The following is a 229534-nucleotide window of genomic DNA, read 5'->3' as shown; positions in this document are numbered from 1 at the left end:
AACTTCATCATCTGTTCAGAGGGGATAATAAGCCTTCCATTGTTCTGAGGCTTCAATAACACACAGAATAGATAATAGCAAGATCTTGGCACACACTAACATCTCAATAAAAATTTGCTAATATCCTCATTAGCTCCTAATTAAAGACAACATCATTTAGCAAACTCAGAAGTTCAGGTATGTGGTGAACTAGAGTTGGATCCTGAAAGACTGAATTTCTGAGAAGGAGATTTCCCCCACAGGCAGGAGCAGAAAAGTGTTATGCGCGAGGACGTTCAAAGCATGCAAGCAACTACATGTTGGCCTCGATATCAGAGTGGACAGGGATTTAAACTCCCTTCCCAGCCACAAGCCAGAATCTGCAGTGGGCAGCACCCCACCTTTCTAGGGGTCGGTACCCTTCCACAATGCTTTCTTAGGGTGCACTTTTTTTTTAAAGATTTTATTTATTTATTCATGAGAGACACACACAGAGAGAGAGGCAGAGACACAGGTAGAGGGAGAAGCAGGCTCCATGCAGGGACTCGATCCCAGGTTTCCAGGATCACGCCCTGGGCTGAAGACGGTGCTAAAACACTGAGCCACCCGGGCTGCCCTGCACTTAATTTAATTAGAAGTCTAGACTTTCAAACTCCTACATTACTGTTGCCAGTTACCATTGGCCTCACGGAGCTGTGCACCAAAGGGAGTAATTGCCATTAATTGAATGATTCTTACTTTTAAAGATTTTACGTTATACTCATTTTAGAGGTGGAGAGCTTGAGGCTCAGAGAGGTTAAGTAGGCCTAAAGCCACACAGCAACCAAAAGGTACTGGCGGGATTTGAACTTGAGTCCTTTTGACTCCCAAACCCATGTGGCCCAGCTGCAACATTCTTTCCCTGGGACTCAATGGCTATTGGAAAAGGAAAGCCGGCATTCTTTCAAACTATTCCTATTTCACCCTCAGATTTAAGACAAAATTTGAGGAAACAGTGTCTCTCTCAAGCAGCATATGCTGGGAGCCATATATTTGCCAAAATTATGAACACAGTAAGAGAATAAAAGAAGAATTTGAGAGGCAAAAAAAGTCCTCAGGGTCAAGTCTATGGCATCACACCCTGAGAAATTCTTGCCTGTGTGGGCTCCTCACTCGAGTGTGTGTGGAGGGGGAGCAGCCAGTGCAGCTGGGCCTGGGCCAGGTGCCTCAGGGATGCTCAGCGTCCTACAGCCACAGGTACCTTGGAAGTACTGCTTGTGTGCAGAGCATTGTGCTGGGCTCCAGAGTGAAACACGGAGGGACTAGGAAGCCATCTACTCCCCTAAGTGTTTAGAATCTAGTGGAGCCTCTGTGGCCTAGTCATCCAGACCAAGACTGAGGGGGTCTGGAAAGCTGGGACCATCACAGAGACATTTAGAGAGGCGTCTTCACAGAAAGAACCCCATCCTCCACCTCTTCTCTGTCCCTCCTGTCCAGCAGGGTCGCTTTTAACCAGCCAGGTGTCTGTGGGAGACCTTTCCCGAGGCACAGTCACGGAGGCTCCTCAGATTAAGGCATCAGGGACAAGGCCTCCAGGCCCTACTGTTGCTGGGGCAACGGTGAGTCAGGCCAAGGCCTCTCCAGCTTTGGGAAGCCATTTGGCTACTGAAGCCTCTCACTGCTTCCCAGGCATAGTGGGAACTTGTAGATTTAAATTTTTAATAAATCAGTTCTGCACTCCCCATTTCTAGTCGAGTTCCTTGACATGAGTATTGTTGGTTAAAATACAATAGAATCTAACGCTTTTATTTCTATTTCTACAAGATAACTCCAGGCTAAAAGAATTAAAAAAAAAAAAAAAAACACACACACACACACAGAGAGAGAAGAAAGGAAAAGAAAATAAAGAGAAAAGGAAAAGTTAAGTCTCGCACTACTGGCAGTGGCCTTACCTGAGAACTTCCCGTCAGTGATGAGCCCCAGCCTCGAGCTTATTAGGGACAATACAGGCAACACCACGATTCATTGGGTCTTACCATGTTCCAGGCACTGTAAATGCTTCCATTTCATTCTATCCTGTGACCACCTGTGAAATCGGGATTCATCCCGCCCTTTCCACATGCAGTTCAGAGAGCTTAAGCAGTTAGCCCCAGGTCACCGTGGCCAGAATTGGAACCTTAGTGCGTGGGACCCAAAGTGTGTGCTGTTAACTGCTCTTACATTCTGCCTCCCCATTTCTTCAACGTGGATCCTTAATAAAAAAAGGAAAAAAAAGAAAACAAAAAGGCAAAGAACACTGTTTCTCTCTGATTTGCAGCTCTGACTGACCCATGGACACTGCGCGGAAATTCTGCAAGTGGCTGAAACCCAGGCCCGGCCTCAAGCCCAGGCCCAGCCGGGCAGGCCACCTGGGGAGGCCCAGTTCACCTGCGGGTGGGGAGGGGCCGCATGTAAAAGTTGCTGGGTGCCTCCGTGGCTGGGCCGCCCAGCTAGTCCCTGTTTTTTATTTTTTAAAGATTTATTTATTGGGGGGGAAAAAGATTTATTTGTTGGGGCACCTGGGTGGCTCAGTGGTTGAGCATCTGTCTTTGGCTCAGGCTGTGATCCCAGGGTCCTAGAATCGAGTTCCACATCAGGCTCTCCGCTGGGAGCCTGCTTCTCCCTCTGCCTGTGTCTCTGTCTCTCTCTGTGTGCCTCTCATGAATAAATAAAAATTTAAAACTTAAAAATTAAAGATTTATTAATTTGAGAGGGGGGAGGGGCTGAGGGAAAGGGAGAGAGGGAGAAAGAACCTCAAGCACACTCCCCACTAAGCACAGAGCCCAACCCCAGGGGCTCAATCTGAGGACCCTGAGATCACGACCTGAACCAAAATCAAGTGTCCCCTAACCGACTGAGTTACACAGGCGCCCCAACCCTTATATTAAAATGAGCTGCTCTCCTGCTTCAGACATGTGGGCACAGAGCTGTATGTTAAGGCCAGGGGCTCCCCTTCTGTTAGTTTCTGAAGTTGGGAAGTAACAAGCCATTTGCTTAACAAAGAAAGAGCTGGGTGAGGGGAATTATTACAGAGAAAATGCACCTGCTCCCTAATAAAATAATACTCTCATCCTGCAGGTCCACACCACCTTTTGGTTCTCACTGCTCCTCACCATCCCTCCCACCACAACCACATGAATGAAACTCCCTGCTTCAAGTTGTAAATGAATATCCAGATTCTCAAAATAACTCGAGTACAGAATAGGAGCACCATGACTGTCTACCAACCAGGGTAATGGAAGCTGAGTCTTAATGACAACCTATAGCAATGAAATGGAATTCTATCCTTGTTAGTAATTTTTATTTAATATCAGGATAACTGTTTCCTTTTAGAATCAGCATAGTCTACGTATACAACCTTTTTTTTTAATTTAAAGATTCTATTTATGTATTCATGAGAGACACACAGAGAGAGAAGCAGGTTCCCTGTGGGGGCCTGATATGGGACTTAATCCTAGGAGTCCCAGGAGTCCAGGATCATGACCTGAGCCGAAGGCTGATGCTCAGCCACTGGGGCACCCAGATGCCCTGTATACAACCTTTTTAAAGAACTATATTCGATCAGTTCTTTATTTACAGGATACACAAATACTAAGGTTTTGTCTCCAAAGGATTGAAATTGATGAGATTTGAGCTAAATTCAGCAGAAAATTAAACAGGTTATAAAACATGGCTTTTGTCATTCTCCCACAGAAGATGTGATCCAAGAGCCACGAGGTTCCATGATCAAATTTTCTGTGGGCAAATTATTTAGAAAAATTCTAAAATCTAAGATGAGGGATCCCTGGGTGGCGCAGCGGTTTGGCGCCTGCCTTTGGCCCAGGGCGTGATCCTGGAGACCCGGGATCGAATCCCACATCGGGCTCCCGGTGCATGGAGCCTGCTTCTCCCTCTGCCTGCGTCTCTGCCTCTCTCTCTCTCTCCTCTCTGTGCATTCTCATAAATAAATAAAAAATCTTTAAAAATAAATAAATAAATAAAATCTAAGATGAGATGTTTATGTGTGTATTGTCCTACTCGGATTAATTGTCATCCCTGAAAGTCACATTAATTTTGTCCAAAAGTTAAAAAAAAAAAAAAAATTTTGTCCAAAAGTAAAAGCAGTAAATTGGTTTGCATAGTTACCCCTTGAACAATTTAATAATAAATATCCAACTAAAATTATTATTATTATTCCCTTCCCACTTTAATGCAGTGGTTTCCTTAGCTTATCTCAAGTTAATTGATGATTCACCAAGCCAAAGGTTTGTAATACATTTTCAAATAGGTTTGGAGGAAAAAAAAAAGAGAAACCTCAAACATTTCAGAGCACTGCTAAAAAAAGCAAGTCAATATCCAGACCAAATTACACCAGTCTCCAGTATATTTAATTCAAACAGTAGACATATTGAAAAGAAATAGACACATTTTTCTTGCCCGAATCTGTGCCAGCTCCTTGGAGTCTTGGAAGGAGCATAAACTGCATACAAACATGCTTGGGTGTTCATTTTACCAAAAAGATGAATTCACATTAGTATGTAATAATCACATAATAGAATTTCAGAATTTAATTCAAAACCCTTTTCTCCCAAAAGAAAATAGCATTGTTATTTTTATCTGTGAAAGGAATTTCTGAGTCCCAAACAATAGAAAAAGTGTGTCTTAAAATTGAATGAGCCCTTTATTTCTTCAAGAGAAGGTATCAAGTCTCCTCCATAAATGTAATAGAAGAAACCATTTTATTTACCACCTGGTATGAGGACGTGTAACCATCTCCACACCTGCGAAATTAAGCAGATTAAGCGAAAATTAAGTGAAATTAAGCAGATTACTTGGAAGAAACCAAATCGGTAGAAACTAAATCTATAATATTTTAGGATCAAGGACACAAAATCTTCATAAAATTTACAATGATTGGCCAAATGTTCTGTCAGTGTTTTTGAGCTTTTGTTTTTAGCCCCAGAATCCTATTTAAATAATAACTTTTTTTGGAAGGTAAACAAGTGAAAGAAGGGATACTGACCCCACCTGCTCAGCCCTCCTCTAGCCCTGGGGCTGCAGGGTGTGTGTGTGTGTGTGTGTGTGTGTGTGTGTGTGTGGTAATCTCTGGTCACCCCTCTCCCTCACTGCAATCTCCAATTCAATCCAAACTCTGTGTTTATTTTTTTTTTTAATTTTTATTTATTTATGATAGTCACACACAGAGAGAGAGAGAGAGGCAGAGACACAGGCAGAGGGAGAAGCAGGCTCCATGCACCGGGAACCCGACGTGGGATTCGATCCCAGGTCTCCAGGATCGCGCCCTGGGCCAAAGGCAGGCGCCAAACCGCTGCGCCACCCAGGGATCCCCAAACTCTGTGTTTAATTGATCCAATGACACACCGCATGCTTGTTTAGTTCTCTGATGGGACACTGGGTTCCTTAAGCTTATTTCTTCCTTTTAGGTTATACACCTGTCTATCCTCTATAACCTCCACATTACCGGGCAGATGTTCTCATCAGGCAGTGGCAAGTCCCTGCAAAATCTAGCAAAGTGACACTCTCCAAGAATCCCTGGAAGGCGAGGGGGAAATAGCACAGATGTCCAGAAAAGCCCTGTCAAAAGCTACAAGGATCCCCAAAGTTATTTTTAGAGCACCCGCCTGCACTGTGAAGGCAAGAGGAGATCCAGGTGCACCGTGCACCTGCAGGCTCCTGGGCCACACAAGGTGGCAGTGGGCAGCTTTGAGGGTCACCCGGCTCCTCGGGGCTCCCCCCGGGGCCCTGTGCAGGCCTGCAGCTGGCGCTCGACGCACATGTACCCCATGTTCCCAGGGGTGAGCTGTTCTTCCCCAAACCAAGGCTGGCCCACGCGGGATACTCAATAAATGTAGTGATAGGGTGAAGGCGGCACAGGTGACTGCGGGCAGGCAGGAAACCCAGGTAAAGCCCGCAGTCTCCGCTCGATCGGGATGCGGACCATTTTTGTTCATTAAAGCTAACCCAAACCCTTTCAAAGATATCGGTTAAAAATGTATTTTATCATTCCCTCCGATATTTCAGCCCCAGTGTTAGGTAGGGCCCCCGGGTCACTGCCGCAGTCCCGGGGTGCCCAGGGCGACGACAGAAGTCCTCTGGGCCGCCCTGCCTTGGAAAGCCGGTCACCCCGCTCCCTCCCCAGCCCAAGGGCCCGCGGGCAGCCGAGCCGGACTAGCGGGGAGAGGGGGCCGTCCGCGCCTCCCCGGCAGCCGGCAGCCCCCCAGCGTCCCGCGGCCGGCTGCGAGCCGACCCGGTCGTCCGTCCGTCTGCAGCGGCCCGCGGCGCCCCCGAGGCGCCCCGGCTTGGACCCGGCGGGCTCTGCGATGCCGGCCTGTTGTCCGCGGCCGCAGGCTCGGCCACCGCGCGGCCCGGCCCCGGGCCCCGCCGCCCGCCCAGCCCCCGCGCCGGCCTCGGCTCCCGCCCTTCCCGCCCGAGCCCTCCCGGACCCCAGCAGGCCGGGCCCCGAGCGCGCGCCTGGGAAACCGGGCCCGGCGCTGCCAGCCGCGCGGCGAGCTGATGGAGCAGCCGGGAAGCCTACACTTTTTGACCTCACAACGTTATGTCTACGGGTTTCCTTTAAATCAATGTATGTGCGTTTTGTACCCTTAATCTTTAATGACTTGAATTTTTAAAATTGCTCGGCCGGAGCGGCCGCCCGCCCAGCGTCCCCCGAGGCCGGCCCGGGCCCTCGGCCTCGCCGCCCGCGCCCCCGCCACGTGGGGCGGCCGCGGCCGTGCTGCCCCCTGCCGGCTGGAGCCTGGGGCCTGGAGGCCGCCGCGCGCACCTGGCCGCCCGCGGCCGCTCTAGGAAGGCGGGCCTCTCGGTGGTGGCGCGGGCGGCCCGCCCCAGAAGCGCGGGGACCCTGCCTGCCGGGCGCCCCTGCCGCGGCCCGTGCCCCCGGGGCCCAGCCCTGGCTCGCGCGCTCGTCTCCCCGCCCGCCCGGCCCCGAGCCCCGAGCTTCGTGGGGCCCTTTCTTTGTGCAGATCCGGGCGGGCGCGAACACAAAGGGGCGGCCTCGGGGTTCGGCGCGCGGCGGCGGCGCAAACACGGGCCCAGCTCCCCCGAGGCCTGCAGCTGCTGCGGGGAGAGCGGGAAGCGAGGCGCGGGGGGCCGCGGGGGAGGGCCGGGGCCGAGCCGCAGGCCCCCGAGCCGCAGGCCGCAGCGACCCTGCCGCGGGCCGCATCCCCTTGGCCGCTATCCGCGAGCTCCAGTCGCTGCTGCAGCGTGTGTGCACCGCGCCGCGGTGGACCTGGAGAAGCGCCCTGACCGTGGGCTGGACTTTTTGTTTGTCCTTTCATACGTTTTCAAGTATTTGTCTAGTTATTTCCAAGAGGTGGAATTGCCCTATCGAAGGCGAGGGACTTTTTTTTTTTTTTTTTTTAAGACTTTCGATGCATATTGCCAAACCTTTTTTCCAGAATGCCCACCAGTTTCTGCTCTTATCTGCGGGAAGTAGATCGGGCACCTGCAGGCGGGCACCTGCAGGCGGGGCTGGGCAGGGCGAGGCCGGCTCCTGCGGGGAGGGGAGGGAGGTTCACAACCGCCTGGCGTCGGAGGAACAGCCTGTGTGGTTCCGCGTAACCAGGCAAGGCTCTGGAGCCGTGACTGAGTCCTTGGGGGGCCCGACTCCCAATGCTTTGAGCAGCTGGAGGGAATCTCTGAAAATGCAGATTTGCCCATGGCCTGCCTTTGCACCCTAAGAGCAGTGGTTCCCCATTGCTCTTGGGGTAAAATCCAGAATTCTGACAGGGCCCACGAGGCCCTGCCTACTCTGCCGCCCTATCTGGGGCTGCGTATCAGCTTCCTAGAACTGCCATAACAAAGTACCACAAACTGGGTGGCTTTACACAACAGAAGTTGAAGGGGAATCTGTTCCTCACTTCTAGCTTCTGGGGGTTGCCAGCGTTCCTTGGCATCCCCTGGCTTATAGACGCTTTGCTCCAATGCCTGCCTCTGGGATCACGTGGCATCCTGCATGGTTGTGTGTGTGTGTGTGTCTTCGTGTTCTCTCCGTGTCACTCTTTTTTATAGTCGGATTAGATTAAGGACCCACCCTAATCCGGTATGATCGCCTCTCAATTTAACTAATTATATATGCAGTGACTGTATTTCTTTTTTTTTAAGATTTTATTTATTTTATGTTTAAAGAGTTTTATTTATCCATGAGAGACAGAGAGAGGCAGTCACAGGCAGAGGGAGAAGCAGGCTCCACGCAGGGAGCCCGATGTGGGACTCCATCCCGGTCTCCAGGATCACATCCTGGGCTGAAGGTGGAGTTAAACTGCTTAGCCACTCCGGCTGCCCAATGACCGTATTTCTAAATAATGCAACATCCGGAGGTCCCTGGAAGGACATGACTTTGCGGGGACGCTACTCACCCCACAGGAGGTGGTCTCCCCTGACTCAGGCAGGCATCCTGGCCTTCTCTCCACTCTTTGGCTCAGACCTCCACCTGAGCCAGGCTCCTCCTGGATCACCCATTCCGCCTAACTTCCCTTTCTCCCACACAGTGTTATGGGGGTATCACTGCCTCAGAGAAGCCCTTCGGAGCCCCTCCACAAACTAGGGTCACCCTGACCCATTTATGGGCTCATGGCAATCCTCATGGTCACCTGGGTGACAGTGTGTCTCCTGGGGACGTCTGTGGCTCCTCCACTGGAAAATCACCTCCGAGAGAACAGGACCCAGGTGGACAGAACAATAACAAACTGAAATTCATGGATTGACCCAGGGAAGCCTATTCCAACAGCAGGCCAGAGGCGGCAGGCCCTGTGTTGAGTCACTGCAGAGAGCCGGTGAGGGGCACAGTGGCTCCTGTGCACCGAGACAAACCGCATTCAGTGCAGGCCCACCTTGCCCCAGGTGGCCCAGGGAAACAAACCCACCATCTGACCTGCCCCACCTCGCTGACCTCTCCTTGGACCCCTGTCTGTGTTCCCCGTCCCTGAGCTGCAGCCACACTGGCACTGTTCACACCGCTGCCTGCTGCCCAGCTAGTCCCTGTGGGTGGGTGTTGTACCCGCAGCCCCGAGTGCTCAGCATCCACCGTTTACCCTCTGGCTTATTCGCACCTTGGCTCAAATTGTCACCTGACAACCTTTTGTCTCCCATCATCTTCTATCACATCACCCCGCTTCGTGTTCCTGTGGTGTCTTCCATATCTGCCACGATCCGTTCCTTTGTCTGTGTTCTTGTCTGTCACCCCACACCTCTCAGGACCCATGTTCCTCCAGGGCAGGGACCATATTTGCCTTGTTCACTGTTGAGCCCCGGTGCTAGCCTGGAACCTGGAACAGAGTGGGCGCTTACTAAGTATTCATTAAAGGATTGAAAGTTCCTTAAACCCCCCTAGTTTCTGCTTTTTCATCTCCAGAACGGGGGTAATCTTGGCTACTCACAGGAGATAATAACTGTACCCACCCTGAAGGGTCCTTGGAAGAATTAAATGGGAAAAGAGAGGTATGAGCAGTGCCTCTGACGCAGCAAACACTCCACATACACATATCTTAGATGGACACACAGCCTAACCACGGAGGAGGGCGAGATGGAGGATGAGGTGGTAAGTCTCCCAGACCCCCAGTGAGTCCACCCTCATGTTCTTCCAGTTGCCCAACCTTTACCACAAATAGATGGAAGCAGTGTGGTACTGTGGAACTAGCCATGGACTTGGACAGGGAGGCCTTGAAATTGAGTCTCTTGGAAACTTTCTGAAGCTGTGTCCTCCTCTTTAAAATGGAAGAACCTATTCCTAAAAAAGCTTAAATGAATTATATGTAAATTTATAATGCAAATTTCCCAAATGAGTATTCCATTGATTCTTTTGATCTTAAAGCAATTACTTATTAGTTATGTCAATAAGAAATGGTCTTGTAATTACTAGAAGGAAATAATTTTTTTTTTGAGAGAGAGAGAGAGATCATGCAGAAGCGGGGATGGGGGGCAGGGGTAAGGAGCAAGAGGGAGAGAGTCCTAAGCAGGCTCCTACCCAAGCACAGAGCCCGACCCAGGGCTCGACCCCAGCACCCTGAGATCATGACCTCAGCTGAAATCAGGAGTTGGACATTTAACCAGCTGAGCAACCAAGTGCCCCTAGAAGGGAATATTCTTTTTTTAAAAAAAGATTTTGGGGATCCCTGGGTGGCTCAACGGCTTAGCGCCTGCCTTTGGCCCAGGGCGCGATCCTGGAGTCCCAGGATCGAGTCCCGTGTCAGGCTCCCGGCATGGAGTCTGCTTCTCCCTCCTCCTGTGTCTCTGCCTCTCTCTCTCTTTCTCTCTCTCTCTCTCATAAATAAATAAATCTTTAAAATAAAATAAGATTTTATTTATGTACTTATTTGGGGGGCGGTTGGGGGAGCAGCAGAGGGAAGGGGACAAGCAGACTCCATGCTAAGCACAGAGCCCAACGCGGGGCTCAATTCCACAACCCTGAGATTATGACCTCAGCTAAAATCAAGAGTCGGAGGCCAATCGAGCCACCCAGGTCCCTCTAGAAAGGAATATTCTTAAAATTTATATTATTTATTGGTTTGGGGGTGCCTGGATGGCTCAGTCAGTTAAGTGTCTTGGGCTCAGGTGGTGATCTCCAGGTGGGATCCAACCCCACATTGGGCTTCTTGCTCAGTGAGGAGTCTGCTTCTCTCTCTCTCTCTGCCCCTCCCCACTGCTCATTCTGTCTCTCAAATAAATAAAATCTTTTTTAAAATATTGGTTTTTCTGATTTTGAAAGTAATACATTTTATTGCAGAAAATTTTTTCTAATTTGATAGCTGAAAAATATTATAATGTTTCAATTTGTATTTCTTTGGTTTAACCAAGATTTATTCTGATTTACTGAGATTGAACACATCCTTGATGGCCTTTGTCATAATCTGTGGGCTCTTTACATGTAGAGGATATTAATTTGTAATATGGTGTCTATCATAAATTATGAGAATATTTTCCCAAGTTGCTGTTAACCTTTTTATTTTGTTCACATTTCTAACTTTTAATGCTTTTCTAGCCAAATCTATTGCTATATTCTATTGCGATTTCTTTCACTGGAATGCTTTCCTTGCTGTTCCAAAATCAGTTAGATATTCATTTATATTCTTTTACTTTTATTTATTTAAGATCGAATGATTGATTTGAAAGAGAAAGAGAGAACAAGCACACCACAGTGAACGCGGTTGAGGAGGTTAGGGGAGTAGAGGGAGAGGGGAAGCAGATGCTGAGTCCCATGTGAGGCTCTATCCCAAGACTCCCCCCCCGCCCCCAGTCATGACCTGAGCCACCCAGGCACCCACTTACTTTTATTTATTTATACACAATGCTTTAATCCACTTGGACTTTGTTTTGATGCACAAGGAGAAGTTCAGGGGCACCTGGGTTGTTCAGCGGTTTGAGTGCCTGCCTTTGGCTCAGGTCCTGATCCTGGGGTCTCAGGATTGAGTCCCACATCGGGCTCCCCACAGGGAGCCTGCTTCTCCCTCTGCCTGTGTCTCTGCCTTTCTTTCTATCTCATGAATAAATAAATAAAATCTTAAAAAATAAAAATAAAAAAAATTTGAAGAAGTTTAGTTGCTACTTGAATACTTTTTCAGAAACAGCCAACTGAATTGTCCCAGTTTATAATTTACATAAACAGCTTTTTCTTTCTGAGCATCTATGACCCCTGTACTATCAGGCAGTAAAACCCAGTGGTTTGTTGTGTGGGCAAGCCAGACTGCGTGGGTTTGTGACCCCACTTTCTAATCATTGCAGGTTAGACTACTTATGTAAGATCTGGGTACCTCAGTTTCCTCATCTGTAAAATGGGCTTAACGATCGATCATAGCCCCATGGTTTGGGGTTGTCACCAGTGGAATGACTGCTGATAAACCCTTGTGATTATTCTCCTACACTGGTCGATCTCCCCTGGCGGTTCCCCATGTCTGGCATTCGGGTGTTCTGTCTTTAGGCTGTTTACAGCTGTGTGTTTGAGTAAACGTCCTCAGATCTCCCAGGACAAGCCCTGCAACATAGCTCCTGTCGTCACAATTCTCATGGCTTAGGGCACCTACTGTTTCATTCCCTGGGCCTGGTCTCGCAGGTACAGCGCAGGCCAGGAGAGGAGAGTGGAGCGAGGGCCCTGGGTGAGGAACAGGGGGAAGAGGAGGAGGAGGAAGGTGGAGGGGAAAATGGGCCCCAGGGGGCAGATGAGAGCAGCTGCTGGACGGAAAACCAGGTGGCGCGTGCTCCAGAGCCAGTGTGCTGAGCGAGGCAAGGGGCTCCGGGGGGCTGGGTCTCCACGTCTAGGCAAGGAGAGGGTCCCCGCACCTCTGCTGCCTCTGCCTGTGGGCGCCAGACCCAGCGATCCACCCAGCTCAGGTAAGGGAGCCAGCTGGCGTTCAGAGCAGAAAGGCCAGTTCAGAAGGAAGCTGGAGGCACGGAGGCCACAGAGGCTGGCAGGCCCGGGTTGGTTGTGTGGGAAGAAGACTGTGTGAGAGACACAAAACAAGTGTACCTGGGACATAGCTCAGGGTCAGAGCACTTGACTGCAGATCTAGAGGTCCCTGGTTCAAGTCCAGATGTTCCCTATAAGGGCTGCATGTTTTAGCCCACATTCTGGCTGCAAAGCAGGTCAGAAAGCACCACCCTGGTCCATTCTGCCCTGTCCTGCCCCCACCCATGAGGTCCAGCCCAGAAGTAGACTATGAGCTATATACCTAAGTTTATATTTGCCAGTAGCCACGTGAAATAAAACAGAGCTCGAATGGCTGAAGAGAGTCAACAGGTACACACTTCAGCTATAAGTCGGTCCTGGGGTGTAAGGTAGAGCGTGGTGGCTGTAGAGAGTAGACTTTCTTTTCCTCAAAGATTCTATTTATTTATTTATTTATTTATTTATTTATTTATTTATTTACTTATTCATTCATTCATTCATTTACAGAAAGCCTACAAGGGGGGGAGGGGCAGAGGAAGAGAGAGAGAGAATCCCAAGCCGACTCTGCACTCCAGGGGCTGGAGGAGGGTCTCCAGCCACCACCCCAGATCATGACCTGAGATGAAATCTAGAGTTGGGAGCCCAACCAACTGAGCCATCCAGGCATCCCTAAGAGAATAGATCTTAAAAGTTCTCATCACAAGGAAAAAGTGTATATAACTATATAGCTATATATTTTTATGGGTGATGGATGTTATAGTTGATGGATGGATAGTTACAGGAGCTGGATGTTAACTAGACTTATTGTGGTGCTCATTTCACAGTATAGACAAATATTTAATTATTATATCATACACCCTAAACTAACACAGTGTTATATCGATTATATTTCAACAAAAGTTGGAAAACTTTTAATTTTCAAATTTTAAAAATATAAATAAAACATACATTTTAAAAATATAATAAATAAAAATATATAATTTTAAAAATATAAATAAAATATATAAGTAAAATAAAATCTTTACAAATAAAATAAATTTAAGATAAAAATAATTTTTAAATGAAAATAAATTTAAAAGCAAATAAAAATTTATAAATAAAGTAAAAAGAAATTAGTGAAACTGATTTCCATATTTTATTTTATTTTTAAAAATTTTTATTTATGATAGTCACAGAGAGAGAGAGAGAGAGAGGCAGAGACACAGGCAGAAGGAGAAGCAGGCTCCATGCACCGGGAGCCCGATGTGGGATTCGATCCCAGGTCTCCAGGATCACGCCCTGGGCCAAAGGCAGGTGCCAAACCGCTGCGCCACCCAGGGATCCCTGATTTCCGTATTTTAATGCAAGATATCAAAAACGCTATAATTTCAACATGTAATCAGTATTAACATTTATAAACATGTAATCAATATAAACATTTATAAACATTATAAATTTGATACTATATGTTTTGTGGAACTTTTGGACTCTTTGAAATCTGGTATTCAGTTTCCTCCTAAAGCACCTGTCAATCCAGACCAGCCACCTGTAGATGATAGGCAGCCTCCTGAGCGTGGGAGGCTTCCTTGTCTTCTTGCAGTTTCTAGGGGACAGGTGGCTGTGGGTATGGGTGTGCTGGTCAGGGTACAAAGAGGCTCCTCTTGCTCCCCAGAGTGTGGTGGGCTGCTCCACCAATTACAGAAAAGAGATTGCAGTAGGCAGGTGGCTCTGGGAGAGGGTAGGAAAACCCAATGAAAATGGCTCTGGGAGGGGGTAGGAAAACCCAATGAAAATGCTTTGATACAACTGCTGAGGTCACTGGTAAGCTTGAAGCAAACTATGCTAATTAAAGAGTATTCTTTGTGCTAATCTTTTTGTATTGCAATATGTAAGTATTTTAGTCACAAGATTTTCATAGGTATTGACTCTTTGCTTCCATTCAAAGTACATTTCTTCCACACGATATTCATAAGACAAATATTTTCACAAAAATATTTATAATACAAAGCTCTTCAAATGAGTATGATGTAGGAGCATGAGTACAGTGGTGGCTAACTCTTATTCTATCACTTACTCTGGAATTTGGGACAAGTTGCTTAATCCCCTGTGTCACTGTCATTCTCCATGAGGATGGTGATACTGGTGGTGAGGATAGTACTGCCACAAATGGTTTTTAAATTACATATATAGGGATGCCTGGGTGGCTCAGCAGTTTAGTGCCTGCCTTTGGCCCAGGGCGTGATCCTGGAGTCCCATGTCAGGCTCCTGGCATGGAGCCTGCTTCTCCCTCCTCCTGTGTCTCTGCCTCTCTCTCTCTCTATGTCTATCATAAATAAATGAATCTTTAAAAAATAAATAAATAACATATATATGTGTGTATGTTACACACACACACATATATATATATAGAGAGAGAGAGCTCTTAGAATAGTTTAGTACATTAGAAGTGTTCAATGAACATTAAGTCTAGTTCTCCCAGGCGGCTTGGGTATAGCTACCAAAGTGAGAAGTCCTGAGCAGGTCTGTTAGCCCAGGCAGGGAGCATAGCCCAGGGGTAGAGCACTTGCCTCTGGATTGCAAGGTCCCTGGTTCAAGTCCAGAAGCTCTCTATGATTATCCCAAAATTCCTTCTAGCCTGATGTTGTCTAGCTCACAGCCTGACATGTGTGCAGAGACTTTGGGTCTTGGGCTCCAGGATTGCCTTTCTCCAAGGACTGGGGGTGGAGAGTTCTCTTCTTATAGAGAGAAATGGTTGCGGGCAAGTAAATGCCATTATTTATATTAAATTACCTGAAAAAGCAAGTGTGTGTAGGTTATGCTACCATTTGTGTTAATAAAGTCTGAGAGAGCCTATGTGCTAATTACTCACGGGTACAGACTATGGAAGATCGTGAAAGAAACTGTTAGTCTGGCTTTCCTCCAAGCACCAGAAGAGGGAGGTTGTCAGATGAGTAAGCAGGAGAATCTTGACTGCCTACATTTTTCACATTTTATTCTTTCAATCTATTTATTTATCCTTTTGTATTTCTGGAGGGGGCTCCTGGGGGGCTCAGTTGGTTAAGCCACTGCCTTCAGCTCGGGTCATGACCTCAGGGTCCTAGGATGGAGCCCTCCACGGTGGGGCTCTCTGCTCCTTGGATGTCTGCTTCTCCCCCTCCCTCTGTCCCTCTACCTGGCTCATTCTCTGTCTCTGTCTCTCTCAAATAAATAAATAAAATCTTTAAATTATAAAATATATCTATTTTTTAATATATCTATTTCTAGTTTTAGGTTCATAGCAAAATTGAGAAGAAGGTACAGGAATTTCCCACATACCCCTGCATTCTGCTCCTCCCCCAGAAACCCCCACCATCCACATCCCCCACCAGCACCCCGTGTCTGTGACAGTGATGCCCATATGGTGACACGTCATAATCACCCATGGGTTTGGACAAACATACGATGACACACATCCATGGTTACAGTACCATGCAGTGTACTTTCACCCCCTAAAAGTCCCCTCTCCCTGCTGATCTCTCCTCACCCCCAGATCCTCTGGGACCACTGAACTTTTTACCCACTCCATAGTTTTGCTTTTTTTGGGAAGCCATTCAGTTTGCAGCTTTTTCAGACTGGCATCTTCACTTAGTAACAGGCATGTAAGCTTTCTCCACATCTTTTCCTGGCCTGTGAGCTCATTTCTTTTTGGGACTGAGTAATAATCCCATTGTGTGGATGTACCACAGTTTATTTATCCACTCGCTTCCTGGGGGACAATTGCTTCCAACTGCATACTTTTTTTTTTTTTAAGACTTTATTTATTTATCCATGAGAGACACAGAGAGAGAGGCAGAGACACAAACAGAGGGAGAAGCAGGCTCCATGCAGGGAGCCCAACGTGGGACCCAATCCCGGGTCTGAATCCCGCCCTGGACTGAAGGCGGCCCTAAACCGCCGAGCCACCCAGGCTGTCCCCAGCTGCATACTTTTTGAACATTGAATCAAGTGAATTCTGCGAGTTCAGTATTTATCTTTTTAAAATAAAATTTACAACTTAAAAATAAATTATATGAGGTCTCACCCACCAACATCGGCGGTGAATCCAGCAGGGGTCTCTTGGAATGTCCTCCCTGTTTCTGCTGTGTTTTGCCAGGATCCCCAGTGTGGACAATCTGCACCAAGGTCCACTCCTCAGCCAGGTCTGCTCCGGCCTCTTCCAGGCAAGCAGCTCCTGTGGGGCTTCCTTCCCTAAGGCCTGAGCCCTGGCGCTGCCCAGCTCTCACTGGTCAAATCTGGAGGTTGCTAAGGCATGGATTCGTTATTCTGAAAATTCATAAGGAAAAGGAAATAATCAAGCATTTGTTCTATACCTTTGTATTAAATATGTTCCAACAGAACCAAATAGCTGATAAAAGATACCTTTCCTTACAGAAGAATTTGAGCTAAGAGGTAGAGAATTGGAATAAAATCACTCGCAGCTCCTAATGATATAGATGCTAAAACCATGAGATAGGGGTACCTGGGTGGCTCAGCGTTGAGCATCTGCCTTCCTCTCAGGGCATGATCCTGGGTCTTAGGATCGAGTCCTGTAGGGCTCCCCACAGGGAGCCTGCTTCTCCCTCTGCCTGTGTCTCTGCTTCTCTCTGTGTGTCTCTCATGAATAAATAAATAAAAACTTTAAAAAATAAAATAAAACCATGAGATAAATGTTTGCTGGGGAAATTGACAAAGTTAACAACACCTCAACACACCAGTTAATCCTGACTTCACAAATAGAGAAACAAGCAGACACAAGAGCATCCCTATACAAAGGAAGAATACAGTTCTTCCAGTGACATCTTCTTAGACTCCTATCAAGCCTCCATCTCTAAAGAGCTTGGCCATGTTGAAAATTGTTAAAGCTGAATACGATGGCCAGTTTTATGTCAACTGACTGGGTCACAAGGGACATAGATATTTAGATAAGCATTATTTTGGGGTGTGCTTGTGATGTATTTCCAGATGACATTAGCATTTGGATCAGTCAAACCCAAGTGAAGCCAACCCCCCCACCCCCACCCCAGGGCCCATGAGCATCATGCGATCCATTGGGGGCCTGAATAGAACAAAGAGGCAGAGGCAGGGCAAGTCATCCTCTCCCTATTTAAGCTGGAACACTGACTTCTCCTGCCCCAAACTAGAACTTACATCAGCAGCTCTCTAGTTCTACAAAGGCCTCACTTCCTTGCCTGTGGGCTTGGACTAGAACCCCATCACCAGCCTTCCTGTGTCTGTAGTTTGCAGATGGGCAATCACGGTTATCTCAGCCTCCCACATCACGTGAACCAATTCCTGATAATAAACCTCTCTCTCTCTCTACCTCCACACCCCCCACCCCATTGCTTCTGTTTCTCTGTCTCTGTGGAGACCCCTGACCACTACATGGAATGATGGGTGTCCCTGCTTTTGTATATATTTGAGGTTTTCCATAATAAAAAATTAAAAATCCCTCTCCATAGGAACCATAGGAAGATAAGTATTTTTAAATGACACAGAGGGAAATGAATTATGCTCCCCAATTTTAAAAAAATACTCTTTTCATCTTCTGGTTCTGGTTAGGTTTCGTATCTTCCATTAATAAACGGTGAACTGGCGTGTGAGGAGGGAGGACAACTGACTATATTCCTCTTGGCACCATGGAGATAGGCTGACTTCTCAAAAGGAGCTTTGCTGAAAAGCAAGGGGAAGCGCGGAAGCATGTTTCTAGAACCAGTCACTATGGTTTCAGACTCATTAGCAGTGCCAGGAGCATCACTAGCAACGCAGGACGAGGTAACAAGTGGATGGACAGGTCGATGAGTGTGTCCCCGCAGCCAGCTGGGCTCCTGCCTCAGGGGTGATGAAGTGACTCATCTTGCCCACAGATTAGGGGGGAAAGAATTTCCCTACTGCTCCCAGGACCCATCCCACTTTGGTTTATACTTAGGATGGTGATACCCCTAAAACTTGAAGAGAGTATCGCCCCAGGAAAGTGAAATTAGAATCAGTGCACAATGGATGGGACTGGCCATGGGTAGAAGTGACCCCAAGAGACATGTTTTTGAGAAGGAGCACTCGATATGACGACTTTTTTTTTTAATTTTTATTTATTTATGATAATCACACAGGGAGAGAGAGGCAGAGACACAGGCAGAGGGAGAAGCAGGCTCCATGCACCGGGAGCCGGACGTGGGATTCAATCCCAGGTCTCCAGGATCGCGCCCTGGGCCAAAGGCAGGAGCTAAACCGCTGCGCCTCCCTCGATGTGACTTCTTGAGACGGGAGGGAGTATCAGTAAAAGGGAGCTACGATCTCAGTAAGTGCATCAGAGCCTAGCAGCCTGCAGTAGCAGGTGATGAGCTGGTATCTCCCAAATATTTCAGGAGAGAAATCACACAGGAAGGAATGGCTGATGTTTTATCTAGCCCTGCCATGCAGAGACACGATTCACTCTGTGCTTTAAAAAAAAAAAGAAAAAATCTTGGGACACATGGGTGGCTCATTGGTTGAGTATCTATCTGTCTTTGGCCCAGGGAGTAATCCCAGGTCCTGGGATTGAGTCCCCGCATTGGGGTCCCTGCAGGGAGCCTGCCTCTCCCTCTGCCTGTGTCTCTGCCTCTCACTCTGTGTCTCTCATGAATAAGTAAATAAATAATCTTAAAAAAATAAAAATTAAATTTAAAAACCTTGCAATGTGGTTAGAAGCTTTAGTCTCAGAGTTAGAGTGGCTGGACCCCTGAATTTCTCTAAGCTTTAGTTTCTTCATCTGCAGAATGGGGGTAATAATTGTACCCAGCTCAGGGTTGACATGAAGCCAAAAGACGACAATTCACAGAATCTATTCCCCGCTGAGTCACAGGAGGACCCCTGCCAGAGCTGTCTTGTCAGGATGAGGAGTCATGGGGTCAGTGGAGGGGAGACAGACAGCCAAGTCTTCCTATGGTTCAGGTGTGGCTGGTCATAATGGGGATGGTAACCAGGACTTCCTGCCCCTCTGGCCCCTATCCCCCTGCTACCGCCCCCCTGCCCCAGGCAGCCAGGGAGAACTTGTGTCCTTCGTACCAGAGGGAAGGGATGAGCCCTACCTTTCTAATTCCAGCAGTCTGGGCACTGGGGGATCCAGAGAAGAAAGATCAGCACTAGAGCAGCTGACTGTGTCCCAGCATGGGAGACCCACATGGCCATGGTGGCCAGGACCAGGGAACCAAGGAGAAGATGCAGAGGGGACCAGCATGGGATCAGAAGGTTCCTGAGCTCACCATACAGCCAAGACCATGGGGCAGACCAGATGGCCCCCCGCCCCTGCCCCAAAGGCCGAAGTACTCTAAAAGTCCCTTCAGAAGGTAGGTTCAGCACAGGGGAAGTGGTCGGGGACCTCAGAGTCGAGGGGTTAAATTTCTGTCATTCAGCAGGATGGGACACAAAAGAGAGATCAAATTGTTTTGTAGAAAAATGCAGTTACGTATCCTGGAGCCCTCAGTGTGGACCAAGATGCGCACACCCTTAGCAGGTCACAGGGTTGAGGCGCAAGATGGAGAAGGAGTGCATGTGTTCAGGGGATGGGGTGACAAGGACTCAGCCACCCAGTGAGGGTGACCAAGGACACCGAGATGCCCACTGCAATGGATGTGAGTATTCTGACCTCTGGAGAAGGGACAGTACTCTGGACTCGGAATAGAACACGAAAATGTTCTGTGGCCTGCGCAAAAACCCTCCAGAGCATCCAATTCCATTTGCTTTGATTGCAGCCTCACTCAGCAACCTTCTGACAGTTCACTTGGTTTCTGGGGGAACCTGGGGGGCATTCTGGCTTACGGAGGGAATACCCTCCTTTGAGAGTCTGATTCCGGAGGTCTCGGGAGCAGGTTAAATCAGGTTGCGTGTACAAGTTCAGGTCTCTGCTGTGCGCGTCTGGGAGCCAAGCTGCGTACCTTGATGGCCTCACTGAGGCCCACCGGTTGTCAGCGCTCAGGTGAGAGGCAGAGTCCCTGTCATGACCTGGCAGGACCACGGGGATGGAAGCGAAGGGGGAACACATGACAGCTGCCTGCCCGGAGTGCTCCCGGGAAGGGCTGCCTGGGCTGCTTCACCAAGCCACGTCCTTGAAGCCTGACATTTCACTTTTAGGAATCGTGAGAAGTGGGCAAATGTGTGCTTATGTGCATCAGAGCCTTGTTTATAATCCTGGGGGGGAAGATCATCCACTTAACAACACTCTTGACTCTTATTTCTTTTTAAAAAAGGCAGACTGCCGCAGATAGCAGCTCATTTGTATGTGTCTGGAGTCCTGGGAGCTTGACTAGCCTACATCCTCCTACAGACGGAGCCGAGCCCTGGTTTGGGGGTTCTAGCACAGGGAGCTCGGATGCCCTCGAGCAAGGAGCCATCCTCCTCTATGGCAAAGGCCAGTCTCACTCCAGAATCATCTCAGTACAAGTGTAGAAAACCCCATCCAGTCGTACAGGACAATGTAACTGAGAAAGACTCAAACAGAAATGCAACGGTGGCTCAATATTCGAAATGCATCAGCCATGGAGCAGGGGCTCTTTTTTTTTTTCAAGATTGTATTTATTTATTCATGAGAGACAGAGAGACAGAGAGAGAGAGAGAAAGAGGCAGAGACACAGGCAGAGGGAGAAGCAGGCTCCACGCAGGGAGCCCGATGCGGGACTCGATCCCAGGACCCTGGGATCACGCCCTGGGCCGAAGGCAGATGCTCAACTGCCGAGCCACCCAGGCACCCCTGGACAGCAGCCCCTGACAAGTGTGGAGGTGGGTGCCCAGAGAAGGTGCTCGGGCAGCTTCCCAGGAGACATGACAACGTGGGAGCACAGCTCAGGGTGGGAGTAGAGCTCAGGGGTGGAGCATTTGAGTGCAAACCAACAGGTGCTCGGTCCAGATCCCGGTGTCTCTACGCAGTGGACCGACCGCTCCGGTGGAAGGACAGCCTTGAGACCCGCCAGGCCCAGCCTCCTGGAGTCTACATTCCCAACAAGTAGTAGAGACTCCAGTGTGTTCTGTTTACCTCCTCAGCCACACTCATTTCCTGAAGGGAGAGAGGAAATCTGCCCTAGGCTTTTTCGGTGCTTCCCTCGTGCCTAATTATTACCATCCTGGTTTTATTTGTTTACACCAAGCTAGCTTCAAAAAAATTGAATCGGAGGCAGCTTGCAATAAAAGGTACCATAAAAGTCCAACCGGTCAAACAAGGATAAACAGGACTGGTTTCCATGAAGTAGCCAAAATCATGGTGACAAAGAAGCGTAAGGATGGGTGTCAGGGGGCAGGGGGTAAGGAGTCATTGATTAATGGGGTTTCAGCTTGGAAAGACGAAGGAGATCAGGAGACGGGTGGTGTTGCACAACCGTGTGAAGGTACTTGAGGCCCCTGAACTGTACACTTCAACATGGATAAGGCAATACATATTATGTTATGTATCTTTTACCATGGATTTTTCAAATCGAAGGGGAGAAAAAGGCAAGGGCTGAACATTTAGGAGAGGAAGTAAGTGATTATTCCTGAGAGCCCAGGTTCGGAGAAGTGACTCTAGCTGAATATAAAACTCATCTCTAAGCTTCCTCTAATCAAACAGGAGTGGAAACAGACCAACTTACCAACAGGGTGAAATATTTCATTAGCTCTGAAAAAACAGCAGGTATTCATAGGAGAGGTCTTGATAGATGGAATGCTGGAGAGATGGTTATTGACAGGGCAGCCACGTACGGATGCACAGGTTGTGTACTATACAACTCCACCAATTACATAGGACCCTGCAGATATGCAGTATAGTGACCTAGATATTGGCCACATTTTATCCCCTTTACAAAAAAAAAAAAAGTAGAAACACACACATATGTATAAATGTGCAAGTGTGTATGTATGCGTGTAAGTTTGCATGTGTGTGCGGAAGGGGGCAGAGCTCGCCAGTTAACTAGCCGATATACATCCTTCCCTCTTTTATACCTGGTTTTATACCAAGCAGTATGTCCCACCCAAAAGACCACATTTCATGGCCTCTCTTTGGCTAAGGGAGGCAAAGAGGGATAAAATGCAGTCATTGGACAAGACTTCTGAGAAAATTTTAGAAAAGGTTATGTCCCTTTTTTGACCTTTATTCCTGCTTCCTACTTGGAGCATAGATGTGATGACTGGAGCACCAGCTGCCAACATGTACCATGGATCAACCTTGAGGATGGGATCCACATTTCAAGAAAGGCTGACCAGAGAGAGCTAAAAGGAGCCTGTGTCCCTAAAGACACCCTGGAGTGGCCATGCCAGTCCTGGTCTGCTCACCTCCACACCCCCTTTACAAAAGAAAAGTGTGTGTGCCTAGCTTGTTTACACCACAAAGGAGATGTGTTTATACCACAAATCAAGATGAGTCAGAAGGCTCAAGCCCTTTCCCTATCAATGACCAACAAGACCAATGAGTACTAGCTCAGTGTAGGTCTGAGTTACTCATTAGAAGGAGGCTCTTCTAACGAGGCCATGTCCTTGACCAGGAACTACCCCTGGTGCAGTCACTCGGGTGCTCCCAAGGCCTTCCCAGTGCTCCCATGACAATGTATGGCAGCACAAGGAAAGATCCCTCCAAGGGCGCACTTTCTGTGGTGCACCCGGCTCTGCCTGGTCCAAGCCCACCTCTCTATGGAATAGAGAGAGCTCAGGGGCACTGTGCATCGGGCTGCTTCCTTGCCTGTGAACTCTCCCAGGAACTCCCTGTCTTTCCCACTAGAAATGCATGGTACTGTAGTGAGTCTATACCATCCGGCACAATGACACTCTTGTTTCTGGCCCGTTGCTAAGCCACTGAACGCAGCTGCTAACTGGTGGGGTAGGATTCTCCTGCCGGCTGGAAAAGGCAGCTGTACAGTGGGGCTCACATAACTATCATCACAGAGTCAGAAAGTCATCTCTGTATTCTGGAGGAGTTCATGGTCAGCACATCCTTGAGGCTAGTGCCCATCAGTATAAGAGCTGCCAAAGTGAGCAAGAGCCTGGTGCCCTTCAAAGTGTTGTCCAGGGCCTCTCCCTCTCCCTCTGCCTGTGTCTCTGACTCCCTCATGTGTCTCTCATGAATAAATAAATAAAATCTTAAAAAAAAGTCGGGCATGCCTGGGTGGCTCAGTGGTTGAGCGTCTGCCTTGGGCTCAGGGAGTGATCCCGGGATCCTGAGATCAAGTCCTGCATTGGGCTCCCCACAGGGAACCTACTTCTCCCTCTGCCTGTGTCTCCGCCTCTCTCTCTCTGTCTCTCGTGAATAAATAAAATCTTAAAAAAAAAAAAAAAAGTGTCCATAAGCTCTCTGTTGCTGCTTGGAGATTCTGCAACAATCAAGTGTTCACCAGCTCTGGCGCTGTGGGTCTCAATGTCCACAAGCCCAATGCACGGGTATTGAGCCACGATAGATCTTAAGAAAAATACAACTGATCCCTCACTGCAGAGAGTAGGAAAAGCTTCACTCAGAGATGCATTTGTCAGCAGGGTGGGACAGAAGGCACTTCAGGATTTAGCTCCCTGTGTCAGTCAGAGCCCTCAGGTCCAGCCCGCAGAAGCCAGATGGAGTCTCAGATGTACGTTACAAATATATATGTCACCGAGGAAGAGGCATGGAAAAGGAGTCTCCAAGCTCACCTTCTAGGAACGATGCCCCAAAGCAAGCTGCGCCCTCAGCAGACTGAGGAAACCACCATGACCCCTGGCACTGCCCAGCACTAGGCGCCAATCTGTTTCCGCCACAAACCAGCACATGCACCAACATCTGTTCCAAATGCTCAAGGCCCGAAAGGCAGACACTGGCACATCCTGACACCATCCTGACACAGCCCCCAAATCGCACACTATAAAGGATCAATCTGATTATATAAAAATGTAAACTAATATGACAAATTGAAAGGCTGGTGATGAACATTCTAGTCATTGCTCAGCGAGCACCGACTTACCCCTGAGCTTCATGTTCAGCCTGAAAACTAAGCCAGGTACAGATGTCATGGTCTCAGATGAAAACTTCACTGATCTTCCGAGCTGATGCCAAGAAGTGATGGTGCCTTTCTGGGAAAGGAGGATAGTTATGGCATGAGAGGGTGCATTTATAGTTGCACAGAACCAGCAGTCCTGTGGAAGTGTAAGGAGTTTATTAATTACACACCCTTTTTAGCATGAGGGGGTATAGCTCAGTGGTAGAGCATCTGACTGTAGGTCAAGAGGTCCCTGGTTCAAGTCCAGGTGCCCCCTTTGAAAACCCTACTTTTTCCTCCTTTATCCGAAATGACAAAATCGAGTTGTATAGACACCACCCTCTCGATCCCCAAACAGGTCGAGGCTGGCTTGGCCTATGAACCTGTACACACTTTCAGCCATTCTGTAGATCCAAGTTCCAATCGGGCCCTCAGCACCGCCTTGAAGATCAAGGACAAGACCAAATCCATCCCAAATGTCCTCTTTGAGGGTCTGTTTCCCCAGAGCCACAATGGTACCAATTCAGTATCATCCAGGGTCCAGTCCAGGGACAAAAGCTGCCTCTGTTATTTTAATAGAGAATTAATATAAATAATCATCAATGAGTGTATCAGTTTCTTAAAGCTGCTGTAACAAAGCACCACAAGCTGAGTGTGTAAAACAACAGAACTTTATTGTCGCAGAGCTCTGGGGAGTCTGAAATCAAGATATGCACAGGGCAGTGCTCTCTCAGAAGAGGAGGGTCCTCCCTGTGCCTCTAGCTTCTGGTGTCCGGTGACAACCCTTGACATCCCTTGTAGATGAGGCACCCATGCAGCCTCTGCCTCTGTCTTCACAAGGCTGTCTCTCCCCGAGTATGTCTCTCCTCCTCCTACCAGGACCCCATCACACTGTGTCCTGCCCAACGCCGCTGTGACCTCATCCCACCTCGCTGTCTCTCCAGTGACCCGATCCAAGTGGTACTGAGGGAGATTTCAGCAGATCTTTTTGGCGATTCAACCCTTCATAAAGACAAAAAGGAGGGACCAAGTCTCACGGGGGTAGTACCTGTGAGAAGTCGGGAGAACACAGGAGGAGGATGAACTTTGGAACTCTTGCAGGTTTGGGGAGTTCCTCTGTGGATCCCAGCCTCAGATCTCTAGGGAGGCATTGGTGTCCCCAAAGAGTTGTGACAAGGCTGGTCCTGTGAGCACCAAACCACAGGCAGCAATCGCTATTGCTCCTGGGACGAGCTGTCGCTGCTAGGTGACAGTGGCAGGAACCAGAGCAGGCAGAGCAGGTGCTTTGTCCCGCTCCGACCTTCCAGTCTCCTTCTGAGAGCCCTACTGGGGACCAACTAGGAAGCCACTTGGCAAAGGACAAACATGGGGTACAGAGTCCCAGAGCCAGCATCGCAGAGCGGAGCACAGAAAGGGGGACTTGGAGCCTAAGGACAATCATTTCTTCAGGTGGCTCATCTCACCCAGTGGGCTAAGGGTTGAAGTCATGGAGATCTGAGGCAATGAGAGCGGGCTCTGCTTGCATCCGAGGGTGCAGCAATGCGTACAGAGCTCTGACCCATCCCCAGTCTGTGCATCTTCTGCCTTTTAAGGGGTGCATCCTGGGCCAGCCACTGGGCCTTGTGAGTCTGTGTTTTCAGGTGCTGAGCACAAAAACCACAATACAGATGTTACAATGGAGCCTTCCAGCCTTCAGGGAATGCATCCCAAGCGCTGCCCTCACCTGGGAACTGAAGATGGAGACCTTGCAGAGCAGTGGTGAGAAAGCAACATGTTGCTGCTTCTTCTGAGGCAGGCAGATGAGGTAGCTGTAAAGCAGGTCTGGCGACTCAGCCAACCGTGCTGAAGGGGCATCTAGGGTAGAAGCTCTGGGTGTGGCTGCTCAGGGAAAGGGTACCAATTGGATTTCACTGGTGTAGCAAGGGTTATAGCTCAGGGGTAGAGTATTTGACTGCAGCTCAAGAGGTCCTTAGTTCAAATCTGGATGCCCCCTAGCATTTTAGCCACTAGAGGTGATAAGGAAGTTCCAATGTCCTCTCCTCTTTGCTGAATCTGGTTTCTGAGTTTTCTTGCAAACCGCAGCAGGTAGCTCTGCTCAGGTGTTGTGTTTTTCCCCTCCTCTGATCTCCCCACACTCCCTTCACCTGGTCCCTGCACTCACCAGTGTGTACTTAGTCTCCAGGTTGAGGGTGAGGACTCTGTCCCTTGAAGGTAGCCAGAAGGAAATCTGAGATCATCTATAAAAGGATGATATTTCAGCTGCCATATGACTTATCAACAGTTGCAAAGGAAGCCAGAAAGCAGTACAATATCATATTCCGTATGTTGAGAGGAAATCACAGACAGCTTTGAATTCTATTCCCAGCCAAACTATTCTTCAAGAACAGACAAAAGTTGAGTTTGCTGCTAACAGACACTCATTAAAGCAATTTTTAAAAATATACTTTATTTTTTTTAAGATTTTATTTATTTATTCATGAGAGACAGAGAGAGAGAGAGAGAGGCAGAGACACAGGCAGAGGGAGAAGCAAGCTCCATGCAGGGAGCCCGATGTGGGACTCGATCCCGGGTCTCCAGGATCACACCCTGGGCTGAAGGCCGTGCTCAACCGCTGAGCTACCCGGGGCTACCCTAAAAATATACTTTAGAGGAAATAAAAATGATCCCAGAATGGGAGGTCTGAGACACAAAAAGGAACATTGAACAAAGAAAATATAGGATATGTAAATAAATCTAAAAATCATTGACAATATTCGTATCTAATTTACAAAGTTTTTTTAAAGATAAAACTAAAATACTAACAACAACATATAAGGAACAGAATGGTAAGAGTTGAGGTGTCTTTATGTAATTTGTGAGGAGGATAAAAATATCGATTAACATTAGAATTTTAAGATTTGAAAGTAGAAATTTCTACTGTATCACTTCAAAAGTTATAATTTTGTCATGCAAAAGGGGATAAGAGAATGGAGGGTATATGCTTGCCATCTCGCTAAACACCCATTAATTCTAATAATTTCTTTGTTGATTCTTTGGATTTCCTATGTGTATGCTCACACTAAGTAGTCAGCAAGTTTTATTTCCCTTGTTCCAAACCATATAGATTTTATCTTTTTCTTACCTTACTGTGCTTACTAGACCTCCATCGTAATGTTGAATAAGGGTGTTGATAGTAGATACCTTGACTCATTCTGATTTCTTTTTTTTTTTAATTTTTTTTAATTTTTATTTATTTATGGTAGTCACACACACAGAGTGAGAGAGAGAGAGAGGCAGAGACACAGGCAGAGGGAGAAGCAGGCTCCATGCACCGGGAGCCCGACGTGGGATTCGATCCCGAGTCTCCAGGATCATGCCCTGGGCCAAAGGCAGGCGCTAAACTGCTGCGCCACCCAGGGATCCCTCATTCTGATTTCAAATAAAAAGCTCTCAGCATTTCATCAGTAAGTACATATCATGAACTATGCTTTTTGTAAGTGGTTTTTATTAAATTAAGGAAATTTTCTTCAATTTCTAGTTTGCAAAAATATTTTTTATCATGGATGGATGTGAAATTTTATCAAACCCCCTTTTTGCTTCTATTGAGAATCATATGGTTTTCCTCTTTTAGTCTAGTTACATGGTAAATTACACTCATTGCTTTTTATAAAATTAAACATACTTTGCATTCCATTTACAAATCCAACTTGGTGATGTCCTATCCTTTATATATATTAGTGAATTAGGTTAGATAATAATTTATTTAATTTTTTCTACCTATGGGGACCCCTAGGTGGCTCAGTGGTTAAACATCTGCCTTTGGCTCAGGGCATGATCCTTGGGTCCCAGGATTGAGTCCCGCATCAGACTCCCCACAGGGAGCCTGCTTCTCCCTCTGCCTATCTCTCTGCCTCTCTCACTGTGTCTCTCATGAATAAATAAACAAAATCTTCAAAAAAATTTTTTCTACCTATGTTTATGAGTGAAATTAGCCTTTGCATTCTTTATACTGTCTTTGTTGGGTTTTGGTATCAAGATTGTGCTAGTCTCACAAAAGGAGTTGTAGAAGATATATATCTTTTCTATTAGATTTTTATGTAAAAATACCTATTGCTTATTTAAAGTATGAGACAAAACTCACCAGTAAAACCATCCTGTCTCAATTTTTTGTGAAAATTTTCAAATAACAGTTTAAATAAAATAACTATTTACTCATTCATTTGGGGAATATAAATAATAGTGAAAGGGAATATAAGGGAAGGGAGAAGAAATGTGTGGGAAATATCAGAAAGGGAGACAGAACATAAAGACTCCTAACTCTGGGAAAAGAACTAGGGGTGGGAGGGGAGGAGGGCGGGGGGTGGGGGTGAATGGGTGACGGGCACTGAGGGGGACACTTGATGGGATGAGCACTGGGTGTTATTCTGTATGTTGGTAAATTGAACACCAATAAAAAATTAATTTATTTAAATAAATAAATAAATGAATAAATAAATAAAATAACTATTTAAAACTTAGAGGACTATTCAGCTTTTCTATTTTTCTTTTGTCAGTTTTGTTAAGTTGTAGTATTTTTAAGTTCTTGCTCAATTTCAGGATAGCATGGTGGCAAAGTCCTTGAACTCTTAAGACATAATGCAGGAGTTCAAATTATGGGTTCTAATTGAGTGGCCTCAGCGAAATTGATTAACTCCCTCAGCCTCAGTTTTGCCATATATAAAATGGGCATGATGATAGAAATGAGAACAAGAATAGTGCCTAGTTTGTAAAGACGCTACACAAATTAAATACATTAATATTTTTAAAGTATGTAAAATCATGCCTGCCACACAGTTAGTTCTTTGTTTGATTTTAAATTTTTTGTATATTATTTTTCATAATGTTAAATAATCGTTATTTTAAAGTCTAAAGAATCTATAGTTTTTCTTTTTGATTTCTGATATAGGTTTATTTGTTTCTCCTTTCTTATTTTTCTTATCAGTTTCACCAGATAATGTCAATAATGTCAATAATTTCTCTTCAAAAACCAACTTTTGGCTTTGTTAATCCTCTCTATAGCATTTGTTTTCTATTTCATTAATTTCTGCTCTTTATTTCGTCTCTCATAGTATTCTTTTATCCAGTTTTTCTAACTTCTTGAGGTGGATTCTTAGTTTATTTCTATTCTTCTTTTTCAGTATATTGCTCAAAGCTCTAAGTATTTCTCTAAATGCTGATTTACACATAGATCAATGGAACAGAATAGAGAATCCAGAAATGGGCCCTCAACTCTATGGTCAACTAATATTCAACAAAGCAGGAAAGACTATCCACTGGAAAAAGGACAGTCTCTTGAATAAATGGTGTTGAGAAGGGATCCCTGGGTGGCTCAGTGGTTTAGTGCCTGCCTTTGGCCCAGGGTGTGATCCTGGAGTCCTGGGATTAAGTCCCACATCAGGCTCCCAGCATGGAGCCTGCTTCTCCCTCTGCTTGTCTCTCTCTCTCTCTCTCTCTGTCTATCATAAATAAATAAATCTTTTTAAAAAATGGTGTTGTGAAAATTGGACAGCCACATGCAAAAGAATGAAACTGGACCATTCTCTTACACCACACAGAAGGATAAACTCAAAATGGTTGAAATATCTTAATGTGAGATAGGAATCCATCAAAATCCTATAGGAGGACACAGGCAACAACCCTTTTTGAACTTGGCCACAGCAACTTCTTGCAAGATACGTCTATGAAGGCAAGAGAAACAAAAGCAAAAATGAACTATTGGGACTTAATCAAGATAAAAAGCTTCTGCACAGCAAAAGAAACCATCAACATAACTAAAGGACAGCCTAGAGATTGGGAGAAGATATTTGCAAATGACGTATCAGATAAAGGGCTAGTATCCAAGATCTATAAACAACTTATTCAACTCAACAGCAAAGAAACCAACAATCCAATCCTGAAATGGGCAAAAGACATGAACAGAAATGTCACAGAGGAAGACATAGACGTGGCCAACAAGCACATGAGAAAATGCTCTGCATCCCTTACCATCAGGGAAATACAGATCAAAACCACAATGAGATACCACCTCACACCACTGAGAATGGGGAACATTAACAAGACAGGAAACAACAAATGTTGGAGAGGATGTGGAGAAAGGGGAACCCTCTTGCACTGTTGGTGGGAATGTGAACTGGTGCAGCCACTCTGGAAAACTGTGTGGAGGTTCCTCAAAGAGTTAAAAATAGAACTTCCCTATGACCCAGCAATTGCACTGCTGGGGATTTACCCCAAAGATACAGATACAGTGAAACACTGGGACACCTGCACCCCGATGTTTATAGCAGCAATGTCCACAATAGCCAAACTGTGGAAGGAGCCTCGGTGTCCATCAAAAGATGATGGATAAAGAAGATGTGGTCTCTGTATACAATGGAATATTACTCAGCCATTAGAAATGACAAATACCCACCATTTGCTTCGACGTGGATGGAACTGGAGGGTATTATGCGGAGTGAAATAAGTCAGTTGGAGGACAAATATTACATGGTCTCATTCATTTGGGGAATATAAAAAATAGTGAAAGGGAATAAAGGGGAAAGGAGAGAAAATGAGTGGGAAATACCAGAGATGGTGACAGCACATGAGACTCCTAACTCTGTAAGGGGAGGTGGGTGGGGGATGGGGTGACTGAGTGATGGGCACTGAGTGGGGCACTTGGCTGGATGAGCACTGGGTGTTATACTATGTGTTGGCAAATCGACTCTACTAAAAAAATACAAAATATACTAAAAAATGCTGATTTAGTGTCCATCAATGGATGAATAAAGAAAGTGGCACACACACACACACACAGTGGAATATTATTCAGCCATTAGAAAGAAGGAAATTCTGCCATTGGTAACAACATGGGTAAAACTGGAGGGTATTATTAAATACCCAGGCACCCCTCATCCCAACGTTCTAATTCACCTATTTTCTCTTTGGCTGAAACCATTCACTGACTGTAACATGGAAATACTCTCTGAGTTTTAAATTTTAGCTATCAATTTTTAGATAACATAGATTCCTATGTTCTCTTTTCACATCTTCTTAGTTACTACTTATGCTTTCCAGCTTCCTATTGAAATTTTCAAGTTTTTCTCTTATCTTCTTGAAAATAGCAAGCACTGTTTTCTTACAGTGTGTTTCTGGCAGTTCTAGTACAAAAGGTCCCTGTGTTTAGTTCTATAGTCTGTTGTTTCTATTGATTTTCATTGATGGTTTTTGCCTCATTGGGTGCATAGTTATTTTGACTACATACTGAACATTGTATTTAAAAATGTATTTTTTAGAAGTAATTTGAAGGCCAGTCGAGATAATAATATCCTTTATTGCTTTTTCCAATATCTGAGGGATTCTAGCAGTCAGGACACCTTGATATAATATAAAGGCTTGAGTTTTCTGGGCCATCCAAATATCACAGAGACCAACCACAAATTCTTGCAGAGACTGTTTTCATTCTCTTTCTTTCTCCTCAGGGTCCTAGCCAAAAGCCAAAGATGGTTTTACCCATGTCCCTACTCTAGGTGAGCCCAGAATTCTGATTTCTATCCGCCTGGTCCTGAGAGACTTCCAGAAAGTCACTTAGCCTCTCCACTGCCTCTTCTGGACTGAATATCATGGTCAGGGCCACAGCAGCCTCTCATGGGAGCTTTTATCTTTCTGTTTCCCATGTGTTTTAAATTTCCACCTTATTTCCTATCTAACTAGTTTGTTTTTTGAGAGCTATCTATCATCTATCTATCTATCTATCTATCTATCTATCTATCTATCATCTATCTATTTATTTATTTATGAGAGACACAGAGGGAGAGAGGCAGAGACACAGTCAGAGGGAGAAGCAGACTCCCTGTGGGGAACCCCATGCAGAACTCGATCCCAGGACCCCGGGACCACACCACAAGACAAAGGCAAATGCTCAACCAGTGAGCCACTCACATGTCCCTCTTTTAGGTTTTCAATGATATGTTGTAATATTTTCCCAGCTTTTTTATTTGTCCTCCTAGGAAAGATTAGTTCAAATTATCTTCTTCGTTAAGGAACATGGAGATTCCTCTGCAGGATTCTCTATACCAATTTTATGTTTTAAATATTTTGACTAAATTTTTTAAAAATTATTATATAAATTAGGGTCTACTTCTAGGCTTTCTCACCAAGGAGATACTGATGCAGGTTAAAAAACAAAGAGCAGTAGGAGAGAAAAGGGAGAATCAAGTGGTCTAAGCCTGTGGTGGAGGCAGCCCCTCTGAGAGATTCCCAGGGAGAGGACAGAGGCTCTGCTTTTGATATGCATTCTGACTCCGATGGCCACTTCTGGGAACTAGGAAGATGCATATCCATACCTCACAAGTGGTAGCAGTAGGAACAAAGCAATAGCCTTCTCTCTGGAGATTATGAGAAGGTTGAGAAAATGAGACATTAAGAGAAAGGAAGTGGGGGATCCCTGGGTGGCACAGCGGTTTGGCGCCTGCCTTTGGCCCAGGGCGCGATCCTGGAGACCTGGGATCGAATCCCACATCGGGCTCCCATCGGGCTCCCGGTGCATGGAGCCTGCTTCTCCCTCTGCCTGTGTCTCTGCCTCTCTCTCTCTCACTGTGTGCCTATCATAAATAAATAAATAAAAAATTAAAAAAAAAAAAAAAGAGAAAGGAAGTGAAGGCTCCCTGCAGGCCAAGGAAGGCAAGAGTCTTTCCACGGAAGGTAGGAGTGGACTGAGCCAACCTCTTCAGTGAAATGTGATCCCTCTAGCTATTGTCTAGATGATACTCAGGGAAAGATTCTTGGAACTGGTCCTGGTGCAGAGCCTAAATTTGTATCCCAAGGCAAAGAACATTAATTTTAGTGATTATATGTGGGGAGAAGAGGCAGGATGCCAGGACCTGCTTCAGTAATTTAAAACATAAGGAAGGGGGCACCTGGATTTGAACCAGGGACCTCTTGATCTGCAGTCAAATGCTCTACCCCTGAGCTATACCCCCACCTGCCTATAGCTTTGCATTATTACCTTTTACCCATGCATTGCACTCAGGATCTCTCTGTCCATATTTTGCTGGGGTTTTTCTGCATGTCCAGGAGGTGGCAAATCTCCTCCACTATACTCCACTTTTCCATCTTTCCCCTTTCAACCTTAAGGGGTCCTCTTCTCTCCTGATCTCTGCCTCAGGCTGTAGCAACGGCATCAACCTTTACACCTGGAAAGATCATTGAAGTCTGTACTAGTCTTTCTCCCTAGGCTGGCACATAGTCATCAGAACAGGAGTGGTCGTTTCTGGGTCTTAAGTGAACCTAACACTCAGCCCAAGGAGAGCCTCTTCCATACTCGAAGCCTCAGGAGCGTGCTCATCGTTTCGCTCATTCATTCATTCATTAATTCAACAAACACTCTTGGAGCATGATAGGTGCTAGGCTCTGTCATTCATGTTGAGGACACAGACTAACAAAACATTATCCCTGTTCCTCAAAGAGTCCAAGTAGGAGACAAACCCACGAACCAAAGTATTTCCACAGAGTGGCAGTGGAAGTCCACTCGGAGAGCTGTGGGAGCGGGGAGTAGGAAGCTCTGCTGCTAGGAAGTCAGGAGGGGCTTTCTGGAGGAGATGGACAAGGAGGAGCCTGCTAAAACGAAGAAGCTGGGGAGGCCAAGGAGGGATAAGGCCAGGGAAGGAGTAAGAAGAAAAATGTTCTTAAAAAGTGGATCAGGGGGCAGTGGGTGGCTCAGTGGTTGAACATCTGCTTTTGGCTCAGGTCATGATCCTGAAGTCCCGGGATCAAGTCCCCCATCAGGCTCCCTGCGGGGAGCTTGCTTCTCCCTCTGCTTGTGTCTCTTCCTCTCTCTGTGTCTCTCATGAATAAATAATTAAAATCTATTTTTTAAAAAAGTGGGTCAGGTGTGTCTGGAGATTGGTGAGGCTTAAGACTGAGGAAGGTGTGCTCAGCCGGCCAGGAAGCATCTTGGAAGTCTGGATTCCTGCTAATGTGGTTGGGGAAAGCTGTGACACAACACAGCATGACTAGCTGTGGCCTCAAGGAATCCTCACAACCACCCTCCCTGGTGTCCAAGTCCTAGAGAGGAGTGAGGACAGAACAGAACCCAGGCTTTACTACTTCCTCGCCAAAAGTGACATCAGCCAGCCAGGGGGCACCCGGATTTGAACCGGGGACCTCTTGATCTGCAGTCAAATGCTCTACCCCTGAGCTATACCCCCACACCTGCCTTTAAGCCTTAATTGCACCTCTTGAACCATGTCATTGGCTTGTCGCCTGGACTTCCAAGGCCATGTTCCTGGAAGCAGGCAGGCTGGTCCATGACAGCCCAGCCCTCCCTATCACCCTGCGCTCACTCGTCCCTGTCCCCGTATCAACACCTACTGAGCAGCTTCTCCATGCCAGGCTCAGCCTTCCTTCTCCTTCCACTTCTTCGTCCCTCTGGCTCCTGACCTCTGCCACCCTCGATCCGTCTTGGCTGCGATGGCCCGTCATCGGCTGGCCCATCTGAGCGGAACATGGGTCCTCTCCTCCCTCCCTGCACTGCGGCGCTGAGCAGAGAGGTCCCTGCGCAGATCGAGGAGCAGGTCTGGGCCAAGAACCTGGTCCTGACACCACACCCTGAGACCCAGAGGACCCCCCTTCTCCCTTTCCACCAGAGGCTCATCCACTCCACCTACTGAACACTGCAGAGAAACCCGGTGAACCAGTTCCAGATTCCTGCTCCAGGAGGAAAGGGCTCTGGGGAGGTTGGGGAGCTTGCTCCTGAGCCCCCAGGGCATGGCAAGGCGGGGGGGGGGGGGGGGGGGGGCGGGGGGGGGGGAGTTGGGGGCGTGAGTCCCAAGGCCGCAGAACAGATGCAGGAAGCAGGAAGGAGGAGGCGGCCGGGATGGGCTGCCCTCTCATCTGAAGTCTGGGCGCTGGTGGAGGCCATGGCCAAAGAAGGTGCCTCCCACCCCACCCCCACCCATTGATGGAGAAGCTAAAGGAGGGTCTGAGGCCCTGTCAACCCTCCCGGGTGCGCCCCCTCCCACACCGCCCCGTCCCATAGAAGCACTCTTCCATACCGTCTACGCTGCTCACAGGGCTTTGGGGAAGCAGCTCTCCTGTCCAGAAATACTGACAAAGGCCCTGGAGCCTGGGGTGCTGGGCCAAAGTACCTAGCACCTGAAGTGATTTCACACTTGCTGGGCTCTCCTCTTTGCTCCAGGCCTCCAGGACACACCAAAATTGACCACAACCCCTTCCATTGGGCCCACTGGTCCACTGGCCTGAGCGGGTGATATTTTTAGTTCTGATGGTAGTGGACAGAGGTGGAGAGCAGTGAGCAGGGGCAGCTGATGGAGTGGGAACTGGTCCCTGACTGGGGGTCCTGGGGCCCAGCCTCCTGCCTCTAGGGAATGTCCATGAACTCAGGTGAGCCCAGCCTGTGTGCACCCTCCCCCCACCCCGAAGAAACCTGGCAGTGAGGGTGCTGGCTGGGCCCTGCTCCGCATCCGACTCCCACCCTTCGGACCCCCTCCCACACCCGCGAAGCTGAGGGCCACTCCTGTCCCCTCTGTGAGGAGGCTTGTTTGAGCAGCTGTGCCTGGAACCGGGCCTGAGGGGCTGAAGCAGCCAAGGGTGTGTGTCCTGGGGTCGGCAGGACAGAGACGCATAAGGAGCTAGTACCCATCCAGGGCAGAGAAGCTTCTTGTGGGGCTTGGCCCCTCGGGAGGTGGCCAGAAAGGGAGACAATCTGGGAGAGGCCGAGCTGCTGAGGCCCCGGGGCTGGGAAGGGACGGTTCTCTGACACTGTTTTCATGAACTGAGGTCACTTAGAAAGAAACTGTAAGTGGGGCGCCTGGGGGCCTCAGCAGTTGAGCATATGTCTTCGGCCCAGGGCGTGATCCTGGAGTCCCGGGATCGAGTTCTGCCTCGGGCTCCCTGCATGGAGCCTGCTTCTCCCTCTGCCTGTGTCTCTGCCTCTCTCTCTGTGTCTCATGAATAAATAAATAAAATCTTGAAAGAAAGAAACCATAAGTAAAAATAGCCAAAATGTTAAATTTATCAGGAAAGCAAAAAATGTAGGTTCTAAGCGGTGCAGGGCTGTGCAGTTTTCAACGTGATGAAGTGAATTCTGGCAGAACGGGGTCACAGCAGCAGCAGGGACAGAGGACAGGATGAGAGGCTCCCTGACCTGTTTGTTACACACAATGTTCAAATCTTGCTGCATCATGTTGAGAAGGAACTGGCAACTTTTACACTGCCAGACCCAAAACTAAAAATATTTGGCCTTTCACGTAGAAAATTTCATAACATTTTTACTGATATGTCATATTGCCAATCATTAAAGGAAACTGGTTTCTTTCTGAGATTGAGGGGTGGTAGCGTGACTTCAAGGTAGGCAAAAATTTCTTAAATACGACACCAAAAGTTCACTTGATAAACTGGACTTCATCAAAATTAAGAACTTGTGCTCTTTGAAAGACATTGTTAAGACAATGAAAAAGCAAGTCACAGACAGAAAGGAAGGATTTGCAAGCCGCATATCTGGTACAGGACTTGCACCCGTGCACAGAAAGAACTTTCAAAAGTCAATCATAAGAAAACGAACAAGCCAAATGAAAAAAATAGACAAAGGATCCGAATAGATACTTCACCAAAGAAAACATCTGATGGCAGTAAGCACATACAAAGTATCCTGGACATCATTAGTAATGAGAGAAATAAAAATTAAAACCACGATGAGATTCTACATGATGTTAGAATTCAAATCAGAAAGACTGACTGTGGGACCCCTGGATGGCTCATTGGTTGAGCATTTGCCTTTGGCTCACGTCGTGATCCCAGGGTTCTGGGATCGAGTCCCGCGACCGGCTCCCTGCATGGAGCCTGCTTCTCCCTCTGCCTGTGTCTCTGCCTCTCTGTGTATCTCTCGTGAATAAATAAATAAAATCTTAAAAAAGAAGAAGCCGCCAGACCAAAAACAAACAAAAAGAGGTGGGGAGTGGGGGAGAGGACATATGCTATGATTCCATTTATATAAAATTCTGGAAAATGAAACCTAGTCTGTGAACACAGAAAGCTGATCAGAGGTTGCCTGGGGTGGTAGCGATATTTTAAAGGCCTAGTGGCAGAGGGGTGTGGGTTCTGGGCTCTGGTCCTGTCCTGCCTTCCCCGCCTTCCCAGGGCTCTGCACCCTCTCAGCCCTCTGTGGGCCGCAGCCCCTTGCTCTCTCTCCATCAGGGGCACTAGCAGCAGAGCATTTACTTTCACACCTGGAAGGGGTGTTTGCTGCTCCTAGACCCCTCATCTTGTCTGGGGAAACAACTGATTCACTCGCACCCCAGGAGTCCATGGTGGTTGTGTGATGCGTGGCCCCATCTCCTTGGGCCTCTCAGAAGTGCCCTGAGCAGTTGACATCCACAGCCCTCTGGTCTGACTGCTTGTTAAGTTTACGTGACAGTCTGTAGGCAGGTCCTTCTCACTCCCAGGACGTGACCCCACCCGTCATGCTCCCTCTGGCTGTGTTCCTCCTCCTTAAATCCTGGCGCTCCCTCTTGCAAAACCTGCCTCCTAGCCTTGTGGCCCAGCCACCTGCAGGATGCTTCCCCGATGATGGCTTAGGCCTCAGCTCCACTCTCTGCTTGTGCCCAGGGACCTGTGCCTCCACGTTGATGAGCATCCCCCTCCCTGGTCCTCCGGCGCCTTGACCTCGGCTCCTCTTTGACCAGAGGATACAGCTGGGACCTGGCTGGTACTACAAAGCGCCCACCTCCAGAAGTCTGAACTCTGGAGTTCCTCATCCTCAGAGTAACGTCTAACCCCCCCCTTCGCCACATCAACTCTCCCCTCTGTCCTCTCCTCCCCTCCCCCCCAACAGTTCAGCTCTTCCCCACCACCCTTCACCCTCCTCCCCAGTACTGATGCCACCGTGTGCAGCTTCCTTGGCTGTTCTCATGGGGTCCCGCAGGGCTAGGGCAATGGGGACCAAGGCTGCTAAAAGTTCCAGACTCTGGGAGAGCCTGGGTTAAACATATTTAAAAAAATTTTCTGGACAGGGATGCCTAGGTGGTTCAGTGGTTGAGCCTTCTGCCCAGGGCGTGATCCTGGAGACCCAGGATTGAGTCCCATGTCAGGTTCCCCGCATGGAGCCTGCTTCTCCCTCTGCCTGTGTCTCTGCCTCTCTCTCTGTGTCTCTCATGGGTAAATAAATAAAATCTTTGATTAATTAATTAATTTTCTGTACAAGTCTGTCTCAGTTTATCGCACTTTGCTTTATAGTGCTTCACAGATACTCTTTTTTACAAATTGATGATTCAGGACATCAGTGGAGGAAGTCACTGCACGTGTGGTGGAAACAGCGAGAGAACCGGACGAGGAGTGGAGCCGAGGGACTGAACGGCCGCGAGCTCAGCACCAAACGTGAACGGACGAGCAGGTGCTTCTCAGGGACGAGCCAAGAAAGTGGTTTCCCGAGTTGGCCTCTTCCTGGTGGACACACCGTGAAGACGGTTGAAACGACAACCAAGGATTGGGAGCAGGACAGCAGCTTAGCTGGTGCAGCCCCCGGGCCCGAGGACGGACTGTTCTGAAGGCGGCTCTCCGGGGGGTGCAGTGCCACCGAGCAGCACCGCCGGCTGCAGGGAAACCGTCCGTGCCGGGAGAGCCATCGATGCGGCAAACTGCACGGTTGGCTTGTTTTAAGGAATAAAACGAGACACAGCCGCCCGGCCTCCAGCGCCCACCACCCTGATGGGTCAGCCCCCGGCGGCGCCAAGACCCTCCACCAGCAGAAAGATCAGGACTCGCTGAAAGCTCAGATGGCGGTCAGCGGGTTTCAGCAATAAAGTGTCTTTCGATGAAGGCGTGTAGGTTGTTGTTTCAGACACAATGCTGTCGCACACCGCACAGACTGCGGCATCGTGTGCACGTGACCTACATGCACTGGGAAACCACAGCTTTCCTTTGACCCCCTTTATTGCAACATTAGCTCTACTGCAGTGGTCTGGACCCGAACCCACAGTATCTCCCAGGTGGGCCTGTCCTGGGGATTTCTGAGGACAGACACTGGTGTCGTGGTGGAAAGAGGCCTGAGCAAGTTGTCAGGAGAGCCAGGAGGGATCGGCCTGCAGGTGACAGGCCATGAACTAGGACAGAGGCTGTCAGACTGTCTTCCAACACCGCGGCTCACCTTCAAGTCACACAACATTTGGGGTTTTTTTGGCCAAGCACGTGGCCACCTAAATAGGACCATGTTTCCAGGCCTCCCTGCTGCAAGGAGATGTGCTTGTGTGCCTGGTTCTCATCAACGGGATGTGAGAGGCTCTGTGTCCTACAGCTACATGAAATGGGACAATTTATTCAGCCGCTCTGCACCTTGGTCTCTCGATCTGTAATATGAGTAAACAAAAGGTTGTAATGAGGCTTCAGTGAGTCAATACTGATGAGGTAGGGCAGCCCGAGTGGCTCAGCGGTTTAGTGCCGCATTCGGCCCAGGGCCTGATCCTGGAGACCCGGGATCGAGTCCCATGTTGGGCTCCCTGCAGGGAGCCTGCTTCTCCCTCTGCCTCTCTCTCTCTCTCTGTCTCTCTCATGAATAAATAAATAAAACCTTTAAAAAAAATACTGATGAGGTACATGATGAGCACCAAGTATGCATTCGTTAAAGAAGTAAATAAAGAAAGTAAATCTGTCCTTAAAGGGAAAGGACGCTGCGCCCCTTCTGGCCTCCCTCTGACAGGCTACGGACAAGGTAGCGAGCCGTCTTGAACCTCGGCGACAAGGCCCCATCCTGGGAAGGGTAGAGCAGCAAGCTGGAATGAGCCTGGGTCTGTGACACCGAGAGCCTGTCAGGGGAGAGCGAGCAATCAGCACCACCTTGTCGAAGCTACTGTTTCATTACTTTGTTTCGGTCACCTATCCTGCACAACATGGGAGCGTGACGGACTGTCCTTCAAGGACTCAGCGACCCCACTGATGGCACCAGTCTCTAAGAGCTGTCTTAAGAACAGGGAATAATGGGCACCTGGGTGGCTCAGCAGTTGAGCATCTGCCTTTGGCTCAGGGTGTGATCCCTGGGTCCTGGGATGAAGTCCCGCATCGGGCTCCCTGCGTGGAGCCTGCTTCTCCCTCTACCTGTGTCTCTGCCTCTCTCTCTCTGTCTCTCATGAATAAATAAATAAATAAATAAATAAATAAATAAATAAATAAAATCTTTAAAAAAAAAAAAAAAGAACAGGAAATAATCACCCCATGTCTCCTTCCTGCCTCAGGCATCAGGGTATGCACAATTTTTGTTAAATCAATGAAAGAACAGAGAACATTCCAGGCCACCAACATCTAACGGCCATCCACATCATGCAACGCTGAGCCAGGTTCTGCCCCGAGGACGATGAGGGCTCAGTGTGTCCCTTTCCCGCAGTACCTGGAGGCACCTGTAGCATAGTCCCGCTGGGGAGATGGTCAGCCCAGCCCCGGTGCCCGCTGTGACACACCAGGCTTGGTCCATGATAAATCCAGGTTCTGTGTACCAAGTTCCTGTCATGCATCCAGCCCAGGCTCCCAGAGGGTAAAGTAGGTCAAAATGTGCCGAACCTTTCCCTAAAGGTTCTTAAGACACATTGTGAAGTGAAAACAAGAAGCTACAGGATGACACACGTACTATGGCCTTTGGGTCTTTGCAACCCTGTATTTTTCCACTTCCCATGTGTATGGAAATGCTTAAGAAAGGAGCTTAAAATGTCACACACATGCCACAGTGACAATGTGGCCCCCGGGAGGGGCCAGGGTTGGGAGGTGGCCAAGAGGGAGCACCCTCAGCTTCATCTACACTTTTTATATTTCATGATCGTCAACTTTGGTTGTCACACATGGACCTGCCCAGGGTCCCCTGAGGAACACATTGAAACCCAGACCCCACCAGGCCTCCTGAAGGAGAACCCACGTCCATACATTCCTAGGACTCCAGGAGGAGGAGCCTGCCTGTGGAAGCATCCAGTAAATGAAGCTGTCTCTGGGACCTCCGTGTTGGCAGCAGAGAGCGCAGAAAAGGCTCCTGGAGCAAAGCCTGCCCTGGGGGTGAGGGAGGAAGCAGAGCTCTCTCCTGCCAGGTCTGGAAGAGCTTACAGAGAGGGTGGGAGGCAAGAAAGTACCATTAAAACAGCAGGGACATCAGGCCACAGGACAGACCCCAAGTACCCTGAGGACCTCACTCCCCCCACCTCCCAGTGCTCACTTGAGCCCTACTGAGGAGTAAACCCCAGCTCCACAGCAGACAGAGCTGAGCTGGGGTTGGGGAGCCTCTGGCCTGGGGGCATGTTGGCCAGGCCCTGCTGGCTATGCACTTCTTTGGAGCTGTGGTGCCTGCCCTGGCCTCCAAATAGCCCAGGCCTGCTGCACAGGCCACAGGGGCCCAGCCTGGTGGCCACAGGTGCCCTGCAACACCTATCCAGGCTCCTGCGGTTAGAGCTCTCACGGAGACAGAGGGAAAGCACGAGAGCCAGACAGCCACTGGGCCTCCCGCTCCTTGCTTCATCCCTGCTGCATGGCGGCCCCTTTACTAGGGCCTGTGCTTAGCTGGCTGACATGCGTCACTCAGCACCCTGGTCAAAACCCACCTTCTTTACACTCTGAGGTCAATGTGACTTCATTCACATACTCAAAGAACTTGCTTCAAAGGTAAGCCTTTCTCCCCTAAATAAAGTGTCTGAGCCTAGAAAGCAAGGAACAGGTGTCTTGGCATGACCCTGTGTTCTGAGAGAACGGGCTCCAGGGTACCTGTCCCCTGCTTCAACCAGACTCGTCCTGCTTTGCCCTGTGCTTGCTATATGTTTCCAGCTGTCATTCAAATAAAGGGTTCCTCGCCAAAAAAATAAAAGGCTTTGAAAACTGCATATTGAAGACACTGCTATCATCTAAGAGAGAAAACTGAGCAACCACTGTTCATCATTCATCTAATTTTCCAAAGGGCCATGGAGTGCAGGGGGTCACACAGGCATTCCCTGAGCACCGGGACACTGGGTCGGGCCCTAACAGCTTTGGGACAGCAGGCGGCTCACTGTACCCTCCTCTTTCTCTGTTTCTCCAAATGGGGGGACTCCCGACACCAGAATGCCCTTACCAGGGGAAGGTGGAATGTTGTGCCTACACTCCTTTTGAGGGGACAGACTCTGGGAGACTCTGTCTCCACTGGGGTCTGAGGTCCGGCTTGGTGGTGGAAAAGTCTATGAGGGCTTGGCTCTGCAAGCCTTGAAGGGAAAGGGTGCCTCCCAGGGGTTAGGAGTAGGATCTGCCCCCCTTCAAGATGTGGGAGGACAGCACCGAGTTTGGGGTGAGTAGAGCCCCCCCATCACCTCCCTGCCGCAGGTGGTGTGGATGACCCAGCCAGGAGGAAGGCTCCTGCCCTGCTGCCATCACAGGGGACAAAGTAGAATCCAAGAAAGGCAGGGAGAACGCAAAGTCATCTAGTCCAATCACCTAATTTGACAGATGGGGAACCTGTGGTCCGGGACAGGGAGTGAGGCACGCGTGGGGTCAACTCTGCTTGCACACCCCATAGGGCAGACCTGCCACAGCTCTCCCTCCCACAGGCACCACTGCAACCCCAGAGCTTGGCATCCTCCCCCAGCCTGCGGCCTTGCAGCACACGGGGACCATCTTCTGGGAGAGGATAATCTGTGGCCAGGCAAAGGAAAGGAAGGTGCCCTGCTCTGGGCTTCAGCCTCCCAACTGGGGCGAGTGGACCAAAAAAATGAACTGCTTAGTGGGAGAACTCAGATATGCAAGCGGAGGCAGGATGGGAGTGTGGCGGCTACAAAATCTGTTAATCGTTCTCACACAAACACGCAAGCACACACACACCCTGGCTCTTTATCTGCAGCCTGAAGAACTTCATGGTCCGGGCCTCAACCTCGTTTTCTGGGCCTGGGGTATCCCTGAAAAGATGCTCACAATATAGCCTTCATCCGGCAGTTTCTGGAGAACTCACAGTGTGCGGAGTACAGCTCAGTGAGTCCTAGAAGTGCAAATACAAATTAGGGGAGGCCTCAGCTCACCAGAAATAAACAGGCTGGCATGTGAGAGAAGATGTGGGGGTAAGAGCTGCCCCTGGTGCCACAGGAAGGGCAGTACAGTGAGGAGCAGGTGCCAATTCACATTCAGTCTCCATGAGACCGTGGGCAAGTCATTTACCCCCTGCATTTCATTTCATTTCAGTAAATCTAACATGGCATTAAGTATATCTTCTTCCTGCTTGAAGACAGCTGATCAAATAATCTCAAAGCGCTTTCTGTTCTCAAATCCGAGAGGCTCATTTGATTCAATAGGAATAAATCCTGAGGAATAAATAGGAATAAAGCTGAGGACTTTGAGCCTGGAAGCCCCGAGGAGCCAGCCTCTTACCCAGGAGACCAGAGTCCCATGATTTCCCTTCATGTGCTTGCCAAGCCCCTTGTGCCAGTCCTCCAGGCTGCCCCACCCACCCACCCAAGCAGAGAGCCACGCAGCCACACCTTCTGTCTTCACGGACACCTGGAAGTACAGGTCCCCCACGCCAATGTGAGTCAGAGCCATTTCAGAGAACAGTTAGGACCAGCTCCAGCCTCCTCTCCCCACCCCGAAACTTCCGGGAAAATGCAACCTCCATCACATCTGCTTCAGATCAGAGCAGGGACCAGTGGCCAGAAGGATTCAGGGTCAACGCTCCTGGGTTCTCGTCCCCTCTCCCAGGTTCACACGTACCTTCTGTGATTTCCCGGCCTCTTGCTCAGAGCTCATTCTGGAGTAGCGAGCACAACCACAGCCCTCCCAGCCAGCCCATGCCATCTGCCACGCAGCCATCTCTGCTGGGTCACACTTTTCTTCTGAGTTTTTTTTTTCTTTTTCTCTTTTTTTTTTTTTTTTTTTTTGAAAGATTTTATTTATTCATGAGAGACACAGAGAGAGGCAGAGACACAGGCAGAGGGAGAAGTAGGCTCCAGTGCGGAACTGGATCCTGGGACTCCAGGATCACACTCTGGCCCTAAGGCAGGCACTAAACCGCTGAGCCACCTAGGCTTCCCTCTTCTGAGATTTTTCAAGCCCTTTAAAGTCAACTGGCGACTGGTATTAAGAGCCAAGAGGTCCAGGGGCACCTGGGTGGTATGGTCAGTTAGGCATCTGACTATGGGTTTCAGCTCAGGTCACGTTCTCAGGGTCATGAGATGGAGCCCCACGTGGGGCTCCACATTCGACATGGAATCTCTCTCTCTCTCTCCCTCTCCCTCTGCTCCACCACCCCCATGTTCTTTCTCTAAAATAAATAAATCTTAAAAAAAAAAAAAAAAGTGCCAAGAGGTCAAGTTTTGGCAGACATGGCGCTCCCTCCACTTTGGGTCTGAGGACCCTGCTGAAGCCACGCAAGCCCTCTCCACCTGCACCAAGTTCCTGTATCTTGGGGACCTCCCCCTTGCTGCCCGGTGGCAATCACAGCACCCAAAAGTTGCTGTTCCTCAGCAAGTTCTGCATGTTCTCCAGCCACCTCTGCAGCAACCTGTACTCCTGCAGCAGGGTCCCCAGCATGGCCCACTTGCCCTCCAGTTGGTTCCCGAACTCCACAGCCATCTTCTCACAGTTGTTTAACTTCTTTTCAGCTGTCTCTGCCTTTCCTAGCTCTGAGGTTGGCAGCCCTGGGACTCCATCATCTCCACAATCCAAATGGTAACCAAGATGGCTAGAAAAGAGATCTCTGCAGACTGAATTGGGGGCCTCTCATGGGAGGCCAGTCCCCATGTGCCATTCCTGCAACCAGACACAAGGAGATGAATCAGCCTCCATAAGAGAGGGTACCAGAGTCATTCCCAGCTACAGGGTCCCTTGGAGTGGGGGAAACTTGTTCTGGGTACCAGAAAACCTCATTGGTCAGACCCCCAAACAGACCCTAGCTGGCAGACTTTCAAAGACAGCAGACACTGGACACCACAGAGCCCCCAAGGGAAAAATCTTGAACCAAGACCCAGGGGCAATGGAAAATGAATAACAAAGCTTTACCATCATGAATGGACAGAGTGCAATGGATTTGAATCATAGCACTACCACATAATAGTGATATGAGCTTAGCCAATTACTTAACTTTTTTCCTCAAGCTGGGAACATGGCCCGGCAGAAGTTAGGAAGTGAGTGGTCCGGAAAACTTCCCAGGGGACCAATGCACACTCAGAATGGTATTTCAGGCAAGTGTTGTAGAGCAAACCCACTCCCATTACTCTGGTCTCAGAGGTAAGGTTCTGTCGTTCTGGCTTTGGCATCTCTAATGCCCTCCCACCCTGACATTCACTGGCACGTGACTTCCTGACCTGTTAGGGCCCTGTGACCCAGGTGCCTTGTTCACCAGCCCCAGAGAGGCCTCCACACTAGGACGCCAGGTCCTAGCTGCCAGGAAGTGGAGCCAAAGAAAGTTGAAAGCCAGCACTTAAGAGTAGTAAGTGCAAGGAAATGTTTCAAAAAATATCTTGCCCCAGGACATGGAAAATTGATCGTTTATTACTAGAAGTAATAAAACAAGAAATTCAGGAATGGCTCGCTGGAGACAGCCAAGGTATAGTGGAAACATTCCTGGAAATGGAACTTTACTAGAACTTGACTCAATACCTCTCCTGCCATTTGAATCCTGCATGTTTTGGGGGTAGTTGTGAGGACGAAGTGAACTAAAGGTGTGGAAATGCACTTAGCATCTATTACTGGCCTTGGCACATGTTATTATTAAAACAAACATAAAAAAAACAAATATAGTCTGGGCTGCCAATCAGAATGTGTTATGAACCAAAACCCGATTATCCCAATCTTGTGCAACTGAGGTTCCTCGAATACCTCCTCCAAAGCACTTCACAAAATGTCCAACACATACTGGGTATTGGTCTTCAGATACCTGTCCCTTCCCTCCTACTCTCAAGGGACAACTGTTCCATCTCTGAGTCTGGCCCCTGATCAGTACAAGGTAAGCCTGGAGGAGGAAGATCCCATCTCTTCAGATTAAGGATGAACTGAACATCTTCTCTTCCTGTAAGGCCCTGTTGCAAATCTGGTGCTCAGGAATGTATCTAAAACCATTTCAGGGGATCCCTGGGTGGCGCAGCGGTTTGGCGCCTGCCTTTGGCCCAGGGCGCGATCCAGGAGACCCGGGATCGAATCCCACATCGGGCTCCCGGTGCATGGAGCCTGCTTCTCCCTCTGCCTGTGTCTCTGCCTCTCTCTCTCTCTCTGTGACTATCATGAATAAATAAATAAATAATTAAAATAAATAAATAAATAAATAAATAAATAAATAAAACCATTTCAAAACTATTTCTACCAGGAGATGATACCTCTACCTTCAGAGACATGGAAAAGTCTGGTGTTGATAGTTCTTGTCACACAGGCCAGGGACAGACTAAGTCAAATCTGAGCCTGAAACACATAATCAAAAGTCCTCTATAATGCAGACCCCTCCCAACAGCAATAGGAAGGACTTCTTGGAGACTTTTGGAAGAGCAAGCAGGCACTCAAATGCATCCTGACAGAAATCAGAGTCCAGGCCCAGAAGAGTTTCAGGGGATCCTCACAGTCAGGTGCAAGACCACTGCACAGGAGAAAGTAGTAACCTCTCAGCATGGAAAGGGGGTGACAGTGGGGTGATGGTCTCCCTAAGGTGTCAGTTTTGGGGGTGGGGTGGGTGGGCTGAAGGACAGGTACAAAAAGGAAAGCCCCGAGGGTCTCTAGAGTGAGGGCGCTTAGGGTCCATCCTCCTCTCCCACCCCCAGGACCCACAGGGCTGGCTCCAATAAAGGTCAGGGATGCCTGGAACCTGGGAAATCTTGTGGCTAAGTCTGCACACTGGCAAGGTGCGGCCAAGAAAGGAGAAGGGACTTTATCGTTGACCTCAGACAGCACCCCTTGGCCACTGTGCCCTGGTGGACGTCATTGCTCCACTCAGGCTGCGCCTCCCCAATTCCTAGGCACCCTCCCAGAGGGCTGCCCTTACAGGCCCAGGCCCTGCGAGGCTTCTTCCCGACTCTCCAGTGCCCGTCAATCCCGACCTGCAAGAGGCACATGAGGCTGTGGGACACACGGGGCTGGGGACACGCAGAGCTGCGGGACACAAGGGCTGGGGGGACACACAGGACTGGGAGGACACGCGGGACTAGGGGGACACGCGAGGCTGAGGGATTTGCAGGGCTGCCGGGACACGCGAGGCTGGGGGGACACGAAGGGCTGGAGAGACACAAGTAGATGCAGGGACATGCAGCGGCCGCGCAGGGTTGCGGCGTCGTGGTAGGCTCGGCAGGCGGCAGCCGTGCAGGGAGTGGACCCGCCCCGCAAACAGGAGCCCGTCCCCCATTGGTCAGCCCGGGAAAGCTCCGCCCCCAACTCGCGCACCGCACCCGCATCCCTCCTCGCCCTCGCCCATTGGCCGGCCCGAGGCCCCGCCCCGCAGCGGACGCGTAGGTGGGCGTGGCCGGCGGTCGAGAGCCCCTGATGACGACGCGGCCCAGGACCCCGGACTGTGCGGGGCCGACAGCTCTGTGGGACCGCCTCCCGGAGGGCAGGAAGCAGGTCGCGCGCATACTCGTTCAGTCCAACATATTTATTGAGCACCGACGAAGGCTAAGGGCCGCCCCCGTCACAGTTCTTCCGAGCCTCTAGCACCAGGACCCCACCCTTTCTTGTTTACAAATGAGGAAGCCAAGACCCGGAGCTAGGAGCGAGTCAAGGCCAAACCAGGTTCTAGCCTCCAGGGTGCCGGAGCACAGCTCTGCTCCTGCACCACGCTGCATCCGTCGAGTCATTTCAGTGTCAAGAATGTTCTTTTCCCACTTCACCCTCTGCCTGTGTCTCTGCCTTTCTCTGTGTCGCTCATGAATAAATAAATTAAAAAAAAATGTTCTTTGACCACTTACTTGAGTGCCAAGCAAACTCACAAGCCCTAACTGGACCTGGCGCTTTGCCATAAAGCGGAGGGAGGGCCTGTGCCGCCCTGCAATCACTCCTGGTTTGTGCTGTAGTACCTGTATTTACACAGGGCATTTAGCATTAGAAAGGTCTACGAACTTTGAGCCTTGAGGCCCCCCCACCCCCACCCCAGGAAACACCTGAAACTAGCTCTTGCAGCAAAGGGATAAGCACAGAGCAGCTACATTTGCACCACATCCTGTCTGAACACTTGCTGACAGCAGGGCCCTGCTTGTGGGGCCCCTGGTGAGGGCTGGGGATGCCAGAGCAGACAAGCAGAATGCACAGCTGGGGAGGGTGGCACCTCTTCTCCCCAAGCCCAGGAGAGCTTGGCTGGGCTCTCACCAACGTGGATACTTAACTTTTGCCCCAGAGATAAGGGCCCATTTGCCCCCAACTCTGCCCCTGACTTTGGGAGAGGTGTGAGGGTCAGAGGGGGCAACAGGAAGTGGCACAGCCAGGCACCCAGCACCTGGAAGCAGGTCTGAACGCTGGCCACTTCACACAGTACCAAGGCAAGTAAGACAACAATCAAAACAGCTGAGGATCCAGTCCTCCAGTTTAAAATCACCCAAACCAAGGGTTGGTCTGCAGGCAGCACCCTAAGTGGTGTGACTAAGAGGCACAAGACGCTAACTGCCAAAAAGGCTTCTCTAGGAGGCCTGATGCTACTGCCCGAATTTCCACGGTTTGAACCTCATCGCTTTGGTAAGAATTTGTTCCACTGAAGTACAAAGGGCTCCTTGGGGATGTGGCCCAATGGGAAAGTCTCACCTGGCTCTGCACCCAAGGGGTCTTCCATGTGCTCCAGAAAATAAAGGTCCTTCCTGAAGGATTGATGGGTGCGAAGGGCTGGAGATCAATGTGGAATAAAAAAGGAGGCCCTGAACTGGAAAAGGAGGACAAAACCTGGCTGTTTGTCCCACTGCCTCTGAATCATTTATGACCCTGAAAACCCTAAAGTGAGGTAGGATGCACTGGGGTCACTACCCCCTTTGACAGGTGAGGAACATGAGGCCAGAGGAAGTTAAAAAACTTCATTCACATCTCCTGGCCTATCTCTGCTACCAGCCCCGAGTTCTTGGACACAGACCTCTCCTTTAACGTGAAACCTGAGGCCTGGGAGCCCAGGAGTCCTGGTTGGCTGGCCAGCCTCACTCACATCAGGATCTTCCTCTCCGGCAGGGGCTTCCTGGGCTGGGTCTGCATCTCCCTCACCCCCCAAGGTGTTCTATGGGGTCCAGTCCAGGAAGTGTGCATACCCATAATACTGAGACCCTGCGGAAAGGGTCATCCACCCCGGGCCTATTTCCCCCTCTCAACTAATAACCAAAATCAACCACGGATGTTGGGATATTGGGAATCACTCCAGGCCAAAGAAAGCATAACTGAGAAGAACCTGGTGTCCAGGGCAGCAGCCAAGTACCTCCACTAACTCCTAGGCTGTACTGGACAGCCCCTCTACCATCCCCACACACAAAGAGGTTAGCAGAGTACTTCCTGCCTCTCAGAGCTCCTGGTCCCCTTTGCAACCACATATAACACAAAAGCACTAGAAAAGCTCCAAAAAGAGAAAAAAATTTCAGAATAACACAGTAGGAAACTCGAATTTCCAGTGCCTACTCTCCAAACTGTCCATTCTGCTGTGACCTGTGTACAATGTCCAAATTGCGGGCCCTCAATGTCTCTATTGCCCCCTCCTGGAAGGGCCACTAACTCCAGGCCTCTTGCTTATCTCAGATACCTGCCAAAGACTCTCACCAAAATTTGGCATCCTCTAAGCCTTAAGGGATCCTTTATAAGTCAGGAATGTAGAAAAGGCAGCAAAGAGTGACAAACTTAGGAAACAGGAAATTGAGGCATCTGGTCACACACATACTGTCACCAAAAAGGCCACTGCTTCCCATCTGAATGAAAAAAAAGATCTCTCCAAAGCTATTCCAGAACGAAGAACCAGCATCAGGCACAAGTGGAAAGGCCTGAAAGTGGACAGAGGTCCTGCCGGGGTGCCCCAGGAGAGCTGGAGGGTACCCGTGCAGGTTCTTGCCCAGTCAGCCCTCCTCGGTGTGGCTGGGCCGTGGCAGGGGTGGACTCCCAGGGAGGGCAGAGGGAGCTGGGAAGTGTGGGCCCGCCTGGCCACGGGTGTGAGTCTGCATGTGGACAGCCAGGTGGTGGTTCCGGTTGAAGGCCCGGCCACACTGGGGGCACTGGTAGGGCCGCTCGCCAGTGTGGATGCGCTGGTGACGGAAGAGGTCAGAGGGCCGGCGGAAGGCCTTGCCGCAGTAGGGACAAGCTGGCCAGCCCTGGCTGTTGCCTGTGTGCAGGCGCTGGTGCAGCAGCAGGCTCTTCCGCTGCTGGAAGAAGCGCAGGCACTCACTGCAGTGGTACACCTTGGTGGCCGCTGGCCTCCGCCCCATGAAGGAGCGGCCTGCCAGGGAGCGGTGGCCTCCAGGCTCCTCAGGGAGCCAGCGGATGACAGGGCCAGGCACCACCACCTCCCCGGGCTCCAGGGTGGAGTGGGCCTCCCCCCAGCCAGGTGGGCTCCCCGAAGTCTCCCTGTGCTCCTCCTCCACATGGGTCCGCTGGTGAATGGTCAGGTTAATCTTCAAGCGGAAACTCTGCCCGCAGTCGGGGCAGGGGAAGGTCCGCTCTCGCCGTCGAGGGAGAACACGGGGTGGCTCTCCAACGGAACCTGGTGGCCGTGGGTCCCCTGCCCGCACGCATGGCATTCCTGCAGCATGAAGCTGGCTGGGGCCCCCAGTCCCACTCCTCGGCCCCTTGGACATTCTGCACATGGTCTGGTTCCGGGACTCCTCCAGGAAGAGCTGCTCAGACATCATCTGGTCCTCAGATTGTGCTTCTGTCTTGATGACCACACCACCACCACCTGGAGAAAGGAATCTCCATTGATTTCAAGTGGGCCACATTAGCCCCCACCCAGGCCACTGCACCCAGTCCTGGCCTCCAGCACATCTCTAGTCGCATCTGTACCCACCCTCCGCTCCTGCCTTCCCAGAGTCCTTTCTCTTCTGAGCGCTCACAGCACAGATCAGGGACCCAATTCACTTGGCCCTACCAAGCAGACACTGCCTCCTAACATCATCCAGTCTGTTAATTGTCATGTGGCCCAGATGCTCCAATGGCCCATTCCTGGAGGTCAAGCTATGGACATCAGGATAGAGGAGACAAAGCTTCAAAAATAGAAGCCAAGGAGCCAGCGGGGTCAGAGGTCAGATGGAGTGAAAGACAACAGGTGGGAGGGTGCAGGGGAGACCCTGGACCCTGAGATACTCTGGCTGCACAGGATCCCCGAGAGTTCTGACAACGTTAGTCCCTAATGAGCCCTGGAGCCATCAGACTAGGTAAGAAACCTCAGGCCTGGAGGCGGTAGCAGTCTTAGCCATACTCTGAGCTGCTCATCCACATAACAAATCTACACTGAGCACCCCCATTATTGGCTTCTCTGACCTCCCCCGGTGTCCAGCAGCTCCACTGTTGCAGCAGAAGGTTTGTTCAAAGACTGACCGTGGACCTTACCCTCTGCCTATTAAAACAGAACCTGTAGCCCTTTACAAGCAATTTCCAAGGTCTAGGGCAGAACGATTTCTATCTATTCTTGCTGAAGCATGAACTTAAATGCCCAGGAGACTGCTGCCGAGGAGTGAACCCCTACCTGCTGAACCTTCTGGGCCAGCACCTGATGTCAGGACCCCAGGGGTCTTTGCTCAGCGCAGCTGCCCGGCAACCCTCACAAATAACTCCTGACAGAACTTTATTTCTATGTTAGAAATGACCCAGCTGTTTGTATTTGGTCCTAGAGTTACAGCATCAGTTAAGAGTCTATAAGAATTATCTAAACTTTCCATCTAAATTGTTGCACTTAATGGGCTCCCGTACTATTCCTAAACTTAGGGAGGAGTGTGGGTCCTGGGCCGCACTCCATGGAAGACCAAGGTTCCCAGACCTCTCCGTGGGAGGCCCATCTCCAGCTTGGGACTCCCACCACACCACAACCCCACGGTGGGCCCACCCCTCACCTCTGCCTACCCTCAGAGCTGGTACCAGGATGGAACCAGGAGAGAACAGGATTCCTTTCTATGAGGACAGAAAAATACCCCAAAGCCAGAATGAGCAATAACTACTTTCTTTTTTCCTGCTCATCAGAGTGTGAGTCTCGTTTTATGAACTCCAGGCGGGGAAACTAAATTTAAATCACAGGCCACCACATACAAACTGCAAGACATTGGAGGTGTGCACCTGGACCACTCCACAGGGTTGCTGTGAGGCCTGTCACCAGACCACAAACCTGGTGCATGCAGCTTGTTTTCAAGCAGCACCTTGCCACCAAGCCAGACATGACAGAGGAGGACCAGGACCTAGATGGTCTGGGCCTCCAAGAGCCCCAGGGAACAGTATCTGGGAATGAGGAGGGGATCCTCAGGAGGAAGCCCCTCCTCAGGGCCCCCTGAGCCACCTCCCAACCTGCTCCCAAGGGCCCCTGGGCTCCTTTGAAGTGCTGCTGTGGCCACAGGGCCTCCTCCCATTACTCACCTGGCCCCAAGCTGGGCAGGTTGTTCCTGAGAGAGGAGGTTGGAGACTCCTCACCTGAAGATTCTTCCTCCTGTTTAACTGAGGCTGGAGGCCCTGTGAGAGAGACTCTGTGAGGGCCTTTCCTGACACCAGGCTCTTGCAGGATGCCACCGGCATCTCTAAGCAGAGCCCAGGCATGCTCAAATGCCCACCAGGAAGAGGGGGCCCAGGGCTCTGCCCAGAGGACTGCCCACTCCCTGGCCTCTGCTTCGGAGGTGAGAGGAGAGCTGCGAAGGCCAAGCCCCCAGGTCCCATCTGGGCCAGTGCTGACCACTCCCATCACCCTGATGGATCTCAAAAGGACAGAGGGTTTGGGGAGGCCCCTGAGGAACAGCGCCAGGTCTGCAATGGAGCAGAGACAGTGAGAAGAAGGTCCTCTCTCCTTACAGACTGGGAAGGAGGGACAGGGGTGGGGACCAGGAGGATTATCCTCACCCTCAGAGAGCTCACGTTCACTGGGGGAGATTCACAGAAATAGCTGGAGAGAAAGACTGCAAAGTCAAGCCTCTAGGAAGGAGGAGAACAGGGGGCAGGAGAAGCCAAGCTAGCAGAGTGCAGACAAGGCTCTGTACCACGTGATGGGCTAAATGCTCTCGGAGTTATACTCTATTTTCATGACAGGATAGACAGGAACTTCCTTTCCACACAAGCAGACAGAGCTCACTGGAAGGGGGGACTGAAGCCACAGAGCCCCTCACAGGCCTCCAGAAAGAGGACATTTACTGAGGAATGTACACACCAGCACTGTTCGAGGCAAACAATACAGACTGTCCAGTTAACAGAACCATCGTAGGAAACCTGAGGAGGCCCAGTGCCTGGCCCTGTGTGCCTGGCCCCTCACTCCAGCCAGGCCAGAGTGCCTGGTTCCCAGCATGCCTCAGGGACCCACACTTTTGCTCAGACCATTTTCTCCTGCTGAAAATGCCTTGTTCCCATGCAGCATCTACCATTCCTCTAAGGCCCGTCTCAGGGGTCCCCTTCCCAGGAAGCCTGTCCAGCTCAGCCAAGCCTTGTCCCCAACTATCCCTTCCACCTTCAAGCTTTAGCACTTGCTCCAGTGGCACCTGCCTGCCACTGTTGTTGATGCTATTCACACTGCCGCCTGGCAGCTCTCACTTACCAGTGCTCGCTCCAGGTAGGGTTACCCTTGTTTCTGAATCTTGCTGATGCTTGGAGGCCTGCCCTTCTTTTGGCTCCTCCTGGGTAGGGATGATGGGGCTGAGGATGTGCTCTGGGTGTGGAGGGAGGCCTGGAAAATGCACATCAGTGACACTAAGGACAACACAGAGATACCCCCTGAGGCAGGAGCCAGTGAGGAATGGCCAACTGTAATCAATGGGACTGAGGTGGAGGCATCGGGTCAAAGACAAATTTTGATACTTAAGTGAACTTCACTGATCCTTAGTGGATAAAAGAGAAGGAAAAGGTACAGCACAGAAACATCTGATCATACAGACAAGTCATGACATGGCAGGGCCAAGGATGTGGCTTTTTAGGGCTTCCCGACTCAGAACAACACAACAGTAGCTTCCAGTCCAAAGTCCTATACCAGGCTGATATATATAGATCCCCTTGGAAGCACCCCAAGATTCTCATTGTAGTTCTGGGTAGGCCTAGGAAGTATGCATTTTTTCATAGATTTTAATTTTGGGTGGTTCAGCAGTTGAATGTGTCTTCGGTTCAGGTCATGATCCTGGGGTCCTGGGATCAAGTCCCACATCAGGCTCCCCACAGGGAGCCTGCTTCTCTCTCTGCCTATGTCTCTGCCTCTCTGTGCATCTCTCATGAATAAATAAAATCTTAAAACAAATTTTTTTTTTTATTTATTTGAGAGAGAGAGGAAGATAGAGGTGGGGGGTGCAGAAATGGAGAAGCAAACACTCTGCTGAGCAAGTTGTTCAATCCCAGGACCCCAGGATCACGACCTAAGCTGCAGGCAGCCGCCTAACCAACTGAGCCACCCAGGCACCCATTAGTATACATTTCAAAAAAGCTTCCTAGGTCAAAGAGATGAACAAAGAATTCACAGAATAAGAAATTTAAATGACCCATAAACAGAAAGATACTCAACCACACACATATAAGAGAGGTAACGTTAAAAAAAACACTGTTGCCAAGGTGCCTGGGTGGCTCAGTTGGTTAAGCAGCTGCCTTTGGTTCAGGTCCTGGGATCAAGCCCCACCTCCAGGCTTCCTGCTTAGTGGCGAATTTGCCTCTCACACTCCCTCTGCCAGCAGGCCCCCTCATGCTCTCTCTCTAATAAACAAATGAAATCTTAAAAAAAAAAAAAAAAGCAAGGGAGGATTAAACACCATAACCAAGTGGAGTGTATTCTTGGAATGCAAGGCTGGTTCAACATATAAACTAGATCAATGGAATATACCACATTAACAGGATGAAGGAAAACACCCCCTGATCATCTCAATTGATACAGAAAAAGCATCTGACAAAATTTAACACCCTTTCATGATAAAACCACTCAATAGACTAGACACAGAAAGAAACTATCTCAACATAATAAAAGGCATATTTGAAAAACCAACAGTGAACATTACATTCAATGGTCAAAGAATGAAAGCTTTTCCTCTAAGATTAGGAACAGGCAAAGATATCCACTTTTAAAACTACCTATTCAACAAAGGACTCAAAGTCCTGGCCAGAGCAAGCAAGCAAGAAACAGAAATAAAAAACATCCAAATTGGAAAGGAAGTAAAATTATCTCTTCAAAGATGATATATGCAGAAAACCCTAGAAATTCCACAATGAACTGTAAGAACTAGCAAATGAGTTAAGCAAATAAGCAGGATAAACATCAACATACAAAAATCAGTTGTATACACTAATAATAAGCAATCTGAAAAGGAAATTACAAAAACAATTCCGCTTATAATAGTATCATAAAAAATGAAATACTCAGGAATTTAACCATGGAGGTAAAAGACTTTTTTTTTAATTTTTTATTTATTTATTTATTTTTTATTTTATGATAGTCACAGAGAGAGAGAGAGAGAGGCAGAGACATAGGCAGAGGGAGAAGCAGGCTCCATGCACCGGGAGCCCGTTGTGGGATTCGATCCTGGGTCTTCAGGATCGCACCCTAGGCCAAAGGCAGGCGCCAAACCGCTGCACCACCCAGGGATCCCGGTAAAAGACTTTTATAATGAAAACTACAAAACACTGGGATGCCTGGGGGCTCAGCAGCTGGACATCTGCCTTTGGCTCAGGGAGTGATCCTGGGTCTGGAAATCTAGTCCCATATCAGGTTCCCTGAGAGGAGCCTGCTTCTCTCTGCCTGTGTCTCTGCCTCTCTCTCATGAATGATAAATAAGTCTTAAAAAAAAAAAACTACAGGGGTAGCCCCGGTGGCGCAGGGCATGATCCTAGAGACCCTGGATGAGTCCCATGTCAGGCTCTCTGCATGGAGCCTGCTTCTCCCTCTGCCTGTGTCTCTGCCTCTCTCTCTCTGTCTCTATGAGTAAATAAATAAAATCTTAAAAAAATAAATAAATAAATAAAATAAAAATAAAATAAAAAAACTACAAAAAAATAAATAAAAAATAAAAATAAAATAAAAATAAACTACAAAACACTACAGAAAGAAATTAAAGTAATAAATAAATGGAAATATAGCATGTTCATGAATTGGAAGGCTTAATATTGTTACGGTGTTGATACTACCAAACTGACCTACAGATTCAATGTAATTTCTATCAAACTCTAAATGACATTTTATTAGAGAAATAGAAAAACCCATCTTAAAATTCATATGGAATCTCAAGGAACCCCAAAGAGCAAAAATAGTATTGAGAAGGAAGAACAAAGTTGAAGGACTTCCTGATTTCAAAACTTACTATTAAAGGTCACCATAATCATAACAGTGTGGTAGTGCTGGCATAGATAGAATTAATAAATAGAACCAAGACATAAACTTTCACAAAACTGGTCAAATGATATTTGAGAAGGGTCCCAAGACCACTCAATGAGGAAAGGACTGTCTTTTCTACAAATGGTGGTAGGAAAACTGCATATCCACATACAAAAGAATAAAGTTGGATCCTTATCTAACTCCATATACAAAAACGAACTCAAGGGGTGCCTGGATGGCTCAGCAGTTGAGCATCTGCCTCGGCTCAGGCTGTGATCCTGGGGTCCTGGGATGGAGTCCCATATTGAGCTCCCCATAGGGAGCCTGCTACTCCCTCTGCTTATGTCTCTGCCTCTGTGTGTGTGTCTCTCATGAATGAATGAATAAATCTTTAAAAAAAAAAAAAAGCCCAACTAACTCAAAATGAATCAAAGACCTAGGCGTAAAACATAAAACTCTTAGACTAGATTTGACACGGATTTCTTGGATAGGACACCAAAGACACAGGTAACAGAAGAAAAAAATAGACAAACGGACTCCATGAAAACTTTAAATTTGTGCATCAAAACACACTATCATCAGTACAGAGGCAATCCACAGAATGGGAGAGATATTTGTGAGTCACATATCTGATAAGGGATTAATACCCAGGATATGCAGAGAGCTACTAAAACTCAGTAACAGGAAAACGAACAACTCTACTCAAAAATGGGCAAAGGACTTGAATAGATGTTTCTCCAAACAAGATGTACACATGTGCCAAAAAGCACAGGTAAAGATGCTCAACGTCACTCATCATTAGGGAAATGCAACTCAAAACTACAATGAGATACCACTTCACACTCATTATGATGGTTACCATTAAAAAGAAACAACAGTGCTCGCTTCAGCAACACATATACTAAAATTGGAACGATACAGAGAAGATTAGCATGGCCCCTGCGCAAGGATGACACGCAAATTCGTGAAGCGTTCCATATTTAAAAAAAAAAAAAAAAAAAGAAACAACAGGAAAAAAAAGAAAAAAGAAACAACAGAAAATAGTAAGTGTTGGCAAAAATGTAGAGAAACTGGAACCCTTGTACACTGTTGGTGAGATTATAAAATGGTACAGTCACTGTGGAAAACAGCATAATGGTCCTCAAAAAATTAAAAATAGAATTACCATGATCCAGCAATTCCACTTATTTTTATTGTTTTTTCCCCCACTTCTAAGCCAAAAAGAAATGAAAGCAGTGTCTCTTAAGAGGTATTTATGTGTCCATGATCATAAGCAGCATTATTCACAATAGCTAAAACACAGAAACAACCCATGCATCCATTGACAAATGAATGGATAAGCAAAATGTGGTATCCACATACAGTAGAGTATTTAGACTAAAAAAGGAAAGAAGTTTTGACACCTGCTACAATACGGATGAAACTTCATATGCTGAATGAAAGAAGCCAGTCATGAAAAGACAAATGCTGTGCGATTCCACTTCTATGAGGTATTTGGAGTAGGCAAAATCAGAGACAGAAAGAACTGTGGTTGTCAGGGGCTTCGGAATGGGGCAGATGAGGATTACCATTTAATGAGTATAGAGTTTCAGTTTTATAAGATGAAAAGAATTCTGGAGATGGATGGTGGTGATGGGGGCGGGGGTGACTGCAGGACATTATGATGTATCTAATACCACCAAACAGTACACCTAAAAATGGCTAAGATGGCAAATTTTATGTTATGTGTATTTGACCACGATAAGGAAAAGAGAAAACAAAACAGAAATGAAATATGGATACACATGGATGAACCCTGAAAACATTACGCTAAGGGAAAGAAGCCAGAGTCAAAAGACCATGTATTGTAAATTCCATTTCTATGAAGCATCCAGGCTCGGCAATTATATAGCCAGGAAGACTCGTCATCGCTTACGGCTGGAGAGTTGGGAAGGGGCTGGTGGTGACAGCCAGACGGTACAGGGTTTGTTTTGGAGGTGATGAAAGTGTTATAAAATTGACTGTGGGGTTTACTGGTTGCACATATCGATGAATAAGCTAGAAACCACTCGACCACTCAGGTTAAATAGGAGAGTTGTACAGTGACTTAATTATAGCTAATAAAGCTGTTACTTAAAGCTACACAGAAATATTAAGCAGACATATTCTTACATATTAGGCAGACAAAAATTCCACAAGTTTGACCACATTCTCTTTGGCAAGGCCAGGCCTTCTTTCAGAACACTGAAGGAGATGCAAATGATATAACCTTCATGGAGGTGTATTTGGTGATAAATTCTCAAATATTTACATATTCATTTATCTCTGAACCGTAACTGTAGCTTCTAGAAATCTATCCCAAAGATACATAGGCAAAAATATGAACTGCCTTATGCACAAAGTAGTCACTACAACATTATTTATATCACCAAAATATTAGAAGTATGCCAAGTGTCCACCAGTAGGGACTGGTTAAACAAACTATGGTATACGACACCATGGAACATTCTGCATCCACAAAAAAAGGGAGGAAGATCTCTACATACACGTATGAAGTGATCTCCAGGAGAAACTGTGTGAGACAGGGATGGTAATAAGAATGGTATCCATAGGTACAAGAAGGGGATGAGAATGGAAATAAGACTTCCCTGAATGTATTCTGTTAAACCATTTGGACTTTGCAAACACAACATGGCTTATATATTCAAAACGTTAAATGAAAAGGTAAAAAGAGCCACTTCTAAGAATCTAAAAATAGAGGCACCTGAGTGGCTCAGTTGGTTAAGTGTCTGCCTTCACAGGATCCCTGGGTGGCGCAACGGTTTGGCGCCTGCCTTTGGCCCAGGGCGCGATCCTGGAGACCCGGGATCGAATCCCACATCGGGCTCCCGGTGCATGGAGCCTGCTTCTCCCTCTGCCTGTGTCTCTGCCTCTCTCTCTCTCTCTCTCTGTGACTATCATAAATAAATAAAAATTAAAAAAAAAAAAAAAAAAAAAAGTGTCTGCCTTCAGCTTAGGTCATGCTCCCAGGGCCCCACGTGGGGCTCCCTGCTCAGGGGGGAGTCTGCTTCTCCCTCTCCCTCTGCCCCTCCCCCATCATGCAGGCTAAATAAATAAAATCTTTTAAAAACAGATTTTTTAAAAAAACTGAAAAATCGGGGATCCCTGGGTGGCGCAGCGGTTTGGCGCCTGCCTTTGGCCCAGGGCGCGATCCTGGAGACCCGGGATCAAATCCCACATCGGGCTCCCGGTGCATGGAGCCTGCTTCTCCCTCTGCTTGTGTCTCTGCCTCTCTCTCTCTGTGACTATCATAAATAAATAAAAAAAGAATTTAAAAAAAAAAAAAACTGAAAAAAAAAAAACTGAAAAATACATAGAAACAAATAAACTTAACTGTATATTGGGTTGGTGACATAACCACATAGAGATAATAATTATTTCAAGTGACTTTAAGTGGTAGAATTTCATCTGTAAGTCCTGAATGGAATGCATTCAGAGGACAAAAAGAGGTTGCAAAGAAACTCAGCCTTCAGTCAGAAGTCTAATTGTTTAAGATTTCCATGTAAAAGAAAAGAGATTGGGGGGTAGGGGTGACTGGGTGGCGGGCACTGAGGTGGGCACTTGACAGGATGAGCACTGGGTGTTATTCTGTATGTTGACAAATTGAACACCAATAAAAAATAAATCTATTTAAAAAATAAATAAATAAAATAAAAGAGATATACAAGTATAAGATCAAAGAACAATGGGACACCTGGGTGGCTCAGCATTGAGCATCTGCCTTCCACTCAGGGCGTGATCCTAGGGTCCTGGGATTGAGTCCCACATTGGGCTCCCTGCGTGGAACCTGCTTCTCCTTCTTGCCTGTGTCTCTGCCTCTCTCTCGCTCTCTGTGTCTCTCATGAATAAATAAATAAAATCGTTAAAAAAATTAAATTTGAATGAGAAATAGCACTATGGACTCAATTTTTTCCTTTTCAAAAATACATATTTTCTAAAAAAATTTTTTTAAATTCTGAAAAAGCCCTAGAAGTAATGGCAAAAATGAGCAACTACCAGCACTCATATTGTGGTCTCCAAATAGCATTCGTTGCTGAAAGGAATCAAAACTCCTTGGAGAAATCTGTATTCCGGGTCTGGGGCAAGAACTATGCTAGATGATTCCAGAACATCTTATGGTATCTGAAAGCCACAGAAGTCACATCAAAATGGCCTACGGGCCAACTTGAAGGCGTTCCCATGAGCTAAAGATGGGACAAGTTAAGCACAAAAAATAATGGCTGTGAAAGACTGGCATATATAAAATATTCAACAGTCTATGAAGTCATTAAAAGAAAAAAAAAAGCCCAAGTATCGGTCACCTTTGAAGGCTTCTAAGGTAGTAACTCTTCATTCTGAAAACTGATGAAGGCAAAGAATTAAGCTTTTATCCTGCCTTTTCTGTACAGACTGTATTTCAGGGTAACTAAGAGTTGATCAGGGAAATTCTTCTTTATAAAAGAATTTCAGCTATTCTGTGCGTAAGTAGGACAGACTCTTAACATTCTGCAACCCCTAATAGAGTAGCAAATCTGGGCAACAATGTTCAATGACTATTACAATCATTAGGTGAGAAGGTGACAGGGAGGTTTGTAAGGACAGGGCTCAGGATCCAGAAAAGGCAGGCAGGCAGGGGCTAACAGGGAGTACACAGCCTCTGAAGTCATCCTGCCCATAAAGTTCAGCCGAAATCTAAAGAAGCCTCTTGATCTACCAGTTTATAGGAAATGCAAGAAACAGAAGAATAAATGACATCACATCCAAAATATGGGAAGTAACGGCATTTAAAAAGATAAATGGTGTAAGAATGTCAACAAATAAAGGACATGGAAGAAGGAGATCTGAGGATGGTCAATCACCTGAGGAGCAGAGCAACAAAATGTGGTGAATGCGGTGTACCCACACAGATACGGACGCAGGCACAATGTGCATAAACCTAAACACACATTCAGTGAGAGGAGGCTGACACAAAAGGTCACACACAGTATGACTCCATTTAAGTGAAATGTCTAGGGACACCCAGGTAGCTCAGTGGTTGAGCATCTGCCTTCAGCTCAGGTCATGATTCTGGAGACCTGGGATCAAGTCCTATGTCAGGCTCCCTGGAGGAAGCCTGTTTCTCCTTCTGCTTGTGTCTCTGCCTCTCTCTGTGTGTCTCTCATGAATAAATAAACAAAATCTTAAAAAAAAAAAATTAAGTGAAATGTCTAGAACAGGCAAACCTAAGACACATGGAATAGATCAGTAGCTGCCTAAGGCTACGGAGCAGGGGGAGGGAAAAGGGAAGTTAACTCCCGTGACTACAGGTTTCTCTCTGGTGGGCAAGAGAGGTTCTAAGAACAGCTTATGGTGATGGTCAAAAAACTGTGAATACAGTAAAACACCGAGCAGTATACTTTAATTATTGAATTGGATGGTCTGTTAACTAAATCTCAATAAAGCTGTTAAACGTGGCATTGGGGGAGGTTTTCACAGGCTTCATAACAGACTTTTTATAAACTGAATACAACAGGTGGACTCTGGTATACTAGAATTAGGACCCAGCACCTGCAGAAAACAGTTTTGAGACAACTGGGGAAAAGAGAATGTGAGCTAGGGATCCCTGGGTGGCGCAGCGGTTTGGCGCCTGCCTTTGGCCCAGGGCGCGATCCTGGAGACCCGGGATCGAATCCCACGTCGGGCTCCCGGTGCATGGAGCCTGCTTCTCCCTCTGCCTGTGTCTCTGCCTCTCTCTCTCTCTCTCTGTGTGTGTGACTATCATAAATAAATAAAAAATTTAAAAAAAAAAGTTAAAAAAAAAAAAAAAAAAAAAAGAGAATGTGAGCTAGGGATTAGATGTTAATCTGCTGGGTAGAACAGTGGTATCTGGGCTGTTTAGAGAAAGGGAAGAGACAGTGAAGCCAGTGTGGCCAACCCCTGGTCACTGCTGAATGTGTGTGACGATCACTTGGAGGCTCACTGTACTCTTCTCTCTACTTCCATTTATTTTTTAAAACTTAAAAAAAAAAAAAAAAAAAAAAAAAAACCCAGCCCAGAAGACTCTGATGGGCTGCCAACTTTGGAACCACTGTCCCATACCTTACTAGCTCTCAGGATGAAGTTGGCTTGGCCGCTCCCCTGAGAGGGCCATTTCCACAAAGGGAAGCCAGTACGCAACGGGCCTTAGAGCTCCAGGTTCAAGTTGGGGAGCTGAGGTGGAAGGGGCAGGCAAGAGGGGCAGCAATAATGCTGCTGCTAGCAGTATCACTGTCAGTAATAAGCCCCCACTTATACAATGCTCAATAAGTATGAGCTTTACGTCTGCCGTGTCATGCAGTCCTCACAACAACCAACCACACGACACCGGGACTGCTGGCCACTCACTCAGAAGCAGAAACAGTACAGCTCAAAGACAAAAGCTCTGCACCCGCCCCGACCAGGCTGGCCTAAGACAGAGTGGGCCCCACTTTGGGTTAAGGGCTTGTGATCCCTTCCTGGCCTCGCAGCACATCTGGAAAGCCCAGGAGAGCAGGACTACGATTCAGTGTGCCCTGCTCACTCCCCCACCTCACCCCCACTCACCAAGGCTTGGCCTCCTTGGGCATGCTGCCTCCCTCTTATTGCCCTCCTCCTGGCCCCATGGGCCTTCAGGGCAAGGCTCCTCTCCCCTCTCCATCTGGGTCAGGATGTCTGGTTTGGAGATGGCATAATCTGCACACAGAATGGAAAGAGAGCTGGGTCAAGACTGGACACCTGCCACCCGGCTACCCAGAGAGATGGAGAGACACCGAGAAAAACAGCACTGAAAGCAAAGACACAGACTTCTGGAGGCCAATCTGTGGACGCAGACCCAGATCCCCACCTATGCAGCCTTACCCAGGGACACCAGCATCTCATAGTTGCCCCGCATCACGTGCTTGTAGAGCTCCTTCTGCCAGTTATCCAGCTTGCCCCACTCCGGCTCAGAGAAATACACGGCCACATCATCAAAGGTCACGGGCACCTGGAACAGTGTCACGCACGCTCACCCACACACTTACAGGCACCACCCCTCAGGCCATCCCACCCCAGGTGCCCAAAAGATACCTTAGGGACCTCCCCTTTGCTGCCTGGCGGAAGCCGCAGGATCCAGAAATTTCGATTTTTCAGCAGGTTCTCCATGTTCTCCAGCCGCCTCTGCAGCAGCCCGTACTCCTGCAGCAGGGTCCCCAGCACGACCCACTTGCCCTCCAGCTGGTTCCCAAACTCCATGGCCGTCTTCTCACAGTCCGCCAGTTTCTTCTCGGCCGTCCCCGTCCGCCCCTCCAGGGTCAGCAAGCGGGCCAGGCAGGAGTCCACCTTCTTCTCCAAGGCCTGGATGGCGGCCACCACGGTCCACAGTGTGATCTCCGTGGAGTATAGGTATGAGTTCTTCTCAGCTGCTGGCTGGGGTGACAAAGAAGGCGTCGAAGGGCTTTCGTCCTCTGTTTGCTTGTCCCTCTCTGGAGCCTGTCCACAAGAAGAGAAAGGGGAGATATTATCAGAATGATATAATCAAAACACATACTTCAGAAAGAAGCTTCAACTGTTCCTGCAAAGCCCCACGTGGGATCCTAAGGGCCAGTCAGGCAGCAGTGTGGGACGGGAGGCAGGGACATCAGTTAGGAGTGCAGCCTCAGGACCGGAAACACTGGCGGGACCATGGTGTTAGCAAGTGGAAAGCGGGAGAAAATATCTGCAGTTCTCAGGTGGGCTTCCATGTTGGGTCCGTCTTCTGTCTCACACCCAGAGGCCGAGTCCAACCAGCAACTCTGCTGCTCCCAAGCTGGCTGGATCGGGCAAGATTTTTCACACAGCCTTCAATTTCACTTCCACATCTAGAAAATGGTACTTACATGGGAGGATTGTGAGAATTTCTTTTTTTAAGATTTTATTTATTCATGAGAGACACAGGCAGAGGGAGAAGCAGGCTCCATGCAGGGAGCCAATGTGGGACTTGATCCTGGGACTCTAGGATCATGCCCTGGGCGGAAGGCAGGCGCTAAACCACTGAGCCACCCAGGGATCCCCAGGATTGTGAGAATTAATGACACAATCCTCACCAATGTCTAGCATGTCGGAAATACTCAATGCACACAAAGCCCCACGTTGATTTGATTAAGATGATAATGATGTTGACAATGCTGATGATGATGGTTCTGGCTCAGGGACTCAGCAAGAAAGAGTTTACATGGGCTTTTCTCCTCCACCTCTTTCATTCCCTCACCTTTGGGCACCTTGGAAAGAGCTTCTAAAGTGCCTCAGCTCACACCAGTGCCTGGTGCATGAGCCAGAGTGTGTGCAATGGCCTGGTCCCAAGTACCTCGTACTAAAAGCCTTTTTGGAAGAATGAAGTGACCTCTCACCTCTCCCCTTCACTCACTCTTCATGGTCAGACCACCTCAAGTCCTCTCTGACTTCCAAAATTATCTCAAATCCATCCTCTTCTCCACTGTCATCACTTGGTCCCAGCCGCAGCAATGCCCCCTAACTCCCCCACTTCACCTCCTCCTCCTCAGTACACTTTCCCAGAGCAGTCAGGAAGTGTTTAAAAATACAGGCTAGGGATCCCTGGGTGGCGCAGCGGTTTGGCGCCTGCCTTTGGCCCAGGGCGCGATCCTGGAGACCCGGGATCGAATCCCACATCAGGCTCCCGGTGCATGGAGCCTGCTTCTCCCTCTGCCTATGTCTCTGCCTCTCTCTCTCTCTCTCTCTCTGTATGACTATCATAAATAAATAAAAATAAATAAAATAAAAATACAGGCTAGATCATTTTAGGCCCCTGCTTAAAACTCTTCAGTAGCTTGCCAGCATACTTCGAGCAGAATCCACACCACTTCTTGTACCTCTGCCTGCCTCTCTAACCTTATATATACTACACTCCAGCCACCTCGGCCTCCCTGGATTCCTAACACACACCTCACTCTCCTCCATGCATGTGTTAGTTCCACCCCACCCCACCTAGCTACCTACCTACCTACCTCTCTGTGCATCTGGCTTCCTCTTATTTTTAAGGCTCCGGCAACTCAAAGCCTTCTAGAAACCTTCACTGACTGGCAAAGCTGAAAGAGGACCTTGTGAGTCCCTTCTTTGACAGCACTAAGGACTCAAGACAAGTCCATGTGTGGTTTGTTTCCTGCAAAACCCAAGTTCTCCAAGGGTCACTGTTGTATTCTCAGCTTCTAAAAGAGTGCCTCAATCACTGCAGATGCTCAATGAATACCTACTGAATGAATGAATAACCTCACAACATTCATTCAGTACCAACTACTGAACACCTGCCTTGTAAAGGCGCAATAGGGGAATGCAGAAAAAATTATGTGGTTCTTCCTTTTCCAGGAGAAAAATTCTGTATAGAAACAGTCATGATAAACCACAGTATGATATGACGGGCTGACAAGAGTTGGGGGCACATCTGTTCTGTTTGGGGAGTTTCTCGGGAATCTCAGGTACTCTAATTAAAGATGGCAGAGGGGAAGGAGTGTATGGATAGGAATAGCCAGAGAAAGTTCTGGGGAGTGGTCCTGGGCTAGGTGGAAGCTGGTGATGTCACCAGTGCAGTTACAGAAATGGCTTGGGGGGTATTTCCCAGGGGACAGGGCCACAAACTGCAGTACTCCCCACCCCCCTTCTCTCCCTTGCACTCGGGGAATCCTAAGGGAAGGACACACCAAACTCATTAAAGGAAAGGGAGGGGAAGTTCCTCCTTCAAAAGGATCCCCCAAGATCAAGGTTTCAGAAACTTCACTAAGATGTATTAATAATAACAGAAGGCACCTATTGAGCGTTGTATGCAAGTGATTTTCTGGTGTGTCAAAAATAGCCAAAGGATTCTTTTCTCCAAATTGGGCATACTGCCCATTACCGGCCAACATTATAAAGTCATCAAAATAATTCAATCCAACACACTAATCTTAAAAAAGAAAAAAAAAAAAATAGGGACACCTGGGTGGCTTGGCGGTTGAGTGTCTGCCTTCGGCTCAGGGCGTGATCCCAGGATCCAGGATGGAGTCCCACATCGGGCTCCCTGCATGGAGCCTGCTCCTCCCTCTGCCTGTCTCTCTGCCTCTCTCTCTCTCTCTCTCTGTGTGACTATCATAAATTAAAAAAAAAAAAAAATGTACCTACACTCCCTCTCATAAGCAGCATTCAGCACCTTTCTCTTAGGTAAAAGTACAACACTGGGTACCTTCACCGGGATGCAATCCCGAAGGTCTGGCCTAGACGTCGGGCTGTTGGGCCGTGGCCCCGACCAGGTGAGCGACCTTGGGCCGGTCCCTTCCAAGAGCCCGACCGGCTGTCAGAACCGCACGGGGCCTGGCGACCGGTCCGCCCTGCGTGCCTCCAACGAGACAATGGACGGGGGCACGGCCGCTCCGCTCCAGCCACGGCCTGTCATCGGAAGCGCCGCGGAGAAGCCGGGCCTGTCCCCCGCCGTCGGGGCCGCCTCCCCCGCCGTTTGGGCCGCCCGGTCGGTCGGTCGTCCCGAAAGCCGGGCCCGGACGCAAACCGGGGCGGCGGGGCGGACAGGGCTGGCGCGGCGGGGCGGGCGGCGGCCTGGGCGGAGGCGGCGGGCGGGGAGGCCGCGCGGCGGGGCCGCTCCACGCCGGCCGGGCGGAGACCCTCACGGGCCCTCGCGGCGGCTGAGGCGGCGGCCCTGGCCCGTCTAGGCGTCCGCGCGCCGGGACGCTTACCCGCGCGGGCGCCGCGTCGGCCATGGCTGCTCGCGTCCCTCTGTCGGCGGCTCTCCTCGGCCGGGCCCGGCGGGCCTGGCGCAGCGCGCAGGCGGAGGCGGAGCGGAGCCGCCCAGCTTCGGAGCTCCTGCCGGGAGGCCGCGAGCTGCGTCCGAGCCACGTGCCCCGTCGGCCCTTTAAACAAGAGCTGCGCTCGCGGCCGGGCCCGAGGGTGCGCACAGCGCCCCCTGCAGCCCGAAGGACCGCACGCCCGCGGCCCGCGGCCCTCCGCGCGCCCCCGCGGGTCCTCGCGGCCTCGGGGGTCAGCCCGGGGGAGGCCGGCCGCCCACCCCGGCCTAGGCCGCGGGAGTGGACGCCGGTGGCGGACTCCCCGCGGGCCCCTCCGGCTGGGCCCCCGCCGGGAGGGGAGCAGGGGCAGCGTGGTAGGCTCACGGGGCGGGGGGCAACGGCCCACTGGGGGGAACTCGGTCAGGGAGCTCATGAAGCAGGGGTGCGGTTTCCCCGTGTAGGGGAGGAGGGGCAGTCCTTGCCCGGGAATCGGAAGTTTACGTCGATTGACCGTTTTAACGCCTGCAATGGACCCAAAGTGACTTGGTTTGGTTATACACGTTATTCCCGGCAGTGGGGTAGGGCGGGACAGATAAAGGTCTTAAAGCTACTTGTTTAACTTTACAGAACACACAGACATCAGGAAAAATTTATTTCATTAAAAAATAATAATAAAGCTCTCTCTCCCTTCCCCAAATCCCCGTTGGGACTCCTGGGTCTCCTCTACCTTCCCTGGGGCCTACTACCCCAGCAGACACTCCCCTCAAGCATGCTTTTGCAGAGCCCTCTGGAGCCTTCTATGCCACACCCAGTCTTCACTTGTCCATCAGCCACCAGGCAGGGATCTTCTGTGGCTTGGGCTCCAGGCTGGGCGAGCAGCAACACAATTCAGATCCTACACATTTGAATAAACCACTCATGCTCATACCCATCTTCCTCGACTGTAACCCAAGAACCTTACTTTGGAAAAATCAGAGTTATCCTCTGAATATAAAGTAAAATGTGCTATATGCAGGTTTTACCTTCTATCTTTTCTGCATTTCCCATTCATCCTAGTCTTTGTCCAACAAGCCTACAAACTCTTCCCAGTAGAAATTATTCTGCAGGGGTTTTTATTTTTAGTATTTTCTCCTTTTGGAGGGAGGGGAGATTATTTGCCCATATATTTGATCTAAGTGAAAGTGTGGTCAACTGACATATAATAAACAGATACCTTCTCCAAGTAAGGTGCACCCCTAGACTTTGGGGCAAGCTGAGGAAGTTCAGTAAGAAAATCAACATCTCACATCATTCATTGTGGAGATCTTTGTTGAAATAACCCAATAACTTGCAAATGTGTGATGAAACCTTTAACAGCATCCTTAGGATCTCATCAGGGGTTGATCAGACCCATATATTAAGGATTATAAAATACTGGTAAATTGTGAGCTAAGATTTAATAATGCCCAGTGCAAACACAAAGAGCCTGAGAAATGGATTGCAGAGGAAGAAAACATTACTATTTAACAAACTCTGTTCAAGGGCAGCCCAGGGGACTCAGCGGTTTAGCCCCGCCTTCAGCCCAGGGCCTGATATTGGAGACCCTGGATTGAGTCAAATCGGGCTCCCTGCATGGAGCCTACTTCTCCCTCTGCCTGTGTCTCTGTCTCTCTCTCTCTCATGAATAAATAAATAAAATCTTTAAAAAAAAAAACTGTTCAGGGAAGAGTGCTCTAATTTTTGACAGCTGTCTTAGATTTTTATAGAAACTTTTGGGATCCCTGGGTGGCGCAGCAGTTTGGCACCTGCCTTTGGCCCAGGGTGCGATCCTGGAGACCGCGGATCGAGTCCCACGTCGGGCTCCCAGTGCATGGAGCCTGCTTCTCCCTCTGCCTGTCTCTCTGCCTCTCTCTCTCTCTCTCTGTGACTATCATAAATAAATAAAATTAAAAAAAATAATAATTCTGTGATTTAAAAAAAAAAAACTTTTGTAAATCGGTGGTACTCAGACTTTAGCATGCATCATAGTCCCGTGTTGTGCTTGTTAACAGACTGCTGGGCACCATTATCAGTGTCCAGGTCTGAGGCTGGATGGAGTGGCAGTGGCCAGGATTTGCATTTCTAACTAGTTCCCAGGTGATGCAGATTCTACCACATGGTGATCACAGTGAGAAACACTGCATGTTTATCAGGTTCCTACAGCTGCCTCCCATTCCCCTGCTCTGATTTTACAAATATATTAAACAAAAAGCACAAAACCTTTACACCACGATTTGGTTTGCTGAGCAGACCAGCCTGGTATAGCTTGAATATTAACTACAATTACCCACATCCTTAATTATTGTTTCCTGTGTTTGCTTTTTTGGGGATCAGACCTCCTGGACCTGAATCCCTCTTGGTGAGCTGGCACTGGATTTCCAAAATAGAGGGGCAGCCCCTGGAGGAACGGGGGGGGGGGGGGGGGGGGAACTCTGCCAAGGTGCAGGTCACTGAAACAGCCCATCAAGACTCTCCTGCAGGTAGTATCATCTTAAGTTGAGGGCCAAGAAAATACCACCTAGGGTCACTCAAGTGGGGTCAAGATATTCAAGGGTTAGTGTCCCCACCAGCACATTCTCAAGAGATAGGCACCTCAGAGAAAGAATCCCTATGACAAACACATCCCCAGTTTCCAGGCATGTAATTTAGATTAGAAAGTAGACCCAACCAGAATTATACAGCATTATGAAGAGAAGTATTGGCAGAGGGAGACCAGAAGTATAACCAAGTCCCCCTTCCTCCACAGAGCTTCCCCTAGTTCAGGCAATACTGAGCCACCTATTCTGTGAATACCCATTATACATGTTCATCCAACAAATGTGGTGAGCACCTATGGTGCTCAGAGCTGTGGAGTCTGGTCCCTGTCTTCAAAAAGCATCACATCCTGTTGATTTCTGCCTTGGCGGTATCGTCCATCCATCCTTGTCCATGGCTCTCTTCCTACTGCAGCTGCACCCAATCAGGTCCTCATTGGCTCTTGTTCGTCTCACCGGAATCCTCCTAACATCCCCCATCCCAACCAAAAACAAAACCAAAAAACCCACATAACTCTCAGTAGTTTAATATTCCCAAATCCCAGCTAGAATCAGGTCACCCTTTTGCTCAAACTCTCAGCTCCCCATTACTAACTCAATAAAATCCAAAATCCTTAGTCTGAACCCAACCTACCTTTCCAAACACATCCTCCACTACTCCCCTTCTCACATCCTATCCTCCAGCCAAATTAAATGAATGATTTGTATATGCCCCATAACATCTCCCCTTTTGCTCTTGTTGCTCCAACTACAATGTCCTTCTCATCTTTACAGGTCCAGTTCAGAAATCACCTCTCATGAAGTCTTCCCCAATGCCTCACAACGAAATGTAAATTGTTCTCTTGAATTTTTAGACCTTCAACATCACTTGGGACATAGAATTCTCTAATTATAGTAGATTCCCTTAGCCTGTAAACCGAAGAGCAAGATCTCTGATTTAACCAAGTAGCCTCTGCAAATCTTGCACATGGAGGGTACTTAGATACTTGTAAGTGAACACTCAGGGCAGCCCCGGTGGTGCAGTGATTTAGGGCCGCCTGCAGCCCAGGGTGTGATCCTGGAGACCCGGGATCGAGTCCCACGTTGGGCTCCCTGCATGGAGCCTGCTTCTCCCTCTGCCTGTGTCTCTGCCTCTCTATGAATAAATAAATAAAATCTTAAAAAAAAAAACAAAAAACTATTGAGGCTTTTAATAATAATAATAATAATAATAAAAAATAAGAGACTCAACCAGAATGGAATCTTGCACTAGTCTGAGGAAAGGTTATGCAAACATGCAGCACAGGCAGGAGACAAGATTTTTATAGTGTGTAAATTCAACTAGAGCAAAGATGTTTTGTACACTTATGTATCCCAAGTATTTAAAACAGAGCCTAAGCACCTGTGGGGCTCAGTCAGTTAAGGGCCTGCCTTCAGCTCAGGTCATGATCCCAGGAGGATCCCAGGATTGAGCCCTGTAGAGGGAGGAAGGTCCCTGTTCAGCAAGGAGCCTGCTTCTCCCACTCCCCTGCTTGTGGTTTTCTCTAGGTGCTTAGGTACTATGTGTTTGATATATATATATATCTGTTAAAATAAAAATAAGGGAAGCGTGCATAGAAAGGGGCTTATAAACTGAGCAGTGAGAAGTAAATTTGGTTCAGAGAAGGGAATTCCTGGAAAACAGAAGACATGGCTTATTCACTAAATGGCAGGACGCCCAACGCGGTAGCAGCAGATAATTTAAAGTGAAAGGTGAAGAAACTCGGAGCAGGGATGCCTGGATGGCTCAGGGGTTGAGTGTTTGCCTTTGGCTTAGGGTGTGATCCCAGAGTCCTGGGATTGAGTCCCACATTGGGCTTCCTGCATGGAGCCTGCTTCTCCCTCTGCCTGTGTCTCTGCCTGTCTCTCTCTGTGTGTCTCTCATGAATAAATAAAATCTTTAAAAAAAAGTAAGAAAAAAACTCGGAGCAGGTTTGTCAAAGCGTTACGTTCTATACTAAAAAGCTTGCTCTTTACCAGTAGCCAGTCACATCCTTACGAGTCTTAGAGGAAGGCCCATGACCAATTCACGTGCCAGGACAGTAACTCTGGTAGTAAAAAGGATATGGTTAAAGGACAGAACAGTTAGGTTATTGGAAAGTTTAAGTGGGCAATGATCAGGACCCCCCTACCTGCAGGAACAGGAAGGAAAGATGGACAGATTAGTCACTAATGTTTGGCATTTAATTCTTATGTGTTGATTTAATCTAATTTCATCAACCCTTCAGAGAGCTCTGTTTCTTATCTCCTTCTCAGCACTTAGCAGAGCAAGCTTTTGATGGACAGTTGAAGCAGGTACAAGGTTGATACTCTATCACTCAAGAAGGTATTTCTGTGTACAGAGACTGACCTGAAGATCTTGTTAAAATCTCCAGATTCTGATTCAGTGGGTCTGAGTCTGCATTTCCACCAAGTTCCCAAGAGATACCGATACTGCTGGTTACGGGTCCATACCTTCCATAACAAGGACTCAGAAACCAGCCTGGACCCAAAGTGCTTGATTGTGGTCAACCAGGAGAAAAAGCATCCATGGTCAAGTGTGTGGGATCTGAAGCAAGATGGCCTGGGTTCCTAGCTGCTTTCACCTCTCAGAAGGTTTCCCACATCTCCTGTGTAAAATGGAGTATAATCATACCCACCACAGAGGATTAAGTTCATTTATGAGTGCTTCACACATTAAGTGCTCAGGAATATTAATAATATTAGCCATTATTACTATAGTCCAACTGCCTCATACAATTATCCTCCTGTCTCAAGGAAAATTTAACATTACCAGAGAACCAGACTCCTATGCGGTACTTTTTTTACCCCACAATGCAAAGCAAAGACTGGTCACACATTAAAACATTCAATTGAAGGGCACCATGGTAGCTCAATCAGCAGGGAAGTCTGCTTCTCCCTCTGCCCCTCTTCCACTGCTCTTACTCATTCACTCTCTCTCAAATAAATAAATCTGGGCAGCCCAGGTGGCTCAGCGGTTTAGTGCCACCAGGAGCCCAGGGTGTGATCCTGGAGACTCGGGATCGAGTCCCACGTCAGGGTCCCTGCATGGAGCCTGCTTCTCCCTCTGCCAGAGTCTCTGCCTCTCTCTCTCTCCTTGTGTCTCCTTGTGTCTCTCATAAATAAACAAATAGGGCAGCCCCAGTGCACAGCGGTTTGGTGCCGTCTGCAGCCTGGGGTGTGATCCTGGAGACCTGGGATCGAGTCCCACATCAGGCTCCCTGCATGGAGCCTGCTTCTCCCTCTGTGTCTCTGCCCCTCTCTCTCTGTGTCTATGAATAAATAAATAAAATCTTAAATAAATAAAATCTTTTAAATATATATATAAATAAATCTTTAAAAATAAATAAATAAAAACCTCGACTGGGGGATGCCTGGTGGCTCAGTTGGTTGGGCATCTGGCTCTTTGGTTTTGGTTCAGGTAGTGAGATTGAGCCCCATGGCAGGCTCCACACTCAGCATGTAGTCTGCTTGAGATTCTTTCTCCCTCTTCCTCACCCTCTTTTCCCACTCATGATCTCTACATACATACATACATACATTCATACATATACACATACACACCACTCAATCTGGAGGTAAAAATAATCAAGGACGGAGTATAAGGAAATCTATGATGCAAAAGCTTAAGGGCAAGGGAGACTAGAAAGAATTTAAGAGAGCAGCAGTTCCTGAGGTTTTCCTACATATAACGAAGCTGAGCACCTCAGTTGAGCATGGCGCCTGCTCTAGGTCAACTTCCACATTGTTTCTACACCAAGACAATCCAAGACAATCCTATACTTTATAGTGAGCCAAGTTTATTTTTATCTATTTCTTTCTTTTTATCCCCATATCCCACTCATTGCTCCCACAAGCAGCTGTAATGCCTTTAAGGTATAAGTCTGCATTTCCAAGTGTTCTTGTCAAATGTTTTGTGTACATGCATTTTTAATGTACATAAACTGTACTGTCATAAACCTCATTCAATCTCTAACATTTTCCCACTCAGCATTATACGCTGCTCTAAGCCAATGTCCCTAAGTGCTACCCAGTAGAGGTTGGCACACCTATTTTACCTGCCCTGTCTTTCTGCCATCTCCAAAAATCAATATGCAGGTTGTCTCCAGCCCTCAACCACCACACAGGGTCCCATGGATATTCTCATACATGCCCTCTGCTTGTCTGTCCTAGGTTTAAGTAAAAATGCAGGCCAGGTTGTGACTTCAGGCCTCTGTCACTGCTCCAGGTCAGCCACCTCCTACCTTGATGTTCTTGACAAAGGGAGAAAAATATCCAACATGAGGGTTGTTTTTGTTTTTGTTTTTTTGCTAGTAGCAAGTTTTATTCTAGGCAACTGCAAATCATCAAAGGAGACATTCACATATAGGACCCAGGAGCCCAGTCCCATCTCCCCAAACAACAGTGGGGCAGGCATTCAACACTCCTAAGAAGCATTTTTGTGCTTTTTCTCCATCATCTCTGAACAGTCAATCTCAGAACTAATTTGAAAAATGTGTAATCTACACAATCTCAAGAAACAACTGGTGTAATAAGAACAAACTCCAATTCCCACTGGAACAAGTTAGACAACCGTAAGTAACAAAATAGTCTTCTACCTTGGGTGGCTGCAGAAACCAGCAAGGACCATGTTGGAAGAGGATTATGGTGAAAAACCTTGATTCCCAAGCAGCAGCATGCTCTGGGCTCCGTCACAAGACTCTTCATTCCCAGCAGGGATTCTGAGGTCTACCTCTACCACTCTCCTCCTCTTGCTCCTCTAGATTCAGTTAGCCCCTTGTGAGCAAAGACCCCCCCAAAAAGAGGGAGCTCAGCACTCTGCCACCTGATCTCTGACCTTACTAAGTGTGGGTGGGCTAAAAGACCCCCATAAACAAATCCCTCCTAGAGGGTAGGCCCAGTCCCCATGTTAGGAACAACTTCTACAACACTGGAAATTTTTAAAAAACAAGGATCAAGACTTTTTTTTTTTTTAAATCAACTAAACTCTAATTCCAAAAAAGTTTCCTCAGAACAGGGTAAGCAGTCATTTAAATTATTTCTTCTACTTGTTTTTAACAAAGAGACTACAAAAGAAGAGGAAAGAGAAGGTTAGGTCCCAGAACTCTCCCACACACCACAAACCAGGAGAAACCAGAACTCTCCTGGTTTCTCCACTGGCCCAACCCAACCTCACAGGAAAACCTAAAATGCTGGGACAGGACCTGGAACCAGCCACCAGTCCCTGGAGGGTCAGAGCCCACTGCAGCCCGCCACAAGAATCAGCCACGATGGGAAAACCAGAGCTTTGAAGGTGCCAGAGACGACAAGCTCCACAGCAGGGAGAGATGGCAGGGAGAGGAGTGGCCCTGGACTCCTCCTCTTCCACAGTTTTCAGGAGAGCCTCTGGGCTTGGCCTGGTGCTTGGCCAAGGGAAGGCAATCAAAGCGACTCTTCTCAGGAAAAAGTCCCTGACTCTGCATAGTGTCTCTTTGGGGGGACCAATGCCAGCCCCTTCTGCACCCCCCAGGACCGACGAGGGGCTGGCACCCTTAAAGCAGGCCATTGGGTCTCCCAGGCTCCAGAGCCAGCCCTCCCCGCTCCCGCTGGTGGATCTTCTGGTGCTGCAGAAGGTGCTGCTTCTGGACAAAGCTCTTCTCACACTCTGAGCAGCTGTAGGGCCGTTCTCCCGTGTGGATACGCTGGTGCCGCACTAGATCAGATGGGTGGCTGAAGCTCTTGCCACAGTAACCGCAGATGAGGGAACTCCGGCTTTTCCTCCAAGGGATGTGGCCGGGCAGGGCAACCAGGCTGTTAGGTGAGAACCTCTCCTGGACATAGTGGCCAGCACTAGGCCCCTCCTGCAGGTGGCAGCGCTGGTGGGTTACCAGGCTCACCCTGCAGCTGAAGCTCCTCATGCACACATCACACTGATGAAGCTTTGTCCTCTTGGACTGGGGCTTCAGTTGTGGCCTGGGTCTAAGGCTCTCCTCTGGCTCCGAGGCTGTGTAAGTCCCCCACCCTGAGTGGGTCTGCAGATGCGTAGCTAGCTGCTGCTTATAATGGAAGCTGATCTCGCACTCGGAACATTCATAGGGACCAGAGGTGTCCCTCTTCAGCTTTAGGCCCTGCCCACATTCCTGACCCAGCTGCACCTGCCTACTAGATTTCTGCTTCGGGGGACAGCTCAGAGTTCTGCCACTGCTAGAATCTCTACTGCCCTCAGTGGGATCCTCCAGATTAGTGTCCCCGGAGCTCGAATCCAAGAGGATAGAACCACCCTGACCATCCCAGAGTTCAGCATGCTCTGGGCTCAGGAAAGCCTGCTCTTCAGCAATGCCTGAGAACTCTCCAGGAAGATCCGCAGAGCCTTCCTGAGTGTACTGTATCTCCTGCTTGATCAGAACCCCTTCTGCTGCCGAGAGAAAGACCAACAAAAAAGATCACATTCTAGCACCTTCGGTTTCTTCAGAGCTAAACAAACATCTGTGAATTTCAGAAGGGCTCAAATCAAAGTACCCCAGGATTAAGGGGATCAGGACAATTTGGAGAAGACTGGGTTCTAAGACTTGAAAAACTAAACCTATATTCAGGTAGAGAAATCTGAATAGATTACTTTTCTAGAACAATGTTATAAATGGTAATTCTCTAAGCTTGTTCATAAATTTATACTCCATTCCTGTGAAAAATGACAAAATATACTATAACTAATTTAAGAGTGTTAAAGTAATAAATATGAATTATTAAAAAAAATCAACCACTCTTAAACCTAATATTCATTCATGTACCCAGCCCATTTTCCTGCACATTCCCCTCAAAATAGCTGACTTATAAATGCTCTGCATGCCTCTCACCCAGACAGCTCCACTCCTAATATCTGACCAATCCTATCCTCAACCTCGAGGGTTTTCACTAGAGCTATTATGTGTTCTACTCCGTATAGTAGAGAGGCATGAGGTAGAATATAGTCACAACACTTAACACTTAAGGATTCTCCACAGCAGTAATAACTGAAGACGCACATCTAATTAGATGAACTAACGAAAATTATAAAGAAATCTAAAATAATATCAGATGAGGTTGCTGATAATCAGCATTTGGCAGTTTAGCAGTTGGAAAACTTGTTATATTCAATAAAAAGTATATATATATATTAAAAAAAAAAAAAAAAAGAAAGCTCGTTATAGGCTGTAGGGAGAGGGATGGAATATTCTGGATCCACTTACCTGGGTTGACATCACCAGGGCCTTCCTCCTCCAAGTCACCCAGCATCCCTGCACCCAATTCTGCTTCTCCTTCTGGCTGGCCAAGGACCTCTGGGTTGTAATAAGCACAGTGTGAGCCCAGGAGAGAGTAAAAGCTCACTGCACACTGGTCAACTGCCAATGAACACGGTAATCAATGTCAGGGCTGATATTATAAGTTCAAAAGATTAGGGATCCCTGGGTGGCGCAGCGGTTTGGCGCCTGCCTTTGGCCCAGGGCACGATCCTGGAGACCCAGGATCAAATCCCACGTCGGGCTCCCGGTGCATGGAGCCTGCTTCTCCCTCTGCCTGTGTCTCTGCCTCTCTCTCTCTCTGTGTGACTATCATAAATAAATAAAAATTTAAAAAAAAAAAAAAGTTCAAAAGATTAAAAGGCCACTGTTCTTCCCACTTTCCCACCAGTGGCAGCTTGGGACAACTGGAAAATTATAGCCAGTTCAAAAAACCTATTCAGTCAGCTGCCTTCAGTGCTCCTTCATTAGTCACTGTGGCTCAGGCAGTCAGGCTCCAGAAATCCACTCCCCTTCTCCCCCACCCTGCCCTCACTTGTACACAGTCTCAAGTGCTGCCTCCTTTCAGCATATCAAACTTCATTTAGGCTGACACACTGCAAGGCAAAGCGGGCACCATTATCCCCAGCTGGGACAGACAAGCAAGCAGCCACTAGCAGAGCACAGAACTCAGCCCAGGTCATGCAGTCCCCTCTGACCCATTTGCTCCACACTCTGCTCCAGTTACACTGGCCTTTTTGACACAACTCTATGGACTTCAGTTTGAAAATATTTTGTCAGGGGCGCCTAGGTGGCTCAGTAGGTTGAGCGTCTGACTCTTGGTTTTGGTTCAGGTCATGATCTCAGGGTCATGAGATCAAGCCCCGAGTCAGGCTCTGCACTCAGCTAGGAGTCTGCTTGTCCCTCTCCCTTTGCTCCTCTTTCTGCTCTCTCTCTCTCTCAAATAAATGAATAAAATCTTAAAAAAAAAAAAAAAAAGGGCAGCCCCGGTGGTGCAGTGGTTTAACACCGCCTGCAACCTGGGGTTTGATCCTGGGGACCCTGGATTGAGTCCCACATCAGGCTCCCTGCATGGAGCCTGCTTCTCCCTCTGCCTGTGCCTCTGCCTCTCTCTCTCTCTCTCTCTCTGTTTCTATGAATAAATAAATAAAATCTGTAAAAACAAATTTTTTTTTGTCTACCAAAACCTACTTAATAATAGCTAATATTTTATATATAAGAATGTGTTATCTATTAAGCAGCACTTCTAATTAACACAAAATAGACACTGAGCTCACAGGGACTAAATAGAATTCCAGCCAAATGCCAAGAAAAAATTTTGGTTAGCCTATGCTGCCTGGCTCATCTCAGATAACAAAGGATTTCTTTGTCACACAGTTTTAGGTATGAAAAACAGCATGAGGAACCCTGGCCACATTATACCATAATGATGACATCTTCTCTATTAGTAAATAATATCAAGAACTATGTGACCATAGATAAGAAATATAAAATACTCAACACCAAGACCTTTCCAAAAATCTTTATGGACTCCCATTTCTTTTCTTTTTCCTTTTTCAAATTTTTTATTTAAATTCGAGTTAGTAACATATAGCATAATACTGCTGTTTTTTTTTAGATTTATTTGTTTATTTATTAAGATTTTATTTATTTATTCATGGAAGACAGAGAGAGAGAGAGGGAGAGAGGGAGAGAGGCAGAGACACAGGCAGAGGGAGAAGCAGGCTCCATGCAGGGAGCCCAACATGGGTGGTACTAAACCACTCAACCACCCGGGCTGCCCATAATATTGTTTTCAGGAGTAGGATTTAGTGATTCATCACTTACATTTAACACTCAGTATTCAACACAACAAGTGCCCTCCTGGGCAGCCCCAGTGGTTCAGCAGTTTAGCACCCCCTTCAGCCCTGGGATCAAGTCCCACGTCAGGCTCCCTGCGTGGAGCCTGCTTCTCCCTCTACCTGTGTCTCTGCCCCTCTCTCTCTATCTCTCATGAATAAATAAATAATTTTTTTTAAAAAGTGTCCTCCTTAATGCCTGTCATACATCTAGCCTAACACCTAACCTATCTCCCTCCATCAACTCTATTTGTTCTCTACTGTTAAGTGTCTCTTATGTTCTCTCTCTCTTTTTTGGAGACTCCCATTTCTCAACCCAGCGCGGACCAACAGATGAGCCAAAGCCACCTAGAATTATAGGTGTAGTCCGAGTCACTAGCTACTTGGCCAGGGATGTAAAGATACCTGAAAGAGAATTCCCAGGAGAAAAGTGCTACTTACTCAGAGAGACCAGAGTCTCATAGTTGCTCTTCATCACATTTCTGTAGAGCTCTTTCTGCCAGTCATCCAGATTCTCCCACTCCTGCTCTGAGAAACAGACTCCATCATTTTCAAGTGACCTGGACACCTGAAATCACAAATAGTACACAATGAATGCCTCCAGTCGTAGCCACAAGGGAAAAGCCAGCAATTCAGAATCTTAAATAATAAAGGGCTTGGATCCCCATCTAGTCTGACTCTTAACCCCCAAGGGGACTGACTACCTTTGGAACTTCTCCATTGCTGCCCGGCGGCAGCCGCAACACCCAAAAGTTGCTATTCCTCAGCAGGTTCTCCATGTTCTCCAGCCGCCTCTGCAGCAGCCCGTACTCCTGCAGCAGGGTTCCCAGCACGGCCCACTTGCCCTCCAGCTGGTTCCCAAACTCCATGGCGGTCTTCTCACAGTTTGCCAGCTTCTTCTCGGCCGTCCCCGTCCGCCCCTCCAGGCTCTGTAGCCTGGCAGACTGGGCCTCCATCTTCTTCTCCACAGCTTGGATGGCAGCCACCACAGTCCAGAGAGAGAGCTCTGTAGTCTGCAGGTAAGAGCTTTTCTCTGTCACTTGTGGGGGTGGCGTGGAAGAAGTCAAAGGTGTGGAACGGCGTTTCCTCCTGTGCTGAATGAAGAATCAGACCCAGGGTCAGTCAGTGTCAGTTCCAAATGTAAGGAAAGAAAACAATGGGTCCAAGAGTCATTAGAGCTACCTAGTTTCTACCTTAAAAAAAAAAAAAGGTTTGTCCCACAAAGGTGAAATCATATTACACATAACACCTTATTATCTGCGCTTCACACTTGACATTATTCTATAGTCTCTAAAACCAACAAAGACAATTCCTCAGCAAGACCTACTACAGGGCTCAACTCATTTACCTTTGCACCTGAGCAGCTAGTACAATGGATGACACTGACTAAATCCTTCATAAATGTTTATGTACGTGATTTGATGAAGCCTACTGACATTTTCCTTACATGGTTCATTTTCATGATCTGTCCCTAACCAGGAAAACCACTACAGCTGAAGTTCAACATTACTAAAGTCAACATATGGGAAGTCTCCCCACAGCCCCTGCTGACCCCATTTATATGCCATACACTTTTTTCAAGGCAGCTGCTCTATCCACAAGGACGGCACTGAGAGGAAATAGCTTTGAAAGAATTGCAGTGGCAAGGACTTAGGGTCTGGAAAAAGAAGGGACAAAACGAACATAAGTAGCACAGAAATGAACATGTAAGCTTGGCCATGACCAACTCTAGTTACTCAACTCAGTTCTTATTGAATATGTGGGTTTAAAGCCTAACTGTGCCCCCTAAAAAAAGACTTAAAAGCTTAATGTAAAAAATAAATATAAATGAAACAAACAGGACATGCGACCTTTGGAGAGGCTCATTTTGTCCCATACTCTGCTTTTCACTTTCAGTGGCTCATCTAGCTTTCTGGAGCCTCCCCCTGCCTTTCTGAGGTCTGGCATTTTCTTGCTTGCTTAGCACTCTGTGCAAACAGGAAGGTGAGTCAAGATCTGAGCACTGAATAATTCCTCTCCTCTTCCACATAGCAAAAGGCTGAAAAGAGGTGCTTTTTGTTTTGAACTACCTATCGAGATGGAAACAATTCAAATGTCCATCGACTGGTGAATCGATAAACTATGTTCCATCCATATGCTTTGTGATGAATTTTGTTGCGCCCCCCCCAAAAAAAGTTGAAGTCTCCACCCCCACTATTTCAGAATGTGATCTGATCTGGAGAGAAGAATCTTTACAGAGGCAATCAAATTAAATTAGGTCATCAGATGGGCTATAATCAAATATGATGTGGTATCCTTATAAAATACGGGAGATCTGGACACAGATGTACACTTAGGGAAAATGATGTAGACACACATAGGAAGAACCATCCCATGACAATGGAGGTAGAGGTCGGAGTTCTGTTGCCACAAGCCAATAAAATGCATGAGGGGCCACCAGAAGCTAAGAGAAAAGCCTGGAACAGATTATCTGTCATGGTAGTCCTCAGAAGGCACCAAGTCTGTGGACACCTTGATTTCAGACTTCCAGACTCCAGAACTGTAAGACAATACACCTCTGTTGTGTAAGTCCCAATTTGCAATACTTTGATAGAGAAGCCTTAGAGTACTAATACACCATATAATAAAATACCATTATATTATTAACACATTAAAAAAATATATATATTAACACATTAAAGCTAATCCTACGTTAGTGATAAAAAGGGAACAAACTACTGACAGACCTAACAACATGGATCTCAAAATCATGCTACATCAAAGAAGACACAAAATGCCACTTGACATGACATTCAGGAAAGGCAAGATTCGGATGCCTGGGTGGCTCAGTGGTTGAGCAGCTGCCTTCAGCTCAACCACTGAGTCCCGGGATCAAGTCCCAAATCCTGCTCCCCATGGGGAGCCTGCTTCTCCCTCTGCCTATGTCTCTACCTAGGTCTCTGCCTCTGTGTGTCTGTCATGAATAAATAAAATCTTAAAAAAAAAAAAAAAACTTAAAAAAAGGGGGAGGGGGACACACCTGGGTGGCTCAGTGGTTGAGCATCTGCCTTTGACTCAGGGCGTGATCCCAGAGTTCCGGGATCAAGTCCTACATTGGGCTTCCAGCATGAAGCCTGCTTATCCCTCTGCCTATATCTCTGCCTCTCTCTCTCTCTCATGAATAAATAAAATCTTAAAAAAAAAAAAAAAAAAAGGAAAGGCAAAACTATAAGGACAGAAATCAGATCAGAGGTTGCTAAGGGCTGGGGATGGAGCAAGGAGAGTGAATGCAAAGAACACTTTCTGGGATGATGGAAATATTCTCTAATCTGGTAACATGATGATGGCTGCACATTTTTCAAAACTCAATTATATGCCTGAAGACTGAATTTTACTCTATGTACAAAAATTATCTCAATAAGCACAACTTATAAATATAGATACAGAGTATAGATCGAAGAAAATGTTAGCTGCAATGAACGATGCCATAAGCATAACTACAAAAAAAACATGAGAATAGAAATAGAGGGGATCCCTGGGTGGTGCAGTAGTTTAGCGCCTGCCTTTGGCCCAGGGTGCAATCCTGGAGACCTGGGATCGAATCCTACGTCGGGCTCCCGGTACGTGGGGCCTGCTTCTCCCTCTGCCTATGTCTCTGCCTCTCTCTCTCTCTCTGTGACTATCAAAAATAAATTTAAAAAATTTTTAAAAATTAAAAAAAAAATAGAAATAGAGTATGAAGGGGAAAGAAAAATAATAACCCCAAACAAAACTGCAAACTAAGTAATTATGAGAGCAGAAATGCAGGTGGTTGGGGTACCAGGGTGGCTCAGTTGGTTAAGCATCTGCCTTAGCTCAGATCAAGATCCCAGGGTCCTGCAATTGAGCTTCTTGATGACTGGGGAGACTGCTTCTCTCTCCTCCCTACTCAAACTCTCTCTTGCTATCTCTCTCAAATAGAAGAAATTCAGGTGGTCAAAAAGCAGTCAGGAGTACAAATACAACCAAGGGAAACCACCTTTTACCCACCAGGTTAACACACTTGAAAAAGAGGGTTAAGGAACTACATTTGGAGCTGTCTAGAATATAAAACTGGGTACTTTTTTTTTTAACTGGGCAGTTTTATAACACTCCTAGAAGGAATGAAAAATACTACAAATTTTATGGAAGAAAACCTCAGGGACGCCCAGGTGGCTCAGCAGTTTAGTGTCTACCTTCGGCCCAGGGCATGATCCTGGAGTCCTGAAACGAGTCTCACATCAGGCTCCCTGAGTGGAGTCTGCTTCTCCCTCTGCCTGTGTCTCTGCCTGTCTCTCTCTCTGTGTCACTCATGAATAAGTAAAATCTTAAAAACAAAACAAAACAAAAACTAGCAATCCCACTCATGGTATTCTCTTATAAAAGCAAGTGGTATTATTTACTGACATCCATACAAAGATGATTACTGGTAATAGTCTTTGGAATAGTTAAAGCCTGGAAATAATCTAAAGGACTATTCATAAAGGAATGGTTAAATAAACTATGGCACAATCAAAAATGACACTATACTACCTTTAAAAATGAGTTAGGCCTATACATATGGTTTGGAAGAGTTTTTAATCATACCCTACTAGCTAAAAATCCAACTTTTAGGGAAATATATTTATTATGATCCCACTTTCCTAAACAGAAAATTTATGAGTATATGTTTGTTTCAGCCCACTGAAAGGTCTAGAAAGATATTCACCAAACTAAATTGTTAATATGACATCCTCAGGGAGAGGAGAGGAATAGATTTTAATCTTTCCTTGTAAACTATTGCTTGACTTCTTCAATAAACATGTATTTTTTCATAATTTATTTTTTACATAAATTCCATTATTTAAGAATATTCCTGATCGCAGTGAAAAATACAAAAAGTGCCTACACTGCCCATGCTTCTGGATTTTCTGGGGCATTTCTGTTTGGGTATTCTATCATACTGTCAGATGAAGTATACAATGGGCCTGCGTCTGAAACCTGTTGCCATTAAGTGTAAGACCGGTCCCTGTACCTAAGGAAACTTCAATCTGCTTGAGTGAAACACAAAACAAATAACATTGTTTTTAAAGATTTTATTTATTTATTCATGAGTAACAGAGAGAAAAGCAAAGACAAAGGCAGAGGGAGAAGCAGGGTCCCTACGGAGCACCTGATGTGGGAATCAATCCCGGGACCCAGGGATCACAACCCAAGCCGAAGACCCATGTCAAATACAGAAGCTCAACCACTGAGCCACCCAGGAGCCCCAGAACAAGTAACATTCTAAAGTGGCATCTATCTAAGGTTGACTAGATAATATTTAAGAGGTCACCTCCAACTGAGATACCATGACTTTTTTTTTTTAGATTTTATTTATTTATTCATGAGAATACACAGAGAGGAGAGAGAGAGAGATAGAGACACAGGCAAAGGGAGAGAAGCAGGCTCCATGCAGGGAGCCTAATGTGGGACTGGATCCCGGGTCTCAAGATCACGCTCTGGACTGAAGGTGGCACTAAACCGCTGATCCACAGGGGCTGCCCAATACCATGACTTTTTAATACTGAATAGTTTAAAAAGAAAAACTTAATACATAAGATGTATAAGGTACTGGCAACAAATCTCCAGTAACTACCACTCAGTTATATAAATATTGCTTCTGAGGTCCTTTGTACGACACCTAAAGTAACTACTATTCTGAATTTAAATTTTCACTAGTAATGGTTTTTTACATTATCACCAATTTTTTCCCCAAAACAATACATGTTCTTTAGCTTTGCCTATCTTAGGACTTTATATAAATGGAATCCAGGGACGCCTGGGTGGCTCAACGGTTTAGCACCTGCCTTTGGCCCAGGGCATGATCCTGGAGTCCCAGGATCGAGTCCCACATCTCTTCCTATGTCTCTGCCTCTCTGTTGTCTCTCATGAATAAATAAAAAATATCTTTAAAAAAAAAAGGAGGGATCCCTGGGTAGCTCAGCGGTTTAGCACCGCCTTCAGCCAAGGACATGATCCTGAAGACCCGGGATCAAATCCCTCTTCGGGCTCCCTGCATGGAGCCTGCTTCTCCCTCTGCCTCTCTCTCTCTACCCATGTCTGTCATGAATAAATAAATAAAATCTTAAAAAAAAAAAAAAAAAAAAGGGAATCCTTATTCCACAACTCCTCGAAATATCCTATTGTAGCAGATGGCTGTAATTTTCACTTCATAATATTCCAGTGTGACCATACCATTTACTTTTCCATTCCATTAATGATGTGTCTCCATCTTTGTCTTCACAAACAGAGCCACAGTGAACAAGACTGTACGTGGCTCCTAGTAGCATGGGTAAGTTTCCTGAGGATATAGTCCCAGGAAGGAATTGTTGGCTAATAGGGTATGTACACATCTTGGACTTCAGTAAATAATACCAAATGTTTTCTAAAGTAGCTGTATCAATTTCCTCCTGTCAGAAGTATGTTAAGTATTCTGCATGTTCCCCAACTATATCAACACTTGGTACTGTCAGACTAAAATCGTTCCTCCAGTAGGTCTGAAATATGTCATCATGGTTTCCAGCTACACTTTCCTTGATTACAATGACAAAGGTAAGCATCTTTTCAATGTTTATTGTCCATTCAAATTCCTTCAGTGAATTACCTGCTCAAGTCTTCTAACCATTTATCTTTTGGATTATCTGACTTCCTCACTATCTCAGAATTTCTCTGAAAATTCTAGGTACGAATCTTTATCCACTCTATACACACTGTAAACATTTTCTCCTTACTTGTGCATTTTAAAAATTCACCTTATTGGGCAGCCCGGTGGCTCAGTGGTAGACACTCAGCTCAGAGAGAACGAGAGGCAGAGACACAGGCAGAGGGAGAAGCAGGGTCCATGCAGGGAGCCCGATGTGGGACTCAATCCCGGGACTCCAGGATCACACCCTGGGCCGAAGATGGCGCTAAACTGCCGAGCCACCCGGGCTACCCAAGAATCTGCAATTGAAGAAGGGTTTGTCAAGGACAGTGTTTTTTTTTTTTTTTTTTTTTTTTTTTTTAACTCCACTCCATGTCAAATGGAGCAAATAACTGGCAGGGGGCTCTGGAAAACACATGAGGGATCCCAAGCCCTATGGAGATATTCTGTTCAAGAGCCCTACCTAAGGTCCCAGTCAACAGTCAGCATCAACTGCCAGAACACATTCTCATTTCTAACGAGACTCTTACTCTCTTCATTTGGTCTTCATTAATCTTTCTATAATGGCGTACCTTAGAAACATTGCAAATTTAGGGCAGCCAGGTGGCTCAGCGGTTTAGCGCTGCCTTTAGCCCAGGGTGTGATCCTTGAGACCTGGGATCGAGTCCCACATCGAGTTCCCTGCATGGAGCCTGCTTCTCCCTCTCCCTGTGTCTCTGCCTCTCTTTCTGTGTCTCTCATGAATAAATAAATAAAATCTTAAAAAAAAAAAAAAAAAAAACATTGCAAATTTAGTTCCAGAATACCACAATAAAGCAAATATTGTAATGAAGTAAAATTTTGGTTTCCCAGTGCATATAAATCTACACCATACTGTAGTTTAAGTAAACAATAGCATTATTTCTAGTAGAACCATGAGAGACTCCTAACTCTGGGAAACAAAAGGTTGCAGAAGGGGAGGAGGGATGGGGGATGGGATAACTGAGTGATGGGCACTAAGGAGGGCACTTGATGGATGAGCACTGGGTGTTAGACTATATGTTGGCAAACTGAATTTAAATAAAATATTTTTGGGAATGCCTGGGTGGCTTAGCGATTGAGCATCTGCTTTTGGCTCAGGGCATGATCCTGGAGTCCCAGGATCAAGTCCCACATCAGGCACCCTGCATGGAGCCTGCTTCTCCCTCTGCCTGTATCTCTGCCTCTGTGTGTGTGTGTGTGTGTGTGTGTGTGTGTGTGTGTGTGTGTGTCATGAATAAATAAAGAAAATCTTAAAAAAAAATACTGTATTGCAAAAAAAAAAAAAAAAAGGCTAACCGTCACCTGAGTTTTTAGCAAATCATAATTACTGGTCACAGAACAATGTAACAAATACAACAATAATGAAAAACTTTAAAATACTGTAAGAATTACCATTGTGTGACACAAAGTGGGCAAATGCTGTTGGAAAAATGGAAGCTGAGGGATCCCTGAGTGGCTCAGTGGTTTAGTGCCTACCTTTAGCCCAGGGCGTGATCCTGGAGTCCCTAGATCAAGTCCCATGTCGGGCTCCCTGCATGGAGCCTGCTTCTCCCTCTGCCTGTGTCTTTGCCTCTCTCTGTGTGTCTCTCATGAATAAATAAATAAAATCTTAAAAAAAAAAAAAAAGGAAGCTGAGACGTGACACGGTTGCCACAAACCTTCAATTTGTAAGAAAATACAGTATTCTGCATTCAGTATTGAGCACAGCTCAATTGAGGTATGCTATACACTGGTATTATATGTTGACAGATATATGGATAAAAAAATCTGTATCTGTGCTGTCCAACAGCCACTAGAAACATATGGTTACTTAAATCTATATTAATTATAATTGAATTAAATTCAGTTCCTCAGCCACACTACCTACATTTCAAGTGCTTAATAGCCATAATAGCCATGTAGTTCTAGTGACTATTTGAACAGTGCAAAGCAGAATATTTCCATAACCTCAGAAAGTTCTATGGGATGCATTACAGCCTAATTACTTTTTGGCTTGATAAAAACTAAGGTTTTGTTACAGTCTTCTACTATGAGAGTTTTCCTTATAGTTCTTTCAGTTTCGTTTTACATATTTTTAAGCCATGTAATTAGTTGCAAAATATTAAAAATGTCGTATCAAGGTGGTTAACTGAGTCTCACCACTATTAAAAATAGTAGCCCTCAGCGGTTTGGCCCCTGCCTTCGGCCCAGGGCATGGTCCTGGAGTCCTGGGATCGAGTCCCATGTCAGGCTCCCATCATGGAGCCTGCTTCTCCCTCTGCCTGTGTCTCAGCCTCTCTCTCTCTCTCTCTCTGTGTCTCTCATGAATAAATAAATAAAATCTTTAAAAAAAAAAATAGTAGCCCTCCAACTCCAGCAATATTTTTTTTAATTTTTTTTTTTAATTTATCTACGATAGTCATACAGAGAGAGAGAGAGACAGAGACACAGGCAGAGGGAGAAGCAGGCTCCATGCACCGGGAGCCCGACGTGGGATTCGATCCCGGATCTCCAGGATCGCGCCCCGGGCCAAAGGCAGGCGCCAAACCGCTGCGCCACCCAGGGATCCCTCCCCTTCTAACTTGTAAGCTTTCTAGCCAAGACTAGAAAGTCTTTTAGCAAGTATCCCAGTATTACGGGAAGCATACTTATAAAGACCTTCAAACAACTGAATTCTGATCTCCTCTTTTTACATCAACGCTGCGTGTATTTTAATTTGCTTTTGTTTTTAACCTCACGAAAGATTATTAGTTTCCCTCAATGTTCAGATTTACCCATTTCCACAGATCGCCATACGTGCTTGCATTTTCAGACTTTCCATCGGGAATAGTTTCCGTTTACCCGAAGTATATCCCTTACATTTTCCAGCTCCTAGGTGGACCAGTCAGTTAAACCAGTAACCCTTGATTTAGGCTCAGGTCACGATCTCAGGGTCAGGAGCTGGAGCCCCGCTTCCGGCTCCATGGGGGGCGTGGAGCCTACTTAACGTTTTCTCTCTCCCTCTGCCCCTCCCCCTACCCCACCGCTCGCTCTCTCAAAAGACTTTCTGCCCCTCCCCCTCTCGGGCTCTTAAAAAAAAATCTCTCTCCCTCTCCCTCAACGCTCGCGCTCTCTCACTTAAAAAAAAAAAAGTCTCTCCCTCTCCTCCTGCCCCTCCTCCCGCCCTCTCTCACCTCTTTTTTTTCTCTCACCTCTTAAAAAAAAAAAACCCACAACTCTCCCTCTTCCTCTGCCCCTCCCCCAGCTCGTGCGCGCGCGCTCTCTCAAAAAAACAAACAACAACCCCCACCACACACACACACACACACACACACACACACACACAAACAAAACACGAAACAAGCCTCGGAGAAGTTTCTCGGCGACGGTGTGTGGCGCCGGCGCTCCGGCCCGAAGGGGAAGGAGCCCGAGAGGGGGAAGACAGAGCTTTGGGGGCGTGAGAGGGGGGCGGCGTTCGTCAGGAGCAGCCGGGGGAGTCCCGAGACCCCCAGCACCACGGGAGTCCGGACCTCGAAGCCCCGCCCTGGCCAGGAGCTCCGCCATCCCGAACGCGGCCGCGACCCGTGCCGGGAGGACCCTTACCCGAGCAGGCGCCGACTCCGCCATGGCTGCCAGTCGCCCCTCAACACCCGAGCCCCGCCTGATACCCCTCTCGCTGCGCGCCGGTCCGCCGGGCACCCCCTACCCCACCTCCAAGCCGCCACCAGTGCCGTGTTGATACAAGGTGCATTGTGGGAGTTCGGCCCTCCCGCGCCAGGAGCGGCTCCAGCGGCTCGTCCTAACCCCGCGGGATTTCGAGACCGCCTCCACGCGGCAGGAGGATGAACAGCAGCTCGGCGCTCGGGCCAGAGGGCTTGGTTCCTCCAAGTCAAGGGCAGATTCAGACTCCAAGGCAAACGCTGGACTTTGTGTGTCTTCTAGGTGCGCAGCGCTCCGCGAGGTGCTCTAAAAGAATAAAAAATGTATAAAAATCAGAGATTGCTCTGAGGGAAGAATAAATTTAGTTGGGGAAAGGAGATGTGGCCCCAAATGGCATGTCGTTTTATTCCACTAGGTCAGCTGTTACTTGGCTTTCTAGAAACTAGAAAGCCACATCAACTTTCCACATCAATAGCGGTGGTCAAGGTTCCCAGACCAACTCACGGTCCTTTGAATTATGGTAATCAGGGCAGCCCGAGTGGCTCAGCGGTTTAATGCTGCCTTCAGCCCGGGGTGTGATCCTGGAGACCTGGGATCCAGTCCCACATCCAGCTCCCTGCATGGAGCCTGCTTCTCCCTCTGCCTGTGTCTCTGCCTCTGTGTGTGTGTGTTTCTCATGAATAAATAAGTAAAAAGAAAAAAAAAAAAAAAAAGTAAAAAGTCTTTAAAAAAAAATCCAAGATAGCCCTGATTTCAAATGTTTAATACAGCCCACATGTTACTGTTGGATGATGAGTTTGGAATTTTGATTTAGAAAGCATGGTTGCATTTCCATTTGATCACCCGATACAAAACACTACTGCAACCATACTTGCCTAATTTGTACCACATGGTCTCTATAGAGATAGGCAATGAACTTCCACTTTGAATTACAGTTTCAAAGCGCTTCCTCAGAGAACTAAACCCAAGATCAACAGACTGGCTCCTTCTTAGCATGAAGGGCTCAGTTCAGACTTTTCCTCCTCAGAGAGACATTCCCTGTCCATCCCAGCTACCGCCCAACACCCTTCTCCATCCCAACACTCCATTTTGACACCCTGATAGACATTTTCACAGCATTATCACTAAGCAAAATGACTTCATTTTTTTATTCGTTTATATGGTAATTATGTGTCTTCTTTTTAAAAGGTTTTTTTTTTGTTGTTTTGTTTTTTTTTTATTCATAGAGACACAGCTAGAGAGAGAGGCAGAGACACAGGCAGAGGGAGAAGCAGGCTCCATGCAGGGAGCCTGATGTGGGACTCGATTCCGGGGCCTCGGGATCACATCCTGGGCCAAAGGCAGGCACCAAACCACTGGGCCACTGGGGCTGCCCAATTATGTGTCTTTTTTACTAAAAATGTCCTTCCATGGTATACACCATTTCTTGCACACAGAGGTGCCTATAAATATGTCTGAATGATTGAATGGCAAATCAGAGAATAAGGATAGGTAAAGTCACCTCCAAGAGAAGGCATGATGTCCACGGCAATCAGATCAGCAGGAGACTGACTGAATCATGAACACATCTAAAGAAAGGGTGGGTCAAGCTGAGGAAACCAATCAGCCATTGAGATATGTCTAGGGTCTGATTGACTTTCTCAGACCAATAAAAACTTACTGTCAGACACAGAAAAAAATGTATCATGACTGTGGAGACAGACATGTCGGGACATAGGATACTGGGCACAGATGTTACCAAGTGGTTCAGTTCTAGAATCCTCTGTTCTGTTTCTGTGTTCATCAGGTAGTCTGATTATGCAGGTTCCCATATAGCTACTGGGAGGCAACATGCAGGTGAGGCTGATACAAATGTCCAGTCCACCTCTGGCAATTATTAAACTGATGCTCTAGTGGGAATCCCTGGGTGGCTCACCGCCTTCAGCCCAGGGCGTGATCCTGGAGACCTGGGATCGAGTCCACGCATGGAGCCTGCTTCTCCCTCTGCCGGTATCTCTGCCTCTCTCTCTGTGTCTCTCATGAATAAATAAAATCTTTTAAAAATAATAAAAAATAAATAAAATAAACTGATGCTCTGGCTTATCCACCCGTCTCTTTTTTTTTTTAATTTTTATTTATTTATGATAGTCACAGAGAGAGAAAGAGAGAGAGGCAGAGACATAGGCAGAGGGAGAAGCAGGCTCCATGCACCGGGAGCCCAATGTGGGATTCAATCCCGGGTCTCCAGGACCGCGCCCTGGGCCAAAGGCAGGCGCCAAACCGCTGGGCCACCCAGGACTCCCTATCCACCAGTCTCTTGAGAGTCACTATGGTTTGTTCAACATCCCTGACTCTGAGCCTGGAACAGTGGGAAAATATTTAGATCAAATTTCCAGAGTGCGGGGATCCCTGGGTGGCGCAGCGGTTTGGCGCCTGCCTTTGGCCCAGGGCGCGATCCTGGAGACCCGGGATCAAATCCCACGTCGGGCTCCCGGTGCATGGAGCCTGCTTCTCCCTCTGCCTATGTCTCTGCCTCTCTCTCTCTCTGAGTGACTATCATAAATAAATAAAAATTAAAAAAAAAAAAAAATTTCCAGAGTGCTGGGGTACCTAGGTGGCTAAGTCAGTTAAGTGTCTGCCATTAGCTCAGGTCATGATCTCCAAGTCCTGGGATCGAGTCCCATGTCGGGCTCCCTGCTTAGAGGGGAGTCTGCTTCTCCCTCTACCTGTCACCTGCCCACCCCCATGTGTGCCTGCTCTCTCTCTCAAATAAATAAATAACATTTTAGAAAAAAAGCACCCTGATCACTATTATCCTTTGAATCCTGACTCCTTCACTGGTGACATTTTATCACTATGCTTCAGTGTCTTCCCACTGAGAATATATCACATTCTAGCAGTGTTGATGGGATTAAAAGAAATAATATGTCTAAGTAAAGTGCTTGTGTACCCGAATGCTTGGCATATAACAAGCACTCAATGACAGGCAATTTCTCATTTTTGTGTTTTTGCTGTGGCAACGTCCAAGCTTGTGCTGTGATGAATCCACCAACATAAATGTCACTTTGTTATGTTCCTTAGAAGCTGCTCATTTGTCCTTTCCCAATGACACTCAGATCTTGATGCAGGCTTTTTTTTTTTTTTTTTTTTTTTTTAATGATAGTCACACACACACAGAGAGAGAGGCAGAGACACAGGCAGAGGGAGAAGCAGGCTCCATGCACCGGGAGCCCGATGAGAGATTCGATCCCGGGTCTCCAGGATCGCGCCCTGGGCCAAAGGCAGGTGCCAAACCGCTGCGCCACCCAGGGATCCCTTGATGCAGGCCTTTAAATAAACTTTCCAATAAGGCTCATGATTATTCCAATTGGTGGCAGTGGTATTACAGGAATCAAGAAAATAGACTTAGTACCTTTAATCTGTCATCTGTGTCTGTAAAATATTAACGTAACATGCAGAGCTGAAAGTGACCTTAGACATTATCTCACCCACATCCTCATTTCTAGTGACAAAGAAGTATCCTTTGAACCACATATATTACAAGTTTAAAATAATGCTTTAAAACTATCTTGTCCTTTAAATTTTCTATTGTGCATGATTTATAGCATACATATTAACATGTGTATATACATATATGTATGCCCAAACATATTTTTACTTGAAAAAGTTTATAGATCATGGCTTTATTCCACTTAGTTGAGACCCTTTCTATTCTGTTCCCCTTACTATCCCGAAATCTTTAGATGACAGAGACCAGGTCTTTTGTGCTCCTTTTCTCAAATAATCTTCTGGGGAATGCCTGGGTGGCTCAGTGGTTGAGCATCTGCCTTTGGCTCAGGTCATGATCATGGGGTCCTGGGATCAAGTCCCACATCGGGCTCCCTGCATGTAACCTGCTTCTCCCTCTGCCTCTCTCTCTTTGCCTCTCATGAATAAATAAAATCCTCAGGGGCGTCTGGGTGGCTCAGTGGTTGAGCATCTGCCTTCAGCTCAGGGCATGATCCCAGAGTTCCAGGATAGAGCTCCGTACTGGGCACTGGGTAGGGGTCCCTGTGGGGAGCCTGCTTCAGTTTTGTTCATCCCCCCATTTTTTGGAGTAAGTTGGTTTGAAAGAATGATCCCAACATACAGAAAGGAGCAGAAATGAGAGACACAGTTTTGCCCCTGTCCAGGATTGACTGTTCAACTGTTCCTTTGACTCTGTGAATGATTCCAGCTTCCTTCCAGAATCTTCTCCGTTCTCCAGAGTTGACTAGTCAGCTTCAGGTAGAGGAACCGGGTGACTGGGTGACCAGTTGTTTTCTGCACATCCTTTTATCCATTTTGAATTTTGCATGTATTAAGGTAAGATCTATTTGAAACTCCATAAATGGATTAAAACATAATGCAGAATTTCTTAGAGTTCAGTGTTTTGTTTCACAAATTTTGCCATTTTAATCGGGGAAAAATAGGCCCAGGAATGGCTTGGAAGGGAGAAGGTGAGGAACAACAAAATTCAATTGGTCCCCTAATAAATGAGGATTTATTTCCTTGGATACTCTGGGAGGGGGGAATGAGAGATCTCAGAAAGGGGGAGAAGAGCTAGTCTTTAGAGGGGCAGGTAAGATACCAGATCAAGAATGGAAAATGGTGAATTCTGAGAAATTCTTGGCAAAAGCTCTCCAACATCTTAAAAACAGAGATAGTGGGGCACTTGGGTGGCTCAGTGGCTGAATATCTGCCTTTGGTTCAGGTCGTAATCCGGGGGCCCTGGGATTGAGTACTGCATTAAGCTCCCCGCAGGGAGATTGCCTCTCTCTGTGGGTTTCTCAAGAGTAAATAAGTAAAACCTTAAAAAAGAGAAGAGACAGTAAATACTTTAGGCCTAATTTTGGGTCGTTAGCTGTGCTGAGACCCTCTAAAATCTCCAAAGGATAAAAATCTACTACTGCACATAAAATCTGATCTGTGGGGCAGCCCCGGTGGCTCAGCGGTTTAAGCGCCACCTTCAGTCCAGGGCAGGATCCTGGAGACCCGGGATCAAGTCCCACATCAGGTTCCCTGTATGGAGCCTGCTTCTCCCCTGCCAGTGTCTCTGCCTCTCTCTCTCTCTGTGTCTCTCAGGAATAAATAAAATCTTTAAAAAAAAAAAAAAAATCTGATCTGGGGAAAACTAAGAAAAGGCAAAAGACCTGTCTGGGTTAATGCAGAGCTGAGAGCAGACACATGCGAATTTGCAAATTCAGGAAGCAGGAGCTAACAAAGGACAAGGAACCAGTCCTCCTCTCCACAGGGGAGATGTGGGGTGGGGGCTACTGCTTTTGACACTATTTGTAGGATGGGGACTCAAGTCCTTTTATGGTTAAAGGATATTGGTCCCATAGGGATGGAAGTTGTGGGGACACCCAGGTAACCAACACACGTTTTCAGTTCTGACTGGGTAGGGATCTCCCTTGAATCTTGAATGGGATACAAACCAAGGGCAGTTTTCTCTTATAACAGGACAGTAAATCTATAGAAATTCCAATGCTGGAGGATGATGTTGATTTAAAATACATCTCAAGAGATTTGACTAGAGGTTCTTAACCTTAGCGACACAGTGCCAGCATCATACTAGAAGATTCTTGTGGAAGGGGACCTAGGGGTACCTCATGGGGTGGTGTGGGTAGGGAGAGGGGAGTGAGATTCTCACACCTAAGAATCCTCTTCTCAAGAATTACTTTTAGAATTATCTCTGCACAATGGCTCCCTGAATCAATGGCAGATGGAATGGCAGCCATGGCCTCCCCCAAATGGTCCTACTCTCAGGGCCTGAGGCTGATAGGATGCCCTGTTGCACGTTTTTCTAACAATCCAATAAACCAATACTGTTAAATAGTCATAGGCTGATTCATCTGGAGCCCAGTATGAGGTTTCCTCCTTCCCCGTACTCACCAACATCCAATATCCTTGGACCAGATCTCAGAGGGTCAATTATGGTGCCCAAAAGCTTGAATAGGATTATTGTTCACTTGTCATTGTTTCCAGTGGTGTCTTATTTAAATTTGCTGTCTCAAGACTTCCATTTCCACTGTGTCTGACCTCTCAGAGCAATACACTCTCGGCTTCTAAAGATTTTTAAAGTAACCCAACATGGGGCTTGACTCCGAAATCAAGTCACATGCTCTATGGACTGACCCAGCAAGGTACCTCTGGGCTTCTAAAGGTTCTAATGGCACAGCAGATCCCAGGCTATGAAATAGTCTTGGCATACAAGGCCCTTCATGGTCTGGCCTTTTTACCTTGAAACTACATCACCTACAACTTCTTCACAACCTATGAACAGGCCAGTCTCCCCCCTTAGAATCCCAATTCCTGCCTCCCTGCCGAGTTTCATCCCCCATTGCCTCCCACATCCTCTCCCCCAGCTCCATCCATCTCATCCTCCAAGCCTTGACTTCTTAGGCTCTGGAAGGACATAAAAGCTCTTCTTGGCAGTGGTATCTCTCACCAGGGAGTCTGGTAGGAAAGAGCTTTACTCTTTTTGTTGTTGTTGCTTTTTACCATTTAAATTTTTACTGCATGCATTTTTAAATTAAAATAGTTAATTTTAATTAACACATTTTCAGAAGGAAAATAAAAATCCACCTTAAAAGCAAGACCTTTATCCTGCTTCAGTAAGTGGACTCCAAGAGTCCACAGTGAGGACCCCTGCTGCTTGGTAGAGGTCCACACTGAGCGTCACCTTTGATCAATCAGCTCCAATGAGTTCATTCTAGGACATGCCTGAGGCCAGTGCTAGGAGACTGTGGTGTCACGGAGGGGGACGTGGTGCAGTAGCTTCCATCAGACCAGGATGCGGGAACCAGACAGCCCCTCTCACTGGCGTAGTCAGTAACCCTCTTTGGGAATCAGCTCCTTGAGTTTAAAATAGAGGGACTCCAGCTGTATATTCAGGTGTCCCAAACCCATGTCTCAAAAGTGATTTCTTCCCCTTCTTCACACTCTCAACAGCCAAAAAAAAAAAAAAAAAAAAAAAAAGAGAGAGGAAAAAAGTTGGTCTTATTCTCCATGATTTAGATTATGAAAATATTGATTTTCTGCATGTACTTTTTAAAGCAGAACATTGCCTCCTCCCAACCAAAACACTGGACTAGAGTGTTCCCTTCTGTTCTAAAACAAACTCCTTTGAACTTGTCTGTTTAACTTCTCATCTCTTCTTAGAAAGCAGAAGTAGGAAAAAAAAAAAATACCAGTTAGTTGGACTCCAGTTCAAGGCTTTACTGTATTAAGCCATGCTGCAGAATCCCCTGGCCTTGTGAAAATGCAGTCTGCAATCTGGACACCTTTTATTTAATTTTGAGAATTCCCTTTGCATGGCAAAAAGGGGTCTGAGGAAAGCAGAGTGGCACAGATGAAGGGAAGGGCGGAAGCAGAATGCTCACAAAAGTGGTGCCGGCTGTGGGCTGCCCACTGTGCTCCCCACTGGGAGAGAAGCAGGGTCGATGGGGGGAGCAGGAAAAGTCATTCTTGACACAAACAAGGGTTTTCCGGGGGAACCACCCCATCCCAGTGCCTGGTCATGCAAAATGCAGAAATGGAGACTATGGCCCCTCAGGACCACGGAGCAGATGCACCAACTCAAGGGAGTCCTTTGGGTGCCTCCCGAGGCGCCTGCAGGGTCTGGGGCAGAGTAGGGTCTGTGTCCATGAGCATGGTCAATTAACAGATAGCACCAGTTGGGAGGCTCAGGGCAGGAGACTGAGACTCTCAGACTCTAGCACCCACTTGCCCGGCCCTCCTGGGAAGAGACTCATTTTCTTGATGGCTGCTCCAGCAGCAGGAGCCTCTCCCTCACCCCTTTGCCCTGGGGAAACTGGAATAAATCAACAAAGTGAGGTCTGACTCAGGGCACCAGCTGCCTCTGGAGGGCCGGGTCACTACTGGGCAGTGAAAAGATGCTGCACCAGATTGAAGGACTCAGGTGGGAAGGACAGGCTGGGGGAGGGGACCTGCGGCCCAGAAGAGCTAACACAGGAAGAGCCTTTCAGATGCACAACCCAGGGCATTGTGTAGCTGATGGGTTCCCCACCCCAGTAACCCTCCTTGCTTCTGAGTTTTGGTGGCTCGGGAAGGAGGCAGGAGAGAGACCAAGAGAGGCCAGGACGGAGAAGTCTCTGGGACATGGGAGGTAGGCAGTGTGTGTGGTGGGGGACACTGCACTGGGGTCAGGAGAGCCCTGGTCCCAGCCCTGCTGCTCTCTTCTTGTGTGATCCTGGTAAAGTAACCGCCTGGGGCTCTTTTCTCAGTGATCAAGTAGGAACAATCCTACCCCACGTACCTTCGAGGGACAGGCTAAGGGTGAAAACGGATAACGGACAGAAAACACGTTTAAAAAAGTATAAAGCGCTATTTAAACGCAAGGCAGTGCTGTCATCAGAGATGTTACCCCTTAGCTCATCCCTCATTTCCCGTCACACTTCCATTTCCTTACTCATTATCTCTTAACCATAGGACCTTATTTATCTCAGAAGGCTTCTGAGACTCCCTAGTTGCTTCCCCTGATCACAAACTGTGTGACCTCAGTGGCCAAACGGGCATGCTAGGTGTCTGAGGGAGATGCCCAAAGCCTCTTGCCTCCTCACTACGTTCTAGCACTTTCCCTGGGGGAAGACGCTCAGCCCGCCCCCTGGTCCACCCTATGAGATGAACTGGCCCAGTCCATTCAGGCAGGACAGATCTAGGGGCCCCCTGCCCAGCCCTTGGGGGACCGTGTGTGGAGTGCAATTCCTCTTCCCAATTTCCAACAAGAGGCAGGTCGAGGGAGGGAAGGCGCCCTGAGAACCCCGGGCAGGGGCAGGATCAGGGGCGCTCTGGCCAACCCCCACCCCCGGCTCCTGCCGCCGGGCCCTCCCCTCCCCCAGCCCAGCCCTAGTCCTGCTCGGGCGGCGCCTGGAGCGGCCGAGGGGCGCCGAGCCCCGGGCCGCCGCTGTGCACGCGCAGGTGGTCCTTGAGCGACTCCTTGTAGCGGAAGCTCTTGCCGCACTCGCCGCACGTGTAGGGCCGCTCGCCCGTGTGGATGCGCTGGTGCTTGAGCAGGTTCTGCTTGCGGATGAAGCTCTTGCCGCAGAGCGCGCACTGGAAGGGCCGCTCGCCCGTGTGCAGCCGCTGGTGGTTCTGCAGGTGCTCCTTGCGGCTGTAGGTCTTCTCGCACTCGGAGCACTTGTAGGGCCGCTCGCCGCGGTGCGTCATCTGGTGGCGGATGAGGCCCGAGTGGCAGTTGAAGCTCTTCTCGCACTCGGCGCACTCATAGGGCCGCTCCTTGGTGTGGCTGCGGTGGTGGATGATGAGGCTCTTGCGCACGCCAAAGCTCTTGCCGCACTCGGGGCACGAGTAGGGCTTGCTGCGCGTGCCGTGCAGGAGCAAGCTCCGCCGCAGGCCGCCAGGGCAGCAGCTGCCGCAGCCTCCCCCGCCCCCTCCGGGCCCCCCCGCGCCGCCCCCGGCCCCTCCCCCGCCGCTGCACGCGCCTCCTGCCTGCGACCCGCCCGCCCCTCGCTCCCCGGCCAGCGCGGGGAAACCCTCTTCCGGGGGCCCGCCGCCCGGGTTCTCAGCGCCCGGGAGCACCGGCAGGCTCTGCGGAGGCGGCTGCGGCTGCGGCTGCGGCTGCGGCTGCGGCTGCGGCTGCGGCTGCGGCTGCTGCGGGGCAGGGGGCGGGTTCTTCACTAGCAGCAGGCTGTCGCCTGGGGAGGAGAAGACACGGAGAAGTGACATGCTGACAGCGCTATGGTCGCTGCCCACCCCACCCCCCGCCCCACCCTGTCCCCACAGGGATTTGCTGGGCGGCAACGTGCGAGTTGCGGGCTATCTGGGCCTCAGTTTCTCTGAAAAAATGAGGGGATTGAGCAAGGCCAGAGGTCATGTTCCCTATGGCTCTGGGGCTCCTTGACCCTCTGACCTGCCCAAAGCCCCTGAATCGGGTTGAGCGGGTATAGCACGCAGTGAGGAGAGAAAATACCTCCGGAAAGCAGAAGCGGGTTTGGGGGGTGGGGGTGGGGTATGCAGAAACCGCGATGGAAGGCAGAACTGGCAGGAAATAATAAGAGTTAATTGCATTCTGATGTTCAATGCTGATTTATCTAAGGAGAGTCTCTCTCTCTCTCTCTCTCTCTCTCTCTCTCTCTCTCTCTCTCGACTGGGGGGGAAGAATTTACCAGAACTTCTCCAAGGTGAAAGCCTATCTGGAGGCCTAGAGAAATGAAATGCAGGGAGTGGGGACCAGCACCATGCTATGATCTTCAGTTGTGTCTCCTATAAGTGGAGGGCCTTCAGACATAAACAGCAGCATGGTCCCTGGCACACTCTGGCATCAGACCCCACCTGGGCCCTGACCCCACGGCCGGGGCTGTGTCCTGTGTGGAAGCAGCTGCCCTGCCAGCCTCCCCAGAAAGTGCTGAGGCCTTCTCCTTGTACCCTTGGGTGCTCTGCCACCTTGGCAGTCAGTGAATCCTCAGGTCCAAGGTCTGAGCAGCACAGCAGCACACCCAGGCCCAGGTCTCTAGACTTCTGCTTGAAGAACTAGTTTGTATGCCCACAGGATTCAGGGCTCTTCTTGTTGGGTCACTTCCTCCCCACCCCCACCTCAGAGGCCCACTCAGTCCTCTCTCCCGTGAGAGCACCCCCTCCCCTGCAGGGCAGGTAGCTAGTGGAAGAACAGTACAGAATCCCTGTCCCCACCTCTTGCTGGCATCCTCTGGGCAGGTCCCATCTGCTCCCTGGTGGCCATTTCTCACATCTGCCACCCTTCTACCTGACCCATGCTCATCAATGTCTGACTGAAGCCGGTCTTCCTTACATGACACCCCAAAGCACCCCAGGCTGCCCTCTCCCTCCCCATGAACACTGAGCAGGCTGAGAGCCATCTCCACAGGACACTGGCCAGCAGCCCAGTATAAAGTGGTTCTCACGCCTCAACCCAGGGTGCCAGGCCTTCAATCCTGGGGGACTGCTGGTGGGCCCTGTTGCTCCCTCTACCCAATCTGCTGCTCTCATCCCTTCATAGCTGTTATTCTCAGGAGAACCCCAAGGAAACATCACATGCACAGGAGCCTCTATCCCAGGGGCTGTTTCCCAGGAAACCTGGCCTGAAACTGTCCCAATTCTTTTTTTTTTATTTTTTTATTTTTTTTTTATTTTATTTTTTTAATTTTTTTTAACTTTTATTTATTTATGATAGTCACAGAGAGAGAGAGAGAGAGAGAGGCAGAGACACAGGCAGAGGGAGAAGCAGGCTCCATGCACCGGGAACCCGATGTGGGATTCGATCCCGGGTCTCTGGGATCGCGCCCTGGGCCAAAGGCAGGTGCCAAACCCCTGCGCCACCCAGGGATCCCCTTTTTCTTTTAAAAGATGATATTTAGGGATGCCTGGGTGGCTCAGTGGTTGAGCTTCTGCCTTTGGCTCAAGACATGATTCTGGAATCCGGTATCGAGTCCCACATCAGGCTCCCTGCAAGGAGCCTAGCCTGCTTCTCCCTCTGTCTGTGCCTCTGCCTCTCTCTGTGTGTCTCTCATGAATAAATAAATAAAATCTTAAAAAAATAAATAAAGATGTTATTTATTCATGAGAGACACAGAGAGAGGCAGACATAGGCAGAGGGAGAAGCAGGCTCCCTGTGGGGAGCCTGATGTGGGGACTCCATCCCAGGATCACGACCTGAGCCAAAGGCAAATGCTCAATTACTGAGCCACCCAGGTGCCCCAAAACTGTCCTAATCCTACTGATAACTCTGCAAACTCAGTGTGCACATCGATCTGCTTTCCTTACCCTTTGTTTGTTCTCCCTTCCTGACCCAGCCTGGCTCCTGTGGTCAGCCCTGGGGTCATCAGCCATGAAACACCCTTTATGCCTCTGCTCCTGTCTCTGCCCTGCTTGCCCAACTGTACTCAAGTAGCTGAGGACAGCTGAAGAAAACTGCGTGTATCTCAACCCCCCGCCCCCACAGCCTGGCACCCCTACCACACTCCTCAACGTCCCTACTTTTCCATCATCTGCGAGAATGTCATCATTCTCCTCCAGCCTCCGACATGAGGACTTCTACTACAGACCTCACAGATTCAGACATAAGCATATGACCTCAGTCTGGCTGATGACACGGGAGGCTTCTGGGAGTTTCCAGCAGGGAAGAGGATGGTCTTTCCCTTCCCGCTAGTCTGGATGTGACTGCTTAGATCAGCCACAGCAAAGCTGAGCTGAGAGCTGCAAAGAACCTGGGGCCTGGATAATGTAGCCTCCTCCTGCAATCTACTGAGGGTGAATCAACTGCCTCTGTTACGTAAATGAATGTCTTTGTTCCTCAAGGCAGTCTGAATCAGGGTTGTTTTGTTTTTTTTTTTTTTTACAGATTTTATTAATTTGACAGGGAGAGAAGTGAGCTTGTGAGGGAGCCCAAGCAGGGGGAGGGGCAAAGGGAGAGGGAGAAGCAGACTCCCCGCTGAGCAAGGAGCTGGACAGGGGTCTGGATCCCAGGACCCCAGGATCATGACTTGAGCCAAAGGCAGACACGTAAACAACCGAACCACCCAGGGGGCCCGGAATCAGGGTTCTAAAGCAGTGGAGAGGAGCCTACCAGAGACAGTGGTCTACTTACCCCCCAACTTAAAAGAACACTCTTTTCGGCCCCAAGTGCTCCCAGGCTCCAGGTACCCCAACACTCCTCTCTTTTCCTTTCATACCAATATTCTGGAGGAGTTCTCTATCCTGGCTTTTCCCGTTCGCTTTCAAACCCTGACATCAGACAGGAGTCCCAGCACACCACCGAAACAACTTTTGTCAAGGTCATCAACAAGCCTCTGCCTTGTCCTGCACATCCAACCCCTCATTGTCTTTGATATAGCTGACCCCTCCTCTCTTGAGAGTCTCTTCTCTTTGCCTCAGTGAAGCTGTGCTCCTCTGGATTTCCTCCAGGCTCACACCCAGGCCTCTTTCATTTTTTTTTTTTAAGATTTTATTTATGCATGAGAGAGAGAGAGAGAGAGAGACAGAGACAGAGACAGAGACACAGGCAGAGGGAGAAGCAGGCTCCACGCAGGGAGCCTGACGTGAGACTTGATCATGGGTCTCCAGGATCAGGCACTGGGCTGAAGGCGGTGCTAAACCGCTGAGCCACTGGGGCTGCCCTCTTTCATTCTTTAGACAAAGATCTTGCCCCTAGATCTCAGAGTGAGATCTGTGTAATAACAGACCAGCCTTAAAACAGCCTATGTGTAATAAGGGAGCGGGTGGTTGTCCTTGGTTCCTAGGCTGTAGCCTCTACATCCTGGGGGAATTTCCAGGGCGATAGGAGTGTCTTTGTTATTCATGGTAGGCTCTGAGGTTTTATGCTGATGAGGTAATTCATGGTCCTTGCTTCAACAGTTTAAGCTAACAGGAGGACTCCGGAAGGGAGCTGAGTGTGCCAGAAACACCATCCACATGATTAGAGGGTTGGGGCTTTGGGCCCAAACTCTGGAGAAGGGACAGGCTAAGAGGGTGAGTTCCACCTCATGGTCAGTAGGTTCAAGCAATCATAAGTATGTAAAGAAACTCCAGTAAAAGCTCTGGACACAGACAGAAGCTTGGCTGAGCTTCCCTTGGTGGGCAACACTCTGCGAATTGTCACACATCACTGTCCTGGCACAGTTTGACACTTCTGATCCCACAGGGAGCAGACAACCGAAGTTTCATGGTTAGGACTCTTCCAGAATTGGTCCCATGGAACTCTCCTTTTGGCTATTTCTGATTTGAATCCTTTTGCTCTGATAAAACTAATTATAAGTATAGATGCTTTCCTGAGCCCCGTGAGCTCTTCTAGTGGACAGCTGAACCCCAGGGATTAGTGGAAACCCCTGGATTTGTAACCAGCTGGTTACAAATGAGTGGGCAGGAGACCTGCGAACTTGCAGCTGGTGTCTGAAGTGAGGGCAGTCTGGTGGAGGAGGGCCCTTCACCTGTGAAGTTCGGTCTAATTCCAGGTAGTTGCTGTTAGGAGTCGTCATAAATTAAGCTCCCACATTAACCCAGCCCCGAGCTCTCTCTTGAACCCCAGGCTCTTTGTTCATCTGCCTACTTGGATGCCATCTCAGATCTAACAGGACCAAAGGAGAGCACTTGGTTTACACAGTAAACTGGTTTTTTCCCAGGACTCAGCATTTCCAGTAAAGGGCACCATGGCTCTTCTGGTTCTTCAGGAGAGCCTAGGTGTCACTCTTGACCACTCGCCCATCACACTATCCCTCAGCTACATGTCCAGAGTCTGTCCTGAATCTGTCCCCTTCTCTCCCCGGGCACTGCGACCATCCCAACTCTGCCTGACTGTAGTCCTTTCACCTGGTCTGTACCAACTATGGTAGCTTACTAAATGGCTTCCCTGTTTCCGGCTCATGGTCCCCACCCCACTCCATTCCATTCCTGAACTTATCTTTTCAAAATGTAAACTAGGGGGCACCTGGATGGCTCAGTTGGTTAAGCGTCTAAGTCTTAATTTTGGATCAGGTCATGATTTCAGGGTTGTGAGCCCTGCTTTGGGCTCCATGATGGGCGGGGAGCCTGCTTAAAATTCTTTCTCTCCCTCTCCCTCTACTCCCCCCCCACCCTCAGCAGCAAGTACAAGTGCTCTTGCTCTCTCTCTCAAAAAAAAAAAAAAGAAAAGAAAAAAGTAACCAGATCATGTCAGTAACCTGCTTTAAATCCTTTGTTGGTCAGCTTTCCTAGAATGAAATCCAAACTCTACCTTGTCCCATAGGTCATGTGGGCTGAGGATCCTCCACCCTCATCCCCCAAAGCCTCAAGGCCTCTGCCCCTACTCCTCCCTTCCCTGACATCTCCAAAATCAGCTTCTTCTCACTGTCTAGGACACACTCAAGTGTTTTCCTCCCCAGGGAGGCCTTTCCTACCTTAGCCCTCCTGTGGCCACTTCTACCCTCCTCCTTTCCCCAAGTCAGGGCATGGACTGTCCCTGACTTTATCTTGTTTGCTTGTTGACTTGTTTACGCTCCATCACATTTCCACATAAGGAAAGGTCCCTGGTTCTTCTTTGCTGCTTTTCCCAAGTTCTTGTAATGCTGCATAGCTCACAGTAGGCACTAAGTAAATATTTATTAAATGACAGAAACAAGTGGCGCCTGGGTGGCTCAAGAGCCTTTGGCTCAGGCCATGATCTCGGGGTCCTGGGATGGAGCCCTGCATCAGGCTCCCTGCTCAGCGGGGAGTCTGTTTCTCCCTCTCCCTCTGCCCCTCCCCCTGCTCATGCTCTCTCGCTCTCTCAAATAAATAAAATCTTAAAAAAAAAAAAAAAAAAACAAACAACCCAAAAACCCAGAGTCTTTAATATCTGACTGAGGAATCCCTTTGACTAAAATGTAATATCCAGTTGGGCTGATGTCAAACAGGACATCAGGTCTTTCATGCCTACCCCCAGGGCTGGGGGAGGACTATGGCACAGACAGATACCCTATAGTTCTGTTTTATGCTCTACTCCCACTACCCTCTCCCCTTCCAAATGCTCTCCAGAGACATGAGAATCATGTCTTTAAACCTCAACGAAATCACAGGTGAGATACGAATTTCAACACTAACAAGCAGAAGGCAGGCCCACTTTGGGAGAAAGACAAGGGGCTCTGGTGACTGGGCCAGTAGGAGCATTTCCAGATGCTCCTATCTCCCCAGACTCTGGACACAGCTTCCCAAATGCTAAGGTTGAAGGCCTCCCAGAAAAAAAACAACATGAAGCAAATCGTTCTATGACTCAGCATAACCCAACTGAGGAGGTAAGATGGTATGGTCATTCACAAAACCTTGCAACCTTCGTACAGACTTCACTAGACCCGTTCCCACAACCACACAGGCCTCCAGGGAAAGGCTCAGCCCTGCCCAAGTACTCCTAGCCAACATGGAAAATCACACAGTAGCACCGAGGGACAAAGGTCTGGGAAGAATTCCTGGCACAAGAGTTGATGAACTAGTACCTATCAAGGTCAGAAATAGTGGCCTGAGTGCCATCAAGAATGAAGTGGAAATGGCTGTCACTTTTTCCTGTCCTCACGGATGGTGCCCTGGCTCGCCCTGTCCTATCCCACCCCAGCAGCAGGTAAGAAGAGGACCACTTTAAGTTCTATTTGAAACAAAGGGCATACACTGGTCCTCTCCTACTCTCTCCCCATTCCTCCAGCCCCAGGCGGTCCTTCTAGATTGGACGAAATCTGTCTCAGACAGTGGGATCCACTTACCTGACTTTTATTTCTATTTTTTTTTTAAAGATTTTATTTATTTATTCATGAGAGACACAGACAGAGGCAAAGACACAGGCAGAGGGAGACGTAGGCTCCATGCAGGGAGCCTGATGCAGGACTCGATCCCGGGATCGCGGGATCACGACCTGAGCCAAAGACAGATGCTCAACTACTGAGCCATCCAGGCTTCCCCTTACTTGAGTATTTAATGGCCTTCCAGATTAGAAATAATCTATGTCCTCAGCTGTCACCTGGATTTTAAGCTCCTGGAGGGTCCCAGGAGTGTGGACAAGGAACGTACTGTCTAGGTGCTCCTCAAAACTCATCAGCAGACACTAAGTCAGCTGTCTTGAGAGCAAGGAGATGGTACTGGGTCTGGCAAGGAATGCCAGCCAGATGCTGAGTGTTTAATAACCTAAGAACATGTGTCTAAGGTCACTGGCCAATAAGTGGAACTTCAAAAAAGACTCAGGAGACCCAAGTCAGGTCAGACGTTCTGTCCCATACCTGTAGTGGAGGGAAAAAAAAATCCCTTCTCCCTATTGGAGCATCAGTATCTTCACCAATTACTGTGTCAGCTCAGGGCTGGCTTGGGACTCTGGCCAGTGTTTTCTGGTATGTGAGCCACCTGCTGCCATTGATTCCTGCTCAGGCACCTGTGTTTCAGCCCTCTCCCAGCTGAACTACACTCCCCCTGAAAGATATTGAAATCCAGACCCCCCAGTACTGCAGAAAGTGACCTTATTTGAAAATAGGCTCTTCCCAGATCTAAGTTCAGATGAGGTCATATTGGATGAGGGTGGGCCCTGATTTTGACTTACGTCTCTAAAGGAACACACACACACACAAGGAAGACACAGGTGAAGCCAGGTGAAGCTAGAGATATGCAGGCAGAAGGCCATGGGAGACAAAAGCAGAGATGGAGCAATGCACCTACAAGCCAAGGAACACTAACCATTGCCACAAATCCTAGAAGCTAGGAGTAGGCAAGAAAGGGTTCCCCTACAGCTTGCAGAGAGGGCACACCCCTGCCAACCCCTTATTTTTTGTACTATGGGCCTCCAGAACCAAGAGACAATTCATTTCTGTTGTTTTAAGCCACCCACTGTGGGCTACTCTTAAGACAGCACAAGGAAACAAACACCTGCCACCCCCCTCAAAAGGGAAGGAGATAGTGCTTTGATACAGACGGGTGAAGGCTGCCACAACAGAACATCACCCTACGGGGGTGGGGGGTGGGAAGGGTGGCTGAGGCAAGCAATCATCACCATGGACGAAATACCCAGGGGCCCCAAAGGGTGCATTACTCACTGGGGCCAGAATCTAATCCGAGCTCTCCTTCCATTGAGTCTCGTGGACCCCATGGGTATGGCTGCTCCTCCTGCTTGATCCATGACAAAATGTCATGTGCTGAGATCAGAGACTCTGTTCACAGAAAGAAGGCAGTCTTAGATGCTGTTCATTTCCACCAAGCCTGCCATCAAAGGTTAGAAAACCATCACATGCAAAGGCCATGGCTCGTGCTCATACAGCACACGGCAGCTGTGGTCTCTTTGTTTCATTACTGGCCATCCTCACCAACCCAAGTCTCCTCAGGCTCACTTGTGTTCGCTTCATCTGGAGTTGGCCAGGGAGGAGGAGGCTCGACCCAAAGTTTGTGCAGACACAGAACCAAGATCAGATCCTGCGTCTTCCAGCTCTGTCCACTGAGCCCCAGACCCCAGAGGGAAGCCTGGTGTCTGACAGCCCAAGGGACCAAGGGATGAGTAGTAGGACTTAAGAACCAGCAGTGGCAGAAGCGGTAAACAAAGGTCTCGCAAGAACCGTAGTACAGACTTCTGACTCTTATCCGAAGGGTTGGCCTTCCTCTCTGGCCTGGATCATTTCAATTTCTCCAGGGTTGAAACAAGAAGGAATGTTAGATTTTTATGTCTGCTCTTCTCTTTCTGGTATGCAGGGTAGGATGAGACTCTGGGGTCATAACCAAATGGGAGGACGCTGGACTTTGCCAGCATTGCAAGCACATGTGAACACACACACACAAACACACACACACACACACACACGTGCGCTTTGCACATGCGTGCACACACACCCACACCCAGGCACACACATGTGTGCAGGCCCCAGACGGATGGAGCTTCTTCATTGTTTCATACGCCTGGACCCTACCCAGAAGTTTCTTGGAAGATATTTAACTAGTCTTCACTCACGAAAAATTGCAGAAAATGTAAATTCCTTTCTTTCTGTCACAGAAATATACAGAACTTTTAAAAGCCTTTCTCGTTATAGTTCTTGTTCAAAAACTGCCATTGTTCAAATAATTTTAGTATCAGTTACATTGACACGATAAATTATCAATTTAATGATTCTCTTAGAAAAGTCCTCTGTACTTTACAAATGGTTAGACTGCAAATCTGTATGATGTTGCTGAGGAACACACTAGTTTATTCTCTGAGCCTTTCATTAGCCTTTAACCAAAAGTGACCAGATTGATTTCCCAGCAATTATACAACCCAATAAGGGTCCTTGTCCTTGACATTCATCCTGGTAACTTGCTCACCTGAATTGGGGTCCGTTGGAATATCTCTCTCTGCCAGATCCTGCTGATCCCATACACATGGGTGCTCCTCCTGTTTAATTCGGGACAAGAGGTCCTGGGCAGAGGCCGGTGAGTCTGCTTGTGGGAACAGAGCAATGACAGTGTCAGGGGACACAAAATGCCTGCAAGTTTGTGCTCTGAGTAAATCTCTCATTTCCTACTATTCTTTCTTTTCCCTAAAATTCAGGAATAATTAAATTATGCTAATTAATTAAAGGTTTAAGTTGGCTGGGCCCCAACTAATGGAGTTTTTGCTGTAAATAAGTGTGTACTTTGGGGAGTGTCACTCATGGTGACACTTCAAGAGAGTCTTTCTTTTCCTTTCTATTTTTTTTTTAAGATTTTATTTATTTATTTGAGAGAGAGCATGAGAGAGAGAACACGAGCTAGTGGGGAGGAATAGTGGGAGAAGCTGACTCCCCTCTGAGCAAAGAGCCCGATGCAGAGATATGGCCCTTCAGGGGCCTGAAAGGCCTCAGGACCCTGAGCTGACAAACCAAGTTGAAGGCAGATGCTTAGCTGACAGGCACTTCAGTCGTTAGAGTGAAACTCAGCTTGAGCATAGAGCACCACTACTGACAGAGATAGTCCTTCTGCGGGGATTTTCCAGGACACAATGCCTTCCATGAAGCCACTGAAATCCACCATTTTATTGGGATTTTTAGGTTTTTTTTTTTTTTAGATTTATTTATTTTAGAGAGAGAGACCAAGTGAGCATGTGAGCAAAGGGAGGGTGGAGAGGGAGAGAGACTCTTAAGCAGATTTCCTGTTGAGCACGGGAACCCCACACAGGGCTCGATCTCACAACCCTGAGATCGTGACCTGGGCCAAAACCAAGAGTCAGTCACTTCACTGACAGTGCCTCCCAGGAACCTCTTACTGGGATTTTTCTAAGATGTGTGTTACATCTTCTTTCTTCTGTGGTCTATTAAACCTCATTTAACTTTATTGCCTTCTTATCTCTTACAGATTTCTTTGAAGACAGTAATATTGTGCTGCTGTCCAGAGCACACCTGATGGACAGGGAGTGGCCTTTCCCCGGTCAGATGCTACTATCACTTACCTGAGGGTGGTGAGGCTCTGACTAAGGAGGGCTAAGATTTGGGGAGCTCTAAGCTGTAGATAAGTATGTTACTAGATCTGGTGAGGGGTAATTTTGTGACAGCCAGGCCACAGTACCTACATATTTGCCCAAACATTATTCTAGATGTTTCTGTAAAAGGATTTTTTCTTAAAAGATTTATGTATGTATGTATGTATGTATGTATGTATGTATTTATTTATGATAGACACAGAGAGAGGGGCGGAGACACAGGCAGAGGGAGAAGCAGGCTCCATGCTGGGAGCCTGATGTGGGACTCGATCCTGAGACTCCAGGACTGTGCCCTGGGCCAAAGGCAGGCGTCAAACCGCTGAGCCACCCAGGGATCCCCCAGGATTTTTTTTTTTTTTCAAGAGAAGATTAATATTTTTTATTTATTTATTTTAAAAGATTTTATTTATTTATTCACAATAGATATATATATAGAGAGAGAGAGGGGCAGAGATACAGGCAGAGGAAGAAGCAGGCTCCATGCAGGGAGCTCAACTGCTGAGCCACCCAGGGATCCCTGTATGTGTGTATTTCTTTCTGACTGGGGTGAAAAATGAAAATGAACGTTTTTTTTTTTTTAAGATTTTATTTATTTATTCATGAGAGACACAGAGACAGAGGCAGAGACACAGGCAGAGGGAGAAGCAGGCTCCATGCAGGGAGCTCAACATGGGACTCGATCCCGGGTCTCTAGTATCACACCCTGGGCTGAAGGCAGGTTCCAAACTGCTGTGCCACCTTGGCTGCCTGAGAAGATTAATATTTAAATCGGTAGCCCTGGGACACCTGGGTGGCTTAGTAGTTGAGCATCAGCCTTTGGCTCAGGTCATGATCCCGGGGTCCTGGGATCAAGTTCTGCACTGAGCTCCCTGCAGGGATCTTGCTTCTCCCTCTGCCTATGTCTCTGCCTCTCTGTGTGTCTCTCATGAATAAATAAAATTTTATAAAATATATATATATAAAAAATTAATTGGTAGCTCTTGCCTTCCATAATGCAGGTGGGCCTCAGCCCAACAGGTGAAGGCTTCCATAGAAAAAGACAGACCACCCCCAAGGCAGAGGAAAACCAGCCAGAAGATTCTTGGGTCTCCAGCCTGCTGGCCTACCCTGCAGATCCTGGACACACCAGCCTCTACAACCACTGAAGCCAGTTCCTTAAAACCAGTCTGTCTGTGTCTCTCCACATGTGGGCACATACACACACCCTATGGGTTCTCTGGAGAACCCTAATGCTCTAAGAGGGTTCTCACACACAGAGTCCAGTGACAGGGCCTTCAAGGAGGAGCCCCCCGGACCCTCCCCTCCCCAGCACAGAGGCAACAGCCTGTGAATACTTGTTGAGAACAATGAAACCTCTTCCTGCTCAGGAGCAGGTCCTGTGGACTGATATATTTATTCCCTGACCATAGCCCCTCATCATGAGGTTTCTTTACACTTAGTACCTCTGCCCTGATGCTCCTTTTCAAGGTAAAGAAGGAATAGTTAAGAAAGGATTTAAAAAAAGAGAGGAAACAAGACAAGCTACACCCAGATGTGTGGCAAATCATTAATGCCATTTTCAGCGCTGGTCCGTGGATATCAGCACGGGCCTGTAGGCCATGCTGGACCTTTCCTCTCCATCCCTGGCTGGGGCAGCTCTGGGGCTCACTCACCAGTAATGGACTCCGTGGGGATGGCTCTTTCCTCCAAGCTCCGCTGATTCCGGACACACAGGGCTTCCTCTCGCTTCACCTGAGAGGATGAATCCTGTGCAGGCACCAGGGGCTCTGCTTCTGGGGAGAGAGAAGTATGGCCATTTGGTGTTTTTTTCTGAACAATCAATCATCACCCAGATGTTCTTTGGGTGATGAATGCAGCTGACAGCACCTGTTAGCACAGGGGCCTCGGGTTCTTGGCAGGGGGTCACCCCTAAGAGGCAGAAGGTCCTGGGAGCAGAGATATAATCAGAATTCAGGACAAAGGGGTAACTCAAGCTGCAGGATGAAGTGTAATAAGGCTGGGAGAGAGCTCCAGAAACTGCCCCACCTGGGTTTGGGGCTAATCAGGACTATGCCAGAAGTTTGATCTCTGTGTACAAAACGTTCATTTTCATTTTTCACCCCAGTCAGAAAGAAATACACACATACAGGGATCCCTGGGTGGCGCAGTGGTTTGGCGCCTGCCTTTGGCCCAGGGCGCGATCCTGGAGACCCGGGATCGAATCCCACATCGGGCTCCCGGTGCATGGAGCCTGCTTCTCCCTCTGCCTATGTCTCTGCCTCTCTCTCTGTGACTATCATAAATAAATAAAAAATAAATAAATTAAAAAAAAAAAAACACACATACAGACAGACACAGCAGACACACACGCGAACACACACACACACACACCAATTATGAACAAGCTTTCCGACTGGCCCATTCTGGGTGGATAACGCACAGCATCCTTATGCACACGAGACAGTGACATATCCTCTCTGGGATCCCAAGCTGTGACAAATTGGTGTACCCTTCTGAGGTTCCATGGTGCGATGCACTAGCCCTGGCAGTGGGAAGCTCAGGTGGCAGGGGGATGATTAGAGAAGGAACCAAAGGACTTGGATCCTGCTTTCAACTCTGTTCTCAGCCCAGCAGGTGAGTCATCCAGCCTCTCTGGCTCTCAGCCTGCTCATTCCTCCCATAGCACGGACACAGCGGTCACTGTCCCAGCTCATGCATGGGGATGAATGACAACAAGGTGAAACTGCTGAGGGCTTCACACGTGAAAGGCCGCCACAGCACTGACCTCAGCACCTGTGGTGCTTGAAGACCAGGAAGGGGTCGTTCAGATGAATCGTCCACAACAGGCAAATACACAGTAGAGAGAGTCCATCAATGGGGACCAGGGGGTGGGGCGTGGGAGTGCCTGCTCATGGGCCCAGGGTTTCCTGTGATGAAGATGTTCTGGAACTAGATTATAGGGGTGGTTGCACACCTTTGTGAACCACTGAATTATACACTTTAAAAGGGTGACTTTATTTATGGCACATGAATTACATCCCAATGAAGAGAAAACACTGGAAAGGAGGGGGCCGCCTCTGGACAACCTTCTAAGGAAGAGCAGAGTTTGTACAGTATGGCAGAGAACATGGCTCAGGCTCAGCTGTTCACAGGGCAGCATGACTCAGGAGAGCTGAGGCCCTGGGGAAAGGTGTCCAGGGCCCTGCCGGGACTAGAGCCTGGCACTTTCCATCCCAACGAGAGCTGACCAGGTGCAGTGCTGTCAGGAACTAGGTCTCCTCGGGAACTGAATGTCCCCTTCTTGAGAAAGGCCAGAGGGTGAGTCTGTCTGTGACGTGGCCCCAGCAGAACCAAGTATCCAGGCAGGCCCCACTGCCCATCCACCCTCCTGGGGCCGGGCCCAGGCCATTCCCAGGTCTTCAGCCCCCACTGCAGGCTGAGCTCAGGCCCGAGAGGCTACAAGCCTGCTCCTCCCCTCCTCTGTCCAGCTCACCTGGGCCTCCAGAGCTGTTGCCGGGTTCTGACCCAATAGATACACAAGCCCAGGGCGCTCCTGGGCAGAACCAGCCTCACAAACAACCCGACAGACCCCTCTCGAGCTCATGCAGGGATGGCAAGGCTCCTCTCCTGCCCTGCCCCCAGCCCCGGGGCTCTTTTCAACTGCCATCACCTGTGTCTGGGTCCATTAGGATTTCTCTCTCTTCTGGGTCACGCTGCTCCCACACGCAAGGCTCTTCCCTGGGCTCAACCTGGGAAGGAGCATCTGGCTTGGGCCCTGCACCCTCAGGGTCTGCAACAAGTTGGAAGGGAAGGAAGGACACAGTGAGGTTGAGCAATGGATCCCGATCAAGGGCAGCGGCAGAAGTCTCCCCCACCCCACCGGCCTTCCCCAGCAGAGCCCCTCTAGTTGTGAACCATGATATATGTCAGCTGATCTCTTCGGAGGAACCCTAAAAACAACAGATACCCAACTTCTGGTGTGGAAACAGCTGGACCCTGAAAGCCAACGACAGACTGTGGCTCATTCAAGGCTAGCGGGATGTCGCACATAGTCCCGTGCCAATGACGCAGAGTGGCCGTGCTCCAGAACATAAGCAGCACAGCCCTCAGTGCTATAATGACAGGCCCGTTACTGGGTTTTTATCTATCACCTTGTTAGAATCATTCTATCTTTAGAGCATTGGAAGCAGACAGTTTCTTGTGTTTCCATTAGGGATAAATATGACACTCTGCCCGGGTGGTGGGCACGCGGGTTGATAAGCATTTCACTGCCCTCTGCAAAAACTGCCCATCCCAGAGGAGGAAAGGCACTCTTACCCAGGGACATCAGGGTTTTATAGTTCTCCTTCACAAGGTTGTTGTAAAGCTCCTTCTGCCATTCATCCAAGTTCTTCCACTCATCCTCAGAGAAGTAAACGGCAATGTCGACAAACGTCACGGGAACCTGGACCAACAGAAGTCATTGTCAGGCACCTGCTTGCTTCTCCCCACAGCCTCCCCTCCACAGGCCTCGGGCCCTTCCTGCCCCAGAGCTTGGCTTTGGCTCCCAGGGCTCCTCATCCCCCCCAGTCCCAGCCCAGTGTATTGTAGTGCAGTCAGCCCACTCTATTCTTATCTTTTCGTGCTTCCAAAACGAGGATAGTCGAGACTGCTTTCTTTTCCTTCCTTCCTTCCTTTTCTTTCTTTCTCTCTCTCCCTCCCTCCCTTCCTTCCTCTTTCTTTTTCCTTTCCTCTCCTCTCCTCTCCTTTCCCTCCCTCCCTCCCTCCCTTCCTTCCTTCCTTCCTCTCTCTTTCTTTCTCTTTATTTCTAGCATTTAACCATATCCTCTGTATTGTTACTTTTAGGGAAACCAGGTACCTGAAGGTAAAGCCCAAGTCAATGTGCTGCTTTTGGCACTCGGGGTAACAGAGGTGTGGAAGGTTCTCTCAGCATGGGTATCAGTGAGCCAAGTACAGTAAAACCCGGTTATAAAACCTGTATTTGGGCAGCCTGGGTGGCTCAGCGGTTTAGCACCGCCTTCAGCCCAGGGCGTGATCCTGGAGACCCGGGATCGAGTCCCACGTTGGGCTACCAGCACAGAGCCTGCTTCTCCCTCTGCCTGCCTCTCTCTCTCTCTGTCTCAAGAATAAATAAATAAAATCTTTAAAAAATATATTAAAAAAAAAAACCCTGTATTTCCAGTCAGGTTACCCCAGTAAGGCATACAGTTACATCTTTATCATTAGAACATGTAAATCTAAGGGCATGTGCTAACGCTCCAGGATAGCAATCTGTGTGGTTCCCCGCTATATCCAAGCATCTAGAGGCACAGAGCTTGGAGCCAGTAAATATTTGTTGATTGTACGGAATGGCTGTTGCCAATACTAGGAAGTTTCACCGCAGCCTGAGTCATCCGTCGCCAGATGCCAGTCCCTTATTATTCTAGGCAGTCTCGTCTGTCCTATGAAATTGTTGCTTCGGTTTGACAAGGGTCCTTGCCTGTACTCATCTCAGATGCTCACCAGCATGGCCTCGCCTTGGATCGAATCGTTCAAACTGGTTTCCCTTCATGGCTTTAATACCTGAACTACCCTTCTCAGACATACAGCGCCCCCACCCCATCCCCCACTCTCGCACCCTTGGGACCAGCCCTCTGCTCGCATTCTCAAATCCAACCCCTCTATTCTCCTCGGCCCTAATTCCAGTCTTTGAACCTGTACACTAGGCCAAAGCTGGCCTATGTGGCCCCTTTGCACATGTTCCTTCGGGCACTGGGCCCATTGGTGCAGAGCTTGGTGAGTGGGCAGCGCCTTTGCATAAATTAGAAATGTCTGTTCTCACATCAGGTGCTCATATCCCCGAGGGCATCCTGTGCAGGTGTGCTGTGCACACCTGTCTGCCACCCACTGACAGCTTACCTACCACCATTTTTTTTTTTTTTTTTTCCTACCACCCACTATTAAAGACAGAACTGAACTTTCAATTTCCTGGGCCTTACAAGAGCCTTGGGCAAACCCCCAACCTGCGAAAACTGATACAGACCACTTTCTTCTTTTCACGTCCTGCCCCTAGACAAAAGTACAAGATTCTACAGGTGATATCCACCATACATTCCCACTGCTAGTCCCAAGGCTGGGACTAGTCTCAAGGCTGCTTTGGAAGCCTCTGGTGGATCTTGTTGAGCTTTCCTGTGCTCCCTGGGGGCTTCTTTCAAACTCTTCTCTCTCCCCAGCCCTCCCCGTCCTCTCCATCTGGCCTGGATCCTGATCACAGGTAGAGTTGGCAAGCTCCCTTGCCCTTCTCACCAAGCCAACCCCCTGCTAATGTGCCCTTCATTTCTCCTCCATCTCCTGTCCATGAAACTCAACCCGAACAAACTTTTCTCTCTGGCATCTCAGGCTCTCCCTCTCCAATGGCTTTCCCCTGAGGGTCATCCGACCTAAGATGAACTGCCACTCAACTCTGCTGTATCAAGTGACTCTACTCTCCCTCTTCACTTGAAACACCCCAAGAGACATGATTTATGTTTTCTTCTTCACAATCCATGCATCCCTCAACCTCTTAAAATCTGTCTATGACCCCCAGCTGCCTCTCCCTCTCAAACCACATCCTGGAAGGCCGTCAGTGGCCTCTTGTTAACCCTTACTCTTTCATTCCTCTTTGCAAAGTCAGATCACCTTTCTGGAATCATCTTCTGCTTGGTTTCCACGACTCTGCTTCCTCCTGTCACCCAGCTCACTGCTTTCTCTTCTTCCCCCAATCCCAAGGCTCTGCTCTTCCCCTTCTCTGTTCCTTCATTTTTTCCTTGGCAAGTTCATTCTTTGTACCACTTCAGTGGTTACCTCTTTGTAGACGATACTCTTCAGTTTTCCTTGCTTCCTTCAGAGTTCAGATTTCAACAGCCCTTTGAGTGGCTCCATTTAATCACCTTTTAAGTACCTCAAACTAGATAAAATCAAAACCAAGTTCATCGCCTTTTCCAACATGCCAACTCCTCTGCATCACCCTACCACTTCTACGCACAATTCTGGAATCATACTCTCACAGTTGGAAATAGACATCACTACATAAAAACTTCCCTGTGCCAGGATACAGCAGAAGTCTGAGACAGGCCAGAGACCGCAGGGAGCCTACAGCCTAGCTGGACAGAAAAGACTGCCTGTGAATTATCTGTCAGCCAATTAACAGACACAATGGAATCCAAGAGGCACGAAGGATCTGAGAGACAACAGCCTTCCTTGATTGCGACAAAGAGGATGCATTTAGAATGGCCAATAGTACACAAGGAGTTATAACTATCACAAGCAACGTTTATTAACTTTTTCATGGTGCTTCATGGCTTGGTTTTAAAATATGTCCACAGGAAAAAAAAAATGTCCACAGGGCACCTCAGTGGCTCAGTCATTTGGGTGTCTGCCTTCAGCTCAGGTCATGATCAAGCCCTGCATAGGGATCCCTACTCAGTGGAGATTCTGCTTCTGCTCCTCCCCACTGCTTGTGCTCTCTCTCTCTCTCTTTCTCTTTTGCTCTCTCTCAAAGAAATAAAATCTTTTTATTTTTTAATTTAAAAAAAATATTTTTTAAAGATTTTTTAAAAAATTTATTTATTCATGAGTGAATAAAGAGAGAGTCAGGTAGGCTCCATGCAGGGAGCCCAATGTGGGACTCGATCCCAGGACTCCAGGATCACGCCCCAGGCGAAGGCAGGAGCTAAACTGCTGAGCCACCCAGGCTGCGCCCTAAAAATCTTTTTAAAAATAAAATAAAATAAAATATGTCCACAAATTCTCTGACAACCCCTTCAAAACGTAGATCCTAATTCTTCTCCCCTTGAGTGTGGGCAGGATTTAGTGACTGGCTTCTTCTTCTTCTTCTTCTTCTTCTTCTTCTTCTTCTTCTTTTTTTTTTTTTTAAAGATTTTATTTATTCATGAGAAACACAGAGAAAGAGAGAGGCAGAGACACAGGCAGAGGGAGCAGGCTCCATGCAGGGAGCCCGATGTGGGACTGGATCCCAGGTCTCCAGGATCATGCCCTGGGCTGAAGGTGGCGCTAAACCGCTGAGCCCAGGCTGCCCTAGTGACTGGCTTCTAACAAATAAATTACAGCTCCAACCTGATCTCTCTTGCATCACGCATTCCGCAAGATGGCCAGCCACCATTTTGTGAGGACACTCAAGCGGCCATGCTGGGAGGTGGGGACTTGAGGCTTTGCCAACAGCCAACTTGAGGCTTTGCCAACAGCTGAGTGAGTGGGCCATCCTGGAGGCCAATCTTCAAGCCTCAGCCAAGCCTTCAGATGGCCATAAACTCAGCCAGTAGCTTGCTTATAACTTCGTAAGACTGAGCCAGAACCACTCAGCCAAGCTGCTCCTGAATTCCTAACTCACAGAAACTGGAAGGTGGTAAATAATAACTTTTTTTAGGCTGCTAAGTTTGGGGTAATTTGTTATACAGCAATAGATAACTAAAACAACGGGCTAAAAATAAATAAATAAAACAACGGGCTACTTAGTGCTGTTCATCAACAAAATCAGTGAATCCTCACAACCCATGTCCTAAATGTGTTACCATCTTCATCTTACAGAGGAGAACACAGAAACACAGAAGGGCCAGCTGGGTACTTACTCACGAAATTACTTACTTATACTTCACTTCTTTCAAGAGGGACTAAGGAGGTTCAGAGACGACCAAAAACATACTTGACCAGTTGTGGGAAGACAGTTCATGGCAAAGCCAAGATTCAAACCCTAGTCCTCGGGGCACCTGGGAGGCTCAGCAGTTGAGCATCTGCCTTTGGCTCAGGTTGTGATCTCGGGATCCTGAGATCAAGTATCACACTGGGCTCCCTGTAGGGAGCCTGCTTCTCTCTCTGCCTATGTCTCTGCCTCTCTCTGTCTCTCATGAATAAATAAAGTCTTTATTTATTTATTTATTTATTTAAAAGATTTTATTTATTTATTCATGAGAGACACATACACAGAGAGAGGCAGAGACACAGGCAGAGGGAGAAGCAGGCTCCATGCAGGGAGCCCGACGTGGGACTCGATCCCGGGTCTCCAGGATCACACCCTGGGCTGTAGGCGGCACTAAACCGCTGCACCACCAGGGCTGCCCCAAATAAAGTCTGTAAAACAAGCCAACCAACCCTAGTCCCCTGATTCCAGGTCCATAACTATTCTATCATTCCGTGAGGACTCATGTCAACTCAGAATTCCTAATGCCTGATCCTGTGCAGGGGACACAAAGAAGTGCCATGTGAGGACACAACACTGAATTAAAACATGCAGTATAGGGATCCCTGGGTGGCGCAGCGGTTTGGCGCCTGCCTTTGGCCCAGGGCGTGATCCTGGAGACCCGGGATCGAATCCCACGTCAGGCTCCCGGTGCATGGAGCCTGCTTCTCCCTCTGCCTATGTCTCTGCCTCTCTCTCTGTCTCTCTGTGACTATCATAAATAAATAAAAATTAAAAAATATAATAATAAAAAATAAAACATGCAGCACAGATAGGAGGAGAGGGCAGCGTGTAAGGAGATGCTGATTGGGCCAGAGAACCAATATGCCAAACCATACCAAACAGGAATCTCTGTGGCTGCAGTGGGAGGGGAGGTTCTAGGGAGGAACCAGACCGCTATTACAAGTCAATTCTATGAGGCCTCAATAAATCACCACTAAACAACTCTGCTGGCCAAGTCACTGGCAGATAAAGAGACCTAGAAGATCTGGTCCCTCATGTGGAAGCGTGAGCTCTCCAGCTGGACAGTCACTCGGCAAATACTTTTTGGATACTAGCTAAAAGTCAGTATTGAGGGACACCTGGGTGGCTCAGCGGTTGGGCGTCTGCCTTCGGCTCAGGTTGTGATCCCAGGTCCCAGGATTGAGTCCCCCCACATCAGGCTCTCTACAGGGAGCCTGTGTCTCTGCCTCTGTCTCTCATGAATAATAAATAATAAAATCTAAAAAAAAAAAAAAAAGTCAGTATTGACTAATCAAGTCAAGTATTTCTGCTTGGCTCACCAATGAGCCAAGCAGAAATTACCTTCTGGTCAGGGAAAACCAACCAAGAAGACAAAACAAGAAGCAAATATTTAAGGTGCCCGATGGCACAGTGCCTTAGAGAAAATGAGAGCAGGGACGGGAAAAGAGTGTGCTGGGATTGGGGGATGTGGTTCTTTTGTGGTGAGAGGCCATGGAAGGGCAGACCCCTGATGGAAGCAATGGGGAGGGAGCCGGGCAGGTACCCAGGGAGAGAGCTTAACAGTGAAGGGAAGTCCCTGAGGTGAGACTGTAGCTGCAAAGGAGTGCATGAAAGGGGCAGAGGGGAGATGAGGTTAGAAAGAGTGGGCTGCAGATGAGGTCCCTGACGGAATAGGGGCATTTATGCTGCATGGGGTGGGAAGCCCTTTGGGGATTTTAAGCAGAGGTTAACTGATTTATATTTTTAAAAGATTGCTCTGGCTGCTCTGTTGAGAATACACTGTATAGGGTGAGGGACAAGGACAGAAACAAGGAGACCAGGTGAGAGGCCACGGCAATAGAGGTGAGGTGATGGTGGCTCTCATCAGATGATGGTGGGAGCGGTAGAGGTGGAACGGAGTGGTCAGACTATGGACAGGATCTTGAAGAAAACTCGGTGTTTCCTAATATATTGGAAGGAGGGTTGAGAAAGAGAAGAAGCAAACATGACCCCAAAAGTTTCAGCTGGAGCAACTGGAAGGGTAGAGCTGTCTTCACAGAGACGAGGATGGAGAAGAACAGGTTTCAGGCAGAAGATGGGACAATTTGGTAGTGTTAAACCTAAGATATTTACTGAATCCTGCTGCAGTAGCAGGTGAGCATGTGAATCTGGCATTCAAGAAGGGAATCTGGGCAAGAGAGAGAGAGTGGGCGGGGGATACTGCTTTGGGAGCTGACAGCACATGGGCTGCATTTAAACTTGGTGCCTGAATGAAATCAGGAAGGAGCAAGTGTAGAGGATGGACCGAAGGTCAACACCCAGCGCTGGACCACTCCAAACCTAAGAGGTGAAACCAGTGAAGAAGATGGAGATGGAGCTACTCTCAGAGAGGTAACCTGGATCACACAGAAAGGTATTTCAAAGAGGGCGTGGCCACCTGCCTACAATGCCACCTGCAGGGCAGAGAGGATGAAGGCAGAACTAGGTGTGGACACCACGAGGACTTTGGTGAGACTGAAAGGATGGAAAGGTGGGAACAAAAGCTTGATTGGCAGAAGTATCCAGGACAATGATCCAATCACCAATTTACTGAAATACTGAGAATAGGGGCACAAGTTCAATGAGACGATGGACACAGGGGCAGAATCCCGACAGCCAGAACGCCACGAGGACGTATGGCCTAGCTTCTTCTATAGACAGATTTCAAGGGATCCCTGGGTGGCGCAGCGATTTGGCGCCTGCCTTTGGCCCAGGGCGCGATCCTGGAGACCCGGGATTGAATCCCACGTCGGGCTCCCGGTGCATGGAGCCTGCTTCTCCCTCTGCCTGTGTCTCTGCCTCTCTCTCTCTCTCTGTGTGTGACTATCATAAATAAATAAAGTTAAAAAAAAAAAAAAAAAAAGACAGATTTCAAGGAGAAAGTGAAAGAAATGGAGGAGGAAACCAAGAAATTCCACAAGACCTAAAACATATATCACCTTCTTAAAGTTCTGATTCAAACAAACTAACAGAAAACAAACTAAAACGTGTTTGGAAGAAAAGAACATTTGAACACTGACTGGCTACTTGAGTAGGCTACGGCTTTTTTGTGGTGATAGTGACACCAAAGTTTCACTTCAGAAAAAGGGTCTTTACCTTTTAGATCTATGTGCTGAAATATTACCAAAAAGAAATAAAGAAAAAAAGACTGATGTCTGAGGTTGACTTCAAAATAAAATGGGAGAGGGATGCCTGAGTGGCTCAGTGGCTGAGCGTCTGCCTTCGGCTCAGGGTGTGATCCCAGGGTACTGGGATCAAGTCCCGCATCGGGCTCCCTGCATGGAGCCTGCTTCTTTTCCCTCTGCCTATGTCTCTGCCCCTCTCTCTGTGAATAAATAATTAAAATCTTTAAAATAAAATAAGTAAGTAAGTAAAATGGGATGTGGGTGGGGCCTTAGGGGAAACAAGACTAGTCGAGAGCCGACAGCTGTTGCAGCTAGATGATGGGCACATGATGGTCCATCACACTGTTCTACCTACTTGTGTGTTTGGGTTTTCTACAATAAAAAGGTTAAAAAGGAGAGGGAGGGAAGGAACTGGAGACAGCAACTATGATGTGTTTAAGGAAATCTGCTCTAAAAAGGAGCAGAGAGATGAGGCACTTGCTGGAAGAGGCAGAGCCTAGGGAGGTTTTCATCACAGAGATGGGTGATGTTCTAGAACACCTAGACCGATCGGTAGGGGGAAGAGTTGATGACATAGAGGAGAAAGAGAAGGCCAGGGTGAGCTGGGGGGTCAGTGAAGGGTGAACTGGCTAGGGCGCAGGAATCAGGAAGGCAGTGTTGGGTGGATGTAGCAGCTGCACGTGTGCTTCTCACAGTGATGTCCATGTTCTCAGTGGATCACAAGGTTGTGTCATCAATGGACACTGTAGTGTTGATGATCTGGGGCTGGGGACTGGGGACTGGGGGCAGGTGCAGTAGAGGGAATGGAAGGGTGAAATGGAGCATGAATTCTGAGGTACAAGAAAGGCCTGCAGAGGCAATGGTCACAAATTTCTAGCAATTCCAGTTAGCATGGTTTGCCTCGACTGCATTCAGATGAGAGAGAGAAAGAGACGCTGAAATCCTGCAAGATGGAGAGAGAGTTTTCTGGCCAAATGAAATCAAGAGTTTTGTTCACATGTGCTGGTCCTCAATTCTACCCCTGCCCCTTGGGACCACCACGTACCTTGGGGACTTCTCCTTTGCTGCCCGGTGGCAGCCGCAGCACCCAGAAGTTCCTATTCCTCAGCAGGTTCTCCATGTTCTCCAGCCGCCTCTGCAGCAGCCCGTATTCCTGCAGCAGGGTCCCCAGCACAGCCCACTTGCTCTCCATGTGGTTCCCGAATTCCACGGCAGTCTTCTCGCAGTCCGCCAGCTTCTTCTCGGCTGTCCCCGTCCGCCCCTCCAGATTTAGCAGCTGGCTGGCCTGGGCATCCACCTTCCTCTCCACGGCCTGAATGGCAGCCACCACGGTCCAGAGTGAGATCTCTGCCGTAGGCAGCTGGGGCTCTCTCATCATGCGGTCAGGGAAGACAGGTGCCCTATCCGGAAAGGGCGGGAACTGAAAAGGCATCGGTCGCCGGGCATCCATGTCCCACTCTTGAGCCTGTGTGCAGAGGGAGAAAGTGACAGCCTGGGATGAGACCCTGTGTGAGAGGGGAGGGGGTTCTGAGGTCAAGGAACAACTAATGGGATGCCACAGATTCTTGCTCTCCTGCCATGCTACCACGGCACCGGGCTCTGGCGTTCATTTCTGTTCCCAATAAGAGCCTAAGGAGCCACTGGCCAACCTTCCCATTTCCTGCCTGCAGGCGTCAAAATGGTCACTCATTTGCCCACCTGACCTTTCGCAGGTCTACAATGTCACATACCACTTTCACAGAACAGCCACTTTCTTCAGGGGCTAGACTCGATGATCAAGTATCTCTAGAGTTGCCTAGTGCCTTCTGTTCCAACGTAAGAATTCTCTTGTAAGTCATCTGACCCTAATCTTCCCTGCAATCTCTAAGCAGGTTAGGGCAAGAATGATTATCTCTGCTTTAAAGATGATGGAATTGAGGCACAGAGACGTGGCTAGTCATTCTACAGCTCCTGGTTTCACTGGCAACTGGAGCAGCCCTAAGTGCTGCCAGTAACAAAAACACAGTGCAGGTAAATGCTGCTGCCACCATACCTGGCAGAGCCGTGACCAAGGGAGACCCCAGAGAGCCCGAGTGAGCAGATGAGCAGCCTTTCTTCCATATACAAGTCCTTATTCCTATGTTCTAAAATGAAAACAGGTTGGCAGGGACAGGCCTGCCAACTGCCCTCTCTAACTCAGGGCAGCTGTGACAGCCACAGAGAAACACCCCACAGCTCCCAGGAAATCACTCTGCTCCACAACATGGGGGTCAAAGGAAGCAGGGCCCTGGGTGCCAGACCTGTTAAGTGAAGAGGTGATGTTTCTTCCATCGAAGCCATCCATCTGAGCTCATAGAGGCTTCACTCCTCCCCACCCACAGAAGTTTACAGAGCTGACACTGGAAGTTAAGAGCACCACTGGGCCCAATAGACTTTTGTAAGGTTTGGAGATGTAAGGCTGAAAAATGATCTCACACAACATAGCACAGCAACTCCTGGCTAACTTCTCAGAGCCAGGGTGAGCAGCAGCCGAGAGCAGGGTGGGGGCGCGGGGGGTGGGCTGCTTCTGCGGGGTCAGCCTCCGGCCTCACTCTCCCGGGAGCGCTACTCAGGTCTTATCCGCACAACCTCGGCCCGCTTCACAGTACACAACCCCAAAGCACCGGCTCTCAAACTCGTGCACACTGGGATTCTCAGGGAGCTTCAAGAACTGACTGGGGTCTACTCTCGACCCAGAGACGGGATTGCACGGGTTGGGGACGAAGTGGAGCATCAGGAGTCTTAAACGCTGCTCGGGTGACTCCAAAGTGCAGCCAAGTTTGCCACCGGCTGAAAAGAAGGCAAAGTCACCTCTCAATGGCCCTTTCCTCCGTCACAGCCGGTGCACGGGAAAAGTGAATTACTCCTTATACTCCGCGAGAGACGGCAACACGACACTGAAAAAAATCTTTTTGTCAAAGTGGCTACGGCGTCAAGCTGACGGGGTGCCCCGCTGCGTCCCCGGGGCGCGCACACCGCGGGCCGGGGCACGAGTGCCGCGGACGGGAGCCCGGGCCGGGGTAGGCGCGGCGGTCGCCGCCCCGCTGGGTCCCTGCCCCCTTCCCGCGGGGCCTGCTCTGGGCGCCCGCACCGGGCCCGGCCCGCACGCGGCCTCGGGGCCTGCTGCTCGGCGGCGCGCGCGGGCCGGGCCTGCTCGGAGGACGCCGGGGGGCGCGGGACTCGCGGCCGGGCCTGCTCGGGGCCGCTGCGCCCCGCCGGCCGCGCGAGTCCGTCCGCGCCCCGGCCCACCCGCCCCCCGGGCCTGAGCTCTTGCGCCCGCACGCCGAGGGCCCTCCGGCGGCGAGGGCGCCCCCGCCCCGCTCCCCTCGGCGCCCAGCGCCCGGCGCCCGCGCCCGCACCCCGGGTCCCGCAGCCCCGCGCCCCGCCCCCACGGCCAGGCGGCGCGGCCATGGCGCTGGGCGGGGGCTGCACCCACCTGCATGGGCGGCATTCCCTCGGCCATTTCCCCGCGCAGCGCCGGCTCCTGGTGGCAGACCTCCTCCGGGGGCAGAGCCTGGGCCCAGCTCCAGCTCCCGCTGTCCAGCCCCAGGCCCTGGATGCCCAGCTGCTGAGGCTGCGGCCGTGTTGACACAAACTGCATCCTGGGAGTCCTGTTCCCCGCTCGGGCCGGCCAGGGAGAAGAAGAACGTTTTCCAGGCGCCTTCCCCCTCGCCGGGGCCGGACAGCTCCATCTACAGCCCGTAGGAGCAAACAGTCCCCTTCGGCGGCGCCCCCGCCCCTGCGCAGCCAGCTCGCCAGCCAATGGCCTCCGAGCTCCTGCCCGCCCGCCGGGACCGGCGGGGGCCACTTCGGGGCCCGGGCCACGCCCCCCCCCACCCCCCCAAGTGTTCCTGGGAGGAGACGCTCGGCGGACCCTCGGTGTGGGATGGCCTGCCCTGAAGTCCCGAACAAAGCCAGCTTCTGGTTTCTGTTAATCCTGCAAATATGTATTGGGCATCCCAAGGGAAAATGGGGCCTGACCTTTTTGGAAATTTTGCGAGATTAATAATTGTGTCCGCAGACTCTATCTTCTGGCCTTTGCCCTTCCCTCATGGAAGGCTTTACCTCCCACTCTCCCTCCCCAGTCCAAATTTACCAGGACCAATTCCAGGCCTTTGCGTTGGTCTGGATGATGCAGAAGTGATCTGGGCTAATGTGTCAGAAGAGGGCCAAGCTCTTCCTCCCAGGTCAGGAGCACCGCACTTTAACAACAGCCTCTTCCAAAACCTTTAAACATAATGTCAACATTACTTTGAAACATCAAGCCAGGTCAGAGGAGGAATCAAGGGAAGGCCCAGGTAGGCAGATAGAGAAGACAGGATGAGGATGGGAAATTTCCTTATTCCACAGATATTTACTGAGCAGCTACCATGTGCCAGGTACTGCTTAGGCGGAGGGTGGGCTTTGCAGCTGGATATACCTGCGTTTAAGTTCCAAAAATCACAGCTCTCTAGCTATGAGCAATTTAACTTCTCTGAGCTTCCCTCAGTCTCTTATAGAGATGAAGCAAATAATGTGTGCTCCACAGTTGTAAAGTCAAATGAGATCAGTACTTAGCACATAGTAGGCACCCAACAAAAATGAGTCTTATAATTATCCTTAAATTATCCTATAATTATCCTTTTGTCTTCCTAAATAACTAGTTCCTATCTTCTTCTTCTTTTTTTTTTTTTTTTAGTTCCTATCTTCTTAAGACAGGGATCTCCAGAACTACTTACTCTCCTGTGTAGAGGCAGACTTGCCACAGAATTATCCCAGACTGGGTACCCTTTTGTCCCACTGCACTTAGTAAAATAAAGGGCATTATCGGCCCAAGTGACACATGTGCTTAGAGCATCATATTCAGAACAATTACCAAGTGCTCTCTCTGTTAGCTAGCTACCCTTTTCAGGTACAGAGTGAGTATCTGTGGACCAGCCTATCCTCCAGGAGCTTACAGGCTAGTGAAGATAATGTTCCTGGAAGTCTGTGATCTCTTTCCCTCCATTCCCTGGCTGCAAGCTGCCTCTTGATTGTAAATATGTCCACTGTTGTTAGGGGAACCAGACAAGCAGAGTCTGGAAAGCCACAGGTAAACACATTTCCACTAGTGAGACATATTTCAGAGCACATATTCTGACCCACCAATCATTGATCATCAGGCCTCCTGGGTGGCTCAGTGGTTGAGCATCTGCCTTGGGCTCAGGGCATGATCCTGGGGTCCCAGGATGGAATCCCGTTGGGCTCCCTGTGGGGAGCCTGCTTTTTCCTCTGCCTATGTCTCTGCCTCTCTTTCTGTGTCTCTCAAGAGAAAATAAAATCTAAAAAAAAAAAAAAAGAAAGAAAGAAAGAAAGAAAGAAGAAAGAAAGAAAGAAAGAAAGAAAGAAAGAAAGAAAGAAAGAAAGAGGTTATCTTCCTGTCTTCCTAAAGGTGGGAAAGCGAGGCTGGGTTAGTCCCAAAGGTTTAAGCCATCTTTTCAGTAAAAACAGTTAAAACTACTTCCCTTAAGCATTAAACTAGTTACAATAACTGGCTTACACAATAAGTGACCATCATAGTACATCCACATCATGTTTCTCCTTCACAGAGGGTAGATTTTCACAAAGCCAGCCACACTTTAGACCCTTGCAGCTGGGGTGGCTGCCCAGGGCCAAAAGTACAGTTCACTGCCCACTGCCATGATATGCGCAAAGCGACTCCATTCAAACAGAATTTAAACGCACAGGTTTCATTGTACTAGTGTTGTTTCCTAATGGCCACGCTTAGCCACCATAGGCCACAAAAACCTGGTAGTGGCTACAGCAGGGGGGAAGTGAAGGAGGGGCTCAGGGAGGGAATCCTCCCAGAAGACAAACAATAAGGGTGTGAGGAGGCGGCTGCTGTAGCAGCACTGGCCATGGACCCTCTGATGGGTACTCTAGGGACCGATGGGCCGACAGGGCTGGGAGCTCTACTGGGGAGGGAGAGATCCTGTATTGGGAGAGCTGTTTGGTCACTAGGCTCGCATCTCTGAATAACTGGGTAACTGTGAGGCAGTTATCTAAGTTACTGAGGAGCAGAGTGAGCAGCTGGGTAATGTGGATTCTAAAATGTCAAGTATGGGGCAGCCCCGGTGGCGCAGCGGTTTAGCGCCGTCTGCAGCCCAGGGCGTGATCCTGGAGACCTGGGACCAAGTCCCATGTCAGGCTCCCTGCGTGGAGCCTGCTTCTCCCTCTGCCTGTGTCTCTGCCTCTCTCTTCTCTCTCTGTGTATCTCATGAATAAATAAATAAAATATTAAAAAAATAAAATGTCAAGTATCATTATTAATAAGCATCTCTTGAAAGAGAAGGACCCAGGACTGGCCCCACTGTCCCTTGGGTGGGAACTGTTTTCATCTCCTCTCTAGGAATTCTATAGCTACTGCTCTGGACAGGGTATGATAGATGCCCAACCGGAAGATGTGGGAGAGGCCAAAGGAGAGGAGATGCATGTGTCGTGATGGTTAATTTTAAGCCCCACCTGAATGGGGCCAAGGAAAGACCAGATAGCTGGTAAAAAACCTTTCTGGGTGTGCCTGTGAGGGTGTTTCCTGAAGAAATTAGCATTTGAATCAGTAGGCTGATTTGAGAGGATGCCCTTACAAATGTGCGTGAGCACCATCCAATCCCTTGAGGGTCTGAAGAGAAAAGTGGAGGAGGGGCAGATTAGCTCTTTCTTTGGGCTGGGACATATATCTTCTCCTATCCTCATATGTTGACTGTCCTGGTTCTTGGGCGTTTGGACTGAGAATGAATTCCACCACTGGGCTTTCCTGGTTTTCCAGCTTGCAGATGGCAGATCATGGAACTTCTTCTTCTTCTTCTTTTTTTTTTTTAAGATTTTATTATTTATTCATGAGAGATACAGGCAGAGGGAGAAGCAGGTCTCATGTAGAGAGCCTGATGTGGGACTCGATACCTGGACTCCAGGATCATGCCCTAGGCCAAAGGCAGGTGCTAAACCGCTGAGCCATCCAGGGATCCCAGATCACAGAACTTCTTGACCTCCACAATTAGAGAAGCTGATTCCTAGAATAAGCCTCTTTTCACATATCTCTCTATATCCTTTCAGATCTGTTTCTCTGGAGAATCCCAATACATGTTTCCACCATTTTCAAGACATTGGTGGTTCTCCTGTGTGCTCCATGCCCCTTCAACAACTACCAGCTTTTTTTTTTTTTTTTTTTTTTTTTTTACGATAGTCACACAGGGAGAGAGAGAGAGGCAGAGACACAGGCAGAGGGAGGAGCAGGCTCCATGCACCGGGAGCCCGATGTGGGATTTGATCCCGGGTCTCCAGGATCGCGCCCTGGGCCAAAGGCAGGCGCTAAACCGCTGCGCCACCCAGGGATCCCAACAACTACCAGCTTTATTTGAGGAAGGAAACCTCCAGATTCCCTCAGCTAAGGTAACAGGGTAATCAGATTTGCACTTTTATCTTGGGGTCTCCCCACGCCCAATTCAACAAGCAGGCTTAAGGACGACAAAATAATCCATGGGAAGGAGAAAGGTGAGCACCCGCAGCTGCCCTCACCCACAGACAGGTCAGTGGTTACAACTTCCTGTCTTCACTTGAGGATCTAGCTATGCCAGCCTCCAAAGGAAGGGGAACCTGTAGGTGTCCAAATCACTGGTCACCTAAGTGTGACAAATCAGAGGTGGAGCTCATGGAGGAGAGAGCACACCATGTGAAAGAGGCAGAAAGTGGGATGCTTGAGTGGCTAAGTGGTTAAGTGCCTGCCTTTCAGCCCAGGGCCTGATCCTGGAGTCCTTGGATCAGTTCCCACATCAGGCTTCCTGCATGGAGCCTGCTTCTCCCTCTGCCTCTCTCTCTCCGTCTCATGAATGAAATAAATAAAAAATCTTAAAAAAAAAAAAAAAAAGGCAGAAAGTGTTGCTGTGGGGATCACAGAAAAATATTTTCTAGCACCCAGTTTTAAGGTCGGCTGCCTCTTGTTTTCAGCATGTTTGCCTTTTCCAATCTACCTTTTGCCATTTTCATTCAAGCTTAAGCATGCACACACACACTTTCCCTCTTTTTCACTTACTTCTGAAAGATTCCTGCTTTTCAGAAAGTTTAGAGAAAATGCTTTTTCCCCTCCTTTCTCAGCCTACTTCAAATAGGCATTTCATCACCTTCTTTACAAGTCTTGACACAGTAGACAGTGAAGTTGGTTGGCTTTTCTTCAGTTCTTAATGACTGTGTGCTACTTTGCTCAGTCTTAATAAACATGTAATTGCTTGGGTGACTAAGTGAGTTAGCTACTCAACAGTTCAACCGCAACAGGTACCTATCTGGGGCTTAGAAAACCTGTAGATGCAGAAGACAGGTTTTGTGTCAGGAATTAACAATTGCAGTATGTTTTCTTGAATCTTCTCAGTGGGGTGTCCCTTTCATTTTTAAATGTGGATTTGATTACTAAAAATGGTCAAAATTCATTCCAAACGAAGTCCAGAGTGAATACAGAATAATATTGGTTTTTCTAAATGCAACAAATAGGGTGTGAAACCACCTGTTATGTTAAATCCGAGCTGGTAATGACATCACCATGGTCCCTTTTCATTCTTCAGCAAATGCTAGCGTCATAGCAGAAGTCTGGGTACAAGACAGGCACCCATCAGGTTCCCATCTGCGCTCATCCAGGATCCTGCCCGTGTTTCATATACCAGGTCTCTGGACGGAGACTGCAGTGGGCACAGCTGAAGTGAATGCTGCTTTTCCCACAGCCTCTAGAGGGCCTAACCTACAGGGATCAGTCAATTTTTCCAACAATTCTCATAGCCTTATTTCCTACTAAATTATGATGTCCCCCATTATGGATTCATCTGCACTTTATTAATCTGCAGTCCACAGTACCTAGCTCCACTAAAGCAGGCTCACTGGTCATTTCCAGTCCAATAATTCACTTTCTCATTCTATGATCTTCTATTTTTTTTTTTATAAAGATTTATTTATGAGAGACAGAGAGAGAGAAGCAGAGACAGAAGCAGGCTCCATGCAAGGAGCCCCATGTGGGACTCGATCCTGGGACTCTGGGATCACTCCCTGGGCCAAAGGCTGACGCTAAACCACTGAGCCACCCAGGGATCCCTCATTCTCTGATCTTCTAAACTTGCAGGTACATGGGGAAACTTTAAAAAACAAAGCAAAACAAACAAACAAACAAACAAAGCACCCAGGCTCCACCCCGCAAATTAGATCATGCCATTTATGCCTGGCATAAATATTTCTTTCAAGTACCCGAAGTTATTCTAATGTCCAGCCAAGAAGAAACCAGTGTAATAGTCTCCTTCTACATGTGCTTGTCTCAGCTCACAGAATCACCACGTGGAAATGAATGTCCTGAATTATTATTTAGTGGCTAATAAATACAGGATTGATTTAATTATTGTTCCCTGGTGTTTACTCAGTGAGGTTGGCTTGCAGATTCTGTTTTTCCTACACAATTTTTTAAAACTTTAATTCAAAGCCAAGAACTGACATATATTTTTTCTTTCCTATTTTCTGGTTGCTGAACCCAATATCTCCAGTAATGTACTTGCCTTCCTGTTATAATTCCTCATGTACATAAAACTGGTTATCCTGTATAAATTGCTGGTAGAAGTCAACGCATTAAATAGGTCGACCCAACACTTTCTGCAGCAAACTTTGTCTTCTACCTATGCTCACACATACTGTTGTCCCACTGCTCCCCAAATGCAATCTCAGGCTAGCTTCTCCCCAGCACAGGCAAGCCGACCGCAAGCGAAGAAATGACTACCGCCCAGTCTTGAATGAAGAGAAGCACCAACAACATCCAGGAAATTGTTTAACTAGTCAACAAGTAATTCTGCATCTACTATGTCAACACTTTCTTAGGCCTGAAATGTTTCAAAGCACTTCTAAAGACCTTCCCTTGTCTGAGTATCCAACATCTATGTAAAGTTGGTAAAGTGGGTATTAGCCTCATACTAGGAATGAGAAAACCAGGGCAAGATTAAAACTCTGGCCTCCTGACTTCCTTTCCAAGAACTTTTCCATTCCAATAATTCTTATTCTTATAAAAGCATTATAAATGCTATATAAAAATATTTTACATTATAAACACTTGGAGGGAAAAATAACCACACTGAATGACCTGAGTACCCTAAAACCATCATTACTGTTTTGGTATGTCTTTTTATTTTCCTAGGTTTAAAAAAAATGCAATCAAATGCATACTGCATATTTAAAATTTTATAGTTTTGCTAGAACTTTGTCAGTTTGTATGGCTTTGGAGTAATTATATGGTTAGAATGAGATTCTAAGAACGCATACCTCTCGGAGGTGTTTGTTCTGCTGTGTCAAAGCAATCTCTCAATAGGGCAGAATGCAAGGAGAAACCAGACAAGGAAAACAGGACCCATGTGAAAAATTCTGTGGTCTTGGACTTGGAAGGGAGTTTATATTACCATTGTGTTCTGACTGAATTAGGAAAGTGAGATCTGCACAAATTAAGGGCTTGCTCTTTATCAAGTAGGTAGACAGTGTTTAGCTAGGACCAGACTCCAGTTTCTCACCCCTACCCAGGTGGTCTTACCCCTAGTAACTTCCCTATCCTAGTAGTACTAGGAGTGCAGGACTGTGCCACCATTTGCCATTCCCAAGTAAATCTACCAGGCCCACAGACTCTGGTGTTGGGAACACAGGACCTTTCCTCTTGAGTACAGCTGACAGAATCTAGATGAGCATGTAATCAAGGGCAGCCAATCCAAGGGTTGGCTGGAAACTTGCATGGCCTGGTATGGGAAGAGGAGCGGAGTCAGATCCCACACTTCAGAATCTGAAGGGAAAAAAGAATCAGAGTCACATGGTGTCACGGTACACAGAAACTTATGGGAGCCAAAAGGTACAGAAAAGATAGAATATGCGAACAGGTTAAATGGAAGCAAAAGATGGCAGGCAAAAAGCTGAGACATCAATCATGTGCTTCCATAGAACAGCACAGGTTTAACCCTCCATTTCTGGTTGGTCCTGTACACCTTTCTTGGTAGTTGCTGTACTGACGCCTTTGGTGTGTCAGGCTCTGTGCTAAGATTCTCACATTGGCTTCCTTTCCCTCTGAGCCTTAACACCTCTGAGACACAGATATCATTCTATTTTACAGATAAGGAAACTAGGCTCATGATGGTTAAGTAACATATGTTCTGATGATGCCAGGACCCGAATACAGGTCTGACTCACAGTCTATGCCCATTAAGCTATACTCACCCACGTGTGTCCTTAAGTTAACGTTCTGTGCACTCCCCCATCCTCCTCCCTCCTCCACTCCCTGCCAGTTTGACCTAACTTGAGGTCCTTTCACTTGTAAGAGCCTGACGCTTCCCTCTTCTAAGAATGTCTTGTATGTAGACTCTGTGAGAAGTGAGTGCTTCCGTTGTAGAGTGAACAGTATAGGGTCGAGGTATCCACCAAACATCTGATGATAAGGGTTCCTCATCTGTAAGCCATTATGGGAAAGACTGGCTTTTACTTATTGCTACTGATCAACCCTCAGACAGCTTTTTGTTGTCTAACAACAAAAAGGGAGGGGGAGGAGGGTGGCGGGATATGGGGAGGAGGGTGGCAGAGGACAGGGGTGTTTTGACTCTCCTCAGAGAAAATATGAGCACAAACTGGGTTCTCCATCCCATTTGGAGTGAATAAAGGAACTGAAACAATGAACATCTGTTATTCCCCAGTAAGCCAGAGGGTCTGGTTGAGATAGGCATGGTCACCTGGCTTTCTCCAAAATGCTCCAAAAAGAAGCCCAGTAGCCTCCAAGGAACTCTGCAATCCTTATTACTAATGATGAGAAAGTTATGTAAAGACTGCTCTAGCCAGAGCCTAGCTTTGGTGTTTCCAATATCAAATATCCAGCAAAAAGGATCAGAGACTTTTCTCACTTTCTAGACAAGCAATCAACTTCCATTTATTTTCACATCTGTGGCTGAAACAGAGGCTCATCTAATGGTGACAATGAAATACTTAGTAAGCAAAGAGTGAATCTGGTTATAGTCCATATCTCAATCTACTCCGAGGAGATATGCTTATTTGTGTTGTGTGACAGATGTCTTAGCCCAGGGGGCAGACTGATGAAGAGCACATTTCTGGGTTCTCCTGTCTTGTCTGGTCATGACAACGAATCCTCAGGTACTTCAACTGCAGTTAAATGGACAGTTTCTCTCAGGAACCCTCGATGGACAAAGTTTCTCCACACATTCAAACCTTCCCATTGGACTTAACTTTTCCACTGAGGGCATTTTATGGATCCACTCTTGAATCTTAAGCAAACAAAATCTAGAGCTGGCCTGGAGTTCTACCTTGTAGAGGATAGGTGGAGGGAAAGGAGACCAGAATGCACACTTGAAAACTCCTGGTGTGTTCTCCTGAGGATTAGGAGAACACCTACTTCCATCTCTCTGGCATGGCCCTGCCTGTTACCTTTCACTCAGATTCATGGCTCTTGCCTCATTGGTATTTGAACCGTGTTCACTTCTTGCTGAAGTTTGGGCTCCTGCTGGCTACAGTTCCTTGCGGAGAGGACCATGGGATCTATCTGCAGCATTTTAACACACAGGTCTCCTTCGTTAACAAGCTCTGTGTTCCCATTAAATCTTTGAGTAAAAAAAAGAATTTCTGATGTTATCTAGACCAACATCACACTTAATGTAGGAATCCCTTTCAAGCACACCCTGGCAAATGTTTAAATGCTACCAGAAAAGGGAGCTCATCACCTAAAGACAGTATTTTGATTCTTCTCCTTTTTAATTAGGAGACCAAGGTGTAAACCAGGTCTCACACTAAGTTTCAACCAAGTCAGCGGTGAAGCTGGAACCTTGACTTTGGGAGTCCCAGAACCCCCACATTTACCCATAGCATGGGTTTAGATTCTAGCTAGAAGGCTCTTAATCCCAATATGCCAGGGCTCTGTTCATCTGTTGTCTTGGTTTGTTCTGTACTGGGTTTTTTCATCACCTTCAGACTACAAATTACGGCAGCAGACTAGGTCTTACATACATTTCTGAGGTCTCCCGTGACCCCTGATATTGTGAATGTCACAGAGCAGATGTTCCATAAATGCAATCATCCTAAAGAGCAGCATGTTCAAACAGAGCTTTCCCAGGAGCAAAGCTAGCTAGGGTAACACATTTTCCTAGTGTGCTTAGGTAAAGCTAGGCTGGGTTAAGTGATAAGGAAAAAATGGGTCTCTCCTTTATCATTTCATCAAGAAAGTGTTCTAAGTACTTGCAGACCTTGTTTCCAGGCATCTTGGAATGATTCAGGGGGAAGAGAGTGTAGGAATAAACAGCCCTACTGCCCAAGACTTAGGGCAATCTCTATCTCCCACTACAGTCACCCAGCAAGAGTAAAACAGATTGAGCTCAGTCAAGTTTCAACAAGAATGTCTCTGCTTTGATTTGGGGGATCTTATTTGGCTTTGCTTGGATAGAAGCCAGAGATATGACAAAAGAAATGTATCACAAGTTTTATGATTTTGTTTTGTTTTGAATTTCTAGAGGCTCACTTTTTTCCTTTCACTAGCCTCATCTTGCAGATGAAAATCTGCAATCTGTAAAGGTCAAGGGTCTTATGTCCAACTGCAAAGCCACTGAGGAGTAGGACCATGCTCAGATGCTCTCCCCTGACTGAATATCCTCAATGAAAAGGACACATGGTAGCCAAGGTTCCTAAAAGCAGAACAAGCAGCAGGAGGCTGACCTTGTCTGTATGCTCAGGGATCTACAAAGTTCCTCAACCTGCCCCTTGCCAATTGGACAGTCAGAGGGGTGAACATACACGCTGATGGCTCAAGAAGGCTGCATTAGAGCACCATTGTCTCACTACTGAAGAAACGAAAGCTGAGATCCACTGGCAATTTCTGAAGCTCCATAACGCTTCTGGAAAGTGGTATGGTCTTTTCTGCTGAGGACTGTCAAGAATATGACACTAGGAATGGGAAAATCAGCCTATTGGCTTGAATGAAAATAAGCAAAAATTTGACGTGAATGACTCCTTGTTGAGAAACATAGTTCAGGCACAAATTTTAGGCTGTTCTGTCATTTCTCTGGGTTCTCTAGATTTTAAAGCTAGGGCTGAGAACACTGCTCCCACTTTTTTTAGCCAGGACCTCGGCAAATGTTCCTAGTGGTTTAAATGCCATTAAGAGCTTGAATTCTTCAAATCAAACTATTCTCCTTAAGAAGCTTTTAAAGTCAGACTTCTTGCTCCCCTAATATTAAACAAAATGTATTAGAATTAATCTAGGAAACCTAGGAAGGCAGTCTTGAGTTATCATTTTGGGAGAGGCAGAACATGAACACATGAGCAGACTTTAGCTCTTATCAGGGAGAAGCAGTACCACGGCCTGAGGCTCCAGCACTTTCTTCTAACAACCATCTTACCATCAAGGAATGAATGAGGTTCAATTAAACATCCCCAGGCCCCATGATGGGGTTCAAACTCTGGAGGCTCTTCCCATGCACCTGTCTCTACTTAGAGCATCAATCATTAACAACTTATCACCCTGTGATGGATTGACGGAGGCCAAATCTTGCTTTGCAACCTCTCTCTCTGCAACATTCTTATATAACTTCTGCTTAGGTAATACTTTTGTAAAGATTGGGATGCTGGGCTCCTTTCCAGGTCTCTCTGGGTTTCAAAATGTGGTGTTCTTGTGATGTTGCCAAGGTCCCAAATTCCAGCATGTCTCTAGTCAAGGGTATAAGTTCCCAAACTCATCGACGTGCCACACGGCGACTGCTGCAGGGGGTTGAGGGGCTCGTGGTCATAGATAACCGGAGAGCACAGATAACCATGAAACGAGCGAGGTTTACAAAACTCCTCCTCCGCTCCCTTCCCCATACCACTGATTGGCCTCTAGACCTTCGGTGTTAACAGGTAGGCCAGAGGTTTCGAGCCCCGTTAGAAGGGGCCCCGGGGGGTCAGGTGGCTGTCCGGAGTGGTTGCTGTCACCCCCGCAGCCTCCACTGTGGCCGGAGCGTAGGTGGTCCTTGAGTGTCTGTTTGTAGCGGAAGCTTCTGCCACAGTAGGCGCAGGGGTAGGGCCGCTCCCCCGTGTGGATGCGCTGGTGCTTCATGAGGTGGTGCTTGCGGATGAAGCTCTTGCCGCAGTGCGCACAGCTGAAGGGCCGCTCGCCCGTGTGCAGCCGCCGGTGGTTCAGCAGGTGCTCCTTGCGCATGAAGCTCTTGCTGCAGTCAGTGCACGGGTATGGCCGCTCGCCCGTGTGGATCATCTGGTGGCGGATCAGAGCTGAGTGGCCATTGAAGTCAATGCCGCACTGCGGGCAGGAGAAGGGCCGCTCCTGTGCATGCCCCCGCTGGTGGAGCAGGAGGCTGATTTTCAGGCTGAAGCTCCGGCCGCACTGGGCGCAGCGGAAGGGCCGCTCGCTGGCGTGAGCTCGCCGGTGGCTGCTGAGCCGGGCCTGGTCGGCGAAGCGCTTGGGGCAGTCAGGGCAGGGGAAAGGGCGCTCGGTGCTGTTATGCACCCGAAGGTGGTAGGTGAGTCTGGACGGGTGAGTGAAAGTTCTGGCGCAGTGTGGACAGGTGGGGGGCGTCTCGCTAGCATGGGGCTGGGAGCTGCTGCCCAGGTCGGCCTGCTGGGGGAAGTGTTTCGGGCACTGGGCACAGGGTAACGGGTTCTCACCCGTGTGGCTACACTGGTGGGTCAGCAGCATGTCTTGGCTGAGGCTCTTGCCACAGTGGTGGCATGAGAAGACCTGCTCCCCAGCTGGAGGTGGCAGGGGGTAGCTACCCAACTGAGTAAAAGTCACTTGTCCTTCAGAGGCTTCAGCCAGGTCGGCAGCCGGACGCCCGAAAGGTGCCATGGATGCAGAGGGCTGACCTTTGAAAGTCACATCTGAAAAAGTATCCTTTGCTGCTGGTGGTGGAGAAGAGAAGGTGACCGGAACCTCTGGGCACAAGGAGGCTCTGGCAAGGCTTTCAGCTTTGATGACAAGTTCTTCATCTGAAAGAAAGGACTCAGAGTCACACCTGTCAACAGCTGTCTCAGGGCAACTCCTAGTAATCCTACCCACGAGCTCTAGCAGACTGCTCTGAGCTCTTAATTGGCTCAGATAGGAAGCTCAGTGGAGGTCTGAGATAATCATCAAAGCATATACAGTCCCCGCGGCACATCATCAGAGAGCTCACTGCTGTGCCTCTTCAATGTTCCCTGTTCGGGAAAGGAGAAACCCTGCCATCAACCTTGCCAGCGCTACTTCCATTAGGTCTCTCCTCTGCTCCCGGACTTTGATTCTGTGGCCTTTTGTGACAGGGCCTAAAATTACACATTCATGTACTCCTATTCCTCTTCAGTCTGCTAGATGAATCCTTTCTGATAGCTCTCTTCACTTTCCCTGAAAATCAAGTCTGTGTTTCTGCCTCTGTGTCTCTGCTCATTCTGCACCTCCCTCTTTGCAGCCTGAACCCCTCTCTTGCCATCTTCCCAAATTATGCCCAACCTTATCACACGAGTCTTGTCAGGCTCAATTCTGGCTCCACAGTCTGCTGTGGGCCTTATCTAGACACCTAAGCTAAAACTGACATATGTATGTTCTCTAAACCCCTCATTTCCTTTATAGAAGTTGCCCATCCCACTCACCCTGGAGAGTTAACAGTAGGCATGCCCAGTACTGATGCATGTGTGCCCGATATAAATATCCCGAGGAGCAGAAATGGTTATTTTTTATTTCTGTTTCCTAGAGTCTAAAAGAACACAGGGAATAGAAGATGTTTAAAAACAGGTTGCATTGGGCAGCCCCGGTGGTGCAGCGGTTTAGCACCGCCTGCAGCCCAGGGCGTGATCCTGGAGACCCTGGATCGAGTCCCACGTCAGGCTCTCTGCGTGGAGCCTGCTTCTCCCTCTGCCTGTGTCTCTGCTACTCTCTCTCTTTCTGCATCTCTATGAATGAATAAATAAATAAAATCTTTAAAAAAAAATAGGTTGCATTAAGTCATATAAATGACTGGGTTCCTTCAGGCCTTAAGCGTCTCTTCTACAATTCAGATGGCAAAATATAGAAGGTGCTAAGGATTTTGGAAGGAAGCTCTTTGCTTCTTCTGCCACCACTGTTTGTCCTGAGGGAGAGCTCTTGTCAACATTCTCGCCTCTCCAAGGACACTCCTGTCACTACGGCTTGTCTCCTCCTATTTCTGTTCTGTCCTTTCTACATGATCCTCAAATGCTTCTGTCTGTCTCCATTCTTATGCTTTGAGCACCCTGTGCGCACTTATTTTTCCTCCTCTAACAAATCTACTTTGTCTTTACACGTAAAAAGAATGTGTTTTCTCACTTAAAAATTCATCCTTAGTTTGATTTCATTTTCTTTTTTTTTTTATTTCATTTTCATCTCTAACTTACTTGAGCATGTCTTTTCTCCCCTTTCCCCATTCTTCTTCCACTTCTTGCCTCTACATCCCCTCTCATCTGTCGCGTCCTCTGTGAGTCATGGCTTAAATGTGTGCTGGGTGTGAGCATCTCCCATTCCTCACTCACCAGCATAGGTGCCCTTGTGCATGTCACTGTCCTTGGTCTCCTGTGGGGCCCCAACCTGGGGCTCTTCCTCTTGTTTGATCCAAGACAGAATATCTGATGTTGAAATGCCAGGCTCTATTTGGGGGAAAAAAGAGAATGACCTTAAGGGCTTGACTCAGAAAGTGAAAATGATTGTGTTAGCTTGTTGAATAGTCTTGCCCAAATATTTCTAACTACAAAACCAAAACTGAACCAGTCTTAAAAAAAAAAAAAAAAAAAAGAAAAAGCATACCACATCTAGAGAACCAGTTCAAAATGAAGCCTAATTTATGTATTTTTATATGATATATTCTACTTGATTCACTGTTTACATTTTATTTAAATTTTTTCTTATTTTTAAAGATTTTATTTATTCATGAGACATAGAGAGAGAGGCAGAGACATAGGCAGAGGGAGAAGCAGACTCCTCACAGGGAGCCCGATTCGGGACTCAATCCCCAGACTGGGATCACACCCTGAGCCAAAGGCAGACGCTCAACTGCTGAGGCATCCCTCACTGTTTTCATTTTATTTTATTTTTATTTCATTTTTATTTTTTTAAGATTTATTTATTTATTTATGATAAACAGAGAGAGAGAGAGGCAGAGACACAGGCAGAGGGAGAAGCAGGCTCCATGCCGGGAGCCCGACGCGGGACTCGATCCCGGGACTCCAGGATCGTGCCCTGGGCCAAAGGCAGGCACCAAACTGCTGAACCTTCGTCCAGGGCATGATCCTGGAGTCCCGGGATGGAGTCCTGCGTCGGGCTCCTGGCATGGAGCCTGCTTCTCCCTCTGCCTGTGTCTCTGCCTCTCTCTCTCTGTCTCTCTCTCTCTCTCTATGTCTATCATGAATAAATAAATAAAATCTTTTTTTTTAATTTTTTATTTATGATAGTCACAGAGAGAGAGAGAGAGAGAGAGAGAGGCAGAGACACAGGCAGAGAGAGAAGCAGGCTCCATGCACCTGGAGCCCGATGTGGGATTCGATCCCGGGTCTCCAGGATCACGCCCTGGGCCAAAGGCAGGCGCCAAATCGCTGCACCACCCAGGGATCCCAATAAATAAAATCTTAAAAAAAAAATAAAACAGCTCATAGGTTTTATTTTGGAGAGGACAATGCCCTGACATAAATCTAGAATCAGCAGTGCCTTCCATTTTGTTAGCACTCTTACTTCCGAAATGTTTTTTTTTTTTTTTTTTTTTTTAAAGATTTTATTTATTTATTCATGATAGTCACAGAGAGAGAGAGGCAGAGACACAGGCAGAGGGAGAAGCAGGCTCCATGCACCGGGAGCCCGATGTGGGATTCGATCCCGGGTCTCCAGGATCGCGCCCCGGGCCAAAGGCAGGCACCAAACCGCTGCGCCACCCAGGGATCCCCCGAAATGTTTTTACTTTCACAGCTTTTTAAATTTTTATTTTATTAATTTTTTTCATAGCTTTTTTTTAAATGAAATAATGAAGCAGGGAATATTTTCTCCATTTAGGTAGAGAGGGCCCTCAGAGGGTTAAATACATTGTCAGTAAGGAAATATTTATGGTAAAATGCCATATTATCAAATGTTTGCTTTAAAACATAGCAGGAGGGATCCCTGGGTGGCGCAGCGGTTTGGCGCCTGCCTTTGGCCCGGGGCACGATCCTGGAGACCCGGAATCGAATCCCACGTCAGGCTCCCGGTGCATGGAGCCTGCTTTTCCCTCTGTCTGTGTCTCTGCCTCTCTCTCTCACTATGTGCCTATCATAAATAAATAATTTAAATAAATAAATAAATAAATAAATAAATAAATAAATAAATAAATAAATAAATAAAATAAAATAAAATAAAATAAAATAAAATAAAACAAAACATAGCAGGAAAAAAGCAGAAGAAACCAAGATTGACCAAAAAAGTTTTTCTTAGAGGTTAATTAAAAAACATAATCCCAGAAGTACAAAGTCAGGTCCATTTAAACACAGGTCGGACTCCTCAGAAATATACTTTTCAGGTTTCCGGGCTCTAAAAGATCATACTACTTCTGCCTATTAAAGGATACAGCTCATTGTTTCCTGAACCCCCAGGAGTGGGGAGAATAGTCTTTGTGAGTCCCTTAGGCCTGGAAGGGGGGGGGGTATTGTTCTAGAAAGAAAAAAGAACAGCCTCTAAAGGCTGTGCACATAACATGGCTCATTTGGTCAGCACAGAAACAGCTGTGTGTGCTAGCCCAGCCAAGGCTTAGATGGCCTTTTTTTTGTGGCCTAAAGGGACAAGCTGACAAGCTGACAAGGTGCAGACAGTAAATTCTAACTATATTATTTCTCAAAAAAGCCTTGTAGGTAGGCTCTGGGTTTATGTGTAGCAAATAAGCAGAACTCACTGTTAGAGACCCCTGAAATCTGAAGGTGTGCCAGCAGAAATATGAGGTTGGAGAAGACTGAAGCCCAGAAGGTGGTCAGGTTATGCAGTGAGACTGGGAAGACACAGGCTTTAGCCTGTGGGGCAGGTTGCCTTTCCAACTCCCTAAACTACAGGATGAAATGTATTAAACATAGTCCTACTGTATCTTTCTTTTCCCTCATATTTTATACCCACACACATATATAAAGAGAAAAGCAGGGGGATCCCTGGGTGGCTCAGCAGTTCAGCACCTGCTTTTGGCCCAGGGCATGATCCTGGAAGATCCGGGATCGAGTCCCGCGTTGGGCTCTGGGCATGGAGCCTGCTTCTCCCACTGCCTGTGTCTCTGCCTCTCTCTCTCTTTCTCTCTCTATGCCTATCATGAATGAATAAAAAAAATCTTAAAAAAAAATAAATAAAGAGAAAAGCAGGTGGAGACAGACTGGGTTTAAGGAGATATCCAGAGGATGAACTTTCTATTCATCAAAACTATAAGACTTTTATTTATTTATTTTTTAAAGATTTTATTTATTTATTCATGAGAGACACAGGCAGAGGGAGAAGCAAGCTCCATGCAGGGGAGCCCAATGCGGGACCGATCCCAGGACCCCAGGATCACACCCCGGGCTCAAGGCAGGTGCTAAACCGCTAAGCCACCCAGGAATCCTCACTATAAGACTTAAAATACTTAATTGCCCCTCTTCATCAATTTCCTGAAGGAGTTAGTGCTCTAGAAACCTCCAAGTGTCATTCAAGTGATTTTGACTTTTTTTTTTTTTTGGTTTATCATTAAGAAGCCAAAGCATGTTTCAGTCCATTGCTCAAATTGTCCCTTCTTTGGCCAGCAGGAGCTTCTTCAGAGAAGTTCTATGTCTTTTCACATCATCAAAATCTAGTTTCCTTTATTTCTGGTGTGACTGACTATCCCAGGTTCATCTTGTACATTTTTTTTTTTTAAGATTTTATTCATTCATTCATGAAAGACAGAGAGAGGCAGAGACACAGCCAGAGGGAGAAGCAGGCTCCATGCAAGGAGCCTGACACGAGACTTGATCCTGGGACTCCAGGATCATGCCCTGGGCCGAAGGCAGGCGCCAAACTGCTGAGCCACCCAGGGATCCCCATCTTGTACATTTCCTGTTCCATGCATACAATCACTGATCTGAGAAATGGAATTTAGAGACTGCAATCTGGATGATAAGGATGCCAACTGCTCATAGGTTGTTGTTGCTTCTACCTCTTTTCCATGGACAGGGCTATTAAAATACATACCTTTTAGAAAAAGTATCATGACTTTATACTAATATTTACGATTCATATTTAAGATTACAGGGTTTTAATTAAATCCTTTGATGTTATAGTTGTATCTTTTCTTCCTTACCGTAACAAGTTTGGTTCCTGATGACATTAATATAATTTTTTTTAAAGGATTTTATTTATTTATTCACGAGAGACCAAGAAAGAGAGAGGCAGAGACACAGGCAGAGGGAGAAGCAGGCTCCATGCAGGGAACCCGATGTGGGACTCAATCCCTGGACTCCAGGATCACACCCTGGGCCAAAGGCGACGCTAATCCACTGAGCCACCCAGGCTGCCCGACATTAATATAGCTTTATTTGAATACTTGTGTCAAAATAATACCAATATTATAAACAAAAATATGAACTCAATCTAAGATTATTTTGTGCTTCTTTTAGGCTTAAGGATATATCCTCTCTAGGGATATATAGTTAAAATACTTCCTCTAGGAAAAAAAAAAAAAAAACTTCCTCTAGGGATATATACTTAAAATATTATGTTTTAGTCACTTGGAAGAAATCTATGTATTTATGTTACACACATATATACAGTTTAATTATTTCAGCCTGATATTTTTTTATTTATTAAAGATTTATTTATTTATTCATGAGAGACACAGAGAGAGACAGAGGCAGAAACACAGGCAGAGGGAGAAGCAGGCTCCATGAAGGGAGCCTGACATGGGACTCGATCCCTGATCCCAGGATTATGCCCTGAGCCTAAGGCAGACACTCAACCATTGAGCCGCCCAGACATCACTGATTTTTTTTTTTTTTAAGATTTTATTTATTCATGAGAGACACACAGAGAGAGGCAGAGACATAGGTAGAGGTAGAAGCAGGCTCCACGCAGGAGGCCCAATGTGGGACTTGATCCCGGGACTTTAGGATCACGCCCTAAGCCAAAGGCAGACACCCAACTGCTGAGCCACCCAGGCATCCCGGTTTTTGTGTTAATCTTTCATTGTTTCTTTGTGAAAATACAAGCGAATATATATACATCTTCACTTTTATCCCTCTTTATATGGCATACTACTCAAACTGTTCTGGACTCCAATTTTTTACTTGACAATATATTCTGGGCATCTGCATATAACAGTATACAGAGATCTTTCTTTCTTTTTTTTTTTTACAGAGATCTTTCTCATTCCTTTTTATAGCTGTACTATGTAGCGGTACCATTGTTTATTCAAGAGTGCCCTATTGATGGGAATTTGGATTCTTTCCAATCTTTTGTTACATTAATCAGCAGCCAATCATAAAAGCTATGGAAGGGTAAAAAAAAAAAAAACCCAGTTCTCCAGAAATGTAAGCGGCTGTTGGTATTAGAACCCACTGGCTAAGTATATCTTCACTGAACTTGGGAAATCCCAGGAAGCTAACCCCATCATTAATAATGATGCTGCTAAAAAAAAAAAAAAAAGTTCCTAAAAGTGCTAAAAGTTCCTATGGTCATTTAACTAGATTAGTGTAACTAAGGAAATTTTGATTTTATTAAGTAACTGGGTGTTGGCACTGTCATAGAACACACAGAATATTGTAGTGTCTACTATAATTTGGTGGGAGTGGTGGCAGTACAGCCTGAGGACCTTTTGGATGTGAAATGAAAGGAGCAGGAGAACTTGAATACTGTGATGGCCTGATAGAGATACCTGCATGGTGACTATATGGCAACTGCTGGCCAGGCCACCACAACAGCTCCAAAAGCACATTCTTCACAGGCCTAAGAAATCCCAACAGTGGATACTTAAACATAGAATAAAAGTAAAATTATGGGTTCATGCCGGCAGCAGGCTTTGGAAAATGCCAGAGGACAGGGAAAAACTGAATACTAGTCAAGTAGGAGGAAATGGAAAAATGCTGAGGTTCTAAGTTTGAGAGGAAGTTAAAAATAGAAAAGCTGAGGGGCGCCTGGGTGGCTCAGTGGGTTTCGACTCTTGGTTTTGGCTCAGGTCATGACCTCAGGGTCATGAGATAAAGCCTCCTGTAGGAGGGTCTATGCTCAGTGGGGAGTCTGCTTGAGATTCTCTCCCTCTCCCTCTGCCCCTACCCCTGCTCTAGCTCTCTCTCTAAAATAAGTAAAAATCTTAAAAAAAAAAAAAAAAAAAAAAAAGAGGGCAGCCCTAGTGGTGCAGCAGTTTAGTGCCGCCTGCAGAACTAGGGCGTGATCCTGGAGACCTTGGATCGAGTCCCACGTCAGGCTCTCTGTATGATACCTGCTTCTCCCTCTGCCTGTGTCTCTGCCTCTCTCTCCCTCTCTATGAATAAATAAATAAAATCTTAAAAAAAAAATAGAAAAACTGATCACAATATAAAAATTTAATGTCTACACTGGTTGAATGTTAGTTTAACCATGAGGAAATCTGATTTTTGTGTTTATTTTTTAAAATTTTTTTAAAGATTTTATTTATTTATTTATTCATGAGAGACCCAGAAAGAGAGGCAGAGATACAGACAGAGGGAGAAGCAGGCTCCATGCAGGGAGCCTGACATGGGACTCGATCCTGGAACTCCAGGATCATGCCCTGGGCCGAAGGCAGACACTCAACCGCTGAGCCACCCGGGCGTCCCTATGTGTGTGTTTTAAACAGGGTAAGGACTCATGCTGTCTGAAAAGAAGCTGGAACCTTGAGGTTCTGAGATATGTATAAAGGTATTATAAACGAAGTTAAAATGGTCCTGAGATTGGACTTTTTTTTTTTTTTTAATTTATGATAGAGAGAGAGAGAGAGAGAGAGAGAGAGAGAGAGAGGCAGAGACACAGGCAGAAGGAGAAGCAGGCTCCATGCACCGGGAGAGCCCGACGTGGGATTTGATCCCAGGTCTCCAGGATCGTGCCCTGGGCCAAAGGCAGGCGCCAAACCGCTGCGCCACCCAGGGATCCCTGAGATTGGACTTTTTAAGCAGACAACAAACAATACCTGAGAAATGAAACAATCATTGGTAAAAATATAAAAATTTTTTTTGAAATTTTCTTTAAACCAAGTTAAAATGGTCCTGAGATTGGACTTTTTGAGCAGACAACAAACAATACCTAAGACATGAAACAACCATTGGTAAAAATATAAAAACTTTTTTTGAAATTTTCTGTGAAATAGGTGTGGGATCGAAAGGTTGCCAGGTGACTGACTGTGTTAAGTACTTGTGTAGTAAGTTAAAACCTTAAAGTTTGGGCAGCCCCGGTGGCGCAGCGGTTTAGCACCGTCTGCAGCCCAGGGCGTGAACCTGGAGACCGGGAATCAAGTCCCACGTCAGGCTCCCTGCATGAGGCCTGCTTCTCCCTCTGCCTGTGTCTCTGCCTCTCTCTCTCTCTGTGTCTCTCATGAATAAATAAAAAATAAAATCTTAAAAAAAAAAAAAACCTTAAAGTTTTATCATTCCCAGGATGATTCTTGTTCTCACATAGGATAAACTAAAATAAAAGGGTTATCGCATTGCCTTAATCACATGTTTGTTTGTTTTTTTTGTTTGTTTGTTTTTTTAAATCACATGCTCTTAATCACTGATTTAGTTTAGGAAAAGATGGCTTTGCTGGACTAGAGAAAACAGGTGCAGACAGGGCATCATGGAAATGCACCTTAAACAATGACCATGAAGTCTCCCTGGGACTGCAAGATTTAGAAATGAATCTGCTTTGTTTTGGAGTCTTCTACAATCTTGGTTTGAATTCATGGCTTCTGAACCAGAAGAAGGGCAAAGATAATGGACTTTCAGTAATTATTCCATTTGAACTTCCTGGGTCTAATTTTTCTCCAAAGAATTCTAAAAACTTGGGAGATCAATATTCAAACCATTAGTGACCAAATAGTGGCTGCACACACATAGCTGGTCTGTACTTGGCCCTAGTGATACAATTAAAGAAGAACTACAGAAAATCTCAAGATTATATTTTTGTCTTCTCTCATTCACTGCTATTCTCCACTAATTTTTTTTTATTCTCCACTAATTGTATGCAATTTTACCCAAGACAGTGGGCATCAATGACTATTCCCTCAAGAGATATGATAATTTCTCTTTTCCTTCATCGGATTCAGATGATGGTGATAAAGACAGAATGTAAAATTAATTCCCAGATATCTGGACATAAAAAGGAAGGGGTGTCCCATGGTACAGTTACCATCCTCAAATCCACTCTACCCATTCAAACTATGTATTTAATTAAAATGCACAGCTCTTCTAAAGCTCTAAAATGAAATACAATAATAAATTACCGGCTTTATAAGAAATATGGATAAAATCCAATGGTACTTTAGAAAATTAAGGTTTCTAAAAGTACATCAATATTCCAATATAAACACACAGGGGCCTAAGAACAAATTACATGGTATACGAAAATTGACTTTTGAAAATATGATGTTGTTTTAGAGAAGTGAAGCTGCTTGCTGAAAAGTGAAGAAAATAAAAAGAGAGAGAGATTCTTTGGGGTAAAGCTAAAAAAAAGAACCCTAAATGGAGAATAATCTATCGAAAAGATATATTTTATTATATAGATCAGTAAAGTGGCCTAAAATGAGTACCTCTGCCTAATATTTGTGTGGAACAATCTGTTTTGGCCTCTAATAACCAGACAGTTTATTATTCTCCATTGAAAGGAATAAGGATTTTTTCATGTGTCTGAGGGTAAAGAAAATCTAAGATAGGTAGTCTGAGACCACCTATTCCCAGAAGGACTGCCTGTGAGCTTTCTCTCTCTCTCTCTTTTTTTTTTTAGGTTTTATTTATTTATTTATTCTGAGAGACACAGGGAGAGAGAGGCAGAGACACAAGCAGAGGGAGAAGCAAGCTCCATGCAGGGAGCCCAACGCGGGACTCGATCCCGGGTCTCCAGGATCAGACCCTGGACTGAAGGCGGTGCTAAACCGCTGAGCCACCCAGGCTGCCTGCCTGTAAGCTTTCTATCCCTCTGTTGATAGAAAAATTCCCCTAAATGTCAGGACTGCTTCACCAGACCTAAACTGTGCAGTGCAGTTTATGCTGAACATCTGTCTTCCTTCCGGGAGTCCAGAATTTCGGTATTTGTGAGGCAAAGGATGGCTATGTGACCAGCTCACAGTGAAACCCCTGGATGCTAAGTCTTTCATGAGCTTCCCTGGGAGACAACACTCTGCACATATCACAACTCACTGCTGGAGGAACGGCATGTGTCTTGCGAGACTGTACTGTAAAAGGATTAGGGAAGGTTATCCAGACTTTGCCTGTGCGACTTTTATCTTTGCTAGTTTGGCTCTGTGTCCTTTTGCTGTAATAAACCTTAACCCTAAGCATAACTTTATCTTGAATGTTGTGTGTCCTTCTAGTGAAGGACCACATGTGGAGGTGGCCTTTGGGACCCCCAGCACAGCCTAGAGCGCGCACACGCGTACACACATACACACACACACACACACACACTCACTTTTAAGATTTTATTTATTTGAGAGACAGAAAGCAAGAGACAGAACAGGAAGGGAGGGAGAGGAGACACAGGCTCCCTGTTGAGCCAGAGCTCAACTTGGGCTTGATCCCAGGATCCTGAGATCATGACCTAATAAGCCAAAGTCAGACACTTAACCAACTGAGCCACCCAGGTGCCCGTGGAGCATATTTTAAAAGAAAATAAGTACTGAGGGACTCCTGTATGGCACAGTCCATTTAGTGTCCAATTCTTGATTTTGGCTCAGGTGGTGATCTCAGGGAGGTGAGACTGCACCTTGTGTTGGGCTCTGTGCTCAGTGGGGAATCTGCCTGAGATTCTCTCTTTCCTTCTCCTACCCCTGCCCCCACCTCCTATCCTCGCACACTGTCTCTCAAATAAATAAATCTTTTAAAAAAAGAAATAAAATAGGAGTCCCTAGGTGGCTCAGTTGGTTAACTGTCTGACTCTTGATTTTGGCTCAGGTCATAATCTTGGAGTTGTGGGATCAAGTCCCACATCAGGCTCCTTCCTCAGCGCAAGGTCTGCTGTCCCTCTCCCTCTGTTCCTCCTCCTGCTGTCTCCCTCTCTCTCAAATAAGTATATAAAATCTTTTTAAAAATGCTATATATTGATTAGTCCAAATCATTTGAATCCTATCCTCAAGTTCTAGTAAATATCTAGGCTGATAATGAGCCATGTAAACTAAAACTACACAGAATCAACCCAGAGCATTAAAGAAATTCAGTGCTTACACTGCTTGTTTTAATTTTATATTATATTATATTATATTATATTATATTATATTATATTAACATATATTAACATATTTGGGAGCAGCCCCAGTGGCTTAGCGTTTTAGTGCCGCCTTCAGCCCAGGGTGTCTCTGCCTCTCTCTCTCATGAATAAATAAATAAATAAAATCTTAAAAACAAACAAACAAACAAACAAAAAAAGCCATATGTGGTTGACCAACCACAAAGGGAGTCTTAAAAGCCACAGTAAAAAAAATAAATAAATAAAAAATAAAAAATAAAAAAATAAAAAAATAAAAAAAAGTAAAAGAAAAAAGCCACAGTAAAACTGAACTGTCAAGATGGCAGCTAAATGAAACTTTCATATGTCAAACAAAAACAAGTTACATCTCTGCCATTTGTCCCCCCAAATAAAATGACACACTGATTTATATTAGCTGAAAACTATGTCAGATAACTAATTGTTTTTTTTTTCAGATAACTAATTGTAAACCAAGGAGTAATTTCTAATAATTACTATAATCAAGTCACCTATCTTTGTGATATGATTTTAGATTATTTATATCTATGATATAAAAGTTAATCAAATTATTATTATTATTTTTAAAAGATTTTATTTAGTCATGAGAGTCACAGAGAGAGAGGCCGAGACATCGACAGAAGGAGAAGCAGGTCCCATGCAGGGGCCTGATGTGGGACTCGATCCCGGGACTCTAGGATCATGCCCTGAGCCAAAGGCAGATACTCAACTGCTGAGCCACCCAGGCGTCCCAAAGTTAATCAAATTAAACCTGTTATACTGCTTCATACAATCACCCACATTCTTTTTTTTTTTTTTTTTTAAGATTTGTTTATTTATTCATGAGAGACACAGGGAGAGAGAGAGGCACAGACACAGGCAGAGAAGCAGGCTCCATGCAGGGAGCCTGATGTGGGACTTTATCCCAGGTCTCCAGGATCACACCCTGGGTTGAAGGTGGCGCTAAACCACTGAGCCACCTGGACTGCCCTCACCCACACATTCTTAAAATATGTTTAGGGGTGCCTGGGTCGCTCAGTCAGTTAAGTGCTTGCCTTCAGCTCAGGTCATAAAGTTTTGAGCTAGAGCCCCACGTTGGGCTCCCTAGTCAGAAGGGAGTCTGCTTGTCCTCTCTCTCCCTCTGTCTGCCCCTGCCCCTCCCCCTCTGCTTATGCTCTGTCTCTTGCTTTCTTTCTCTCAAATAAATAAAACTTTTAAAAAATTATCTTTTTAAAAAATATATTTTATTTATTTATTCATGAGAGCCATAGAGAGAAAGGCAGAGACACAAGCAGAGGGAGAAGCAGGCTCCATGCAGAGAGCCCGATGTGGGACTTGATCCTGGGTCTCCAGGATCATGCCATGGGCTGAAGGTGGCACTAAACCGCTGAGCCACCCGGGCTGCCCTAAAAAATTATCTTTAAAAAATAATATGTTTGGCAGACACATGCATTCTTTGTAAGTCAGGGAATGTTAAGATCTGAGCAGTTCATTGTATGTTCAATTGACCTAAAAAGAAAAAATATTAAACTCTAGGTTAACGATATTCATATGGAACTATTTATAGGGAAGTATATTAATGTCTTGATTTGGAAATGAACTGAAAATAGGATGGATTCACAGGGATTCAGAGATGGATAAATACATGATAACGAAGTAGAGTAAAATATTAGTGGTAGAATTTAGGTGGTTAGGTATCTAGGTGTTCATTGCAAAATTATTCCAACTTTTCTGTTTGGAAATTTTCATAATACATGTTAGAAGAAAAACGACAGTGTTTGGGAGAGGGGATGGGTTGTAAGAAAAGTTTATCTAATAGAGCTGTCTGAAGGATGAACTTTCTGTGAGCTTTCTATCCAGCAAAGAACAAAATGATGAGCTTTTTCTGATAGCAGAAGGAAGACTTGAGAGAAACAGTACAACGAGACTTGGGTGAGCAGTGTTTCCCACACAATATCAAGTAGCTACCAACCAAATAAACTAAAGAGAGGTCATTAATGATAGTTGGCTCCCAAACCAGGCAAAGTCCACTTTGCCCAGGTAGGCATCACTGGGCTCTGCTTGGTTAAGTGTGTCTCTGAGGAACCAATGCCCCCAGCATTTCTTTTTTAAGATTTTATTTATTTATTCATGAGAGAGAGAGAGAGAGACAGAGACAAAGACAGAGACACAGGCAGAGGGAGAAGCAGGCTCCATGCAGGGAGCCTGACATGGGACTTGACCCCGGGTCTCCAGGATCACGCCCTGGGGTGAAGGTGGCCCTAAACCACTGAGCCACTCAGGCTGCCCTACCCCCAGCATTTCTGAACAGCAGTGTGTGTATTCACTGAAGCCACTTCCCCCCATATGAGCATAACTGCTTTCCCTGCCATCTAAGGACATGTTTATCTTACTAAATAATTAAATCTCAAAACTTTTGTCATGGAATATCATTAATAGCCCTCAGATGCATGGTACTGATGGAAGAAGGTAAAGGACCAGCAATCTCTAAGTACTCTCTCCTATTTAAATGTTTGAGGATCCATTCAGTCTAGCTGCTTTAGCATGGAGAAGCTCTAGGAGTCTCAAGCCCTGCTTACTCAGTTCTGAGCCACTGTCTCTGACCAGGAAAGGGAGATAGCCAGTGGATAATTTCTTCTGCTACTTACCTTCACTGGGGTCTGTGGGAATCTCACTTTCCTCTGGTCCTGCCTGGTCCTCTGTAGTATGTTCTCTTTCTGGCTGAATCTGAGATAAGACATCAGGTTGATTCATGGCATAATCTAGGAGAGGAAGAAAGCGAAGAGGGTATGACAAAGAGATCAATGAAGATGACAACTAATTAACTGCCATTAAGGCTGAACTGTAGGTTTTAAGGTTCATGGTCCCAGAGGATTTCTATCAGCATCTTTATCACTTTGCCCCAACCATTCACTTCCTGTGTGGATAATATCTATCTGGAAAGCATGTAAGAGGAGAGGTAATGTGTGGGAATGGCATGTGTGCTACTGTAGCACTGCCCGCCTGCTACTTTCACTGAGTAACAGTAACAGTGTGCTTCAAGGGCGAGAGCAAGACCCTTTCAAAGTGAAGGATACCCACAGAAACCATCCCGCTGGCACACCCAGAACCCTGAGCTGTGTTCTCTGTCCTGCAAATTGGCAGAAGGAGAGATGATGATTTCCCATTTAGCAAGAGTGAACTGGAAATCTTTGCTCGTGACCAGAATGTGAAGTGATGATAGAGTAAAAATGAGGACTTCTGGTGGACAGGGGACTGTTCAAAGCCCCCTTGGAGCTGCGGTCACCCCTTGGAGCAATCAAAGAAAGGTGACAGCTTAGCCTCACCCATGGAGATGAGAGACTCGTAGTTGCCCTTCATGATATTCTTGTAAAGTTCTTTTTGCCATTCTTCCAATTTTTCCCACTCCGGAGTGGAAAAGTAGATGGAGATATCATCAAATGTCACAGGCACCTGAAATTATAATCACACTGGGGTTAGTCCCTCCTGCTACAACTCAGGCATTCAGTAAATCTTACTGAGAGCCTACTTGTCATAAAAAAAAAAAACTGTGTAAGTTGCTGGGAGGATACAGAAAAAACTTAAGGCACAGATCCAACCTCCAGGAGTTGAAGATGTTTTCAAAGAGAAAGGCAATCAACTTTAGGGCTACGAGTTTTGGGAGGTTAGAGAATATTACTTATAAACAAACAGTCCCGCATAGAGACAGGCACAAATGCAAAGCAGTACTTAATTCATGTAATACAAATATTCCGAATATCCATTCAGTACAAGGCTTATCCTAATTGCCAAGATTATTTTTAAAAATGGTTTCTGCCCAGAATAAGCATATGATTATATTCAAAATGAGACATGGACAACAAATTTTGGATATTGAGTTGTAATGGGGCTAGGATGAAATCTAGAAGAGGTAGGGCTCTGGATAGTCCTAAAAGACAGGCAGGTTATAAACAGGCCTGATGGGAATGGGAAAATACGTGGAAGGCATGGAAGACTGGACAGTACTTTCAGAGGACAATTATGAAGCCTGCCTAATTGGAGTTTAGGCTTCATATAGGGAACAGTCATATGCAGAACAGAATCCCCTTGCTCTCTGGCATTATTCTGTCTAAAGCTCAGTACTTTTCCCAGGGCAAAAACTGGAAGGTTCTTCTGTAAAGAAATACAAGAATTGCCTCCCCAGGAACCTAGCATAAAGCTCTCCTCATCCTGGTGTTTAGCTGTTCATCACCATAAGGCTAGTTCACCCTCCTATCACTGGTCAGTTTTCTACAGTTCAACTTTTTTTTTTTTTTTTTTTAAGATTTATTTGTTCATGAGAAACACAGAGAGAGAGAGAGCAAGAGAAGCAGAGGGAGAAGCAGGCTTCATGCATGGAGCCTGACGCGGGACTCAATCCTGGGTCTCCAGGATCAGGCCCTGGACTGAAGGCGGCGCTAAACCGCTGAGCCACCTGGGCTGCCCTACAGTTCAACTCTTAAACACGAGCTAAGCACTATCAAGGACCAGTTAGAAAAGCCTGCCGCATGAATAAGAAAGACTAAAATAAGGGAAGAAACTGTGGAAAAAACAGAAATACCTTGGATTTTGAAAAACAAAACATACCATCATCACTTCCTAATTAGTACCCCCACAAAAATTTGAGAGATATTACACCATCCATAAAATAAAACAAGATTCTATGAAGAAAAGAAAATCAGAGAACAAGAAAGACTCTTGGAAACTACTATACAAGAAAGACTCTTGAGTATACTACTATACTCACACTTCTTCCCAAAAATTAAAAAATTCAATAAGAAGAATACCCACTTGTTTTCATAAACTTAACATACCATTAAGAATCAAAGGTCTATACGATACTATGAGGCAACTGGCTTTATTTTCCAATTGCTTCATTTGTGGAATTTCTTTTTCCCTCCAACTAGGAACTTTGTTTGTTCTTAGGGGCCAGAGCTATAAATTACTCATTTTACATTTTGCTCAGCATCTAAAGTCATGGTGGGGGCAAGTGTAGGCTCTCAACAGCATATTTTCATCTAATGTCACTACACAAGAGATTTGTGATATGTTACAACAGAAACACATATGATACAATAATGACAAAAATAAAGGATCAGGATGGGTTTCTGGTTCAAGAATAGGAACTAAAGCACATATATATTTCTCTTTCCTCCCAGAGCTCTACTGAAATGACTATAAATAAGATCAGCAAGGACTAGAGAGGAGGGGCAAGATGGCGGAAAAGTAGGGTCCCCAAATCACCTGTCCCCACCAAATAACCTAGATAACCTTCAAATCATCCTGAAAATCTACGAATTCAGCCTGAGATTTAAAGAGAGAACAGCTGGAATGCTACAGTGAGAAGAGTTTGCGCTTCTATCAAGGTAGGAAGACGGGGAAAAAGAAATAAAGGAACAAAAAGCATCCAAGGGGGAGGGGCCCCGCGAGGAGCCGGGCTAAGGCCAGGGGAGAGTCCCCAGGACAGGAGAGCCCCGGCCCAGAGAAGCAGGAGCTGCACCAATCTCCCCGAGTGGAAAGGCGCCCGCAGGGAGTTAGAGCAGGACCCCAGGAGGGCGGGGATGCCCTCAGGCTCCCTGGGACACTAACAGACACCTGCGCCCCAGGAGAGTGCGCCGAGCTCCCTAAGGGCTGCAGCGCGCACACGGCGGGGACCGGAGCAGCTGGGGAGGCTCGGGCGGCGGCTCCGCGGAGGGGGCTGCGCGGCGGGAGCGGGAATCCAACAGCGCTGGCCCCGGAGCACAGGGCGCCGGGACACAGCCCAGGATCCGGCCTCCCCCCGGGACAGGCAGAGGCCAGGAGGGCCCAGGACAGCAAGGACGCTCCTGCCCCAGCTGAGCAGATCATTGGCCCCGCCCTGGAGCCTCCAGGCCCTGCAGACGGAGAGCTCTGGAGTTACTGTGGGAGCTGAATCCAGGTTTCCAGAGCTGGCCCCGCCACTGGGGTTGTTCCTCCAGGGGCCTCACGGGGTAAACAACCCCCACTGAGCCCTGCACCAGGCAGGGGCAGAGCAGCTCCCCCAAGTGCTAACACCTGAAAATCAGCACAACAGGCCCCACCCCCAGAAGACCAGCTAGAAGGACAAATTCCAGGGGAAGTCAAGGGACTTAAAGTATACAGAAACAGAAGATACTCCCCTGTGTTTTATTTTATTTTTTCTTTTTGATTTCTGATTGCTTCCCCTATCCTTTTTTTCCCTTTCTTTTTCTTTCTCTTTTTTCCTTTTTTTCTTCCTTTTTTCTTTTTTCTTTCCTTCTTTCTCTCCTCTTTCTCCTTTTCCCAATACAACTTGTTTTTGGCTACTCTGCACTGAGCAAAATGACTAGAAGAAAAACCTTACCTCAAAAGAAAGAATCAGAAACAGTCCTCTCTCCCACAGAGTTACAAAATCTGGATTACAATTCAATGTCAGAAAGCCAATTCAGAAGCACTATTATACAGCTACTGGTGGCTCTAGAAAAAAGCATAAAGGACTCAAGAGACTTCATGACTGCAGAATTTAGATCCAATCAGACAGAAATTAAAAATCAATTGAATGAGATGCAATCCAAACTAGAAGTCCTAACGACGAGGGTTAACGAGGTAGAAGAACGAGTGAGTGACATAGAAGACAAGTTGATGGCAAAGAGGGAAACTGAGGAAAAAAGAGACAATTAAAAGACCATGAAGACAGATTAAGGGAAATAAACGACAGCCTGAGGAAGAAAAACCTACGTTTAATTGGGGTTCCCGAGGGCGCCGAAAGGGACAGAGGGCCAGAATATGTATTTGAACAAATCATAGCTGAAAACTTTCCTAATCTGGGAAGGGAAACAGGCATTTAGATCCAGGAAATAGAGAGATCCCCCCCAAAATCAATAAAAACCATTCAACACCTCGACATTTAATAGTGAAGCTTGCAATTTCCAAAGATAAAGAGAAGATCCTTAAAGCAGCAAGAGACAAGAAATCCCTGACTTTTATGGGGAGTATTAGGGTAACAGCAGACCTCTCCACAGAGAACTGGCAGGCCAGAAAGGGCTGGCAGGATATATTCAGGGTCCTAAATGAGAAGAACATGCAACCAAGAATACTTTATCCAGCAAGGCTCTCATTCAAAATGGAAGGAGAGATAAAGAGCTTCAAAGACAGGCAGGAACTGAAAGAATATGTGACCTCCAAACCAGCTCTGCAAGAAATGTTAAGGGGGACTCTTAAAATTCCCCTTTAAGAAAGTTCAGTGGAACAATCCACAAAAACAAGGACTGAATAGATATCATGATGACACTAAACTCATATCTTTCAATAGTAACTTTGAACGTGAACAGGCTTAATGACCCCATCAAAAGGTGCAGGGTTTCAGACTGGATAAAAAAGCAGGACCCATCTATTTGCTGTCTACAAGAGATTCATTTTAGACAGAAGGACACCTACAGCCTGAAAATAAAAGGTTGGAGAACCATTTACCATTCAAATGGTCCTCAAAAGAAAGCAGGGGTAGCCATCCTTATATCAGATAAACTAAAATTTACCCCGAAGACTGTAGTGAGGGATGAAGAGGGACACTATATCATATTTAAAGGATCTATCCAACAAGAGGACTTAACAATCCTCAATATATATGCCCCAAATGTGGGAGCTGCCAAATATATAAATCAATTAATAACCAAAGTGAATTAATACTTAGATAATAATACACTTATACTTGGTGACTTCAATCTAGCTCTTTCTACCCTCGATAGGTCTTCTAAGCACAGCATCTCCAAAGAAACGAGAGCTTTAAATGATAAACTGGACCAGATGGATTTCACAGATATCTACAGAACTTTACATCCAAACTCAACTGAATACACATTCTTCTCAAGTGCACATGGAACTTTCTCCAGAATAGACCACATACTGGGTCACAAATCGGGTCTGAACCGATACCAAAAGATTGGGATCGTCCCCTGCATATTCTCAGACCAAAATGCCCTGAAATTAGAACTAAATCACAACAAGAAGTTTGGAAGGACCTCAAACACGTGGAGGTTAAGGACCATCCTGCTAAAAGATGAAAGGGTCAACCAGGAAATTAAGGAAGAATTAAAAAGATTCATGGAAACAAATGAGAATGAAGATACAACCGTTCAAAATCTTTGGGATGCAGCAAAAGCAGTCTTAAGGGGGAAATACATCGCAATACAAGCATCCATTCAAAAACTGGAAAGAACTAAAATACAAAAGCTAACCTTACACATAAAGGAGCTAGAGAAAAAACAGCAGATGGACCCTACACCCAGCAGAAGAGAGTTAATTAAGATTCGAGCAGAACTCAACGAAATCGAGACCAGAAGAACTGTGGAACAGATCAACAAAACCAGGAGTTGGTTCTTTGAAAGAATTAATAAGATAGATAAACCATTAGCCAGCCTTATTGAAAAGAAGAAAGAGAAGACTCAAATTAATAAAATCATGAATGAAAAAAAAAAATAAAATAAAATAAAATAAAATCATGAATGAGAAATGAGAGATCACTACCAACACCAAGGAAATACAAACGATTTTAAAAACATATTATGAAAAAAATAAATAAATAAAATAAATAAATAAAAAAAATAAAAACATATTATGAACAGCTATACGCCAATAAATTAGACAATCTAGAAGAAATGGACGCATTCCTGGAAAGCCACAAACTACCAAAACTGAACAGGAAGAAATAGAAAACATTAACAGGCCAATAACCAGGGAGGAAATTGAAGCAGTCATCAAAAACCTCCCAAGACACAAGAGTCCAGGGCCAGATGGCTTCCCAGGGGAATTCTATCAAATGTTTAAAGAAGAAATCATACCTATTCTACTAAAGCTGTTTGGAAGGATAGAAAGAGATGGAGTACTTCCAAATTCGTTCTATGAGTCCAGCATCACCTTAATTCCATAACCAGACAAAGACCCCACCAAAAAGGAGAATTACAGACCAATATCCCTGATGAACATGGATGCAAAAATTCTCAACAAGATACTAGCCAATAGGATCCAACAGTACATTAAGAAAATTATTCACCATGACCAAGTAGGATTTATCCCCGGGACATAAGGCTGGTTCAACACTCGTAAAACAATCAATGTGATTCATCATAGCAGCAAGAGAAAAACCAAGAACCAGATGATCCTCTCATTAGATGCAGAGAAAGCATTTGATAAAATACAGCATCCATTCCTGATCAAAACTCTTCAGAGTGTAGGGATAGAGGGAACATTCCTCAACATCTTAAAAGCCATCTACGAAAATCCCACAGCAAATATCATTCTCAATGGGGAAGCACTGGGAGCCTTTCCCCTAAGATCAGGAACAAGACAGGGATGTCCACTCTCACCACTTCTATTCAACATAGTACTGGAAGTCCTAGCCTCAGCAATCAGACAACAAAAAGACATTAAAGGCATTCAAATCGGCAAAGAAGAAGTCAGACTCTCCCTCTTCGCCGATGACATGATACTCTACATAGAAAACCCAAAAGCCTCCACCCCAAAACTGCTAGAACTCATACAGCAATTTGGCACTGTGGCAGGATACAAAATCAATGCCCAGAAATGAATGGCATTTCTATACACTAACAATGAGACTCAAGAAAGAGAAATTAAGGAGTCAATCCCATTTACAATTGCACCCAAAAGCATAAGATACCTAGGAATAAATCTAACCAAAGAGGTAAAGGATCTATACCCTAAAAACTATAGAATACTTCTGAAAGAAATTGAGGAAGACACAAAGAGATGGAAAAATATTCCATGCTCATGGATTGGAAGAATTAATATTGTGAAAATGTCAATGTTACCCAGGGCAATTTACACGTTTAATGCAATCCCTATCAAAATACCATGGACTTTCTTCAGAGAGTTAGAACAAATTATTTTAAGATTTGTGTGGAATCAGAAAAGACCCCGAATAGCCAGGGGAATTTTAAAAAAGAAAACCATAGCTGGGGGCATCACAATGCCAGATTTCAGGTTGTACTATAAAGCTGTGGTCATCAAGACAGTGTGGTACTGGCACAAAAACAGACACATAGATCAATGGAACAGAATAAAGAACCCAGAAGTGGACCCTGAACTTTATGGTCAACTAATATTTGTTAAAGGAGGAAAGACTATCCATTGGAAGAAAGACAGTCTCTTCAATAAATGGTGCTGGGAAAATTGGACATCCACATGCAGAAGAATGAAACTAGACCACTCTCTTTCACCATACACAAAGATAAACTCAAAATGGATGAAAGATCTAAATGTGAGACAAGATTCCATCAAAATCCTAGAGGAGAACAAAGGCAACACCCTTTTTGAACTCGGCCACAGTAACTTCTTGCAAGATACATCCACGAAGGCAAAAGAAACAAAAGCAAAAATGTACTATTGGGACTTCATCAAGATAAGAAGCTTTTGCACAGCAAAGGATACAGTCAACAAAACTCAAAGACAACCTACAGAATGGGAGAAGATATTTGCAAATGACGTATCAGATAAAGGGCTAGTTTCCAAGATCTATAAAGAACTTATGAAACTCAACACCAAAGAAACAAACAATCCAATCATGAAATGGGCAAAAGACAGGAAGAGAAATCTCACAGAGGAAGACATAGACATGGCCAATATGCACATGAGAAAATGCTCTGCATCACTTGCCATCAGGGAAATACAAATCAAAACCACAATGAAATACCACCTCACACCAGTGAGAACAGGGAACATTAACAAGGCAGGAAACCACAAATGTTGGAGAGGATGCGGAGAAAAGGGAACCCTCTTACACTGTTGGTGGGAATGTGAACTGGTGCAGCCACTCTGGAAAACTGTGTGGAGGTTCCTCAAGGAGTTAAAAATAGATCTGCCCGGGGATCCCTGGGTGGCGCAGCGGTTTGGCGCCTGCCTTTGGCTCAGGGCGCGATCCTGGAGACCGGGGATCGAATCCCACGTCGGGCTCCCAGTGCATGGAGCCTGCTTCTCTCTCTGCCTGTGTCTCTGCCTCTCTCTCTCTCTCTCTGTGACTATCGTAAATAAATAAATAAATAAAAATAAAAATAAAAAATAAAATAAATAAAATAAAATAAATAAAATAAAATAAAATAAAAATAGATCTGCCCTACGACCCAGCAATTGCACTGTTGGGGATTTACCCCAAAGATGCAGTGATGCATCTTTGCAGTGATGCAGTGAAACTCCGGGACACCTGCACCCCGATGTTTCTAGAAGCAATGTCCACAATAGCCACACTGTGGAAGGAGCCTCGGTGTCCACTGAAAGATGAATGGATAAAGAAGATGTGGTTTTTGTATACAATGGAATATTACTCAGCCATTAGAAACGACAAATACCCACCATTTGCTTCGACGTGGATGGAACTGGAGGGTATGATGCTGAGTGAAGTAAGTCAATCAGAAAAGGACAAACATTATATGTTCTCATTCATTTGGGGAATATAAATAATAGTGAAAGGGAATATAAGGGAAGGGAGAAGAAATGTGTGGGAAATATCAGAAAGGGAGACAGAACATAAAGACTCCTAACTCTGGGAAACGAACTAGGGGTGGTGGAAGGGGAGGAGGGCGGGGGGGTGGGGGTGAATGGGTGATGGGCACTGAGGGGGGCACTTGACGGGATGAGAACTGGGTGTTATTCTGTATGTTAGTAAATTGAACACCAATAAAAAATAAATTTATTTAAAAAAAAAAAAGAAGAGAAAAGATCAGCAAGGACTAAATCTAAAGTGGTGGCAAGAATGAGGAGAAGCCATCACTGGACCAGAATTTTTGAAAAGTTTCTCAGTGAGACACAGAGGACAGGCATGTGCTAGGGCCCAAGGCGTGTAAGGAAGCTGCAGCTCTGTGATACGCACAGGAGGGACTACAGTTGAGGAATCCAGAGAATTCCAAGCTCAAAGCTGGCAGACACATGGAGCAGGAATCAAAGTGATGACAGCTGCAGTTTGAAGGTCTGTCTTTGGAAGAGCAGGGATTCCTCTGCTGTCATCCCAGAAGCAGAGTGACGATTTACCCAAAAGCTAACACCATACATATCACCTCTAAGGAAATGGAATAGCTTCCTGGAGACGGCCTGTGAAGCCAGGGTGGGTGTTGACAACACAGAACTGCCTTACTCTGGCATCTTGGTGGTCCTTGCGCTCCCTACTAGCTCGTTGCCACGGTAACTCAAAGGAAAGCCCACCTACATCTAGCATCAGTAGAGACAGCTCTCTCTTATTAAGAAAAGGTCTTTTGATTAAACAGACTCACATGGTGGCAGAGAAAACAGGCCTCCTATAATTGACCTATTAATAAGTTGAATCCTTCACTTATCAATATACAACCTAACAATACTCAGTGTTTAAAAAAAAATTACAGCACCAAGATGAACAAACACTACAAACTACCCTAGAAGGAAAAAACCACAATGAACTAACAAATCAAAGAGACCTCTAATATGTATTTCCAGAGAAATTCAAATATTGCATCCATTAAAAAAAACTCAGGCTGCTCCAAAAAAAAAGGAGCTAGAAATATTCTTGAAAATTAAATATGTAAAAAAAAAAGAAAGAAAATAAAAGAATATTAAATATGTATTAAAATGATTAGAAAGACTGGAAAGAAAGATTAGGGAACTCTAAAAAGGTGAATAACAAGAAGAGAAAGTTAGAGACAAAGATGATGATCCATCTTTCCAGAAAGGGGAAATGAGGATGAAATACTATAAAAATGGAATTATGTAAGAAAAGTTCCCAGAGCTGGAAAGACCCATTTTCTGACTGAAAGATCATACCAAGCACCTGACACAAATATTAAAAGACCTACCTCCAGACACACCCTCAACACATTTTAGAAAAACAAGTACAAATGGAAGATGAAAACTTCTAGATCCCTGGGCGGCTCAGCAGTTTAGCGCCTACCTTTGGCCCAGGGCGTGATCCTGGAGTCCCGGGATCGAGTCCTACATCAGGCTCCCTGCATGGAGCCTGTTCTCCCTCTGCGTATGTCTCTGCCTCTCTCTCTGTGTCTTTCATGAATGGAAAAAGAAGAAGGAAAGGGAAAGGGAAAGGGAAAGGGAAAGGGAAAGGGAAAGGGAAAGGGAAGGAAACTTCTAGAGAGAAGAAAATTGATTTCTTACAAATGGGTTTGATATTCATTTGGAATACAAAAATATTAATTTGGAATTGATTTGGCATAAAGGTTTTTATCAATGGTATTTCATGTTACGAGACAAAGGATCAATGCCTTTAAAATTCTGCAAGAGGGATGCCTGGGTGGCTCAGGGCTTGATCCCACAATCCTGGGATCGAGTTCCACATCGGCTTTCCTGCATGGAGCCTGCTTCTCCCTCTTCCTGCCTGTATCTCTGACTCTCCGTGTCTCTCATGAATAAATAAATAAAATCTTAAAAAAAAAAAAAATTCTTAGAGGGCAGCCCCAGTGGCGCAGCAGTTTAGTGCCACCTGCAGCCCAGATGTGATCCTGGAGACCCGGGATCAAGTCCCATGTCGGGCTCCCTGCATGGAGCCTGCTTCTCCCTCTGCCTTTGTCTCTGCCTCTCTCTCTCTTTCTGAATGAATAAGTTAAAAAGAAAAAAAAAATTAAAAAAAAAAGTCCATAGGTCCTAAAATTTCTAAAACAAACAAACAAAAAAATCTTAGAGAAATGGAATATCATTCAGCCTTATAATGGAAATGCTGACACACTGTAACACAGGTGAACCTGAAGGGTGTTATGCTGAGTGGAATAAGCCAGTCACAAAGGGACAAATAGTGTAGAATTTCACTCATATGAGGTCCCAAGAATAGTCAAATTCACAGAGATAGAAAGCAGAAGGTTGGCCCCAGAGGCTGGGGCAGGAGGCTTAGGGCTCCTTAGGGCTGTGGCTTAGTGTTTGATGGGGACAGAGTTTCAGTTTGGGAAGTTCTGAAGATGGACAGTGGGGATGGTGGTCACACTTTACAAGAATGTACTTAATGCCACTAAACTGTACATTAAATATCGCAAAAATGGTAACTTTTATGTTGTATTTATTTTACCACAATTTTTTTTTTAAAGATTTTGTTTGGGGGGGGGGGGAGAGAGAGCACGAGCAGCAGGGAGGGGCAGATGGAGAGGGAGAGGAAAGGCAGGCTCCCCACCAAACAGGGAGCCAGATTCTCGGGCATGGGACGCAATCCCAGGATCCTGAGATCATGACCTGAGCCTTGGGCAGGCCTTTAACCAACTGAGCCACCCAATTTTTTTTACCACAATTTAAAAAATTGAAACTGGGACGTCTGGTTGGCTCAGCAGTCAAGCATCTGCCTTCGGCTCAGGGCCTGATCCCGGGGTACTAGGATGGAGTTCCACATCGGGCTCCCAGCAGAGAGCCTGCTTCTCTCTCTGTCTGTGTCGCTGCCTTTTTCTGTGTCTCTCATGAACACATAAATAAAATCTTTGAAAAAATTAAATTAAAAATTAAAAAATTGGGATCCCTGGGTGGCGCAGCGGTTTGGCGCCTGCCTTTGGCCCAGGGCGCGATCTGGAGACCCGGGATCGAATCCCACGTCAGGCTCCCGGTGCATGGAGCCTGCTTCTCCCTCTGCCTGTGTCTCTGCCTCTCTCTCTCTCTCTCTCTCTGTGACTATCATAAAAAAAAATTAAAAGAAAATAAAAAAAATATTAAAAATTGAAACTAAGAAGAAAGCTGTGGAAAAATTATTCTGATCTTGGCCCTCAAAAGGACAGAATAAGAACATTTTCAACAAAGCAAAGACACAAACTTTACTTCCCACATTTAAAGCCAGTTAATCGGGATCCCTGGGTGGCGCAGCGGTTTAGCGCCTGCCTTTGGCCCAGGGCGTGATCCTGGAGACCCAGGATCGAATCCCACATCGGGCTCCCGGTGCATGGAGCCTGCTTCTCCCTCTGCCTATGTCTCTGCCTCTCTCTCTCTCTCTCTCTCTCTGTGACTATCATAAATAAATAAAAATTAAAAAAAAATAAAGCCAGTTAATCTTCAGTATATTCTAATTTCATGAAGAAATCTTTAAGAGGGACACTGGGTGGCCCAGTGTTGAGTGTCTGCCTTCAGCTCAGGGTGTGATCCTGGGGTCCTTGGATCCAATCTCTGCAGGGAACCTACTTCTCCTTCTGCCTATGTCTCTCTCTCTCCCTGTATCTCTCATGAATAAATAAATAAAATCTTTAAAAAACACCTTTAAGAAACATCACTTTGGGCAGCCCTGGTGGCGCAGCGGTTTAGCGCCGCCTGCAGCCCAGGGCGTGATCCTGGAGACCCTGGATCGAGTCCCACGTCAGGTTCTCTGCATGGAGCCTGCTTCTCCCTCTGCCTGTGTCTCTGCCTCTCTCTCTCTCTCTGTGTCTCTATGAATAAATAAATAAAATCTTAAAAAAAAAAAAAAAGAAACATCACATTATTTTATATATGATTTCGGAGTTTAAAATGGAGAGTTTACATTTTTTTTTGTTTTTTAAGATTTTATTTATTTGGGATGCCTGGGTGGCTCGGTGGTTGAAAGTCTGCCTTTGGCTCAGGTTATGATTCTGGAGTCCCGGGATCAAGTCCCACATTGGGCTTCCTGCATGAAGTGTTTATCCCTCTGTCTATTTCTCTGCCCACCCTCCCCCGTGTGTGTGTCTCTCATGAATAAATAAATAAAATCTTAAAAAGCAAAAAAAATATCTTATTTTGGGGGGGGAGGGGCAGAAGGGGAGGGAGAGAGGCAGACAGAGATGGGGAAGGAGACTTTCAAGCAGACTCCCCACCAAGCACAAAGCCCGACACGGGGCTCCATCTCATGACCTGAGCCAAAACCCAAGAATCTAAATGTTATCCATTTATCTAGGTAAGACAATGGATACACACTTTAACTTACCTTCTCTGCTAATCTTGTGGCAAGTACTAGTCTAAATTGTCCCACAGAAGTCTCAGAGAGGCTGCAGACACACAAGTGAAACACACTGGGGAAGGTTCTCTGTCGGATGTGAGCTGATGTCCCTCCCTGCATGCCTGGACAGAGGCATCGGTCATCCTTCTCTCTTCCCACTCACTCTTCAATTTGCCCCCTTTCAGATTTCTATACCCCCCCTCCCCGCCATCCCCACCCTCCTCACAGGGCAAGAGAACTCTTGGCAAGGTCACCAGCTAGGTCTCTGTTGCCAAATCATACTCTGTCCTCATCTTTCTAGACCTCTTAGTAACATGCAACAAAACGACAACTCTCTCCTCAAATGCTTTTCCTTGTTCTGTGACCCCACATACTTTCCCGTCTTGTTCCCACCTCACTGACCACTCCTTTTCAGCCTTCTTTGCTGGCTCTTCCTGCTCCTGGGCATGGTCCTTGGACTCTTTCTCCTGCTTCTCCACTTTCTCGCCCGAGGCAATCACTTCCAGCCTCATGACTTACAACATGATATGTGCACCAATGACTGCCAAATATTTCTCATCTTTGAGCGGCAGAGACCACTTACCATCATATGTCACGGTCATCTCAAACCTACTGCTGCCAAAAGAGAAGTCCTCATTCCCTCCCACTCCTCAAGACATTTCCCATCTCAGTAAATGCCACCACATTCCAGCCGGTTCTTCAAGCCAAAAGCCTGAGTCAGTAAACTTGAGGTAGGAAAAGCATATGCTCTGGAGCCAAATGGGTAACGATATCACTCTATTATTTGTATTTCTGAACTATATGATCTTGGGCAAGTTAGGTTTCTTATGAAAATAACTAAAGCAGTGAGAACATTAAGTTCTAGGTGCATAATCATAGAGTAAATTTACAAAGATCATTGTCCTTCGTTCCCCATTCGCTAATTCCCATCAGTAACTCCAAACCCATCAATTCCACCAAAGGTCCTGAACCTGTCCACTGCTCGTCTCTACCACTGCTACCCTCACCCAACCTACTCTCATCCCTCCCACTATTACAGCTGCCTACTGCTTCTGTTCTTACCACCTTGACCCTCTCTCCACAGAGCAGCCAACGTGATTTGTTCAAAATATAAACCAGATAGAGCTCCTCTGCTTAAAACCTTCAATTTCTTTTTTTTTAAGATTTTATTTATTTATTCATGAGAGACACAGAGAGAGAGAGAGAGAGAGAGAGAGACAGGCAGACCCTCTGTCTCTCATGAATAAATAAATAAAATCTTAAAAAAAAACAAACAACACTTCACTTTCTTTCCATTACACCTACGATAAAACCAATTCTTCTCCTTGGCCTCCAGATCCTCTACACATCAGTGACTCACATCCCCAATCGCATATTAGACTCCACTATGGAGCTGTAAATACTATTAATGTTTAGGCCCCATCTGGGACCCACTAAATTGGAATCTCTAGTTGTGATACCCACCAAAATGTAAAGTCAGGGCTGAAAAACACTGCCCTGAATGACCTGACCCCTACCCACTTAAATAGGCATATGCCTATCTGTTCACTACATACCAGTTAATGGGCCTTTCCCCATGCCCTTCAGGACTTTGCACTGGGCGTTTGTTCTGCCTAGAAAGCTTTTCCTAGATCTTCTCATAGCTGGGTCCTTCCTATCATTCTGTCTCAGCCTAAATATTAGCATCTTTATGATAGGTTCTCTGAAATCCCACATAAAATATATCACCAAATAGCACTTTTATTTTTTATCTACACACTTAAATGTATTTATTTTGTTTATCTTTCTTTCTCCACTAAAATATAAGCTCCAGGGACTCTTAAATGAATTGTTCAATGCTGTGTCTTTAGGATACAGATATGGAGCAAACATATGTGCTTATATGTGTATGTGCTTAAGGAAACTAGCTGCCACAAAGCTGTACTCCATGGCTTAAGAATACATGGCTTAAGAATTCCATGGCTTTTGGTTTGTGGGCTACTCCCTCCAGCAGGGCCAGGCCCTAGTACCACAGCAAACTTCTGTAAAAGATGCTAAAGGACAGATCACATTAATCCTAGATCTACAGAGAGCCCCAAACCCTTATATTTACTCTACAGCTCTTCCCTCTTCCTCCTTTTTTTCACCAGAACTACCAACAGATTCAGACAAGCTGATTTAAATGATACTTAGTTTCCACATCAAGGTTGTGGCAAGCAGGTTAACAAAGAAAAAAGTGACTCCGCAGTAAAGGGTAGAAAAAAACGTAAGAGGAAAAAGTCTATCTGCCAGGTAGTCAACTTTGAGTTGGAAAGAGTTTTCCACTGGCGCCTGGGTGGCTCAGCCAGTTAAGCAATTGCCTTCAGCTCAGGTCATGATCTCAGGGTCCTGGATCGAGCCCCACGTCAGCAGGGAACTTGCTTCTCCCTCCTCCTCTCCTCACCCCCACTCTCATGATCATATTTGTTCTCATTCTCTCTCTCAAATAAGTACATTTTTTTTTAAAGGAAAGAATTTGACACTTCAAATTATCACTACACTGAACACAAAATGCTTCCCAAATAGGTAAACAAAAGCCACCTTCACCTTTCCTTTAGCCAGATTGGCCAACACCGTCCCTTCCTCCCAGTCTAAGGACTAGGGGCACCACTTTCCATCAACAAGTGAGAGAATTACCTTCGGGATATCTCCTTTAATGCCGGGTGGCAGCCGCAGAATCCAGAAGTTCCTGTTCCTCAGTAGGTTCTCCAAGTTCTCCAGCCGTCTCTGCAGCAGCCCATACTCCTGCAGCAGGGTCCCCAGCACAGCCCACTTGCCCTCCAGTTGGTTCCCAAGGTCAGCCACCGTCTTTTCACAGCTGGCTAGCTTCTTCTCTGCTGTCCCCGTCCGTCCTTCTAGGTGCAAGAGTCGCCGGCTGTGGACCTCCACCTTTCTCTCGATAGCCTGCACAGCTGCCACCACTGTCCACAGGGAGATGGCCGCAGTCTGCAGGTGTGCCTCATTTGCTGCTGGGGGTGTGGGAAGAGGAAGGGGCTGCAGCGACGTAAGGCATTCGGAGTCCCATTCAGAAGTCTACATGCAGTGGAGAGATGAGACAAGGCATTGAGTGTCGGAAGGAGCCCTAATGCAAACTGAAATCAAAGGAGGACTGGTTAACGAGTTAACCAACTAAGATTACTCTAAATATCGTTTTCGCACTGCCTCCATAAGCTTCATCTTAATGGGACTCATCAGCATCGAAAGCCAAGAGAACTGCTTTGGTGGTTCAGCGATGAATTAAGTAAGTAAATGAATGAAACTGGATCAAGAACCAGCCTGGCATATTCCCTGGGATGCCAGGTCCTAGAGCCAACTGTCTGGAGGCTCAGGTTGCTGCTGTACCCTCTATTTCTGGAAAAGGCCTAAGGGCACCAGATCTTTCCAGGTTTCACTGAACTCACTGCCCTCTGATAAGCCCTTTATTGATTTATGCTCTGGCCCTGTCCACCACCCTGCTTACAAACCACAATCATACCACTCAGTAATAGTTAATTAAGTTGCGAATGTTGGGTATGAAGAAAACATGATGGCTATTGTCAAATAGTTGATGGCTATAAAACAGAAGGCAGAACAGACTTGTTTAATATTATACTGCGTTTACTCCAGAGGGCAGAACTAGAAACAACATGGAATTTTCAGGCAGGCAAACTCTGGCCTATATAAATAATTTTTGAAACTAGATCTCTCCAAGAACATAACAGGCTGTCCTGTCACTGAAAATGCTACTAAACAAAAAGTGTATTAAAAATAAATTCCAACAACAAATAGGAGGTTGGACCAGAATGACCTCTACAGAGCCTTCCAACTCCATGCATCTGAGAACACCCTCCTGACCACAACCTCCCATCTCTCCAGCCCACCAGCTACTTGCTCTGATCATGTCTTTTGCTCCAGGCTGGCGAGCCTGTTCCAGGCTTTGTTTTTTTCCTCAGCTGATCATTTCAACCACCTTCAACCCCTTCTGCCTCACAGACTCCAGCTCTGAAACCATCTAACTGTTCTTTCTTTCTCTCTTCCTGTAAGCAGGCTGCTAAACCGTACTAAAGAAAGTCCCACAGCAGAGAGAACCAGTGTCACCACACACCACTGGTTTCTGGGCTCAGCAGGAACTCAGTGCTGCCTGGTACCCCCAAGCTTCTCTTCCCATTCCATAACGTGGCCACTACAAACCCCCAGCACACTCCTTAAACTTCTAGTACAGTGCTTCTCAAACTAATGTGCAATAAAAATCATCTGGAGATTCTGCTAAAAGGCAGACTTTGATCCAGGAGGTCTGGGAGGAGAATTGAGATTCTGTGTTTGATACTGCTGGTGTGGGGAGCATACATGAACACTCAGGCTCTGGTCCACTGCAGAATCCCTCAATTCCGGGGGGACAACACGGCCTCCTCCTTTGAGAAGAAAACTGGAGTAATGAGACTGAAACTCTTTTAATTTCTCCATTTTCCCCCACAGCCCTTCCCACTTCAAACTTGTCACTAACTTAATCCATGCTTTCTCCCTTCCCACAGGAAAGTTTCACCCTGTTTGTTTGTTTATTTATTTATTTTATGATAGTCACAGAGAGAGAGAGAGAGAGAGGCAGAGACACAGGCAGAGGGAGAAGCAGGCTCCATGCACCGGGAGCCCAACGTGGGATTCCATCCCGGGTCTCCAGATCGCGCCCTGGGCCAAAGGCAGGCGCTAAACCACTGCGCCACCCAGGGATCCCGTTTCACCCTGTTTAAAACGAATCTCTCCACTTATGCTCTGAATGCCAACTCCTTCCACGTTTTTAGGGACATTGTTCTTTTCTTTTTTTTATGGTATTTCAATCTTTCCTGCTTCTTGTAAGACAGACCAGCACTATTCATTAGGGTGGCCACACGTGGCTACTGAGCACTTGAAATGTGGTTATTTTGATTGGGATGTGCAGTTAGAATAAAGTACACACCAGATTTTGCACACTTAGTATGGGGGAAAATGTAAAATTTATTAAGTTCTTCATATTGGTTACCCACTGAAATATTTTGTAACCATTGGGTTAAATAAAATTCATTAAGACTAATTCCAACAATTCCTTTTCGAATGTGACTACTAGAAAATTTAAAGTTCTATTTGTAGTTTCCATCATATTTCTTAGATAAGGTTGGCATAGAGACGTGATCATCTCTACCATATTAAAATCGGAAAAAAAGGAAAATAGGTCCCAGGGCAGAGGCGGTGTTCCCCTCTGCTCTACTCACCGCACTGCTACTGTTCCCTCTTTTCCCTTCCTTCTCATTCCAGGCACTCCTCAACTGCCCATTCGGGCCCCTGACCCCCTGAAGCGGCTCTCCTTGGGGTGACCAAAGGCTTCCTTCCTAGCTGACAATCCCACGGCATGCTCCGTGGCTCCCGTGCGCAGGGCCTCTCTCGGGCGTCTGTGCGGCCCCAGCAGCTGGGAGACCGCCTGGCAGGCTGCGGGCCTGCGGGAAACAGCCGCGGCATGAATAAACACTCGGAAGCTGCTCCCACCCTCGGAACCCGCGCCGCTCGGTCACAGCGGCCTCCGGCCTGGCGGGCACCGTCAGACCCCGGGCGCCGGCGGTGCCTGCGCTCCCGCAGGCCCTCCTCCCGCCGGCGGCATCTGCGGCTGCGCGAGGCTCAGGTGCAGCGCACCCACCGGGACGTTCCGCCGGGACTCCGCGCCGAGTCTGGCCGAGGCAAGCACCAGACCGAGCGTCTGGCCCGGGCCGCGGCCGTAGGGGGGCCGACCCCCGGCGCCAGGAGCCCCTCTGCACTCACTCCTCTTTGATGAGCGGAACACGCGCTCTCCGCCCCACACGTCCAAACGGGGAGCGGGCGCCCTGGGCCTCGCACCCGCGGCGCGGGGACTTGGCGATGGGGGAGGGGGCGCGCCCTCCCAGCCGCGAGCTCGGCGTCCGCGTCCCCCCCGGAGCCTCGCGCTCCTCCCGGTCGGCGGGACCCCGGCAGCGCCGGTGCTCCGGGGCCCTGCGGGTCCGCGGCGCAGCGCCCTAGGCGCCCCGCCGGTCCCGGGCTCGCAGCGCTCGGCACCAGGGCCGCCCTTACCGGAGCCGGGGCCGCCTCGGCCATGGCCCCGCGCGGTCCCGCCCGGAGTCTCCGGAGTCGCTGGAGTCGTCGCCGCTGCCGCCGCGCGGCCCCACGCAGGCCGACCCCCGCCTCTCGGCCCTGCCTTCCCCGCCCGGGCTCGCGCGGCTGCTCGGGGCGCGGGGACGCAGCGGAGGCACGGCGGCGGCCGGTGGAACCCGGGGGCGGGCAGGCTTAGCGGCGCGCGGCCCGCAGCGGCCCCTCAGCTGGCGCTGTATGGGCACCGAGCGCGCCCTGGGAACGGCTCCGGCCTAGACGCCCCGCAGGCCCGCCCGCCGCCGCCGCCGCCGCAGCGCGCCCCCTGCCGGCCCGGCGGCCGCTTCCGCCCCGGCGGTGGTTGCGCAGCGCCCGAGGGCTGTTCGGTCACCTACCCGCCCCCGCCCCCGCCCTCCGCCTGGAGCGGAAAAGGGCTTGGGGCCCAGCCCCCAACCCGGGCTCTTTCTGGGGGAGCGCGTTTCTTCCTGAAGGCCCGGTGAGCGGCCACCGCCCGAAGGGAGGCGCTCCGGCGGGAGGGCGCCCGGCTTGGAAAGGGGGCAATGGGCGGAGTGCGAGTGCTCAAGCGGCGGGGGAGGGCTGGCGCGTGGTGCCGAAGGGCCCAGTCTGTGATGGAGAGACGTTCGTCTTTTGCAGAAGTAGCAAATGTGGCTAGCGAGGTGAAGACCCCGCCTGGCCCGGTTGGGACCAAAACTTAAATCGACAGTCGTCTTCACCCCTCGGATTATTGCGGTTGTGGCTTGCTGGGTCTGTGCTAGTGCGCAGGAGAGAGCGAGCCGGGCGAGCGTTAAGTTACCTCTGGAGGTTGCGTGTTTCGGGTTGACAACACCAGTGTGTCCTTGCAGCTACGATAACCACATAACCCTGAGTTTCTAGCACAGTCCTCCTTTCAGACGTGCTCAGCAGGAGTGGAAATCCTCCCAAGCCTGTACTTCAACGAGTGAATCAAGTCCACGTCCATCACAGCCAAAGTAACAAATCACAAAAGTATGAGAACCATCCTGGAGGGGCACCTGCTCTGAGCACGCAAGCTGTTTCTTATTTTAGACTGCCAGCTATACCTGTAGTTTGAAGTCAGCCTGAAAATATATTTTGGCCAAATGATGAAAGTGTGCTAGTTAAAAATTGCTATTTTCTAAATGCGAATGTTACCATAACATAATGAACTTGTAGAAAGAAAAGAAAAAAACAAACCCACAAACCTTCTTAGAAAGCAAATTCATTTCTATGATTTTATTATTAAAAACGCGGTAGTTAAAATATTAAAGTTTGACCTTCTAAGACAGGAACAGTGATGTCTCAACTCTGGCGACTGCTGGAGGCTTTTAAGGCCATTAAACCGGCTCATTTGCATTACGAAATAAAATATTTTCAAAAAAATAAAATAAATAAAATATTTTCAACTGAGCTTCATGGTATTAAGGCTACTTCTGCTGGCATGATATGGTAGTGCTGCCACCAATTTATTGTGTTTCTTCCTCTAATAGGAAATTATTATGATACTTTGTTCCTTTTTAATTCTTTTTTTTTTTTAAGATTTTATTTATTTATAGACACAGAGAGAGAGAGGCAGAGACACAGGGAGAGGGAGAAGCAGGCTCCATGCAGGAGCCTGATGTGGGACTTGATCCCGGGTCTCCAGGATCACACCCCAGGCTGCAGGCGGCACCAAACCACTGGGCCACCAGGGCTGCCCCCCTTTTTAATTCTTGACCTTGATAACTTCTTAGGCCATGACAAGATTCCATTGAAACAATTTCATCCACTGAAGTTTTGTGTACTTTCGAGAAGATACATGATATTTTCAGAAGCAGATTTAAGATGGTTGTATTTGTATTTTTAAATTCTAATATTCTGTTCTTGATACACAATCACTAGAGAAAAATTTGTCCTTAAAGTTTGGATCTAGAAATACAACACTGAAGCAATTTAAATTTACTTTTCAAGTTAAGAAAGTAACCAAAGTTTCCATCTGTATCTTAGCTTTCCTTGTATGCACACCAATTTCAGCTCTTCCCTGGAGTAGAATGAAGGAAGATGTTTTCAGCAGGAATAGTCTTGCAGGAAACACACTCTTTTTTTAAAAAAATATTTTATTGGACAGCCCCCTGGCTCAGCAGTTTAGCGCCATCTTCAGTCCAGGGCCTGATCCTGGAGACCCGGGATCCAGTCCCACGTTGGGCTCCCCGCATGGAGCCTGCATTTTTTTTTTAAAGCAAATTCTTAGCTTTATTATTATTTTTTATTTTTAATAATAAATTTATTTTTTATTGGTGTTCAATTTGCCAACATATAGAATAACACCCAGTGGAGCCTGCATTTTTTAAAGACTTTATTTATTTATTCATGAGAGACACACACAGAGAGAGAGAGAGAGAGGCCGAGACACAGGCAGAGGGAGAAGCAGGCTCCATGCGGGGAGCCGGATGTGGGACTCCGGGATCTTGCCCTGAGCCAAACGCAGACGCTCAACCACTGAGCCACCCAGGCGTCCCAATACTTACACTCTTAAGGCACATCAATTTATTCAGCAAGTTCCAATAAACAAACCGCTTTCTATGTAACCAGCTATTGGTTATTAACAGGTCTTGTTATGTTGGTAACGTTCTCTGAGAAATACAAAATTAAGGCCTTATCGATCAACCTTTGAGAGATATAATAGCTACTTTCCACCTTGTTTAAATATCTTGTATATATATATATGCATGTGGCAATTTCACAATCTCTTGTGTATTGTATAATTTGACATTGGCTGTAGAAAAATTATGGAAGTAGTCTACAACCTTTCTGCTTGCAGCCCGTCATTTTTTATTACAACTTTTTAAAAAAGGTTTTACTTATTTGACAGAGAGAGTGAGAGAGAGCACAAGCAGGGGGAGCAGGAGAGGGAGAAGCAGGCTTCCTGCTCGGTGCAGAGCTCCATCCCAGAATCTTGAGATCAGGACTTGAGTGGAAGGTAGATGCTTAACTGACTGACCCACCTAGGAGCCCCATTATTACAACTTTTAAATCTATAGCCATTTTCCAAATATAAAACTGAAGGATGTAAACAAACTACAATATGTTTGTGCTCATAGCCTTTACCATATTTGTTGTATAGTCAATGATAATTTTGTGCCTTTGTCTACTGATTTTATATTCCATAAATATTTCTCATGGTCAGATTCACTGTGTGAGACACAAGAATCTTTCATCAAGTAAGGAAGGTTATCTTCTGTATTGTTACACCTAAAAAATCAAGGTTAATTGTTCCAATCTTGTGTCCAAATGTCACACCGTATACTTCGGGAATACATTTAACATTTTCATAAACCTTTTTGTGCATAACAAAATATAAACCAGGAAAAAGATTTTGGGAATGTTTTCTTAAATAAATCAATATTTAGAATCCATAGCTTAGGGCAACCCTGTCGGCTTTCCTCCCTCTTTGGGAACTTTGTACTATCACTCAATAAACTTTGCTTCACTATCATTCAATAATCCTTGCTTTGCTACCATCAGCAACAAAAAAATAGAATCCATAGCTTTGGCAAATTTCAAAAATCCTTTCTCTTCCACTACTGAAATGGTGGAAGATAATCTATTGCAATTATTTCTAAAAGCTTTAAAAAGCATTAGCTTTCATAGATACCAAACCATGAGGTAGTTTTGTAAAAAGAATTCTTGAAAAGCTCATTGTTTTTTTTTTTTAATAATACCTTTTTAAAAAGGATTTTATTTATTTATTCATGAAAGAGAGAGAGAGAGAGAGAGAGGCAGAAACACAGGCAGAGGGAGAAGCAGGCTCCATGTAGGAAGCCTGATGTGGGACTCGATTCCGGGACTTGATGCCGGGACTCCAGGATTATATCCCGGGCCGAAGGCAGGTGCCAAACCACTGAGCCACCCAGGAATCCCGGAAAAGTTCATTGTTTAGAGAGAAAAAAAATGTATTTTGGATGTCTCATGTTATCTAAATGTTCTTTTTTTTTATGCTGTCTCTATATTTTGAGTCATGATTCAAAGATGATTTATCATATATGTGTTGTACATGAGTTTTTTAAATTTATTTTAAAAATAAATTTATTTTTTATTGGTGTTCAATTTACCAACATACAGAATAACACCCAGTGCTCATCCCGTCAAGTGCCCCCCTCAGTGCCCATCACCCACCCATTCACCCCCACCCCCGCCCTCCTCCCCTTCCACCACCCCTAGTTCGTTTCCCAGAGTTAGGAGTCTTTATGTTCTATCTCCCTTTCTGATATTTCCCACACATTTCTTCTCCCTTCCCTTATATTCCCTTTCACTATTATTTATATTCCCCAAATGAATGAGAACACATAATGTTTGTCCTTCTCCGATTGACTTACTTCACTCAGCATAATACCCTCCAGGTCCATCCACGTTGAAGCAAATGGTGGGTATTTGTCGTTTCTAATGGCTGAGGAATATTCCATTGTATACAGAGACCACATCTTCTTTATCCATTCATCTTTCTTTCTTTTTTTTTTTTTTTTTTAAGATTTATTTATTCATGATAGTCACAGAGAGAGAGAGAGGCAGAGACACAGGCAGAGGGAGAAGCAGGCTCCATGCACCGGGAGCCCGATGTGGGATTCGATCCCGGGTCTCCAGGATCGCGCCCTGGGCCAAAGGCAGGCGCCAAACCGCTGCGCCACCCAGGGATCCCCATTCATCTTTCGATGGACACCGAGGCTCCTTCCACAGTGTGGCTATTGTGGACATTGCTGCTAGAAACATCGGGGTGCAGGTGTCCTGGCGTTTCATGGCATCTGAATCTTTGGGGTAAATCCCCGAATTTTTAAAATATTTTTTTATTGAAGTTCAATTTGCCAACATATAGTATAACATCCAGTGCTCATCCCATCAAGTGCCCACCTCAGTGCCCATCACCCAGTCACCCCATCCCCCTGCCTGCCTCCCCTTCCACTGCCCCTTGTTCGTTTCCCAGAGTCAGGTGTCTCATGTCTTGTCACCCTCTCTAATTTTTCCTGCTCATTTTCCCTCCTTTCCCTTATAACCCCTTCCCTATTTATTATAATGTACATGAGTTTGTCTTTGTGGAATTTTGAGGTAGTTATATTAACATCTGCTTTTTTTTCTTTTTAATATTTATTTATTTGACAGAGACAGTACAAGCAGGGAAGCTGCAGGCAGAGGGCAGAGGGAGAAGCAGACTTCCCACTGAGCAGGGAGCCTGATGTGTGCTTGATCCCACAATGTCAGGATCATGATCTGAGCCGAAGGCAGATACTTAATGGACTAAGCCACCCTGGTGACCATCTTGTGTTTTTTATTTTAGCCATTCTTACTGGTGTGAAGCGATATCTTATTGTGGTTTTGATTTGCATTTCCCTGATGATGAGTGATGATGAGCATCTTTTCATTTGTCTGTTGGCCTGTGTGTCTTTTTTGGAGAGATGTCTGTGCATGTCTTCTGAGCATTTTTAATTGAATTATTTGCTTTGTGTTTTTGGGTGTTGAGTTTTATAGGTTCTTTATATATTTTGGATACTAACCATTTATTTGAAATATCATTTGCAAATCTCTTCTCCCATTCAGTAGGCTGCCTTTTGGTTTTGTTGATTGCTTTCCTTCTGTGTGGAATCTTTTTATTTTGATATAGTCCTAATATTTTTTCCCAATATCTATTTTTGAATGGGTGATATCAGAAAATTACTGCTTGTGCTCTTTTCCAGGATTTTTGTGGCTTCAGGTATAACATGTAGGTCTTTAATCCATTTTTTTTTCTTTAATCCATTTTGAATTTATTTTTGTGTATGGTGTAAGAAAATGGCCCAGTTATATTCTTTCGCATGTTGCTGTCTAGTTTTCCCAACATCATTTTTGAAGAGACTGTCTTTTTCCTGTGGGATATTTATTCCTGCTTTGTCAAAGATTAATTGGCCATATAATTGTGGGTTTATTTCTGGGTTTTCTATTCTGTTCTATTGATCTATGTGTCTATTTTTGTGCCAATGCCATACTGTTTTGATTACTCCAGTTTTGTAATATAATTTGAAGTATGGAATTGTGATGCCTCTAGCTTTTCTTTCTTTCTTTTTTTTTTTTTTTTAGGTCTTATTTATTTATTCATGAGACACACATAGAGAGAGAGGGGCAGAGACACAGGCAGAGGGAGAAGCAGGCTCCATGCAGGGAGCCCAACTTCGGACTTGATCCTGGGTCTCCAGGATCACGCCCTGGGCTGAAGGTGGCACTAAACCACTAAGCCACCGGGGCTGCCTGGCATATAGTTTTTCATACTATTCTTGTAATGATTGTTTGCATTTCTCTGGTATTGGTCATTATTTCTCTTCTTATTTGTGATTTTATTTAACTCTTTTTTCTTTTTTTCTTGATAAGTCTGACTAGAGGTTTATCAATTTTTTTGACTTTTTCAAAGAACCAGCTCCTGATTTCATTGATCTGCTCTATTGTTTTTGTTGTTGTTTTTATACCATTTATTTGTGCTCTAATCTTTATTATTTCCTTACTTCTGTTAGTTTTAGGTTTTAGTGTTCTTTTTCTAGCTCCTTTAGGTTAGTTTATTTGAAATTTTTCCTCTCTTTTTTTAAATTTTTATTTATTTATGATAGTCACACATAGAGAGAGAGAGAGAAAGAGAGGCAGAGACATAGGCAGAGGGAGAAGCAGGCTCCATGCACCGGGAGCCCGACGTGGGATTCGATCCCATGTCTCCAGGATCGCGCCCTGGGCCAAAGGCAGGCGCTAAACCACTGTGCCACCCAGGGATCCCGAGATTTTTCTTCTTGAGGGAGGCCTGTATTGCTATAAATTTCCTTCTTAGCACTGCTTTTGGTGCATCCCAGAGGTTTTTGAACCATTCTGTTTTCATTTTCATTTGTTTCCATGTACTTTAAAAAAATTTCTTCTTTTATTACCTGCTTGACTCATTTATTATTTAATAGCATATTATTTATTTATTTATTTATAAAATATTTTATTTATTTATTCATGAGAGACACTGATAGAGAGGCAGAGACACAGGCAGCGTGAGAAGCAGGCTCTATGCAGGGAGCCCGACGTGGGACTCGATCCCGAGACTCCAGGATCATGCCTTGGGCTGAAGGCGGCACTAACTCACAAGCCACCCAGGCTGCCCCTAGCATATTATTTAACCACCATCTATTGGTCTTTCCCAATTTTTTCTTATAGTTGACTTCTAGTTTCATAGCATTGTGGTCAGAAAAGATGCATGGTATGACTTTGATCTTTCTTTAATTTATTGGGGCATGATTGATAGCCTAATATATGATCTATTTGGAGAATGTTCCATTTGCACCTGAAAAGAATGTGTATTCTTTTTTTGGATGGAATATTCTGAATACATCTGTTTTTTTTTTTAATTAATTATTTATTTATTTATTTATTTATGATAGTCACAGAGAGAGAAAGAGAGAGAGGCAGAGACACAGGCAGAGGGAGAAGCAGGCTCCATGCACCGGGAGCCCGATGTGGGATTCGATCCTGGGTCTCCAGGATCCTGCCCTGGGCCAAAGGCAGGCACCAAACCGCTGCGCCACCCAGGGATCCCTGAATACATCTGTTTTAAACATCTGGTCCATTGTGTCATTCAAAGCCATTGTTTCCTTGTTGATTTTCTGTTTAGATGATCTGTCCATTGATATAAATGGGGTATAAAGTCCCCTACTATTACTATATTATTTTCGATCAGTTCCTTTATGTTTACTAACTTTTATTTTATTTATTTATTTATTTATTTATTTTTGTTTACTAACTTTTATGTATTTCAGTGCTCCCAAGTTGGTGCATAAATATTTACAATTGTTATATCTTCTTATTGGATTGTCCCCTTCATTATTGTATAGTGTCCTTTGTCTCTTGTTGTAGTTTTTGTTTTGTTGTTTACTTATTTATTTATTTACTTTTATATTTAAAATAGGTTCCATGCACAGTGTGGAGCTCAACACAAGGCCTGAACTTAGAACTGTGAGATCAAGACCTGAGCTAGGGATCCCTGGGTGGTGCAGCGGTTTGGTGCCTGCCTTTGGCCCAGGGCGCAATCCTGGAGACCCAGGATCGAATCCCACGTCGGGCTCCCAGTGCATGGAGCCTGCTTCTCCCTCTGCCTGTGTCTCTGCCTCTCTCTCTCTCTCTCTGTTACTATCATAAATAAGTAAAAATTAAAAAAAAAAAAAGACCTGAGCTAATATCCAGAGTTGGATGCTTAACTAACTGAGCTGCACAGGCACCCCTATAGTCTTTGTTTTATTTTTTTATTTTTTATTTTTATTTATTTTTTTTAAAGATTTTATTTATTTATTAATAGAGACACAGAGAGAGAAGCAGAGACACAGGCAGAGGGAGAAGCAGGCTCCATGCAGGGAGCCTGAGGCGGGACTCGTGGCTTGGGTCTCCAGGATCACACCCTGGACTGAAGTTGGCACTAAACCCCTGAGCCACTGGGGCTGCCCATGTCTCCTATTCTTAAGGGTAATTTCTTATGAAGAAAAGGTCCTGGAGTGCCCTACTTTGTAGTGTTGTCTGTTCTCTGGGGCCTGGCACTTCTGGGAGCACCTCCAAAGGGTTCTGTGTACTCTCTCCTGTTGTGTCCTAGCCACTCTATCCTTCAGGACAGTCATCTGTAGAGGTTCTTTCTGCCTGTCATAAGCAAGATTTGGTCCTTGGCCTGAATGTGGCATGTTTTGCACTAGATGTGCTTGTGAATTGAGACTCGTTGTACCACCACCAGAACTAAGGCCTTGTAAAACTCCTGGTTGTGAGACTCGGTGTTGGCAGAGGTTTGGGCTGCCTCAGCGGGCCCACAGCACTGGAACTGGGAGGAGTGGTTCCACCAGAGTTTGGAGGGTCAGGGTTTGGTATAAGCAAGTTAAGTAGTGAGTGTTGGCCCTATGTTTATATGTAATGACGGCCAGTGGAGGGAAATGGCTCCTGACAGTTTCTTTGTTCCTGGAGGGGTCTCTTGAGAATGCTGCCTCTTTGGGGCATGCTCTGAGATGAGTAACTAACATCCCCACTGTGTGCCCCATCCACTCTTCATATTGCTGTTTCCATTCTGTATGTCTGTGGGCTGTTTACCCCGACTTCTCTCCAAAAGCAGCCCTAATGTCCTCCAAGCTCTCCCACAGCCAAGCATGCTGATCTTTAAAACTTCAGGCTTTTTTTTTTTTTTTAATTATTTTATTTGAGAGAGAAGGAGAATACAACCAGGGGGAGGAGCAGAGGGAGAAGAACAGATTCCCCACTGGGCAGGGAGCCCAATGCAGGGCTTGATCCCAGAACTCTGGGATCATGACCTGAGCTGAATATACTTAACCAACTGAGCCACTTAGGCACCCCAAAATCCCAGGCTTTAATCCCCTCTCACTTTCCAAGCCAATTGCTATGTGGATTCATTTTCTCTATATACTTCCCTGTGTGCTAGTTTGTCTCTTGTGCTTCTCCAAGTGTGCAGCTGTCTCCTAATTGCAGCACCCAGGATCCATTTCTTTTTTTTTTTCTTTTTAGATTTTATTTATTTATTCATGAGAGATAGAGAGCGAGAGAGAGAGGGAGAGACACAGGCAGAGGGAGAAGCTAGCTCCATGCAGGGAGCCCGATGTGGGACTCAATCCTTGGACTCCAGGATCACGCCCCCAGCCAAAGGCAGGGGCCAAAACCCTGAGCCACCCAGGCATCCCCCAGGATCCGTTTCTTATCCCAAGTTACAACTCTTTTCCTATCTTCTATTTGGTCTCTTCTCTACTTTCAGTTGTGGAATTTGTTCTGTCTTCAGATCAATTCCTGGTGTATTTGGGATGATTTGATAGTTATCTAGTTGTATTGGTGTTATGAGAAGAGCCTAGAGTCCTCCTACTCCACCACCATTTTCCCTTCCACTGAGTTGTTGATATTTTTAAGTTGCATGAGCTCTTTATATAGTATATAAATTAAACACTTGTTTTTCACATAATATATACTTTACCTAGAAAGAATATCTGCCATTTAGCATCTTGCCAAATAGAAATTTAAAATTTTTATGTGAACATGTTCAGTGTTTTATGACTTTTGGTTTTGGCATCTTGCTTAGAAAGGCTCTCCTCTCTCTGTTTTTTTTTTTTTTTTTTTTTTTTTTTTTTAAATCCTTCACATTTTTTGAAGAAATCTTCATGAAGGAAACAATAATGCCTCAAAACTTCAGCCTGGCTTTGGAAGCATTTTGTATCATTTTTAAGATACTTTTGGTTCACTGGCATTTTCTTTTTTCTTTCTTTTTTATTTTTTTAAAGATTTTATTTATTTATTCATAGAGACAGAGACAGAGAGAGAGAGAGCAAGAGAGAGAGAGAGGCAGAGGCACAGGCAGAGGGAGAAGCAGGATCCATGCAGGGAGCCTGACATGGAACTCGATCCAGGGTCCCCAGGATCAAACCCCGGGCTACAGGCAGCGCTAAACTGCTGCGCCACCAGGCCTGCCCGGTTCACTGGCATTTTCACAGCACAAAGTACTTACTAAATTGGCACACTTGTGGAATTTCTCAGCATTGGCACAGTAGAGCCTGTTTTGAGATTTATCAGAGGAAACTTTTGACCATGTCTGGGTGGTTGCAAATCCCAAAGGAACACTCTCTATTACTTCCAAAATGAGACTTTCACACTGGATTTCTCCAAGTTTCACTGTCCAAGAAATAGAAATTTTCACACCACAAAAGCAAAAAATATAGCCAGGACAACAAAGGTCATTTAATTCGATAAGATGATGAGCAACAACAAGTTCCCAAGGCTTGCAATGACCACTTTTTTCAAATCCACATTTTACAAATTCATATATGCCTCTAAGGGAGTTTTTTCAGGAACTCTCTATCTGGATTATTATTACATTTTCTCCAACAGTCACAGGCAGAGAGCTTTGAATTAACTTATTTTTTCTTATGTTCACTGTAACTGGAAAAGCTTCCTTGATGTAAGATTAGGAGGGCCAGATCTTTAGAAAGGAAAAGGTAATCTGACTACCAAGTGATGCATTTTTGCCCATTACAGCTGGTAGGCCTAACTAATATGGTTTCCAAACAAAACACTATGACAGAGATCTGTTAATGTGCAACCAGGGACCAAACTGCCACATTCTCCCCAAATTCCTGCATTCAATATAGACTCCCCCATTCATTCCTGTTTGGAAAACAAGATTTTGTCTCCTGCTTATTAAGGAGAAAACAGCAATATTTGCCTCTATTTAGTGATGCAAATCAGACTTCAAACTTGATAAGTGTAACCATTACAGTCTTAACTGCAGCTTAGAGTGTTTTCTCTTTGGGAATTAATGTACACCTATCTCCTTATTTCTAGCACCTACTGGACCTAAGAACAGTGAACAATGAATCCCAGTAACTTGAACAGATCCTGGCTTAGTAACCCCTGGAGAAAAAAAGTAGAAATGAAACATTAGCGTAGCATAGGTAAGTGTAGGTAAGATTCTCCCTCCTTATATGAGAGTATGTGTGATTTTTCAGAATCTTGGTTTCTCTTTTTTATTTTTTTTAAGATTTATTTATTTATTCATTCAGAGAGAGAGAGAGAGAGAGAGAGGCAGAGACACAGGCAGAGGGAGAAGCAGGCCCCATGCAGGAAGCCCTATGCGGACTTGATCCTGGGTTTCCAGGATCACACCCCAGGCTGCAGGCGGCACTAAACCTCTGCGCCACCAGGGCTGCCCAGAATCTTGGTTTCTCTTAACCACATATTTTTTTTTTTTTTTATTTATGATAGTCACACAGAGAGAGAGAGGGAGGCAGAGACACAGGCAGAGGGAGAAGCAGGCTCCATGCACCGGGAGCCTGATGTGGGATTCGATCCCGGGTCTCCAGGATCGCGCCCTGGGCCAAAGGCAGGCGCCAAACCGCTGCGCCACCCAGGGATCCCTTAACCACATATTTAAAAAGGACTGGTCATATATATTTTCGTTTAAGTGTATACAGTGCTTTCTCTCTCTCTCTCTCTCTCTCTCTCTCTCTCTCTTTATGGTGCTTCTCAGTGAAATGAGAAAGGCAGTTTTCCACCTGGTTCTGGGATTTGACATCCTTTATTTGCTTCTTTTCAAGAAGGTAATAAAAACAATTGCTAACTTATGTTAAATGCTTACTGCATGCCAAGCACTGTGTGAATAAGCACAAACACAATAGCTTTTAGTTCTCATAGTGTTCCCTTGTGATAGATACTTCTTAAGTTACATCCTGTGTCAGTGGAGTAATCGTCTCACTGAAGAGGTCTACTGACTATGTTAAGGTGATAGAGATTTAACATTAATATGGAATGGAGTAAGCACAATAGGCAAGCAGCAACACTTTCTTCTACGTTTGTTGATTCACTCACTACCTCCAGAGATTTGATGAATATTTTAGAGACAGAATGGTTTGAATGTATAGATATCTACTAATGGAATTTCATTTTCTTCCTTCCTTTGATCTAAGCTAGTGGTTCTGAAACATTAGCATGTGTAAGAATTGCTGTACAGAGTTGCATAAAACCATTTTACTGTACTTTTTATACTTGAGGAGCAACTTAAGAGATGTTCAAGGTGATTTTGACTATATGTGATTTTTGCCTAATATGTTGGCTTTATGCTGAATCATTTGCAGGGAAATAACATAGGACTAAGAGATTCAGGCTAGGAGAGAAAAGAAGACTCTGAGAGAAGAGAACCAAGGAGACTTCCAGGTAGGATGAAAGAATACCTATCAGTATACTGGACAATCAAAGATTGAGGGAGGTGGGAAGGAAGCAAGGCCAGGAGGAATGAATGCCTGATACTGTGGTAAAAGTATTTATCTGTGTTATCTCAATTATTATAGCAACCCTTCAGATATGGAAACTTAAGTTATGGGTGCTCAAATGACTTGCCTGGTGTCACAAAGATGGCAGATGGTTGAGTCAACATCCAAACCTGGGTCCTCTTACCATATTTGGCTTCCTTATGGGTTAGGATTTCCTGAAGTCAGCCAGAAAGAACTCTGGGGAATGGAGATATGTTGTCCTAAAGCTTGGGGCAAGATTCTTATAAGGCCATGTAGGGAAATATCTTCATTCCTCATGTAGAACAAAGAGGCTGACTTGGCATGGATAGTTAAGGAAACTAAGCAGAATTTTATGAAAATACCTGCATCCTTGCCTATTCATAATTTCTTTCCTTCTGAAAATACGGAAGTGACATCAAGACACTGGGCTTTCATGTACACAGCAAGTGTGTAACATGTAATGGTGTTCTTAAAATGCTTACTTCTCTGGTCCCCTCAGAATATAATTTGAGTATCCCAGTAAAAGAAATTGTAAACCCAGAAGCCAGCTTAGGCTGAAAACTGTAATCACTCTAGAAAAAAAACATGCCACCAACTTTGAGGATCACTAGGAGCTTTAGAAGAAATAGTCACTGGCTCTCTTTCTCTCTGTGTGTGTCAAATAAATCAGTAAAATCTTTTTAAAATTTAAGAAAATTTAATCTTTTTAAAAAATTTAAAAATCCAGTGAGTCATGTTACTAAGTCAAGAAAATATGAGAAAAATCACTAGATTTTTGTGAGGTGACTGTGACATAATGTGATAGGAAGTTTGTATAAATATGTAAGATCTTTTTCTAGGATCCACCAGTGATTTATCAAATAAGAAATTAAAAAAGAGTTTACAGAGAAGAAAAAAGGAATTAATGCATAGAAAAGACTATAGCCTCATAAAACTAAATACACACACATAAACACACACACACGAGTACCAGTAAACATGGCTCTCTGTATTATTTCTTATAACTCCATGAGGATCTATACTTATATGACTACATTTTTCTATTTAGAAAAGTCTACAGCCTCAATAATGATTGAATAAATACAAATCAAAACAAAATTAGGTTCTAGCTGCATAACATGGATTTCAGAGGAAATGAAAAATGTTGGCAGGGGTGCCTGGCTGGCTCAGTCAGTGAAGCATGCAACTCTTGATCTCAGGGTTGTGAGTTCAAGCCCCATGTTGGGTGTAGAGATTATTTAAAAATAAAATCTTTTTTTTTTTAAATGTTGCAAAAAGTTGGGAGACATGTTACGCTCTTACATTGTTAATAACAGTACAAGTCAGTTCAAGTAGTTCTGAAACAATCAGAGTTTTGAGTTTTCTACAGTTTTATATAGGTCATTGTGCAATTCTTTTTCCTTGGATTTTTGTATTTTGAAAGTCCTGCATGCTTCTTTTAATATGGGGAAGTGAGGGAAGGTAAGGGAGTAATGAGAACTCTCTGTACTTAATATTCATTTCTCTGTACATTTAAAACTGATTTTAAAAAGTCTATTAATTAAAAAAGAAGGCTCAGTAGTTGAGTGTCTGCCTTTGTCTCAGGGCGTGACCCTGGAGTCCCAGGATCAAGTCCCACATTGGGCTTCCTGCATGGAGCCTGCTTCTCCCTCTGCATGTCTCTGCTGCTCTCTCTTTGTGTCTCTCATGAATAAATAAATAAAATCTAAAAAATAAATTAAAAAAGAAAAAAAAGCTGTGAATATACTAAAGTCACTCAACTGTATGCTTTAAATTGGGGAACTGTATGGTATATTCATTATATCCCCATAAAGGTGCTTTCTTAAAAAAATAAAAGAAAATGAAATGTGTATTTTGTAATTCCTAAAGCAACCAGAAAATAAAACATAAAAAGATACAGTGAGAATTACAATAAGTAAATTAAAGTGCAATACTAAAACAGGTTCAACTAACTCAGAAGAGGGAACAGAAATGAAAAACAGAGATAAGCAGAGGACTAATAATACAATGACTGATGTAAATCCAAATATATCAACAACTACATTTATTTTTTTTTTTTAATTTATTTTTTTATTGGTGTTCAATTTACTAACATACAGAATAACACCCAGTGCCCGTCACCCATTCACTCCCACCCCCCGCCCTCCTCCCCTTCTACCACCCCTAGTTCGTTTCCCAGAGTTAGCAGTCTTTATGTTCTGTCTCCCTTTCTGATATTTCCCACACATTTCTTCTCCCTTCCCTTATTTTCCCTTTCACTATTATTTATATTCCCCAAATGAATGAGAACATATAATGTTTGTCCTTCTCTGACTGACTTACTTCACTCAGCTCAACAACTACATTTAGTGTAAATGACCTAAATACAAAATAAAAGATTATCAAAGTAATTGAGCAAATTGCTAGCAGCTCTACTGTAGGAATGGGAATTCTGAGGTTTGGGTTCCTCACCTGTGACACAAACACATCATATGTGCACCATTCTCCTGGGTCACCCCATATCGTTCTCATGGGACTTGGGGGCAAGTGAATGATGTGAACATATAGCTCATGCTGCCTGTGACCCATGAGTCACATCTATGAAACTATGGCAGGGTGATTTTTAGCCTGTTAGAGGGTCGGCATTTCAGACCCTCCATAGTTTCTGCTGTGAGGTTTATGGCAGGAATGCAAGGTTGGTTCAATGTTCAGAAATCAATCCCACCTAATCAGTCTGTTAATTGCTTAAGGGAAAAAACTATACCATAATAGAAATCTATGCAGAAAAGGCATTGGAAAAAACAAAACACTCACTCATAGTATAAATTCTCAGCAAACTAGTAATAGAATAGACCATCCTCAACCTGAGAAGATGTATCTACAAAAACCTGCAGTTAAATATCAACTCTGCCTGCATCCAAGGTAGACCAGAAGTGACCTCAGTGTAGAAGGGCAGGATTTGGTGGATGAATCCCGGCCCCTGGCGGGAGGATTCTTTTTTTTTTTTTAAATGATAGTCACAGAGAGAGAGAGAGAGGCAGAGACATAGGCAGAGGGAGAAGCAGGCTCCATGCACCGGGAGCCCAACGTGGGATTCGATCCTCGGTCTCCAGGATCGCGCCCTGGGCCAAAGGCAGGCGCCGAACCGCTGCGCCACCCAGGGATCCCTGGCGGGAGGATTCTGAGCCGGGTTCTGCAGACTCTGAGTGCCCGGCGAGACAGACTCCCCAGTGCCCGCGGCAGGGACCTGCTCCTTGACCCCCTTGGCCGGCTCCACTCCCTCGCTTTGCCCCCGGGATGGCCTCACAGAAGATCCTATCCTGGGTTGGGGTCCCCTTCGGGTTGGAACTAATCCTCTCGCTCTCCCTGTGTCCAGCGCCTTTCAGCGTTTCTGGGTCTGGGTCTTCCTGGTTTGGAGACTCCCGCAGAGCGCGAGGACCCACCACCCACCTCGCTGTTGCTGCAGGCGCAGGAAGGCAAGCCTAGGCGGCTGCGGCGACCCAAGCAGCTCCTCCGGGGCGCAGGGGGCGCTGTGGGGCGGGGCCGCGGTCGAGTCCCAGGGTGCCCCGCGCGGGGCGGGCCTGCGGGGCTGGGGGGTGCGGGAGGGCGCGCGCCAGGGGAGGTGCCGGCCGCCCTGGGGATCGGGGTTCGGTTTCTCCGGGCGGGAGCCAAGCGGGGGCGCGAAGGGCCATGGCCGAGGCGGTTCCGGTAAGAGGGACCCTGGAGGATGCGGGCCTTATCGCGATTCGTCCGTGTCGCGGTTTGGCCTGGGGTCCGAATCGGGGAGCGAGGCAGCGCGGGGATGCCCGTGATCCAGGACGGCTCTGAGCCCCGGGCCGGTGGAGGCGCGGTTTAGGTGCTCGACTCATTCTGCGGTTGAGCCGCTGAGAGGGGCCACCTGGAGAAATCCAGGGTCTTGCTCGGGCTCTCGGGCTCCCGGGCTCCCGGGCTCTCGGGTCACCGGCCGTTCCCTCCCAGTGTCGGGGCCTTTGAACACCCTAATTTCTCTTCTGCGCTCTGCTGGTGAATGTAGCCTCGGAGGAGCTCGTCTGTATAAACGATGAAAAAAGTTAGGGGAAGGAAGACTGGAAATGGGAGGAACTGGAGATTGCTCCCTCCAGGAAGTGAGAGAAAACTTGAAACCAGTTGGGATTATTAATGGAAAATTTGAACACTGGTTTTAGAGTTTAAAAGGCGTATCCTGAGCTTAATCCGGGAAACTGTTAAATTCAGTGAAGTATAATCTGCCTACGTATGCAAGTTTTCCTTCTACTTTACTGAAATTTCATTTCTTTTTTTTTTAATTTTTATTTATTTATGATAGACACACAGAAAGAGAGAGAGAGAGGCAGAGACATAGGCAGAGGGAGAAGCAGGCTCCATGCACCGGGAGCCCGACGTGGGATTCGATCCCAGGGCTCCAGGATCGCGCCCTGGGCCAAAGGCAGGCGCTAAACCGCTGCGCCACCCAGGGATCCCTGAAATTTCATTTCTAATAATCTTCCTAGTGGAATGCATTTTCTTCCCTTCTGCTGCTCACCCCCCGCCCCCCACCATAGGTTCAGGATACAGGGAAGCTTTCTGTACTGTACCATCTTTGCAACTTCCTATGAGTCCACAATTATTTCAAAATAAGTTTTTTTTGAAAGTCTCGCATAGCAATAATTGGTTGCTGCTAAGTAGAGGATCCCCCTCCAGATGGTGTATGTGCTCAAAGGTCTCCCCGTAAAAAAAAAAAAATAAAAATAAAAAGGTCTCCCCGTCATTCATTCACTATGTGGGTCTAGTAGACTTCTGTGACCCCTTAATTACATCCTTCATGGCATCATCCAGAGAGAACGAGACTTATAGTTTTTTTTTTTTTGACTCTTAAGGATATAGATGTTCAAAGACAGTAGCTTGAAAGTGAAAAAATATGTATGTGCTGTTTGTGACTCCAGGTAACGATGACATTTGATGATGTGGCCTTATATTTTTCTGAGCAAGAGTGGGAGATCCTGGAGAAGTGGCAGAAGGAAATGTATCAGCAAGTGATGAAGAACAATTATGAGACTCTTGATTCCCTGGGTAAGATGGGCTTCAAAGGAACCATTTGGGGAACCAACCTAATACCAATAGGCTTTCTGCTCTGTGTTACGTATTGACTGGTTGAACGTGATTCTGTGCCTAATTTACACTCAGAATATGTCCTTCCTGTTACAGTCTGGGAATATTTAACTTGTTCTTTTTTATGTAGTGGTATCTGCACTCCTCACTTTTACTAACTCTGCAGTCTCTTTCACCCAAACCTTCTCTTGTTTCTCCCACAGTTAGAATTACTAAATAACATTAAAAAAAAAAAGATTTTATTTATTTATTCATGAGAGACAGAGAGAGAGAGAGAGGCAGAGACACCGGCAGACGGGAAGCAGGCTCCCTGCAGGGTGCCTGATACAGGACTCAATCCCAGGACCCTGGGCAGCCCCCGTGGCTCAGCGGTTTAGTGCCGCCTTCAGCCCAGGGTCTGATCCTGGAGACCCTGGATCAAGTCCCATGTCGGGCTCCCTTCATGGAGCCTGCTTCTCCCTCTGCCTGTGTCTCTGCCTCTCTCTCTCTCTGTTTCTCATGAATAAATAAATAAAATCTTTAAAAAAAAAAAAACCCCAAAAAAACCAGGACCCTGAGGTCACGACTTGAGCCAAAGGCAGACTCTCAACCACTGAGCCACTTAAGGTGCCCTGAATTACTAAATAATCTAATTGTCTTTTTTTTTTAAATGTACTCTTTTATTTTTTAAGTGATACTTTGATGCCTACTTATGTTGCCTAAATGAGATGAATTTTCTATTTTTATAAGAACTGGGATGAAAGTTCCCTGGTAGAGGGAGAAGGAGCAGTGGAATGGGACATTTAGGTATCCCAGAGAAATACTCAGGGCTGACTTGAAGAGAAATTTGAGGAGATATACCTTGCTGTTTATCCCACTTGCTCTAATTCATTCTTGTATCATTAAAGCCATTTCTACTGTTATCACTTTAATGAGTGATCTCAGTATAGCCTGTGGCATTGTCTTCCTCCTTTGGGGTTTATAACTTCTCCCATCTGAGATATGAAGGACAAGATGAGTCAATTGTATGAAATCAGGGGGACGAGAATTCTAAGCAGAGGAAGGACTTGTGCAGAAGTTCAAGGGTTGTAATACAAGAGCTCAGTGTGTCAGTGTGTGGTGGGAGCCATGGGAAGACTACTGTAACACATGTGTAGAACTCTAGGAGAAGGAGACAGTGGTACCAGAAGAGGAATGGCCTCTAGGATTTTATTCTAGACAAAAGGAAGATGATGAGAGGATTTACGTAGGAGTAATATGTCAAAATTAGTTTTAACAATTAATTACTTGGGTTGCTATATGGAGAATGAATGGTAGTGCACAGCAATGAAGGGAGAGACACCAGCCAAGAACCTTAGCAGTGCCGGTGAGGCTTTATGGCAGCTGAAGCAGGTAGTTAGTAATAAAAATAGAAATAAACAAGATCTGGATGTCTTCTGGAGGTAACATCCCAGATTTTGCTAGTGGATTGGATGTGGAGCCTCAAGGTAAAAGAAGAATCAATTCCCAGATTTTTGACTTGAGTATGTTGAAGGAAATGGTTTTATTTACTGACATGACAAAGGATTGGGGATGCTTATTAGACATTTATATGGAAATATGTATAATTAGGCATGTGAGACTGAATTCCAAGTGAAGATCAGGACTGGATTCACAAATCTGCTGTTTTTGTTTTTTAAGATTTTATTTATTTATTTGACAGAGCACAGGCAGGGTGAACTGTGAGTAGAGGGAGAAGCCGACTCCTCACTGAGCAGGGATCCTGATGTGGGGCTTGATCCCAAAACCCTGGGATCATGGACTGAGCTTAAAGTAGCTGCTTAACCAACTGAGCTACCTGGGCAGCCCACAAATCTGGTGTTTTAAACCTCAGGGCTACACAGCATCATCTAGGGAGAATATGTAGATAGGATAGAGCACTGGGACACCTCAGCATTTGGAGGTCAAGCTAAGCAGTCTGAGGCCAGTAAGGTACACCAGAAACTAGAGCCATGTGCTGATCCATTGTTGAGTTTGGCGTTATCACAGCTAGTGTCCACAGCTAGACTGGAAAAATCCAGTCTGATTTTCTCACATGGTAAAACCCAAAGGGCATTATTTACAGACGATTTTTTTTTATAGGACATCCAGGTATCAGCCCCAGAGATTAGGATTTAGCAGGTCCAGCCTCAGGTCCATGAATCTACGTTTTTAACAAGCACTTCAGGTCCCTGCCAGATTACTTTTCTTAAGAGCAATAACTGAGAGGGACAGAGGGAGAGAAGAGAAATCTTTTTTTTTTTTTTAATTTATGATAGTCACAGAGAGAGAGAGAGAGAGAGAGGCAGAGACATAGGCAGAGGGAGAAGCAGGCTCCATGCACTGGGAGCCCGACGTGGGATTCGATCCTGGGTCTCCAGGATCGCGCCCTGGGCCAAAGGCAGGCGCCAAACCGCTGCGCCACCCAGGGATCCCAGAGAAGAGAAATCTTAAGCAGGCTCCATGCCCTGTACAGATCCTGACACAAGGGGTCACAGGCTTGATCTCATGACCCTGAGATCATGACCTCATGATGCTGGTGATACTTAGCAGATGCTTTTTTTTTAAAGATGTATTTATTTATTTATTTATTCATAGAGACACAGAGAGAGAGAGAGAGAGGCAGAGACACAGGCAGAGGGAGAAGCAGGCTCCATGCAGAGAGCCCGACGCAGGACTTGATCCCAGGTCTCCAGGATCAGGCCCTGGGCTGCAGGCAGTGCTAAACCACTGAGCCACCGGGGCTGCCCTTAGCAGATGCTTAACTGACTGAGCCACCCAGGTGCCCCTTCTCTGTTTCCTTTAATTATGCAAAATATTGCAGAGGACATTTTTAAAAAAGATTTTATTTATTTATTCATGAGAGACACAGAGAGAGAGGCAGAGACACAGGCAGAGGGAGGAGCAGGCTCCGTACAGGGAGCCTGACGTGGGACTCGATCCCGGGTCTCCAGGATCACACCCTGGGCTGAAGGCGGTGCTAAACCCTGAGCTGCCCCTTGCAGAGGACATTTAAGCAAACATTTAAGCTAAACCTGGGCTGCCTCTTGCAGAGGACATTTAAGCAAACAGTCTTGGTTAGGCTATATCTGGTCATTCATGTAATTGCACAGGTTTCAATTTTTTAAAATTTATTTTATTTATTCATGAGAGACAGAGAGAGAGAGACAGAGACACAGGCCGAGGGAGAAGCAGGCCCCATGCAGGGAGCCCCATGGGGGACTCAATCCCGGGTCCCCAGGATCACGCCCCGGGCTGAAGGTGGTGCTAAACCGCTGAGCCACCCGGGCTGCCCTCAAAAAAAAATTTTTTTTTAAATAATCTATTACTGATAGTTTTCCTTTCACAACAAGACTTTTTTTTTTTTTTAAGATTTTATTTATTTATTCATGAGAGACACAGGGAGAGAGAGAGGCAGAGATAGGCAGAGGGAGAAGCAGGCTCCATGCAGGGAGCCCGATGTGGGACTCGATCCCGGGTCTCCAGGATCACACCCTGGGCTGAAGGCGGCGCCAAACTGCTGAGCCACCCGAGCTGCCCTGCCCTCAATTTTTTTTAACTTAACTTTGATGTCCTATCTTCAGGAATCAAGGTTAACTGTGAAAAATCACATTTAGTGAAGTACTCAGGTAAACCCAAACTGAATCTATGTGGACTCTCTTTGTAGGTCGTGTTTTTTCCAAGCCAGATCTCATCATCTGGATAGAACAAGGGAGAATGCTGTTAATCAGAGACCAGGGACCCTTAGAGAAAAGAATGGCATGTAGCCCTTCTACTGATGAGCAGTGGGACTTGCAGGGGACTGGAAAGTTGCTGTATTTTGGTGAGTATGATGGATTTAGGGTCATAACTGATTTCATTTTCCTGAATCTGGATGGTCAGCTGGACATAGTGAATAAGAAGCATTATTTTGATGGAGAATGTTAGGTTTTTTTAGTCAAGTGGGAAGCAAATTTAGGACTGTATTAATTTAAAAAAAAGAATATTATTTTTATAAAGAGGGATGTTGTGTATGTTTCATGAAAAAAAAAAAAAAAAAAAAAAAAAAACCCTGGAAAGAATTACCTGTAAAAGAGCAAGTAAAGGACCCACTTGTGAAGTCCTGAGGAGCAAACTGCCTTCTCTGTCACAGTGTTGTGTCCATTTGAGTATAGAGAAATGGAAAACTAAAAAAAAAAAAAGAGAGAAATGGAAAACTGTCCAATTTGGTATTATAATGATTATTTTTTATCGTACAGATTTTTAGAACGTGGGTGTTCGTTTCTTTTAATTCTTTTTGAAGAATTCCTTTTTATTTTATTAATTTTTTAAAATAATTTCTTTTTAAATTGCTTGTATCATAAGAAAAACATTGGAAACGCTTTAATACTTAGGGAAAGTGTCATTTTTCAGATTATGCTAATGTTTTTGTTTTATTAAATGGAGATCTTCTAAGTTCCTGGAAGTTAAAGGATTCTCCTGAAGAGGAGGGGATTTGGACTCGGGATGTATGGCTAGGTCCATCAAAAGAATAAAAGAATTCCCAAGGACTTCATTTCATTACCACCGCCTCTTATTTCATTCATCTAACGAATATTTGAGTCCTATGTTCATAGGACGGTTAGTTATTACTTAGGCTAGGGGGTGGATGGAGATATCTATATATCTAGATGTATATATATTTTCCTGTAGGAGTTTATTGTCTTACTGACTTGACACGGCAGTTAAGTTAGTCGATTATATTGAACTCTGGGGCTAGTCATCTATAAAACAGGACTGTATGTAATTTAATAAAATAATAAGTGGCAGTGGTAGTAGTATAGATATAAATATCTATAGATATTTAGAGGAGAATGAGTGGAGTAGAAATAGTAGTTTCCCAGGAGGACTTTTAAGGAATTAAGATTTGTTTGTTTATTTATTTATTTATTTATTTATTTATTTATTATTATTATTTTTTAATTTTTTTATTTATTTATGATAGTCACAGAGAGAGAAAGAGAGGCAGAGACACAGGCAGAGAGAAGCAGGCTCCATGCACCGGGAGCCCGACGTGGGAATCGATCCTGGGTCTCCAGGATCGCGCCCTAGGCCAAAGGCAGGCGCCAAACCGCTGTGCCACCCAGGGATCCCTTGTTTATTTATTTAAAAAAAAAAAAATTTATTTATTTATTTATTTATTTATTTATTTATTTATTTATTTATTTGATGGAGACAGAGAGCACGAGCAGGGCAGGAGAGGGAGAAACCGGCTCCCCACTGAGCAGGGAGCCCAATGCAGAGCTCAATGCCAGGACCCTGAGATCATGACCTGAGCCCAGAGGCAGATGCCCAAAGGACTGAGCCTCCCAGGTGCTCCTAAGGAATTAGGATTGAAATAGCAAAGAATAGGCAGATTTGGTTAGAGAAGATCATCATGGGTTGTACATGAATTGAGGCTCAGAGGTGGGAACAGGCCCATTGTATTTAGAAAATGTATAGCTGAATGTTATTCTTGAGATAGTATGGGAGATGGAGAAGAGGAAACAAATTAATGGCAGATTATCTGAGGCTAGGAATGCCAACGTGGATATGTGACTTCATCTCATAGAAAGGGAGGACCTAGAGAGGTTTCTGAGTACCAAAGAATGAACAACTTTAGTGACTAGCCTTGTGTGCCTGGTGGTACTTTCCTAATAATCACAACTGTTCTTCTGCCTGGAATAATTAGTAAGTGATAAGAAATAGGATTCAAAGAGATAGGTAAGTATAATTTGAGACATCAGCCATCAAACACGAACTTACTAAATGATATCACTTGGTTGGAAACGTAAATCTATGTTGTTGTTAAGATGACCTCAGAGCAGGGACACCTGGATGGCTCAGCAGTTGGGTGCCTGCCTTTGGCTCAGGGTGCGATCCTGGGGTCCTGGGATTGAGTCTTGCATCAGGTTCCCTGTGGGGAGTCTGCTTCTCCCTCTTTGTCTCTGCCTCTCTCTATGCCTTACATGAATGAATAAATAAAATCTTTAAAAAAAAACAAAAACAAAAAAAAAAAACAAAACATGACCTCAGAGCCTAATCAGATTCCTCCTCTGGAGGAAGGCCTACCCTTCCTGACAGGTGATGTTTCTTCCTGTGTTAAGAGACTTAAAAAGGAGGGCCCTTAGGCCCAGTTCAACAGGTGGGAGAAAAAGCAGTTCTGAAATACAGAGGCTAAGGCAAGCTTCTGGAATTGTCCTCTCCAGTTTTTGTGGGTGAGAATAAGGAGTTAACTCAGTTTCCTGTCATCATGGTTTTACTTTGGGAACAACAGTGACTATACTTATATTAATGCCTTTCTTAAAATGCAGTTTCTTGGGAAAGGGAATTATCTTCATAGTATTCTTTGTGAATTTAGTAAATTGCCATTTGACATTCATAAGAAAGATACTTTCTATTAGCATTGCTTCCAGAAACCTTTTCCTGAAATCTGTGGTAGAAGGGGCAAGGATATGATCCAAAGCTGCCTTTTTTTTTTTTTTTAATTTTTTTTATTGGAGTTCAATTTGCCAACATATAGCATAACACCCAGTGCTCATCCCGCCAAGTGCCCCTCTCAGTGCCCATCACCCAGTCACCCCAACCCCCCGCCCACCTCCCCTTCCACTACCCCTTGTTCATTTCCCAGAGTTAGGAGTCTCTCGTGTTTTGTCACCCTCACTGATATTTTCACTCATTTTCTCTCCTTTCCCTTTATTCCCTTTCACTAATTTTTATATTCCCCAAATGAATGAGACCATATAATGTTTGTCCTTTTCCGATTGACTTATTTCACTCAGCATAATACCCTTCAGGTCCCTCCACGTCGAAGCAAATGGTGGGTATTTGTCGTTTCTAATGGCTGAGTAATATTCCATTGTATATATAAACCACATCTTTATCCATTCATCTTTCGATGGACACCGAGGCTCCTTCCCCAGTTTGGCTATTGTGGACATTGCTGCTATAAACATTGGGGTGCAGGTGTCTCGGCGTTTCACTGCATCTGTATCTTTGGGGTAAACCCCTAGCAAAGCCTTCTTTTTTAAAAGATTTTATTCATTTATGTGACAGAACATGAAAGACTCCTAACTCTGGGAACTAACAAGGGGTAGTGGAAGGGAGGTGGGTGTGGGGTTGGGGTGACTGTGTGACGGGCACTGAGGGGGGCACTTGATGGGATGAGCACTGGATGTTATGCTATATGTTGGCAAATTGAACTCCAATAAAAATAAAAAAAAGATTTTATTCATTATTTATGAGAGATACTCAGAGAGAGAGGCAGAGACACAGGCAGGGGGAGAAGCAGGTTCCCTGCAGGGAGCCTGATGTGGGACCTGATTCTGGGACCCCAGGATCATGCCCTGAGCTGATGGCAGGCACTAAACCGCTGAGCCACCCAAGGATCCCTGATCCAAAGCCTTCATACTTAAATATGGTGCAATTTATGTCACAGATTTAAGGAAATAGAATAGAATGTTCATATTCCCAGACTAATTCATTTTTAAAAAAAATTTATTCATGAGACACAGAGAGAGAGAGAGAGAGAGGCAGAGACACGGGCAGGGGGGGGGAAGCAGGATCCCTGTGGGGAACCTGACATGGGACTCGATCCTGGGTCTCTAGGATCACACCCCCAGCCGGAGGCGGCACTAAACCACTGAGCCACTGGGTCTGGCCAGACTAATTCATTTTTATTTTCTTTCAACTTCTGCTTACCCTCTGAGGGTCATCCATAAGTTTACAAGATAAATTAGCCTGCAATTTTTTCCCCCACACTAAGCCATTTTTTCACAACATAATGGGCAGATTTGCATATCAAAGTTAAACTTAAATATAATTTACCTGTGTTAGGCAGATGCACAAAAGTCATCGAAATCAATGAGATTCTTTTTTTGGTGCTATTGAAGATATAAAGACAATTCTTGACCCCATCATTGCACAGACACATTACTGGTAAGGGTGGGTCTTCTTTTTTTCTCTCCAGGTGACCAAGGAACTCTTGGGGCAAAAGAGGAAGAAGGCCATTTAGATGGTCTCCTAAAGCAGGGTTCGTGTGCTACCTTACCAGGGGAGGAAGGAAAGATCTTACCAGATCAAAGAGCCACCTTACAGCATCCAAGTCGTCAAGAAATGGGGATTATACATAAAAACTTCGACCTCAGAGCATCTAATCAGGATAAGAACAATCCATGGCATAAGGTGATAGGTACCCCCGGTCACTTGGAAATTCCCCCAGGACCAAGATTTTATTCCTGCTTTGTCTGTAGAAAGGTCTTTAAGCTAAAGAGCGACTTGGTCAAGCACACAAGAAACCACTCCAAGAGCCCACCCTGTAAATACTTAAAGTACAAAAACAAATCCAGAGGAAACTCTGAACTCAGGTGGAACCGGATGATCCTGTGTAAGAAGAAGCGTTTCCAGTGTGGTAAGTGCGAGAAGAGCTACTATCTCAAATGCAGCCTGATCACTCACCACCGGCTTGTTCACATGGGGCAGCGGCCCTTGCCATGCCCTGAATGTGACAAGACCTTCCAGTGTAAAGCCACTCTGAGGAAGCATATGTGTTTGCACAAAAGGGAGAAACTATTTTCCTGCGAGCAGTGTGGCAAGGATTTCATCGAGCAATGCAGGCTCACTAAGCACCTCAGGGTGCACACCGGGGAGAAGCCTTTCCAGTGTCCAGAGTGCAACAGAAGCTTCCGCCTGCAGAGCAGTTTGAAGGCCCACCTTTGCCAGCACAGTGGGAAGAAGCCCTTCCATTGTCCAGAATGTGGCAGAAGCTTCTCTCAGAAGGCTGCCGTGAAGGCCCACCAGAGGATACACAGTGGAGAAAAGCCGTTTTCTTGTGACCAGTGTGGGAGGAAATTCACACACAAGACAAAACTCACTGAACATATCAGAGTTCATACGGGAGAGAAGCCCTTCCAGTGCCCTGAGTGTAAGAAAAGTTTCCGCCTGAAGAGAAGCCTAAAAGCCCATCTCTTTCAGCACAGCGGGAAGAAGCCCTTCCAGTGTCCGCAGTGTGACAGGAGCTTCTCTTGGAAGAACGCCATGAAGGCCCACCAGCGTTTACATAGTGAGGAGAAGCCCTTCTCCTGTGCCGAGTGTGGCAAGAGGTTCACCCGGCCCTCGAAGCTCGCCCGTCACGGCCGAGTCCATAGCAGGCAGAAGGAATTCTCGTGTGGCGAGTGCACGAAGACCTTTCCCCGGCAGTCGAGGCTCACAGAGCACCTCAAGGTCCACACCAAAGAGAAGCCGTTCTCCTGTTCCGAGTGCAGCCGGAGCTTCAGCCGACACTCGCACCTCACCGAGCACAGGAGACTTCACAGCGGGGAGGAGCCTTTCCAGTGTCCCGAATGTGACAAGAGCTTCTTCTGGAAGGCCTCCATGAAGTTCCACCAGCGGACACACAGTGGTGAGAGGCCCTTTGCCTGCAGTGAGTGCGGTAAGACCTACACTCAGCAGTCTCAGCTCACGGAACATGAGAGAATCCACAGTGGGGAGAAACCCTTCCAGTGTCCTGAATGCAATAAAAGTTTCCGTCTCAAAGGGAATTTGAAGAGCCACCTGCTCCAGCACAGCGACAAAAAGCCATTCTCCTGTGTCAAATGTGGTAAAAGTTTCACTCAGCAGTACAGGCTCATGGAACACATTCGTGTCCATAGTGGTGAGAAGCCCTTCCAGTGTCCGGAGTGCGACAAGAGCTACTGCATAAGGGGGAGTTTGAAGGTCCATCTGCACACGCACAGTGGAGAGAAGCCCTTCAGGTGCTCCGAATGTGGCAAGGGGTTCCTCCAGAAGAGAAGCCTGAAGACCCACCTGCACCGTCACAGAGGGGAGAGGCCTTTCTCTTGTGATGAGTGTGGAAGGAGCTTTACATACATGGGGGCACTCCACACTCACATTGCGGCGCATGCCAGAGAAAACCCTTCGGGGTCTAGGTCAAACCTTTCTGTGAGGAAAGGAAGCAGCGACAGCTTTTAGGTGGAGCTAGCCCTTCTTTTGGATCCATGGCGTAAGCTGGATGAAGAATTCACAAAACTCCGGCTTCGGATACGCCGGCCAGATGCACAAGCAGGCAGGGTGCACAAAGGTTCCAAATAATCCAGACACTAAGGAAGAGGCATCTACCCTCTGTGATTCCCACAGGCAAGAGCTGCCCATCACGGAAGGAACATTTTCCTTCTGCTTCCTGTTACCAGGCCTCCGTATTTAAATTTTGTTTACATTATCAGTTTTCTCTCAGAGCGAATTTTCGTTTTCTCTCACATGCTGAGAGAACATCTGTGTCTCAGGAGAATTTCTCTCTGTTGCCAAAAATAAACGTTGTCTCCCATCTCTTTTGTTAACAATGATGCAATAACTGTCATTTCCCTCTGAGTTAATTTAAATCACCTAAAAATCCACCATGGTGAGTAACAAGCAATGATTTGTAACCCCCCTGCATTTTCAATAGTGTATGTCAGTTCTCCAAGAAACATACTTGCCTTAATGTTGGAGTCTCTTAGGTAAAATCCAAAGGAAAAACTATTGCTGGGCTACGGCATCACTCCCATTTTTTTGTTCTGTGGCTTAATCTGTCATTGTAAGGTGATTTTTCTAGCCTGTTCTAGCAAACCTTCCCCTGTCTCTTGGGCTGTCGATCTTTTAACATCATTCCTACAAAAATGTGTAGATTTGCTTCCTTAGGGAATTTTGGGGCCTATATAAGTTTTCCATTTTTGTTGTACATGGTAGTCACGGATGACCTGAATCAGCTGGAACCAAGGCTGCCCTACTAATCAGTGTTTATACAGATAGGAAAGGTGCCATGTCCAGTTGGTATGTTCCTGTGGGAACAAGCCTCTTGGTGAGTCAGTGGTGCTTTTGTGCAAGAAAAACTTTCCCTAACCTGTGCCAGGGGTACCTGTGGGCTGCATGTCAACCTTGGCTGGCCTCTCTCTTCACCAGCGTACCTCAGGACAACTCCGTGCCTTTGCCTGGGATACATGTTGAAAATGCAGGCCCTGGGGACCCTCCCCAGGTGTACTGAGTGACGAACTTTTCAAGTGAAATTGTTTGGAAAGTTTTAGAACATTTCATCTAGTGAGCAGAGAAACTGGAAGAAGGAAAACTGAAAGCATTCTGGTCATCCTGTGAAATTGGAGTTAGAGCTTTTCTTTTAAACTTTTCTCTTCTCCATCTTGTAATAAAGCTTCCTGTGATAAAAGTTTCTTACATTATGGGTGTATTAGCTCAGGCTGCCCTAACAAAATGCTACAGACTGTGGAGCTTAAGCTACAGAAACTTATTTTCTTACAGTTCTAAAGGCTACAAGTCTAAGACCAAGGTGCCAGCAGGGTTGGTGTCTGATGAGAACTGGCTTCCCTGGTCCTCATATGACCTTTCCCCTGGGTACAAAGTGGGGGTGGGTGATCTCTGGTGTTTCTTCCTCTTATTAGGACACTGATCCTATGACCTCATTTAGTCTTAATTGAATATTGGAGAACCTGGTGATCTACACTAGACTTGAGCAAAGTGAATGAGGAAGCACAGAGATTGGGAGTGCTGTGCTGTGCTTTCCCAAATGGAAAAAAATACCAAGAATGGGGAAGAAGCACCACCCCCCACTGCCAAAACCAACAGCTAGCTGTATGTGTCTGCCCATCTCTCTCTTGCTACCCTCACCTGTTATCTCTTAGGTGCTGATAACTTCAAATCTACAAATCCATATCCATAGTCAACTTTCCCCTGAATATTTCCGGCTTCCACAGGCATCTCAAACACAAAATGCTAAGAATAAGACTCCTCACTCTGTACCTCTTCCTTACACTCTCTTGTATTTCCCACCTCTAAAGTTATACTAACTAATCTCCAAAGCTGTAAATCTGATAATGATCTCGGTTTTCTTGTACCCAACTTGTCTCCCAAAATCCTCCCAAACAAATGCCCTTCTTCATCTCTGCTATCACCACTAACTTGAGCCAACTTAAAAAAAATTTACAGTGTTCTTATTAACAGTTTTTTCCTGCAGTGCATTTATCATTCTTGTAACAGAGTGCTTCTCCTAAAATGCAATTCTAATGTAATTCTCAAAAAATATTTTCAGTGGGACGCCTGGGTGGCTCAGTGGTTGGGCGTCTTTCATTGGCCCAGGGCACGATTCCGGGATTCCGGATCGAGTCCCACATTGGGCTCCTTGCAGGGAGCCTGCTTCTCCCTCTGCCTATGTCTTTGCCCCTCTGTAACTCTCATGAGTAAATAAATAAAATCTTAAAAAAAAATTTTTTTTAGGGATCCCTGGGTGGCGCAGCGGTTTGGTGCCTGCCTTTGGCCCAGGGCATGATCCTGGAGACCCGGGATCGAATCCCACGTTGGGCTCCCGGTGCATGGAGCCTGCTTCTCCCTCTGCCTGTGTCTCTGCCTCTCTCTCTCTCTCTCTGTGTGACTATCATAAATAAATAAAAATTAAAAAAAATTTTTTAGAAGTTCCCGATTTTTTTCAAACATTTATTTATTTATTCATGAGAGACACACAGAGAGAGGCAGAGACATAGGCAGAGGGAGAAGCAGGCTGAGAAGGAGCCTGATGCAGGACTCAATCCCAAGACCCTAGGATCACGACCTGAGTCAAAGGCAGGTGCTCAAACGTTGAGCCACCCAGGTGCCCCCCAAAGGCAGTTTTCAGTGAACTTTTCCTCTGGGGATAGCTAACTGATAACTTCCCTGGTGCTCTTGTAGTGCTTCATACTTTCCTCTGTTAATAGTATTATAAGGGCAGCCTGGGTGGCTCAACAGTTTAGTGCCGCTTTCGGCCCAGGTTGTGATCCTGGAGACCCAGGATCAAGTCCCATCTCAGGCTCCCTGCATGGAGCCTGCTTCTCCCTCTGCCTGTGTCTCTGTGCTTCTCTCTCTCTGGAATAAATTTTTAAAAATTACTGTTTTGACATTGTTTTTTTACAGCCTGTGTCTTTCCCCATGAGATAGCAAAACTCAATGATGACTTAATTTATTTAAATGTATCTTGCAATGTTAAAGATACTCAGAAAGTGTAAAGAATGTTCACCTGTGAGCCCTTGGCTCAGTAATGTCATTAGCAGTACAGATCTGTAACTTAGATTGGGGTTACATCCCAGTAAACCTATCGTAAGTTGAAAATATTGTTTGAAACACCTAAACCTACTGAGCATCATAGCTTAACCCAGCCAACCTTGAATGTACTCAAGGCACTTCATTAACCTACAATTGGGAAAACCACCAAACACAAGTCTAGTTTATAATAAAGTGTTGACTATCTCATGTAATGTATTGAATATTGTATGGAAAGTGACAAACAATGGCGGTGTGGCTACCAATGGTTGTAAGAGTATTGGGTTTTGCCCCTTATGAATGCAGGGCTGATTGGGAACTGTAGCTCTCCAGCATCAAGAGAGAGGATCCTCCAGCATATCACCAGCCCAGGAAAAGATCAAAGAATAGTTTCTACTGAATGTATAGTGCTTTCACACCACCGTAAAGTTGAGAAATCCTAAGTGGTACCATCACAAATTGGGGGTCATCTGTACTGGCAGAGCACCTGTATAGCCTTGGTTTTGATCTTCTCCTCCTCACTGCTTCCCCATCCCAGCTCCCACAGATTACTTACTATTCCATTGAGTATTTGTTTCTGTACGTCAGTATGCTTTTCCTATATATTACTTCTAAATATCTAGTGCTATTTTATATGTTCTAAAGTTTCTGTAAGAGGTACCATACTGTATGTAATCTGCAACATGCGTTTTTATTCAACATTAATGCTATTCGTGTATGCTGTTTTTAGCTATAGTTCATTACTTTTGCTACTAGTTTGCAGTGTATGGGGAAAAACCCCCACAAGATACCCATCCTCTGGGTGATAGACATTTACATTGCTCACCTGTTTTTGCCCTTAAAACAGTGTTGCTGTAGAGTTTCCTAAATATGGCTCCTATGTAAATAATGCAAAAATAGCACCAAGGTAAGACTTGCTGGGTGATAGGATATGCACATCTTCCTAAGTAGATGCTGCATTTCCCTAACAAGATAGAACATTTTTGTGTATTTATTGCCTATTTATTTCCCCCCTACTTGTGAATTCAGTGTTCAGTATTTTTCACATTTTCCTCTGGGTAGTCTTTTGATATTTAGAAGTTAATTTATATTCTCTGGATGCTTTTCCTTGTTGCAAATATCTTTTCCCAGTTTGACCTGATTTTAGCTATGCTATTGTGTTTTTTTGATGTTAAAAGGTTTTAAATGTTAATCTAATTTAATGTATTGGTCTTTCCTTTGCACTTTGTACTTTTGATATTTTAAGACTATGTATATGAAAGTATTCAAGCAGCATTATTTATGGCCACATTTCTTCTTAAACTGCCCCTAATAATTTCATACTACCTTACCTCCTATGGGCTATGTTCTCCCAAAACTCATGTTGGAGTCAGGACAGGACTGTATTTGGACACAGGGCCTTTAGAGAGGCAATTGAGGTAAAATGAGTTCATTATGGGTGGGCCCTAGTCCAATGTGGAAAGATTAGTAGGGCACTGAACACCTAGAGAGAGGAACAACTTTGGGAGGACTCAGGAAGAAGGTGCCCATCTGCAAACCAAGGAGAGTCCTAGGAAAGCAACTCTGCTGACATCCTGATCTCAGACTTCTGGCCTCCAGAACTTAAGAAAGTTAATTTCTGTCTTTAACCTGCCCAGTCTGTGGTGCTTTGTTAGGGCAACGCTAGCAGATTAATGTTACCTTGAATTATATCCATTTAAGAATATAGTTGTAAAATAATGAGAAACACGGAACACTTTGATGTGGTAAGTGAAAAACAAAAAGTATGTGTGTCTCAGAACCATATAAAAAGTACATGTCTGTGGACAGGGACTGGAGATTTATATGAGGAAATAGAGCATTTCCATGAAAGTATCAGAATTATAAACAACTTTTATTTATTTTCAAATTTGCTTCATTGTTAAATTTCATACATTTTTAAAAAATTTATTAAAGAAAACCTGTAAGGTGGGGTAGCAATTACATATATCTCAGCACTTCAACCACGCAGGGTGCTTAAGAGTGAAAGACGGGTAAATTTAAGGTCCATTTCACATATAGATTATAAGACAATTTCTCTGATTTTAGATACCGTAAGTCCATGGGGTCAGCGATGCCAGGTGTCTGACTCCCTGAGAATGAATTCCCAACCTCCCGGGCCCCTGGCGGAAGGATTCTGAGACACACTGCACACATTCAGCGTGCCCGGCAGGACCGACTCCCCATTCCGCATTGCGGGGAGCTGCTCCTTGACCCCCGCGGCCGGCTCCCCTCCCTCGCCTTGTCCCCGGGATGGCCTCACAGACCATCCTACCTTGGCCTGGGGTCCCCTTAGGGTAGGAATCCAATCAATCCCCGCATTCCCTTTCCGTCCCGGGCTCAGGGAAGAGCAAGTCTCTTCCCCACTTGCAGCTCCCTCTGCACGTCCACCTGTCGCTCTCCCTCTCTCCAGAGCCTTTTAGCGCTTCTGGGTCTGGGTCTCTGGTTTGGAAACTCCCGCAGGGCGCCAGGACCCACCACCCACCTCGCTGCTGCTGCAGGAAGCCGAGCCTAGGCGGCTGCGGCGACAACCAAGGGCTCCTCCGGGGCGCTGGGGGCGCTGTGGGGCGGGGCCGCGCTCAAGTCCCGGCGTGCCCCGCGCGGGGGCGGGCCTGCGGGGCTGGGCGGGGCGAGAGGCCGCGCGCCGTGGGGAGGTGTCGCGGGCCGCCGGGGGTGTCGGTTGGGCGACTCGGGGCGGGGGCCGGGCGGGGGCGCGGAGGGCCATGGCCGAGCCGGCTCCGGTAAGAAAGGCTACCCGCGCGGACGCCGGGGTCGGGGCGGGTCTTGGGGCTCCGGCTTGGCGGGCACCCATGGGGTCCTCGCGGGGCGGCAGCGGGGGGCGGGGCAGCGGAGTCTGGGTGCGGCGCGAGGCTCCGCGTGTCAGGAGCTGGGGGCCCCCGCGTCCGGGGCTCGGCGGCGGCCGCGCGCCCGCCCGCCCGCCCCCTGAGCTGCGGGTCGCGTCTCGGCCGGGGGCGGACGGGGGACGGGGGACGGGGGAGGGATCTGTCCAGAGCCCGCGGTGCGTGTCAGCTCTGCCACTTTGACATCGCAGTTACTGAATTCACAGCAAATGTTTTGAAAGATTTAAGATTTTGAGGGTTGAGGTGATTGCCCGTCCGCGGCTCGAATCAGATAATTCAGCCGCTAACTTTGTGCTGAGTGTAAGGAGGAAGGAGGACGGCTTGGAGGGAGTAGAATAGGATGTAGAAACCTAGGCAGAGTGCACATACTTGATTATTTAATGTCTGTTGCACTCGAGGTTTACAGGGATGGCCATTACGGGTTTGTTTGTTTGTTTAATTAGACACTTGTCTATTGACCATTTTTCCTGACTGCTAAACGAATTCCTAAAGTTATTTATTTCCAAATAGCGTTAACAGTCTCCACTAAGAAAACAATATCTAGGATTAAATATTCAAAGGATACGCAACACCTTTGTGGAGAAATTATAAATAAATGGGAAATAACCAGGCCTACAGATGGAAAGACTGAATACAGTAAAAATGATGCTTTTCTTCCAAGTTAATATGTAAGTCTACTGCAGTTTTATTAAAATGGCAGATTTTTGTGAATTTAGACAAACGTTCTGAATTTCATCTGGAAAAATAAAGGTCAAAAGTATGATTCTGAAAAAAAGAACAACGAAAGGCGAATTGCCCTACCAGGTAATAAAACTTACTATAAGCCCATAGAATTATTACAGTGCTGTTTTGTGCAGGAGTAGACACACAGAGCAGTGGAAACCCAAAGAGAATCCAGATGCAGACTATACTGGGTTGAATAGTGTCTCCCCAAAATCCGTTCTTTCTGGAACTTCAGATTGTGACCTTATCAGAAGTAAGTTTGTTGCAGATTTAATTGGTTAAAATGAGACGATATCAGAATAGGGTTGGTTATTAATCCAGTGTGACTGGTATCTTTATAAGCAGGGATACAGAGACTCAGACATGCAAAGTGAGAATAGCCTGTTACAGTAGAGACAAAGATTGGAATTATGCACCTTTGAGTCAAGAAATGCCAAGGATGTGGCCAGCCACTACCAGAAGCTAAGGGAAAGCCTTGGAACAGATTCTCCCCTAGAGGCTCAGAGACAGCATGGCCCTGCTGACACCTTGATGACAGACTTCTAGCCACTAGAACTATAAGAGAATGTATTTTATTATTTTAAACCACCCAGTTGGGGTACTTTGTTACAGAAGCTTTCAGAAAGTAATACAGAGAACTTCAAAGCCAATGTTGGGACAACTGACTTTTCCAGTTGGAAAAAAGCATTAAAGTAGATTATCACTGTATACCATAAAAAATTATATTCTAGATAAATTTAAAATCTAAACATGAAAAGCAAAACTTAAGCCTATTGGAAGAAAATTGTAGAATATCTTTGTAACCTAGATAAAGAAAAATTTTTTAAAACAGAAAGCAAAACGACCTAAGGAAAGATTGATACCTTTGCATTGAAACCAAAAATTTATATACAATATAAGCATAAAAAACGGCTATACACAAGGAGAAAGTATTTGTAACCTAGTTTGCTCAACAGTTAATCAGTATCAAATTACATAAAGGGGGAACCTGGGTGGTTCAGTTGGTTTGGCATCCAGCTCAGTTTCAGCTAAGGTCTTAATCCCAGGGTCATGAGATCAAGCCCCAAGTCAGGCTCTGAGCTTAGCACAGAGTCTGCTTAAGACTTTTGCTCCCTCTCTCCCCCCATCAAATAAATCTTTTTTTTAAATTACATAAAGTAAGTCCCAGAAATGAAATGACAAGTGACCCATTAAAAACATAGGCAAAGAAAAAAAAAAAACATAGGCAAAGGATCTGAACATGCAGTTAAGAGATCTGAAAACAAATGGTCAATCGGTAAAAGAATGGATTAAAAATTGTGACATATTCAGCCAATGGAACATGACACAAAATTAAATTCTCTGTATATCAACATGGACAGATCTCAAATGTTGAGTGAAAAATGCAAGCTGCAGTATAATAAAGGATTTGTGCATAAAAGACAAAGCAATACTTATTTATAGTTACTTAGGTGTATGTAAAAATTAAAAACACACACTGAAAAGTTACATGCATCATAATGTTTGCTTCTTGGAAGAAAAAATAGGACTGAGTATAAAAACTGTTGCGGGATCCCTGGGTGGTTCAGCAGTTTAGCGCCTGCCTTTGGCCCAGGGCGCGGTCCTGGAGTCCCGGGATCGAGTTCTGCGTTGGGCTCCCAGCATGGAGCCTGCTTCTCCCACTGCTGGTGTCTTTGCCTCTCTCTCACTAAGTCTATCCTGAATAAATAAATAAAATCTAAAAAAAAAAAAAAAAAAGAACAGTGTTGATGAGGGACTAAAATGGACTTGAGTTTCTTTCTTTTTTTTTTAAGATTTTATTTATTTATTCATAAGAGACAGAGAGAGAGGCAGAGACATAAGCAGAGGGAGAAGCAGGCTCCCCGCGGTGAATCTGGTGCAAGACTCAATCCCAGGACCATGGGATCACCACCTGAGCCGAAGGCAGAAGCTCCAGCTACCTTCAGTTTGTCTCCTAGAGTTGAGCCTTATGGTTTGCCTCCATCTCTTTGTCTTTTTTTTTTTTTTTCTGTCAGTGACATGTTACGAAGTAAAGAACTTAATGAAAGCACAGTTTTATGCATGTTAAATTATTAAAAAATAAACTATCTTGAAAACTACCTGAAATTTGCTAATGGAATTGGGTACAAGGAGTAGTGCTTGTGAATTATTGTGAAGTGGAAGGACCATTATCTGAAATCAGTTGGAAAGTTGTAACACCAGGTGTGGATAGGTAGGGTTTATAAAACAAGGTACTCTGAGGTAGCTCGGAGATTCTTCAAGAGTATGCATATGTATATTCCCACTCGGCTCTCTTTGTTCAGCTAGCACAGTTTGTTACCCTTGCCACTACTGGCATTCTGTACTGGATAATTTTGTGTTGTGGGGGGCTTATCTTGTGCATTGTAGGATGTTTATTGGCATCCTTGGCTTCTCCCCATTAGATGCAAGTAGCAGTCCCCACCCAATCATGACAAAAATGTCCCTAGATATTGCCGAATGGCCCCTCAGGTAAAATTGTCCCTAGGTAGAACTGACCTCAATTTTCTCACGGACAAAATTGCATATAAGCAAGTGAAAAATTTTGTGGCAAATTATTCCCTATGTTAATCAATCATGCTAGAGCAAATTCACATTTTTAAAAACAGTAGAAATGACTTTCACTAAACTTAAAATAATTTCTTTTTTTCTTAAAATAATTTCTATTTTAAATGTAAAGGAATTATTTAAAAACATAAATCCAAGTTTCATATTGAATATAACAAAAGTGAATAAAAATAAAAGTTAACACAGGCTGTACTTTAATACCCAAGAAAAATAAACACATGGCAAAACATTTGGAGTTAAATCCGATTTAAAGAAAACAATAGGGGTGCCTGACTGGCTCAGTTGGTAGTGCATGTTACAACTCTTGATCTTGGAGTTGTGAGTTCAAGTCCCACATTGGGTGTAGAGATTACCTAAAAGAATGAAAGACTTTTTAAAAAGTATATTTTGAAAAAAGCCAAGTAATTAGAATACTTTAACAAATATATAGTTTACATGTTTCTAGTTACATACCTTAGAAAGTGTTCAATTTATCCAAGGCCATCACAATACAAAATAAAAATGTTTTATATTTTATTTTTTTAAAGATTTTATTTATTCATGAGAGACACACAGAGAGGCAGAGACATAGGTAGAGGGAGAAGCAGGCTCCTCACAGGGATCCCAGTGTGGGTTTTTTTGTTTTGTATTTTTTTTAATGTTTTAAACACATTTGCATGCATTATTTTTTCTAACACATTGTTTTGAAAAGTAGTGAAATTCAAAACCAATTCTTGATAAACTCTTAGTATTCTAGGAACAAGAGACATCGGGATGCCTGGGTGGCTCAGCAGTTGAGTATCTGCCTTTGGCTCTGTTTGTGATCCAGGAGTTCGGGGATTAAGTCCCACATCGGGCTCCCTGCATGGAGTCTGCTTCTCCTTTTGCCTATGTCTCTTCCTCTCTCTGTGTGTCTCTCATGAATAAATAAATAAAATCTTTAAAAAGGGGGGGGGCACCTGGATGGCTCAGTGGTTGGGTGTCTGCCTTCAGTTCAGGGCATGATCCCAGAATCTGGGATCAAGTCCCACATCGGGCTCCTTACGGGCAGCCTTCTTCTCCCTCTGCCTGTGTCTCTGCCTCTCTCTGTGTCTCTCATAAATAAATAAATAAATAAAATATTTTTAAAAAGAGGCATCTTGATGTTAATAAGTCAAAGGAAACCAAAAAATATTACTTGTAAACCACTACAAACACTTCCTTTGAAGAATAAGATGCATGCTATCATCACTATTACTTGATATCATTCCATCCAGTACAGTAAAAAAGTCAGGCTTAAATCATTAAAAGAAATGTTAATTTGTAGATCTCCTTCTCTATGTAGACACTCCAAGGCAGTCAATTGAAAGTGTTAGCCAACAAGGGAATTCATTTCCAAAATAAACATAAAAATTAACTTTCCAAGCTTTCATAATTAGAAAATTTAGTGGGATAAACCCCTCAAACATGGTAACAACAACATAACCCCTCTACAGTCCCTAGGATTTAATAAGAATATCAAGAATTATATAAGGTCTATATGAAGAAAGCTAAATTTTACTGAAGCACATAAAAATGTCTAATAAATGAGATGTCTCTGGGTGGAAAGATCCCATATTTTAGAGATCCAGTTCTTCCAAAATTAATATGTTAGGCATATTCCTAAATCCCAATAGAATTTGTATACGTTTGACAAAATAATATCTTTGCTTATGTATATAGAAAACAGACAAATTCAAGACACTTTCCCTGTGGAAAATGATGGAGGTGGTGGTGAATGACTGTGTCCTCTTAAATAGCAAAATATCTGATAAAACTATAAGAATTAAACTGTGCAGTATTGGAGCAAAAAATAGATGCATTCACCAGTAGAACAAGAATATATCCAAGTATAAATGGATATATAGTTAATGAAAAACTATCCCAAATCAATGATAAAAGAATATTCAATGAATTTTATAACAAGCTGAATATCCACTTATGAAAAGAATTCTATCCTTTCTTGTTATGATATGCAGAAATAAGCTCCAGATGGAAAAAAAGTCTAATTCTAATAAAAGTTGTATGAATGTTATGAAGAATTTAGGAGAATATTTTATAATTTTAGAATAAGAAGTCTTCCAAACAAGATACTAAACCCTGAAGCCACAAAAGAGGTTCTCCTGAAAAGTATAATACAAGAAAAAAGCAGTGTGAGGGGCGCCTGAGTAGACAGACATGCACAAAGATGTGGAATGCACCCCCCCCCCACTGAAAGTATGAAAAGGTTGCTAGGCCTCACAAATTAATGCAAATTAAAAGAATGAATACAGTTTTTTACCCATCACATTGGCAAAAAAAAAAAAAAGTTTAAGAACAACCTGTGCTGGCAAAGGTGTAAAGAAAGAAGTCTCATTAACAACAGCAGAAATGCCGAATTCTTTTTGGAAGGCAATTGGATGGTATTTATTAAACAACATGTTTAATACCTTTTGATTTAGTAGTTCTCCTTTTTAGGTTTTATCTTACAGAGGTAAAAGCATCAATATATCAGGGAGCATATCAGAGCATTGTTTGTAATTTATAAGGGAAAAGGAAACAATGTATGTACCATCACAGGGTGGGGTGTGGGGTGGTGGTGGTGGTGTATATATACCCACCTCATGAAATATAATGCAATTTACAAAAACCTGGTTTTGCCTATACACATTGACCTGGAAAGATACCTGTAATATATTAAGTGAAGGAAGTTATGCAGTGATTTATTCACCCTTTTAAATTTTTTTTTTATTTTTTTAAAGATTTTATTTATTCATGAGAGACAGAGGCAGAGACACAGGCAGAGGGGGAAGCAGGCTCCATGCTGGGAGCCTGATGTGGGACTCAATCCCGGGTCTCCAGGATCACGCTCTGGGCTGAAGATGGCACTAAACTGCTGAGCCACCCAGGCTGCCTTCAACCTTGTTTAAAAAAAAGAAAAGAAAAATTCTTTACTATCCATATGTGTATATAGTTTGAACAAGCATCAAGAGCTCTGGGCAGTGTAGTGGTTAACAGCAGAACCACAAGGCTGCAGTGGGGGAAGGAGTAGTTCCCAAGGAAGAAGTTGCTAAATAGACAAAAACAGTGTCCACTACTAAAGTTATTTTTTTACAATTGAGGAGGAGGAGCACTTGGCTGGCTCAAGGATAGAGCATATGACTCTGGATCTCAAGGTTGTGAGTTCGAGCCTCACCTTGGAGATAAGAGTTTACCTTTAAAAAAAAAAAGAAGCAAAAATAACTTGATGAGAAGGAGTTGAAGTCCTTTTGAAGTACTAATACCTATATATGTCTATAATTTCAGCTACCTCTGACTTTTGAGGATGTTGCTATTTATTTCTCTGAGCACGAATGGCCGAATCTAGAGGCATGGCAGAAGGAGCTTTACAAGCATGTAATGAGAACCAATTATGAGATTCTTGTTTCTCTAGGTAAGAAGTGTTCAATTTTATGGGTAAGTCCTAGAACTGGGTCTGGGAGAGGTGTCAGTCACTTGGTGCTACTGTTTGTTATGTCAGATTTCTCAGAAATTAACTCAGAAAGGTATTTTTTACCCAGGAGTCCTGTTTGTTAATACCTTGTAAGCACTGCTAATCCTACTCAGGGGTACACATTGTGATGTGAGAATATTCAAGACTGTTTGATGTGTATTGTGGTCAGAAGTAACTAAGTCAGGGCTTTTAGTCACCAATACTGGTTGCTGTGATTTCCATATGGGAGCACTCCTGGCTCGTGTCCATAATGTGCCCATATATCTTTACCCTAGGATGTCCCTACCTGTCAGTTTTTACAGTGGGGTCTGTATAACTCAGAAAAGCTAGAATATTTCCCTGCAAAGAGATTTCGTAAGGCTATACCCTGAAATGTTTAACAGCAGTTGTCTCGTCATGGTTATGGTAATGGGTTCTTTTTAGCTTTCTTACTTGGTCTTTGTGTATATATATATATATATATATATATATATATATATATATATATATAGACAGAGGAGGGGCAAGATGGCGGAAGAGTAGGGTCCCAAAATCACCTGTTCCCACCAGATTACCTAGATAACTCAAATCATCCTGAAAACCTACGAATTCAGTCTGAGATTTAAAGAGAGAACAGCTGGAATGCTATTATGAGAAGAGTTCACAATTCTATCAAGGTAGGAAGACGGAAAAAAATAAATAAATAAAAAGCATCCAAGGGGGAGGGGCCCCACCAGGAGCCGGCTAAGGCCGTGTGTCGAGTGCCCCCAGGACAGGAGAGCCCATGCCCGCAGGAGCAGGAGCTTCACTAAACTTCCCAGACGGAAAGGCACAGGGAGCTCAGGCAGGACCCTAGGAGGGGGGGGATGCCAACAGGCTCCCAGGGACACCAACAGAGGACCTGCACCCCGGGGAGAGCGCCCCACACCCTGCTGCCGAACTCCCTAAAGGGCTGCAGCGCGTGCCCCGCGGGGCCTGGGAGCAGCTCGAAGGGGCTCGGGTGGAGTCTCCGCCTGGAGGGGGCTGCGTGACCATTGAGCGGGATTCCAGCAAAGCAGGCCGTGAAGCCCGGGGCGCTGGGGCCCAGGATAAGGCGCTCCCCCCGGGACACGCGGAGGCCAGGAGGACACAGGGCAGCAAGGACGCTCCTGCCGCAGGAGCGGGCCCTGAGCTATGCAGATCCTTGGCCCGCCCCCAGAGCATCCAGGTCCCTGCAGACTGAGAGCTGTGGCAGTTACCGCGGGAGCTGACTCCAGAGCTGGAGAGCTGGCCACCGCCACTGTTGTTGTTCCTCCTGGGGCCTCACAGGATAAACAACCCCCACTGAGCCTCACAGTGGCCTCACAGTATAAACAGGATAAACAACTCCCACTAAGCCTTGCACCAGGCAGGGCTGAGCAGCTACCCCAGGTGCTCACACCTGAGAATCAGCACAGCGGCCCCTCCCCCAGAAGATCAGCTAGATGGACAGGGGAAAAGCAAATTATTGACCAAGCAGCACTGGAAAGTTCCAGGGGAAGTCGAGGGATTTACAGTATATAGAATCAGAGGATACTCCACTTTTTTTGTTTTCTGTTTGCTTCCCCCCACCCCTTTTTTTCTCTTCTTTTCTTTTTTCTCTTCTCCCTTTTTCTCCTTTTCCCAGTACAACTTGTTTTTGGCCACTCTGCACTGAGCAAAATGACTGGAAGGAAAAATTCACCTCAAAAGAAAGAATCAGAAACAGTCCTCTCTCCCACAGAGTTACAAAATTTGGATTACAATTCAGTGTCAGAAAGCCAATTCAGAAGCACAATTATAAAGCTACTGGTGGCTCTAGAAAAAAGCATAAAGGACTCAAAGAGACTTAATGACTGCAGAATTTAGATCTAATCAGGCAGAAATTAAAAATCAAATAAATGAGATGCAATCCAAACTAGAGGTCCTAACGACAAGGGTTAACGAGATAGAAGAACAAGTGAGTGACGTAGAAGACAAGTTGTGGCAAAGAGGGAAAATGAGGAAAAAAGAAGAAAACAAAAGATTGTGAAGATAGGTTAAGGGAAATAAATGACAGCCTCAGAAGGAAAAATCTACGTTTAATTGAGGTTCCCAAGGGCGCCAAAAGGGACAGAGGTCCAGAATATGTATTTGAACAAATCATAGCTGAAAACTTTCCTAATCTGGGAAGGGAAACAGGCATTCAGATCCAGAATATACAGCGATACCCCCCCCAAAAAAAAACAAAACGCTCAACACCTCGACATTTACTAGCGAAGCTTACAAATGCCAAAGAAAAGATCCTTAAAGCGGCAAGAGACAAGAAATCTCTAACATTTATGGGGAGAAATATTAGATTAACAGCAGATCTCTCCACAGAGACCTGGCAGGCCAGAAAGGGCTGGCAGGATATATTCAGGGTCCTAAAAGAGAAGAACATGCAGCCAAGAATACTTTATCCAGCAAGGCTCTCATTCAGAATAGGAGAGATAAAGAGCTTCCAAGATAGGCAGGAACTGAAAGAATATGTGACCACGAAGCCAGCTCTGCAACAAATACTAAGGGGGATTCTGTAATAGAGGAAGTCCAAGGGAACAATCCACAAAAACAGGGACTGAATAGGTATCATGATGACACTAAATTCATATCTTTCAATAGTAACTCTGAATGTGAATTGGCTTAATGACCCCATCAAAAGGCCCAGGGTTTCAGACTCGATAAAAAAGCAAGACCCATCTATTTGCTGTCTACAAGAGACTCATTTTAGACAGAAGGACACCTACAGCCTGAAAATAAAAGGTTGGAGAACCATTTACCATTCAGATGGCCCTCAAAGGAAAGCAGGGGTAGCCATCCTTACATCAGATAAACTAAAATTTATCCTGAAAACTGTAGTGAGAGATGAAGACACTATATCATACTTAAATCATACTTAAAGGATCTATCCAACAAGATGACATAAAAATCATCAATATTTATGCCCTGAATGTGGGAGCTGCCAAGTACATCAATCAATTAATAAACAGTTAAGAGATAATTAGATAATACACTTTTTACTTGGTGACTTGAACGTAGCGCTTTCTACAATTGACAGGTATTCTAAGCACAACATCTCCAAAGAAACAAGAGCTTTAAATGATACACTGGACCAGATGGATTTCACAGATATTTACAGAACTTTACATCCAAATGTAATTGAATACACATTCTTCTCAAGTGCACATGGAACTTTCGCCAGAATAGACTACATACTGGGTCACAAATCAGGTCTTTTCTTTCTTTTAATAAATCAGGTCTTAACCGATACCAAAAGATTGGGATCGTCCCCTGCATATTTTCAGACCATAATGCTTTGAAATTAGAACTAAATCACAAGAAGAAGTTTGGAAGGATTTCAAGCAAGTGGAAGTTAAGGACCATCCTGCTAAAAGATGAAAGGGTCAACCAGGAAATTAGAGAAGAATTAAAAAGATTCATGGAAACTAATGAGAATGAAGATATAACCATTCAAAATCTTTGGGATACAGCAAAAGCAGTCCTGAGGGGGAAATACATCGCAATACAAGCATCTATCCAAACACTGGAAAGAACTCAAAGACAAAAGCTAATCTTGCACCTAAAGGAGCTGGAGAAAAAACAGCAAATAGATCCTACACCCAGCAGAAGAAGAGAGTTAATAAAGATTCGCGGAGAACTCCATGAAATAGAGACCAGAAGAACTGTTGAACAGATCAACAAAACCAAGAGGTGGTTCTTTGAAAGAATTAATTAGATAAACCATTAGACAGCCTTATTAAAAAGAAGAGAGAAAAGACTCAAATTAATAAAATCATGAATGAGAAAGGAGAGATCACCACAAACACCAAGGAAATACAAACGATTTTAAAAACATAATATGAGCAGCTATACGCCAGTAAATTAGGCAAACTACCAAAACTGGAACGGGAAGAAATAGAAAACCTTAACAGGCCAATAACCAGGGAGGAAATTGAAGGAGTCATCATCAAAAACCTCCCAAGAGGGGGATCCCTGGGTGGCTCAGCAGTTTGGCGCCTGCCTTTGGCCCAGGGCGCGATCCTGGAGTCCCGGGATCGAGTCCCACGTCGGGCTCCCGGCATGGAGCCTGCTTCTCCCTCTGCCCCCCCCTTTCTCTCCTCTGTGTCTATCATAAATAAATAAATAAATAAATAAATAAATAAATAAATAAATATTTTTAAAAAATAAGCAAGAATGATCAAAATATTAAAATATTAAACAAACAAACAAACAAAAAAACTCCCAAGACACAAAAATCCAGGGCCAGATGGCTTCCCTGGGGAATGCTATCAAACGTTGAAAGAAAAAACCATACCTATTCTACTAAAGCTGTTCCGAAAGATAGAAAGAGATGGAATACTTCCAAACTTGTTCTATGAGGCCAGCATCACCTGAATTCCAAAACCAGACAAAGGCCCCACCAAAAAGGAGAATTATAGGCCAATATCCCTGATGAACATGGATGCAAAAATTCTCGAAGAGATACTAGCCAATAGGATCCAACTATACATTAAGAAGATTATTCACCATGACCAAGTGGGATTTATCCCCAAGATGCAAGGCTGGTTCAACACTTGTAAAGCAATCAATGTGATTGATCAGATCAGCAAGAGAAAAAGCAAGAACCATAGGATCCTCTCAATAGATTCAGAGAAAGCATTTGACAAAATATAGCATCCATTCCTGATCAAAACTCTTCAGAGTGTAGGGATAGAGGGAACATTCCTCAACATCTTAAAAGCCATCTACGAAAATCCCACAGCAAATATCATTCTCAATGGGGAAGCACTGGGAGCCTTTCCCCTAAGATCAGGAACAAGACAGGGATGTCCACTCTCACCACTGCTATTCAATGTAGTACTGGAAGTCCTAGCCTCAGCAATCAGACAACAAAAAGACATTAAAGGCATTCAAATCGGCAAAGAAGAAGTCAAACTCTCCCTCTTTGCAGATGACACGATACTCTACATAGAATACCCAAAACACTCCACCCCAAGATTGCTAGGACTCATACAGCAATTTGGCACTGTGGCAGGATACAAAATCAATGCCCAGAAGTCAGTGGCATTTCTATACACTAACAATGAGACTGAAGAAAGAAAAAATTAAGGAGTCAATCTCACTTACAATTGCACCCAAAAGCATAAAATACCTAGGAATAAATCTAACCAAAGAAGTAAAGGATCTATACCCTAAAAACTACAGAACACTTTTGAAAGAAACTGAAGAAGATACAAAGAGAAGGAAAAATATTCCATGCTCATGGATTGGAAGAATTAATATTGGGAAAATGTCAATGTGACCCAGGCCAATTTACACGTTTAATGCAATCCCTATCAAAATACCATGGACTTTCTTCAGGGAGTTAGAACAAATTATTTTAAGATTTGTGTGGAATCACAAAAGACCCCGAATAGCCAGGGGAATTTTAAAAAAGAAAACCATATCTGGGGGCATCACAATGCCAGATTTCAGGTTGTACTACAAAGCTGTGGTCATCAAGACAGTGTGGTACTGGCACAAAAACAGACACATAGATCAATGGAACAGAATAGAGAACCCAGAAGTGGACCCTGAACTTTATGGCCAACTAATATTCGATAAAGGAAGAAAGACTATCCATTGGAAGAAAGACAGTCTCTTCAATAAATGGTGCTGGGAAAATTGGACATCCACATGCAGAAGAATGAAACTAGACCACTCTCATTCACCATACACAAAAATAAGCTCAAAATGGATGAAAGATCTAAATGTGAGACAAGGTCCCATCAAAATCCTAGAGGTGAACACAGGCAACACCCTTTTTGAACTTGGCCACAGTAACTTCTTGCAAGATACATTCACGAAGGCAAAAGAAACAAAAGCAAAAATGAACTATTGGGACTTCATCAAGATAAGAAGCTTTTGCACAGCAAAGGATATAGTCAACAAAACTCAAAGACAACCTACAGAATGGGAGAAGATATTTGCAAATGACGTATCAGATAAAGGGTTAGTTTCCAAGATCTATAAAGAACTTCTTAAACTCAACACCAAAGAAACAAACAATCCAATCCTGAAATGGGCAAAAGACATGAACAGAAATCTCACAGAGGAAGACATAGACATGGCCAACATGCATATGAGAAAATGCTCTGCATCACTTGCCATCAGGGAAATACAAATCAAAACCACAATAAGATACCACCTCACACCAGTGAGAATGGGGAAAATTAACAAGGCAGGAAACCACAAATGTTGGAGAGGATGCGGAGAAAAGGGAACCCTCTTACACTGTTGGTGGGAATGTGAACTGGTGCAGCCACTCTGGAAAACCGTGTGGAGGTTCCTCAAAGAGTTAAAAATAGATCTGCCCTACAACCCAGCAGTTGCACTGCTGGGGATTTACCCAAAAGATACAGATGCAATGAAACACTGGGACACCTGCACCCTGATGTTTCTAGCAGCAATGTCCACAATAGCCAAACTGTGGAAGGAGCATCAGTGTCCATCGAAAGATGAATGGATAAAGAAGATGTGGTATATGTATACAATGGAATATTACTCAGCCATTAGAAATGACAAATACCCACCATTTGCTTCGACGTGGTTGGAACTGGAGGGTATTATGCTGAGTGAAATAAGTCAGTTGGAGTAGGACAAACATTATATGGTCTCATTCATTTGGGCAATATAGAAAATAGTGACAGGGAATATAGGGGAAAGGAGGAAAAATGAGTGGGAAATATCAGAAAGGGAGACAGAACATGAGAGACTCCTAACTCTGGGCAACAAACTAGGGGTGGTAGAAAGGGAGGTGGGTGGGGGGTTGGGGTGACTGGGTGATGGGCCCTGAGGGGGGCACTTGACGGATGAGCACTTGGTGTTATTCTATATGTTGGCAAATTGAACACCAATAAAAACTAAATATATAAAAAAGTAAAAAAAATAATATATACATATATATTACATGTGTATATATACACGTGCATATACAATATACACATATACACATATATGTATATACATATATACGATATATACATATATACAAATATATATACATTTTATGTATCAAATGAATGATAATCTTTGCTTCCTCCTCACTCCTGCACTTGTTAATTGCCCAAGGCCACCATTGTTAACCTTTTTTGTTTTAGTTCTTACTGTGCTTGTCTCCAATCTATCATGCTTACATCCCTATTACTTGATTTATCAAGTTTAGCAGCATTACTTATTGCTATGAAAAATGAGGCATTAACTCACTTAAACTTTCTTTCTGCTATCTCCTTTTTTCCATTTTTCCTAAATTTTGTTTTTTTTCATGCCTCTATTGGATACATTTATAATTCAAATTTCTAGTTCAAGTTCCATCAACTTTATATCTCTTGTTTCCTTCAGTGTATGAAGAGAATGCAGTTAGTTCTTCTGCGCTTCCTGCCACCTCTCTGGCTACCTCCTCGCGGTCATATGACTTCCTTTATATTGCAAGGTTTCTAATACTTTATATCTATTCCATTGCCATAAGTAAGTTTTCCAGTCTTTATGTATACAGTGTTGTTTCTAAAACACAATCTTAGACATTATGTATTTTTATTGTTGCCAAAGAACCAATTAAAGTAATTGAATCTGTAGAGAAAGAAATATAATCCTATATTGTTAATCCTGTTCCACCCCAAAATTATGTCCCAAACATCAGGATCAAATGGATTCAAATTGGTATATCATTGTGGGTTTAATTTAAATTTCCTTAATAATTAATGATGGTGAGCATCTTTTCATTTGCATATTTTCTTAGGAGAAATGTCTATTCAAATACTTTGCCCATTTTTAAATTGGTATATTTGTCTTTTTGTTATTTTTAAGAGTTCTCTGTTCTGGATACCAGAACATTATCAGATATATGATTCACAGGTACTTTCTCCCATTCTGTGGATTGTCTCTTCACTTTCTTGATGGGTATCCTTTGAAGCACAGAAGTTTTTAATTTTTATGAAGTCCAGTTTCTTTTCTCTTGTGTTGCTTGAGCTTTTGGTGTCATACTTAAGAAACCATTGCCTGATCCAGTTACAAAGATTTACTTTTATGTTTTCTTCTGAGAGACTTATAGTTTCAGTGCTTACATTTAGGTCTTTGATCCATTGTTAGTTAATTTTTATATATGGTGTGAGGTAGGGATCCAACATCTTTTGCATATGGATATCCCAACAGCATTTGTTGAAAAAACTGTTCGTTTCCCCGTTGAATTCTCTTGCCATCCTTTGGGAAAATCAATTGACCATAAATGGAGAAGTTTTATTTCTGAATTCTCAATTCTGTTTCATTGATCTGTATGTTTATCTTCATGCCAATACCACACTGTTTTTTTTTTTTTTTTTTACCACACTGTTTTGATTACCATTATCAGTTTGTCAATTTCTGCAAAAAAAAAAAAAAGTATGTTGGATTTGGGGAATATTGTTATCTTAATAATGTTAAGCCTTCCTATTCATAAATGTTGAGATATCTATTTATTAATCACCTTTAAAATCACTTTCAACAATATTTTAATTTTTACTGTATAAGTGTTACTTTTTTTTATTTAGTTTATTCTTTAGTGTGTTATTCTTTCTGGTGTTAATGTAAATTGAATTATTTTCTTGGTTTTATTTATATATTTTTTATTTTTATTATTTTAAAAGATGCTGGGATTTCAACAGATGAAGACTGAGAATAGGTATATGGATTTAAATAAAAGAGTGATTCCTTTTCTCATGAATTCTTGGAGATTGAAGGCAGATTTCAGAGGGCAAGGAGGAATCTAGAACAATGATCAGTCTCCACATGTACTACATCACTTTGACATTTTAACCCTGAGGCATTAGGCTGACCCTCTTTCTCTGATATGAACCATACACTGGTCTCCCTTTAACAATCTATGAAGCATACTTTAGGTTCTGTTAAATAGACATTATTTTTAAAAAGTTTTACTTGAAAATATGTAAAATAAACATTGCTTATAGGGAAATGGGGTCACATATTAGAGAATCTTGTAACTATTTTCATTTGCTTATTTCATTGCTTGCAACACTTCATTACAACACTTTTTTATTCTAACAGAACTCCACCATGTTTGGGTTTGTGATTAACACTGTAACCAGTGGACTTCTGACAATATTTCAGCTGGAAAGCTACCTACTTTGAAATTATCTAGGACAGGCATTCCGGTTTTTTAAAAAATTTTATTTATTTATTCATGAGAGACACAGAGAAAGAGGCAGAGACACAGGCAGTGGGAGAAGCAGGCTCTATGCAGGGAGCCCTATGGGACTTGATCCTGGGTCCCCAGGATCACGTCCTGGGCTGAAGCCGTGCTAAACCACTAAGCCACCCAGGCATCCCAAGGCATTCCAGTTCTTATTTTCACAACCCCCCCCCCCTTTTTTTCACAAACCCGTTTTTTAAAAAAAAATTTTATTGGAGTTCAATTTGCCAACATATAGCATAACACCCAGTGCTCATCCTGCCAAGTGCCCCTTCATTGCCCATCACCCAGTCACCCCAATGCCCCCCACCCCTTGTTGCTTCCACTACCCCTTGTTCATTTCCCAGAGTTAGGTGTCTCATGTTTTGTCACCCTCGCTGGTATTTTCACTCATTTTCTCTCCTTTCCCTTTATTCCCTTTCACTAATTTTTATATTCCCCAAATGAATGAGACCATATAATGATAAACCCTCTTTCTTCCCATGGTATCTGCAGTACTATTCCACCATTCTCAAAGCATGCTAATAGTGAGTTTTATGAAACCCATGACAATACATACTGCTAGGCATATGGGGACCAAGACAGGATTTAAATAGTACAACTGATTTAACAGGTCCAGATAGATTAGGAAGTACAGTTAGGATGTGTGGGCAGTTTTGCTCCTCCTTGCATAAACCTGTAATCTATTTTTTGACATCTTGTCTCATACATTTTCCCAGGAGTATATTTTTTAATAAATTTATTTTTTATTGGTTTTCAATTTGCCAACATATAGAATAACACCCAGTGCTCATCCTGTCAAGTGCCCACCTCAGTGCCGGTCACCCAGTCACCCCCATCCCCCGCCCACCTCCCCAGGAGTACATTTTGAAACATAAAAGCAACTCCATGTGTTTTAAACTTAGTGCTGAAAGAAACCAAAGTACCCTGTCTGACTTCTTTGTGCAGATGGCAGACTTCCCAAACCAGAACTAATATCCTGGATTGAACAGGGGAGAGAGTTCTTCAAGAACTGGGGAGAATCACAGAAATCAGGAAACATAATTTGCCCTTCTGCTGATTTGCAATTTGATCCAGTTATCGGGGGACATCTGCTTTGGGGTGAGTATTAAGAATGTAGGGCCCTATCCTTAAGACATCACAATGTGTATCTTTGTTCAGTTCTCTGATCTCATCTTCCTGCTTGTCTGGGCTGAAGCTTGACATCTGTGTATTCTAGAGAAACACAAAGTATAGTAGTTAGGAGTATGGGTTCTAGAGTCTGTGTCTGGATCTTGTCTTTTCTGGGTCACCTTGGACAAGTTGTTCAACCTATCTATATTTCAATTTCCTGACCTATAAGATGAAGATAATAAATAAAAGTACCTATATTATAGGACTATATACGTTAACATATGTAAAGTGTTAAAGTGATACATGAAACACAGTAAGAGCTCAGTAAATGTAAGCTATTGCTAGTAGTAGGGAGGGCGAGGGGGACAGTGGCAGGAATCAGAGACTGGTTATCCAAATTCTAGGAAGCAAAATTGCTTCCTTCCTATCTGGAGACTGTTGACTTTACTTGAATACCTAAAATTAGGTCTCCTCTGTTTTTTCTTGTTATGATGGGAGAGTCTGGGATTTTTGGATTCTTTTTAAAAAATATTTATGTTAGGGACACCTGAGTGGCTCGGTGGTTGGGCGCCTCCCTTCGGCCTGGGGAATGATCCTGGGGTCCCAGAATCAAGTCCTGGATTGGGCTCCCTGCATGGGGTCTGCTTCTCCCTCTGTCTGTGTCTCTCCCTCTCTGTGTGTGTCTCTCATGAATAAATAATTAAAATCTTTAAAAATATATTTATTTCATTTATTTGAGAGAGAGAGAGAACAAGCGGGGTGGGACACAGGGCAAAGGCAGAGGGAAAGAATCTCAAGCAGACTCCCTGCTGAGTGTAGAGCCCGACTCGGGGCTCGATCTTAAAACCCCAAGATCATGACCTGAGCCAAAACCAAGAGTTGGTTGCTCAACCGACAGAGCCACCCAGGTGCCCCTGAGATTTTTGGATTCTTAAAAGTCAGCATTAAAGTATGGAATGAGAAAGCCAATGGGAGCATCATTCCAAGAAATGTCAACAGTATGTTTAGTTTTTTGCTGTTTCTTTCTGGATAATGAGTTTTGCTCCACAAGTTATTTCAATTTTTACCCCCTGTTATCAGTTCTTCTAGAAAACCTTTTTAAAAGGTTTTTGGGCATAGGGATGAGGAGTGGAGACCAGAGCCTAGGCCCTGCTGCCTGGCCTTAGGGACAGCCCTTTGGTCACATGAAACTGTGGTGTTAGGGCCTATTAGTGACAGTGCTGCCATGACTTCTTGACTCCAGGAATGTCTGCACATCAAAATGGCACAAGTCTGGGATCTCTGGGTGGCGCAGTGGTTTAGTGCCTGCCTTTGGCCCAGGGCACGATCCTGGAGACCCGGGATCGAATCCCACGTCGGGCTCCCGGTGCATGGAGCCTGCTTCTCCCTCTGCCTGTGTCTCTGCCTCTCTCTCTCTCTGTGTGTGTGACTATCATAAATAAATAAAAATTTTTAAAAAATGGCACAAGTCTGATGGTCCTGTAGTCATGGGGGTGATGAGCACTTACAGGTGCTTGTGGTATGCCAGGCACATGCGCAGCACCATACATGCGGGAAGTCACTTTATAATCATGACCACCATTTGTCCTGTTGCTTCCCTGTGTCTGTCCCTGTGTCTACAGAAGAAGGAAACAAAGCCAAGAGAACTTAGCTTGACAAAGGCTACACAGTAGAGAGATGGGATTTGAACCCAGACAGTCTGATTCCAAAGCTTTGGCCCTATGTTTAGGCCCTGTATTTTCTTTTTTCTTTTTCTTTTTCTTTTTTTTTTTTAAGATTTTATTTATTTATTCATGAGAAACAGAGAGACAGAGAGGTAGAGACACAGGCAGAGGGAGAAGCAGGCTCCGTGCAGGGAGCCCCATGTGGGACTCAATCCCAGGTCCCCAAGTTCATGCCCTGGGCCGAAGGTGGTGCTAAACTGCTGAGCCACCTAGGCTGTCCTTCTTCTTTCCTTTTTTAAAGTTTTATTTATTTATTTATTTATTTATTTATTTATTAAAATAAATTTATTTTTTATTGGTGTTCAATTTGTCAATATACAGAATAACACACAGTGCTCATCCCATCAAGTGCCCACCTCAGTGCCCATCACCCAGTCACCCCCATTCCCCTCCCCTTCCATCACCCCTAGTTCATTTCCCAGAGTTAGGAGTCTTTCATGTTCTGTCTCCCTTTCTGATATTTCCCACTTATTTTTTCTCCTTTTCCCTTTATTCCCTTTCACTATTTTTTTTATTCCCTAAATGAATGAGACCATATAATGTTTGTCCTTCTCCGATTGACTTATTTCACTCAGCATAATACCCTCCAGTTCCATCCACGTCGAAGCAAATGGTGGGTATTTGTCATTTCTAATGGCTGAGTAATATTCCATTGTATACATAGATCACATCTTCTTTATCCATTCATCTTTCGATGGACACCGAGGCTCCTCCCACAGTTTGGCTATTGTGGACATTGCTGCTATAAACATCGGGGTGCAGGTATCCTGGCGTTTCATTGTAAAGTTTTATTTATTTAAGTAATCTCTACACCCAGTGTGGGGCTTGAACTCATGACTGCGAGATAAGAGTCACATGCTCTTTCAACCTAGCCAGCCAGGTACCCCTATATTTTCTTCTTTAAAGATACATATTTTTTCAGTTTAGTTTTAGCGCTCTCACTAAACTCTCAGCCATGAAATAGAACCACATTGAAATGTCCCTGGTTGTGGAGCTCAGTGGGAGCTGGGTTCCCAGGTCCCCAGAGGTCACCATCACCTCTCCCTTTCCTGGTGACATAAGCCTTTAGTCATGCCACAGACAGGAATATACTGACTGAATTTTTGTTTCCCATTTCAGGAAGCCAACAAGCTGTGAATTCCGTAGAAGCTAAATGCCTTTTCCAAGTAGATCCACTAGAGGGCCAGTGCTTCTCTAAACCTTCAGGAGGAGTAGGAGGAGGTATTTCCTTCAGGCCTGACCAAAGCGTGGCCCTCATGAACCCACACAGACATGATACGCAGGCTCCATTTCCAGTAGTCCACAGTTCCAGGGAGCCTACCCAAAGAGAAGGAATCTCAAGTCCTAGAACTCTGGGTCTCCCTGGCTTCCAGGAAGTTCCCTCCTGGGAGGGCACCCAGCACCCTTGTGCTGTCTGTGGAGAAAGCTTTTGGAAGAAGGACCACTTAGAGAAGCATGAGGGGAGCCACCTGAAAGACCAGCCACGTAGGTCCTGGAAGAAGTTACGCAAACAAGCTGATCCACAGCAACAGCGGAGCCTCCCTCAGTGTCAGAGGCGCTTCCCATGTCACGATTGTGGGAGGAGCTTCCGCCTGAAGCAGTATTTGCTTAGACATCTGGCTGTCCACGCAGGGAAGAGTCCCCTGCAGTGCCCTGAATGTAAAATGTGCCTCCCGCACAAGCAGACACTTCTCAGCCACCGCCTGTGGCACAAGGAGAGGCCTTCCCAGGGCCCCGGATATGACAAGAGCGGTCTCCCAAAGAGCAGCGTGCAGGCCCCGCCCAGCCAGCCCAGCGGGGAGAGGTCAGTCTGCGGTGGAGAAGGCGAGGGGGCCCTGTCCGGGGAGGCTGAGCTGGCCCGCGTGCCGTCGGGAGGGAAGCCAGACCCCGGATGGGCGGGTGACGAGTGCCGCCACGCCGAGAGGCCCGCGGAGGCCCTGCAGCGCCGCCCCGAGAGGCCGTTCGTTTGCGTGGAGTGTGGTAAGCGCTTCACCGCACGGTCCAGGCTGGCCATCCACAGCAGGATACACACGGGAGAGAAGCCCTTCCAGTGCCCCGAGTGTGACAAGAGTTTCCGCCTGCGCGGCCTGCTGAGGGCCCACCAGCGTGCGCACGGTGGCGAGAGTCCGTTCTCCTGCAGGAAGTGTGGCAAGGGCTTTGCCAAGCAGTGTAAGCTCGCGGAGCACGCCCGCCTGCACAGCGGGGAGAAGCCGTTCTGGTGTGCGGCTTGCGGCAGGAGCTTCCGCCAGAGGGGCCAGCTGCTAAGGCACGAGCGCCTGCACACAGACGAGAAGCCCTTCCAGTGCCCCGAGTGCGAACTGAGCTTCCGACTGAAGAGCATGTTGAGGGCACACCGGCTGTGCCACGGCGGGCAGAGGCCATTCTCCTGCGCGGAGTGCGGCCGTGGCTTCACGCACCAGTGCAAGCTCCGCGAGCACCTGCGGGTGCACAGCGGGGAGAGGCCCTTCCAGTGCCCCGAGTGTGACAAGAGCTTCCGCCTGAAGGGCATCCTGCAGGCGCACCGGCGCACGCACAGCAAGGAGCGGCCCTTCTCGTGCGGGGAGTGCGGCAAGGGCTTCACCCGCCAGTCCAAGCTCACCGAGCACTTCCGCGTGCACAGTGGGGAGAGGCCGTTTCAGTGCCCTGCCTGCGACCGGAGCTTCCGCCTGAAGGGGCAGCTCCTGAGCCACCAGCGCCTGCACACCGGGGAGAGACCCTTCCAGTGCCCTGAGTGCGGCAAGAGCTACCGAGTCAAGGCGGACATGAAGGCGCACCAGCTGCTGCACGGCGGGGAGATGCCCTTCTCCTGCGAGTGCGGCAAAGGCTTTGCCAAGCAGTCCAAGCTCATCGAACACGTCAGGACGCACACGGGGGAGAAGCCTTTCCAGTGTCCCAAATGTGACAAGAGCTTCCGCCTAAAGGCCCAGCTGCTCAGCCACCAAGGCCTGCACACCGGGGAGAGGCCTTTCCGCTGCCCCGAGTGTGGTAAGAACTTCCGGGAGAAGGGACACATGCTGCGGCACCAGCGCATCCATAGGCCTGAGAGGCCGTTTGCCTGTGGCGACTGTGGGAAGGGCTTCATTTATAAGTCCAAACTCGCGGAACATGTCCGAGTGCACACAAAATCCTACAGTGCTCCCAGTGAGCCTGACATTAAGAAAAGGCTTAGCCAGCTGTTTGCAATGATAGAGGCTGACTGGAGTTGAGGCCAGGTAGGGCATCCAGAGCCTTCAGCAGAGTTGATGTTGCCGCCTGGGAAGCCACAGCAGCCACGGCCAGACCAACTAGGGGACAGAGTTTAGGAACAGAGGTCCTTTTTTTTTTTTTTTTTTTTTAGCAAGAGGGTGACCTGAGTTAGGAATTTGGGAAACCGTACAGCAGGATTTTCTTTTCTTTTTTTTATTTATAATAAATTTATTTTTTATTGGTGTTCAATTTGCCAATATACAGAATAACACCCAGTGCTCATCCCGTCAAGTGCCCACCTCAGGGCCCGTCACCCAGTCACCCCCACCCCCCGCCCACCTCCCCTTCCACCACCCCTAGTTCGTTTCCCAGAGTTAGGAGTCTTTATGTTCTGTTTCCCTTTCTGATATTTCCCACACATTTCTTCTCCCTTCCCTTATATTCCCTTTCACTATTATTTATATTCCCCAAATGAATGAGACCATATAATGTTTGTCCTTCTCCGATTGACTCATTTCACTCAGCATAATACCCTCCAGGTCCATCCACGTTGAAGCAAATGGTGGGTATTTGTCATTTCTAATAGCTGAGTAATATTCCATTGTATACATAAACCACATCTTCTTTATCCATCATCTTTCGATGGACACCGAGGCTCCTTCCACAGCGTGGCTATTGCGGACATTGCTGCTAGAAACATCGGGGTGCAGGTGTCTCGGCGTTTCATTGCATCTGTATCTTTGGGGTAAATCCCCAACAGTGCAATTGCTGGGTCATAGGGCAGATCTATTTTTAACTCTTTGAGGAACCTCCACACAGTTTTCCAGAGTGGCTGCACCAGTTCACATTCCCACCAACAGCACACAGGATTTTCTCAAACGGATCACCAGTTATACTTCCTATCCATTGATAAAAGAGTTATCTATTCTTCCTACCATCCTGAGTGGTAAACCCCCACCCCCACTCCCTCTCCCCCCACCTGCCAAATGCTAAGCTAGCTCTGAAATCCCAGTTTGAACTAAGTCCCTCCAGTATTGTTCTCAGAGCTGAGTGGCTCTTAAATGCCCACTTGACTTTTTCACAGTATGGTCCTCAATTGGGGGATTTAAATCCAGTGAATTTTGTCGCAGGCCTGATATGATGTTGGATTTGGTTTTCATTCATTTATTTTGAAACTGATAGCAATAAAATGAATTCTCTGAATCCCAGTCTGTGTGAATGCTGAGGTCTCACGGCACATCCATGGGGGTGCATAGCTCCCCCTAAGGAAAAGCTGATAATTTCAGCCAAGTTTTGGCTCAGCTGAGTTGAAGAAAATAAAAGCAGGGGTGCTAAGATGTTTGGGACTAGAATTTAGATAAGAAATGGATTGGGACAGGAAGTATGGGTTTGGGAACTGCAAAACAGAGACGCTGTTCAAAGCCAGACAGTGAATGAGATGCCCAAGAGGGACTAAGTGGTGACTAAAATCTGAGTGAAGAGAAAATAACAAAGCCAAGGGGCGCCTGGCTGGCTCAGTGGGTAGGGCATGTGACTGTTGATCTCAGGGTTGTGAGTTCGAGCCCCACATTGGGTGTGCAGATTACTTAAAAATAAAATCCTTGGGAAAACAAATTAATAAAACCAAACAGCTTTGTCATGCAGCTCTGCAGGCAACAACAGTTTAGGTGGAGAATTGTCAAGCGCATGTTAAAAGTAAACATAATAAGTGGAAGTCCAGGAAACTACCCCGTTTGTTACATGAGGTGAAGGTTGTATGAGCACAGAGTATTTGTACTTCAGGGACAGGAGTGTGCTTCATGACTTTGTGAGGGTTCATGTTTCATGTAAAAGACCTGAAATTCTGAGGGATGACAGAAAATGAGACTGTTGCTAAACTGTAACAGATGTTACAATAAAACAATGTTTTATGCATTGTGTCCTCTGGAACACTATCTCCAAAGATTCTTTTTTAAAAAAAGGAAAAGGGTCACCTGGGTGGCTCAGTTGGTTAGCATCTGACTTGATTTTGTCTTGGGTCATGATCTCAAGGTTGTGAGATTGAGCCCTGCATCAGGCTCCATGCTGGGCAAAGAGCCTGTTTAAGATTGTCTCACACTCTCCCTCTCTGAAAAAAAAAAAAAAAAAAAAAATTTTAATGTTAAGGAAAGAAGTACATGGCCAATTAAAGTAAAATAGTTATCCCCCATCATCACCCCCCCACACACACACAGTCTGTGGCTCACCTAAGAGGAAGACCTGATATGTCATATATTCTTATATTGGGAATATATTTGACCTTGGGATTCTTTCTTTTTCGAAAACATTTACTATGATCTTGTAGACACAGAGTTCTGCAGGATTCACTTTGAAAAACATGACTGAAGAGCAAGCACGCTTGGCCCCAGCAAAGCTGCCTTTTGTCTGTTAAGAAGAATGAGAATTCAGGGCACCTGAGTGGCTCAGTAGTTGAGTGTCTGCCTTTGGCTTGGGTCATGATCCTGGGGTCCTGGGATCAAGTCCCACATTGGGCTCCGTGCAGAGAGCCTGCCTCTCCTTCTGCCTATATCTCTGCCTCTGTGTATCTCTCGTCAATAAATAAATAAAATCGTTAAAAAAAGAATGAGAATCCAAGGAAGTGGGGTCTTCAGTGTTAGGGGACAAAGAGAATGGACCTGTAAGGCACAGTAAATCCTTACTTGGTTTTAGAGCACCCTTTTTCCTAAGTGGTGGGACACTCACAAAGGTGACAGATAACATCAAGGGATGATATCATTTAGACAGGTTTTTGGTCGCTCAGAGCCACAGGGACATCTGTGGCGTTCATGGGACAGCCAGCCTCACAAAGTGTGGAGTTGGGCTCAACACAAGAAAGGGATGGTGGCCATGTTGCAGGTGGGTGTGGTGGACAAGATGTGATCATTAACCCAGCAGGGGTTTCAAGGGAGACTGGAGGCCAGAGCTTCTAGTTCATTATTCTTATGTATTGCCTGGTACAACTGCAGGATCTCAGAGATGGTAAAAGATCCAGGGTGTTAAATGCTAAAAACTGACAGTGTTTTGGAGGAAGTGGAGAAGTGCCACATACCCTAGCCTGTTCACACTCAACATGAAAAACAGGTAGGGGTGGTACGTAAGGAACAGAGTGACTCCTGGAAAAGAAGGCATTATAAACACAGGTCCACAGGTCCACAAACTTCCTTTTCTATCCTGCCCAAAATACTAAAAAGAGAAA

General features: G+C 46.1%; 6 protein-coding genes, 2 long non-coding RNA genes and 4 other non-coding genes across 34 annotated transcripts; 5 read left to right on the top strand and 7 right to left on the bottom strand.

Annotated features, from left to right (window-relative positions):
* Window positions 1-8140: 8140 nt before the first annotated feature.
* Window positions 8141-17286, bottom strand: LOC112664270 (uncharacterized). Its single transcript, XR_003139605.3, has 3 exons — window positions 16872-17286; window positions 16438-16675; window positions 8141-9281 (listed from the first exon to the last, which is right to left on the bottom strand). It is a non-coding gene; the product is annotated as an uncharacterized LOC112664270 (long non-coding RNA).
* A 2010-nt stretch (window positions 17287-19296) lies between these two features.
* Window positions 19297-29680, top strand: LOC112664274 (uncharacterized). 2 transcript variants are annotated; one of them, XR_004805551.2, is made up of 4 exons: window positions 19344-19713; window positions 19819-19998; window positions 27570-27770; window positions 29484-29680. It is a non-coding gene; the product is annotated as an uncharacterized LOC112664274 (long non-coding RNA). The 2 variants fall into 2 exon arrangements; XR_003139610.3 differs by lacking the exons at window positions 27570-27770; window positions 29484-29680 and having other exon boundaries at window positions 19297-19713; window positions 19819-20136.
* TRNAY-GUA (transfer RNA tyrosine (anticodon GUA)) lies at window positions 24533-24604 on the top strand. The gene has a single exon. It is a non-coding gene; the product is annotated as a tRNA-Tyr (tRNA).
* Window positions 29681-33230: 3550 nt separating the features above from the next.
* Window positions 33231-33302, bottom strand: TRNAC-GCA (transfer RNA cysteine (anticodon GCA)). The gene has a single exon. It is a non-coding gene; the product is annotated as a tRNA-Cys (tRNA).
* A 1155-nt stretch (window positions 33303-34457) lies between these two features.
* On the bottom strand, window positions 34458-34529 carry TRNAC-GCA (transfer RNA cysteine (anticodon GCA)). Its single transcript has one exon. It is a non-coding gene; the product is annotated as a tRNA-Cys (tRNA).
* Window positions 34530-47875: 13346 nt separating this feature from the next.
* ZNF783 (zinc finger protein 783) lies at window positions 47876-67574 on the bottom strand. Of its 4 annotated transcripts, none has more exons than XM_025453741.3 (7): window positions 67420-67574; window positions 63794-64195; window positions 63584-63710; window positions 63290-63418; window positions 53966-54094; window positions 52807-52899; window positions 47876-51142 (listed from the first exon to the last, which is right to left on the bottom strand). In XM_025453741.3, exons 1-7 carry the CDS (start codon window positions 67441-67443, stop codon window positions 50307-50309), a joined length of 1740 nt encoding a protein of 579 aa, XP_025309526.1. In that variant the 5' UTR covers window positions 67444-67574; the 3' UTR covers window positions 47876-50306. The 4 variants fall into 4 exon arrangements, with proteins under 4 accessions (XP_025309526.1, XP_025309543.1, XP_025309542.1 ...); XM_025453758.3 differs by lacking the exon at window positions 67420-67574 and adding an exon at window positions 66850-67228; XM_025453757.3 differs by lacking the exon at window positions 67420-67574 and adding an exon at window positions 66915-67228.
* Window positions 57588-57694, top strand: LOC112664659 (U6 spliceosomal RNA). Its single transcript, XR_003139871.1, has one exon. It is a non-coding gene; the product is annotated as a U6 spliceosomal RNA (small nuclear RNA).
* Window positions 67575-73817: 6243 nt separating the features above from the next.
* Window positions 73818-89680, bottom strand: ZNF212 (zinc finger protein 212). 11 transcript variants are annotated; one of them, XM_025453798.3, is made up of 5 exons: window positions 89375-89680; window positions 79833-80225; window positions 79573-79699; window positions 77243-77332; window positions 73818-76431 (listed from the first exon to the last, which is right to left on the bottom strand). In XM_025453798.3, exons 1-5 carry the CDS (start codon window positions 89396-89398, stop codon window positions 75569-75571), a joined length of 1497 nt encoding a protein of 498 aa, XP_025309583.1. In that variant the 5' UTR covers window positions 89399-89680; the 3' UTR covers window positions 73818-75568. The 11 variants fall into 11 exon arrangements, with proteins under 11 accessions (XP_025309583.1, XP_035555498.1, XP_025309592.1 ...); XM_035699605.2 differs by having other exon boundaries at window positions 73818-76428; window positions 79836-80225; window positions 89375-89679; XM_025453807.3 differs by having other exon boundaries at window positions 79836-80225; window positions 89375-89676.
* A 6275-nt stretch (window positions 89681-95955) lies between these two features.
* On the bottom strand, window positions 95956-124911 carry ZNF282 (zinc finger protein 282). 3 transcript variants are annotated; one of them, XM_049094886.1, is made up of 9 exons: window positions 124582-124722; window positions 123957-124042; window positions 122173-122592; window positions 113625-113751; window positions 112978-113097; window positions 110981-111100; window positions 108197-108310; window positions 106945-107058; window positions 95956-99108 (listed from the first exon to the last, which is right to left on the bottom strand). In XM_049094886.1, the coding sequence occupies exons 3-9, from the start codon at window positions 122575-122577 to the stop codon at window positions 98300-98302; spliced, it is 1809 nt and encodes a 602-aa protein (XP_048950843.1). In that variant the 5' UTR covers window positions 122578-122592; window positions 123957-124042; window positions 124582-124722; the 3' UTR covers window positions 95956-98299. The 3 variants fall into 3 exon arrangements, with proteins under 3 accessions (XP_048950843.1, XP_025309647.3, XP_048950844.1); XM_025453862.3 differs by lacking the exon at window positions 123957-124042 and having other exon boundaries at window positions 124582-124911; XM_049094887.1 differs by lacking the exons at window positions 123957-124042; window positions 124582-124722 and adding an exon at window positions 123407-123935.
* An 8128-nt stretch (window positions 124912-133039) lies between these two features.
* Window positions 133040-170752, bottom strand: ZNF398 (zinc finger protein 398). The gene is made up of 6 exons (XM_025453871.3): window positions 170480-170752; window positions 167066-167461; window positions 151845-151971; window positions 151167-151280; window positions 138660-138773; window positions 133040-137129 (listed from the first exon to the last, which is right to left on the bottom strand). Exons 1-6 carry the CDS (start codon window positions 170501-170503, stop codon window positions 135976-135978), a joined length of 1929 nt encoding a protein of 642 aa, XP_025309656.3. The 5' UTR covers window positions 170504-170752; the 3' UTR covers window positions 133040-135975.
* A 90-nt stretch (window positions 170753-170842) lies between these two features.
* On the top strand, window positions 170843-201633 carry ZNF425 (zinc finger protein 425). 2 transcript variants are annotated; one of them, XM_035699598.2, is made up of 6 exons: window positions 170843-170990; window positions 181847-181956; window positions 183136-183214; window positions 188211-188337; window positions 192041-192196; window positions 196340-201633. In XM_035699598.2, the coding sequence occupies exons 4-6, from the start codon at window positions 188217-188219 to the stop codon at window positions 198337-198339; spliced, it is 2277 nt and encodes a 758-aa protein (XP_035555491.1). In that variant the 5' UTR covers window positions 170843-170990; window positions 181847-181956; window positions 183136-183214; window positions 188211-188216; the 3' UTR covers window positions 198340-201633. The 2 variants fall into 2 exon arrangements, with proteins under 2 accessions (XP_035555491.1, XP_025309697.1); XM_025453912.3 differs by lacking the exons at window positions 170843-170990; window positions 181847-181956; window positions 183136-183214 and adding an exon at window positions 186828-186978.
* A 2454-nt stretch (window positions 201634-204087) lies between these two features.
* Window positions 204088-228249, top strand: ZNF786 (zinc finger protein 786). 6 transcript variants are annotated; one of them, XM_035699597.2, is made up of 6 exons: window positions 204118-204182; window positions 204813-204970; window positions 206819-206997; window positions 210894-211020; window positions 221246-221398; window positions 224254-228249. In XM_035699597.2, exons 3-6 carry the CDS (start codon window positions 206995-206997, stop codon window positions 226338-226340), a joined length of 2370 nt encoding a protein of 789 aa, XP_035555490.1. In that variant the 5' UTR covers window positions 204118-204182; window positions 204813-204970; window positions 206819-206994; the 3' UTR covers window positions 226341-228249. The 6 variants fall into 6 exon arrangements, with proteins under 6 accessions (XP_025309666.1, XP_035555490.1, XP_035555489.1 ...); XM_035699596.2 differs by lacking the exon at window positions 204118-204182 and having other exon boundaries at window positions 204448-204970; XM_025453881.3 differs by lacking the exons at window positions 204813-204970; window positions 206819-206997 and having other exon boundaries at window positions 204088-204182.
* The last annotated feature ends 1285 nt before the right edge of the window (window positions 228250-229534 follow it).

Source organism: Canis lupus, chromosome 16 (genome assembly GCF_003254725.2).
Source record: "Canis lupus dingo isolate Sandy chromosome 16, ASM325472v2, whole genome shotgun sequence".
NCBI lineage: Eukaryota > Metazoa > Chordata > Mammalia > Carnivora > Canidae > Canis > Canis lupus.
Note: the sequence above shows the minus strand (reverse complement) of the source record. Positions and strands in the feature narration are given on the sequence as shown.

Bases quoted from the DNA above. Each gene is read 5' to 3' on its own strand.
- ZNF783 (XM_025453741.3), bottom strand. From the start codon at position 67,443: ATGGCCGACGCGGCGCCCGCGCGG. The intron at 54,095-63,289 runs GTGAGTGGGGGT...TGCATTTTCCAG, and splicing joins CCCAAGGAGGCCAAGCCTTG to GCCTCCCTCCACACCCAGAG. The intron at 52,900-53,965 runs GTAAGTGAGAGC...TCTCTCTCACAG, and splicing joins CCTACCTGGAGCGAGCACTG to GGCCTCCAGCCTCAGTTAAA.
- ZNF212 (XM_049094813.1), bottom strand. From the start codon at position 87,334: ATGGGACTTGATCTAGGGACTCCAGGATCACGCCCTGGGCTAAAG. The intron at 79,700-79,832 runs GTCAGTCCCCTT...TTGTGATTTCAG, and splicing joins ATGGAGAAGTTCCAAAGGTA to GTGTCCAGGTCACTTGAAAA. The intron at 76,432-77,242 runs GTAAGTGGATCC...TTCTCTCGGCAG, and splicing joins CCCTGGTGATGTCAACCCAG to CAGAAGGGGTTCTGATCAAG.
- ZNF282 (XM_025453862.3), bottom strand. From the start codon at position 124,746: ATGCAGTTTGTGTCAACACGGCCGCAGCCTCAGCAGCTGGGCATCCAG. The intron at 113,752-122,172 runs GTACGTGGTGGT...CTGTTGGTCCAG, and splicing joins GCAAAGGAGAAGTCCCCAAG to GTTCCCGTGACGTTTGTCGA. The intron at 107,059-108,196 runs GTGAGCAAGTTA...TTCTGTGAACAG, and splicing joins TCCAACGGACCCCAATTCAG to AGTCTCTGATCTCAGCACAT.
- ZNF398 (XM_025453871.3), bottom strand. From the start codon at position 170,503: ATGGCCGAGGCGGCCCCGGCTCCG. The intron at 151,281-151,844 runs GTGAGGCTAAGC...TTCCTCTCCTAG, and splicing joins CGAGTCTCTCATCTCCATGG to ATTATGCCATGAATCAACCT. The intron at 138,774-151,166 runs GTAAGTAGCAGA...TCCCCCAAATAG, and splicing joins TCCCACAGACCCCAGTGAAG to AGCCTGGCATTTCAACATCA.
- ZNF425 (XM_025453912.3), top strand. The intron at 188,338-192,040 runs GTAAGATGGGCT...CTCTCTTTGTAG, and splicing joins TGAGACTCTTGATTCCCTGG to GTCGTGTTTTTTCCAAGCCA. The intron at 192,197-196,339 runs GTGAGTATGATG...TTTTCTCTCCAG, and splicing joins TGGAAAGTTGCTGTATTTTG to GTGACCAAGGAACTCTTGGG.
- ZNF786 (XM_025453880.3), top strand. From the start codon at position 205,062: ATGATTCTGAAAAAAAGAACAACGAAAGGCGAATTGCCCTACCAG. The intron at 211,021-221,245 runs GTAAGAAGTGTT...TTCTTTGTGCAG, and splicing joins TGAGATTCTTGTTTCTCTAG to ATGGCAGACTTCCCAAACCA. The intron at 221,399-224,253 runs GTGAGTATTAAG...TTCCCATTTCAG, and splicing joins CGGGGGACATCTGCTTTGGG to GAAGCCAACAAGCTGTGAAT.